At 61.5% G+C, this 265,308-nt stretch overlaps 18 protein-coding genes, 1 long non-coding RNA gene and 1 pseudogene across 30 annotated transcripts in view; 7 read left to right on the top strand and 13 right to left on the bottom strand.

Moving 5' to 3' along the window:
• Mef2b (myocyte enhancer factor 2B) overlaps positions 1 to 2,229 on the bottom strand; it is a 14,402-nt gene extending 12,173 nt beyond the window's left edge. Inside the window, exon 1 of the mRNA XM_070008052.1 lies at positions 2,212 to 2,229. The gene's annotated coding sequence lies outside the window, so the exon portion shown is untranslated. The remainder of the gene's footprint in view (positions 1 to 2,211) is intronic.
• Positions 2,230 to 7,119: 4,890 nt separating this feature from the next.
• Borcs8 (BLOC-1 related complex subunit 8) lies at positions 7,120 to 11,584 on the bottom strand. Of its 4 annotated transcripts, XM_070008356.1 has the most exons (7): positions 11,445 to 11,584; positions 10,703 to 10,801; positions 10,431 to 10,543; positions 10,030 to 10,094; positions 8,403 to 8,513; positions 7,488 to 7,641; positions 7,120 to 7,341 (listed from the first exon to the last, which is right to left on the bottom strand). In XM_070008356.1, the coding sequence occupies exons 4-6, from the start codon at positions 10,086 to 10,088 to the stop codon at positions 7,515 to 7,517; spliced, it is 297 nt and encodes a 98-aa protein (XP_069864457.1). In that variant the 5' UTR covers positions 10,089 to 10,094; positions 10,431 to 10,543; positions 10,703 to 10,801; positions 11,445 to 11,584; the 3' UTR covers positions 7,120 to 7,341; positions 7,488 to 7,514. The 4 variants fall into 4 exon arrangements, with proteins under 4 accessions (XP_069864457.1, XP_069864454.1, XP_069864455.1 ...); XM_070008353.1 differs by lacking the exon at positions 10,703 to 10,801 and having other exon boundaries at positions 10,030 to 10,112; XM_070008354.1 differs by lacking the exon at positions 10,703 to 10,801 and having other exon boundaries at positions 7,124 to 7,341.
• A 159-nt stretch (positions 11,585 to 11,743) lies between these two features.
• Positions 11,744 to 15,637, top strand: Rfxank (regulatory factor X associated ankyrin containing protein). Of its 2 annotated transcripts, none has more exons than XM_070008352.1 (10): positions 11,744 to 11,827; positions 12,748 to 12,865; positions 12,991 to 13,174; positions 13,519 to 13,599; positions 13,708 to 13,773; positions 13,900 to 14,000; positions 14,130 to 14,255; positions 14,897 to 14,963; positions 15,130 to 15,210; positions 15,552 to 15,637. In XM_070008352.1, the coding sequence occupies exons 3-10, from the start codon at positions 12,997 to 12,999 to the stop codon at positions 15,620 to 15,622; spliced, it is 771 nt and encodes a 256-aa protein (XP_069864453.1). In that variant the 5' UTR covers positions 11,744 to 11,827; positions 12,748 to 12,865; positions 12,991 to 12,996; the 3' UTR covers positions 15,623 to 15,637. The 2 variants fall into 2 exon arrangements, with proteins under 2 accessions (XP_069864453.1, XP_069864452.1); XM_070008351.1 differs by lacking the exon at positions 11,744 to 11,827 and adding an exon at positions 12,088 to 12,409.
• A 201-nt stretch (positions 15,638 to 15,838) lies between these two features.
• Nr2c2ap (nuclear receptor 2C2 associated protein) lies at positions 15,839 to 17,474 on the bottom strand. Its single transcript, XM_070008357.1, has 5 exons — positions 17,237 to 17,474; positions 16,622 to 16,712; positions 16,363 to 16,468; positions 16,219 to 16,286; positions 15,839 to 15,971 (listed from the first exon to the last, which is right to left on the bottom strand). Exons 1-5 carry the CDS (start codon positions 17,272 to 17,274, stop codon positions 15,849 to 15,851), a joined length of 426 nt encoding a protein of 141 aa, XP_069864458.1. The 5' UTR covers positions 17,275 to 17,474; the 3' UTR covers positions 15,839 to 15,848.
• A 5,772-nt stretch (positions 17,475 to 23,246) lies between these two features.
• Positions 23,247 to 42,905, top strand: Ncan (neurocan). 2 transcript variants are annotated; one of them, XM_070007935.1, is made up of 15 exons: positions 23,247 to 23,330; positions 27,040 to 27,119; positions 27,740 to 28,147; positions 30,644 to 30,818; positions 30,902 to 31,029; positions 31,351 to 31,644; positions 32,111 to 32,539; positions 33,145 to 34,380; positions 36,089 to 36,205; positions 37,525 to 37,638; positions 37,920 to 38,078; positions 38,210 to 38,292; positions 38,751 to 38,895; positions 39,825 to 40,007; positions 40,626 to 42,905. In XM_070007935.1, exons 2-15 carry the CDS (start codon positions 27,041 to 27,043, stop codon positions 40,769 to 40,771), a joined length of 3,696 nt encoding a protein of 1,231 aa, XP_069864036.1. In that variant the 5' UTR covers positions 23,247 to 23,330; position 27,040; the 3' UTR covers positions 40,772 to 42,905. The 2 variants fall into 2 exon arrangements, with proteins under 2 accessions (XP_069864036.1, XP_069864035.1); XM_070007934.1 differs by having other exon boundaries at positions 40,623 to 42,905.
• A 3,071-nt stretch (positions 42,906 to 45,976) lies between these two features.
• On the bottom strand, positions 45,977 to 51,477 carry Hapln4 (hyaluronan and proteoglycan link protein 4). Its single transcript, XM_070008101.1, has 5 exons — positions 51,406 to 51,477; positions 49,636 to 49,753; positions 49,099 to 49,461; positions 47,760 to 48,089; positions 45,977 to 47,355 (listed from the first exon to the last, which is right to left on the bottom strand). The coding sequence occupies exons 1-5, from the start codon at positions 51,406 to 51,408 to the stop codon at positions 46,964 to 46,966; spliced, it is 1,206 nt and encodes a 401-aa protein (XP_069864202.1). The 5' UTR covers positions 51,409 to 51,477; the 3' UTR covers positions 45,977 to 46,963.
• A 688-nt stretch (positions 51,478 to 52,165) lies between these two features.
• Tm6sf2 (transmembrane 6 superfamily member 2) lies at positions 52,166 to 59,579 on the bottom strand. Its single transcript, XM_070008552.1, has 10 exons — positions 59,394 to 59,579; positions 58,069 to 58,172; positions 57,374 to 57,471; positions 57,201 to 57,304; positions 56,807 to 56,889; positions 56,240 to 56,364; positions 55,194 to 55,295; positions 54,873 to 54,965; positions 54,063 to 54,182; positions 52,166 to 52,430 (listed from the first exon to the last, which is right to left on the bottom strand). The coding sequence occupies exons 1-10, from the start codon at positions 59,489 to 59,491 to the stop codon at positions 52,242 to 52,244; spliced, it is 1,116 nt and encodes a 371-aa protein (XP_069864653.1). The 5' UTR covers positions 59,492 to 59,579; the 3' UTR covers positions 52,166 to 52,241.
• A 1,607-nt stretch (positions 59,580 to 61,186) lies between these two features.
• Sugp1 (SURP and G-patch domain containing 1) lies at positions 61,187 to 75,750 on the bottom strand. Of its 2 annotated transcripts, XM_070008306.1 has the most exons (15): positions 75,622 to 75,750; positions 75,350 to 75,529; positions 72,720 to 72,891; positions 71,106 to 71,209; positions 69,847 to 70,065; positions 68,771 to 68,894; positions 68,360 to 68,460; positions 67,690 to 67,813; positions 65,431 to 65,777; positions 63,389 to 63,495; positions 62,952 to 63,129; positions 62,720 to 62,826; positions 61,781 to 61,926; positions 61,476 to 61,605; positions 61,187 to 61,292 (listed from the first exon to the last, which is right to left on the bottom strand). In XM_070008306.1, the coding sequence occupies exons 2-15, from the start codon at positions 75,381 to 75,383 to the stop codon at positions 61,266 to 61,268; spliced, it is 1,920 nt and encodes a 639-aa protein (XP_069864407.1). In that variant the 5' UTR covers positions 75,384 to 75,529; positions 75,622 to 75,750; the 3' UTR covers positions 61,187 to 61,265. The 2 variants fall into 2 exon arrangements, with proteins under 2 accessions (XP_069864407.1, XP_069864408.1); XM_070008307.1 differs by lacking the exons at positions 75,350 to 75,529; positions 75,622 to 75,750 and adding an exon at positions 71,911 to 72,108 and having other exon boundaries at positions 72,720 to 72,808.
• Mau2 (MAU2 sister chromatid cohesion factor) lies at positions 75,658 to 95,426 on the top strand. Of its 5 annotated transcripts, none has more exons than XM_070008302.1 (20): positions 75,658 to 76,083; positions 85,500 to 85,517; positions 85,952 to 86,017; positions 88,177 to 88,272; positions 88,589 to 88,683; positions 89,243 to 89,270; positions 89,357 to 89,512; positions 89,743 to 89,889; positions 89,960 to 90,050; positions 90,537 to 90,593; positions 90,871 to 90,974; positions 91,217 to 91,294; positions 91,414 to 91,479; positions 92,808 to 92,891; positions 93,195 to 93,244; positions 93,360 to 93,437; positions 93,571 to 93,682; positions 93,855 to 93,945; positions 94,202 to 94,329; positions 94,413 to 95,426. In XM_070008302.1, the coding sequence occupies exons 1-20, from the start codon at positions 75,673 to 75,675 to the stop codon at positions 94,485 to 94,487; spliced, it is 2,031 nt and encodes a 676-aa protein (XP_069864403.1). In that variant the 5' UTR covers positions 75,658 to 75,672; the 3' UTR covers positions 94,488 to 95,426. The 5 variants fall into 5 exon arrangements, with proteins under 5 accessions (XP_069864403.1, XP_069864402.1, XP_069864405.1 ...); XM_070008301.1 differs by having other exon boundaries at positions 92,808 to 92,894; XM_070008304.1 differs by lacking the exon at positions 90,537 to 90,593.
• LOC138817552 (large ribosomal subunit protein eL37 pseudogene) lies at positions 79,295 to 79,638 on the bottom strand (annotated as a pseudogene).
• Positions 95,427 to 103,581: 8,155 nt separating the features above from the next.
• On the top strand, positions 103,582 to 170,130 carry Gatad2a (GATA zinc finger domain containing 2A). The gene is given in 13 exon segments (XM_070008529.1): positions 103,582 to 103,978; positions 143,476 to 143,564; positions 153,746 to 153,991; positions 165,012 to 165,144; positions 165,227 to 165,358; positions 165,451 to 165,540; positions 165,747 to 165,875; positions 166,038 to 166,205; positions 166,963 to 167,315; positions 167,317 to 167,644; positions 167,991 to 168,065; positions 168,241 to 168,424; positions 169,898 to 170,130. Coding segments are annotated over 11 exon segments (1,968 nt in total). The 5' UTR covers positions 103,582 to 103,978; positions 143,476 to 143,564; position 153,746; the 3' UTR covers positions 170,029 to 170,130.
• LOC138817816 (uncharacterized) lies at positions 130,040 to 132,742 on the bottom strand. The gene is made up of 3 exons (XR_011368922.1): positions 132,641 to 132,742; positions 132,245 to 132,516; positions 130,040 to 131,383 (listed from the first exon to the last, which is right to left on the bottom strand). It is a non-coding gene; the product is annotated as an uncharacterized lncRNA (long non-coding RNA).
• A 3,764-nt stretch (positions 170,131 to 173,894) lies between the features above and the next one.
• On the bottom strand, positions 173,895 to 175,809 carry Tssk6 (testis specific serine kinase 6). The gene has a single exon (XM_070007928.1). The coding sequence runs from the start codon at positions 175,193 to 175,195 to the stop codon at positions 174,374 to 174,376; it is 822 nt and encodes a 273-aa protein (XP_069864029.1). The 5' UTR covers positions 175,196 to 175,809; the 3' UTR covers positions 173,895 to 174,373.
• Positions 175,810 to 175,875: 66 nt separating this feature from the next.
• On the top strand, positions 175,876 to 179,766 carry Ndufa13 (NADH:ubiquinone oxidoreductase subunit A13). The gene is made up of 5 exons (XM_070007929.1): positions 175,876 to 176,031; positions 178,773 to 178,851; positions 179,223 to 179,294; positions 179,408 to 179,477; positions 179,555 to 179,766. The coding sequence occupies exons 1-5, from the start codon at positions 175,938 to 175,940 to the stop codon at positions 179,672 to 179,674; spliced, it is 435 nt and encodes a 144-aa protein (XP_069864030.1). The 5' UTR covers positions 175,876 to 175,937; the 3' UTR covers positions 179,675 to 179,766.
• A 199-nt stretch (positions 179,767 to 179,965) lies between these two features.
• On the top strand, positions 179,966 to 183,001 carry Yjefn3 (YjeF N-terminal domain containing 3). The gene is made up of 6 exons (XM_070007958.1): positions 179,966 to 180,021; positions 181,692 to 181,800; positions 181,920 to 182,030; positions 182,244 to 182,357; positions 182,435 to 182,585; positions 182,802 to 183,001. The coding sequence occupies exons 1-6, from the start codon at positions 179,966 to 179,968 to the stop codon at positions 182,999 to 183,001; spliced, it is 741 nt and encodes a 246-aa protein (XP_069864059.1).
• A 312-nt stretch (positions 183,002 to 183,313) lies between these two features.
• On the top strand, positions 183,314 to 188,467 carry Cilp2 (cartilage intermediate layer protein 2). Its single transcript, XM_070008050.1, has 9 exons — positions 183,314 to 183,483; positions 183,547 to 183,785; positions 183,899 to 184,171; positions 184,407 to 184,562; positions 185,022 to 185,300; positions 185,586 to 185,694; positions 185,819 to 185,976; positions 186,063 to 187,015; positions 187,085 to 188,467. The coding sequence occupies exons 1-9, from the start codon at positions 183,314 to 183,316 to the stop codon at positions 188,465 to 188,467; spliced, it is 3,720 nt and encodes a 1,239-aa protein (XP_069864151.1).
• A 10,026-nt stretch (positions 188,468 to 198,493) lies between these two features.
• Lpar2 (lysophosphatidic acid receptor 2) lies at positions 198,494 to 203,233 on the bottom strand. Its single transcript, XM_070008504.1, has 3 exons — positions 203,158 to 203,233; positions 201,743 to 202,484; positions 198,494 to 200,819 (listed from the first exon to the last, which is right to left on the bottom strand). Exons 2-3 carry the CDS (start codon positions 202,482 to 202,484, stop codon positions 200,506 to 200,508), a joined length of 1,056 nt encoding a protein of 351 aa, XP_069864605.1. The 5' UTR covers positions 203,158 to 203,233; the 3' UTR covers positions 198,494 to 200,505.
• Positions 203,234 to 204,773: 1,540 nt separating this feature from the next.
• Gmip (GEM interacting protein) lies at positions 204,774 to 214,394 on the bottom strand. 2 transcript variants are annotated; one of them, XM_070007924.1, is made up of 21 exons: positions 214,261 to 214,394; positions 213,166 to 213,238; positions 212,031 to 212,106; positions 211,884 to 211,941; positions 211,340 to 211,465; positions 211,192 to 211,256; positions 210,990 to 211,097; positions 209,991 to 210,071; positions 209,726 to 209,896; positions 209,496 to 209,633; positions 208,769 to 208,965; positions 208,478 to 208,584; positions 208,316 to 208,405; positions 208,057 to 208,134; positions 207,825 to 207,979; positions 207,475 to 207,663; positions 207,248 to 207,385; positions 206,965 to 207,158; positions 206,400 to 206,757; positions 205,544 to 205,610; positions 204,774 to 205,423 (listed from the first exon to the last, which is right to left on the bottom strand). In XM_070007924.1, exons 1-21 carry the CDS (start codon positions 214,277 to 214,279, stop codon positions 205,065 to 205,067), a joined length of 2,847 nt encoding a protein of 948 aa, XP_069864025.1. In that variant the 5' UTR covers positions 214,280 to 214,394; the 3' UTR covers positions 204,774 to 205,064. The 2 variants fall into 2 exon arrangements, with proteins under 2 accessions (XP_069864025.1, XP_069864024.1); XM_070007923.1 differs by having other exon boundaries at positions 208,316 to 208,584.
• A 985-nt stretch (positions 214,395 to 215,379) lies between these two features.
• Atp13a1 (ATPase 13A1) lies at positions 215,380 to 226,936 on the bottom strand. Its single transcript, XM_070008451.1, has 26 exons — positions 226,453 to 226,936; positions 224,501 to 224,590; positions 224,225 to 224,415; positions 223,213 to 223,285; positions 222,919 to 223,074; positions 222,773 to 222,842; positions 222,450 to 222,556; positions 222,228 to 222,357; positions 222,058 to 222,113; positions 221,671 to 221,797; positions 221,457 to 221,594; positions 221,261 to 221,381; positions 221,005 to 221,162; positions 220,600 to 220,775; positions 220,415 to 220,525; positions 220,122 to 220,247; positions 219,719 to 219,827; positions 219,217 to 219,416; positions 219,040 to 219,136; positions 218,630 to 218,781; positions 216,935 to 217,049; positions 216,662 to 216,858; positions 216,148 to 216,294; positions 215,965 to 216,072; positions 215,741 to 215,884; positions 215,380 to 215,659 (listed from the first exon to the last, which is right to left on the bottom strand). Exons 1-26 carry the CDS (start codon positions 226,837 to 226,839, stop codon positions 215,549 to 215,551), a joined length of 3,597 nt encoding a protein of 1,198 aa, XP_069864552.1. The 5' UTR covers positions 226,840 to 226,936; the 3' UTR covers positions 215,380 to 215,548.
• A 13,352-nt stretch (positions 226,937 to 240,288) lies between these two features.
• On the bottom strand, positions 240,289 to 241,777 carry LOC138817588 (vomeronasal type-2 receptor 116-like). Its single transcript, XM_070008049.1, has 2 exons — positions 241,759 to 241,777; positions 240,289 to 241,505 (listed from the first exon to the last, which is right to left on the bottom strand). Exons 1-2 carry the CDS (start codon positions 241,775 to 241,777, stop codon positions 240,586 to 240,588), a joined length of 939 nt encoding a protein of 312 aa, XP_069864150.1. The 3' UTR covers positions 240,289 to 240,585.
• Positions 241,778 to 265,308: the final 23,531 nt, after the last annotated feature.

The raw sequence follows: 265,308 nt of genomic DNA, 5'->3' as shown, positions 1-265,308 counted from the left end.
GGGCGTGCATCTGGGGTCTTCCCGAAGCACCCCAAACTTACTGCGCTGTCTGCCTGTGAGCTTGAGCTTCTCCAGGCCTGAGGGGCTCATCCCTGAGTCTGGGGTGTCCTGCTTCCCCCACACTCCACTGAGTGCACAGGCTGGGACCCGAGCAAGCTCCCTCAGCCCAAAGACCCGCACCCACAGACATGCACCCTCAGGCGTTCCCCAGCGCGTGTCCACCCACTGCATCGCAGACCGCATTCCCCGCCGGGTTGATGAAGATTTAAGTAAGGGCATAGCAGGTCACCCCTGTAATGCTAGCTATTAAAGAGCGTGGGAGCTGAGGACCACGGATCGAAGCCAGCCTGGGCAGGAAAGTCTGTGAGCCTCTTAGCTCCAACGAACCACCAAAAAGCCAGAAGTGAAGCTGTGGCTTGAGTGGGAGAGTACCAGCCTTGTGTACAAAAGCTCAGGGACAGCGCCTAGGCCATGAGTTCAAACCCCAGGACCAGCTGGGCACCAGTGGCTCATTCCTGTCATCCTAGCTACAGAGGAGGCTGAGATCTGAGGATCACAGTTCAAAGCCAGCCCAGGCAGAAAAGTCCGTGAGACTCTTATATCCAATTAACCACTAAAAAATCCAGAAGGGGCGCTGTGGCTCAAGTGGCAGAGTGCTGGCCTTGAGCTAAAGAGCTAAGGGACAGAGCCAGGCCGAGTTCAAGCCCCACAACCGACGACAAAAAAACAAAAAACAAAAAAACCAGGACCAGCACACAGGCAAATCAAGTAAGAATAAGTTGAATGCTGGGCATGAGCATTCACAGGACACCAGGTTTCATCCTCATTATTCCAAACACACGCGCGTGCACCCATGCACACACACACAACAACGATCATTAGTTGAAATTGCAAAGCCAAGGTCGGCTTCCACTTGCTCTGGACACCAAGGTGTGCACAGCGCTCAGAGACGGCAGAGCCCCGCCACAGGACACACAGGGCAGGGAGGCTCGTATGCGGTTACTTCCCTGGGGAGCCAGGGGCAGGGGGGGGAAAGGGGTCCCTACCAGACCTTTATCTCTCCCCTCTTCAAAACAAAAACAACTGCCACGCAAAAGCCAGCTTCGGAGACTCTCCCTTCTCTCTCTCTGCCTGGGTGTCCCCTCCACCTGTGTGTGTCCTGAAGACTGCGTCCGCTTCTCCCTTCAGAGAGGTGCTGGGTGAAGAAACACAACACTGGCTGGGGAGAAAACGTCCAGCACTGGTCCTTCGAGAGCTAAACACGGTTTCCTGCGACAAGGATGGAACCCAGGGCGGGCGGGGACGTGTTCAGTGTGTGTGTGTGTGGGGGGGGTACTGGAGCAGGAACTTGGTCTGGATGCTGCTGTCTCTGAGCTTTTCCACGCGTGGCTGGTGCTCTACAAGTCGAGCCACAGCTCCACCGCAGCATTCTGCTGGTTCCTTGGAGAGTCTGTCCAGTTTGTCTGTCCAGGCTGGCACTGAACTGCTGCCTTTAGATCTCCAGCCTCTTGCATAGCTGGGATTATGGGCGTCAGCCACCAGTGCCCAGCTCTTAACTACATTCCCCCCATCTTTTTCTTTTCTCTTTGCCAGTCCTGGGGCTTGAACTCGGGGCCTGGGCACTGTCCCTCAGCTCTTCAGCTCAAGGCTAGCGCTCTCCGCTGAGCCACAGCGCCCCTTCCAGCTTTTTCTGTGTATGGGGTGCTGAGGACTCGAACCCAGGGCCTCGACCCAGCCCGTACCTAACCGCTTCTTTGAAGGTAGGTTCGCTGTCTCCAGGCCCTGAGGCGTCCGGGGGGCTTGGGCCAGGCCGGACCGCCCCGCGCCGGCCCGACGGGAGCGCGGCCGGCGGCGTCCCCAGCCTGTCTGCCTGTCCGGCCGTGCTGCCGCCTGTCCGCCCGGCCCCGCGGCCCCAGGGGAACCGAGGCACGGGGAGGACACTGCCCCGCCGCGGGGAGGAGAGGCGGCAGGGGGCTGCGAGACTGGGTGCGCCCCGCACGGCCCCGCCTACCCCGCACCCCGGCCGGAAAGTCCCGCAGCCCAAAGCCCGAGCGGAGCTGCGGCCCCGGCGGTAGCCGGCCCGGAGCGGAAAAGCTGGGGAAAGGCGCCCGGGCCCCGAGTTCGAGTCCCGGGACCGACGCGCGCACGGCCACAGCGACGCACACCCGCCCCGCCCGGCCCGCACACCCGCCCCGCCCGGCCCACACGCACCTGTGGGCGCTGCAGACCTGGAGCCGCACCGCACTCCGCTTCCCGCGCCGCCCGCGCAGGTGCCAGCCCCGCTCAGGCCACGCCCCCGCGGCTGATTGGCCGTCGCCACCCTAATTTGCATGGAGGGCCGACCCGTGGGCGCGGCGGGCGTGGCTCTGGGCGTGGCCTGGCGCGCGGCCCCGCCCCCGGTTCCGGAGCCGCGCAGGGCTCGGCTCGCAGGGCCGCGGGCCGCGGGCCCCCAGGCTTCCCGGCCTCCGCGGGGCCCCGTCCGCGCCGCCGACCCCCGGGAGCCCCCGTGACGCTGTCCCCGACTCGGCTCGGATCTCCGCTCTCCATCCCTGGGCCGGCTGACCCGCGCAGTATGGGCGCGCGGGGGGGGGGGGGGGGTGTCATCCGGGTGACCTGGCTCCCGGGGCTAGCCTGGGCGCCTCGGCCTCCAAGGGCCAGGACGGGTCCAGGGCCTGGTCCCATGGCCCTGCGACCCCTCCTCGGCCCCCAGGGCCCCAGGCTCCTTCCCCGCTCCGTCCCACCCCCACCCTGCCGCGGCCCCTCGTCCCTGCTCCTCTTCAGAGACCAACTGTGGGGAGCCTGGCAGCGCGGGCCCAAGCCCCCCAAACCTTCCCCCACCAGGCCAGAGGAGGCCCAGAGAGGGCCAGGAGACTCTAAACACACACACACACACACACACACGATACACACACACACACAGGATACACACACACACACAGGATACACACACACACAGGATACATACACACACACACAATACACATGCACACACAGGATATATACACACGATACACACATACACACACAACACACACTCTACACACACAGGATATACACACACGATACACATATACACACACAGAATACACATACACAATACACATACACACAGCATACACACAGGATACACACATACACACCCAGGATACACACAGGATACACACACAGGATACACACAATACACACACGCAGGATACACACACACAGGATACACACACAATACACATATGCACACACAGGATATACACACGATATACACATACACACATAACACACAGGATACACACACGATACACACACAGGATAACACACAGGATACACACACACAATACACATATACACACCCAGGATACACATACACAGGATACACACACAATACACATATACACACACACGATACACACACATGATACACATACACACCCAGGATACACACACAGGATACACACACACACACACTACACATGTACACACCCAGGATACACACATACACAGGATACACACATGATACACACACAGGATACACACACAAGATACACACACACACACACACACACACGCAGGCCAGGATTGGGAAGGAAGGCTGGGGAGGGCTTCTTTCCGTAGTTTGGGACATTTGTGCTGGGCTCTTGAGTATGAATAGGAGTTGGTTGGCCACTGAGCTTTCCAGAGGGAGAGGCATGGACTGGGGCCCAGCCCGGCGGGGACAGGGCTGGCCAGGCGGGCTGGCCACAGCCTGGCGTCCACACCTCCAGGGTGCAGGGACTTGCTGGACTCTGGTGAGGAAGCATGTGGCAGATGCCAGGTTATTGGGGACCCCAGGCGGGGACGCCCCCCCACCCCGGAGAAATAGGGGAGTCCACCGCCCCAAACGGCTCGCTGGCACGTCCCCGGATGTCCCAAGGACACCGGCGGGAGGGGGGGGGAGAGGCGGCTGGGGAGCCTGGGCCCCCGGGGCCGCTCTGTTTACCGGCCTGCCCGCCCGCTCTGATGCAACAGTGGGGCTCGGGTTACGTGAGGCCGGGCGGCAGCTGGGGCGGCGGGGCGGCAGCGTGGGCAGGGCCGGGAGGCGCTGGCCGCACCCCTGCCCCACTCCCCCCACCCCCTCCCACCCCCGCTGGTGAGGGCAGAGGGCAGGGCAGGGCACAGGGCCCGGATCTGGGCTGTGAGGGGACGGGGAGAAGCCGACATCCAGGCCCCGACCGCCCAAAACTCAGGATCTTCCTGCCTCCACCTCCCCCCCAGACCCACCCCCCACGACAAGGGCAGAGGCAGTGCACCCGGCTGGGGGGGAGGGGGTGTGAGGGGCTGGGGTGTCACGGTGGGTGCTCTGGGCTGAGGGGCTGGGGTGTCAGGGTGGGTGCTCTGGGCTGAGGGGCTGGGGTGTCAGGGTGGGTGCTCTGGACTGTGGGGCTGGGGTGTCAGGGTGGGTGCTCTGGGCTGGGGTGTCAGGGTGGGTGCTCTGGGCTGGGGTCTGGGGTGTCAGGGTGGGTGCTCTGGGCTGGGGTCTGGGGTGTCAGGGTGGGCGCTCTGGGCTGGGGGGGGCTGGGGGGCTGGGGTGTCAGAGTGGGCGCTCTGGGCTGGGGGGGCTGAGGGGGCTGGGGTGTCAGGGTGGGTGCTCTGGGCTGGGGGGCTGGGGTGTCAGGGTGGGCGCTCTGGGCTGGGGGGGCTGGGGGGCTGGGGTGTCAGGGTGGGTGCTCTGGGCTGAGGGGCTGGGGTGTCAGGGTGGGTGCTCTGGACTGTGGGGCTGGGGTGTCAGGGTGGGTGCTCTGGGCTGGGGTGTCAGGGTGGGTGCTCTGGGCTGGGGTCTGGGGTGTCAGGGTGGGTGCTCTGGGCTGGGGGGCTGGGGTGTCAGGGTGGGCGCTCTGGGCTGGGGGGGCTGGGGGGCTGGGGTGTCAGGGTGGGCGCTCTGGGCTGGGGGGGCTGAGGGGGCTGGGGTATCAGGGTGGGTGCTCTGGGCTGGGGGGGCTGAGGGGGCTGGGGTGTCAGGGTGGGTGCTCTGGGCTGGGGGGGGCTGGGGGGCTGGGGTGTCAGGGTGGGCGCTCCGGGCAGGAGCATCTGGAGTTCCTGCTCCATCTTGGCCTTGCAGCTGCTGTGTGGCTCAGGCGCTCTGAGCCTGTGGCAGGGGTGCGAACTGACCCTCCCTCAACCCGGGCCGCACGCCCCCATCCTCCCTCCCCCATCCTCCCTCCCCCATCCTCCTGCCCCCACCCTCCCTCCTGACCCGAGGGCTGGGGGGCACCCCTGTGCCTGTGGGGGGTCCTCAGGGACAGCCCGGGGCGCGGTGGCCCCGCAGGGCCCTGGTGGCCCCGCAGGGCCCCGGGGGCAGCTAAGCAGGGGCACCCGGAGGCCCGGTATGGGGAGGTGACACAGGGCTGGGGTGTCGCCAGGTGCGGGACAGGCCCTGGCCCCAGCGGCAGGACGGGCAAACCCACCCGAAAACCGGGCCCGAGCAGAGCCCAGCGAGCACCGGCCAAGGCCGAAGTCACAGCGCGCCAAAGAGTGGCGTGAACCCCAGTACCACACACACCCGAGACTGGGGTCACCTGGGGCTGGCCTGGGACGGGGGGGGGGCAGGGGGATGCTCGGTCCATGGATCACGTGGGGCTGGCCCGGGACAGGGGGGGCAGGGGGATGCTCCGTCCCTGCTGAGGATGAGAAGCACAGGGGCGGAGGTCAGGTGTGCCCCCTGGTGGTGGCAGGACATGCAAATTAGATGCAAATGAGCCCCCTGAGCCTTCAGGTGGCAGGGGCTGTGGGCCACAGGGGGGCTGGGGATGTCCGGGACTGTCCCCCAAGTGCACTGCCCACGCTGTGGTCGCTCCAGGTGCAGGCCGGCTGGAGTGGCTCACGGATGGATGGATGGACGGGAGGTGGGGGAGGTGGGGACGGGAGGTGGGAGGGAGGAGGGAGGTGGGGGATGGGAGGTGGGAGGTGGGGGATGGGAGGAGGGAGGTGGGACAGGAGGTGGGAGGTGGGGGGAGGTGGGAGATGGGAGATGGGAGGTGTGAGGGGAGGTGGGAGGTGGGAGGTGAGATGGGAGGTGGGAGGTGAGGTGGGAGATGGGAGGAGGAGAGGTGGGAGGTAAGGTGGGAGGTGGGAGATGGGAGATGGGAGATGGGAGGGGGGGAGGTGGGAGGTGAGGTGGGAGATGGGAGGGGAGGAGGGAGGTGGGAGGTAAGGTGGGAGATGGGAGGGGAGGTGGGAGGTGGGAGGTAAGGTGGGAGATGGGAGGGGAGGAGGGAGGTGGGAGGTGAGGTGGGAGATGGGAGATGGGAGGTGGGAGGGGAGGTGGGAGGGGAGGAGGGGAGATGGGAGGTGGGAGATGGGAGGTGGGAGGGGAGGTGGGAGGTGGGAGATGGGAGGTGGGAGGGGAGGTGGGTGGGGAGGTGGGAGGGGAGGTGGGAGGGGAGGTGGGAGGTGGGAGGGGAGGAGGGGAGATGGGAGGTAGGAGGGGAGGTGGGAGATGGGAGGTGGGAGGGGAGGTGGGAGGTGGGAGGGGAGGAGGGGAGATGGGAGGTGGGAGATGGGAGGTGGGAGGGGAGGAGGGGAGGTGGGAGGTGAGGAGGGGAGGTGGGAGGGGAGGAGGGGAGATGGGAGGTGGGAGATAGGAGGTGGGAGGTGGGAGGGGAGGAGGGGAGGTGGGAGGTGGGAGGTGAGGTGGGAGATGGGAGGGGAGGAGGGAGGTGGGAGGTGAGGTGGGAGATGGGAGGGGAGGAGGGAGGTGGGAGGTGAGGTGGGAGATGGGAGGGGAGGAGGGAGGTGGGAGGGGAGGTGGGAGGAGGGGAGATGGGAGATGGGAGGTGGGAGGTGGGAGATGGGAGGGGAGGTGGGAGGGGAGGAGGGGAGGTGGGAGGGGAGGAGGGGAGGTGGGAGGGGAGGAGGGGAGGTGGGAGGTGGGAGGAGAGGTGGGAGGTGAGGAGGGGAGGTGGGAGGTGGGAGGGGAGGAGGGGAGATGGGAGGTGGGAGATGGGAGGGGAGGAGGTGGGAGGGGAGACGGGTGGGGGACAGTGAGAGGCTCAGGGCCCTTGGTGGAGCTGGCACCTCGCGGCCCGACCCGGGCGGTTCCTCTGCCCGGGCTGCACAGACGGCCATCACACGATAGATTTGAGCCTGGTTTAGTGCTCTCCAGTGTCCAGGGTCTCCCGACCCCCCCCCCCGCCCCTCAGGGTGCCCTGTCCACCTCCCAGGCCAACAGGGGAGAGTCTCTGTCCGGGTCAGTGCTCGGAGAAGCCCTCTGGATGGCTCCCAGGCTCCTGATCTGAAGCCAACCACGGTGGCCGGGGCGGGGCCGGCAGCGGGCCGAGGGAGCTGCGCTGGCCGCCCAGCGAGCAGGGAGGCCTGGACGAGGCAGAGGGAGGCAGGGAGATGGACCGGAGACGCGGAGGCCCAAGCGAGGAGGCCCGGGTTAGCGGCAAGCTCCCTGGCGGTGCTGCGGGGCGGTGCGGGCGGGTTAGTGGGCGCAGGGCGGCCAGGCAGGCACTGACCTGGGCGGAGGCCGAGGGCCCGGTGCTTCAGCCGGAGGGCGTGGCCAGTGACAGGGGCGTGGCCTGCTCTGGGGGCGGGGCTGCCTCCAGGGGCGGGGCCAGGGCCGGCGCTGGGGGCGGGGCCGGCTCCGGGGGCGTGGCCGGCTCCGGGGGGCTGCAATGAAATGTGCGCAGCTGGCCTGAACCTCTGGACCCCGGCTCCTCCGCGCCCCGCCGCACCCCCCCCCCCCCCCCCGCCTCTGCCGGGCCTAGACCGCAGGCCTGGCCCAGCACATTTTGCGGTTTTTGCTCCTTTGTTTTTCGTCAGTTGTGGGGCTTGAACTCTGAGCCTGGGCGCCGTCCCTCAGCCACAGCGCCACTTCCCGTCTTCTGAGTGATTTATTGGAGATCAGAGTCTCCTGGACTTTGCTGCCCGGGCTGGCTTTGAACCGCGATCCTCAGAGCTCAGCCTCCTGGGTGGCTGGGATGACAGGCGTGAGCGCCCTGCGCGAGGCTGCGTTTGGTTTCTAAACGGCTCACGGGGCTGTGGCGCATGCGTGCTTTATTAAATCACAGCGAACACACAATCACAAAGAGCTGCTGCAGAAGAAGAGCGTTCGTTCCCAGGCCGGCCGGCGGGTCTCGGCTTGCCCTCCCGCGGCCCCAGGGGCGGAGAAGACCCGCGCCAGCGCCTCCGCGTCCACCCAGGGCCCATAGCCCCGGGGCCTTTGCCCTGGCCAGTGTGCCCTGCGGTCGTGTTCACCCATTGCCCCGAGAGCAGGCCTGTCCCTATCTTCAGAGCACCCCGCGGATCACCGAGGCAGGAGAGCGCGGAGCACCCGATCCCCACGGACCATCACCCCAGCAGAGTCAGAGCCGTCCAAGGAGGGAAAGGAGCGGGGGAGGCGGCCGCGGGTCGGGCGGCCCCAGAGCTACCTGTGGCCCTGCGAGGAGGCGTTCATGTGGTCCCGGATGCTGATGGCCTGCTTGAGCAGGCCCTCCACGCTGCGGAAGTACACGCTGCTGTCCACCAGGTTCTTCACGGCGCTGAAACAGAAAAGGGCGGCGTGGGCGGGGCCCCAAGGGGCGAGGCTTACCTGTGGGCGTGGCCAGGGAGTGGGCGGACCCTGCGTGCGGGTTGGCGCTTTGTGTAGGGCGGGGCCCACAAGGGGGCAGTGTTTACTTTAGAAGCAATGAAAAAGACAAGATTTATGATATAAATATTTGAGGCTAGTGGTCTCTTGGCCAACTGTTGCCAGTTGGTGTTTCTAAGTCCAGATCACTTTAAACCTCATTTACCAGACCTGGGGATTTTCAGCATGGTCTAATTATTTACTCAAAGCTATAGATGTGAACATTATAGGCAACCTTCTAAACCGTTTCATTGTGGATTCCACTCTGAACTTAAAGAATGATACTTAGAAGGACTAATTGGAATCAGAGTTTGAAATAAAACTTGGACCACGTTGCATACACTTTCCTCACTTGACATTTTTAGCTACATAATCTGTACTTTGAGTATAACATCGAGTTTTAAAAAATAATCTGAAGATAAAAACCACATCAAATACTAAAAAAGGCTCATTTTTTATTTGTTTTAGATGTTTTAAATAGTTGCAATGGCTTAAAAATGACGATTTAAAATGTTGCTTGTAATACAGTTTTGCCTGCTAAATTCTCAAAAAAAAACAAACAGAAAAGGGCGGCATGGGCGGGGCCCCACAGGGGCGAGGCTTGCCTGTGGGCGTGGCCTGGAAGTGGGCGGACCCTGCGTGCGGGTTGGCGCTTTGTGTAGGACGGGGCCCACAAGGGGGCAGTGCGAGGGGCGGGGCCGGCATGACTGCAGTACAGCTTATGTATGGGAGGGGCGTGGCTTGCGAGTGGGTGGTGCCCAAAGGGGAGGAGCTATGAACAGGCACATTACCCGGAAGGGCGTGGCTTGTGTGTGGGCGGCGCCGAGGGCGGAGCCTGTGTATGGCAGTGCCCTAGTGAGGCAGAGCTCGCCTGTGGTTGCGTGCCTGGGCGTGGGGCGTGGGAGGAGCTGGGCGTGGGCTGGAACCCGCACAAGGCAGTGTCTGTGGGATGCAGAGCATGCCTGTGGGAAGGGCCTTGGGGCGGAGCTTGGGGGATGGTCCTGTAGGGCCCAGCACGCATGCCCCTAAGTTCAGGGCTTCTCCCCAAGTCCCACCATGGCTCGGCTCCCCACCTGCAGACTACAGAGGGAGGACCCCAGAAATGTCACGTCCAGGACTCGGGCTGCGGGGCGGGGAAGGGGAAACCTCCAACCCAGCCTTCTTCTTAGATGACAGCTTCCTGCCGGTGACCAGGGCCTGCCACCTCAGCGCGCAGATAGCTCAGACTCCACCAGAAACGTCACCCCAACCAGGGCTGCGTCCACTCGAGCGGCTCTGGCTCCCCCGGAGCTCCCCACACCTGGCTGGGCCTATGTGCCCACAAGCGCAATCGGTTTTATTTGAGGATAGAACCCAGGACCTCCTGCTTGCTCGGCAGGCACCTGAACACCCAGAAGGCCAGACAGGGAGATGTCACCTGGGACCCTTACCTGCAGGCGTACTCCACAGTGTAGATGGCTCCCTGGCTCTGCTCTTCCCAGCGCTGCATGTCGGCCTGTGGGGATGAGGGTGGCTGGAAAGGGGGGTGGTGGAGGGAGAGGAGGGTCCCCCTCATGGCAACCATCCAGGGCCTCCCTTTGTCACACCAGGAGAGCATTTGGCTGCTGAGCCACGCCCCAGCCCCTTCAATGCAGCTCCCAAGTTCTCCCCACATGCCCATAAAGGCTTTAATCCCCACACCTGGGGGCCTTTGTACTGGCTGCTACCTGTCAGTACACCCTACCTGTCAGTACACTCTACACACACACACACACACACACACACACACACACACACACACACACACTCAGCTGTAGGAGTCCTGGGGAGGGGCAGGCCACAGCAGGCTTACCTTGTGCTGGGCCAGCTCCGGCAGCGAGCGGCGCACGTGTTCCTGCAGCCGGTACAGTGCCACGGATGGTTCGTTTGCCAGAACATAGACACTCTCCGTGAACTTGTCCGTGACTGGGTGGGGACAGAGGGACAAGCATTAGACCGCAGCCAACGGCCCACCAGAGCTGACACATACCTGCAGTGTCCCCTGTCACCCACAGTCCCAGGGATGAGATGAGAAGTCTCCAGCAGGGCCTCAATTGAGGACACTAATGTAGAAGGTGAACTCACAGCCTTTCTCTCTCTAACTTCTGCGTGAGATCCTTTGACTTCCTTTTACCCAGTGACCTAGGACTGCTCTTCCTAGCTGGCCTCAGCCATGACTGACCACTGTGGGAGAGAGAAAAGCACGTATCCCTCACCCCAGGGGGACACCTGAGAGACACTGCTCACCCACGGCATGACCCTGGGGGCGGAGGCCTCCCTCACTGGTGGATACAAGCGCCTGATATGTGGCTAGAGAGAGAGTGAGAAACGAGATTTTAAATGTCCTTTAATTTAAACCAACTCAGATTCAAATAGCTACGCGAATGGGTACAGGGCCTTTACACTTGCTGTTCCCGGCTCTGAGACACCTCTTCGTTTTTCCCTTGATGGTACAGGGGATTGAACCAGGACCAAGATGTGCCTGACAGCACGCTGAACTCTTCAGCGACATTGCCAGCCCGACACACGTCGGGGGTGGGTTATAGGCCATGAACTCTGGGCCTGGGCGCGGTCCCGCAGCTCTTCAGCTCACGGCGAGCGCTCTACCACTGAGCCACAGCGCCACTTCCGGTTTTCTGGTGGTTTACGGAGACCAGAGACTCGTGGACGTTCCTGCCCGGGCTGGCTTTGAACCGCGATCCTCAGAGCTCAGCCTCCCGAGTGGCCGGGATGACGCGGGGGCCGGCGGCGCCCGGCTCACGCCCGCGCGGCTGGCGGGTGCAGACCCCAGGCCGGAGCAGGAAGCGGGGGGGGGGGGGGCGCCCACCTTTCTTCCCTTTGAGCTGCATCTCCGGCTCCTCCATGGCGAGCGACCGCGGCTGGCGGAACCGGAAGTCCGGGGGGCGAGCAGCAGCCTAAAGCTTCCCCGCGGAAACCGGACGTCGCTCGCCCCAGTTCCGGAGTCCGCCGGCCGGGCTGCCCGGACAGCGCGGGGCCCGTAAGCCGCGGGGGTGGAGGGGGCGAGCGGGCGGGGCGGGCAGGGACGCCGGAGGCACGGGGGGTGCCTAGGCCGGGGAGGTGCGAGGACTGCCCTCCTGAACCCCTTTCTCCAGGGACAGACCAGCTGAAGGACAGAGCCACGAATTGTCCATTTCGAGTCGGATAAGCGCCCTCCTTTGGTTTCCTGGTGGCCACCAAGTCCTGCGAGCGGTGGGGGAGCCCAGGATCGCAGCCGGGACCTCGTTGGGGGGAAGGGGCGCAAGGCTACCTTATCCCTTTAAATTCCAGATGTCCTGCCCACTTGCTTGTGCGGTCAGCCCGGACCAAGCCCCGCCCGCCCGCGCATAGCTGGAGCTGATTGGTTCCATTGGAAATCCCTGTGGGCGGAGCCATAGTAAGGAAGCTGACTGGTTGCCGTGCAGTCCACAGCACTTCCGGCGGCCCGCCCACTCCCCCGACAGCCAAAGGGGAGGGCACTGCGCAGGCGCAAGCGTGCTGGTTGGGGGACCCAGCGGAAGCCACGCCCCTTCCCCAACTCTTAAAGGGACCGTGGCAGCTCAGGATGTTTGGAGTGGGGCTGCGCAGGCGCAGTGTGGGAGCTTGGGGTGGGAAGTAGTGGCTGGGTATCAAGTTGCTGTCCGTCCCGGCAGGGGAAGCCTCGGCGCGGCGGGTTCCTTCTCCTGCCAGCTCTCTACTCTGTCCATTGCAGAAGAAAAGTCTGTGAATTGGGCGCCCCTAAGTTTTGTGGGAGCCGGGCTGGCGACGTGGGGGGACAGAGGAGGCTCGTGGGCGGTGAGTGCAGCTCTGGAACGACTTGGGGTGTGGGGGTGCAGCGCATCTTTGGTGAGCGCGGCTGACGTGTTCCGGGGGACCCCAGGCACCTCGGGGCGCCTCGGTGCTGGTTTCCTGGCTGGGAAGAGTTCTGGCCTCGCGCGCACGAAGCCCCGGGTTCGAGTCCTCGGCACACCACACACAGAAAAAGTCAGAAGTGGAGCTGTGGCTCGAGTGGTATAGCACCAGCCTTGAGCGGAAGCAGCTCAGCAGCGCCGAGGCCGAGTTCAGGCCCCTGGACTGGGGAAAGAAAAACAGCCACGGAATTGCTTTGGTCTCCTTTTCTTCATTTTACTTAGGTGGAGACTGAGGCACAGCGAGGTTGAGTCCCTGTCCAGGCTGTCACAGGCTGCACGGAGGAGATCTGAACCCAGGCAACAGACACACACCGGGGCTCTGAAGCATTGCGTGTTACAGGTGCCTGGCACCCCAATTTCCACTTCGGACACCCAGACATGGGTTACCCCCTCCAGTGCAAGGCCAGGTGCGCCCGAGTGCCTTCCTAATAAGAGCCATCCCCTGCCTCTCCCTGCTTCCATCAGCGCCCCATGGAGCCCACCACGCCGGCAGACCACCTCCTGACCCAGCAGTCCCAGGAGCAGGGGCACCCCGAGGCCCCGGGCGATGAAGCTGATGATGGCTCTGACACTGTGGTCCTCAGTCTCTTCCCCTGCACCCCAGAGCCTGGAAATCCGGAAGCCGATGCCAGCGCCTGCTCCCTGCAGGGTAGGAAGTCCTGACCTAGGGTCAGCTCTGTCCTTATGGCTCAGGATTCTGGATGGGAGGAAATGAGTGCACTGAAGAAATGAAGGGAGGGGGAAAAAAGCACGCCCATCCCCCCAGCCATGCAGCAGGCTGAGATCTGAGGATCACACTTCAAAGCCAGCCCGGGCAAGAAATTCTGTGAGACTCTTATCTCCAGTGAACCACCAAAAAGCCGGATACAGTAGAGCCGTGGCTCCATGGGTAGAGTGCTAGCCTTGACTGAAAGAGCTCAGGGACGGCATCCAAGCCCCAGTACCGAGTGGACACTGGTCCCCAGGGGAACTGTGGCCTCTCGCTTCCCACAGGCAGCTCCCTGAAGCACTCCACCACCCTCACCAATCGCCAGAGAGGCAACGAGGTCTCAGCCCTGCCCGCCACACTGGACTGTGAGTGCGGCCGGAGCCAGGTGGGAGGGGCTGAGAGGAGCAGTGGGGTAAACTGAGGCGGGAGAGGGGGCGGCGTGGGTGAGGACACTGCCTCTCTCTGGCCTCCAGCGCTGTCCATCCACCAGCTCGCGGCACAGGGGGAGCTGAGCCAGCTGAAGGAACACCTGAGGAAAGGTGTGCGCGCACCCTGGACACACCTGGGGCCCTGGCCCGCCCGCCCTGTCCTGGGGGGGAGGGCCTGGAGGGGGGCGCAGGGAGCAGGCCAGGTGCAGTCCGTCAGAGGTCCCTTCCTCCTGCCAGGGGACAACCTCGTCAACAAGCCGGACGAGCGGGGCTTCACGCCCCTCATCTGGGCCTCCGCCTTCGGGGAGATCGAGACCGTGCGGTTCTTGCTGGAGTGGGTGCGTCACGGCCCCCCCTGGGGATTCTGAGGGGGACAAGGGCTGGCGGGCCGGGGTCTCAGCTCGCTGAGCTGCCTGTGTGGGGCCGGATGCCCCAGGCTTCGCCAACCGCCTGCCATGAACCCCCAGGGTGCCAACCCCCACATCCTTGCCAAGGAACGGGAGAGCGCCCTGTCCCTGGCCAGCATGGGCGGCTACACCGACATCGTGGCATTGCTGCTCGACTGTGACGTGGACATCAACATCTTTGACTGGGTGAGGGGCTAGAGTGCTCCCGGGCCTGTGTGAGGTCCAGTGTTCACACACACACACACACACATACACACACACACACACACAGTGTGAACTCAAGATAGACTTGCCCTCGCACCTGATCCATGGAGCTCCCAGTGTGCTGCAGATAGACCCGCAAACAGGTAACTCAGAGGCAGTGAATGGTGCTGTGATGGTAGGCACGTACGCAGCTGCAGGAGCTCAGAGGTCACCAAGAGAAGTCAGGAGAGAGTTTCCTGGAGGAAAAGGTTTGGAAGCCAAGGCACACATGATAAGTTGGTAAATGAAGTCTCTACTCAGAAGTGTGTGTCTGTGTGAGTCTTGGGGTTTGAACTCTGGGCCTGGGCGCTGTCCCTGAGCTTTTTTTGCTCAAGGCTAGCGCTCTACCCCTTGAGCCACAGCTCACTCCTGGCTGTTTTGGGGGATGGTTCATTGGAGATAAGAGGAAGAGCCCCAGGCCTTTCCTACTGGGTTGGCTTCTTGAACCATGATCCTCAGATCTCAGCCTCCTGAGGTGCTAGGATGGCAGGTGTGAGCCCCCAGCGCCTGGCTGGAGTGTCATTCTGGAGCGTGGGCCGGTGAGGGGAGAGATCGAGCCTGGTCCCTGTGCCCCCCTCCCACAGAACGGAGGGACGCCGCTGCTGTATGCCGTGCGTGGGAATCATGTCAAGTGTGTGGAGGCCTTGCTGGGTGAGCGCGGATGGAGAGGGTGGGCTTGGGGGTGTGGGGGGCCAGGACAGCCACGTGGAGCCCCTCCACCCCGTGCCTGGAGCCGAAGGGTGGGGAAGAGATGGGCTGCGAGAGTCAGGCGGCCCCACCCCAGCGCCCCCACCCCAGCGCCTGCCCTGATTCACAGCCCGCGGTGCAGACCTGACCACCGAGGCTGACTCCGGCTACACCCCCATGGACCTGGCCGTTGCCCTGGGATACCGGAAAGGTGGGCCCCAAAGCCAGGGCCACGATGGGCAGCCACAGAGGGGGGCAGGGGACAGGGGACCCCCAGAGGCCCATGGAGGTCCATGTTAGCAGACTCAGCCCTGTCCTGGGACAGGCAGAAGTCTTCTTTCATAATAACAGCCAGGCTGCATGGTTTAGAGTGAAAAGAGGTTTTATCTTTGGTGATGCAGCCTTGCTTTCAAAACCACCTGCTCGCGCGGTGAGGAGAGGTGGGGACCCGCACAAAGGCTCTGCCGCCCCCCGGCTGAGGTGGAGACCTGGGGTTCCAGCCTCCCCTTGGCCTCACTCTGGTCCCCCCCCCACACCTCGCTCCATGTGCAGTGCAACAGGTGATCGAGAACCATATCCTCAAACTCTTCCAGAGCAGCCTGCGGCCTGACGACGCTGAGTGAAGGCCGCTCCGCTCCCAGGCATCAAGACACTCAGGGAACAGAGGGGTGGCCCAGAGCAGAGGGGTGGGGGCACCTAGCGCTTCCAAGGCAGCTCCTGGACAGGTGGTGGCCCAGGATCCTCTCAGGTGGAACCAATAAATCTTCTGTGCAGAACTGAAGGAGTCCTTTGTGTCCCCCGAGGGCTTCCTGGAGGCCGTGTGGGGCATGGGGGGGGGCGGTGCCCACGTTACAATGCCTTCTTCTCCCCCAGCACCCGCAGGTGATAGATGACCACACGGCCAAAAAGGTCACTGGTGTCCTCAAAAGTCACCTTCAGCTGGTCCACCTCAGCCGTGGGCACGGGGAAGGTGTGAGCACAAGCAGTTAAGGGAGACAGGTGGTTCTCTGAGTGTTGCCCACCAGCCCCTCCCCCCCCCCACAGACAGACAGACAGACCAGGTGATCCTCGCCTCCCTGCACAGGGGGGCGCAGTGGAGCCTGGGTGACCTCTTGTTCCAGGCCCCTCTGCCCTGGGTCCCCACTGAAGTCTGGGCGGACCCAAAGCCTCCCCACAGGGCAGCAATGGCATGACCCATTGGGCAGGCAGGGCTGGATATCTGGAGTGAGTTGTTGTCCTCAGGATAGAAGTTCAGAATCTTGTGGAGGGAGGCACCCTGCTGTGACCCTGCAGCAACAAAGGGTCGGGCCAGTTCAAGTGTGGGGGCCCTGGCGTCCCACCTCCCGGCCGGGCCTTCCAGTACCTTCCAGGAGGCCCCGGCGACAGGAGAAGCCTCCCTGGAACTGGATCTGCAGCTGAGAGACGCGGATGCGCTGCGGAAACTCCAGCCACACCCACTGGGAAGGTCCCTGCAAGGAGAGGGGACCCATCTCCGTCACTCACACACAGCGCTCATCTCCACCACCCCGACAGCGCCCAGCGGGGCTTCCCGAGGCCCTGGAGGGTGGCCTGTCCTCTGGCTGTCATTCACCCCGGGGATTGGGGTCCGGGGGGAACCTCACCTGGTCCGAGTTCCAGCATGTCTCCTCCTCCTGGTCAAAAAGGTGCTTCTTGCCAAACTGCCGCGTGTTGCGATTCAGCACGGAGCTCACCCTAAGGGACCAGGGTCAGGGTCAGGGTCAGGGCCAGTTCTGGGCAAGGAACAGCAGGCTCACGGTGGGTCTGCCCCACCACCCACCGGTTCGAGGCCCCGCCCCTCAGATGGACACGCCCCCCCTCCCCCACCCAGCTAGGGCTCCCACTAACCACACCCCCTTCTCCTTCCACCTATCAGCTAGTAGTCCCGCTGGCCACAACCCCTCCTTCCACCTATCAGCTAAAAGTACCAGTAGCCACCACACAGGCCTATCAGCTCGGAGGGGGCCACGCCCCCTCCGCCTTCCACCTATCCGTTTTAGCGGCCACTTACCACGCCCACTCATCGCTGAGGCTCCACCTCAGCCTATCAGCTAGGACTGGGCTGGCTCTCCCCTTCCGCTAGCCACGCCCCCTCCCCTCCACCAATGAGCTAAAGCTACCCGTGGCCAAACACCTCCCCACGGAGGCAGTGCCTGGGCCTATCAGCGAGGCCTCCCGCTGGCCCCGCCCTCCCGTCGAGGCCCCGCCCCTCCGCCTACCGGCTCACAGTGTGCGGACAAACCAAAGACTGTGTCATCTCGAGAAGCTCAGGGTCGGGTCGGATCAGCGCGGGCTCGGCCGGCTCGCCGCCGCGGTCACGGGCGGCGCGGCCTAGCCTTCCTCTCCGGGAAGGAGGAGGAAAAGTCACGCCCTCGCCCGGCCAGGCCCTCGCTGCAGAGCCGGAGGCACCGCGGAGCGAGCCGAGTGCTCCCGCCGACAGACCGGGACCGCGGGGGCTCGGCCCGGAAGCACGTGGGCGCGGCCGCGCGGCGCGTGCGCACTGTGACCGCACCCTGGGGGCGGTGCTTGACTAGCCTCCCTCCCTTCGTGCCCGCCTCTTAAAGGGCCCGCGCCGGGCGAGTTAGGGAAGGAGGAGGCTAGTTCTGCAGCACCAGGCTCGGTTCCCGGCGCTCCCGATTAAAAACCACGGGGGCGGAGGGGCTGGGAAGGTGGCTCGGTGGTAGAGCGCTTGCCTGGCATGCCTGAGGCCCTGGGTTCGATTCCTCAGCACCACAGACACCGAAAAAGCAGGAAGTGGTGCTGCGGTTCAAGTGGTAGAGCGCCAGCCTTGAGCCTGAGGCCCAGGGACAGCGCCCAGGCCCTGAGATCAGGCCCCAGGATCAAGAGAAAAGAAAAGAAGAGCTGAGGGAGAGGCCAGGATGGGGCAGGTATCAGAAGGCCTGCATACAGCCGGGCTGTGGCGCCTCACACCCGTGATCCCAGCTACTGGGAGCTGAGGACCAGGCCCGAAGCCGGCCGGGCAGGAGAGTCAGACTCCTAAACTGTAACTCACTGCATTGCTGTGATAGAGGGGATGTACTGAGGAATAACGCTTGCACAAGTCAGGTAACGAGTACATTTCCTTTTGTCCAGTGTCTTCTGTTCCCTCGTTCTCTCCCAGTCCCTTCCTCCTGTCTCCACGCGAAAGTGGGGAATGCACCATACATAAGGTAAAGAAGACAGAAGCATTTAAAAAAAAGACTAGAAACTAAAACTGCTCTTTTTTGTTTTTTCCTTGGGTCCAATCATGGGGCCTGAACTCTGGGCCTGGGCGCTGTCCCTCAGCTCTTCAGCTCAAGGCGAGCGCTCTACCACTTGAGCCACAGCGCCACCTCTGGCCTTTTCTTTATGTGGTGCTGAGGAATCAAACCCAGGATCTCATGCATGGGAGGCCAGCACTCTACCACTGAGCCACCTTCCCAGCCCCAAGACTCTTATCTCCAATGAACCACCAAAAACCCAGAAGTGGAGCTGTGGCTCAAGTGCTAGTGCACCAGTCTTGAACAACAAAGTTCAGGGACAGTACCGGGGCCCTGAGTTCAAGCCCCAGAACCTGCAACAAAACCAATTGGGTTTTTTTGTTTTGTTTTGGTCAGTCGTGGGGCTTGAACTCTGGGCCTGGATGCTGTCCCTCAGCTCTTCAGCTCAAGGCTAGCACTCTACCGCTTGAGCCACAGCGCCACTTCTGGTTTTGTAGTGGTTTATTGGAGATAAGAGTCTACGGACTTTCCTGGGCAGACAGGCTTTGACCCGAGATCCTCAGATCTCAGCCTACTGAGTAGATGGGATTACAGGCATCAGCCACCAGCACTTGGCTCCAATTTGTTTTTTAAAAGGCTCAGACACCTCTGTACAGTATCTTCACAATAATAAAAAAAATTCTAATAAAAAAATAAATAAGGGGCTGGGAAGGTGGCTCAGTGGTAGAGCGCTTGCCTTGCATGCATGAGGCCCTGGGTTGATTCCTCAGCACCACATAAGCAAAAAGAAAAAAGCCAGAAGTGGCGCTGTGGCTCAAGTGGTAGAGCGCTAGCCTTGAGCTGAAGAGCTGAGGGACAGCGCCCAGGCCCAGAGTTCAGGCCCCATGACTGGACCCAAAAAAACAAAACTAAATAAATAAATAATAAAATAAAAATAAATAAAAAGGCTCAGAGTAAAGAGATCCATGTAGCACAGAGACAGGGATGTTAACTAATTCCTCCCCACCCCCACCCCCCTCCCCACCTCAGGAAACAGCAAATACAAAGGCCCCGTTGGTGAAAGAACTTGTTTGTTTGTCTGTTTCATTTTGTTTTATTAAGTCAGTCCTGGGGCTTGAACTCAGGGCCTGGGTGCTATCCCTTAGCCTTGGCAGTCAAGGCTGGAGGTCCACCATTTGTACCACAGCTCCACTTTTTTTTTTCCCCTGACTCCTTGGAGACTAGAGTCTCACTGGTTTTCCCACTCAGGCTGGATTTGAACCTTGGTCCTAAGATCTCAGCCTCTGCAGGCGGGAGCCCCTGGCGCCCCACTGAGCCTCTGGAGCCCTGTCCCGTGGGAGAGGGCTGGCTGCCATCTGTCTGTTTGAATAGTGGCCCCGCAGATGGGCCGGCCGTCGGGGGCCGGAGACGTCCTGGCTGGCTCTGAATGGCCGGGTCTGCCCCTTCCTCCCAGGGCTGGGGACGCACCCCTGGCCGCCCATGGGGGTCTGCCCCAGGCCAAACCCCAGCCGCTGGCAGGGAAAGTGGGTCACAGCCACGGCGATTCCCATCAGCCCGTGCCTGCCGGGCCTTCCCGCCTTTGGGGGACTGGCCAGCGCCGGGCAGCCCCAGCTTTGCTAGTCTGGGAGCGGAAGCTGGGTGTCCTCACCCCATCACAAGCTATGGGTTTACACCTGTCATCCAGCTGCTCCGGAGGCTGAGGTCCAGGATCACAGTTCAAAGTCAGCCTGGGCAATAAAGTGGGTGAGACTCTTATCTCCAAGGAACTACCCAAGAGCTAGAAACAGAGTCAAGTGGGAGGGACAGAGAGACAGAGACAGACAGACACAGACAGACACAGACACCGAGAGGGAGAGAGGGGAAGATCATGGCCTCTGGCCTAGGTCGTAAGCTGGGGAATGCTGTGTGCCCTCAGGCTCCCCCTTGACCTCTCTTGGCCTCTGCTCTCACCCCCGGAAGTGGGGGGCCAGGGAGCTCTTAGCGACAGTAGGTGCGCCTTGGTGAGGTTCTGCTGGACGCCGGCCCCTCCGCGCTGGCCACAGCCGGCCAGGCCACTCCCCTCTTTTATTGAGAAGGAAATGGCAACTTGGCCCGGGTCTCCAGGGCCCCTGGTGCAGGCTCCTGGCCGCGGCGGGGGACAGCGGTGCCCACTGGGCGGGCGCCAGCGCCTCACCCGCTTCCCGCCTCCTCACCCTGCTGGCGCCTGGGCATGAAAGAACTTCCTCTTTCTCCAGGGAATTGGCCCCTGAGTTCCCAGACAAAAGTGGTCCATTCATCCCCAGGAGGGAGGCTGGGAGCCTCCCTGCTCCCCCTCCTCCCTTCTCCCCGCCTCCTGGGAGGGAGGGAAGAGGCAGGGAGGGAGGAGAAGCCTCAGAAGCCACCATTCTGATTGCCTAAGGGAAACTGAGTCACGAAGAAGCCAAAGTCACTTAGTGGAGATTGAATCCAACCCTGGAATTCCCCGCACTGCCACCACTGAGCTCCGTCCGAGGCCCAGTTTTCCGGATGAGGAATGGGAAGATCAGAGAGGGTGAGGGATGAGTCCTGCTCGCACAGCACCTGGGGGGGGTGCACCAGTTAGGGGGTCCCACTCCAGCGCCATCGTAGTTGATTGGCGGGGACACCACAGCTGTGACTAATGTGGGGTTCACAGGGTGGGGTGAGTGGGTTCCAGGTGCAGCAGACTCACAGCAGTCTTGTTCTGGGCGCCTGTCCTGGGGTTTGAACTCAGGGCCTGGGCGCCGTCCCTGAGCTTTCTTACTCAAGGCTGGAGCTCTACCATCTGAGCCACAGCGCCACTTCCAGCTTTTTTGGTGGCTCCTTGGAGATGAGGGTGTGATGGACTTTCCAGCCCAGGCTGGCTTTGGACTGTGATGCTCAGATCTCAGCCTCCAGAGTGGCGGGAGCCACCGACAGCCTGGCTTTTCTTTGAATTTTCTGGATTACAAGGTCCTTCCACACAGCCTGGCCTGAGCTGGCCTTGAACTCCTGCTCTTCCTGCCTGAGCCTCCACAGGGCCCCAGGGCCTGACTGGGCTGTGCTGTGTCCGGGTGGTTGGTGGCACCACGTGGCACTTGTCCCTGTGTCTCTGTGGCTGTGTTCTGAGCCCCTCTGGGGGGTCTCTGGACCGCTGAGGCCCGCCCACCCTCCACCCCCTCCCGCCTGCCCTGGCAGCTGCCCGGCCAGGCCCCCATTTGGGAACAGAGACAGAAGAAGGCCTGAGGAGGAGGGGGCGGCCGAGTCCCCGTGTGAACGGCCCTTTGAGCCCCTCTGATTCCCAGGCCTCCCTTAAGCCCCCGGGCAACAGCGCCCCGGGCCCAGGGCCAGGCCTGACTGCAGAGAAGGGGGAGCACAGGCCCACCGGCTCAGCCCTGTGACCGCAGACCTGGGCTCCCACATGGGGTTTGTCTCCCCCCTCCTCCCCGCAACCCTCATCCATGGCAGGCCACCTCAGGCAGGGCCTCCGTCCACCCCAGCCTCAGTTTCCCCAACCACCTCTTCAGGGAGCAGCATGGACGCCGGCGGCTCCTGCTCCCGAGCCTACATTCCATTCCCGCTCCTAGGATCCCGAGAGAGTCAGATGTTCAATTGCCATTCTCTTTTTGTCTGGGGGCAGGGGGCCACTTGTTGGGGGGCCATGCTGGTGCTCGAACTCAAGGCCGAAGCTAGGCTGGTCCTGTCACCATGGAGCCCGGGCCAGGGCCTTCGTGATTCTCAGATGAGGTTCCGCTCCGGCCTCAGTCCCCCTCCCCTCGCATCTTCGTCGCCTGCAGCACTGGAATTGCAGGCCTGAGCCTCCATGCCTGGCTTTCTGTTGGTGGAGGCAGGATTTTGCCCACTGGAGCCATGCCTCTAGTCCAGCAATTCGCTGGTAAATTGGAGATGGAGTCTGTGGCTTTTTTTTTTCTCTAGCTGACTTGAAACAGGATCCTCAGATCTCAGCCTCCCGAGTAGCTGGGATCTCAGGAGTGAGACCCATGCCCGGCCTCCCACCACCCCGTACACACACAGGGTCTGGGCTGGCCTTGAACTTGTGATCCTACGATGCTACTGATGGGATTCTAGCTGTGTCACCTCACCAGCTCAGACTGAGGGCTCAGGAGATGGGGTCTCCAGCGGGGGACGTGCGTCCGCTGCATTTCAAGGCCCCAGGGCAACACCGGGTGGGCAGCTCGCTCCGGGGTGGAATGAATGAGTGTTCCCGCAGGAAGGGAGGCTGGGGTTGACCACGGGGCCCCAGGGCCCTGTGGGCACAGGCCCCATCCCCGCTGGGCCCTGAGTCACCTTGAACTTTGCTTCCCTGGAGCTCAGTCTCTCCACTTGTAAAATGGGGCGGTTTTCTGGAATTGAGGGGGGGTTTCTGGAATAAAGAGAATAACGATGGGGGATCAGGCGCAGTGGGGGCGGTGGGGGCTCCCATGGAGGATTGTAGGTTCAGGGGGGTCTGGGGGGGCTCCCTCCGTAGGGGTCAGGTGCAGGGGGGTGTCTGGGGGGCTCCCTCCGTGAGGGTCAGGTGCAGGGGGGTGTCTGGGGGAACAGTGGGGGGCCAGGCGCAGGGGGGGTTCTAGGGGGCTCCCTCTGTGGGGGTCAGATGCAGAGGTTCTCTGGGGGGGCTCCCTCCGTGAGGGTCAGGTGCAGGGGGGTCTCTGGGGGAACAGTGGGGGGTCAGATGCAGGGGGGTGTCTGGGGGGCTCCCTCTGTGAGGGTCAGGTGCAGGGGGGGTCTCGGGGGAACAGTGGGGGGTCAGGTGCAGGGGGGGTTCTGGGGGGCTCCCTCCGTGAGGGTCAGGTGCAGGGGGGGTCTCTGGGGGAACAGTGGGGGGTCAGGTGCAGCGGGGGTTCTGGGGGGCTCCCTCCGTGGGGGTCAGGTGCAGCGGGGTCCCTGCGCCTCCCCCCGCCGTGGGGGGCGGTAAGGGCCATGGGGGTTTTAGGGGGGCTCCCTCCCCTCCCCCTCGTGGCAGCGAGGCGCATGCGCAGCGTGGCCCGGCCCCTTTATAAGGCGGGCGAGGCGGCGGCGGCCGTGGCGGCGGAGGAGGCAGCGCGGGCCGGGCCGCCGGAGCCCCGCGTCTGTCCTTTGTGCGGCCTGCCCGGGATGTGACCCCGCTAGGAGCCAGGTGCGGGGCGCGGGGGGGCGGGCGCGGCGTGACCCGGCGGGGACGGGGCTGCGCGCCCGGGGGGCTCGGGAGGAGGCGCTGGGAACCGGGGTTCGGGCAGGGGCACCCCGAGTTTGGGAGGACAGGACAGCGGCCGGGCGGGGGACTCCGGAGCGGGGCGCCCCGCGTCCCGGCTGAGACACCCCGGGATTTCCGGTGGGGCCCGGGCCCTGGAGCCGCCCCCCCCAGCGCGGGGACCCCGGGCGCCCGCGGCCCCGCAGGCCGGAGCCGCCGCCGCCGCGTCGGGGGCCGCGGACAGCGGCGGGACCGGCGAGGGCGGCCTCCGGCCCCGCGCACCGCTTTGTTCCCAGGCGCGCGGTGCGGGCCCCGGGCCGGGCCCCGCGTGGACGGCCGCGCGCGGGGGGCAGGGTCCCCGGCTTTGTCACCAAACTTGCGCCCGGGGTCGGCGGGGCCAGCGGCGGGGGTGCGGGGCGGCGGGGTGCGGGGCCGCGGGGCTCGGCGGGGCTCAGCGGGGGTGCGGGGCCGCGGGGCTCGGCGGGGCGGCGGGGCGGCGGGGGAGCGGGCGGCGGGGGAGCGGGGCGGCGGGGCTCGGCGGGGCCGCGGGGTGCGGGGCCGCGGGGCTCGGCGGGGCGGCGGGGGTGCGGACCGCGGGGTGCGGGGCCGCGGGGCTCGGCGGGGCGGCGGGGGTGCGGGGCTCGGCGAGGGTGCGGGGCCGCGGGGCTCGGCGGGGCGGCGGTGGAGCGGGGCGGCGGGGGAGCGGGGCGGCGGGGGAGCGGGGCGGCGGGGGAGCGGGGTGGCGGGGGAGCGGGGCGGCGGGGCTCACGGGGATGCGGGGCAGCGGGGCGGCGGGGCTCACGGGGATGCGGGGCGCGGGTCTTTGTGCGCGGTGCCGGTGCGTCCGCCGCCGCCTCTTTGTTCGCGGGTCTCTCTGGCCCCGCGGGCGCGGGGCGGGGCGGGGCGGGGTCCGCCCCTGCGGGGACGCCGGGACTCGGGGATCCGCCGGACGGAGCCCCTCCCCCAGCCCCCGGGGCCCGCACTCCCGGAGCCCGGGCCGGGACCCCGCAGGGACCGCGCGGGGCTCGACCCCGCACCAGACATCACCCACGGGCCCGGCCGGCCCGGGGCACCGGGCTCTGCGGCTCGCCCTCCCCGCGCCCGCGCACCCCCGCCTGCAGCGAGCACCCCAAGTCACGGGGACGCCCCGGGCACCCCAGTGCCTCCCACGCCGGGAGATGGCGGAGGGGACACCGCGCCGGCCCAGACGCACGGGGAGCCGGGCGCCCCGCCCCCACCAGGCCGCGATTTGCATATGCATAAGCCTCATGCATCATTCATGAGGGGGCGGCCCCAGGCAGCCGAGTCCATGCCACCTCTGGGCGGGGGGGAGGGGTGCCGGGGGCGGGGGGCGCAGAGGCGCGGGGGGGGCCGCACGGGGGGAGGGGGCGCGCGGGGGAGGGGCGCGGGGGGAGGCCCGCACGGGGGAGGCCCGCACGGGGGGAGGGGGCGCGCGGGGGAGGGTCGCGGGGGGGGGGAGGGGCGCGCGGGGGAGGGGGCGGGGAGGCCCGCACGGGGGAGGGGCGCGTGGGGGAGGGGGGCGGGGGAGGGGCGCGTGGGGGAGGGGGGCGGGGGGAGGCCCGCACGGGGGAGGGGCGCGGGGGAGGGGTGCGTGGGGGAGGGGCGCGTGGGGGAGGCCCGCACCGGGGAGGGGCGCGTGGGGGAGGCCCGCACGGGGGAGGGGCGCGTGGGGGAGGGGCGCGTGGGGGAGGGGCGCGTGGGGGAGGGGCGGGGGAGGGGTGGGGGAGGCCCGCACGGGGGAGGGGCGCGTGGGGGAGGCCCGCGCCTGCGGGGGGGGGGACACGAGGCCGAGTGTACAAAGGGCGGGTGTTTGTCTGGCGATGCACCGCGTGGAGGACTCAGGTCCCGCACGCCGCGCCCTCTCCGCAGGCTCCGGGGTAACGACCCGGGTGGTTCTCAGAGGGGAAACTGAGGCAGGGCCAGCGACACAGCTGGCTGGCCCAGGGTCGCAGAGCGAGAGTGGATGGCGTAGGCAGGGCTTAGAGCCAGGCCTGGAGTGTGCGCAAACCGCGCTCTCCCGGGCCGGGCGGGGGGTGTGTCAGCCGGACGGACCGACGGACGGACGGACGGACGGTGCTGTCCGCCTTCGCTCCTCCCAGAGCCCCAGCCACTGGCACAATTCGCAGAAATCCCGAGAGCCGGGGGGCCCGCGGCCCCGCTGGCTGGGGCTCCCGAGTGGGCGGCTGGGGACCCGGCCCGGGGCCCCGACGCGGGGCTCTGCGCTGCGGTGCGCGCGGGGCCAGTGCGGGCCGCTCTGGGCCCTGAGACGCCGAGCGAGTCCGCCCCAGGCTTCAGCACCAGGGACAGCGGCGCGGCCGCCTCGGCCGGGAGCGCGGGCAGGGGGGAGGGCTCGTCCACACCCCGCCGCGGCCCGCCTCGCCCGCCCCGGGAGCGCGGGCAGGGGGGGAGGGCTCGTCCACACCCCGCAGACCACCCGTCTGCGGCCTGGTTCTCCCGCGCTGGCTCCCGTCTGCTCCCCCTCTGAGCCATGGATCTGGGTCGGGGCCGCCCGCCCAGGAGATACGGAGGACAGGAGGTCCCCGCTGTGTCCCCAGACGCGGGTGGACACCGCTCGCAGGGGGCCCTCAATCACTGTCCACTCTAAGCCCGCGGGCCACAGTCTCCGCAGACGGGGCAGCTTGGAGTCGGGGAGGACAGGGCGGGCTGGGCTCAGCCGTCGGTAAAAACCTCAGGAACCAAGAATAGCGGCGAGGCGATGACCAAATGCTGGAGCTGAGCGGGAATGTGTCACTCAAGGAAGAAAAAGCCCAAGACAGCTGTGGGAGGCTGTGTGGAGGCTGGCCTCTGTCTGGAAGGGAGACCCTCCTCCCTCCCTCCCTCCCTCCCTCCCTCCCTCCCTCCCTCCCTCCCTCCCTCCCTCCCTCCCCAGGACAGCCAGTACCAGCCTGCGCCCTCCAGTACCCAGTCTTCCACAGCTGATGGGTTCCAAGCCTCATACACACACGCGCAGGCGTGCACACACAAACACACACACACACACTTCCCACTCTCTGATTTTATCCTTAGCTGACCTACAAAGAGAGCACAGGCACAGGACTTGGGGGCATGGTTCAAATGGAAGCACATTTGTCCCGAGTTCAAACCCCAGTACTGAAAAGAAAAAATTGAGAAACACACAAGCAAATTAAAAGGCACAGAGAGCCGGGCGCCATGGCTCACGCCTGTCATGCTAGCTACTCAGGAAGCTGAGATCTGAGGATCAAGGTTCAAAGCCAGCCCAGGCAGGAAAATCCGTGAGACTCTTATCTCCAATAAACCACCAGGAAATGGGAAGTAGTGCTGTGGCTCAAGTGGTAGAGCACTCGCCTTGAGCTAAAGAGCTCAGGGACAGTGCCCAGGCCCAGAGTTCAAGTCCCATGACTGACCCCCCCCAAAAAAGACACAGAGATATTAAGCTACTCACACAAGATCATACAGCAGGCCATTCCCAGGCCTGACTCCTGGCCCCTGGCCACGTGGTTTCAGTGTTTAGATGGTGGGGTCAGGTGGACATGGGTTTGAATCCTGCTGCAGCCCCCTGGGATGCTCTCTCTGTGGGCCACTGGCTTCTCTGGATTTGGTCCTTCCATGGCTGGACGGTGCTGTGACTCCCCCCCCTCTGGCCACCCTGCAGGATGGGAGCCTCCTCTGTCTGGGCCTCCGGGCTCCTGCTGCCGCCTCTGCTGCTGCTGCTGCTGGTGGCTGGAGACCAGGGTGAGTTGGCAGGCGGGAGAGGCAGGGAGAGCCGGGAGAGCCAGGCACAGTTGGGGTCTGAGGGACGAACAAGTCAGGACTTTTTTTAATCCCCAAGCCTCTTCCTGCTGGTCGTCAGGCTGGCTTGGTGTGTAGAACAGAATAACACAAGAATAGATGAAAAAGGTCTTTGAACAGCCTAAAGAGAACAAGACACCTGAGAGGTTATTTTTAGTCCCGCCTCTCACTGTTGCTGCTGCTGAAATGAACTGAAAAAGAAAAGGGGAAGAGAAGACAGAGAGGAACAACACGCGCGAGCAGGGATGGATTAGTGCTGTCTGCCTGGGAGTAGCAGGGGGAGGAAAGGCATGCAGGCTTCTCCCCAAAGCCCCCCCCCCCGCCCCCCGGGGCTCAGACTTCACAAATCCCTCTTTGGTTTTGCTCTCCCTACTTGCTGGGCCTTAAGCGAGGTCAGCAATCTGTCTGAGCCTCAGTTTCCCCAATGCTCCCGGTAGATGAGACTCAGCCATCCCCATTTTGAACGGGGGGGGGCAGAGCCCAGAAGGGACGGGGCCCCTTGCCTCCCCCACCCCGGCCTGGGCCCCGCCTGAGCCGGGCCCTGTCCCTGTCCTCCCCGCCAGGCACCCCGGGCGCGCCGGCCTCCGCCGGCCCGGAGAAGGGGCTGCGCATGCGCAAGGCCGGGCCCGGGCCGCTGCGGGCCGCGCTGGCCGAGCTGGCCGCCCTGCCCTGCCTCTTCACGCTGCAGCCGCGGCCCGGCGCCGCCCAGGACGCGCCCCGCATCAAGTGGACCAAGGTGCGCACGGCGTCGGGCCAGCGCCAGGACGCGCCCATCCTGGTGGCCAAGGACAACGTGGTGCGCGTGGCCAAGGGCTGGCAGGGCCGCGTGTCGCTGCCCGCCTACCCCGGGCACCGGACCAACGCCACGCTGCTGCTGGGCCCGCTGCGGGCCAGCGACTCCGGGCTCTACCGATGCCAGGTGGTGCGGGGCATCGACGACGAGCAGGACCTGGTGCCGCTGGAGGTGACCGGTCAGTGGGGCGCCGGGAGGCCGCGGCGGAGGGGGAGGTGCGGAGCCCGGAGCCCACGGCTGGGGCGGGGCGGGGCCCATCGGAGCTCCGCCCAACTCGAGGGAGGAGCTGATTGTGGGGCAGCGGGGGGGGGGGGGGGGGGAGATTGGTGCTCCGACCAATGGGGAGCAAGAGCCGGTTATGAGGCAGGGAATCTGTGAATTTCACTCAATGGAGACCAAGAGCTGATTTGGAGGCTGGGCGGGGATATCCTAACTCCATCCAATCGGAGGGAGGAGCTGCTTGTGGGTGGGACATGCCCTGTCCCCACCCACTCGGTGGGAGGAGAGGAGTCAGGAGGGGCGTGGCATAACCGGGACTCCACCCAATCAATGAGAGGCGCTCAGATGGATAGGTGGGGCATGCCCTGAACTCCACCCACTCAGTGGGAGGAGCTGAATCTTGGGCCTACCCACTCAATAGGAGGGCCTGAGGTCAGGAAGCCTTTGGCACAGTCTAGGCTCCACCCACCCGGTGGGAGGAGCTGGAGCCGGCTGAGGAGTGGTTCAACCACAACCCCACCAACTTTGTGGGAGGAGTTAAGGCATGGAGTGAGACTGGGGTCGGGAAGGGTGGGACACAGTCTAAGCTACAGGCAATTCATTTAAATTCTTCTGAGGAGGACTTCTCCTAGGCGCTAGCCTGTGTTTAACACAGTTTTAATTTTATTTTTTTATGTGGTACTAAGGAATCAAACACAGGGCCTCATGCATGCTAGGCACTCTACCACTACGCCACCTTCCCAGCCCCTTAACACTAATTTTTTTTAATTTTAATTTTTTCTGTGAACATACTGTACAGAGGGGTTACAATTACATGGGCAAGATAATGAGTACATGTCTTATCAAGCATTGCAGCCTCCTCCTTTGTTTACCCTTCACATCCCTTCCCAGGCTCCCCCCCGCCCCCCTCCCCAATCCCCCCCAACACTAATTTTTTAACCAAGGTCTGTCTCTAAATCCTGTTTTTGCTTGGGACTTAAAAAACATTATACTAAGATTTGAACTCAGGGCCTTTAAAATATTTTGAAACTAGAAATGGGGGCAACTGAGCCCGGTGGCCCATCCCTGTAGATTGAGGTAGGAGAAATGAGAATCTGAGGCCAGCCTGGGCTACGCATGAATCCCTGTTTCCATAAAAGAAAAACACTGAGGCTATTTCAAAAAAGCCAGTTGATTAAAAATATAGAGCAAATAACAGTTCTAAAATATCTGCTTAACCAATCCTTTTATTAAATTTTTTCTGTTGAAATCTCCAGTGGAGTTTATTTTTCTTCCTGATTAGGGAAGAAAAAAAATAACTACAGCAAAGTCTAGAACAAGGTCTGCTGTAGAGTCAGAGCACAATAATTTCTCATCATGCAATGAATATTCTGTTGTTTTGATTTGCGTTGGAGCGTTGAACTCAGGCCGGCTCGCCATCCCTGAGCTTTCAAGCTCAAGGCTAGAACTCTGCCCTTTGTCTCATAACCCGCTTTTGATTCGTTTGAATTGGAGATAAGAGTCTCCTGGACTGTTCTGCCCAAGCTGGCTTCAAGCTGCGTTCGTTCTCAGATCTCAGCGTCCTGAGTGGCGAGGATTACAGCTGTGAGCCATTGTGGCCCGGCTTGATGGACCGGACTTACTGTGCAGCCCGGAGAGGCCTGGAAATCTCCATCTTCCGGCCTCAGCCTCCTGATAACTGAGCTCACCGGCACAGCCATCATGCCCAACTCGCTCTCAGCCTTTTTTCCCTTCCTTCTTATTTCTAATTTTAATTTAATTTTTTTTAGCAATCCTGTGTTGTCTCACACTTGGAAGGCAGGTGCGGACGGGCGAGCCCGGCCGCCAGCCCATTTTTAGTTCTGAATTTACATAAGACTTGTCCACGAGTCTGGGGTGCACACACCATGTGACGGTTGGACTGGGGTGCCAGGCAGCTGCCTGGCTTGGGCCGCGCGGCGTCCCTTGGGAGGTCGGGCTCCCCCGTGGAACCCGGCCAGCGGACACCCGGCTGTGGCTTTTGTGTTATTGCACGTGTGCGGGGCCTGGGGCTGGAACTCGGGCCCCCGTGCACCATCCTTGGACATTTTTGCTCCAGGCTGGCGCTCTACCACTTGACCCACAGCACCACTTCTGGTTTTCTGGGGGTTCGTGGGTGATCAGGCTCTCAGGGCGGGGTGGGGGTGAGGGTGGAGGATGGGGCTGGGCCTGCCGCATGGCTGGGCGCGGGCGTGGCATCTGGCAGGGACGTGGCCCGGCGGGGCAAGGTATCGGGCTGGGCGGGGCCTCGCGCTGGGCGGGGCAAGGTATCGGGCTGGGCGGGGCCTCGCGCTGGGCGGGGCAAGGTATCGGGCTGGGCGGGGCCTCGCGCTGGGCGGGGCAAGGTATCGGGCTGGGAGGGGCCTCGCGCTGGGCGGGGCCTCGCGGGGGCGTGGTCCGCAGTGGGCCGGGCCTGAGCCCCCGCCCTGCCCCGCAGGTGTGGTGTTCCACTACCGGGCCGCGCGAGGCCGCTACGCGCTGAGCTTCGAGGCGGCGCGCGAGGCCTGCCGCCTGGGCTCGGCCGCCCTGGCCGCCCCGCGGCACCTGCAGGCCGCCTTCGAGGACGGCTTCGACAACTGCGACGCGGGCTGGCTCTCGGACGGCAGCGTGCGGTGAGGGGCGGGCCGGGGCAGGCGGGGGTGGGGGAGAGTGCGCGGGGCGCCCTGTCACCGGACCCCCCCCCCGTGTGCGGCAGGTACCCCATCACCCAGTCGCGCCCCGGATGCTACGGTGACCGCAGCAGCCTTCCCGGGGTCCGCAGCTACGGGAAGCGCGACCCGCAGGAGCTCTACGATGTCTACTGCTTCGCCCGGGAGCTGGGGGGTGAGCGGGGCGCGGGGGCGGGGAACCGGGGGGCGGGAGCGGGATCCCCGAGGCTCTGCCACCGGCCCCGGCCCTCATCTCGCCCCAAATCCCCATGCGGCTCCCCTGAGCTTGCAGCTGAGACGCGGAGCACCGCAGCCCTGAGTGCTCCGCCCTCCCTAGTTGTCTGCCTGTCTGTCTGTCTGCCTGCCTGGCTGACTTCCTGTCTGTCTGTCTGCCTGCCTCTCTGTCTGACCCCCCTTCGCCAGGGCCTGTGGGACGGGACCTCCATCCCGGGCTCTGTGGAGGCCCCTGACCGCTCCCCGGCCCCTCTCCCCGCAGGCGAGGTCTTTTACGTGGGCCCCGCCCGCCGCCTGACCCTGGCAGGCGCCCGGGCCCAGTGCCGCCGCCAGGGCGCCGTGCTGGCCTCGGTGGGACAGCTGCACCTGGCCTGGCACGAGGGCCTGGACCAGTGCGACCCGGGCTGGCTGGCCGACGGCAGCGTGCGCTACCCGATCCAGACGCCGCGCCGGCGCTGCGGGGGCCCCGCCCCGGGCGTGCGCACCGTCTACCGCTTCGCCAACCGCACCGGCTTCCCGGCGCCCTCTGCCCGCTTCGACGCCTACTGCTTCCGAGGTGCGCTCGCGGAGACCACGCCCTCGGGGCGGGCGCCTGGGAGACCACGCCCCCAGAAACGGGCGTCCCCCAAACCACGCCCCCACGTGCGAGGCTTCTTGCAGACCACGCCCAATTCCGGGGGCGGGGGAATCTCGTGGGAACTTCCAGCCCCTCTATGGAAGGCCACGCCCACAGCAGGTCGCTGGCTGGTGGAGGCCACGCCCTGGTCTTAGAGACGCAAAGCCACGCCCCGACGTGAGGCCCGGGGGCGTGGCTCCATGGACGTGACCACGCCCCCGAGCTGCGGGGGGGAAAGGACCGAGGCCCGGGGCTGCGTTTCCCGCGGCCCCGAGGGCCCGGAGCTCCTGCAGCCTCGCCCCGGGGCTGTGGCCCTGAGGGGCGGGGACAGCGCCAAGGCCGCCTGCTGGGGCGCGGGGCGGCCGCGGGCCCGCTTCCCGCCCCAGCGCCTCCGCTTCCTCCGCAGCTCATCACCCCACGCCGGCGCTCGGGGACCCGGACGCCCCGTCCTCTGGAGACGAAGGCGACATCCCGTCGGCCGAGGGGCCCCCGGCCCGCGAGCCGGAGCCCGGCTGGCGCGCGGCGGAGGGGGCGGCCCCCGAGTCCAGCGGGGAGGAGGAGCCCCCGGCCGCGGCCCCCACGCGCGCCCCGCGGCCCGGCGGACGGGGCCCCACGGGGGCTGCGCCCACGGAGAGGCGGCGGGGGCGCTTCCCGGGGCTGAACGGGCGCCACTTCCAGCAGCAGGAGCCTGGCGGGGACCCCCAGGCCGCGGCCCAGCCCCGCGCCCCCGAGGGCGCCGGGAACCGCGTGGAGCCTCCCACGGAGGCCGAGGCTGGAGCCCCGAGCCCGAGGCCCTGGGCCGTTCTGACCAACGAGGTGGAGGTGCCTGCGGCAGGTGCGTGTGCCCCGCGCCCGGGCCCACGGGGGAGGGCGAGGCCCGGAGCGGGGGCCCGGCTGCCACCCTGGCCTCCCCCAGCCCCTCCGAGACACCACTGGGATCCCCTTTCCAAGTAGCTGGGACTACAGGTGCACACCGTCACTGCCCGGCTGGTGGTGGAGATGAGGTCTCACGACTGACCTTAACTTCAGTCCTTCTGACCTGACCTCTGTCTCTTTAGTAGCTGGGATTACACGTGTGTGTAGCCACGCCCGTAATCATTCTTTTTTTCTTGTCAGTCGTGGGTATTGAACTCTGGGTCTGGGCGCTGTCCCTCAGCTCTTCAGCTCAGGGCTGGCGCTCTATCATGTGAGCCACAGCACCACTTCCGGTTTTCTGGTCATTTATTGGAGATGAGAGTCTCAGGGCCTTTCTTGCCCCGGCTGGCTTTGAACTGTGATCCTCAGATCTCAGCCTCCTGAGTAGCTGGGATTACAGGTGTGAGACACCGGAGCCCAGCCAGACTGACCTTAAACTTCGATGCCCCTGACCCTGTGTCTCTAGTAGCCGAGATTACACGCGTGTGTGACCACTCCGGCTGGATAATCATCTTGCTGTTGCAGGTCCCCCTGCTGAGAAGAGGCCTTGGCCCTTGAGCTCCACCCCCTCCAGCATTCCAACCCCCAGCAAGAGCCTGGACCTGAACCTGGATGGAGCTGAGGCCCCCATGGCGGAGCCGGCCACCCCCAACCTGCCCTGGTGGCCCTTGGAGCCCACGACCTGGGTGTCCAGCCCCCCGGAGGACCCCAGCACAGCTCCGGGGGAGGCGTCCGGTGCGGTCAGTCCTCTGGATCTCCCCATGGCAGCCATGCTGCGGGCCCCCCAAGCGTGGCCACAGCCTTCATCTCCAGCCGTCCCCTCCGAGGCCGCCCAAGCCACTGGGGTGGAGGGCCAGGGCCAGGCTGTGAGCGCCGCCCCCACCACCCCGGCCCCGGCCACCCCCCCAGACCCGGCAGGACACGGAGGGGGCACCGCAGCCACAACAGGCAGCCACCACCCAGCAGAAGACCAGAGCGCGGATCCACCCGCGCCGGGCCTGGGCGAAGTTGGGGGACCTGGCTCTACTCAGCCCGGCCAAGCTGAGCACCCCAGCGCCGGCCCGAGGCCCTCCGTGGCGTGGAATGCAGCGGATCTCATCTCCACCCAGGACACCCCAGATGCGGAGGCCGGGGTCCCACCCACAGCAGAGCACCCCACTCCCGGCCTGCAGGGCAGTGAGGAGCTCAAGCTTGGAGCCCAGCTGGACACCAGCACCCTGTCCACACCCTCGGGGGGTACCAGGGTCCCCTCCAGCCCGGACCCTTGGGGGGCTTTGTATGGCCACTCTCCTGGGGGTCCCCTAGATTCTCTGGTGACGCCGAACCCCATTGGACCTGGGGGGATATGGGAGCCTGGATCCCACATGCTGGGGGGGCTGGGGGGCCCCGTGAATACGAGCGCGGAGACACCCCCCACATCGCCGGACCTGGGGGCCGGGGTCAGCGTCCCAGACCCTCCCCCGCCAGCATCCACCGGCGTCCAGCCCCACCCCGGGACAGAGGCCCAGGGGTTGACCCGGGGGGCCCTGGGACCTCCACCGCCTCCCCCCGGGACGGCCACCGTGGACGAGCCTGCCTCCGCGGCCTCCGGGGAGTCTGCAGGCCCTTGGGGCGCGTCCAGCACCCTGCTGCCTGCGTCCCCCGGCGCGGAGGCGGAGGCCGGGCCGGGGCTGGCGGCCGGGGGTCCAGGCCTGGAGGGCTTCTGGGAGGAGGCAGCAAGCGGCGAGGAGCCGGCAGAAGCGTGGTCCCACGCACAGGAAGGTGAGCGCCCCGTCCTGGCCCCATCCGATTCCGCAGGCCCAGTGTGGACGGGGTGGTGGGCAGTGGGGAGCCCAGAGGACAGACAGGGGTCTCTGGGAATCCAGTAGACTGGCGTTCTACTGCCTGAGCCCCAGTTCCACTTCGAGTTTTTTGCTGGTTAATTGGAAATAAGAGTCTCACAGACATTCCCCCCCAGGATGGCTTTGAACCGCAGTCCTCAGAGCTCAGCCTCCCAAACAGGCAGGATTTCACTTGTGAGCCACAGCTGTCTGTCTGGCACAGGTGCTAACTTGCTCCCCTTTTTCTCCCATCCCTGGATGGCCGGGGGGGGCAGCCAGGCCTCACGGGGTACTGGGCACTCACTGCCTGTGCTCAACTTGAAGTACTTAGCCAGCCAGGAACCACGGCTCACGCTTGTCATTCCAGCTACTCAGGAGGCTGAGATCTGAGGATCAAGGTTCAAGTTCATGAGACTCTGATCTCTAATGAACCACTAGTAAACCAGAAGTGGTGCTGTGGCCCAAGTGGTAGAGCGCTCACCTAGAGCTGAAGAGCGCAGGGACAGCGCCCAGCCCGGAGTTCAAGCTCTGTGACTGACAACAATGACAAAAAGTACTCAGCTAGAATCCAGTGCTTAACATGGCTTTATGGGACAGCTTCTAGTGAGAGCCTGGAATTGTAAGACAGGGAAACTGAGGCACGGAGCGCTCCAGGGAGCGAGGGAAGGAGGTTAAAGTGAAGGCTTGAGAACACGGGATGGCTGAAAACAGGGCATCTGCCTCACTGACGGTGTGGGCATGCGGAGGCAGGGAGCAGACAATGTGGAGGGGTCCGTGCTGGGGGAGAGATGGGGTGCGGGGTGTCTGGGGGGAGGAGGTTGGAGCTGACTCTGCTGAGGGGGATGTGTCTGGCCTTGAGCTCGTGGCTGAGTCAGCTGGGGTAGTCCTGGGAGGGAGAGAGGGAGGGAGGGAGGTCGAGGGGCTGGGGGAGGGGAGCAGTGGTTTCCCCCCCTCCTGGCTGGTAACAGATATGCTAATGATGCCAGAAATACACCCGGCTCCGGGAGCGACTGAGTCACTGCCAGTCCGTGGGCAGGTGTTGGCAGCGTGGGCACCTGGCGGGACTCACGCGTTCCCTCCTCGCCCCTCCCCCTTCTCCTCCCTCTCCCCTACCACTGGAGTACACACATGCGTGCCTCTCACCACACAGGCCCCGGTGCCATGCACGGGGCACGCAGCACAGGCTGGGACAGGCTGGCTCGTTGGAGATGAGGATCTCACAGATTTTCTGGCCTGAGCTGGGTTCGAACCGCCATCCTAAGATCAACGCCTCCTGAGTAGCTGGAGGACAGGCGCCAGCCATCAGGGCGCGGTGAAACGCTTGTAGCTCTATTTTATGTATGAAGCAGTTGAAATTCAGAGGAGCTGGGCGTCGGTGGCTCGCGCCTGTCATCTCAGATACTCAAGAGGCCGAGATCTGTGGATGGCGGTTCCAACCCAGCCTGGGTAGGAAAATCTGTGAGACTCTTATCTCCAAGGAGCCCACAGAAAACTGGAAGTAGTGCTGTGGCTCAAGTGGTAGAGCACTCACCTTGAGCTGAAGAGCTGAGGGACAGCGCCCAGGCCCTGAGTTCAAACCCCAGGTCTGACAGCAACAACAACAACAGAACTCATATCCATGAGCTGAGCCCTGCGCTCTTCGCCCCCAGCCCCCACGGACCCCTGTGAGAACAACCCTTGCCTGCACGGAGGAAGCTGCAGCGCCAACAGCTCCACCTACGGCTGCAGCTGCGCGCAGGGCTTCGCGGGGGAGAACTGTGAGATCGGTGAGTGCCCAGCTGCCGCTCCACGCCTGCCACGGGAGCCCCCAAAACCTCTCCTCCTCACCCCTCACCTGCACATTTTGTTGTGGTTGTTTTGTGTTTAAAGACGCTTTCAAAACACCCAGCCTATGTCTCAGTGGGGAAAGGCCGCAGAGAAAGCCTCCATAGGAAAGGGTAGACGTGGTCTTTATAGCTCAGAGCGCAGAGCCAGGCGCTGGTGGCTCCCGCCTGTAATTCCAGCTTCTCAGGAGGTTGAGGTCCCAGGACAGAGGATGGCAGTCCCGAGGCAGGGGAGTCCGAGATTCATCTCTAAGGAGCCGCCACAAAGCCAGAGCGGGGCTGTGGCGCAAGGGGAAGAGCGCTAGCCATGGGCAGAAGGGCCGGGGACAGCGCCCAGGCCCTGAGTTCAAGCCCCAGGACTCAAACAAGGAAAAAAAGAGAGAGAAACTGAGTCTCAAAAGAGGAACCGAGCTCCATCCCGCAGGTCCACGGAGCACTCCAAGGGGGGGGTGTCTCTAAAACGAGCTGTGTGAATGCTAATGCGTGTTCACCGTGCAAGGTGCCACGGCTCCGAGCTGCACTCGCATTGGCTGGGGGGTCCTAACCCTGCCCACGGGAGGTGCACGCTCACTGGCTGGTAGGGCCCTGACTCCGCCCCCTGCCCACGGGTGAGGATGCATGCTTACTGGCTGGTGGGTACGCACGCTTACTGAAGGGTACACTCATTGGCCGGCAGGGCCCTGACTCCGCCCCCAGCTGCTAGGGCTGTACTCTCACTGGCTGGCAGGGTCGTGGCTCCGCCCCCTGCCCACGGGAGGGTGCACACTCAATGGCTGGCCAGGTCCTGACTCCGCCCCCGCCCCCAGGGCTGCACTCTCAATGGCTAGTGAAGTCCTGACTCCGCCCCCCCGCCCCCAGGGCTTGACTCTCACTGGCTAGTGAGGTCCTGACTCTGCCTTCCCGCTCCCAGGGCTGCACTCTCACTGGCTAGTGAGATCCTGACTCCGCCCCCCGCCCCCAAGGCTGTACTCTCACTGGCTGGCAGGGTCGTGGCTCCGCCCCCTGCCCACGGGTGCACACTCAATGGCTGGCCAGGTCCTGACTCTGCCCCCCGCCCCCAGGGCTGCACTCTCACTGGCTAGTGAGATCCTGACTCCGCCCCCACCCCAGGGCTGCACTCTCACTGGCTAGTGAGGTCCTGACTCCGCCCCCGCCCCCAGGGCTGCACTCTCACTGGCTGGCTGCGTCGTGGCTCCGCCTCTGCCCGGGGCGGGGCCGCGCCCGGGCCCTCCGCTGACCTCTGGCTCCCCCTCCCTCCGCAGACATAGACGACTGCGCCTGCAGCCCGTGCCAGAACGGGGGCACCTGCATCGACGAGGTCGCCGGCTTCGTCTGCCTCTGCCTGCCCAGCTACGGGGGCGGCCTGTGCGAGAAGGGTGGGTCCCCCGGCCGCGGCGGCTGAGCCCGTGTGGGTGGCACTGGGATTCGAACTCACAGCCTTGATCTCGGCAGTGGAGCCGCCCCCAAGCCCTGGGCGCGGCCCCTGAGCTGCTCCTGCGCACGGCTGGCCTCCGCCGGGGGACGAGGCTCCCGGTGGGAGCTGCGATCGCAGGCCTGCGCTCCCTGGGGGCGCGTGGCAGGGGCGGACGGCGCGGGGCCGTGCGGGCCATGGCGGCCACCCCAGTCAGGCCCCGTCCCTTCCCCTCCCCATCCCCAGACACCGAGGGCTGCGACCGAGGCTGGCACAAGTTCCAGGGCCACTGCTACCGATACTTTGCGCACCGCCGGGCCTGGGAGGACGCAGAGCGGGACTGCCGCCGCCGCGCCGGACACCTGACCAGCGTGCACTCGGCCGAGGAGCACCGCTTCATTCACAGTAGGGAGGAGCGAGGCCGGGCCGTCCCGGAGCGGCGCGTCCCTGGGTCCTGCTCCCGTCCTGGGGGGGGGTGGCGGCCGTGTGGCCGGCTCCAGCGCTCCCTGACCGTCCCCCCCACCCCGGGCCTGCAGGCTTCGGGCAGGAAAACATGTGGATCGGACTCAATGACAGGATCGTGGAGCGGGACTTCCAGTGGACGGACAACACTGGGCTGGTGAGTGGCGGACTCTGGCCTCAGTTTACCCACGTGTGCAGCCCTGGAGGAGCCCGCCTCCATCCCCAGGGCTTCTCCTGCCCATCTTCTGCATCTGTGCATCCACACCAGCTTGCTCTTCCTTGCCTGGTCGCGCCCGGGCCCTGCCTCTGGGCCTTTGCCATGCCATGCCCGCTGCCGGCACTCTGTTCCCTGTCTGGCTCTCCTTCCCCTCCAGTCCTCCACTCTCCTATGGCGCTTCCCAGAAGCCACCGGGTCTGGAGGCCTGGTTGCCTTTTTTTCTCTCAATGGCCATTCCCGGGGGAGGGTTCCAGGGAGGCAGGAGGCCCCGCGGAGAGGCTGTGAGGGGGCCGGCTTGGGCCTGGGCGCCCCGGCGGCGGGATGGGGAATGTGCGTGGGGGGGAGCCCGGGGCTGGGACCCAGGCCCCCGGAGTGCCGCCCGCTCCCTCCTCCCGCAGCAATACGAGAACTGGCGTGAGAACCAGCCCGACAATTTCTTTGCGGGTGGGGAGGACTGCGTGGTGATGGTGGCCCACGAGAGCGGCCACTGGAGTGACGTGCCCTGCAACTACAACCTGCCCTACGTCTGCAAGAAGGGCACAGGTGCGCCCCCGTCTGTGTCCCTCCCTCCCCAGTCTGTCTCCCCCCCGTCTGTGTCCCTCCCCCATCTGTGTCCCCCCTGTCTGTGTCCCCCCATCTGTGTCCCCTTGTCTGTGTCCCTTACCCCCCAGTCTGTGTCCCTCCCCCCAGTCTGTGTCCCTCCCCCCCCCCCAGAGCTCTTTACATAGAAGGAGGTCACTTGTCTATCTTCTGCCACCCACCACCTGTTTTTTGCTTCTGGCTTCTCTTTGTCTGACGATTTTTATGTCCCCGCGGCCCCCCCCCCCCCCCCCCCGTGACCCCAGCCTGATGGGAGGAGGAGGCCGGGAGGATTGTAATATGAGGACACCTGGGATTAATTGTCACAAGACCCTCAACTCCAATAGTGAGCTGGCTGTGGCGGTGCCCGCCTGCCATCCCAGGCCCTGTAAATAAGAGGACCTGGGCCACTTTGGGCAAAAAGATGCCACCCTGTCTTACTAAGGACGGAAGGGGCGCGGCTCACGCGGTGGAGGGCCTGGCCTGGGGAAAGGCGGCCCTCACCGCAAACCTCACCCAGGCCTGCCGTCCTAGCCGCTCGGGAGGTGGAGTCTGGGGGTCAGAGTTCAAAGCCAGCCCCGGCTGGAAAGTCTGTCTCTTCTTTCCAAAAGGCCAGACAAAGGCCGTGTGCACGGAGTAGACAGCCAGCTTTGAAGGGAAAGGCCCGGTGAGGGAGTGAGGCCCGAGTTCAAGCCCTGGCGTGGGGGGGAGGAGGGAGGAGGGAGGGCGGGAGAGAGGAAAGGAAGCTGAGCTGGGCATGGCGGCCACACCTGTGACCCAGCCCTGGCGAGTTGAGGCGGGAGGGTCCTGAGTTCAAGGCCAGCCGGACGCCCCAGCCTCAGGCATGGGTCCTCGGGCGCCGCCGGCCGCCCCTGACGGTGCTGTGCCCCCAGTGCTGTGCGGTCCCCCTCCGGTCCTGGAGAACGCCTCTGTGGTGGGCGCGCGCAAGGCCAAGTACAGCGTCCACGCCACCGTCCGCTACCAGTGCCACGAGGGCTTCTCCCAGCAGCGCGCAGACGCCATCCGCTGCCGGGCCTCGGGCACCTGGGACCCGCCGCGCGTCCTCTGCGTCAGACGTGAGTCCCCCCACAGCCCCCCAAACCCCGCCACACCACCGGGAGAGCCACGCGGCCGGCAGGGGCAGGGCGGGAGGAACTCTGCTTTTGTTGTTGATTTTTGTCGGTCTTGGGGCTTGAACGCTGGGCCTGGCCGCTGTCCCTCAGCGCTTCAGCTCAAGGCGAGCGCTCTACCGCTGGAGCCACAGCGCCACTGCTGGTTTTCTGAGTGGTTTATTGGAGATCAGAGTCTCACAGACTTTCCTGCCCTGGCTGGCTTTGAACCGCGATCCTCAGATCTCAGCCTCCTGAGTAGCTGGGATGCCAGGCGGGAGCCACCTGCGCCCGGCAGGATCTGTTTTTGCCCTCCACCCCTCTCTCCCTCCCTCCCTTCCTTCTTCCTGTTTGTTGGCGCCAGGCCTGGGGCTGGAACTCAGGGCCTTGCTACTCTGGCTTTTCCACTGGTGCTCCACCACCTGAGCCACCTCCACCTCCAGCTTCTTTCCTGGTTAACTGGAAATGAGAATCCCTTGGATGTGTCTGCTGGGCTGGCTTCCAGCCGCAGTCTCCACATCTCGGCCCTGCCGCCCCCAGCCCGGCTCCTCACCGCCCTGCCTCTGCCCCCTCCCTTCCCAGCAGCCCGAAGGTCACACCGGATTCGCCGGCACCGGCGCCACCACCCGCACCACCACCAGCGCCGCCACCACAGGTCACACAAGGAGCGGAGGAAACACAGGCTCCACCCGGCTGAGGACTGGGACCAGGAGGGAGGGAATTTCTGCTGAGGAGCAGGATGGAAGCAGAACCAGAAGCACAGCCCCAGCCCCCCCCCCCCCCCCCCCCCGCCTGGAGCCCAGGGGGGAGGGGCCCAGCCCCCCAGCCCCCCACCCCCCTCATGATCCTTTGTAAAAAGCTCCTTCCTTCTCCCCCCCCCCCAGGTCTTCTTAGCCTTGTGTCTGCCAAGTCCCCTCCACCAAGGCCCGGACCCCGAGGCCTCTGTTCCTGGAGGAGGCCCAGCTGGGCCGGAGGCCGCCAGCCTCTCCTGGCCCTGCCTCTGATGGCCAGGCCAAAGCCCTGGGGTTGAACTAACACTTTGAGTCTGCATTTGGGTTCATGCGAAGGGATCACTTTGTACTGCAGGGATTCAGGCTCAGTAAACACTATGCTGTCCTCGATCCAGGATGAAGCCTTGCTTCTCCCTGGAGTAGAAGATGGCATCGGAATCCCATGTGTTTGGATTGGGCGGTGGCGATTCCTTGGGCCTGACCGGGAGTCTGGTGCATACGTGTTGTGTGGGGTTGAGATGTACCCAGCCCTGAGATTTGGTGTGCCTCCCACCTCCCCACCTGTGTGGCAGACCTCGTACACACAGGTGGGGCCAGTTTTGGGGTTCCACGAGCCAGACTCCTCCCCCTCCATCTCTCAGGGAAACGGAGAACCTCTTTCCTAAACTTTCAAGGGGGTACCAAGTTTTCTTTTTTTTTTTTTTTGTCGGTCGTGGGGCTTGAACTCTGGGCCTGGGCGCTGTCCCTCAGCTCTTCAGCTCAAGGTGAGCACTCTACCACTTGAGCTACAACGCCACTTCCGGTTTTCTGGTGGTTTATTGGAGATAGGAGTCTCACGGTCTCTCCTGCCTGGGCTGGCTTTGAACCGCGATCCTCAGATCTCAGCCTCCTGAGTAGCTAGGATTACAGGCGTGAGCCACCAGCGCCCGGCTAGGTACCAAGTTTTCTAACCCACTACCCTGTGCCCTGCCCCATTCCCCATCCCCCCCAGCCCAGTCTCCAGCCACCGCCTGGGGGGCCTAGAAACCGCCCAGTATCATGGTGTAGGGAGATGTGAGGTGTTAGAACTAACACACGCGTCACACACACACATGCACAATGTTTTTTTTCTAATAGTTTTACAGTTCTGCTTTTTGTTTTTCAATGGGAAAGAACTTTCCCGTCTCCAAGCCAGACTCTGGCCCGCCTCTGTGATCCCTGGCCGGGACGCCCCGTGTCCCTTCAGGCCTGCTCCCTCTCCTTCCACACTGTGTACCATCTGAGGGTTTGGGCCACACCTCAGAGAAGGGTAGGTTGCCCAGTGGTGGGTGCTGACCCAGAAGCCCACCCAAGGCCCCGCATTCATCTCAGAACCACAAGCAAACAACAAATTTAAACAAAACAGTGATGAAAGGTCCTGTGTAGGAAGGCAACACAAGTCAACGCATGGCTGGATCAGTATGCATAGAAATGTTAACTGAGCCTAGATCCCTGATGAGAAGTCACAGTCATGTGTGACCAAAAAGAAAAAGAAAATCACAGTGAGAACCAAGCTAAGCACTCACCATGCCCAAGTCTTAGCAGCCCTGCGACTCATGACCCATTCCATCCTCCATCGTCTCCCCCAATTATTTCATGGCTAAGAGCAGAGAAAGGATTGAGTCCTCCCCTCCCCCCCCCCATGTCCAGCTCAGTACTTCAGGTAGAGACCAAACATATCACCACACCACCAGCGTCCCTCATGCAGACTTGGCCCTAGCTGACCGGTGCTAACAGCATACTTGGCCCTGGTGCCCAACAAGCCCTTGGCAGCCCGGGCCTCACCTCACCCCGGTGCTCAGGAGGCTCTGGATGTAGGCGCAGCGCTTCTAGGGTGAGACAAACATGGGCCACGACTGCCCGTGGCTGGGACCTGGGGCGCCGCCTGCGGCCTTGCTGGGCGCCCCCCGAGCAAGCGGGCTTGTCTTTTGCTCTTTTCCTCCCGAGGTGTGTGCGTGTGCCTGTGTGGGCCCTCCCTCCTCTGTGTGTCTGTGTGTGTGCGCGCACGTGCGTGTGAGCGGCCCTGGATCCCCGGGCGTGACTGCGGGCCTGCGGACCGGGACACTGTGGCCGGGTTGATGGACTTGGACATTTTAATAAAAATTTTTTTAACTGTTCTGCTTTGCCCGAGCTCTTTCCTCTGGTGGCTTTTATGTCATTCATTCATTCATTCATTCATTCACTCATGCTGCAAAGGAAGGAAGAGCGGGCCAGTGTGAGCAGTGCTTGGCCTGGCAGCTGCGACCCTCAGAGATCACACAAGAGCTGGGAGAGGTGGAGGGGAGAGGTGGGAGGGGGAGAGGGGGAGGGGGGAGAGCTGGGAGAGGTGGGAGGGGGAGAGAGGGAGGGGGAGAGGTGGGAGGGGAGAGGGGGAGGGGGGAGAGCTGGGAGAGAGGGAGAGGGGGGAGGTGGGAGGGGGAGAGGGGGAGGGGGAGAGCAGGAAGGACAAAACAGGCAGAGGAGAGCAAAGGACACATTTCTTTCAATTAGTGGTTTTTGTTTTGGTCGGTTGTGGGGCTTGAACTCTGGGCCTGAGCGCTGTCCCTCAGCTCTTCAGCTCAAGGCTAGTGCTCTACCACTTGAGCCACAAGTGCCATTTCCGGCTTTTTTCTTTTTGCTTATGTGGTGCTGAGGAATAGAACTCAGGGCCTCAGGCATGCAAGGCAAGCGCTCTACCACTGAGCCACCTTCCCAGCCCCCCTGAGCTTTTTGTTGTTCTTGTTCAAGACTAGCATGCTATCCCTTGAGACACAGCTCCAGTTCAGGCTTCTTGGTGGTTCAAAGCCAGCTGGGACAGAAAATGGCTCAAGTGGCAGAGCATCAGCCAGGAGCAGCAAAGAGGCAGGAAAGGGGCCAGGGTCCCTGCTAGGCCCCTCAAGGCCACACCCCAGACACCCCAATTCCTCTCACTAGGCTCTGCCTCTTAAAGGTATCACCACAGCCCTGGGAACATGGGGCCTTGTCCGTGTCTGGGGCAGTCTCACCCGGGGGTATGGAATCCGCTTTTCCTTGGGGGACGGGTGGGAGGGTGATGAAACTATTTTGACTAGAGCTGGTTGAACAGCGCTGTGAGAGAACGACCTCTCAGTTCGGGCTTGGTGTGTGTGTGGGGGGTCGTTCTGGGGTTTGAACTTGGGGCACCAAAATAAATAAAAGGTTGCATGTGTTCGCTGTGGCCCCTGGTGTCTTTCGTGGAGGCTTGTTAACTGTGAACGTCGCTGCCTGTGTTGTGGAGAGTGCTGGGGAAGGCCGGGGAGCAGGCCAGGAGCTTGGCGCCAAGGCCTAGCATTTCCTGGGCTTCAGGGACCTGCACCTAACGCCTGGCCGCCCTGTGGAAGGAAGTTCTCCTTCCCCACCAGCGGCGCAGCCTCATTGGCCGGCGGGAGGCCACACCCTCGCGCATGGACCAATTGCAGTTGCCTAGCGAGATGGAGCCTAGCACTCATTGGCTGAACTCAAAGGGGGTGGAGTCAACCCTTCTGAAATTTACATATGCCAGGTGAACCCGGAAGTGGGGCCCAGGGAGCAGAGCTGGGAGCCTCATTTCCCATTTCCGGTCCCCAGGAAACCTCAGGGGGAGGGGGCTGGGGGCGGGAAGGAGGGAGAGGCCTGCGGGGGTCCCGGCTGCCCAGCCCAAGCAGCCCCCCAGCCCCCAGCCCCGTCCTGCCCGCCAGGGACCCGCAGGTGCCCCCCACGGGCGCCTCGAGTTCTCACTCATGAAAACAAGGTTTATTGAACCCTGGCTGTAGACACTGCGCGGGGCGGGGGGGGGGGGCTCTGGGATCCGCCCTTTACAGGGGAGAAAAAGGGGTGCATCGGGGCTGTGGATGCTTGGTAAACCATGAAGCAGGGCTGGGATTCGAACCCACGTCCACACCGGGTTCCGGAGCTCGGAGCTGGGGAGGTGGCGGGAAGGAGCGCTCCCGGGAGGGTCCGGGCCGGACCTCAGGCCAGACGCGTCCAGGAGCCGGCTCTCCACTCTGGGGGGCTCTCCGGGCCTTGCCCGCGCGGCACAAACGGCCTCTGGACCCCTCGGGGCCTGGGGGGGCGGGCAGCGCGGAGGGGGGGCGGGCAGCGCGGAGGGGGGGCGGGCAGCGGAGGGGGAGCGGGCAGCGCGGGGGGGAGCGGGCAGCGCGGAGGGGGGGCGGGCAGCGCGGAGGGGGGGCGGGCAGCGCGCGGGGCTTGGCGGGAGTGGGGTGCGGGTTTCAGAAGGCAAAGCGGAGCTGAGCGCTTGCAGAAGGGAGGGGGCCCCAGGCGCGCAGGCCTCCGCTTCCTGCGGAGCGGTGCGGAGCTGTGCGGCGGGTGGTGTGGTGCGGTGCGGTGCGGTGCGGTGCGGTGCGGCGGGCCCATCGGATGAAGGGCTGTCGCGGGGCGGCCGCGGCGGGGAGGGGCCCACGCGAGACGTCCCGGAGCGCGCGGAGGTCGGTTGTCATGGGAACCACACCGGTCGTCTCCACGGCGACCCCCGGCGGGGCGGAGGACGCCAGCGTGGTCTCCATGGCGACAGCCTGGGGGGCGGGCCGCCGGCTGACGGGCGCGGCGGCCCAGTTTGCACTCCGAGTTGGGACTTCCGGGGTACAAGTAGGGAGGGCCGTCTGCGGGGGGCGGGGACAGCCCACGGGCAGCGGCGGTCTCTGGGTGAAGGTCCAGAGATGCGGGGAGGAGTGGTCCTGCGGCCCCGGTGGGGGTGAGCGGGGGACCCGGGCGGGGCGGGCGGGCCGGGGTGAGCGGGGGACCCGGGCGGGGCGGCCCCGGTGGGGGTGAGCGGGGGACCCGGGCGGAGCGGGCGGGCCGGGGTGAGCGGGGGACCGGGGCGGGGCGGGCCGGCCGGGGTGAGCGGGGGACCCGGGCGGGGCGGGCGGGCCGGGGTGAGCGGGGGACCCGGGCGGGGCGGCCCCGGTGGGGGTGAGCGGGGGACCGGGGCGGGGCGGGCCGGCCGGGGTGAGCGGGGGACCCGGGCGGGGCGGGCGGGCCGGGGTGAGCGGGGGACCCGGGCGGGGCGGGCCGGCCGGGGTGAGCGGGGGACCCGGGCGGGGCGGGCGGGCCGGGGTGAGCGGGGGACCCGGGCGGGGCGGGCCGGCCGCGGTGAGCGGGGCCGCAGGGCCAGGCCCGGAGCTCTTTGGTGGCGGCCCGTCCGGGAGGGCGCGGGAGGGGCGGGGCGGTCCTCCCCGCCTCGGGGACGCAGCCCGTTACCCTGGAAACCTCGTAGGGGAGGAAGCCCTGAGCCCGGGCTCCACGCGCACGCGGGGCGTGGTCGCTGGGGGACCCTGAGGTTAGTTTTGTCGCCGGGTGATGGGGAGGAGGGTCTGGTGGGCAGGTGACCCAAAGGGACCAGTTCCCATCTCCGGGGAAACCTAAGGGTGCGTGAGTGCGCGTGCACGCGTGGCCAGTCTCCAGATGACGGCCGTGGGTCCAGCCTCCAGGCGACCGAGGGGCGCGGCCGGTGTTTTCGGGAGGCTGAAGTGGGTGGCTAGTCTTGGGGAGAACTTCGGGGTCTCCGGGCTCCCTGCGGGTCGTGGCTCTCCCCAGAAGCTTGGAATTCCAAGACCCAGGGGTGGGCGTGGCCTAGCTCCAGGCAGCTTAGGGGCGGGGTCTTAGGGGCGGTGCGGACTCCCGGGAGATCCACAGGGGGCGTGGCCATCCTCCCGCAGGCTTCAGGAGGCGTGGCCAAGTTTCAAGATACCTCGGGGGGGCGTGGCCAGTCACAGGAGGTCTTGAGGGCGGGATGAACTCCAGGAGACCATAGGGGGCGTGTTCAGTCTCCAGAAGACTTCAGAGGCAGACTGCATGGGCAGTCTTTAGGGTGCGTTAGGACGTGACCACTCTCCAGAAGGCTTCATGGGGCGTGGCCAGGCTCCAGGGGACGCCAGGGGGCGGAGTCAACATCCAGAAGGCTCCAGGAGGTGTGGCCAGACTCCAGGATCCATCAGGGGGCGTGGCCAGGCCTAGGAAGTCTTGGGGCGGGGTGAATCTCCCGGAGACCTCAGGGGGCGTGGTCATCCTCCAGGATAGGACACGGGGCGTGGGCATTCTCTAGGATGCATCAGGGGCGTGGGCAGTCTCCAGGAGAGGAGGGGCGTGAGCCCAGCGACCACTGAGGCTTGGGGCGTGTCCAGTGTCCGACCACCCATGGGGAACGTGGCCCATCTCCCGCGCCGGTCCTGCCGCTGGATCCTAGACGCGCAGCGGGGTCCAGGCCGCGGGGTCGCGCGCGCCGCCGGCCCAGCCGCCGCCGCCGGCCCAGCCCCACCCCCAGCCGCCGGGCGCGGGGTCGGGGGCGCCGGGCGCGCGGTAGCAGTAGATGCCGAAGAGGCGTCGGGAGGCGTCCGGGAAGCCGAGGCTGCGCACGCCGGGCCGGAGGCCCCCGCAGCGCGCGCGCGGGTTCACGATGGGGTAGCGCGCGCTGCCGTCGGCCAGCCAGCCCGCCGTGCAGCGGTCCAGCAGCTGCAGCTTCCACGCGGCGAACAGCTGCCCGACCTTGGCCACCGCCGCGCCCCGCGCCGCGCACGCGCGCGCCGCCCCCGCGAAGGGCACGGGCCGCAGCGGCTTCAGGAAGAACACGCGGCCTGCGGGGTGGCGTCGGGATCGGGGTCAGGACGTGGCCGGGAACACGGCCTCCGGACCCCTCTGCCCCTGCCCCCCCACGGCCCAGGACTCTCGGTGTCAGGGTCCAGGAGCCGGTCGGGAGAGAGCAGAAGCGCTCCATGGCCCTGAGGTCCCGGGCAGCTGAGGGCGGGGAGGGGCGTGGCCTCCTTCCTGTGGGCGGGGGCTGAGTATCGGGGAGGCGGGCTTTCCTCCCATGGGTGGACCTTCCGCCAGGGGGTGGGGTTTGCATTTGGGCATGCGCACTGGGAAGGGTGAGCTACTCTCCCGGAAACGTCCCAATGGGAGGCGGGGTCTGCGCGTTCAGAGGCGGAGCCTCCTTCCCCTGAGGGCGGGACCTACGCAGTTGGGGGCGGGGCCAGCCTACCCGGGAGGTTGGAGGTGAAGCAGAAGGCGTCGTAGCGCTCCTCCGCGTTGTGGCGGTATCCGTAGTTGCGAACGCCTCCGTTAGCGCCGCCTGCGGCTCCGGGGCTGCCCCCGCCCAGGCCTCCGCAGGGCTCTCGCGGCCGGCTCACCGGGTACTGCACCGAGCCGTCACGCAGCCAGCCCGCGTTGCACCAGTCCAGGCCGTCGCGCCAGGCCGCGTGCAGCTGCTCCGCCGACGCCAGGATGCCGTCCTGCTCGGCGCACGCGCGCTGCGCCTCAGCGAAGGTCAGCTTGTAGCGGCCTCCCCGGGGGTGGTAGGGGAAGACCACGCCTGGCGGGGGATGCGCGGCGTCTGACCTCCGTCCAGGCTGGACGTTCGGTCCATCCCTCTCCCCGGCCTCCCCCCCCCCCCGGCCGTGCGTCGCACACCCCGTGAGGCTTCTTTGGCCTTCAGCTCGAGGTCCCCTTTAAACACAATCATGTCTGCCCTTCTCCCGCCGGTGGACACCTCTGCACATGTTCTTTCTGCTCCTTCCTACCTGCCGAACTCCTGTTCGTGCTTCAGAACCCAACTCCTCTGCTCCGCGCAGCCCTGCTTGTCCCTGACAACGCACGTGCAACAGTCCCTCCCGCTGGACTGTCTGTGCCCAGAACAGGACTCCCCCCACACACACCCCGGACGGCCCCGGAACGTTCCGGAAGGTTGGCCGCAGGGCACAGACGCCTTGTTCAAGGCGGTGCCCGCTGGTTTCTCCGTCCACCTTTAGTTCTCAGGGCGGAAGTCGTCCCTCCCTGGACTCGGTCCATCCAGGAGCCGAGGGGTCATTGCGTTTTAAGGAGCAGGGAGGGTTTGGATGTTCTCCGCAGGCCCGGGAAGGAGGCGCGCGGGGCCAGCGAGTCCCTGGCTCTGCCCGAGCCCCTGGGCCATCGGCTGGCCCAGCCGTCCTCCCTGAGGCCGGGGAGAGCTCCTCAACGGGGCGGCTGGCGCAGCGCCTCGTCGAGGAGGGCTGGGGCCGTCCCCAGAGAGGGAAACCTTCGCTGCAAACCCCGCCCCAGCCTCGCGCCCAGCCAATCAGCGAAGCCCATCGCTCAGCCACTGTGATTGGCTCACTCGAGGGCACGTGATTGGAGCTGGCCCAATGATAGACAGCCCTGGGCCTCGATGGTAGACGGGGCGGGCTTCGCCGGTGCCAGGCTAAGCGGGCCGGGGCGAGGTCGGCCGTAGCCCCGCCGGGAAGCGGAGAGGGAGTCCGCCTTCCCGGCACGGTCCACGCGTCGGGACCGCGCCGCCCCTGAATCCCTGCCCTACTCCCTGCCAAGTGAACCCCACGCCTGGTCACCTTCCAGGTCCAGCTTGACCATGCCCGCGTCATCCTCCAGCTCGTTGGTGACCTCGCACTCGTAGCGCCCGTAGTCCTGCAGGGTGACATTGCGCAGGACCAGGGACGCGTCGCCGGGCCCGTCGTTCTGCAGCTCCGCGCGCCCGCGGTAGCTGCCGAATGCCCGGTGCTGCGGGCCCAGCGCCACGAAGACGTCGGCGAAGGCCAGCGGGTCCACCACCTTGGTCCACTTGAGGCGCACGCCGTCCTGGTCGTCCGCGGCGGCCTCGTAGTGGTAGCGACAGGGCAGGACGATGGTGCCACCCCGGTGGCTCACCACCTCTCCGGGCGCTGTCTGCACCACCACGGAGCCGGACTCGCCCTCTGCGGGGCGAACCAAGCCGAGCTCAGAGGAGCCCGGAGGGCGGGCGAGTCCCGGGGAGGGGCGCGGGAAGACTCGGGTCGGGGCAGGGGCAGGGGGACAGGGACTCGGGGAGGCGGCGGCCACCGGAGGGCAGGGCGGTCACTGCGCCGCCTCTCCAGGGCGCGACCACTCACCGAGCACGTGCACCACCTTCTTCCGGCCTCGCTGTGCCCCCGCTGGGGCCGTGAGCAAAAGGAGGCCCCACGCCGCGGTCCAGAGCGCGCCGGGGCCCGGCGCACCGCGAGCGCACACCTGCGGGCACAGGGCACTGCGTGCTCCAGGGGAGTACGACCCATGGCCGGCCCGCCCACCGACCTGCCTCCGCCCCTTCCGAACGGGGTGGGGGGAGGAGATGCTCTGAGCAGGACCGCTAGATGCCGCGCCCTCAGAGCGAAGCCCCGCCCCTGGATGCCGCGCCCTCAGAGCGAAGCCCCGCCCCTGGATGCCGCGCCCTCAGAGCGAAGCCCCGCCCCTGGATGCCGCGCCCTCAGAGCGAAGCCCCGCCCCTGGATGACACGCCCTCAGAGCGAGGCCCCGCCTCCTGGAGATTATGCCCCACTCAGGTGGAAGCCCCGCCCCTGGACGCCACGCCCCCAGAGCGAGGCCCCGCCTCCTGGAGATTATGCCCCACTCAGGTGGAAGCCCCGCCCCTGGACGCCACCCCCTCAGAGCGCGGCCCCGCCTCCTGGAGATTATGCACCACACAGGTGGAAGCTCCTGAAGACCACGCCCCCAGAGAAGCTCCGCCCCAGAGGCCACGCCCCAGCCAAAGATCAAAGCTTCCCCCCAGCTCTGTCCCAGTTTGCACTTTTAAGTCCCACCTGCGGACCAGAGCCCCGTCCCCGTCCGCTCCCCGCCGTCCCCCTTCCCCACGCGGGACTTGGCGTCCCTCCCCGCCTTCCCGCCCCACGCGGGACTCGGCGCCCCCCTCCCCGCCGTCCGCCCCACGCGGGACTCGGCGCCCCCCCGCCGCCGTCCCGGCCCGCGCGGGACTCGGCGCCCCCCCCCGCCGTCCCGCCCCACGCGGGACTCAGCGCCCCCCCCCCGCCGTCCCGGCCCGCGCGGGACTCGGCGCCCCCCCCCGCCGTCCCGGCCCGCGCGGGACTCGGCGCCCCCCCCCCGCCGTCCGCCCCACGCGGGACTCGGCGCCCCCCCCCTGCCGTCCCGGCCCGCGCGGGACTCAGCCCCCCCCCCGCCGTCCCCGGTCCGCGCGGGACTCTGCGGTCCCCCCCGCCGTCCGCCCCACGCGGGACTCGGCGCCCCCCCCCGCCGTCCCGGCCCGCGCGGGACTCAGCCCCCCCCCCCCCCGCCGTCCCGGCCCGCGCGGGACTCGGCGCCCCCCCCCCCCGCCGTCCCGGCCCGCGCGGGACTCGGCGCCCCCCCCCCGCCGTCCCGGCCCGCGCGGGACTCGGCGCCCCCCCCCCGCCGTCCCGGCCCGCGCGGGACTCGGCCGGCCCCCCCCCTGCCGTCCGCCCCACGCGGGACTCGGCGCCCCCCCCTGCCGTCCCGGCCCGCGCGGGACTCGGCCGGCCCCTCCTGGCGGGGGGGGGGGGGGGATGGGAGGCGCTGCGCAAGGTTACCGCGCCAGGAGACTGCAGCAGAGCGCGGCGCGTGGCCCAGGAGGGTGCGGGGAGCAGGAGGGGTGCGGGGGGAGCAAGCGGGGCTGGGGGGACGGGCGGGGGTCAGGGGACGGCGCGAAGGGGGCAGTGCGGGAGCGGCGAGGGGCCGGGGGACAAGTGGGGGGCGTCGGGCAGAGGACGCACGGGCGGGGAGGGGCGGGAGGGACAAACTTGCGGCGGGGTGCGGGCGGCGGTGCCCCCGGGGAGCCCGGGGTGCGGGAGGGGACAGGGGCGTCCGGGCGCCGCCGCGGGAGCGCGGGAGGACCCGGCCGGCGCCGCACTCACCATGCTGCCGCGTCCCGGCCCGCACGCCGGCCCGCACCGCGCCGGCCCGCAGCGGCTCTGGGCAGCGCGGCGGTGGCGCAATCCCGGCGTCTGCCTGCAAGGGGAGGAGCGGCGGGGGCGGGGCCTTAAAGGGGCCGCGGCCCGCGGCCCGCCGGGGCCCGGCCGGGAGGGGAGGGGGAGCGCGCCCCGCGCGCAGGGGTGGCCACGGGTGCGGTGCGCTGCGCGGGGCGGGGGCTGAGGCTGGAGGATGCGGGCACCGGGCGCCCGGGATCACAGGAGACCCGCGCCCCCACTCAGTTCCACCCCATTTCTTTCCCTTGTCAGTCGGCCGTGGGGCCTGAACTCAGTCCGGGCACCGTCCCTCAGCTCTGCAGCTCACGGCCGGCGGCTACCCCTTGGCCACAGCGCCACTTCCGGTTTTCTGGTGGTTCATTGGAGATGAGAGTCTCACGGTCTCCCCTGCCCGGGCTGGCTTTGAACCGCGATCCTCAGGTCTCAGCCTCCCGAGTCGCTGGGGTGACAGCGCAGCAGCAGCGCCCGGCTTTGGCGCTCAGCCCCCACCGGCCCGGTGGACAGCCGCTTGCCAGTGCGCCGGGCTCGGGTCTGAGCTCAGCCTGCCAAGGGAGCTGGGACGGCAGGTGTGCGCCCGGGGCACACTCCGGCTCCCCGGGACTCAGGCAGGGCTGAGGGCCTGAGCCTCAGCTTCTCCCGCCGCGACGGTGGCACTCACGCAGTGACGGCCAAGATACAAAAAGGTGTCTTTTATTGAAAGGCTCGGTGGCACCGCGTCAGCGCAGGCCGGCCCGCAGCTGCGGGGCCGGCGTGCGGGGCTCCGGTCACGGCTGCTTCCTGGGCGGTGCGGGCAGGAAGAAGGAGGGCTGGCGCAGGCAGCGGCAGGCCAGCAGGTGCGGGCCCAGGGCCAGCAGGAGGTTGCAGAGGAGGAAGCAGCCCCACGCGTCCTCGGGCACGCGGTAGGTGAAGGGCGTCCGCGGGTGCAGGGAGGCGCCCACGTGGGAGAACTGTGCCTGGGAGGGAGGGGACGGAGGGGTGGGGGAGGGGATGAGGGGGAGGGGACGGAGGGGTGGGGAGGGGACGGAGGGGTGGGGAGGGGATGAGGGGGAGGGGGAGGGGATGAGGGGGAGGGGACGGAGGGGTGGGGAGGAGATGAGGGGGAGGGGACGGAGGGGTGGGGAGGGGATGAGGGGGAGGGGACGGAGGGGTGGGGAGGGGATGAGGGGGAGGGGATGAGGGGGAGGGGACGGAGGGGTGGGGAGGGGATGAGGGGGAGGGGACGGAGGGGTGGGGAGGGGATGAGGGGGAGGGGACGGAGGGGTGGGGAGGGGATGAGGGGGAGGGGATGAGGGGGAGGGGACGGAGGGGTGGGGAGGGGATGAGGGGGTGGGGAGGGGATGAGGGGGAGGGGATGAGGGGGAGGGGACGGAGGGGTGGGGGAGGGGGTGGAGGGGTGGGGAGGGGATGAGGGGGAGGGGATGAGGGGGAGGGGACGGAGGGGTGGGGAGGGGATGAGGGGGAGGGGGCGGAAGGGTGGGGGAGGGGATGGGGGAGGGGGCGGAGGGGTGGGGGAGGGGGTGGAGGGGTGGGGAGGGGATGAGGGGGAGGGGATGAGGGGGAGGGGACGGAGGGGTGGGGAGGGGATGAGGGGGAGGGGACGCAGGGGTGGGGAGGGGATGAGGGGGAGGGGGCGGAAGGGTGGGGGAGGGGATGAGGGGGAGGGGATGAGGGGGAGGGGACGGAGGGGTGGGGAGGGGATGAGGGGGAGGGGACGGAGGGGGTGGGGAGGGGGAGGGGACGGAGGGAGTGGGGGAGGGATGGCCACCTGAGCCACACACCCAGCCCTTTCTGCTTTAGTTATTAATTATGACTACCACTAATTACTGTGGGGGCGGGGCTGCTCCAGCCTGGACAGCAATCCTCCTACTTATCTATGCCTCCTGCATAGCAGGGATTGCCTGGTGAACCCTCACTGGCTTATTTGGTTGAGATGGGGTCTTAAGGTTTTGTCTGTTTGTTTGGGCTGGCCTTAAATAGTAATCCTCCAAATCCCCACCTCCCCAAGTAGCTGAGGTTGCAGGGGTGTCTGGCTTACCACCCTGGGGCGTTTTTAACAGGCAGGGCCTTAGGACCTCCATCCCCAGTCCTCAGCTGGTCCCTGAATCCTAATATTCTCGTTTCTGACCCTTCTCCTCCTCCCGGCGGTGCTGGCATAAATCTGGCTGTGTTTCCCCACAGACACCTTCCTGGGCCCCCTCTCCCAGCCTGGGCCCAGGCTCGCTCTCCCCATCAGTAACCCACACACAGGCTCCTAGCTCTGCTGGGGTTTGAGTTGCGCACCCCTCAAAAGCCTTTCCTGGCTCTCTAAAGTCCTAAGCGCATCTGCGCCGTTCAAAGTCTCCCGTGTCAGCCGCCAGCTGCTCTCGCCTCTGCCTTTCTGCCACAGCCCCGCTAAACCCCTGACCCCAGGGCCTTTGCTTATGCTGGCCCATTCCAGGAGAGCTCATCCTCACACGTGAAAGCCCCAGTCCTACGCCTGCTTCTAGGAAACCTGTCCCTCCTCCAGACCCGGGCCAGCATTTGGCCCCAGACTCGGGAAGTCTGGGCTTGGACCTCTTGGATGCATGTTTCCCCACCCACCTCACCTGGCCAACGGCTCCAGCAAACACCAAGGCCCAGTCGGGCAGCCAGGCACAGCCCGGGACGACCAGGGCGTAGGCCGCCAGGCCGCAGAAGGGCAGGAAATAGAACAGGTACACCAGCATCTGGGAGGGAGCAGTGACCTCAGCTTGGCCTTGCGCCCTCCTGAGGACCCTGGAAGAGCTGAGGGACCCGGACCTCACCTGGGATGGGGCTCCCTGCACAGCCCAGCCCCGCACAAGGGTCTCTTAGGGACCCCCCCCCTTTGTCCCGGCCTCCCTAACACACACTGAGCCCACCCACCATTCTCCAGGAGTGGCCTGTGACCCTGAGCTGGCCAGTCAGCACACTCCGGTCACAAGACCATAGTGATTGACAAGGGATGGGCCAATCAGAGCCTGCCTGAGACAGGGGCTGGGCTCCTATTTCTCTGAAGAGACTGAGTGGGGGTGGACGAAGCCTGGGGCTGCCTCTGCAGAAGGGAGCCATGCCAGGAAAGTGGAGCCCAAAGACCAGTAGGTTGAGCGCCTCGAGCTGGCCATACCTGAAGCCCAAATCATTTTTTTTTTTTTTTGGTTGGTCGTGGGGCTTGAACTCTGGGCCTGGGCGCTGTCCCTCAGCTCTTCAGCTCAAGGCAAGCGCTCTACCACTTGAGCCACAGCGCCACGTCCAGTTTTCTAGTGGTTTATTGGAGATAAGAGTCTCACAGACTTTCCTGCCCGGGCTGGCTTTGAAACGCGATCCTCAGCTCTCCTGAGTGCTGGGATGCCCGGCGTGAGCCACCAGCGCAAACCTCCCTCCATGGCACGTCTCACCTGCACCTTTGGGTAGACCACCGGGTCCCGCAGGTACGGCTCATACTGGTAGATGTAGACAAAGCAAGCGTCCGTGCTGCAGTCCAGCGCCACCTAGGGCAGACACAACAGCCAATCCCCTACCTCAGGCCTCCCAGACCCCCGAGTAGGGCTTGCCATCTCTGGGCCTCTCCCAGCCTTATTCCCTTGCCTTGGGATCCACACAGCCAGGAACTGAGGAAACAGGACAGGAAATAGGGCCTGGTCATGAAACTCAGGCCAGATTTGATCAAGAACTTCCCCCACGGCCCCGCGTGCCGCTGGCGGGGCTGGCGCACTCACCAGGCCCCGGAAGAGGGTGAAGACTGCAGCCAGGACGAGGTACAGGACGAGAGCCAGGTCTGCGGGGCGCTGCAGCAGGCGCTTGGCCTGCCATTCCTGCACCTGCTCCGGAGAGAGGAGTGGAGCTGCCTGAGGCCCGAAGCCCGCGGGCACTCCACACAGCCCTCCTCCCTTCCTCAGGACACAGAACCTCATTGGGGTGGGGGGGCAGAGGCAATACTGGGGCTTGAACTCAGGGCCAGGGTGCTGTCCCTTAGCGTTTTTCACCATACCATTTAAGCCACAGCACCACATCTGCTTTTTCTGAGTAGCTTATTAGAGATAGGAGTCAGATGGGCCAGGTGCTGGTGGCTCAGGCCTGTCATCCTAGCTACTCAGGAGGCTGAGATCTGAGGATCACGGTTCAAAGCCAGCCTGGCCCAGAAAGTCCATGAGACTCTTACCTCCAGTAAACTCAGAAAACCAGAAGTAGTGCTGTGGCTCTAAGTGGTAGAGCACTTGAGTGAAAAAGCTCAGGGAGAGTCACTAAGCCCTGAGTTTAAGTCCCATGACTGACACAGATAGATAGATAGATAGATAGATAGATAGATAGATAGATAGATAGATAAATGTGATGCTAGGCACCAATGGCTCAGGCCTGTAATCCTAGCTCCTCTGCAGGCTGAGACCTGAGGGCCATAATTAGAAGCCAGCCTGGGCAGGAAAGTCCATCAGATTCTTATTTTTGGTTCATTGTGGGGCTTGAACTCTAGGCCTCAAGGTGAGTGCTCTACCATTTGAGCCACAGGGCCACTTCTGGTTTTCTGGTGGTTCACTGGAGACAAGATACATGAGGTCCTGGGTTCGATTCCTCAGCACCACATAAACAAAGGCTGGAAGTGGCGCTGTAGGTAGGATGACAAGCGTGAGCCACCGGTGTGGGCTCTTTTGTGTTTTGAGTCAGCTATCACCGCAGCCCAAGCTGGCCTGGCACCTGACGCGCTTCTGCCTCAGCCTCCTGAGGGCTGGCATCAGCTGGCATCATGGCACCCAGGACAGGCACTCACCATATTAGGGGTACAGCTGGTTGGTGGCCGGGGCTGGCTGAAGATCCTCATGCCAGCCCAGCACGGGATGAGCATGTAGAGGAAGGCCAGGAGAAAGGCCGGTCTGATCTCCGAGCTGTATTTACCTGGCGAGCACGCACAGAGGGAAGGAGGAGTCACTTGCCTTTAAATAAAGTGACAAGCACAGTCCCGCAGATATCTATCTACGAACCCATGCGGCTCGCCCCGGCCTGCCTCAGTGTACCCCCTGACAGCTGGTCCCTCGTGAAAGCCCTGGGGTGTCTCCCCTGCCGAGCGCTGCCTCCCTGTCTCCACGTGCTGCCTGGATCCCAAGGCTGGACTCCAGTTTATTCTGTCCTCAGCCTCCACCCTTAGACCTCCCTTTCTGTGCAGGAAAGTTCCCCCTCCCAGCCAGGGGTGACACTCATGTGGAGCCTTCCACCTCCAAGAGGACACCAGGCCTTGAAGGAGCAGAGGGAGAAAGGGGGAGGGGATGGGAGTTGCTGGGGGGGAACCTCAGGGCAGGACCCCCAGGGGCACAGTGGGTCCCCAGAGCCCAGGCCTCACCAAGGATGTTGCCCGGGATGAACACCAGAAGGCTCATGGTGAAGGATCCGAGCCAGTACAGTCCCAGGTTCCGGAACTCTTTCCTGGGAGGGGGAGGGAGGGTGACTCCGGGGAGCCTGTGCCCCATCCAGGTCTGCGGGTCCAGCTGGGGCCCCCAGCCCGCCCTGGGCCCTCTGTTTTTGTCATTGAAAACTGTTCCCAGGCCCGGAGCTTGCTCACCCCTGCTTGTCCAGCCGCCACCCCCTCCAGCCCCATTCCCCCAGTCCCCTAGACAGGGACACAGGACGGCCCAGGGACACAAGCCCTGCCTGGTAAGAGCTCCGGGCTCCCCTCTGGCCAGCCCTAGCTGTGGGGCCCCCATGACCCCAGGCCCCCCATGTCCCGGGTGCCGTACCTCCTGCGGATGGCCCCGGCCATAGCAAGGTAGAGCAGGTAGTGGACAGTGCCGTCCCAGTAGCAGATGAAGATCCCGTGGGCCGTGCGCAGGTAGGGTTCGGCCTGGGGGGGCAGGGGTGAGGCTCAGGCCGGGGCCCGGGCAGAGGAGCCCCCGGCTGGCCCTCCACGCACCTCCTTGGTGTAGAACTCCAGGAAGCCCACCACGTAGCCGTCCTCCTGCAGCGCGATGACCAGGTCCACCACCGAGGTGAAGGCCAACAGGGCACACACTGAGGGGAAGTGGGTGGGGCAATGTGGGCGGAGCTATGGGATGGGTGTGGCCAGACAGGTGGGGCGTGGATTGGACTATAGTCTGTGTCTAGGTGGGACTTCTGGAGGGGGTGTGGTCTCGTGGGCGGACCATCTACTGGGCAAGCTGGAGTGGGCGGGGTGTGGAGTGGGGCAGGGCTTTATGTGTGGGCGTGGCCAGACAGGTGGCCCGTGGATTGGGCTATAGTCTGTGTCTAGGTGGGACTTCTGGAGGGGGTGTGGTCTTACTGGGCGGACCACCGTGGGCGGGGCCTTGGGGATGGGCGTGGTCCAAGCTCAGCCAGGTTCTGGGACCCTGGTCTCATCCCGCCTGAGTCCCTGCAGGCCCCATTCTCCTGGAAGAGCCACGATATTGCCCTGTCCTTGGAGGACCTAGCTGATAGAGAGGAGGCCTTCCAGGGGCTCCCGGTCTTAAGAGGAGGCTCTTGGGGGTCCCCCAATCTCATGAGAACCATCCACAAGACCCCAAACTAATGGAGAAGACCTTTCTGGATCCCCAAGTCTGAGGGTGGAGGTTGGCCCCGAGATCAGCCCTCCCCCACCTCCGGGTGACTCACCGGCATAGAGGGGGTCCCGGGCCACCTCCCCACCGGCCAGGTTGTAGATGGCCAGGAAGAGCAGCCCCAGGACCAAGGCGCTCATCAGTGCCACCCATGCGGGGCTGAGGGGAGGGAAACCAAGTCAGGGGGGCCAGTCCCAAGGCTAGGCCCCACTCCCACACAGGGAAAGAGAAGATTCCAGAAAGTGCCAGCTAACTGGGCTGAAGCTCATCATTAACACCGCAAGACTTTTTCCTATCAGTTGGCTCCTACTCAGAGCCCCTTCCGGGAGGGGCTCCTCCCTCCTTCCTCCCTGTCCTCTTTTCTCTCCATGTCCCTCTGTGGCCAGACTCTGCAGAAGTTCTAGTCAACTCTGCACACCTCTGTTGGGGCCTCCCAGCCTTTCCCAGCTAAAGTCCACATGCCTCTCATCCATGCTGCCCTGTCCCTACCCTTCTACCACTACCCGGTAAGACTGGTCAGCCAGAGGCGCAGATAACGAAGCCAGGTCTCTGGGTGACCCCCAACATGGTGTGTAGACCTGGCCCAGAGAGGGTAAGAGACTTGCCCAGGGTCACACAGCAATTCTGTCAATCAACTCCCTACTCTCTAAGCCTGGCTGCTCAGGAACTTGTCTATCTCCTGGGGTTCAGTATGGGCCTTTCTATGCATCAGTATATTCATATGTCAAGATGGCGTGCAAACGACTCAACATAGTAAACTCTCAGAGGCAAGTGGTATGCTGGGGCTGCCTGTGATTCCGGCTGCTCAGGAGGCTGGGAGCTGAGGCTCACAGTTTGAAGCCAGCGCTGGCAGGAGAGTCTGTGAGAGACTCTTATCTCCAAGGGACCACCAAAAAGCTGAAGTGGAGCTGTGGCTTAAAGGGTAGAGCACCAGTCTTAAGCAAAAAAGCTAAGGGACAGCATCCAGGCTCTGAGTATAAAGAAAACAACAAAACCTTTCCAGAAGGGCCTGGTGACCCCAGCATGGGGCACTTCCTGGATTCACCCGGCTGGGACGTGGAGATCGAAGCCAGGGTGTGGAAACGGAGTCTGGGGACAGTGCAGAAAAGAAACCCCAGGCCTGAAGCAGGGCGTGTGGGGAACAGCAGGGCTGGGTCAGCAGGCCTTATCTGGGGTAATACTTTGACCTCCTGGTGACTTTGGAACCCAGGTCGCAGGGTGCATCCCTGATGGTACCCCAACTCCCTGCCTGGTGTGGGGTGTGGACATCCTGTCCTGGACCCCCTCCCCACACCCACTTCTGGTTGGAGGAGATGGGGCTCCCATGGGGCTGGTGCCCGTCCCTGCCCGGCCTCCCCCCTCCCCCCTCCCCACACGCACTGTGAGATTTCAGAGACGCGGCTGAGCACGTAGGCTACCGGGATGGCAGCGAGCGACAGCGCCCCAATCCTGCCGGCCAGCGGGGCGTCCACCTCCATGGCGGGGCCAGGACGGGGCCGGGGAGCAGACAGGGACGGCTCGGCCCGGGCGGGCTGCAGCTGGGGCTCCGGCCCCGTGGCAGACCTGGGCACACGCACTCACGCAAGCAGGGCCGCCGCCCCGCCCCGCACAAAGGTCATCCTCAGGCCCAGGGAGGCCCCGCCTCAGCCACCATTGAACACCTGGCTGCCCGGCCTCGGTTTCCCTTTTTGTCAAAGGCCGGGCATACGAGGACACACAAGGGGGCCTGGAATCTGCACTGCTGCACATGAGACACAAGGCCAGGCTGTGACAGGCAGCTGGTGGGGACACAGCGGGGGCTGGGGCCATAGGGGACGGTGCAGGGCTGGGACCCACAGGGGACGGTGCAGGGCTGGGGCCACAGGGGACGGTGCAGGGCTGGGAGGGGGATGGGGGGGGGACCTGGGACCCACAGGAGACAGTGCAGGGCTGGGAGGGGGGCGGGGGGGCGCTGGGACCCACAGGGGGCGGGGGAGGGGCTGGGACCCACAGGAGACGGTGCAGGGCTGGGAGGGGGACGGGGGGGGGCCTGGGACCCACAGGAGACAGTACAGGGCTGGGAGGGGGCGGGGGGGGGGCTGGGACCCACAGGGGACGGTGCAGGGCTGGGAGGGGGTGGGGGGCCTGGGACCCACAGGAGACAGTGCAGGGCTGGGAGGGGGGCGGGGGGCGCTGGGACCCACAGGGGGCGGGGGAGGGGCTGGGACCCACAGGGGACGGTGCAGGGCTGGGAGGGGGGCGGGGGGCGCTGGGACCCACAGGGGGCGGGGGAGGGGCTGGGACCCACAGGGGACGGTGCAGGGCTGGGAGGGGGGATCCGTGGGGGAGGGGGCACGTCCCGGTCTGCTCCCCGGGCAGCAGGGAGCCAGGTCAGGTAACGCACACATCGCTGGGTGGAAGTCCAGGTGAAGGCTTTGGGGGAGCCCCCGCCCCAGCAGCCCCGGGTGAAGGCTGTGGGGGTCTTGGGTTGAGTGTGGGGGAGCTCCTCCCCCGCTCCAGCAGCCTCGGGGGTGTGCCCTGGTGGGTGGGGGGCTCATGGCTTCCCCAGCTTGGTCCTGTGCGGGCTCGAGGCCCACCCAGGGTGAGCAGCGCGGATTGGGATGCCCTGACTCCTGGGGTGCAGGTGTGGCTGGCCTGGGCTGCAAGGGTCGTAGGGGTCCCCGGGCTCCCTCCGCAGCCCCCTGGGACACTGGTCTCAGGCGCTGGGTTCAGCCCGCGCCCCATGGCGCCCCACTGGCTGCCCGCTGTTTCTGGCGGGGGCTGTGGGCGGGGCGCCGGCCCCGCGCCCCTCCCCCTCCCGGGTCAAGTCCCGCGCGCGTGCGCGGCCTGGCGCGGCTCCAGGGCCTCAGTGGGGAGGACGCCGGGCTGGCGCCAGGCCCCTCCCAGCTTCTGAGCGGCAAACTGCGGTGGGGCCCCGGGCTTCGGGTGAGGGCACCCGGCACGGGTCACCTCATGTGCACCCCACTTGCCGAGGGCCCGGCAGCGGGAGGACATGGCCGCCCCGCCCCGCCCACCAGATGACCACGGCAGAGAAACCCACGCTGGCCCTGCCTGGGGGCCCAGGCCCAGGACCCCGAGGAAAGGCTGTCCACTCCCCAGGCTGAGCCGGGGCCCTCCCCTCCCCAGCCCTCAAGGCGCTGTCCAGCGCAGTGACGACGCGCACGCGGACGCGGGGCGGTGAGCACTGGGACTTTAATGCTTGGAATGACGCGGTGGAGACGCGGGACAGTTCCACGCACAGGGACGCCACGCTCAGTAGTACGGCCGCCGAGGGTTGTTCTGTGGGAGGGAGAGAGTGTCAGTGGGCACGCGGGGGGGCACGCGGGGCGGGCGGGGCACGCGGGGCGGGCGGGGCATGTGGGGCACGCGGGGCGGGGCACGTGGCGCACGCGGGGCACGTGGCGCACGCGGGGCATGTGGGGCACGCGGGGCGGGGCACGCGGCGCACGCGGGCGCACGCACCAGCGGGTTGGGCCGGAAGCGGTAGGCCAGCATCATGCGCTTGCGGAAGGCCTCGTACTCGTCGTCCTCCTTGGACAGCTCGGCCGGCCGGTCGATGCCGAAGCCCGCGCCGTCCACGGCAGTGGTCCCTCTGCGGAGGGAGGGGCGTGAGGGGGGCTGGGTGGGGACAACGCGAGGACAACCACATGGGGAGCCCACGCAGAGGGGGTGCGGGGCTGCTGCGGGGACACCCCGGAGCCGAAGGGCGCGAGTGGAGAACCTGCGAGGCCTCGGTTCAGAGGCCCGGGAGCGGGGCGCGCCCTCACTTGTTGACGGGGTTCTTGATGCCCTGGCCCTCGGAGCCCAGCCCTTCGCCCTCCTTCCAGCCCATCTTCATCAGCATCTGGTAGCCGATGTTCTCCACTGTCAGCTTGAACTCCTTGTACTCTGAGTAGTCCGGCTCTCGGCCCTCCTGCAGGGGACAGATGGATGGATATGGGGGGGGGTCTCAGGGGCTGCCAACCCCAGCCCAGACCTACCCTCCTGCCCCTGGTCACTCCATGAAGCACCAGCGGGGCATGTGCCCCGTTTCCCCGAGGCCAGGGTCCTCGGGTGGACCCAGTTCTTTGTCCTCTGGGGCCCAGGGGCTGAGCGCCCTAGTGGGCAGGATAAGAAAGGAAAGCAGCCACACAGGCCTGTCCTGTGTGATGGTGATTTTTTTGTGTTTTGCTTTCCTTTGTTTGCCCATCCTGGGACTTGAACTCAGGCCTGGGCACTGACCCCGACCTGCTTTTGCTCAAGGCGAGCACTCTACCCCTTGAGCCACAGCACCACTTCTGGCTTTTTCTGTGTGTGTGGTATGGAGGAATGGAACCCACGGCCTCATGCAGGCTAGGCAAGCGCTCTACCACTGAGCCACCTTCCCAGCCCTGGCTTTGTTTTTGAGATGAGATGTGTGTGGCCAAGGCTGGCCTTGTTCAAGTGAGCTCCCAGCCTCAGCCTCCAGAGTAGCTGGGAGACTGGTGAGTGTAAAGCACCAGGCCTGGTCAGGGGCGGCCCTGGGAGGGTGCAGGGGTACTGGGGTGTGACCCCCCCCCACCCCAGAGTCCAGGCAGCGCCTGCCCCGCCCCTCCCTGCCCCGGGGAACTGGCTCCAAACCACAGCAGCTCGCTGCCAGCTGCCGGTTCCTGATACAGACGGCGTCTGCCACCAGCACACTGGCTGGGCGGGCGGCCGAGGCCGAGGGGCGCGGGGCCTCCGCTCACCTTCAGGGCCTTGAAGGTCTCCATGAACTTCTCCAGCTCGTCGGGCGGCAGGAAGTCCCCGATGAAGTGCTTGCCACGGCCCATCTTGGTCAGCTGCTCGGCCCACTCTGCCGGAGGGAGGGTGAGGTGAGCGCCAAGGCCGGGGACAAGGAGCTGGGGCCCCCCCGTCCCCGCCCCCCTCCCTGCCCCCCTCCCCGTCCCTGCCCCCTCTCTCCCCCGCCCCGCCCCGCACCGCGGGTCTTGTCCATCTCCATGCGCCGCAGCTGGTGCTCCCAGGTGCCCAGCTCGCTGTCCACCTCCTCGTCGCTGTCGTAGCCATGCTGGTGCTGCTGCAGCGCGCGCTCCCACAGCAGCTGCATGTCCTGCATGGCGCGCTTGTGCTGCATGATCATGTCGTACATCTGCTGCATCTGGGGGCGTGGGCCGGACACCTGAGCCACTGTGGTGGGGCCTCACCCAACCCCGACCCCCAACCCTCGGAGAAAACCCTCAGGGACTCTGTCTCACGGGGTCCACCCTGCGACCCCCTGCGGGAGCGGGTACCGGGCAGTGACCACCCCAAGGCCCCTGGCCCCAGCCCTGCTGTAGGTTGCGGAGCGGCGTGTGGCTGATGGGGGACCCGGATTAGGGCTGGGGCGGGATGGGGACAGGGACAGCCCGTGGCGGCACCTCCTGCTGCTCCTTCAGCTGCTTCTTCTGGGCGTCTGAGAGCTCGGTGACGCCCACCAGCCCCACCGGCTTCCCCTTCTCGTAGCCAAGCCCCTTGAGGTCCTGCACTGCAGAGTGGAGGAGACGGGGTGAGCGTGACGCCCAACCAGCCCAGCCCGTTCTGGGGGTCTCGGGCTGGGACACGCCCAGGCACCCTGCGCATGCTCCCGTGCTGCAGATGCGACCTGTCTGCCGTGCTCCGCCGCGGGAGTGGCTGGGGGGGGGGCGCACACAGCCCACGGCAGCGGCGGGGTGACCGGCAGGGGGGCGACCATGAGGGGCCTGACGCGTGTCCCAGCACACCACGTCTCAGGAGGAGGCTGTCCCCAACAGATTGCACACTGCACAGAACGCTCGGGGCGGAGCTCGGCGTGGGCTCCCGGCGCGGCAGCCAGACGCACGCAGAGCTGCTGACATTTAATTTGGCATCAGCTCGGGAACTCGTCTGGCGCGAGCCGTGTGAATCCGCGGTAATGCCCCATCTGGGTGTCAGAAGCAAACCAGCACCCCCAGGGGGTGGTCTCCCCACTGGGGGAGCAGCCAGCGGGGAGCAGCGGGCCCTGCGGAGTGGGAAGGAACGGTCCTCCAGCTTACTGCGGGTGGGGCAGCTTCAAAATCAGCGGCAGGGGCGGCGCCCGTGCCTCACGCCTGTCCTCCTAGCTACTCAGGAGGCTGAGATCTGAGGTTTGAGGTTCAAAGCCAGCCCAGGCAGGAAAGTCCATGAGACTCTTATCTCCAATAAACCACCAGAAAATGGGAAGTGGAGTTGTGGTTCAAGTGGGAGGGGGACAGCTTTGGGCAGAAGCGCGCAGAGACGGCGCGAGCCTGAGGGCTGGCAGATAAACATACAAATGAAAGACACACGTCCCTTGCCGGGCGCTGGTGGCTCACGCCTGTAATCCTAGCTACTCAGGAGGCTGAGATCTGAGGATCGCGGTTCAAAGCCAGCCCGGGCAAGAAAGACCGTGAGACTCCTATCTCCAATAAACCACTAGAAAACCGGAAGTGGCGCTGTAGCTCAAGTGGTAGAGCGCTCACCTTGAGCTGAAGAGCTGAGGGACAGCGCCCAGGCCCAGAGTTCAAGCCCCATGACCGACAAAAAAAAAAAAAAAAAAAAAAGAAAGACACACGTCCCATGGTTGTTTCTCGGGGTCCCGGGGAAAAGGCGCAGGGTGTGAGGGAACTGGCGCGGGGCCGGACCCTCCACGGGGAGCCCGTGGGTGGGCGCTGCCTCCACGCAAACCCAGAGGCTCGAGGTTGGTGTGCGGGCAAAGCACCTGCATACATGAGGCCAGAAGTGCACCCCAGGAAGCCGGGGAGAAAAGACAAGAAAGTGGAGACAACCAGTGAAGAGCCAAGCTGGGCTACGGCTGACTTGACCAGCGTGCCAGCTGAGCAGGCATGGGGCCCCGAGTTCAAACCTCGGTACTGCTGAAAAAGCAATAAGGCGCGACATCATTAGCTGTTAGAAATGGTCACCAGCATGGCCGTGTGACACAGGCGCAGGGCCAGCCTGCGGCGCTGCTCACCCTAGCCACAGGGCAGGCCTGAGGAGGAGGCCTCCAAGGGGAGATCTGAGACCCTACCTGAATAGCCAAAGCAAAAAGACTGGGAGGCGTGGCTCAAGCAGTATAGCACCTGCCTACCAAAAGCAAAGCCCAGAGTTCAAACCCCGCTACTTGTAAAACTTAACAAAACCTAGACTAAACAAGCTCCTCCCGGGGCACTTTTCGGAGGGGGGTGAGTCTCCTGTCCTCACTTGGGGCCCAGGACCGAGGGCTGCACTTCAGGGCCTCTCTCGATGGAGACAGGCTCAGAGCTGGTCTGCCTGGACTGGCCTCCAACCTCCCAATCCCAGCCTCCCTGCAGTGAGGACCCCAGGCGGGGCCCGCAGCCCGCTCTGGTCAGGAGCCTGGACCTCAGGGCTGCCCTGCCGAACGCCCTGGAAGGGACAGTCCCGGGGGAGCCGAGGCGGGGAAGGACAGACACACGGGGCGGCCCACCTGACAGGGGTGAGGGGGAGGCGTCCACGTCCCGCTGCACCAGCTCTGCGGGCGGCAGCTCCACCTTGTCCTCCGCGGGCCCCCAGCGGCTCTTCCGCTTCCTCTTCACCGTGGGGATGGGGGCGGGCTTCCCGGGGAGGGCGGCTGTGGGGGTGACGGCGGGCGAGGGGACCGACGAGGTGGGGCAGGTGATGGCCAGCGGCGAAGGCCCCAAGGAGGCCTTGGGGGGGGACTTGCGCTTGAGGCTGGGGTCGGGGGCGCCTGCGGGGCCCGCCTTGGCGTTGCGGAACTCCTCCAGCTTTTGCCGGTAGTATTTGTGCGCCTGGCTGTTGGGTTCATAAAGGAAGCTGTGGAGGAGAGCGGCAGCAGGCGGTCAGTCGGGCACAGGCTGGGCACAGGCCTCGGGCGGCTGGCTCCGCTTTGCTTTTGGTGGGGTAGGGAAGGTGGCTCAGCACGCATGAAGCCCTAGGTTTGATTCCTCAGCACCACATACACAGAAAAAGCCAGAAAGGGTGCTGTGGCTCGAGTGGTAGAGTGCTAGCCTCGAGCGGGAAGCAGCTCAGCGCCAGCGCCGGGCTGCGTTCAAGCCCCAGGACTGGTGAAAAAAGAAAAAAGAAAAATGGTGACAGCTCAGCCGTAACCCCAGCGCCAGCAAAGTGGATGTGTCTGATGATCTTGGTTTGAAGCTAGCTTAGACAGTGAAGTCCATGAGATTCTTGTCTCCCATTAACCATCAAAAGGCTGGGAGTGGAGCTTTGGTCCAGGAGGCAGAGCTCCAACCTTGAGTGAAAAAGCTCAGGGACATTGTCCAGGCCCTGAGTTCAAGCCCTAGTGTATGCACACGCACAGGGCAAAAAAAAAAAAAAAAAAGATCTATAAAAATACCACCAAAGGGAAGCCCGGGCACTGGTGGCTCACGCCTGTAATCCTAGCTACTCAGGAGGCTGAGATCTGAGGATCGCGGTTCAAAGCCAGCCCAGGCAGGAGAGACCGTGAGACTCCTATCTCCAATAAACCACCAGAAAACCGGAAGTGGCGCTGTAGCTCAAGTGGTAAAGCGCTCGCGTTGAGCTGAAGAGCTGAGGGACAGCGCCCAGGCCGAGTTCAGGCCCCACGGCCGACCAAAACAAAAACAAAAACAAAAAAAACTACCAAAGGGAAGTGGCGCCGTGGCTCGAGTGGTAAAGCACTAGCCTTCAGCACAAAGTGGCTCAGGAACAGCATAAGGCCCCGAGTTAAATCCCAGGAATGGAAAAAAGACAACAGCAAAAAAAACAAAACTACCAAGAGCTGGGAACGTGGCTCAGTGGTAGAGTGCTCGCCCACCATGCATGAAAGCCCCGGGTTCGATTCCTCAGCACCACAAACATAGAAAAAGCTGGAAGTGGTGCTGTGGCTCAAATGGTAGAGTGCTAGCCTTGAGCAAAAGAAGGTCAGGGACCATGCCCAGGCCCTGAGTTCAAGCCCCAGGACTGGCAAAACAAAAAACAAAAAAAACCAAAAGGGGCTGGGTGGGGCTGGGAAGGTGGCTCAGTGGTAGAGCACTTGCCTTGCATGCATGAGGCCCTGGGTTCGATTCCTCAGCACTACATGAGCAAAAACAAAAAAGCCAGAAGTGGTGCTGTGGCTCAAGTGGTAGAGCGCTAGCCTTGAGCTGAAGAGCTGAGGGACAGCGCCCAGGCCCAGAGTTCAGGCCCCACGACCGGCCAAAAACAAAAAACAAAAAACTACCAAGTTGTGTTGCGAATCTTGGAAGGTGGCCGCAGAACCCATGTGCTGCTCCAGCTATCGGGAAGACCGAGTCAGGAGGACGGTGTGTGGAGTCGGGAATGGAACCCAGGGGCTGAGTGTCTCCACAGCCCAGCAGCCCCAGCCCTGCTTCCCCCGACGGGGTCTCGGCTAGGCAGCGCCAGCGCGCCGGGATTCCCAATCCTCCCCACGGCTGCCTCACGAGCGCGGGCCTCGCCCCGCTCTGCGCTCCAGGAGCAGCAACCTGCATCTCTCGGGGCCAGGGCCCTGGCACTCCGCCTGGCTGCAGCCCCCACCGGCCTGGGGCAGCACCCACCCCGGCACCCGGGCACTGAGCTGCGCGATGGGGAACACGGCCGCGGTCCTCAAGCTGGCGTCCCTGGCCACCCCCCGCCCTGGTGGGGTTCTTCCTGTGCCGTTTCCACACTCTCTGTCCTCCTAGCGCATGGGGGGACCCCCGGACACACCCGATGGGAGCCCGTCCTCGGGTGGTGGGGTGACCCCGGTCACCTGAAGGCCTGGTTGTCACGGTTGTTCTGGAGGGCGATGGTCTCGACCTCGGGACCCCCATCTGCTATGAACCTGGCCAGCTTTTCTGCAAGGTTCTTGGTCTCTTCGTCCTCTGGGGGTGAAACTTTAAGCAGGCTGTCAGTACTGAGCGCAACTCACCACACCCCACAGCCTAACGCCTGCTAAGAGCCCCACGCACGAGTGAGCGGGCCGATTAGGAGAATACAAAGAGAAACAGGCAAACGGGAATCTGGTTACTGCATGGAACTGCGCGCCACCACGCCGCCACCCCCCCGCCCCCCCCCCGCCCCGCAGGGGCTGGGCCCCCAGCTGGCCGGGGGCAGGGGCTTGGCCTCCTGTGCCGGGGAGGGGGTGGCGGGCCCCAGCTTCAGTCCCCCGCTGCCCACACCACATGGCTGGGGGCTGGCCATCCCTACCAGCCATGGCTTAAAGACTCCCCATGGGGCCCACGGAGACCTGTCACGCCCCCAGGTCCCTGGGCACCAGGCATGGTGCCACCGCCCACCTGCCCGCCTGGATCGCAAGGACCACGCCCATCCCTCCCCACCCAGAGCTGAGATCGGGGCATCCATGTCATGCTTGTGGAGACGCTCCAGGGACCCCGACTCCGCTTTGGAGCTGCCCTCCCAGAACCACCCCTGCCGCTCACCTCTCTGCAAGGCGGCCTGTGGCTTCTGCGCCTCCTTTCTAATCTCGGCCACCTTCTTCCTGTAGTACAGGAATTCCCTGCTGTTCTTATCGTGCAAAAACCTGCGGGGGGGGGGGGGGAGAAGAAACAGGTGCGGAGAGATGAGCTGCGGGACAGCCCGAGGGGCCTCCAGCCACGCACAAGCGCGCGGGCCTCAGGGTGTCCCGGGACCCCTGCTGGGAACACCAATGTGCTAACGGCACCTGCCTGAGGACCTCGAGTTCGAGGCCGGTCTGAGCCCCGGAGCTAAATCTCAGCAAGTGCTGGTGGGGTGGCCAGGGCAGAGGCGGGCCGCACTGGGGCGCGGCGTGGCTGGGGGTACAGCGCCCCAGGCCCAGCCGTGGGACACACGCACGTCCCCCCAGTACTTACGCAAATGCGGGGTTCTCCTTGTAGTCCTCCATAGCTACTTTCTCTAACTCGGGGCCTCCTTCCGCCACAAAGCGGGCCAATTTCTCTATCACTTTCCGAGTCTCGGCTCCCTCTGGGGGTGAAACTTTAAGGAGGCTGTCAGTACTGGGGCTCAACTCACATACCCCACAGATACAGGCACTCTCTCTACGGACCACAACGACAGAGGGGTGGGGAGAAGAGCGTGAGACGTGCCGGCCGCCGCCCCCACGCGCAGGGCGGGGGGGGCAGCGTCTTGAGGAGACACTGCACTGACACACAGGGGCTCCCCAGTACCCCAGTACTACGCGGGGGGCAGAAACCCCTCCTACTTCACAGCTTTCAGTGTGCTGGAGCCTTCAGAGATGGCAAGTTCTCTGAAAACATGGCTCTGAACTGACGTGGGGCTTACTGCAGCAGCGCCCTGGGGGTCGGGGCTCCCCCTCACTAGCTGCCAGGACCAGGCATCTGGGGTCCCCGGCCAGCCCCACCTCCAGGAAGTCCTAGGGTCCACGAGTGACAGCATGTGCTTCTGCCGCCATCTGGTGGTGCCCTTTGGCAGTGGCGCGCAGGGCGCCCCAGGGCCTTTGCATGTGCACAGCCCCTGGGCAGTGTGTTTTCCTGAGTGGTTGGAGCCACACGGAAGCTACTTGGGCACACCTCACTGGCCTGGTTCCAAGGTGGCTCGTGTCAGCTGCCACAGGGACCATGCGCTGGATGAGACTCAAGGGAGAAATTCCTGTCAACTGGTGCCTGGCCTAACGACTGTTATTCTCTTGTCTGGGCTGCCAGGAAGCACAGGGCGGAAGAGGTGTTCTATGCCTTGCTTTCCTCCCCTCCCCGTCCCCCCCACTTCTTCCACATGCTTTGGGAGAACCCCACCCCAGTCACCGGAAGGCCTCGAGCCCCCGTCCCCGCTGTCAGGATGTGCCAGCCAAGGGTCTGACTGCGGACGGGGGGGGGGGGGGGGGGGGGGCTTCCCACCGCTCCAAGCCCGCCCCCGGTGCCCACCCCCTGGCTGGCGGGGCAGGAGGGGGGAGGGCGGCGCTGCCCCTTACCTTTGATCTCCAGCCACTGCTCCTCATCGTCATCGTCGTCGTCATCGTCGGGGGATTGGAAGATGCTCGGGCGCTGGGCCACGGGCAGCTGCTTGGCATGCGAGTAGCTCCTGGTGGGGCCCGGGGTGCCCAGCCCCAGGCTGGGCCGCTTGCTGAGCAGCAGGGGCCGCCGCGCCGTGCTGGGCGGGGGAGCACTGTGGGGCGCGCTGGGGGGTGGTTCTTGGGATGGAATAAAGAGGGATCCCCTTCAGTACGTCTGCTCCCCTGTGCCGTGGGCTCCTGGGGGTGAGGCGGTCCCCAACCACTCCGTTTCCAGCCCATGGGTAAAGGCCACGGTGCCTGCCTTTCCTGGGCAGATTTTACTGTGACTCAGTCTCCACCCCAAGGCCGCCTGCCCACAGCAGCGGGGAGCCCCAAGGATGGTGAGGGTCCCTGTCAGCCGCACCAGCACCGGCAGCCAGAGCACGCAGGGACAGGAGCGGGACAAGCCGTGTGTGAGCCTGTGCTGCCACCTCGTGGCTCTGCCCAGAGCCAGAGCCGCCCTGCAGGGGTGGGTGCGCAGGGCGCGCAGGGCACAAGGGGTGGGGGTAGGGCGTCCCTGGGCCTCAGACACTGTCGTGGGGGCACAGGCTGGCTCCAGGCACTGAACCCCAGGCATGGCACAAAGCAGACAGGAACGGCCAGCGAGGGGGATGGGGGCACTGGGCTGCGGGGGAGGGGGACAGCAGCAAGTCCTGCAGAGGCTGGGCGCCAACTTCCGCCCAGGATTATTATGAGTACATACAAAGGGCAGAAGCTAAGTGCCAGTATCCAACCAACCTATGATTCTGGGCAGGGACCATACCATGTGTTTCTCTCTCTCTCTCTCTCTCTCTCTCTCTCTCTCTCTGTGTGTGTGTGTGTGTGTGCGCGCGCGCGCACGCGCCAGTCCTGGGCTTGAATTCAGGACGTGGGCACTGTCCCTGAGCTTCTTGTGCTCAAGACTAACACTCCACTTTGAGCCACAGCACCACTTTCAGCCTTTTCTACCTAGGTGGTGCTGAGGAATGGAACCCAGGGCTTCGCACATGCTAGGTAAGCGCTCCACCACTGAGCCACCTTCCCAGCCCCTATACCATGTGCTTTGACACGTCTTTCAGAGGGAGACTGAGCAGAGTCCACAGGACCCTCTGCCCCCAGTCCCTGCCCAGATATAACCACAGGCGCCCCAGGACGGTGGCTTGGGCCCAGCGCGGGCGGGGAGGGCGGGGTGCGCTCACCGGGGCTTGTCTGGGCCTTCTGCAGCTTCAGAAACTGCTGCAGGAAGCTGCCGTCGTTGGCAAACTTGTTGGAAATGCAGGAAGAATGGTGTGCATTTGCCATTCTAGAACAAGACGGGAAGAGGGTGAGCCAGCTGCACAGGCTGTCCCCACTTGAGGGGACGTCGGAAACCCAACATCCTGAACATCAGCCCCCAAGATGGCTCCCTTCTCCTCCCGCACATCGGTGCCTGGCCTCCCCCACCACTTCACCAACAGCCCGGCTTCGTCCTGCCTGCATGGTGCCCGATCCTCCGCTCGGGCAGAACCTGAGTGTCTTCCTGGTTTTTGATCCAGAGTCCTGGAGATGCAGTCCAGGCTGGCCTCAAACTCACTGAGGGCTGGGATTACAGGTGTGGCCACCAGGCCTGGCCTGGGAGTATCTTTATCTATGTGTGACTGTAATTCCATCAAATGCTTCCTAAACAATCTCTTGGGGTAACTACAGGAAACTGGGGTGTTTACTACTATTATTATCATTACCTTTATTCTCTCTGCCTTTTTATTTGCAAAGGATGTTTCATTTGGATTTGGGGCCTTGGACTTGTTGAGCAGGTGCTAAACCAAACCACTTGAGCCATATTCCCAGGCCTTTTTTAGTTGTTTTTTGGTTGTTGTTTTTTTTTTAGGTATTTTTTGAATTGAGCCTCCTTTATGCCTGGCCCAGCCTAGACCTCATCCTCTGATTTATGCTTCCCACATACCCATACTACCACTTGACTTTTTTAATGCTTGAGATGGGGTTTCCCAAATGTTTTTCTCCTACCTGGCCTCCAATTACAATCCTCGAGATCAGCTTCCCAAGTAGATGGGATTACAGGCTTGAGTCAATGTGTTTGGTTAAAACAACTTTATGTTTTTTGCAGGTTGTACTTCTGGCTCCTGTATTTACAGCGATGTGGGGACCTGAGGCCAGAGGACTGCTGAGTCCAGAAGTCCCAGCAGACACAGTAAGATTCTACTTCTAAAAAACAAACAAACAAAGCCAAGCGCTGGTGGCTCACGCCTGTAATCCTTGCTACTCAGGAGACTGAAAACTGAGGGTCACAGTTCAAAGCCAGCCCAGGCAGAAAAGTCCTTGTGAGACTCTTATCTCCAATTAACCATTCAAAAACCTGAAGTGGAGCTATGGCTCAAGTGGTAGGGTCCCAGCCTTGAGCACAAAGAGCTCAAGGACAGCACCCAGGCCCTGAGTTCAAGTCCTGGGACCAACACACGCACATACAGAGGTGGAGTCTGTAACTCAGTGGTAAAGCACATGCTTAACACTAGAAAGGTCCTCCGTTCCATCTCCAACACCATAGACAAAAAACAACACAGTGACACTTCAGACTCAGAGGGAGGAGCCTTCCCGAAGCAGATGGTGAGATTACAGCCTTAGGGCACAGGCCTGGGGTGAAGCACTGCTGAAAAGCAGTAAATAATTGAACAAGAGCAGGCAGCCCTACACCTGGGCCTACTTCTCTCCCACCACACAGCCTCAGGCCAGGGCCAGGTGAATGCAGTGGCAGACCCTGGTCACAAGCCCCCCCTTTGCCGGTGCCCAGCTAAGAACCCAGGCCCAGGGGCACTCACTCTCCAGGATGGGGGGGTGGCGGTCTGGCCATCTGATCCTGTTTGGCTTTCTGCTCCATTTTGGCTTCAATTTCTCGCTTCTTCTGAGCGATGAGCTCTTCCTGATAAAGGACGTTCATGCTCATCTTTCCAGACTTTGGGGGCGCAACCCCGAACCACCGGTTGGCCTTTCCTGGGGACAGAAAGAAACAGGTCAGAAACCGCCTCTGCCCCAGCGGCTGGACGCTCCCTTCCAAGTGTCTTCAGGAAGGCTCCTGGGTGGAAGACTGAGTCCACGGCTAGACGGGGAACAATAGAGAGCTGACTGTGTGCAGGAGTGCGCGCGCCAGTCCTGGGCCTGCTGTCAAGACTGAGGCCCTGTGCCTGAGCTTTTTCACACAAGGCTGCAGCTCTAGCACTTGAGCCACAGCACCCCTTCCTGTTTTTGGCTGGTTATTTGGAGATAAGTCTCATGGACTTTCCTGCTCAGCCTGCCTTTGAACCATAACCCTCTCAGATCTCAGCATCCTGAATACCAGGATGCCAGGTGTGAGCCACGGGCTCTCATCCTTGGGTTGACCCAGAATAAGTTCATGGCTGAGTGGATTATGAGGAGGCAGGCCAATGGGAGGCTGGCCCTAGGAAGGGTGAATCCTGTCTCTGACCCCTCTGGGTCTCCCTCTGGTCTCCTCTCCCCTTCCTCTCAGAAGTTCTGCACCACTCCATCCTCCCACCCATGATGTCTCCCACTTGGCCACAGTCCCGCAGCAATGGAGCCCATCCACCAGGGAGAAACTGGATGGCCCAACAACAACAAAAAGGAAGATTGATAAACAAGAGCTTTGCTGGAAATGAGATGGGATCACTGAAACCGTGCTGAACATCATGACCTTTATAATAACAATGAAAAATTAAGATTAAAAAAAGGTGTAAGTGTGATTGAGCTGGGCACTGGTAGCTCAGAAAAATAAATCTAACACACCCTTGCCTCTAATTAACCAACAAAAAGCTGGAAGTGAAGTAGCGGTTCAAGTGACAAAGCACCAGCCTTGAACAGAAACACTACAAGAGAGCACGAGGCTGGGAACACCAGGCCCTAAATCCCGCCCGCCCCCCAAAAAGACAAAAACAAAAACATGGGAGACTTAGACAGCAATACCTATTCCAGGAGAGCAGACAAAGAAAAAGAATTATTAGTGTGCTTGAGGTGTGGCTCAAGGGATAAGACTGTCCACCTAGCAAGCACAGGGCTCTGAGTTTGAACCCAGTACCACCTAAGAGTGTTTGTTTTTTTTAAAGAAACAAAAGAAAACACTAGTAAGGTAGACATTTAAGCTGGAGCTGGAGTACTAGGACAGTCATGACAAGTCAGATGGACAGGGACCTGGACAGGCCAAGAAGGTACAGCGCGTGGGCGTCTGAGGACCACCAAGCACCAGTTCGGATGAAGCAACGAGCCAAGGCAGAGCATGGCAGGAACCTGCATGTTACACGAAAAAGTTTGGGACGCTGACAAGTGACTAGACGCAGTGAGCATTGCAAGTGAAGAGCAAAAAGATGAGGGCAGGCGAGAGAAGACACCCCAAAGGCTCCCAGTGGGACACAGGCTAAATTCCAAATTCTAAAAGCTGATTTTCCAGGCCTTGCTCCCCAGTTCCTCCCAAGACGCCACCCCAGCTCCATTTCACTCAGCGGGTCTGCGTGTTTGCACAAAGCACTCATCCCAGTGCCGGGACCTGGGTGCTGTCCCTCAGGCTGCTTTTGCTCAATACTGGCACTCTATCCCTTGAGCAGCAGCTCTATTTCCAGATTTTTGGTGGTTAATTGGACAAAAGAAATGTCATGGATGTTCCTGCCCAGGGCTGGCTTCGAACCATAAATGCTCAGCCTCCTGAGTAGCCAGGTGAGTAGGGAGTAGTTGGTGAGCCAACACCAGGCACATAGTTCTATTTTCATTTGTGACACGGTTCCAAAGTACAAGCCTGATTCCTGTCTCAGGCCCTTTGGGGGGCGGGGAACACTCTCTGAGCACCCCTAACCACATGACCTGCAGCCTGCAACCCCCCCTCACTTCACAGCTCTGGACGTCCATTTGTTCCCCGCTGACCTGACCCGGAGGGCAGGGCTGCGTGGGGCCGCTCGCCCCGGGTGCCCGGGGAGGCAGGCAGGGTGCATGACCCACCCGCTGAGGGGGGAGGCTGGGAGGAGCAAAACGTCAGGGGAAGTGGGGTGCGCAGAGCTCGGCGGCGTGCACTGGGGGTGAGGCGAGCCGGGGGACAGCGCCGGGCAGCAGCCGGGGCGAGCGCGCCGGGCCCGGCCGCCCGCGGCTGCCTCCGCTTGGCTGGTCTGCTTCCCTGGAGAACCGAGCTCGCCGAGGCCGCGCGAGCTAGTGATTTGAAAACAGGCGCCAGACAATCGCGGGTGAGCGATCTTTCCGGAAAAAAACCCGGGGCGTCCTGAGGTAAACCAGAGCCAGGCGGGGCGGCCAGCGGCCGGGGGGCCGGGGGGGCCAGAGAGGGGCACGAAGCCGCCCGGCGGCGAAGGGCCGGGGTCCCCGGGCTGGCCGGACCCGCCGGGCGGGCGACCCCGCGCCCCGCAGCCCCGCGAAGCCCGGCGGACGCCCCGGGGGGGTGGGAGGCGGGGGCTGTTACCTGCAACATCCCGGTTGTCCATCTTGAGACTCATCCAATCCCACAATGCTCCGGCGCCCGCTGTGTGAGTGGTGGGGGGGGGGTTAGAGGGCTGTTATGGTGCGCGCTGCCTCATGGGAGATGTAGTCTTCGTCGGTCAGCCACGCCCAGCCGCCACTGTGTGCACACCGAGCGTCTCCTCTAGAAGAACACAAGCAAGCATCAGCCCTACGGGGTTGGAGGGGAGGGGCGCGGCAAAGTCTCTCCGTCCCGATGACCCCCGTGTACGTCACCTATTCCTCACGCATTTTCCGGGTGTCGCAGCCATCCCCAGAGCAAACTACATGTCCCAGGATGCCTTGCGCGCGGCGCGCGCGCGGGCGGCCAGATGTCGCGAGATCCGCAGGGAGCCTCTCGCCCCGCCCCGCGCGCCGGCTTCCGTCTCCCTGTGGCGGCGGCTTGTTGTTGTGGAGGCCAAAATGGCGGCGCAGGCGGCGGCCGCGGCCCAGGCAGCGGCGGCCCAGGCAGCGCAGGCCGAGGCGGCCGAGTCGTGGTACCTGGCTCTGCTGGGCTTCGCCGAGCACTTTCGCACTTCCAGTCCGCCCAAGATCCGGCTGTGCGTGCACTGCCTGCAGGCCGTGTTCCCCTTCAAGCCGCCGCAGCGCATCGAGGCCCGCACGCACCTGCAGCTGGGCTCGGTGCTGTACCACCACACCAAGAACAGCGAGCAGGCGCGCAGCCACCTGGAGAAGGCGGTGAGCGGGGCCGGGGGCGGGGGGGGGCCGGGGCCGGGGGCGGGGGGGGCCGGGGCCGGGGCGGGGGGGCCGGGGCCGGGGCGGGGGGGGGCCGGGGCGGGGGGGGGCCGGGGGCGGGGGGGGCCGGGGCCGGGGCGGGGGGGGGCCGGGGCCGGGGCGGGGGGGGGGCCGGGGGCGGGGGCGGGGAGGCCGGGGCCGGGGCGGGGGGGGGGGCCGGGGCCGGGGGGGCGGGGGCGGGGAGGCCGGGGCCGGGGCGGGGGGGGGGCCGGGGGCGGGGGCGGGGAGGCCGGGGCCGGGGCGGGGGGGGGGCCGGGGCCGGGGCCGGGGAGGCCGGGGCGGGGGGGGCCGGGGCCGGGGAGGCCGGGGCGGGGGGGGCCGGGGCCGGGGGGGGGCCGGGGGCGGGGGGGGGCCGGGGCCGGGGGGGGGCCGGGGGCGGGGGGGCGGGGCCTGGGGCGGGGGCCGGGGCCGGGGCCGGGGGGGGACCGGGGCCGGGGGCGGGGGGGGCCGGGGCCGGGGCCGGGGGGGGGACCGGGGCCGGGGGCGGGGGGGGCCGGGGCCGGGGCGGGGGGGGGGCCGGGGCGGGGGGGGGGCCGGGGGCGGGGGGGGGCCGGGGCCGGGGCGGGGGGGGGCCGGGGCCGGGGCGGGGGGGGGGCCGGGGCCGGGGCGGGGGGGGGCCGGGGCCGGGGAGGCCGGGGCGGGGGGGGGGCCGGGGCCGGGGAGGCCGGGGCGGGGGGGGCCGGGGCCGGGGGGGGGCCGGGGCCGGGGGGGGCCGGGGGCGGGGGGGGCGGGGCCTGGGGCGGGGGCCGGGGCCGGGGCCGGGGCCGGGGGGGGGACCGGGGCCGGGGGCGGGGGGGGGCCGGGGCCGGGGCCGGGGGGGGGGACCGGGGCCGGGGGCGGGGGGGGGCCGGGGGCGGGGGGGGGCCGGGGCCGGGGCCGGGGGCGGGGGGGGGGGCCGGAGCCGGGGGGGGCCGGGGCCGGGGCGGGGGGGGGGCCGGGGCCGGGGCCGGGGGCGGGGGGGGGGGCCGGAGCCGGGGGGGGCCGGGGCCGGGGCGGGGGGGGGGCCGGGGCCGGGGGGGGCGGGGCCTGGGGCGGGGGCCGGGGCCGGAGCCCACACGTCCCCTCCTCAGGGAAGCGGGAGGGAAGGCCCTCCGGGACGCGGCCTCTCCGTGAGCGCAGCCAGGCCGCCGAGCGCTGGGCTCCCTGGCAGGACCCCCCGCCCGCCCCAGATCCCTCGCTCTTTCGGACGCCCCGGATCGCGGACTCGCGGACGGGGAGGCGGGGCTGCGGCTGTCCGGAGGGGCCCCACGGCCCGGCCCCCCCATCGGAGCCCGGGGCGGGCGGGGATCATCCGAGGTGCCTCCGGAGGCCGAGTGGGGACTCTATGGCTGAGGGGTCTGGACGGGACGGGCAGGCTCGCGTCTCCCCACACCCTGCTTTCCTCTGCCTGGTCCTCGGCGGCTTCTCTTCCCTCCTCCCGCCTGGGTAGGTCCCCCCCCCCCGCCGGCCCCCCCAGCGTGGGGGCTTGGCGGCGCCGCCCCGCTTCCAAGGACGCCTGCCAGCGCCTGTCATTCTGCCCTGGGGTAAACTCTGCCTGGTGAACCCCGCCCCCTCAGGCTCCCACCTCCCCGTGGTTCTGATGAAAGGATAAACAACTGTTTTTTTTTTTTTTTGGGCGGGGGGGGGGGGGGGGGAGCTCAGCACTTCAGCTGCTGGAGGTAGCCCACCATGATTCTCGTTTAACGAAGCAAGTTTTCAATAAAACCTCATCCAGACCTGGGCGCCCTAGCAGTTCTCCTCTCTCTTGCCTTCTGAGTAGCTGGAATTACAAGCATTACCCACAATGCCTGATTAAGAAGAAACTTCGGGAAAAGACTTAGTCTGGGTCTTTGAGTGTGTTGTCTGAGGTCAGTGTGTGCTGCCTCACAGCAGAGTTGTCAGTAACCAGATGAAGTTTGGGCTGGGTGTGGTGGCTCAGGTGGAATCCCTAGCTACTCCGGAAGCACATTTCTGGAGGGTTGTAGGACCAGGCCAGTCTTGGCAAAAAGTTAGCAAGACCTCATCTCAAGGAGCAGTGCTTGTGTGTGGGGGTGTTGTATTCCATCATCCCAGCCAGGAGGGAGATGTGAATTAAAGGGTCTCAGTCTGAGTCAGCCCAAACAAGGAAAGCAAGGCCCTATCTGGAAAATAAAGCAAAAAGGATCAGAGTCATGGTTCCAAGTGGTAGACCATCTGTCTGCAATAATGAAACCCTGGGTTCCAAAAAACAAACCATTAACCATTATTCCTCCCCCCAAAAAAGAAAGAACAGTTAAAAATCTTTGTCTAAGCACCTATGGCTCATGCTTGTAACTCTAGCTACGCAAGAGGAACATGGTTCCAAGCCAGCCTGGATAGAAAATCTTTGAGTCTTTTTTTTTTTTTTTTTTTTGGCCAGTCCTAAGGCTTGAATTCAGGGCCTGGGCGCTGTCCCTGAGCTTCTTTTGCTCAAGGCTAGCACTTTACCACTTGAGCCACAGTGCCACTTCCGGCTTTTTCTGTGTATATGGTACTGAGGAATCGAACCCAGGGCTTCATGCATGCGAGGCAAGCACTCTACCACAGAACCACCTTCCCAGCCCCCACAGAGTGGATTCTAACAAAACTGGACTAGAGCCTGGTGAGGGGGTGCACTCCTGGGATGCTGGCATTGGGGAGCCTGAGGCATCAGGATTGCCAGTTCAAGGCCAAACCCCTGCTATATACTGAGACCCTGCCACCTGGGCTCAAAGCCACACACACACAACAGTCACCAGGTCCTATGTCAGAACAATGCACCCTTACAATTTCGGGGAAGTTTTCCTTTCATTTGTCCAGCAGGTATTTGTGCTAGGCCTCCTTTGAGCTCTGGGGATTAGTGATGACTAAACACTCCCTGCCCACTGGGTGTTGAGGTTTGGGTGAGAGAGACAGACGGACGATAAATGTGGTGGCCTTGATGTAAGAACTGGAGGGAGACCTGAGAGCAGGGCTGGCGTTGGTACATAGCCCCTTCGGCAGCAGCTGCAAGGGGGGCTCTGTTTGTAGGACTGACGTTTGAGCAGGCCTGAATGGGTGGGGTGGTGAGACTCATCCAGGGCACGGGGTCAGCGGCAGAGAAAGCCCTAGCTGCGGGACCAGCAGTTTTTTTGTTGTTGTTGTTTTTTAAACCAGAACATTTATTGTATGGCTAGTCTTTTAAATTCTCAAGATGAACTGGATGCTGCAACAGCTGCTCTCTTAGGTTTAGGTGTTGTTCCTTCATGGAATCCATGCCTGAATCTGCGATAGACAATTTTTAGGTGCCTCATCCGACCTGTCCCGGTAGTATTTCGTCTCTTAGCCTTGGCACTCCAGTTATACTTTCTCTTGCGTTTTGCAGGGTAGCCACATTTGCCACACGTCGACTTCTGAAGGTGGTAGGCCTTAGAACCGCAGCGGCGGCACAACGTGTGCGTCTTATTGCGACGCTTTCCAAAGGATGACGTTCCCTTCGTCATCTTGCCTCTGCCGCTGAGACCAAAGAGCGACCAGCAGTTTTTGCAGTCTCTCCAAAGTGTAGTTGAGGCTGGGATGCAGGGCAGTGCCCGGCTGCCCCTTGATGCCCAGCTCCTCCCTCTCTTAGGTCATAATGGATCCCTCCTCCTCTCCTTCCTCCTTGGCATTCTTTTTAAAAACCAACTAAGCTGGGCGCTGGTGGCTCACACCTGTAATCCTAGCTACTCAGGAGGCTGAGATCTGAGGATCGCGGTTCAAAGCCAGCCCGGGCAGGAGAGACCGTGAGACTCCTATCTCCAATAAACCACCAGAAAACCGGAAGTGGCGCTGTAGCTCAAGTGGTAGAGCGCTCTCCTTGAGCTGAAGAGCTGAGGGACAGCGCCCAGGCCCAGAGTTCAAGCCCCACGACCGACAAAAAAAAAAAAAACCAACTAACCAACCAACCCGGGCTGGGAAGGTGGCTCAGCGGTAGAGTGCTTGCCTTACATGCATGAGGCCCTGGGTTTGATTCCTTAGCACCACTTAAGCAGAAAAACCCGGAAGTGGCACTGTGGCTCACATGGTAGGGCCCTAGCCTTAAGCTGAAGAGCTGAGGGAGAGCACCCAGGTTGTTCAGCCCCACGACCAAAAAACAAAAACAAAACCTATCCTGGGGGCCTGGTAGGGTGGCTCAGTGGTAGAGTGCTAGCTTTGAGCTGAAGAGCTAAGGGACAGCGCCCAGGACCAGAGTTCAAACTCCACGACTGACAAAAAAACCATGGGGCATGAGCTTCTTTTGCTCAAGGCTAGCTCTTTACTGGAGCCACAGCACCACTTCTGGCTTTTTCTGTGTACGTGGTACTGAGGAATCGAACCCAGGGCCTCATGCATGCAAGGGAAGCGCTCTACCACGGAGCCACCTTCCCAGCCCCCTCCTTGGCATTCTAACAGTGCTTCTAGTCATTGTGTCCAGTTTTGTTGTCTTTCCTCTTCTCGGCCCGTCAAGGGATCAGTGTACCTGAAATTGCTCTGGGAGCCTTTGTACCTGTAATCTCGGCCCTTATGATGAAGCGCCTTGAAAAGTGCCTTTGTAGGCTGGGGTCCGGTGGCTCACGCCTGTAATACTAGCTACTCAGGAGGCTGAGATTTGAGGATTGATCTGAGGATTGCCCAGGCAGCAAAATCCATAAGATTCTTACCTCCTGTTAAATACCAAAAGAAAAAAAAGCTAGAAATGGAACTGTGGCTCGCGTGGTAGAGCACCAGCCTTTGTAGGATTGTAACTCAGAGCCTGTGAACAGGAAAAAGCATGATCTGTGGGGTTCAGGGCTGGCAAGGAGAACCCCTGGATCAGGCCAACGGTTTGATTCTTCTATCTAATCTGAACCCAGCAGTTTGTCCTGCCTAGCTTCTCTTGGAAGCTGTTTAGAAGGGATGAATATGCTGCTGCTTCGAGTCGGCCCGCTCTCACCCACCCAGGAAGAGGTCCTGTCAGAGTCCTCCAGGGTGTTTGCTATCCCAGGCACTGGCCTCGCGTGTCCCATCTCTGCAGATCCTGAGCCGCCCTGCACAGTGTACCAAAGCCTTTGGGTTGGGTTGGGTTGGGTTGGGTTGGGTTGGGTTGGTGGAGTGATTTTGGTTTTCCCCTCACACAGGAATCCTATGGCTAGAGGATGTGTAGGCCCATTTCTGCTGCCTGTCAGCCAGTTTTCCTTAACTACCCCATTTCTTCTGGCACCTCACTTTCTGTGCACACTTGCAGTCATCTCTTGTCTTTCAGGCCCCCTGGCTTAGGCTCTCCTTTCCCACATCAGTCACTGAGTATGGGTGTGTCGAGTATGTGTGTGCACACCTCCCACTTCACCTTCTCAAGCATACTTCCTTGTGTGAACCTCAGGCCTTATGCATGCTAAGCACACACCTTGTTCCCAACCCCAACTTGGTTGGTTGTTTGTCGCAGTACTAGGGCGTAAACTCAAGAATTTACTCAACTTTTCTGGTTTCATAGCTGGTGCTCTATCATTTTACCCATACCTTTAAATTTTTGTTGTTTAATTAGCTCTGAGTCTCTTAGGCCAGGTGCTGATGGCCCACGCCTGTCATCCTAACTACGAAGGTTGAGATCTAGGATCACAGTTCAAAACCAGCCCAGGCAGGAAAGCCCCTGAGACTCTTATTTCCAACTAGCCACCAGAAAACTGGAAGTGGCGCTGTGGTTCAAGTGGTAGAGCACTAGCCTTGAATGAAAAAGCTCAAGGACAGTGCTCAGGCCCAGAGTTTGAACACCAGGATCACAAAAAAAAAAAAAAAAGCCACAGAAGAGTAAATGCTTTTTCTACGGAAGGAAATGTACTTCAGTAATTCAGGTAGACATCTGTATTAGCAACCGGTGTTCTATTCTCCCTGTCTCTGTCTGTCTCTGTCTCTCTCTCTCTTCCAGGTTCTAGGGCTTGAAGTCAGGGCCTGGACGCTGTCCCTCCTGCTTTTTGCTCAAGGTTAGCTCTACCACTTGAGCCACAGCACCACTTCCAGCTTTTTCTGTTTCTATGGTGCTGAGGAATTGAACCCCGGGCTTCGTGCATGCTAGGCAAGCCCTACGGCTAAGCCACATTCCCAGCTAGTGTCCTGACCTTACAGTGCATAGTGCTTGCTTCTCCATGGCTTCAAGGGTCAGCTGTTTGATCGAGACGGTTTAGAAAGCACCGCCACACCCTGCCCGTCAGATGCTTAACATCTCAGTGTATCTCAGGCTATTCCTTGAACTTGCTGTGCAGCCCAGGCTGGCCTGGAACTTGAGCTCCTCCTGCCTCAGCCTCCAGCACCAGGATTACACACAGCCACTGCACCCCGCTTGGATGCTTGTTCATTCTTCACTGAGGGGCGGCAGCCTGAGAGTCTCCGCTTTCATTTCCTGAAAGCTGGACAGCTGTCTGCTTTGTGGCCCGATAGGGCTCCGTGAGCCAGGCTTCTGAGCGTGGCCCTGTGGGGGGCGCTGGATCCCTGCCCGCTGGCAGGGATTGAACCCATCTCTGGCGTACCTGCCTTCCCTTCGGCTTGCGCACGGCTGTGCTGACCTGAGTCTCGGGAGCACTAGGCTTTTCCTGCCCCTCTCTCTCCCTTAGACTTTGCAAGGCCACGGAGTAAAGCACGTCATAGGTGAGGCGGCGGTCTCCACCAGGACCTCCTGCAGACCTGACATGGTGGGCACTGCGTGTCAGTTAGCTTTGCATCACACCTGAGATGGTCACTTACTCGGAAGGAAAGTGTATTGGGCTCGGGGCTGTAGAGATTTCTGGCCAAGATCACAGTTCCTCTCAAGGCCGCTCTCGCCTCAGCTGTGGCCAGGAAGAGGCCTGGGTCCCAGGACCTCTTCAGAGGCCGTGACCACTTCCTTTCCGCGAGGCCTCACCTCCCACAGGCCCCGCACCTCCCTCTAGCGGTGTGGGTCTTTGTGGGACACTGCAGATCCAAATTTGCGTTAAAATCTTAGCTAGGCAGCTATTCAGGAGTCTGAGAGCAGAGAATTGTGGTTCAAAGCCAGCCCAGGTAGGAAAGTCCATGAGACTACCTCCAGTGAGCCACCAGAAAACCAGAAGCGGCGCTGTGGCCCAAGTGGCAGAGCACCAGCCTTGAGCACAAAAGCCATGCCCAGGCCCCTGGAGGGCAGTGCCCAGGCACTGAGTTCCAGCCCTAGGACTGGCTCACTTCCAAATCTTACAAAGATGCAACTCAAGGGCTACGATGGTGCAGGGCACCGCCGGTGCTACTGGGCAGATGTGTCCTCCAGGAGGTGGATGCCGCCAGGAGACCAGAGCCTTGTGTGTGACGGGCAGGGGTCATTTGCGTGAAAGGCACTTGGGCTGGAATCGGCACCACTCCCGATCTTGTGACAGGGCGCATGTGTCAGCCACGGCAGTGACAGCAGTGAGGAGCATCACAGGACGTCAGCTAACTCCCTCCATCCGCGTGGGCACTGAGTCACACGCCTCAGCCCTGGGTGGGCCCCACTTGGCACCAGCTGCTTTTTAACCCTGTCTTTTCCCTCCCGTGTGCCCTTTCCCCTGTGACTGGCCAGCTCCCAATTGGTGCCATCTTTAGCTTTTCTGCCTGGCCTACTGTTAGACTGGGGTGGCTTCTGTGTAGTCGTCCCCGTCCCCCCGACACGCCTCAGCCCCTTCTGCCACGAGCAGGCCACTGTCCCTGCCTCCAAGCCCTGAGCAGTGCACCAGGAAGGCACACACCAGCCCGCTGCCTTTCACCGTTCCCCCCTTTCCCCTGCACTCAGCTTCAGCTTGCTGCCCTACAGCGCCCCCTCCTGGCATGCTTGCATCTTTCAGATACTGGTCTCAGGAAGCTTCCCTTCTGCCTGCTTTATTTTGGTTAGGTTTATTTGGTTTGTTGTTTTGTGCTATTATTGGGACTTGAACTCCGAACCTTGTCCTCTCAATTGGGTTTCTTGCTCATGGCTAGTACTTCACCCCTGGAGCCATGCATATCTCCGGTGCTAGCTGTGTGTGTGTGTGTGTGTGTGTGTGTGTACGCGCCGTGCACGCGCGTGTGTGCGCTTGGGGCTTGAACTCAGGGTCTGGGCACTGTCGCTGAGCCTCTTTGTGCTCAAAGCTTGTGCTCTACCATTTGAGCCACAGCACAACATCTTGCTTTTTCTGAGTTAGTTTATTGGAGGTAAAAGCCTTATGGACTTTTCTGTCTTAGCTGGCTTTAACTGTGACCCTCAGATCTCAGCCTCCTGAGTAGCTAGGATTACAGGCATGAGCATCGGTGCCTGGCCCAGTTTTGGCTTTTTGAGAGTTAGTTGGAGATCAGAGTCTCACTCCTTTCAGGCTGTGGCCCTCGGATCCCAGGCTGCTGCGTACGTAGCATTTAGGTGTAAGTGATGTAAGTCTGAGCCACCAGTGCCAGGCTGGTTTGGAGTTTTTGAGATGGGTCTCTCCAGGTTGGCCTGGAACTTGGGTTGTCCTGCGTCTGAGCGGCCCAGTCCCTCTGTGATATCCCCAGCCATTCCTCACTGTTAACCCTCGGTCCAGAGTTATTCCTAGCACCAGGGGACACTCACTGTCTCCTCCCTCTGCAACTTGGTTTGTGGTATTTTTGATCATTTGAACTTGAGCTTGCGTGCTAGGTACTCTGCCCCGTTCCGGTCGGGTCTACTGTGTGTCTGGGGACGGCCTCAGCTATGACCTTCTCCTAGCTGGGCCCTGGACACACCATGGGGCCTGACTGGTTCATTGAAAAGGAGGTCTCTATCTTTGTCTTGGCCTCAAATCTCCATCCTCCTGATCTCCACGTTGCTGGGATTACAAGTCTGAGTGTGCCTCTGGTGGACATAGCCCGTAGGACCCCACTCCTGTGGTGTCATGCTTGCCAGCTTTCTCCACCGTGGGCACCTCCTGCTTGGCCTGACCGCCCCCCCCAGCAGTGGGGCCTGTGGCATGCGGCCTGCAGGGGGCTTGAGTACAGAACTGCAGCCTGGGGAGGCGGGCTGCAGCGGGGGCGTGGCTGGGGAGCAGAGGGGTGGAAAGGAGCCCCAAAGGACACGCCCCTCGCTCCATGCTCTCCTCGTTTCCAGAACCTCCCAGACAGTGCCACCAGCTGCAGGCCAGGTGTGCACACAGGAGCCTTTGAGGGACACTGGATCGGCTTCTGGGGGCCTTCTGCAGGGGGGTGTGGCGGGCTGGGCTTGCTGTCCTGGCCAGCCTCCCTCCTTCCCTCCCTCCCTCCCACCGGGATGCAGCCGCCCTCCAGCTGGAAGTGTGGGCCTCTGAGCTCCCCGTGGCCTCTGGGTGCCTTTCCTGGTCCTCCCCTCTTGTCAGCCCTTCACTTACCTGTGGAGCCACCTGGGCAGGATGCGCGTGTGCCACTGGGCCCGCAGCCGGCATTAACCCCTTCCTTTCCTTCTCTTGCAGTGGCTGATATCCCAGCAGGTATCCTTTCCAAGTCCCAGGTGCTGGGGCCCTCACTCTTTATTTATTTGTTTGTCGGTCGTGGGGCTGAACTCAGGGCCTGGGCGCTGTCCCTCAGCTCTTCAGCTCAAGGCGAGCACTCTACCCCTTGAGCCACAGCGCCACTTCCAGCTCTATCTGCTTATGTGGTGCTGAGGAATCAAACCCAGGCTCAAGCATACGAGGAGAGCACTCTACTGCTGAACCACCTTCCCAATGCCCCCCCCTTCCCAAGCGCACCCCAGTCCTGTTCTGTTGTTTCCTTTTTGACTACAAAGGATGTGTTAGGAACTTGCTGCTTCCCACCGTCTGCCGCCTGCCCCTCCAGGCCAGCCCTCCTGCCCTCCCCTGGGCCTGTCCTGCCCCATCCCCCGGCTCCGAGGGTCACAGCTCCGTCTCCTTAACCACTGCCCCAGATCCCACAGTTCGAAGACGTCAAGTTCGAGGCAGCGAGTCTGCTGTCGGAGCTGTACTGTCAGGAGGTAAGCGCAGCCAGCCCCTGGCAGCTGGCCAGGCACACCGGAGCGGCTGGAGCTGGGAGGGGCCTGGAGGCTCTGGACCCCACAGCCAGGCTTGCCGGTGCCCAAGGCCTGCTGGGAAATGCGCGGTCTGGGCATGGCAGCGGGGGCCCTGGGCGTGGTTTACTTATGTAGGGGGCGGGGCAGGGTGCACCCAGCACAGATGCGGTTTTCCTTTCAGCACTTTTGAGGTGCCCAGGGTGGAGCCTAGGGCCTCTGCACTGCGCCCCCATCCCAGCCCCAGGGTTTGCCTGGGAGGTGACTGCCTCCCACCCATGGCTTTCGAGAATAATCTCATCCCAGGGTAGAGCCAGCCTGAGAGCCCAGGGCTGGCAGCAGGAGCGGGAGGAGGCAGTTGCAGGCCAGCCTGGGGTGGCCCAGTAAGAACCTGTCCCCCCCCCCCCAAAAAAAAAAAAAGGGAACAAGACAGGTGAAGGCACCCCAGACTCTGCACCCCTGCCCCCCCCCCCCAGCGCTGCCGTCTTGCTTAACACCTTGGGGAGCGTGAAGCTGCTTTGGGTCGCTTGAGTGAGGAGTTGGTTTCGTGTTGCGGAGCGGGGCTCGCGTCAGCCCGGGGCCCCCGGCGCTCGGCTGGCTTGCCTGCCTGGCGCCCTAGCAGCCGAGCCTGGGAGAGTTGTGCCTGAGCTGGCTTTAAACCTCGGTTCTCTAGATGGCAGCCTTGTAGGTGCTGGGATACAGGTATGAGCCACGGGTGCCTGGCTATGGAAATTATTCTAAATGATTCAAAAGTTTCCCAGCCGAGTGCTAGTGGCTCAAGCCTGTCATTCTAGCTACTCAGGAGGCTGAGATCTGAGGATTGCCATTCAAAGCCAGGCCAGGCCGGAAAGTCTGTGAGACTCTTTGTCTCCAATGAACCAGAAGTGGCGCTGTGGCTCAAGTGGTAGAGCGTGAGCCTTGAGCTGAAGAGCTCAGGAACAGCACCCAGGCCCAGAGTTCAAGCCCCACGATCGACAACAAAATAATAAGAAATCGTTTTCCGGCAGTGAGCCCAATAAATCACTTAGTTCTTTCTCTCCCCCTCTCTCTTTTTTCTCTCTTTTGGCTCATACTGGAGTTTGAACTCGGGGTCGTGTGTTTGCTGTGCAGGTGCTTTACTGCTTGAGATGTATCCTCAGCTTTTGTTTTTTGCTTTTTTTTTTTGTGTGTGAGTCCTGGGGCTTGAACTCTGGGCCTGGGCGCTGTCCCTCAGCTCTTCAGCACAAGGCAAGCACTCTACCACTTGAGCAACATCGCCACTTCCAGCTTTTTCTGGTGGTTCATTGGAGATAAGAATCTCGTGGAGGGGCTGGGAAAGTGGCTCAGTGATAGAGTGCTTGCTTTGTATGCACAAAAGTCCTGGGTTTGATTCCTCAGCACCACATAAGCAGAAAAAGCTGGAAGTGGTGCTGTGGCTCAAGTAGTAGAGCGCTCACCTTGAGCTGAAGAGCTGAGGGACAGCGCCCAGGCCCAGAGTTCAGGCCCCACAAACAGCAAAAAAAAAAAAAAGAATCTCATGGGGACTTTGCTGCCCAGGCTGGCTTTGAACTGTGATCCTCAGAAGTTCAGTCTTCTGAGTAGCTATTGGTGAGGCATTGGTGCCCGGCTGGGACTCAACGTTTTGTTTTGTTGGTCGTGGGGCTTGAACTCTGGGCCTGGGCGCTGTCCCTGTGCTCTTCAGCTCAAGGCGAGTGCTCTACCGCTTGAGCCACTACACCACTTCTGATTTTCTGGTGGGTTATTGGAGATAAGAGTCTCACGGATCTTCCTGCCCAGGCTGGCTTTGAACTGTGATCCTCAGATCTCAGCCTCCCGAGTAGCTAGGTTTATAGGCGTGAGCCACCAGCGCCTGGCTAGGAGTCAGCTTTTTGTTGGGCTGCCTGCCCTCTACCCTCCCATCCACGCTTCCCACCACGCTGCCATGGGAGGCACGTGCCGACATGCTCTAGGTGGTCTTCTAGGTGATCTGGCTGGGGCATGGCTATCCTTTGGATCTCAGCCGCCTTTATTTTCCTTTCTAAATAAGTGGCATGTGACAAACCACCTGTGGTGGCAGGGGCGGTGTTCAGGCAGGGAACTTGATGGCTGGCTGCTTGTTCCTCCTTGAATGTGATGGTTCCTTCCAGAATTCCGTGGATGCGGCGAAACCACTGCTGAGGAAAGCAATCCAGATCTCGCAGCAGACTCCCTACTGGCATTGCCGCCTGCTCTTCCAGCTTGCTGTGAGTACTGGGGGCCCCCGGGGCCCCTCAGGCCGCCACAGGCAGTGGGCAGTGGGCCTGCAGCCCCTGCCCCAGCAGCAGCCCTAGCTGGAGCTTTCTCTGGGGAGCGGGTGGGAGAGTGTTCCACGGCCCTCGAGGGCTGGCTGCTCCCCTAAAGCCACCACTTGGGAGTCTAGGAAGCCTTCAGAATCGTCTGCGGGCGCTGCTGGGCGTGCCTGCCCCCCAGACAGCACAGAGGCGGCAGTGTGGCCGTGGGGCAAGGAGGGCGGGCTCTGGGGTGCGTGGGTTTGGGGCCACTTCATTGCTTCCTTTTCAGCAACTGCACACGCTTGAGAAGGACCTGGTGTCGGCCTGCGACCTCCTGGGTGTGGGGGCTGAGTATGCCCGCGTGGTGGGATCCGAGTATACACGGTGTGTACCTGTGCCCGCGTGCGTGTGCGCGTGCACCTTGACAGCGATGGTAGTTTAGCACAGGGCGCAGATCCGGGCCTCCTCGAGGGGCTGCGTGTGCTTCCTGACGCCATGGCTGAGCTGGGGTCCTGGCAGGAATGTGGGCCGCGGGAGGCCAAAACCAGACTTGCCCAAATAGTGTGGGACAGAGGGGCACAGCTATCTGTCCCTCCGCGGATCCTGGGGGACGGGGCCCAGCTCACAGACAGGGCGGTGAGGCATTTGGCGCCCACACCTGCCCCCTGCCACGTCCCCTGACCCCAGGCCCTCTGCCGAGGGCGCCAAGATGGTGACGGGGTGTTCAAACAGTGACGTGTGCTGGGACCCAGTGCTCAGAAGAGCCCTGTGAGTTCTAGGCTAGCCTGACTTGCACAGCAAGGCCTGGTCTCAAAACAACAGAACGACAGGACAGGATGCCGCAGCACCGGAAGTCAGACAGGGACTGGCATGTCACCTGCCCGCCTGTGCTCGGGCCGCCTGCGGGCCCCGCAGGCCTGACTCCCTTCTCTCTCTCTTGCAGGGCTCTGTTCCTGCTCAGCAAGGGGATGGTAAGTGAAACTGGGCTGGGGGTGCTGGGGTGTGGGGTCGGGAGTAGAGTCTCAAGTCTGTCTGCCCCCTCCTCTCCCCTCCCCAGCTGCTGCTGATGGAGCGCAAGCTGCAGGAGGTGCACCCGCTGCTGACGCTGTGCGGGCAGATCGTGGAGACCTGGCAGGGAAACCCCATCCAGAAGGAGTCACTGCGTGTCTTCTTCCTGGTGCTGCAGGTCACCCACTACCTGGACGCTGGGCAGGTGCGTGGCCGTGCCTTCCCCGTGTCCTGCCCACCCTGCCCTCAGGACAGCTGCCCGCTCAGACTTGGGGGGAGGCCAAGTAGTTCTCAGCCAGTGTCCGCTGGCCTTTCCCAGGTGCCAGCAGGAGGGGCGTGGAGATGGGCGGGCCTAATGAGATGGGCGTGGTCTGTGTGAGGGGTGGGGCCAGGCGCCCTGGTCTCTTGCTCAGGCACCTCTTCCCCCTCCGGCAGGTGAAGAGTGTGAAGCCATGCCTGAAGCAGCTGCAGCAGTGCATCCAGACCATCTCCACGCTGCATGACGATGAGATCTTGCCCAGCAACCCCGCCGACCTCTTCCACTGGCTGCCCAAGGAGCACATGTGTGTGCTGGTCTACCTGGTGAGTCCCGTGAGGCAGCCGGGGCCCGGCCTGAGGGAGCGGCCCGCTGACCTTGCCTGTCTCCCGCCAGGTGACAGTGATGCACTCCATGCAGGCCGGCTACCTGGAGAAGGCACAGAAGTACACAGACAAGGCGCTCATGCAGCTGGAGAAGCTCAAGAGTGAGTGTGGCCGCGCCTCCACCACCCTGTAGCCGCAGGGCTGTGCACGGGCCCTGCTCCTGCGACCACGTGTGCGTGTGTGTGTGTGCGTGTGCGTGCGTGCGTGTGCGTGCGTGTGCACGCGGGGAAGTGCTGGCTGCCCGCAGCGGGTCCTTCTTTTTTTTCTTCTTTTGGTGCCAGTCCTGAGACTGGAACTCATAGCCTGGACCCTGTCCTTGACCATTTTTTCTCAAGGCTACTGCTCTATGCTTTGAGCGACGGCTTAATTTTCAGCTTTTTAGTGCTTAAGTGGAGGTAAGAGTCTCCCTGGGACTTTTTGCCTCAGCTGGCTTCCAACTGCCATCCTCAGATTTCAGCCTCCTGAGTGGCCAGGATTCCAGGTGTGAGCCACTGGTGCCCAGCTTTTTCCAGCTTTTTGTTGGTTAACTGGGTTTGAGAGTCTCAGGGATTTTTCTGCCCAGGCTGACTCCCAGCCTCCTTCCTCAGATTTCAGTCTCCTGAGTGTCTGGGAGATTACAGGGGTGAGCCACTGGTGCCCAGCAGGTAACGGTTCCCCCTCCTCCCACCCCCACCTCCTGTGCAGCCGGGACTATAAGCAGGTGGAAAGGAGGCGCAGCTCAAAGTTGCCGCTTTGTCTTTCTCTTCTGTTACTGGAGCTCCAGCCCAGTGTCTGTCTGTGTGTGCCAAGTGCGTGTTCCTCCCCTGAGCACCCCACCAAGAGGCTCCCCTTAACCACCCATGCTTGAGCTCCGTCCTCCCCGGCAGGAGGGGCCCCAGGGCCTCGGGCCTGCCCTCTGCTCACTCCTGACTCGCCCCCCAGTGCTGGACTGCAGCCCCATCCTGTCCTCGTTCCAAGTGATCCTGCTGGAGCACATCATCATGTGCCGGCTCGTCACAGGTCACAAGGCCACGGCGCTGCAGGAGGTGAGCCCGGCTGGGGTGGGGGCTCTCGTCCCTCCCCAAGTCCCCAGCTGGCCAGGCCCTGTTCTCTGGTGTCCCGCCCCCGTCCCCCTTCCTTGGAGGGGCCAAGTAGGGCGGGCGGAGGGGAGGAGACACGTCGGGCCTGGGCGAGGGTCGCCGTCCACAGGGAGGTCTTGGCCGCACGAGGCTTCTGCCGTGGGGTGGGGCTCCCAGCCAGGGCCCTGACTGCCTGCCCCTCCCCCCAGATCTCCCAGGTCTGCCAGCTGTGCCAGCAGTCACCCCGGCTCTTCTCCAACCACGCGGCACAGCTGCACACGCTGCTGGTGAGCGCCGGGGTGGGGAGGGGTCTGCAGTGGGCCTTGTGCGGGGGGGGGGGGGGGGCTCTCGGAGCCGGCCCCCGCGTCCCTGAGCTCGGGCCCCTTACCGTGCCCTGTCTTCGCAGGGCCTGTACTGCGTCTCTGTGAACTGCATGGACAATGCGGAGGCCCAGTTCACCACGGCGCTGCGGGTGAGGCCGCCGGGCCAGGCTGGGGCAGTGGCGGGACTCAGCCCGCGGTGCCATTGATAGCATGAGGACAGACCTTGGCCAAGGCCTTCCAGCCCCCATGTGCAGGGCGAGGGTGGGAGGGAGCTCAGGGAGGAGGGGCCTGGGCGTCTCAGCACCCTGTGTCCCCCTCAGGACAGGAGGCTATGGACACCTTGCTCCTGAGAGATTGGCATTTGCGTGAAGGCCTGGGCTCCTTTCCAGATACACTTCCAGCCCCTGGCATTGCCCCAACCCCTGCCCCTTGCTTCCTGCCCACTACACCCTTCCCTTTCACTGTACTTCCCAAATTTGGCCGCTGTAGGAGCAGGTGGTCCATCATCAGAGCCCAAAGCCAGTGCCCTGAGCGCCGACCGGGACAGGTGGCCCCTGTGCCCCAGGACAGGTCTCTGGTGTTGAGCGTCTCCGGTCCTGAGGACACGCGGGCTCCCCACGCACAGGGCCCTGCAGGGAGTGCTTGCTCGCTTAGATCTGCCCCTCTGTCTTTTTTTTTTTTTTTTGGTCGGTCGTGGGGCCTGAGCTCTGGGCCTGGGCCTGGGTGCTGTCCCTCAGCTCTTCAGCTCAAGGCGAGCGCTCTACCACTTGAGTCACAGCACCACCACTTCCGGTTTTCTGGTAGTTTGTTGGAGATGAGTCTCATGGACTTTCCTGCCCAGGCTGGCTTTGAACTATGATCCTCAGATCTCAGCCTTCTGAGTAGCTAGGATGACAAGTGTGAGCCACTGGCACTGGCTCCTCCGTCTATCTTGTTCCTCAAGAAGGACTGGGGGGGCTGGGAAGGTGGCTCTGTGGTAGAGCACTTGTCTTGCATGCATGAGGCCCTGGGTTCAACTCCTCAGGACCACATAAGCAGGAAAAAAGCTGGAAGTGGCGCCATGGCTCAAGTGGTAGAGCGCTAGCCTTGAGCTGAAGAGCTGAGGGACAGCGCCCAGGCCGAGTTCAGGCCCCAGGCCTGACAAAAACAAAAATAAAAAAGAAGAGTGGCTGGGGTGCAGCCAGGCATGCAGGTGGCCCTGAGTTCCATTCCTGCCACTGCAGAGGAGGAAGAGAAACCCCAGAGGCCACTGGCAGGGCCTCGTGTCTGCCGCCCGTTGGGTGACACCTGTGGCTTTTGGCCCTTTTAGGCTGACAGCGCCCCCAGACCCGGGGGGCGGGCGCTGCACCTCGGCTTCCCCTAGGTGTCCAGCCCTGCACCAGGTGCTGGGTGGGGGTGTTTGGAAAGAGCATCTGGAGGGACTGGGCTACTGCCCTCCCCCTGGATCCCCCACATCCATCCCCTTTTTGCGTTCCAGCTCACCAACCACCAGGAGCTGTGGGCCTTCATCGTGACCAACCTGGCCAGCGTGTACATCCGGGAAGGAAACAGACACCAAGAGGTAGTAGGTGCCACGCTTCGTGTCTGCCTTCTTCCCTTGGCCCGGCTGCCCTCGTCCAGCCCCGAGGCGGCCAGCTCGTGCGCCCCGCGCCCTCGCGTTCTCTGGCCCATAGAAATGGCAACTCCCCAGATGCAAGGACTTGGGCCGGCCAGTAGGGCATCGGGGCAGTGCGCCTGTTCTCTGCCACCCGGACCTGAGGGCCGCACACATCCGGCCAGGGGCCCTGCACCCGGGGCAGCCCGCGCTGGGCACACTCGCCTCCCGCGGAAGGCGGCTGCTCTGACTCGCGCTTTCCACCCTTAGCTGTACAGCCTGCTGGAGAGGATAAACCCTGACCACAGCTTTCCTGTGAGGTGAGCAGCCCCGGGCCCCCACTTCTGCGGAGGGGACCCCGCGGCTCTGTGCCAGCCGCCGCCTGGACCCCGCGGCTCTGTGGGACACTGTCCCACATCGCTCTTCTGTCCCCAGCTCGCACTGCTTGCGCGCGGCTGCCTTCTACGTGCGTGGCCTCTTCTCCTTCTTCCAGGGCCGCTACAACGAGGCCAAGTGAGTGCGGGCGCTCGCGGGCGGGGGGGGGGAGGGCTGGGGGGGTGCCTGGCCCAGGGCTGCGACTCGGTGCTCACGCCCCCGCCACCCTGCCACCCCTTCCCTGAGTGTGGCCGCGTCCCCTCCCCACCAGGCGCTTTCTGCGGGAGACTCTGAAGATGTCCAACGCGGAGGACCTGAACCGCCTCACGGCCTGCTCGCTCGTGCTCCTGGGCCACATCTTCTATGTGCTGGGCAACCACAGGGTGAGTGCCCGCCGGGCGGGCCGGGCGCGGGGCACCCTCAGCCTCCCACACACCCTGCTCGTGTGGGAGACCATTCTACCTTAGAGTCGCGGCTCCTCGGTGGGCAGCCTGTCCCCGGTGGGCGCGGAGCCCCTGCCCCAGCCCCTCAGCCTCAGCCACTGTTGGTTGACAGGAGAGTAACAACATGGTGGTGCCCGCCATGCAGCTGGCCAGCAAGATCCCGGACATGTCGGTGCAGTTGTGGTCGTCCGCCCTGCTCAGAGGTCAGTGCACAGGCCGCGGGGTGCTCAGCGCCACAGGGCCTGCAGGGTCCCCTGGGCAGGGCCCACATGCCTGGGGCTCCGGGTGCCCAGTGGGGAGGCTGGCGGGGAGACATTCCTGGGCTTGACCCGCCAAAAGCTGGCTGTGGAGGCGCGGCTGAGCTGGTAGAGAGCTAGCCTTAAGCGAAGAAGCAAAGCAAGAGCACGAGGCCCCGAGCTGCAGCCCAGAACCAACCCGGGGGCCACGGTGTCCCCCCAGACCTGAACAAGGCGTGCGGGAACGCCATGGACGCCCACGAGGCGGCGCAGATGCACCAGAACTTCTCGCAGCAGCTGCTCCAGGACCACATCGAGGCCTGCAGCCTCCCCGAGCACAACCTCATCACGGTGCGCCCCTCCGCCCCGCGCCCTGCCCTGCCCGAGGGGGCTGGGGGGCCGGGGACCCCGCCTCACCTGCTGTTCCCCCACAGTGGACAGACGGCCCGCCCCCGGTGCAGTTCCAGGCCCAGAACGGCCCCAACACCAGCCTGGCCAGCCTCCTGTGAGCCTCCAGCGCCCCGCGCCCCCCAACACCCTCTGTGCTCCTGAGGGCCGCCGCAGGCGTGTGCACTGACTTTCTGGCACCCTCCACGTGGGGCCGGGAGCCCAGCTGCTGGCTCCAGCGACCCCCAGACCACCTGCCCCGCGGCGCTCCCGCCACACGCCAGCTTCCGAACCCCGTCAAGAGGAAGAAGCCACGGCTGCCCAAGCCACCGAGGCCCCTTCCTCCCCGCCCCGGAGCTGGAGCCGGAACGGAAGCCAGGCAGTATCAGTGTCGCCGATCTGCAGTCTTGCCATGGTGTGGACTTTACCCAGCTCAAGGTGTGCAGTGACACCCCGAGATCTGAACCCCGGACCTCTCCCCAGCAGCCCCCGCTGCAGAGGACGCTGGAGGACCAGGAAGAGGTGGCTCTGACTGCAGGGCTCCGAGCAGAGGGGGGCCAGGTCCCCGATGGTGCTGCCCTTCTGTGGGTCTCCCGAGAGGCGGCCCGTGGTGACTCCCCTGCAGAGCAGGGCTGAGGCAGCGGACGCCCAGCAGGGCGGGGCCTGGGGCCGAGCCCAGGTCTTGATAGCTTTGCACAGTGAGCGACGTGGGGTCTCCCCAGGGGACACTGGCGGCACAGACCAGCTGCCACCACTGGGCCTCGGTGTGCCTCCTGGGCGGGCCACTGCCCGCAGCCAGCACCACGGGCTGGGACAGCGGTGCGGGCAGCAGGGCTGGGGCTCCTCTCCCAACCCCAGAAGAGCCTGGCGCTGCCCATGGGGAGGAGGTCGGGCGGCGCTGGCCCCAGAGCCAGGCAGAGACCCCGGCCTGCCCCATCCGCCCCACCGCTGCATCTGCCCCAATCATGTCATCCATCATGTCTCGCTCCGCCTATTTATTGAAGACTTGGCTTAGAGGGCATTGCATTTGTAGAGCAGTTGAACAAGAGCCTCAACTCTAACATCTGTCCTGATGTGTACCTGCTGGTGGTGACCTCTGCCGCGCACGTGTGTGAACGCGCCCTCTCCACAATGATGCGTTCACTGCTCGGTGTCCCCTTTCCTCTCGAGGGTTGTGGGAGTCACGTGGGGGCCACGGCACACATCTGGGCACTCGGGAGCCCGCGTTGGCCCAAGCCGGCCTGTGTGGCAGTGGTTGGTTTCCCCCTGTGTTGGCTGAATCCCAGGCCCACAGGGTGGCCAGGGCCCTGTCACCTCCAGCAGGACACTGTCACACACCCTGCTGGTGAAGGACAGGCAGTGGGCACACCCTGTCCCGGGCTCACAGGGCTACCCATCACTTGGGGTCCAGGCAGTGTGGTCCAGAAGATTCTGGGTGCCCTCCTGCTGCTCCTAGGGAGTCCGGGTACAAACACTGTCCTCAAGGGTTAAATTCCTGCCATAGTGACCTGGAAGTGTATCACTACTCTTCATCCCTCTGTGCAGCCAGGCCCCTGGCCTGTCCTCTCCCACCGTGGCCAGCAGGGGGCAGGGTGGACTGTCCACCCGGGAGAGCTGCTCGGAAAGCTGGGCCTGGCATGGCCGATCACAGGACGGGGTTCCCTGGGTGCCCAGCTACTCCACAGACCTCTGCAAAGGGACACATCCACGGCCTATGGTGTTTGTAAGGGAAGAGCACACACAGTCCCTTTGTGGGAGGGTCCAGGCTGGGAACCAGGTCCCCACCCCTGATGCCCAGGCCACGCCCCTCATACCAGATACAGTCCATAGCTGCTGTTCCTGCTAACCTGGGTATGCAGCCGCTAGGACCACAGCGTGGCCTCCTGGGCTGTCCCAGGATGAGGGAGTGCAGACAGTTTAACTCAGGAGAGGAGGGTCATGTCCCCAGGTGGCACTCCAGGGCCTCACGCCCTAGCCTGCCACATGGTGGCTCACGCCTGTCATCCCATCTGCTCAGGAGACAGATCTGAGAGTCAAGGTTCAAAGCCAGCCTAGACAGTAAAGTCTGAGACTGATATCCAATGAACCACTGGGAAACCGGGAGTGGCGCTGTGGCCCAGGTGGTAGAGTGCTTGCCTTGAGCTGAAGAGCTGAGAAACAGCGGCCAGGCCCAGAGTTCCAGGCCCACAACTGGTGTGTGTGTGTGTGTGTGTGTGTGTGTGTGTGTGTGTGTGTGTGTGTGTGTGTGTGTGTGTGTGTGTGTGTGTGTGTGTGTGTGTGTGTGTACAGTCATTCCTGGGGCCACAACTGATGTGTGTGTGTGTGTGTGTGTGTGTACAGTCATTCCTGGGGCTTGAACTCAGTGTGGGTGCTACCCCCATCTTTTGTGCTCAAGGTTAGCATTCTGCCACTTGAGCCACCCACCACTTCTAGCTTTGGGGGCTGATTGGAGATAGTCAAACCTTTTCTACCTTGTTTGACACTGAACTAGAGTTCTCAGATCTCATCTGAGTAGCTGGGATTACAGCTGTTAGCCACCAGTGTCCTGAGAAAGTAGCACTTTATTCGCCAGGTTCCACAGCTTTTTTATGATGGCCAATTCCTGGAAGTGGCGCTGTAGCTTAAGTGGTAGAGCGCTCACCTTGAGCTGAAGAGCTGAGGGACCCAGATCAAGGCCCATGACTTACAAAAAAGATTGTCCATTCCTGATGGGGTCCCTTCCAGCAGCCTCACCCCTTCCTGGGAAGGTGAAAGAAGCAGGAGTCAGGGAAGGGCAGAGGGGAGATGACGGGAACAATGTTTCTTTTGCATCTGGTTTGATTTGCTAGGCCAGGACCCTGTCCAGGGGGGCGGACAAAATAGCTCATGAATATTGGGGGGATGGGCCTGTGGGCGGGAGTTCCAGGCTAGCCATGATTGAGGAGTGAGACCCTGAATCAAAAAACAAGAAGCCAGTGCTGGCCGCTCATGCTGTCATCCTAGCTACTCAGGAGGCTGAGATCGGAGGATCGGCGGTTGAGAGCCAGCCCAGGCAGGAAAGTCTGTGAGACTTCTCGAGTTAACCACCAGAAAACCGGAAGTGGTGTGGCTCAAGTGGTAGAGTGCTTGCCTTGAGCTGGAGAACTCAGGGACCGTGCCCAGGCCCAGAGTTCAAGCCCCATGACCAACACCAACAAATAGTCCATGGAACTGTGATCTCCAGTTAACTACCAAAAAGCCAGAAGTGGAGATAGGGCTCAAGTGGTAGAGCACTAACTGAGCAAAAAAAGCACAGTGATGTGCTCAGACCCTAAGTTAAAGCCCCAACACTGGACTGGCATCAACAAGAGAGAAAGCTGGACACTGGTGGCTCACACCTATAATCCTACCTACTCAGGATGCTGAGACCTGAGGATCGTGGTACAAAGCCAGCCAGGGGAAGAAAATATACGAAACCCGTATCTCCAATTAACTACCAGAAAATCAGAAGTGGCACTATGTCTCAAAGTGGTAGAGCATTAGCCGTGAACAGAAGAGCCCGGGCCTGTAATCCTAGCTACTCAGGAGGCTGAGATCTGAGGATCACTGATCAAAGCCAACCCAGGCAAGAACTGTGAGATTCATCTCCAATAAACCACCAGAAAACTGGTAGTGCTGTGGTTCATGTGGTAGAGCACACACCTTGAGCTGAAGAGCTGAGGGACAGCGCCCAGGCCCAGAGTTTAAGCCCCCACAACTGACAAAGCCACCAGTGTTCAGTCATGGGGTTTCTATATGGATCATCTATTAACTCTCAGAGCCCCCCTGTAAGCACCATAGTCTAATTACCTTCCCCCACTCTTGCAGTGGGGAATAGATTTCCACACCGGGGGCCCTGGGAGGCACCCTGCCTGGCCCCACCCAATTCAGAGCCCAAACTTGAGAGTCACACGGTGCTAGTCCTGGCAGGGCACAGTCCCCCTGTCACAGTCTTCTCTGTGGAGCGGGCTGCTTCACCTCCCCATGCCTTGTCACCCAAGCATACCCCCGCTGTGGGCCGGACTCCGTCCACACGGCCCATACCCTGAGGACTGTTTCAACCCTCAGCCCACAAGTCCTGCCTAAGTTACCCAGAGGGGGAGCAGAAGTTATGGTGGCTCTAAGCCAGGCACTGGTGGCTTCTGCCTGTAATCCCAGCTGCTCACCAGCTCAGATCTGAGGATCACCAGTTCATACAAAAACAACCAAAGGTGAGCCAGCCTATGGTTGGTTCTAGGCAAAAATGATGGTCGTCTTTTTTTTTTTTTCTTTTTTTTTCTTGTCAGTCATGAGGCTTGAACCCTGGGCCTGGGCGCTGTCCTTCAGCTCTTCAGCTCCAGGCGAATGCTCTACCACTTGAGCCACAGCACCACATCCGGTTTTCTGGTGGTTTATTGGAGATAAGAGTTTCACAGACTTTTCTGCCTGGGCTGGCTTTGAACCGTAAGCCTCTGATCTCAGCCTTCTGAGTACCTAGGATGACAGGTGAGCCACCATCGCCTGGCTAGGTCTAGTCTTTTCTGATTTGCACTTGGCCCTGTAGGAATACACAGGTCTTTAATGATGATTCAAATTTACCATGGTACAAAAGTGTACTCACACAAAACCATTCCGTTTTTCACTTTTTGTATAATAGACACTAAATTCTGGGATGTGGGCATGGTTTTACCTGCCTGTAATCTCAAGTTTGGAGGCAGGATCCCTCATAATTGGATGCCAGGCTGGGCTACTTTGTAAGACCGTGTTTGAAAAATAAAGTGAGGGCTGGGAAGGTGGCTCAGTGGTAGAGCGCTTGCCTCGCATGCATGCGGCCCTGGATCCGATTCCTCAGCACCACATACACAAAAAAAGCTGCAAGTGGCGCTGTGGCTCAAGTGGTAGAGCACTTGCCTTGAGCTGAAGAGCTGAGGGACAGCGCCCAGGCCCAGAGTTCAAGCCCCATGACCAGCAAAATAAACCCATGAGATGATCAGCCCTTTATCATTACTTACTGATTAACTGATTTTTCTCACTTGGCCTTTTCTGCTTAAAGCTGGCCCTCTGCCACTGGAGCCACTGCTCCACTTATGGATTTTACTGGTTCATTGGAGGTAAGAGTCTCATTGTGGACTTTCCCATCCCAGGCTGGCTTCACACCTCCTCCTCAGATCTCAGCCTCTGGAGTAGCTGGGATTACAGTCGTGAGACCCCAGCGCCTAGCTTTGTCAGTTGTTTGAAAGATGTTCAGGTTGCTCAAACAAATCTACAGTTACCTGCTGGACTCTGGAGAAGGAGGCCGGAATGAGGCTGGATGGACACGGTGAGTTTGGACTCAGGCATGAAAGAGAGGTGGCTTAGAGGAAGTTAACCAAAGCGGCTTCGGCTTCAAGCCCAGATCTCAATCTCCTGAGTAGCTGGGATTATAGGCTGGGATTATAGGCGTGAGCCACTGGTGCCCTGGGTAGACGCTTTTCGTGTAGCACCTTTTTCTTTTGCTATTATTAACCAGCCGTCCGTCCGTCCTCACTTCCAGAGGCCACCGCTTCCTGAATCCACGGAGAACTCCCGACTGTCCATCAGGAGGGCTCCCCCGGCCACTCGCTGTCCTGGCTGCCTCCTTCAGGCCTGGCTCTCTTCCCGTTTCCCTATTTGGTTGTGAATGTTACTCAGCCAGTTTGCCCACATGACTTCCCAGACCCCGGAAGGGCCACGCCTTGGTGAAAGGAAAGGCATCGGAGTGAGATGCAGTCTCCAGCCCCACATGGTCCCTGGCGCCCTAATTTACTTACCTGTTTGCTTGTTTGTGCCAGTTCTGAGGTTTGAGCTCAGAGCCGGGGCGGGGTGGGGGGTGAGGGGGTGCGGCGCGGGGAAGCGTCTATTGCTTGTTTTACTGTGTCAGTTGTGGAGCTTGAACTCAGGGCCTGGGCACTGTCCTTAAACTTTTGCAGTCAAGGCTAGAACTCTACCACTTTGAGCCACAGCTTCATTTCTGGTTTTCTGGTGGTTAAGAGATAAAAGATTAGAATCTCTGGAACTTTCTTGCCCAAGCTGGCTTTAAACCTCCCTCCTCAGATCTCGACCTCCTGAGGAGCTAGGATTACAAGCCCGTGGCCAGGGCTTTGGGTATTTATTTTGTCAGAAGCAGTGGCTTTGCCGTCCATTTCGGAAGCATATTTTGCTCCTGACAAATGTCCATTTGCTTTGGGTTCTTTGAAGATTTAGCCAAATGGCAGTTTTACATTTTTGGTGCTGAGGATTTTATCCAGAGCCTGAAACGCGCTGTGGGTGACCTCAGGTGCGCTCCCAGCCTGGAGTCTTGCTGGATGCTGTCTAACAGACCTCTCCAGAACCCCATGCCATCTTCCAGAAAAATCAAAAGATGTGTTTACTCCTAAAACAAAAAGGTTGAGGCGATTATCTGACCTGACCTTTTCAGGGGTCGGGCTGGGAATGACACGGGGTAGACCTGGACTGGGATAACCTCTGAATCTCCACGTTCCTTCCCCTCACATCCTTTTTGTTTTCTTTTTTTCTTCTTCACTACTGGGGTTTGAACTCAGGGCCTCACAATTGCTAGGTGGGTGCTCTACCATGTAAGCCACAGATCCAGCTTATCCCAGTACCAGAACTTAAGCTCTAGGCCTCTAGGTATTTCTCCAGTGGTGCTCTACTATTTGAAACATGCTTCCAGTCCAGCTTTTCACTGGTTAATTGGGGAATGGAATGTCACAGACTTTTCTGTCTTGGCTGTCTTCAAACCTTGACCCTCCAAACTTCAGCTTCTTGCGTAGCTAGGGTTACAGGCGTGAGTCACCAGCATTTAGCTCTGTTTTCCTTTCAGACAGGATCTGGCTGTTTTTAGGCTGGTCTGGTGTTTAGCATTCTCCTATATGCTGGGATTACAGATACCCACTAGAATGTCTGATTTTCTTTGTTGGTCATGGGGCTTGAACTTGGGGCCCGGAGCTATCCTTGAGCCTCTCTGTGCTCAAGGTGAGTGCTCTACCACTTGGAGCCACAGTGCCCCTTCCTGTTTTCTGGTGGTTGATGGGACACAAGAGTCTTTGAACCACAATCCTCAGGCCTTGGTCTCCTGAGTAGCTAGGAAGGAACAGGTGTGAGCCACCACCAGTGCCCAGCTTGGTCTAATTTTCTAGTCACACCCCTGCTATGCCAACCAGCACTGTCCATCTACCAACCAGCCTCAAACACTTGTGTGCTAGCAGAGATGCCGGCGGGCACTCCTGGAACATGCTGTCTTTATGGTAACAGCGGATCCCTTCCTTAGCCAGGGGTCAGTCTTGTCTCTTGGGGTCATGTCCCCACACAACTCCCTGCCAACCTCCCCCCCCCCGCATTGTTCTTATCCCCAGAACTTAGTACTCTTCTCCCAGGAATGCCAGGCTACTTGTTACAATATCAGCGTCCCTTGCCACATGGGCAACCCACTTCAGGGTTTACGAAGTTCTTTCCCAGGCACCATCTCACTCCATCCCTCCCCCTCCTCCACATTGTCACAGCATTTTTGTTGTTGTTGGTGGCCATGGGACTTGAACTCAGGGCCTGGGCACTGTCCCTCAGTTCTTCAGCTCAAGGCGAGTACTCTACCCCTTGAGCCACAGCACCACTTCCGGTTTCTTGGTGGTTCATTGGAGATAACAATCTCACGGACTTTCCTGCCTGAGCTGGCTTTGAACCGCGATCCTCAGACCTCAGCCTCCTGAGTAGCTGGGATGACAGGCGGGAGCCACTGGCACCCGGTTTGCCACAGCATTTTCTTTGTAACAGGCCCCTTATACTTGGGCGCTGGTGGCTGACATCTGTCATCCCAGCTACTCAGGAGGCTGAGATCTAGGGTTCTAAGTTCTATGCCAGCCCAGGCAGGCAAGTCCTTGAGATTCTCATCTCCAATGAACCACCAAAAAACCAGAAGTGGAGCTATGGCTCAAGTGGTAAAGTGCCAGACCTGAGTGAAAAGCTCAGGGGGCAGAGTCCAGGAACTGAGTTCAAGCCCCAGGACCAGCACACGGGTATACGTATACACACACACACACACACACACACACAGATGCACATACACACACACACACACACACACACAAATCTAGAGATGGGTTGGGTCACCCAGGTGATCTCAGAGGTAGGGCAAGGAAGAGAATTCCAAAGATTCTCCTCAGAACTGGGTGAAAGACGATTCTCCTCAGAACAGAGGCCAGAGCACCCCAAAGATTCCCCACAGAATGAGGGGTGTCGGGGAAGAGAACCCCGAGGCTGTCAAAATGAGGAGAGAACCCCAAATAATCTCAGAATGGGGGGTTCAGAGAAGAAAACCTCCAAGATCCTCAGAAAGGGGGGGTGGAGTTAGGGGGGAAAATCCCCCCAAAGACCCTCCTCAGAATGGAGGGGGTGTCAAGAGAACCCCGAAGTTTAGTCAATATGTGAAGCAAGAAAGAGAATCTGGAAGATTTTCAGAATGGGGGGGCGGAGTCACGGAGAACCCTAAAGATCGCATAAGCAGGGGGGTCAGGGAGGAGAACCCCAAGGATCGCAGAAAGGGGGGTCTGGAAGGAGAGCCCTAATCCCATCACAGGGGGTCAGGGAGGGGACCCCCGAGTCTCAGACCAGAACCAGGCCGAGGGCCAGGCTTCCCCCAGGCTCCCCCGCCTCCAGCCCCCCAGAGCGCGCACCCGGGCGGCCAAACCCCCGCGAGCAGGGCCAGGCCCGGACCGGCCCGCGTCCCCGGCCCAGGCGCCTCCCGCGGCCCCGCCCGCCGCCCTGGGCCGCCGCCCCACGCCCGCCGGGCCGCGGCCGGCTCCGGTGCATTGTGGGTGGGGCGCCCCTGCTGAGCACTGCGGGGAACCCCCTGCCCAGCCAGTTGCCGGCCACAGGGCGGCCCAGTCGAACCGCCCTCGCGGGTCCGAGCGAGCCGGCCACGCTGAGAGGTGATCCGCAGGCTCCACCCCTCGTGGCATTCCCGCCCTCGAAGCTTCTGTCCCGCCCCCGTACAGCTGTGATTGGCGCCGACACCAGCTGCGGTCTCCCGTTGGTGGAGAAGCTATCATTCATTATGTCCCGCCCCCGAAGGCCCGTCCCAGCTGGCGGCGCGTTCCCGACGGCCAGCCGGCTCGCGCGCTCATTGGCCGTGTCGAACTGTCTGTCGTAAGACTGGTCACACCCTCCGCGGGGTGCGGGTTCTGGCAGCCCCAGCCGGATCTCATTGGCCTGCGGCGCCGCCACTCGTCGAGACGCGCCTCAACCCGGAAGTGTGCGAGGCGAAATCTGCCTAGCAACCGGGGAAGCCGGGCTGCGAAGCGGGCAATTTCAGTGTGAGACGGAGCGGCGAGACCGAGCGGCGGCTCGGGGAGCGCGGCGCGGCAGCTCCTTCCGCCTGGGGTCAGCGCCCCGGCGCGCGCACGCGCACCTCGCCGCTCCAGCGCGCCCCGCGTCGCCCGCCCGCCCGCCCGCGCAGTCGGTCGGTCTGCCGTCCGTCGTCCCGTCGCCGTCCCCGCCGCCGCCGCCGCCGCCGCCGCAGGCGCCACCTGAGGGAACCTCCGCGGCGGGGCGCGACCGCTCCGGACCCGGCCTCGCGGCCCCAGGCCGGCCCGGGGCCCCGCCGCCCGGCCGCCGAGCAACTTCGGTGAGTGAGGGACGGACGGACGGACGGACGGGCCGAGGGAGGAGTGCGGCCGCGCCGCGGGCGGGGGTCCCGGCTTCCGGTGGCCGGGGCTCCCGCGGGCTTCCGCCCTCCCGCGGTGGGGGCTCGGCGGTGGGCTCGGGCCGGACCCCGTCCGCGGGACGCCGCCCCCGGCCCGCCGCGCCCCCGGGCCCCGGGCCCCCCGGCCCGCCGCGCCCCCGGGCCCCCCGGCCCGCCGCGCCCCCCGGCTCCGCCACCCCACTTTCTGGGAGCGACTTCCTCCTCCGCGTGCCCCACAACGCCCCGCGGCGCCTCACGGACCCCCACACCCCCATTATCCCGGGCCCTCCCCCAGCCCAGGGCACCCCTTCTATTTTTCTTGAAGTGAGCGGCCTCGGGTTCCCGGGAGGCCGCCCGAGCCCCCCCGTTCCCGGGCCCCCCGGAACCCCGGGCCCCCCGGAACCCCGGGCCCCCCGGATCCGGCCCCCCGGACCCGGGCCCCCCGCCCCCCGGGCCCCCCGGAACCCCGGGCCCCCCGACACCCGGGCCCCCCGACACCCGGGCCCCCCGGAACCCCGGGCCCCCCGGACCCGGCCCCCCGGCCCCCCGGACCCGGGCCCCCCGCCCCCCGGGCCCCCCGGAACCCCGGGCCCCCCGACACCCGGGCCCCCCGACACCTGGGCCCCCCGACACCCGGGCCCCCCGGAACCCTGGGCCCCCCGGACCCGGCCCCCCGGCCCCCCGGACCCGGCCCCCCGGCCCCGGCCCCCCGGCCCCAGGCACCCCGGACCCGGGCCCCCCGTCCCCGGGCCCCCCCCCGGCCCCGGCCGACCCCGTCCCCGGGCCCCCCCTGTCCCCGGCCCCCCCTGTCCCCGGCCCCCCCCGTCCCCGGGCCCCCCCGTCCCCGGACCCCCCCTTCCCCCCCCGCCCCCGGGCCCCCCCGCCCCCGGACCCCCGCCGCCCTCCGTGAAGAAGTGTTACTGTTCCTTCCGAGTCCCGCCGGTCCCGGCGGAGACCGTTTTCGGGAGGGGGAGGGGTGTCACGGGATTGCCTCTCCCCGGGGTTTCGCCCTCTCCAAAGCGCCCCCCCCCCCCCGCGCCTGATGGGAGATAATGGATCCCCTCCCTCCCTCCCTCCTCCTCGGAGGGGGGTCCCTCTGTGCCTTCCGGGGTGTGGGGGGTGGTCCCCCCCGTCTGCTCGGCCTTGAGGGTGTTTTTCTGTGTTGAGAGATTTCTGTCCTGAGGCTCCCAGGTTAGAAACGCCTTCATTTATCCAGGAGGTCTCTCCTCCCCCTCCCCTCCCCTCCCCTCCCCCTCCTCTCCCCCCTCCCCCTCTCTCCTCTCCTCTTGCTCTCCCTCCCTCCCTCCTTTCCCCCTCCCCCCTTCCCACTCCCCCATTCCTTTTCGCCACACTAGGGGATCTGGGGGTGTTCTCAGGACTTTTAGCTTAGTTTTCATTTGGGGTTTATGGAGTGTGTTGGTAGACCTAGAGGCAAAAGGCTCACTCTTGTATTCAAAAAACAAGACAAAAAACAAGACGCTTAAAAGTTTGGGCTTGAAGTCTTTCTGTGAACCCTGAGGTTGTGGTGCAGGTGGGGTGCGGAGGGCTTTGAGTTCAGACGCAGCTAGTGCCCACCTTCCTTTCTTTCTGACATATTCATGAAGTGGACTTTTCTGAAATAGGGTTTCATACCCTTCCCAGCATACCTGGCCTCAGGGTGCTGTTTTCTCATCCTTCTAAAACCTGTTCAATCTGGGGACCTTTGGGGAGGGGCTGCTTCCCAATGACCCCCTTGGTCATTTTCCAGCCACGTGGCCACCCTAGGCCAGTGTGGAGGTCAGGACCAGGCAGAAACATTGTCTCCCCATTATCACACTGCCAGGCTGTGGGAGGAACCCACTTCCTGTCCCCTGTGCCTCAGCCCTCCTGGTGTCGTGTAACTGACCTCCCCTTCCCCCCAAAATAAGAGAAGGGTTCTTTGGGTCTTCCTGCTGTATTTCTCCTCCTGAGCCCTCTGGTCATCTCTTGACCAATAGGGGAGCCCTGGGTTGTGGCCACCGTGAGAGGCAGGAGGGGAAGCAGGAAATGGGTCACCTTAGATGCCGGGCCTGCAGGGAGGCCGCCCCTGGGAAAGGGTCTTGTCAGTGAGTGAATCGGCCCGCTCCAGTTGTTTCCTTGTTGTTTGCACATCTGTGGACTTTCATAAAGGCCCACCCTGGATTCCAAGTTCACTCCAGTAGCTAATTTTATCTGCTTTGCCAAAGGCAGAGCTCTCAGGAGCCCAAGTCGATGAATGCTGGCATTGAGAGATGGTCTAAAGGACAGGAATGAACTGTTTGAAACCTGAGTAACTCCGTAACCACTTCGTGTCCGCACACAAGTCCCAGGCTGAAAAGCTGGGGAGAGCCTGCCCCGGAGTGAGCGCGGTCCCCAGACCCAGGCAGGTCCTGTGTGCAACAGGTCTGCCCCTGCACTGGCCTGGACGCTGCTCACTTGACGGGGCGCCGTGAGGCTGTCTTGCTCCTGTTGGCTCCCCATCTGGGGCTTGCTTAATTTGAGTCCTTTGTGAAGACTCCTGCCGAGGCTATAATTTGAGTTCTAAATCTGTCGGTGGACCGTGTGGACACAAGTTTCAACTGGAGCTGTTTTCCTCTGTGAAGAAGGGCTTGGAGAGGTTCCTGGGTCTAGGCAGGAGCTGCTGCTGCTGACCTGTGACTCTTCTACCCTGAGTGTTGGGGTGCCTGGGGCTCAAGGTGTCCTGGGATGAGGGCAGAGGTGTGCCTGCGTGTGTTTTGGGGGATTGGTCCTGGGGCTTGAACTCAGGGCTTCGGTGCTGTCCCTGGGCTCTTCTGTTCAAGGCTGACACTCTGAGCCACAGCTCTACTTTCAGTTTTCTGGTGGTTCATTGGAGATAAGAGTCTTACAGATGTTCCTTCCCTGGGATGGCTTTGAACTGTGATCCTCAGATCTCAGTCTCCTGAATAGGTAGGATTACAGGCGTGAGCCACCAGTACTTGGTGTGTGTGTGTATTTATTACTTGAAATGAAGCCCATAGGATCAGTGGGGTGGAGTGCTATTAAAAAGGAACCTGTGACTTTGAAGTCAGAAAGATATGTTTGTCTTTTTTGGTTATTGTGATAACTACCTGAGGTATGTATAAAGAAAAAGAGGTTTTTGGAGCTGGGAAGATGGCTCAGTGGTAGAGCGCTTGCCTTGCATGCCTGAGGCCCTGGGTTCGATTCCTCAGCACCACATAAACAAAAAGAAAAAAGCCGGAAGTGGCGCTGTGGCTCAAGTGGTAGAGCGCTAGCCTTGAGCTGAAGAGCTGAGGGACAGAGCCCAGGCCCAGAGTTCAGGCCCCACGACCAGACCCCCCCAAAAAAAAAAAAAAGAAAAAGAGTTTTATTTGGCTCATGTTGGAGGTGTGAGGACTGACATCTCATAGCTTTCTGGCTGGCCCAATCCTTGTGTATGTGTGTGTGTGTCTGTTTTTTCTCTTCCTTTTTTTTTTTTTGCCAATCCTGGGGCTTAAACTCAAGGCCTGGGCGCTGTCCCTGAGCTTCTTTTTGCTCAAGGCTAGCACTCTACCACTTGAGCCACAGCCTTTTGGCCTTTTCTGTGTATGTGCAACTGAGGAATCGAACCCAGGGCTTCAGGTGTGCTAGGCAAGCCCCCTACCACTGAGCCCTGTCCCCAGCCTTGCTTGCTCTTTATATAAATTGACCAGGATTGAGTCACAGGGTATTCCCCTCTAAAGTCTCTGAAGGTCAGTTGGATTAGATTCCTACCCTCTTTATCCATCACAATGGGGAGTAAAGTTCAAACTCTGGACTCCTTGGGACCCTCAACTCACATCCACCCACAGCAAGGGTACACCCCCATTTCTAGGGACATCTTGCCTGGTTCTGTAAAGGAGAAATTTTTCCTTCCTTTGGCCTCCTTGGAATCCCCAACTTCATGGCTCCCCTTTTTCTATTCATGCTATCCATTTTTTTCCATTGAGAGCCACTCCAGATTCCGGTTTTGCTCTTCCTAGTTGTACAGATGATGGCACAGAACAACCGGCACAGTACTAGGTATTTGAGGGGATGTGTGGACATGTAACAGAGCATCTTGCTGGGAGGTGAAGGAATGAATGAATGAATGAATGAATGGGTGGGTGGAGAAAAAGAGCTGGAGGTGGTCAGCTTCCCCCTCCTGGTGCCTGGTTGGTTGGTGTGCTATAAAGATTGATTCTTGGTATGTTTGGGAGTGATCAGGAAATGCTTGACTTTCTGCCAGGGCTAAATCTCAAAGAGAAAGCAACTTAGTATACATCACTAAGAAACCACAGCTCCTGAGTCCGCTAGCTGGAGCCACTCTGTTCTGATACAGATGGGAGGTAGATTAGCCATGTCTGCCCTGGCCTCAGAGCTCTCCCTCTGTCAAATGGGGTAATTGGTGAGTTAAGGGCAAGTAGGGAGCTGTATTAATCTAATTAGACCTGAGGCAAAATAGAAGAGTCTAATGGACTTGAAGAATTGTGGGAAGAAGGAGAACCAGAATTTAAAGGACCCTGTCCGTATTTTGAGGCTGCCTTAGTGTGAGGGCTCTGTGGTCATTACCTGGAGAGCAATCTGTCCTTACACTTTAGAACTTTGAAAGCTGAACTGTTTTCTTTCATGGAAATGGATCAGGTTTGGGGACAAAAGACTGGGAAAGTGGTATAGGAGGGCATTTGACACCAGCCACACAATAATAGTACTCTGAGAGGGCCAGTGTGTGGCTCAGTGGGAGAGATCAGGATTTCCACTTGAGTTCTCAGGAAGGAGTTGTGCAGATGCTAAATCAACTGGAGGAGTTTGTTTTATTTATTTTTTATTTTTTGAATGATTTTTGTGTGTTTGTGGGAGCCTGGGGGCTTAACTCAGGGCCTGAGCACTATCCCTGAACTTGCTTTGCTCAAGGCTGATGCTCTACCACTTGAGCCATAGCTCCACATCTGGCTTGTTGGGTGCTTAATTGGAGATTAGAGTCTCATGGCTTTTCCTGTCCTGGCTGGCTTTGAACTGATCCTCAGATCTCTGCCTCCTAAATAGGGTTACAGGTGTGAACCATTGGCACCCAGCTAGTGATCCTTCTTAGCAGTTAGTGAAAACTCTGGAATTGTGACAGGTGAGTCAAGCCTAGCCTTCTTTGTTTACTGATGTAGACTTGGATGACACTGTGCCCTGATGGATATAATTCAGGAGAAATAAGAGGATTAAATTAGGGGGAAAGTGGGAGAAAATGAGGGAGAGGGCTAGCACTGTTAAAAGGGAACTGTAACCCCTCTGTATATCACCTTTGCAATAAACTTAAAAAACATGAGAGAGGTGAAAATCTGAAGTAGGCCCCTAGGGAGCTGCTCCCAAGTTTTGTTTTTTTTTTTTAAAGTTTTTTTTTGTTTTTCCTGGAGATATTACTTTCTTCCCTCCTTCCCCCTTCTCTTCTGATCTTCTCCCTCCCTCATTTTTCTTCTCTCTCACAAAGGCAATGTAGCTTTTTTTTTTTTTTTGGTCATTGTGGGGCTTGAACTCTGGTCCTGGGCGCTGTCTCTCAGCTCCTCAGCTCTTCAGCTCAAGGCTAGTGCTCTACCACTTGAGCAACAGTGTCACTTCTGGGTTTCTGGTGGTTTATTAGAGATGAGAGTTTCACAGACTTTCCTGCCCGTGATCCTCAGATCTCAGCCTCCTGCATAGGCTGGCTTCTCAGTTCTTTTAAGAACTGTTGTTCCATTGTAAGAGAAAGGAGGAAAGTTTATTGTTCTTTGAAATACGAAAAATTAGGTAAGCAGCTTTATTTTATTTATTTTTTTTTTTGTCTTTTCTTTTTTGGTACTGGGGATCGAACCCAGGACGTTGCACTTGCTAGGCAAGCGCTTTGCCACTGAGCTACATCCCAGCCCAGGTAAGCAGCTTTAAAAGGCTCTCTCTGCTGACTGAAATCCTGCTGCTCTCTTGTGTGTGGCAGACTTTGCTTTGAGGATAGTGGCGCCACCATCAATGTCTCTTAACTAACGGGACATTTTTTTTTTTTTAATTGAAGGATTCTTACAGCAATAAGAAACCTTGGATAGTTAGAAACAATATTGATCTAGGCACATTTATCTGATGTAATGTAACGTGGTTATTCATTGGCGGGCAGCTCTAAAAGGCAAATGTGGGTCCAAACGCCAGGCAGGGACCAACACAGGATGATCAGCTGTTGATTTATGTAACTGGAATAGCTGGGGAAGTCAGGGCTTCCTTCCTGTGGGGCCGGCATGTGTGTGCGTGGGGCGGGGGGTGCTTCAATCCCTGTGGATCCTTGAGGAGAAGTAAGCTGACCTTGTTGGGAACGTGGAAGTAGCTTCTGGATGGAGTGGTGCTATACAAATGAATGTCTGGCGCTATTTTTAATTTCCAGTATCAAGTTTGGCTGTCTCTTCTCAGTCACCTGACCACCACCTCTGTTTATACTGGTGCTTCGTTTGAATACGGGTTTATTTTCTTTTTCAACTAGCCTATGAGGGGTGTGTGAGCACTCAGATGAGTGCCAGCCGTGCATGATGGTCCCAGTACTTGGGAGACTTCAGACAGGAGGATCGTGAGTTTGAGGCCAGCCTAGGCTATATGGGAAGACTGATTTTATGTATGTATGTATGTATGTATGTATGTATGTATGTATGTATGTATGTATGTATGTATGTATGTTGTGGGCCCTGAACTCTGGTCCTGGGCGCTGTCCCTTAGCTCTTCAGCTCGAGGCAAGCGCTCTACCACTTGACCCACAGCACCACTTCCAGCTTTTTCTGCTTATGTGTTTCTGAGGAATTGAACCCAGGGCCTCATGCGAGAGCTGGGAGAGCTGGGAAAGAGGGAGAGAAGAGCTAGAAAAGAACAGAGAGAGGAGAGAGGAGAGCTAGAAAAGAGCAGAGAGAGGGCTTGTGGGCCTTCCCTGAACTTCTTTAGCTCGAGGTTAGCCCTGAACCACTGGAGCCACTGCGCCACTTCGGCTCTTGTGGTGGTCAATGGATATAAGAGTCTCATAGATTTTCCTGCCCAGGCTGGTTTTGAACTTTGATCCTCAAATTTCAGTCTCCAGAGTAGCTAGGATTATAAACTTGAGCCACCAGCACAAGGCCTCAGTCAGTGGGGGAGGCCGGGAGGGGTGGAGCCGGAGGGCAGGCCTGCGCACTCCCGAGGCCCGCGGCGCTCCCAGGGAGGTGTCTGCGGGAGAGTTTCTGGTAGTCTTTTTCCTCCACCCTGGCTCTGACTGGAGTGGAGGGGCCGGCCAGGCCGGAAGTGGGTGTGGGCCGGGACGCCAGCAGGCACGTGATCAGCTCCCACCTCTGGCTCCTGCTGCTCGTGGGAAGTGCTCCTCAGCTCTCTCTTGGCTCCCGCTACCCCGGGGGAGCCATCTCCAGGCTGGGCCCTTGGGCCTCAGTTTGCCCATAGGAAACACGGTCAAGTTCCCTTTTTTCCTTGGTATGCTATTTTGTCAGAGCCGGGAGGCACTTGGTGGTTCTGGGGGCTCAGCTGATGCACCCACAAATTCTGAGGCCTTTATGGCAGGATGGCCCACAGACAGCACTTCCTGCTGCTCTGTCAGTGTTGGCTGCAGGAGCCGCTTGTCCCTGGGGCTGCCCTGGAGCTTCAAGCTGGCCTCCGGGGACGGGGCCCCGCCAGGCTGTTCTCCAGCCTGGCTGGCGCTCCCTCGTGTCCACCTGCCCCACAAGAGTATTGTGGGAGGCCCCCGTGCGACAGGAGGCCCTTGAGAGCCCGGACACCCTGGGTTCCAGCCTGGGTTCCCTCTGCTGGCCTTTGACCTCAGGAAAAGGGGCTCCCCACCTGTGAGTGGCCCAGGCGTTTTGGTCCAGTTTCCTCACTTGTGCTGTGGCCTGGCGAGCGCAGCGGGCACCCAGACTGTGGTAGCAGCCGCTGTTACAATGTTCCAGCATGGTGCTGAGGACCCCTGCCCCTGTGGAGACTGGCCTTCCGGCTGGCACAGCTGGAGGCTGGAGTTAATACTGCCCAAGAGCAAGCTGTTGGCCCTGCCGGGCCGCCGGCTGAGCACTTGGGAGCTGTGGAGTAGAGGTTCCCGGACTGGCTGATTTCTCCCACGAGGCCCCTCAGCTCCTCGGGCAGCCGCCCCTTCACGTGCACCCTGTGGGCCTGTCCCCCGCCAGTGCGCTGGGCTGGTGGGGGAGAAGGCACACCCTGGCTTGCTGCGTGTGTCCTGGGAGAGCCTCCCCTTCACACCGGGACCCGTCAGGTGACATGCAAGGGATCAGCCACCAAGAAAAGACAGGTGCAGGCCAGTCCCCAGTGTGGCTCAGGCCTGCTACCCTAGCTGCTCAGGAGTTTGAGATCCGAGGATCACGGTTCAAAGCCAGCCTGAGACTCTTCAGTTAACCATCCAAAACCTGGAAGTGGAGCTGTGGCTCATGTGGTAGAGCACCACCCTAGAGCTAAAAAGGCAAATTAGACCCAGAGGTTCTGGGTTCAAGCTCCATTACCTGCACAAAAAAACAAAATCAAAGGTAGAAAGTGTTACAAATGTGAAGTGCTATTAAATTGGAGTTTTCTTTTTGGAGCTGGTGGTGCCGGGGCTTGCACTTAGGGCCTGTGCATGGTGTGGCGCCTGAGCTTTTGTGCTCAAGGCAAATGCTCTACCACTTTGAGCCACAGTTCTACTTCCATCTTTTTCTGGTTAGTTGCTGCTAAGAGTCTTACTAACTTTTCTGTCTAGGGTTGGTGTCGAACCAAGATCCTCAGATCTCTCAGATCCTCCTGAGTAGCTAGGATCATAGGCTTGAGCCATTTATATCCAGCTAAACTGGACTTTCACAACCTTGTGTGTGTGTGGGGGCCCATCCTAAGACTTAAACTCAGGGCCTAGGTACTGTTTCCGAGCTTTTTTGCACAAGGTTTGAGTCACAGGGCTACTTCTAGCTTTTTGGTGGTTAATTGGAGATCAGAGTCTCACAGTCTTTCCTACTCAGGCTGGCTTCCAACTTCCATCCTCAGATCTCAGCCTCCTGAGTAGCTAGGAAGCATGAGCCTATGGTGTTCAGCTTTAGTGAGCATCTTCAAGCAGAACAATGAAATCCAGTTCCTGACGCTGGCTGTGTTAATGGTGTGTAGCCTGTGGCATTTCCAGAGATGGGATTTGGGGGCTTTTTCTGAAAATATTTTCCTTTGAGAATTGTCATCCTCTGAGCTGGTCTAAAAGTTTTTTTTTTTTTTTTTTTTGGGTCTGGTCATGGGCCTGAACTCTGGGCCTGGGCGCTGTTCCTCAGCTCTTCAGCTCAAGGCTAGCACTCTACCACTTGAGCCACAGTGCCACTTCTGGTGTGTGTGTGTGTGTGTGTGTGTGTGTGTGTGTGTGTGTGTGTGTGTGTGTGTGTGTGTGTGTGTGTGTGTGTGTGTGTGTGTGTGTGTGTGTGTGTGTGTGTGTGTGTGTGTGGTTTATTGGAGATAAGAGGCCCGCGGCCTTTCTTGCCTGGGCTGGCCTTGAACCGTGATCCTCAGATCTCAGCCTCCTGAGTAGCTAGGATGACACTAGGGTGATAGGCGTGAGCCACCGGCTGTCCCTGAACTTCTTTGCTCCAGTCTAGCGCTCTACCATGTTGAGCCACAGCTCCACTTCCTGTTTTCTGGTGGTTAATTAGAGATGAGTTTCATGGACTTTTTCTGCATTGGCTGGCTTTGAAATGCAGTCCTTAGACTTCAGTCTCCAGAGCAGTTAGGATTACAGGCTTGAGCCACCAGCATAAGGTTTCCTCCACCCCTCCCCTCCCCGCCCCTCTCCTCCCCTCCCCCTTTCTGGTCAAGGTTGGTGCGCTATCTTTTGAGTTACATCATCACTTTCCATTTTTTGTTGCTTAGTTGGAGAAGAGAGTCTCTAGGATTGATCTGCCCAGACTGACTTTGAACCTGTATCCTCAGCTTTCAACTTCCTGACTAGATAGGATTATAGGGGTGAGCCATTGGCTTCTGGCTTTTCTTTTCACTTTTTTTAATTCATAGAAAACGTAATTCACTTACCAGTCTGAAGACTTAACTCTGATCTAAATTAGGATAGGAACTTTTGTAACTCACCTTGTAGACACAAAAGGGACATTCCTTGCCAATTAGTGACAAAGTCAGATGAAGGGTGAAGACTGTGGGAATGGACTTCTGGGTCACGCCACAGGTGCTTAACCCTTCAGCGTAATTTTTGTGCTCTGAGTCCCTCTTAAGAGCTGAAGCTGTGGCTCAGAGGTGGCGTGCTGGCTCTGCTGGAGTTCGAACTCCAGGGGCTGGGAAGGTGGCTCAGGGGTAGAGCGCTTGCCTACCATGCAGGAAGCATGCAGGAAGTTTGAGTCCTCAGCACCACATAAGCAGAAAAAGCCAGAAGTGTGCTGTGGCTCAAGTGGTAGAGTGCTGCCTCTGGAGCAAAAGAAGCTCAGGGACAGAGCCCAGGCCTTAGTTCAAGCGCCAGGGTTGGCAGAATAATACAACAAACCAGAAAAAAGAAACAGATTAAAACTACTCCCCTGCGTCAGAAGCGCCACCAGGGCAGGGAGCCTCTGCTGGCAGGCGCGTCCCCAGCTGCTCAGGTCTGCCTGGACCTGGAGAGCTGAGCCTTAGAGGCAGAGTGTCCCCTGCCCCCCGCCCCCCGCCAGGGCAGGGGTGCGGCTGACCTGCCTGTTTTCCACTACTCTCATTTAGTGTGAGAATGTCCTCATGAAAAGTGACACTGGTACAGTGGTCACCCATTGGGAGTGTTGTACTTCTAAAGCAATTGCTGTGGCTATTTTCTGGTCCTTGGGGGGAAAAATTCCAGAACTGTCAAAGTACTAAGGAAATGACGCTCACGTAGAAATTAATTTTTCTTTCCTTTTTTTTTTTTTTTTTTTTTTGGCCGGTCGTGGGCCTGAACTCTGGGCCTGGGCGCTGTCCCTCAGCCTTTCAGCTCAAGGCTAGTGTTGTACCACTTGAGCCACAGTGCTATTCCCGGCCTTTTCTGCTTACGTGGTGCTGAGAAATTGAACCCAGAGGCTCATGCATGCAAGGCAAGCACTCTACCACTGAGCCACCTTCCCAGTCCCATCTCTTTCCTTTTCTAATAGGTCGCCAAGTACTCTCAGTGGATGACAGTTATTTTGGGTTGAAATAAATAACCTTTTTATGAATTCAGGGCCTTTTAACTGTTGTTCAGCTTTCTTGCTCATGGCTGGTGCTCTACCACTTAACCACAGCTCCACTTTAGCTTTTTGCTTGTTTGGAGATAAAAATCTCCTATTTGTTTTCCAGAGCTGGCTTCCAATCATGATCCTTAGATCTCAGCCTCCTGAGTAGCTTGGATTACAAGAGTGAGTCAGAAAGGCCCAGTTAAAGAAATTTTCTTGCTAGGCGCCGGTGGCTCACACCTGTATTCCTAGCCACTCAGGAGGCTGAGATCTGAGGATATCGGTTCAAAGCCATCCCCGGCAGGAAAGTCTGTGAGACTCTTCTCTCCAATAAACCATTAGAAAACCGGAAGTGGCACTGTGGCTCAAGCGGTAGAGCACTCACCTTGAGCTGAAGAGCTGAGGGACAGAGCCCAGGCCCAGGGTTCAAGCCCCACGAACAACAACAACAACAACAAAATTTCTTGCTGGGTGCCACTGGTGACTCACACCTATAATCCTACCTAGTAAGAAGGCTGAGATCTGAGGATCACAGTTCAAAGGCAGCTGGGGCAGGAAAGTCCACGAGACTCTTATCTCCAATAAACCACCAGAAAACCGGAAGTGGTGATGTAGCTCAAGTGGTAGAGTGCTTGCTTTGAGCTGAAGAGCTGAGGGACAGCGCCCAGGCCCAGAGTTCAGGCCCCATGACAAAAAAGAAAAGAAAAGAAAAGAAATTTTCTCATCAAAACGACAATGCCTTAAACCAGGTGATGGCGCTTCTTCCTGGTCACCTGGGACCACCTTGGAGCCTTTGGCCCGTTTCTGCTATAGAGAAAGATGTGATCGTGGCATTTGCCCCAGTTTTTCCTTTTTCAGTGCCTTGGTTGTACAGGAACAGACTCTCTCAGACCGTGTTTAAAGAAATTTATTGTATATTTAAGGGTGTGGTGGTGAAAATCCTGCAATCCCAATATGATGGTAGAGGAAGGATGGAAAGTTAAAGACCAGACTGAGCCACGATAGTAAGACCTTCAAAACCAGCAGACAAAAATAATAGTGCATTTGGAAGATGGAGGTGTTTTGTGTTTTGGTCAGTTGTGGGCTGGGCGCTGTCCCTGAGCTCATTTGCTCAAGGCTAGTGTTCTGCCACAACGTCACTTCCGGTTTTCTGATGGTGAATCTGGAGATAAGAGTTTCACAGCTTTTCCTGCCCAGGCTGGCTTCAGTCCTGGATCCTCAGCTCTCAGCCTCCTGAGTAGCTACAATTACAGGTGTGAGCCACCAGCACCTGGCTTAAGATAAAGTATTTTTATAATTGTCAGGATGGAGGAAGTCTGGTTGTTTAGTTATTAGCAGGGGTCTGGTCTTTGGAAGATATGAAACATAAAATGCATTTGGATGAAATTTTATTTCAATAAGAGAAGTCCTTCTGTGTGTGTGTGTTGGTACTGGGGTTTGAACCCAGGGCCTGGGCATTGCCCCTTAGTGTTTTTTTGTGGGGGGGGCGGTTGGTCGTAGGGCCTAGGCACTGTCCCTCAGCTTTTCATTCAGCTCAAGGCGAGCGCTCTACCGCTTGAGCCACAGCGCCACTTCCGGTTTTCAAGTGGTTTATTGGAGATGAGAGTCTCAGACTTACTTGCTTTGAATCTCGATCCTCAGATCTCAGCCTCTTCAGTAGCTAGGATTATAGGTGTGAGCCACCGGCGCCCGTCTGCCCCTTAGTATTTTTGCTCAAGTCTGGCACTCTATCACTTGAGCAACAGTTCCACTTCCGCAGGCTCACAGACTGTCTGTCATGCCTGGGCTGGCTCCGGACCATGGTCCTGAGATCTGGGTTTCCTAAGTAGCTGGGACTACAGGGGGAGCCACTGTTGCTCAGCTCTTCCTCCTTCCCACCCAGGGCCTCGTGTATGCCAGGCAAGCACTCCACAATGAGCTCCAGCCCCAGCCCCAGAAGTGTCCGTAAAGTACTGTATTAACATTAGTTGTTCTTAGGATAAAGGCAGAGCCAAGAAAAACATGGTTCTGGGCCTAGCCATGTCTTGGAGTTTCTTCAGCTTTCAAATGGCATCTGCAGGTGATTGCATCATATTTCATAATCACCAGCCGACTGATTTGTTGTTTGTCCAGCTCTAAGCAGTGCAGCAAAGGCCTCCAGCCCAAGCTGACTGGGGATCCCAGGGAGGCCTGGATTCACCGTCCCACACCTGCGGCATAGAAAGCACCCGTGGGACGGTACAGTTCACCTTGGGGACCCTCTCCCCGCTGGAGCTGCTGTACTGCCCTCAGAAGCAGCCCCCATTGCCAGTGTGTGCCTCCATCCACAGGGTGTGTCATTAATATGTCACAGCTGATGCTTCCGTCGTTTAAAACAGGCTGATTTGTCACCTGGGTGACTCATCCCAGGCTTGCTGGCTCAGCCTCTAGAATCCCCATTTACCTCAATTTCAGGTCTCCCACCTGACCGCACTTTGCTCTGTTTGTGGTTAATTAAGTTGGTATTAATCAAGACCCAGGTGAGGAGCTGTGAGGTAATATTTTGCTTGTATTGCTTTAATATACATCATCTGATTAATCACCGAGGCAAAAAGCCACTTCTTAAAATTTACCCCCGCTGTATTTGAGGGAGTGTTCTAGAAGTCTGCTCTAAGCCCTCCTTGCTCCTGGGATCAGGGGGAATTGAATTCCTATTGCACTTCTGGCTTCTGAGAATAAGAATGCTTTTGTGTTGTGTTTGAACATTTCAGTTTCTATGTAGCAAAGCAAACCAAAAGTTGCTACCAGAATGGAGTTAAGAGAAGGTTGTTCAGTGTCTCTCCCTATGAGAGCACCCAGCAGTTTGAGTGTGTCCCTGCTCTTCTGTGCCTGCCTGTTTGTTTACTTAATAAAGTTCTGCTAAGTTTTTCTTTTGTTGTTGTTGTTTTTTGGTTGGTCGTGGGTCTTGAACTCTGGGTCTGGGCGCTGTCCCTCAGCTCTTCAGCTCAAGGCTAGCGCTCTACCACTTGAGCCACAGCGCCACTTCCGGCTTCTTTTCTTTTTCCTTATGTGGTGCTGAGGAATCAAACCCAGGGCCTCAGGCATGCGAGGCATGCGAGGTAAGCGCTCTACCAATGAGCCACCTTCCCAGCCCCATTTTCTGGTGATTTATTGGAGATAAGAGTTTCATGAACTTTCCTGCCTCGGCTGGCGTTGAACCGCGATCCTTAGATCTCAGCCTCCTGAGTAGCTAGGACGACAAGCCTGAGCCGCCGGTGCCTGGCTTCTAAGTTTTCTTACAAATAAGGGGGTGGGGGCTGGGAAGGTGGCTCAATGGTGGAGCGCTTGCCTCCCATGCATGAGGCCCTGGGTTCAAGTCCTCAGCACCACATAAGCAGAAAAAGCCAGAAGTGTTGCTGTGGCTCAAGTGGTAGAGCGCTAGCCTTGAGCTGAAGAGCTGAGGGACAGCACCCAGCCCAGAGTTCAGCCCCACAACTGACCACAAAAATAAAGTAAAAAGGTGTTCAGGAGTCTCCGTTGGGTATTTTGTGTCCTTAGCTTTTGGTGCAGGGTGTGCCAGACGTTGCCTGGAAGCAGTAGGAAACTTTCTGGGTGTCTGGTGGGGGTGTGGAGTCTAAGGCAGAAAGTTGTCAGCCCAGTGGAACGACGAGGAATGGAGGGGTCTGGGGAGCTTCCTGTTGTTAGGGTTACACAGCGGAGAATGATCGCCAAAACCTCCTCACGAACTGCTTTCCGGCTTGGGGTGGCGATCTAGCCATGGAGGAGTCGCGTTGTTATTGGGGTGCCGTGTAGGGCGGCACGTGACACTTGTTCTGTATCGTAGGGTGTGGTGTGGAAGCGGGCGCGGGGGGGGGGGGCGTGGGCCGACGCCGGCCCGAGTTCAAGCCCCACGACTGGCAGAGCCTAAGTGCAAAGCGTCCCGAGGCCCGGTGCCGCCGCGCAGCTGCTTGTTTTCAGGCTGGAGAGTGGGTCTTCCGTGAGCTTTGTTTTCCTGGGTGGGTTGTGGTCGTGCTTCCTGTGATGCCCGCCCCGGCCCCGGCCCCGGCCCCGGCCCGGCCCACCCCGCGCGTCTTCCCCGCTCCCCGCCGAGGCCTCGGCGCCAGCGCAGACCAGGCAGGTGTCGGACGTCCTCCCAACTCCATCGGCTGCGCGAGGGAACCGAAGGCTCCCGGATCCCCTCCGACCTCCGCGGCCCGCGGGCCGCCCCGAGCCCCGGGGAGCCCCGCGCTCCCGCCCCGCCCCGCCCCGCGCCGCGCCGCGGCGGCCGCCTGGCTTCCCAGAGCACGGTCGCTTAGAGGCTGCCGGGCCCCGCAGGAGCGAGGTCTGCAGCGGGCGTGTGGAGGTGGCCGTGGCCCTGTTCGGTCGCGGGTGGGTGGGTGTGGACGACCCTCGGCCCGCCGGGACGGGGCCTGCGGGGACGGCGCCCGCGGGGAGACCCGGAGCGCAGACCGAGGTGTCGCGAGGGACTCGGCTGGAGGGGCGGCGCTTCCGGGGCGGGGCCGCGCCAGGCCCCGCCCCTCCGCCGGCCCCGCCCCGCGCGCCAGGGCCCCTCCCGCGGCCCCGCCCCGCCGCCGGCCCCGCCCCCGCCGGCCCCGCCCAGCCGGGCGCGGGCGCGCGGCGTCGCCTTTAAGAGCTCCCCGGTGTTTTGGGGGCCGCGGGCCGGGCGCGCTGACCTGGTGCGCATGTCCCGGGCGGTGACGCCGGCGCCGGGCTCCATGTGTGCGGCCGAGGGGCGCATTATCCGGCCGGCGGCGCGAGCGGGTAGGCGGACCGGCGGAGCGAGCGCCACGGGCCCGGGCGGCCCCGCAGGCGGAGCGAGCACGCGCGGGCGGGCGTCCCGGGTCCCCCCGCCGCCCGGCCCCGCAGCCCGCGGCCCCCGCGCGCTGCCCTAGGGCCCGGCCGGCCCGCGAGCGGCCCGGTAAGTTCCGGACCAAACTTGGCCGGGGGCGCGGGGCGCGGGGCGGGGGCCGGGCGGCGGCGGGCGGGGCCGGGAGCGTGGAAAAGTGAGCGCCGGCGAGCTCCGCGCCCCGCGCCCGGGAGCGCCCGTCGTGCGCTGCCCCGCAAAGTTCCCCGCGTGGACGGCGCCCGGCACGTGGGCCCGGCGGGCGGGGGCTCGAGCGGCGCCGCGCCGCCCGGCTTCGCCCCGCGCCTCCCCCGGGCCCGAGAGGGGCCGCGCCGCCCGGGACGCCCGCGGGCCCCCGGGGCGGGGGCCGGGGCCGGGGCGGGGCGGGGGCTCCGCGCGGGGGGCGGGGGTCCCGGGCGGGCCGGGCGGCGGAGCCCCGCGGCGGTGGCGGTGGCGGCGGATCCCGTGTCAGAATAAGAGTCCCTGCGCGCCCACGCCGGCAGGCCGGCCCTCCCGCCCGCGCCCTCCCCGCCCGCGCCCTCCCCGCCTGACCCCCGGGGCCGCCGGCCCGGCCCCCGCTCTGCGTTCCGCGGCCCCGCCGGACTTTAAATTTGCCTCCCCATCTGGGAGGTGGCTCTATTGATCCCCTCCCCCCCAACCTGGAACGGGTTGGCATCAGTGACTAGACAGCAGCTGCTGGCCTTTTAAAGGGATTAATGCCAAGAATCGGAATTGATCACTTTCACAACGACAGGCTTGTGGGCCAGGCCCGGGCCGGGCAGGACCTTGGCCGAGTGGGCTGCGGGGGACCAGAAATGAATGGGGATCCCTCCCTGAGGACCCAGCACCACCCTCGGGGCGGTGTTAGTGCCTGGCTGGCAGTTGTGCAGGGGTAGTTTCGTCCTTCCTTGTGGAGTTCTCTTCTTATCTTAGGGGTTGTCGATTCTTCGGAACAGAGTCCGGGTGAGTCACCTGAGTCTTGAATTTTCTCTTCCTTACCGTTTACTTCTGGGTTCTTGGAGTACACAGCGCTCCTCACATCCCTGGGCCTGTGTGTCCATTCACACAGTGACACCTCCTGGCTGTGTCCGCCCAGAGAAATGGAGGGACAGACAGTCCTCTGTGTGGTTGCCTGGGTCTTGGACGGAGCCCCTCCTGTGGATGTACTTGGTCTGTGAGGGTGCTACACGTTTTCTTCCTGGCTATGTTACATACAATACCATTTGCTGGCGGCAGTGTGTTCAGACGCGCCGAGGTCAGCAGCTTGCTCCACTGCCCAACAAGCTGTCAGGACGCCGCGTCGAGGGCCCACCTGCTCTCTTCTAAGTCCCACAGGAGAGACTGCTCCCAGGGTTGAGCCCCCCTACTGTGTACCCAGTCCCGGGCACAGATGTATTGGGTGTACATGGTGACCCCTGGGACTGGGGAAGCCGGGCTTCTAGAGGTCAGGCCGCTTGTGGAGGGTCAGAGCCAGTCTTAGGCCTTCAAGGGGCAGAACTCCAGTGCTGTCCTTTGCAAGCCCAGCGAGAGCATTTCCGGAGAGCTAGCAGGGACAGGGGGCGGGTTTTCTTCTCCAGGTTCCTCTACAGCTCTGGCTGGGAGGTGGGGGGTGGTCTGGTGGCGGGGGTGGGGGGGAGGGGGGGTGGGGAGTGGGAGGGAGGGGGGTGGGGGGCGGGGGTGTGTGCAGATGGGCCCTGTTCCTGGAGAGCCGAATGACCATCCCCAGCTGGCCTTTAATGAACAGCATTTTGCTTCCTCAGACTTGGACTTTAGAAGAGCTGACTTTTCTAGAGGAGGCCACTGAGTTGAGTGTGGAAAGTTTGCAGCACTTTCTAGACTAGTGCACCTTTCTCCTTTCACTCCTCGGTGGCGCTGTGTGTGCGTGTGTGTGTGTGTGTGTGTGTGTGTAAACAAGGCTGGCTTTTCCTTCTGGAAGTGGCGCAGAGACTGGAGGATTTGCATGTCACCCATTCCTTGTGTTCCTTGTGTAGCTGTTTCCCCTTTGATGACTTCACTTTCTGATGTCACCGTGTGTATTAAAGCAGTATCACTTGGCAGATCCTGCAAATTGTATTTTGATAGTAAGGAAAAAAAGTGCTGCTCTTGAAAGGAAAATAAAAAATCCTGGAAGGATATGTTCCAGAATGGCAGTGAAGTTTCTGGATTAGGGGCTCCCCGTTTAAAAACTTTCTCCTATGTCTTGTTTTGTGATTTTTTTTTTTTGAGGATCATTTTAAATTTGAGTAATGAAACATTTTAAATTCTCCAACTCTCAACTCTGCATTAGCTCCTCTGGCTTGCTTTGCATCATTTATTTTGTGAATTTCTGGCATTGCAAGTAGTGATTTGTGGATTGATTTATTCAATGCCTATCGGCATGCACTCCGCGCCTCCGGCACTGTGCTAGGAATCCCTGCTCAGTGGAGTTTACAGTGAGATTAGTGGGCAAAGAATAGTAATTAATCTCATAACCATGGGGAAACTTGGAGGGGCCAAGGAGAGAAGGACACCTTGACCTCGTGAGCCCAGAGGGGCCATCCTCCTACTGGGCTCAGAGGAGGAGTGGGGCTTAAGTAGGTAAAGAAAAAAAAAAAGAGGGAGGGTTTCTGGCAGGAGAGCGCTTGAACTTCTGGGGAGGAGGCTTGTGGAGGTGGGGCAGGTCCTTCCCCTCCCCCAGTGGGTTGGCAGGCTGGAGACTAGACAGACCAGGGCTGTGCTCTCTCTCTGCTCAGCTCTGCTCTGGGCGGGCGCAGGGGTGTTCAGTTCAGGACCTTCCCAAGAGCATTCTGTGGCAAGGGGCAGGGCAGGGCAGGTTTGGGCTGGGCTGGGCAGGGCGCAGCTGGGTGGGGCTGGGGCCAGGACCTCCCCTGTCTTGGTTGGAAGGCTGAAGGATGCTCCTGAGGGATGTGATGTGGGGAGGGCAGCAAAGCCATTCAGAGTGTTGGCATTTCCTGGTTTTGTTCTCTTGGGAGAAAATTAACAATGGCCAGTGAGGCTAGGAGATGGAAGGGTCCGTTCCCAACAGACGCACTCCGAGCTGGGCCTCCACCTGTGATTCTGTTTGGGATCTGGGTGCACACCGACTGGGGAAAGCCTGGGCATCTGGTGCGGGGCTGGATAGATCCCACCTGGATTTCCAGTGTTGCTTGCCCTTGTGCGGAACTAGACCTTTATCCTTATAGGAAAGCGGGAAGATTGTGAAACAGGTGAGCAGTAAACTCTTCGGGAGCTTCTGCTGGAGGGTGACTGAGTGTGCAGAGAACCAGAAGAACGAGTTGTCCCGACCGTGGAGCCTGCCGCCTGCTCTCCTGCGAGGCTGGCCTGGGGCTGCTCTTCTTCCAGGGAGCGAAGCCGACTTTGACTTTGCGCAGGAAGTGTGCGTGGATTAGGACGCTGCTCGCATGGGGAAGGTTGAGATGGGAGGGAGGGATGGTTCTGAGTGTGGTCACGGCGACGTGGAAGTGGGGAGACTGGCCCGTTTGGAATCAAAAGTAGGGGTCAGTTCCTGCCTGCCCCACAGACTGGAGCTCCACAAACCCCGGCTCTTCAGCAGGGAGAGTGGCAGACCCGGGGCTTCCGCCCCTCCCCCGCCAGCGCTTTCCAGGCTGTATTTGTGACCTCTTTTTGTCTGATGAAAATGTAGGTTAGTCTTTTAGAAGACAAAGGAACTTACTCTGCTAGAAAATCTGCAGGTAGCCTCCCAAAGTGACAGGGACCCCCCACAGCCCTCCGGGGTGCTGGAGAGGGTCCAGGGCCCTCCTCTGCTCTCTGATCCCACAGCAGCTCCTGGTGCTGCACAGGTGAGTTGGCCAAGGGTTGCCTCCTGTGTGGATCTCCGGCTCCTTGTGTGGAAGGATCGCAGACTCCAGGTCTGTTCCCACAGGAGGGGCACCGAGGCCTCTGCTGAGGTCGGGCGGGGGGCGTGGCAGAGGCTCAGCAGCCTGAGGTGGGAGGTGGGTGAGGTTTGAGGCTCTGGGACTGGAGCCCGAGCTGTCCCCTCCGTTGGCCAGGTGGGGCTGTGCGTGGGGCAGGGCTAGGGAGGCCCCTGCAGGGCTTGTGTGCACGCGTGGCACTGGAGAAAAAGGCGGCTTGTGTGAAGGGGCCGTGTTTCCTGCCATTTTAGTGGGAGGGAGCCCACCTGGCACGCCTCTCTGGTCAGGCCTTTTGACCCCGGAAACTTCACAAAGCCTACTGGCGGCAGGGCCCCGCACACAGCGGCGGACCTGCGCCCTCTGCTGTGGGTCCCTACTGCTGGCTGGCACCTGTTCTGTGCGCCAGGTTTCTGCAGCGGCGTGGAGTTCGGGTGGCCCTGGCGTGGCTGCGGACCGCCTGGTGACCCGGCCGGTTGAAACTGGCCCTTCGCCTTCCATTTCTTTTTTCTCTTTTTTGTCGGTCGTGGGGCTTGAGCTCTGGGCCTGAGCCCTGTCCCTCAGCTCTTCATCTCAAGGCGAGTGCTCTGCCACTTGAGCCACAGCGCCACTTCTGGTTTTCTGGTGGTTTATTGGAGATCAGAGTCTCACGGCCTTTCCTGCCCTGGCTGGCTTTGAACCGCGATCCTCAGATCTCAACCTCCTGAGTAGCGAGGATGACAAGTGTGAGCCAGCAGCGCGGGTTCCATTTTTGTGAAGGGGGCTGGTGCTTGCTGCCCACTGCCCGCCTGGGGACGCTGTGTTAGGAGTGAACGAAGACCGCAGCGGTCTTCCCAGCGCCTGTCTATGTGGTGCGGTGGGGGTGGCAGAGCCATAACATACAAGTGTGAGTGAGGACTGTGCCCTGTGTGTGTGAGTGCACACAGGACTGGCTGCCACTGTGCTGCGCTTTGTGTCAGGTGGAGGGAGGCAGAGCTCCCAATGGCAGCTACTCTTTCTGGTCTGGTCTGGCCTCAGGTGGGATTTGGTCCTAGTCTTTTGGATTTCAGACTTCGCATGTGTGTTGCCCTGGTGTCAGGCCTGCTTGGCCATTCCCAGTGCTGTGTGGGTGTGCCCTACCATGGAAAGGAGGCTGCTTCTTGCCTGGCCGAATCCCACATCCTGACTTTCAAGGACAGGCCCCCCCCCCCCCCCCGTTGTCCGGAAGCTGCATCCCGGCGGGTCTGGCATGGCACTCCGCCTTTGGGAGCTGAGCCTTTGGGAGCTGAGCCGGGCTCCCATGCCTCTGGCTTGGTCATCTTAAGGATTGGCCAACATGGAAATAAGTAGCGAGGTGATCCAGCCGCACTCCCCGAGAGCCAGGGCCCCCTCGGCCTTGTTCCGGCCTCCCTTCTGGAATGGCTGCTTCCGCTGCCCTCGAGCCCCTGCTTACACCTGACCTCCCCTCCTCCCGCCCACCTGGCCTCTTGGCTTCAAGTTTCTCATCTGCGGAGCCCAAGGTGTGAGTCCCGCCCCGCGAGCCTCCCGCGCCCCGCGAGCCTCCCGCGGCGGGGCGTCCGGTGTCCTGAGCTGGACTTCTCCCACCTCCAGGCCGTGCAGTGCGACGTGCGGTGCGGCCCGGGCGCGCGCGTCTCCGGAGCGGAGCTGTCACCTGAAGAGCGGCCAGGACGAGCGGAGGAAGCCGCGCCGGTCCCCCCTCCATTTCCTCCCGTGAGCGAGGCGAGAGAGCTTCGGCCGGTGTGCTTGTCACTTATCTTCAGGTGTGGGTTTTTGCGGCAGTGTCCACAGTTTTGGTTGTCTTGTGTTTGGGCCCCGTGCCAGCCATCGTGGGAACTTGGTTGCCGCCACCGCCATTCACGTTGAGAGGAAACGTTTTGCAGCAGCCGGTGGGGGAAGCCGGAGGGTTTGACGGGGGCCGCGGGGCTTGCGGAGCTGAGCCAAACCTTTGCCGGGGCTGAGGATTGAGTGGCAGGGGTCTGAGGTTCTCGGGCTTGGGATCCTTGAGGGCCCCGCACTGTCTTCTTCAGAGGAGGGGCCGTGGGCGCCCTCCTTCCCGGACTGTCTCCCGTCCATCTCACCCCGGACAGTGCGCGGGTAGGAACTCCCTCGGTGACCCGGAACCCGCGTGGCCGTGTTCGGTCAGAGACGTTTCCTTGAGGCTGAAGTGTGTGTGGGGAGGAGCTGGCGGAGGTAGGAACGAGCTGCCTGTTTTGCTTCTGACTTTTCTTGCTTTTAATGCCCTGAGTGTGGATTTCAGTGCGTAGAATACAAGGCCTCACGTCAGCTTGTATTTGTCAGGCTGTTGGCTTAGAAGTGTAACTGTTGTTGGAAGTTGGGCAGCTGACAGATATAGGGCTCACCTGGGACTTGCTTTCTTCCCTGGGCTTCCCTGTTAACCTCACCATGCTGTGGTGGAGTTCCGTGTGAGCCAGGCCACCCTGTGCTACTGGCTGGAAACGGAGGCCCCAGTGCAGGGTGGCTTGCCCAGATTTTTGTTGTTGTTGTTTGCCAGTCTTGGAGCTTGAACTCATGGCCTGGGCACTGTCCCTGAACTGCTTTTGCTCAAGGCTAGCGCTCTAGAACTTGAGCCACAACTTGAGCTACTTCCAGTGTTTTTTGTGTACGTGGGACTGAGGAATCAAACCCAGGGTGAGCTTCGTGCATGCTAGACCAGCATGCTACCACCGAGCCGCCTTCCCAGCCCTGGTTGGTTTTTAAAAGGACCAAGAAGGCAGCGCTCTGCCCCTTCTGGAGCTTCCCTGCTCTTCCGTCCGCTGCTCTCACTGGTTTCATTCATTTTGTCCTGTTTTCTTTTGCTCACTTTGTTTATGTAGGCCCACTAGCGGCTTCCTTCCTCGTGTCCTGGCCTGGCGTACGTTGAGCCCCGAGGTCATTGTGGGTGTCTAGTGGATGCTTCTGGATGGGCGAAGGGACAGCTGACTCCAGGTTGCTTCTGCATCTTCAGGAGTTGCTTTAAAAAACAAAGCAAAACAAAAAAACGGTAGCAGCGCCTTCTTTCTTTCAGCCCAGCGAGTGACAGCTTTACATTTAAGTGCATAAAACTGCTTCTCATTACAGACGTAATTGCACTCACTTGTAGATAGTAGATAACCCTCAGGTGACACATGGGTGGCCATTTTGAGCTCTGTAAGAGGAGCCCCGGAACTGGGAGGAGGGCGGAGCATGGATCGCCCCACCCTGGGCTCTGAGCTGCATCTTCACACCCTAAGGAACTGGCCGCCAAACAAGGGGGGGTGGGTTGGTGGTTGGTTTGGTTTTTTTCCCCCCTTGTTTTTCCTCAGTGCTAGAGTTGGAACTGAGGGTCCTGCTCAGCACAGCCTCTTCCATCAGGCTGCTTCCCAGCCCTCGTGTGTGTGTGTGTGTGTGTGTGTGTGTGTGTGCGCGTGTGTGTGCATCAGGCTGCTCTCCAGCCCTCACATGTGTGTGTGTGTGTGTGCGTGCGCACACATGCATCAGGCCGCCCTCCAGCCCTCGTGTGTGTGTGTGTGTGAGTGAGCGTGCATCAGGCCGCCCTCCAGCCCTCGTGTGTGTGTGTGTGTGTGTGTGCGCGTGTGTGTGAGAGTGAGTGTGCATCAGGCCACCCTCTAGCCCTCGTGTGTGTGTGTGTGTGTGTGTGTGTATGTATGTATGTGTATGTGTGTGTGAGAGTGAGTGTGCATCAGGCCACCCTCTAGCCCTCGTGTGTGTGTGTGTGTGTGTGTGAGAGTGAGTGAGCGTGCATCAGGCCACCCTCTAGCCCTCGTGTGTGTGTGTGTGTGTGTGTGTGTGTGAGTGAGTGAGCGTGCATCAGGCCACCCTCTAGCCCTCGTGTGTGTGTGAGAGTGAGCGTGCATCAGGCCACCCTCCAGCCCTTTTCTGTGTGTGTGTGTGCGCGCGCGAGAGAGAGAGTGTATCAGGCCGCCCTCTTCTGTGTGTGTGTGTGTGTGTGTGCGCGCGCGCGCGCGCGCGCGCGCGCGTGTATCAGGCTGGCCCTCTACCGCTTGAGCCATTTTGCTCGCATCTCTCTGCCCAGGTTGGCATTGAACCATGATCCTCAGAGCTCAGCCTCTTGAGTAGCCAGGATTACAGGTGGGAGCCTCTAGCTCCTGGCTTGCATATCCTTTCCCTCTAGAAAAGTAGGGTGGTGCGCACACAGGGAGTGTCCGGGAGAACCTGTGGAGGGGGTGGAGGTGGGTTCTGGGAAGCCAGGCCTGGCCCAGGACCCAGCCAGCCGTGGCTTTCCTCTGACACCGTCATTTGACAGAGGTGTGCTCAGGCACTTGGGGGCTGAGGAGGGGGTTCCTCCTTCCATAGAAAGATTGGGTGACCTCCACAAAAGGCAGCAGAGCTGGACAGGTGCCCACTCGGTGAAGGAGCTCACAGATGGGATGGGGAGCGGAGACTTGCTCTGCCACTTGGTGTGAGCTTCATCCCCTCTGGTGTCTCGCAGAAGTGAAAGGAAGCTTACATTGCTTAGAAAGGGTGTGTGGCCTCCCTCGCTCGAGCCCATCTCCTGAGATTGAGAGCCACGATTACCTTTTTAAAAAGTTAATTTAGGCGGACACCAGTGGCTCACACTTATATAATCCTAGTTACACAGGAGGCTGAGATCTGAGGATTCCAGTTCAGAGCCAGTCCAGGCACTGTAAACACCGTGAGACTCTTATTAGCCAGCAAAAAGCTGGAAGTGAAGGTGTGGCTAAAGTGGTAGGGCTCCAGCCTTGAGTGAAAAAGCTAACCAAGAGCATGAAGCCTTGAGTTCACGCCCTGCCATCAGCACATACAAAAAACCCAAACGAAGCAGCAAAAGCAAAACTCTTACTTTGCAGTGCTGGGGATAGATTCAGGGCCTCCAGGGAACCTCCGCTGGCCCATACCCTTAACTTTTTCCAGTGTAAAAATGGTTCATCAAGCCGGGCGCCAGTGCTCACGCCTGTAATCCTAGCTACTCAGGAGGCTGAGATCTGAGGATCGAGGTTCAAAGCCAGCCCGGGCAGGAAAGTCTCTGAGACTCTTTTTTTCTTCTTTTCTAAATTTATTTTTTAAGTAAGTTTTTCTATTGTGAAAATACTGTACAGAGGGGTTACAATCGCATGAGCAAGGTAATGAATTCATTTCCTTTTTTTTTTTTTTTTTGGGTCGGGTCGTGGGGCCTGAACTCTGGGCCTGGGCGCTGTCCCTCAGCTTTTCAGCTCAAGGCTAGCGCTCTACCATTAGAGCCACAGCGCCACTTCCGGCTTTTTTCTTTTTGCTTATGTGGTGCTGAGGAATCGAACCCAGGGCCTCATGCATGCAAGGCAAGCGCTATACCACTGAGCCATCTTCCCAGCCCATGAATTCATTTCTTATCCAGCATTGTTGCCGCCTCCCTTGTTTTGTCCCTACCATCCCTTCCCTCCCATCTCCACAAGTACACTCTCCCCTCCCCACAAATTGTAAAGTTCGTTTTTCGACACAGCGTCTTGGTTTTTTTTTTGGGGGTCCAGTGGTGGGACCTGAACTCTGGGCCTGGGCACTGTCCCTCAGCTCTTCAGCTCAAGGCTAGCGCTCTACCACTTGAGCCTCAGGGCCACTTCCAGCTTTTTTCTTTTCTCTTATGTGGTGCTGAGGAATCGAACCCAGGGCCTCATGCATGCAAGGCAAGTGCTCTACCACTGAGCCACCTTCCCAGCCCCTGACACAGCGTCTTATACATCTCATTGTTGCACTGGGTCCACCTGTATCCCTATTTAAACAATTTGTTTTTTCCCTTCCATTCCCCAAATTATACCAACCTCAAATACAGTGAAAACAGGGGTTATACCGTGGGGGAGGGACATACAAAGCAACAACAACAAAAAATCACATCCGTGAGACTTTTTTTTTGGGGGGGGGGGTTCAGTCATGGGGCTTGAACTCTGGGCCTGGGCGCTGTCCCTCAGCTCTTCAGCTCAAGGCAAGCGCTCTACCACTTGAGCCACAGCGCCACTTCTGGCTTTTTCTCCCTATGTGGTGCTGAGGAATTGAACCCAGGGCCTCATGCATGAAGGGAAGCGCTCTACCACTGAGCCACCTTCCCAGCCCTCTGTGAGACTCTTATAGCCAATAAATCACTAGAAAACCAGAAGTGGCGCTGTGGCTCAAGTGGTAGAGCGCTCGCCTTGAGCTGAAGAGCTGAGGGACAGCGCCCAGGCCCAGAGTTCAAGACCCACGACTGACACACATACACACAAAAAGGTTAGTCAGGGACTGAGGATAGAGGCCCTTGCCTAACAAAAGGCCCTGGGTTTGATCCCTAGTACTCTGCAAAGGTGGGGTTAACCCTTCAACACAGAGGAGTGTGAGCCGTTGCACGGCTGCTCCATGCCATGAAGTCCGTGCTGTCCCATGGCAGTGGCCGGAAAAGAGTGACCGGAGTGTCACTCCTGTGGGCTCCTCTGCAGAGTTTCGCTGGTGGGCTGGGCGGTGTGACAAGGACACAGACAAGTTCCTGCAGCCAGCCCTCGGGCTGTGAGTGGCCTCATTTTACTCCAGGGTGCCATACAAAAAGGAGCGCGCCATGACAGGAAAGACAGGACATCTGAGGTCTGGGGCGTCTAGCTCCAGGAGAGAGGTTCAGGAGGGGCTGCTTTCCCTCCTGGGCCTTGGGAGTTTGCGGAGTGGTGGTGGGATGGAGCCAGGGAACACAGGCCCGGCTGCTCAGTCACGCCGGGGACTTTCCACGTCACCCCAAAGCCCGGAGCACGCAGAGGTTTCTGAGCAGGGAAGCCGTGGGGAGGAGAACGCCATTGACAAAAGGCAGGCATGAGCTAATGTGGCCTTGGGTTTGTCTGACGGGATAAAAAGCAGGGACAGGTGCCAGGGGCTGCAGGAGCACAGGCAGGGACTGGCTGGCCACCAGGGCAGCTCTTCTAACAACTGCCGGCCTCCCTTCCCGCTCAGCCTCTGCCCAGCCCGCTCCCCCTCCCCGGCGGGGAGGTGGCTGGTGGCTGCTCAGAGGTCCTGCACCCCCTGGGGTGGGGTGTGGGGGGGAGGGTAGGGGGTCTGGGGGAGGGCGGGGCCCTGGCGAAAGGAAGTGTGTTCAAAAGACATAGCTTGAGGGGGGGCTGGAAGGTGCCAGACCCCAGGTGATGGTTCTGGCCCTTTAGCTTTGGGGTCCTGATGGGAGTGGGGGCGTGGGCTTGTGCTGACAGGCTGGGCTAGGATGTAGAGATCCCACACGAGCATCACGACCGGAGGGCCTGTCTGTGACTCCTTGCGAGATGGAACCAGGAGGCATGCCAGAGTTTAGTCCTCCGTGTCCCCTTGCCAGTCTGTATTTGTGAGGTAAGTGCTAGTTAAGAATAAACCATGGGCCGGGCGCCGGTGGCTCACGCCTGTTATCTTCAGGAGGCTGAGATCTGAGGAGCCATGGTTCAAAGCCAGCCCAGGCAAAAAAGTCTGTGAGATTTCTTCAATGAACCACCAGAAAACCAGAAATGGCGCTGTGGCTCAGGAGGTAGAGCGCTTGCCTTGAGATGAAGAGCTGAGGGACAGCGGTCAGGCATAGAGTTCAAGCCCCCTGAGCAACAAAAACAAAAAACCATGGAGCCAGGCATCAGTGGCTCACGCCTGTCATCCTAGCTACTCAGGAGGCTGAGATCTGAGGGTCACCGTTCAAAGCCAGCCTGGGCAGGAAAGTCTACATGAGACTCCAATCTCCAATAAACCATCAGAAAACTGGAAGTGGTGCTGTGGCTCAAGTAGTAGAGCACCCGCCTTGAGCTGAAGAGCTGAGGTACAGCGCCCAGGCCCAGAGTTCAAGCCCTATGACTGCCAAAAAAACAGCAACAACGTCCTAAAAACCATGTGCTGGAGGAAGGTTCTCTGTGACCTCCAGGCACTCAGACCCCGCCTGAGGAAGGCACTGAAGTCCAGGGCCAGGAGGGGCAGGCTCCCCGTGAGCCCTGAGCCCCTGTGTGGACCCTGCATTTCTGGAGCCAAGAATTTGCGTCCCGGGGTGAAAAGGATGCGCCCTGCTGCGTGCAGGAGTCACTGCCGCAGCTGCTGCTGGCTGGTTTCAGCGGGTCCCCTGGTTTCATGCATTGCTCGGATGCTCTCAAGCCCTGGCAGGGTTTGGGGGAAGGACAGGTGGGGCTGGCTGGGGCAGCCGGGTGGGGGAGGGGGACAGGGGAAGGGCCTGTGGCTGGTGGCCGGGGCCAGGTGACTTGGGGTGCTCCCAGGGGTGCTGTGGTCCCCGCCCAACCAGAGAAGCCCTCCTCACCAGACTTGCCCCGAGCCTGCCCGGGTCCTCTGATCTCCTGGGATGCCCCTGGCGGGTGGGGGGGGCATGGCGGGGCCCTGCCTGTGGGTTCGCTGCCTCCACCAAGGGTGCCCTGCGCCCTCCAGGAGCGGGCGGGAAGGCTGAGCGCCAGAGGCTGACCTGGCACCGGCTCTCGGGCCGCCAGAGCACACGCTTCGCTGCTCTGGGTTGCTCCGCCGTGCCCCGCGTTGGTGGCAAGTCTGGTCCTGGCGTAGGCCCCGGCGGGGCATTCGGCAAGGCTGCTCAGTGCTTCCGGAATGAGTGTTCAGTCAGTGGGTCTGGTCAGGTGGTTTTAGTGCCTTTTACAAGCAGCGTGGACAAGCACCAGCCACAGGCTGCTGCATGCTGTCCACGGGACTCGCGCGCGCACAGCAGGGTGGTGGGGTCCAAGCCTAGGGCGATTGGGAGGCTTGGCCCTGTGCTGCTCTCTGGCCCCGTCCCCGTCCCCGTCCCCGTCCCCGTCCCCGTCCCCGTCCCCGTCCCCGTCCCCGTCCCCGTCCCCGTCCGTCACGTTACCCACGGTGCCGAGTCTGGACCTGAGGGAGAAGCGCTCTGGGGGTGGAAGCCAGGGCTGTGCCTGCGCCCTGCCACCGGCCGGCTTCCTGATCATGTGACCCTGGCCTCAACCTCTTCCGTGTCAGCCGCCAGGCGGGGTGTCGCGGGTGGTTTATGGGAATTGGGTGAGTGGGTGGGGCTGGAGGCAACTGAAGTGCGGGTGACGTTGTGCCTGGTTCTGTGGTTAGGAGGATTAAGGAAGTCAGGCATGCAAAGCACTGGCACCGTGCCTGGCACCAGATACCGGTGTTTAGCGATTGTTGGCCACTGTTGGCTTTGTGTTTCTCCTTTAGTAAGGCGATCTCGTCAGCATTAGGGATGATTTCTCGTGCCCGGGGGTTTTGAAGGTGGACTTTGCTGTGAATCTGGGGCTCTGTGGTGTCAGACCTCCTCCCCTGCCCACCCCGGCAAGCTTGGTGCCATGCAGTGTGTCTGCCCTCCTCGGAGGCAGCCAGGCGGGGCTGGGCTGGGTGCCGGAGCGGTGGTGACAGGTCAGGGCTGAGTCCATGAGGCCACCCCAGAGAGGGGGTGGAGGCTGGTGGCAGGTGACAGGGACACTCCTCTCCCACCCCCCCTTCCCATAGCCTCGCAGCCCCTGCCCGGCCAGGCTGGGAATGGCCGTGCCCCTGGTGAGACAGGCTTTGTGGGCCGCTCTGGCAGTGATGTGCCGTCTGTGTGCTCAGAGACCTGCCAGAGGCAAAGTGTGTGTGTGCGCGTGCGTGCGCACATGCATGTGTGCACACATGCGTGTATAGGTGATTGTATTGGCTCTATGGTTGTGTATGCATGAATATGCGTGTCTTTGCGCCCCAAACAGGAGTCTATGTTTGCCTGTACATGCATGTAGGGGCCTGTGTGTGTGTGTGTGTGTGTGTGTGTGTGTGTGTGTGTGTGTCTATCTCCCTCCCTCCCTCCTTCCCTTTCTCTCTCCCTTTCTCGCTCTCTCTTCCCCCCTCCTCACTACCCCCCTCCTCTTTCCCCCCCTCTGGCCTCCAGCCTGTCCTGTGGATCCGCTCAGTGTGTGCAGGAGGGAAGGAGGGAAGGAGGGCGCTCTGCTCCTCATCGCACGTGGGTTTGTGTGGCAGTTGTCCTGCCCTTTGTGAGGCCTGGCTTTCTGTCTCTGAAGTATTCCCGGGGCGCTGCCTGGGGCCGCCAGGCCTCCGGGTTTCGAGGCTTGCCTGGCACCCTGTGACGGTGGGTCTTCACACTGGAGCGGGAGCTTTCCCACTGGAGGCAGAAGCCCTTGTGTATTTTGCGGCTCTCGGGGTTCTCACCAGCCCCTGGGAGCCGGGTTTCCAGGCCTTGCATGCCAGTGGTGGGTGCAAGGTCGACTGGGCACTCATGCCCCTTGGTGAAGCTCGTACCTCTGCAGAGACCGACTGCTTCGTATGAGAAGTGCCCAGGAAGACCAGTCCTGACGGAATAGCCGGGCACAGGGTGCGGGCCTGTGTCCAGCATGGAAAGGCCTGAGCTGGCTCCCTGCAGCAGGACCCCATCTCAAAAACGCTGAATTTGTTTATGGCTGCGAGGATACTGGGACTTGAACTCAGGGCTTGGGCTTTGTCCCTTAGCTGTTTTGCTCAAGGCTAGGTACTCTACCACTTGAGCAATACTTCCGCTTCCAGCTTTTTAGGTGGTTAATTGGAGACAGTGTCACAGACTCCCTGCCTGGGCTGGCTTTGAACCGTGACCCTCACATCACAGTCTCTGAATAGCTGGGGTAACAGCTGAGAGCCATCGGTGCCTGGTCAGTTGTTTGTTGTTGTTTTTGTGTCAGTTGTGGGGCTTGAACTCTGGGCCTGGGCGCTGTCCCTCAGCTCTTCAGCTCCAGGCGAGCGCTCTACCACTTGAGCCACAGCGTCACTTCCGGCTTTTTCTGCTTATGTGGTGCTGAGGAAACAGACCCAGGGCCTCATGCGTGCGAGGCAAGCGCTCTACCACTGAGCCACCTTCCCAGCCCCCACTTTTTTTAAACCTTTGGTCTCACCTGTGGGAGCTTCCTCGGAGGTAGAGCTCAGTGCCCACTCTGCAGAGGGAGCCAGCCACCTGTGAGCTGACCTCTGTGTGTCTGGACAGACCTGTCACACACACACACACACACACACACACACACACACACACACACGACAGACCTGTCACACACACACTGGACAGACCTGTCACACACACACACACACACACACACACACACCCTGTGCCCTGCAGACACACACAGACACAGACACACACACAGACACACAGACACACACACACACACACACACACACACACACTGGACAGACCTGTCACACACACACACACACAGACACACACACACAGACACACACACACACACACACACACTGGACAGACCTGTCACACACACACACATACACAGAGGACAGACCTGTCACACACACACACTGGACAGACCTGTCACACACACACACTGGACAGACCTGTCACACACACACAGAGGACAGACCTGTCACACACACACACACAGAGGACAGACCTGTCACACACACACACACACAGAGGACAGACCTGTCACACACACACACACACACACACACACTGGACAGACCTGTCACACACACACACAGGACAGACCTGTCACACACTGGACAGACCTGTCACACACACACACACACACACACACACACACACACACACACACACACACACACACACACACACACACACACACACACAGGGCAGACCTGTCACCTGCACACACCCTGGCCCTCCAGGCTGGCAGTGGAGGGCAGGAGCTGCTGGCTTGGGGAGCCCTTGTCGCTGGTGATGGCTGACTGCTGGCCTGGGCGGGGCCGCCCCGGGCCCTGCCGTTCCGCCCGCAGCTCGTCTGAGGTTGGCAAGGGAAGGAGATGCCGGCTCTCCCCTCCAAGTTGACCCTTGGCCACATGCTGGCCTGGTGCCCGTGGGTCAGTGAGTGGGGGGAGTGTGGCCCTTTGTGGCCTCTGTGGTGGGTCCCGTTTGTCTAGAGCTTTCCTTGTGTGCTCACAGAGAGATCCCTCAGGGCTTCGCGCGGTGGCCCAGCATTCCGGCCCTGAGTTGATGGTGTGTGCTGAAGGGAAGGATCTGGGAGCTGGGCCTGGGAGCGGTGGTCCTCTCCCATGTGCCTGGCCTTCTGGGCTGGGAGCTGGGCAGGGGCAGCTGGGCCCGGGGTATGGAGTGAGAGCCAGCCTTGGGATGCCACAGCCTCAGCGTCAGGGTTTCCAGGACTTCTTCTGGGAAGTGACTGGGTGGGGGTGGGGAGAGGGGACGGGACAGGACGGGGACGGGACAGGATGGGCCTGCAGGTCCTGGAGCAGGTGAGGGGCGTGGCCTGGCGGCCGGGGCGTCGGTTCTGGTCCTGTGGACTTCGTTCTGGGCACACTTTGGCCTTGGAGCTCCCGCAGCGCTGTGGCACTTTGGCCTTGGAGCTCCCGCAGCGCTGTGGCTCCGGAACTGCTCTAGGCTGTGAGGGGTGCTGTCTCACATATGGAGGTCCTTAGGGGGCCACAGCCATGGAGAATAAATAGAAGAGTGGGGTGGGAGGCGGGCGCCTGTCATCCCAGCTACTCAGGAGGCTGAGCTCTGAGGATCGCGGTTCAAAGCCAGCCCGGGCAGGAAAGTCCAAGAGACTCTTATCTCCAAGGAACCACCAGAAACCCTGAAGTGGCGCTGTGGCTCAAGGGGTAGAGCGCTGGCCTTGAGCTGAAGAGCTGAGGGACGGCGCCCAGACCCAGAGTTCAGGCCCACGACCAACCGAAAAAAAAAAAAAAAGTGGAGTGGTGGGTAGAGGGTGTGCGGTGGATGTGGGGTTCCGGTGGATGTGGGGTTTTGATTTTATGAGAACGTTCTGGAGGTGGACGGTGGTGACGTTGTACCACACTGGTCAGTGCCCAGCATCTCTGAGCTGCGTGTTCCAGGCTTGCACTCTACCACTGGAGCCACAGCTCCATTTCTGGCTTTGGGTGATTCGTTGCAGATCACCTAAAGGACTTGCTGGCCTCGAGCCATGATCCTCAGATCTCAGTCTCCTGAGTAGCTGGGGTGACGGGGGAAGCGCCTGCCTGAGGTCCCACAGTAAAAAGCGGAACTTGTCTGAGTTAGAAGGAAGCTTCAGCCTTAGGAAAGTGTGCGCTCCGGCATGGGCGTGCTGGCGGGGGGGGGGGGGGGGCAAAGGCAGCACCGTGGCGGTCCATCTCTAAAACAGGCAAGGCCCCTGACGGACCTTTAACTCCTGGTACCCAGGAGGCTGTAGTGGTGAGGATTGTTTTGGGTTCAGTATGGGCAAAAAAGTTTCAGGACCCTTGTGTACCTTTCACCCCTTCTCTCCAGGAAGCGTACGTGGGTTGTGGGCTGCCATCCAGGCTGACGGGGACCTTCTTTTTTTCTTTTCTTTTTTTTTTTTTTTTTGCTGGTCCTGGGGCTTGAACTCGCCCTGGGCACCGTCCCTGAGCCTCTCTGTGCTCAAGACTAGCATTCTGCCACTGGAGCCACAGCGCCACTTCCAGCCTCTTCTCAGTAGTTTATTGATAGAGATAAGAGATTCAAGCCAGGCGCTGGTGGCTATACCTGGACTCCTAAGCTACTCAGGAGGCTAAGATCTGAGGATCACAGTTCAAAGCCAGCCCAGACAGGAAAGTCCGTGAAACTCTTATTTCCAATAAATCACCAGAAAACCATAAGTGGCACTGTAGCTCAAGTAGTAGAGTGCAAGCCTTGAGCTGAAGAGCTGAGGGACAACGCTCAGGCCCAGAGTTCAAGGCCCACGACTGACAAAAAAGATTCATTGACTTTCTTGCCATGGCTGACTTTGAAACTTGATCCTCAGATCTCATCCTCCTGAGTAGCTAGGATTACAGGCATGAGCTACTGGTACCCATTAGAGGTGACCTTTTAGAAAATGAAGCAATGGGTTGGGAAGGAGGCTGGGTGGTAGAGTGCTTGCCTGGCATGCATGAGGCCCTGGGTTCAATTCCTCAGCACCCCATGAGCAGAAAAAGCTAGAAGTGGCGCTTGTGGCCCAAGTGATAGAGCTCAGCCTTTAGCTGAAGAGCTGAGGGACAGCGCCCAGGCCCAGAATTCAAGACCCATGACTGACCGAAAGAAAATAAAGGATTTGGGCCAAGTGGTAGATGATTTCTTTAGCTAACACAGGCTGAGTTCATGCCCAGTATTATACACGCCAAACAAAAGTGGGGGGAGGGGAGCAGCACATGGTTCTAGAAGGTTTGTTCATTGTCACGTGGTCTTAGGAGAGTAGAGTGTTGGAGTGCGGAGGTTCCGTGGGGTTTCTTCAGTTCCCCCAGGGGCAGGTCTGGACATAGGTCCCAGCCTGGGGGTGACCCTGGGACAGCTAGAGTCTGCCCTGGCTTTGTGCCCACCTGAGGTACGCGGGCCGGCTCTCTGTGGGGTTGTCTGCCGGGGCGGGCGCGGTGTTGGTGTGGGGGGGGGTTCTCCACGAGCCTGCTCGGGTTCTGCTCTCCAGAACCCCATCTTTTGTGGTTTGCCGTGTCATGATAAAGGCGGAGCAGAGGTGTTGTCCGCGGGAGGAGGCCTGGAGCTGGGGTATAATGAACCCCACAGTAAGAAAGGAGGGGGCCGGGAAGGTGGCTCAAGTGGTAGAGCTCTTACCTTGAGCTGAAGAGCTGAGCGACAGCGCCCAGGCCCAGAGTTCAGGCACCACGACCAACAAAAAAAGGGGGGTTGGTGTGACCTGGCGGCTGGCTCTGGCGGAGCGTGTGGGAGGCCCTGGGTGCCACCTCGGCACGGGCCTCCCCGCTCCAGCTCACAGAAGGGGGCGCGGGGGTGGACGGGCAGCTCCCAGTGGTTCCTGGTAACCAGAGGTCGAGGCCTTCCCCACCCAGGCCGCGGGGCCTCAGGGCCTTCGCAGAGCTGCAGCTGGGAGGGCTGCGGAGCTGGCTGGGCCGCAGGCGGCGGGTGCGCAGCGGTGCCCCGGGAGGCCTGAGCTCACCCCCCCCCCCCCCCCCCCGCAGGCAGCTTCCTGGTGTTGACTTGCTCTCTAATTAAGGATGGCGTTTGTATTTATATCCTTAGGTTTGTTTTTTTTTTGTCGATCATGGGGCTTGAACTCTGGGCCTGGGCGCTGTCCCTCAGCTCTTCAGCTCAAGGCGAGCACTCTACCACTTGACCTACAGCGCCATTTCTGGTTTTCTGGTGGTTTATTGGAGATAGGAGTCTGACGGTCTCTCCTGCCGGGGCTGGCTTTGAACCTCGATCCTCAGATCTCAGCCTCCTAGGTAGCTAGGATTACAGGCGTGAGCCACCAGCGCCCGGCACTATACCCTTAGGTTTTTACCCAGGTCCGAGGTGGCAGCGGGTTGGATGTTGGGAGCGGGAGAAAGCCGTGCGGTGCCCTCCTTGCCTCCGAGCGGCAGGTGCTGGGCAGGGGGGCCAGGAGCCCCGGCTCCAAGGAAGAGAGCCTGATGGGAAGGTGAGGCCCAGGTTTCGGGGTGGCTGGGGGGGCGGGAGCCTGAGAACCTGGTCTTGGAGGGCGGGGAGCGTTGGGAACAGTAGTGCGCGGGCCGCGGAGGGTCTGCAGGACCCGAGGACAGGCCCACGCGTGCGTGTCCCTGCGACTTCGGGGGTGTGAGGAGCGGGTGGGGCGTCCTTCACCCCGCCTGTGGTCAGCATGGCCACGGCATGCGGGGGCAGAGCTCTGGTTGTCAGGGCGGGCTGGCTCTCCTGCCGCGTCTAGTCGCCTCCCTGGGGACCCAGGGTTAACGAGGCTCTGCACCTTGGGGAGAGTGGGACCTGCTTCTGTCCCCTGGGGTCCTCCGTGGAGCCCCCCCAGCCGGGCCGCCTGGCTTCGTCTGAGCCTTTAAGCAGATGGTGTATTTGGCTTGCAGTCCTTCCTGTCCCTGTCACCTCTGTCGTCAGTGCTACTTGGCTCTGCCTGGTGGCCATCCAGCCACGCAGTCTGCATGAGACCTGGCAGCACCCCGCGAAGTGGCGGGGCAGGTGCTACCTACCCCAGCCCTCGCCCTGGCTTCCCCAGATGCTCCTCTGGTGCTCTGCCTCAGTGTCCCCCGTCTAACCTTGCTGAGTGGGGGCTTCTTGACAGTTGGGTGGAGTGGTTGCTGGACCTCGCCAGGCCCCACGGCCCGTTGGTGGGTGAGTGGTGGACATGGGGGGGGGGTAGGGGGGAAGGGGCAGGGGTGCCTGGAGTGACACCGTTCGGAACTGGCCAGCCCTGGCCTGCCCAGCCACCGAGGTCAGAGCGCAGTGACTTGGTCCTATGGGAGCCACGTGGCCCTTCTTGCCAGGCGTGGTGGGCCCCGGGCCCGGTCTGGACGCCAGGATGATGCCAGGGTGTGCGCGGTCCCGTGGCTCGCGGAGCCCCCAGGCACAGGGGCCCAGCGGCTGGAAGGGCCTAGAAGGGCTTAGCGGAGCCCCCAGGCACAGGGGCCCAGCAGCTGGAAGGGCCGATCAAGGGAGCGGACGCCTCCCTCGGGCCATTGTGTACTTAAGGGTTACCTGATCCTGTTTTAACGGGAGGCTGGAAATGAAGCCGGGAAAGCTCTCGGAGCTGCGTGAGGGGTGTGAGGGGCAGGGCGGCAAGCGGGTCACGGAAAGGCAGTTAGTTTGTTTTCAAGAACTGCCGGGTTCTAGGCTGCCGCCGCCGCTGGCCCACGCTGTGCACTAACCACGTGGGGCGGCTGCCCCCGCTCCCCGCAGATCTGGTCCCTCTCGAGGCTCACGGCGCCCCGCACGCTTGCTCTGGAGCACCCGGAGCTGTGAGGCCGAGGCCGGCGGCGGGCCCCCGGCGAGCAGGCCCTGCTGCGAGCGTCTTCAGTGCAGCTGGGAAGGCCGTGGCTGGTGGGGCAGGAGCAGGGCGAATCCGGATGGGCACTCGCGTCCGCCTGAGGCAGAGCCAGGGGTGGGCACGGGCGCTCAGCCTCCAGGGCAGAAGCGTGTACGTTTCTGAGAACGGGAGGGGCGGATGGCTGTGTGTGTGCTGTGTGCCCGTGGGTGCAGGCGCACAGGGAACAGTGGATTTTAGGTGCAACAGTGACCTGGTGAGTTTTAAATTTTTTGGTCACTTGTGGGGCTTGAACTCTGGGCCTGGGCGCTGTCCCTCAGCTCTTCAGCTCAAGGGTGAGCGCTCTACCACTTGGCCACAGCGCCACTTTCAGTTTTCTAGTGGTTTATTGGAGATGAGAGTCTCACGGACTTTCCTTGCCCGGGCTGGCTTTGAGCCGCGATCCTCAGATCTCAGCCTCCTGAGTAGCTAGGATGACAGGCGGGAGCCACCGGCGCCCGGCTCTTCTGGCTCTTTCTGCTTCTGAGGTGCTGAGGAATGGAACTCAGGCATGCGAGGCAAGCACTGGACCACTGAGCCACCTTCCCAGCCCACATCTTTAAATTATTGGTACACTGGTTTGAACCCAGAGCTGCCATTCAATGGTGCTCTGCCACTTGACTCACACCTCTACCTCCTAATACTTTTTTTTTTTTTGCCTTTCCTGGGCTTGAACTCAGGGCCTAGACTCTGTCCCAGAGCTTCTTTCAAAGCTCAAGGCGAGCACTCTACCACTTGAGCCACAGTACTACTGGCTTTTTCTAAGTAGTTCATTGGAGCTAAGAGTCTCATAGACTTCTTGCTCAGGTTGGCTTTGAACCGTGATCCTCAGATTTCAGCCTCTGTAGAGTAGCTTGGATTACAGGCATGAGCCACCGGCATCTGGCTTAATTTGTAGTTTTTAAAAATGGTAACGGGGGGGCTGGGAAGGTGGCTCAGTGGTAGAGTGCTTGCCTTGCATGCATGAGGCCCTGGGTTCGATTCCTCAGCACCACATAAGCAGAAAAAGCCGGAAGTGGCGCTGTGGCTCAAGTGGTAGGGTGTTGGCCTTGAGGTGAAGAGCTGAGGGACAGCACCCAGGCCCAGAGTTCAGGCCCCATGACCAGCAAAATAAATAAATAAAAATGGTAACAGAGATTTGTCTTTGTTGTACTGGGATTACTAGGCAGGTGCTCTACCATTTGAGCCATGATGGGCATGTGGCGCCATGCCTGGAAGGCCCTGAGTGCCCTCCCCGCCCCCGCCTGCGTCTGAGCTCAGGGCCCTGTGGTTGGTAAGCTGGCACCTACCATTTGAAGCCTGCCTTCAGCCCTGCTTCTTTTCTTCTTGTTGATCACTGTGGAGATGAGTCTAGTGGACTTTCTACCTAGGCTGTCTTCAGACTGTGGTCCGCCAGACCAAGAATTGCAGAAGGAGCCTGGCACCTGGCTCAACCAGCTTTTTTATTGACTGAGATGGGGCCCGGTGAACTTGTTATTTGGGCTGTCTCCAATCCTCTTACTCATAGCTTGGATTACAGGTGTGTGCTACTGTGCTTTGGCCCTAAGGGATTTTCTTTTTCCTTAAGACTGAGTTCTGGTTACTGGTTGGAGAGTGTGAATGAGAGACATCTGGCTTTGCTCTGCATCCAATGGTCATCGACTTAGAGTGGAGCTGTAGTTCCCTGAGTCCATACACTGCAAATGTTGGCAGCTGAGCGTGCTTTGGACCATGGACGCTGCCCACGCCCGGTGCACTGGGCAGCCCTGAGCTGCACGTGGGAGGCTGCCACGCGCCCCCCATTACCCCCATGCCTTGCCACACGCTCGTGGACATTACTTCCCGCCCTTGTTTTGCATGTCTTCCCTGCGCTGCGAATCGCTGTCAGCCCAGTGTAAAAATAAAGGTCTCAAGCCGGGCACCGGTGGCTCCCACCTGTCATCCTAGCTACTCAAGAGGCTGAGATCTTAGGATCGGGGTTCAAAGCCAGCCTGGGCAGGAAAGTCTGTGAGACTCTTATTTCCAATAAACCACTAGAAAACCGGAAGTGGCGCTGTGGCTCAAATGGTAGAGCGCTCACCGTGAGCTGAAGAGCTGAGGGACAGCACCCAGGCCCAGAGTTCAAGCCCCACGACCACCCAAAAAATAAAATCAAACAAAGGTCTCACCCTGCAAGCCGTTGGCCGTCCTGTGGGCACAGGCTGGGAGGCAGAGGTGATGCCAGTGCCCCTGCGAGGCAGCCCAGGCCGGCAGGGCTGTTGGGCTGGGCGGCGCCAGACCCTGCCAGCTCTCCAGGCTCCGCCTCCGGCCCCGCCCGGCTCCCGCCGCTCGTCATCTTGAGGGGACCCCTGAGCATTCTGGAGGCCTCAGGGCTCTGTCTGGCAGCAGACAGCCCCTTGTTCCTGGGGACTCCTCTCCTGTGGAGATGTCTCCAGGGTGGGTCCGTGCTGGAGACCATGGAGGTGGAGAGGCCGCTGGCAGAGTGGAAGCACTCCCGGGGCCACCTGGTGCGGGTTCCTGCCGTCAGACACGGCATCTCCCCGTGGTCTTGTCACCACCACGAAGCTTGTCACGGGCATTCAGAGACTCATAAGTGTGTCATTGCTGCGTGTCCCGCGTGCGGGGTGGGGTCGGCTTCACATGGGCCTGCTCCTCCGACGGTGGCGTGGGCCCCGCTGTGACAGTGGCGGAGCCGAACCCCTTGGAAAAGCGGTGGGCTTTGCTTCCTTTTCTGTGGCTATGGGTGGAGGCCCCGCCCGCGTCCTGCTGCTCAGGGTGCTCAGGATGCTGTCGTCTGGAGGAGTCCTGCAGGAAGGAGCCTCTAGACTCCAAAATAAACAGCGAAAACGCTGGGCTTGGAGGCATGGTTCAAGTGGTAGAGCACTAGCCTAGCAAACACATTAAGCTTCGCTATCAAACCCTGAGTTTGGCCCCCAGTCTTGGTGCCCCCCCCCCAAAAAAAAGTCAGGAAACTCAGGGATTGCTTCTCTGTCGTTTGGTTTAGGTTGCTCAGCACGCTCGCGCAAGTTGCGTTTTTGCAAGTAGCTGTGGCCATGGCCGCCTGTTAGGACCAGCGTCCTCCCCCAAGGCCAGGTGAGTGCCGGGAGGGCGGGGCCTGCGGGAGGGTGGGCCGGCCCTCCGTGGGCCTTCCTGAGCCCAGTTCCTGGTGTCTTTCCTCGTCCGTGCTGGCCCCGGGCCTTGCCCTGCTCTGCGCTGGCCGCCCTTGGCCCTGGGCGGTGGGGAGCGGGGAGCTGCCGCCCGGGCGCTACCCTTGGAGGGGGCCGGTGGTCCTGTCAGGGCCTAGCACACACCCTGTGGCTCCCGGGCACTCCAAGGCGGCCGGGCCCCTGCCTGCAGTCCCCCATGGCCTCGCGTGTTCCACACAGTGTGGCTTCTGGGGTACCCCGTGGACAGCGGGGTGGCCTTCCCCCAGCCCCTGCCTGCTGAGGTGGTGGATGTGAGCCTCGCGGGCAGAGTCGCCTGGTGGGCCCGTGCGTGTGTGCAGAGAGAGACCAGGGCCAGTGCTGAGGGAAAGAAAGTACTGAGCCCCCTTCAGTCTGGGGGTAGGGGTGGGGTTCCCAAAGATCTGGGGACGTGAGGAAGGACTGAGTCAGGGCCTTCGCATGCACAGAAACTGCAGTGCCCGGTGCTGTGAGGCGGGTTCCTGGGGGTGGGTCTCTGTGTGTGGCAGGACTTGGAGGTGAAGGGAGGGAGGGAGGGAGGGAGGGAGAGGAGGGCAGTGGCTGCCACGGCCCAGGGAAGGCCTGGCGGCTCCGGGCACACTGTGTGTGTGGGCCTTGCACACACAGATGCGTGCTCTCCCTGAGCCGTGCCCACCTGCCCAACAAAATGTTGCAGAACTGCTGTGTGTGTCTGCGTGCCTGTCACACGGGGGCTTGAAATCAGCGATGCTGTCTCTGAGCCTGTCACAAGGGTGTCACGCTACCACTTGAACCATAGCTCCACTTCCAGCTTTTTGCTGGTTCATTGGGGAAAGTCTGCTCTGGCTGGCTACTATGCAAAAATGTACAGTTCACTGGCATTGAATACACACATGAATAATATGCAACGATCGCCTCTTTATTATAGAACATTTCTGTCATCCACAGAAAGACACCCCACGGGTCAGCAGTCTCTCCCTCTCTCCCTTCCTCCCCCTCTCTCTCCCTCTCCCTCTCTCCCTTCCTCCCCCTCTGTCCCCCTCCCCTCCCCTCTCTCTCTCTCTCTCTCTCTCTCTTTCTCTCTGAGCCCTGCCTCTCCTCAGCTGCTTTCTGACTGTGGTGTGGCCTCTGTGGGCCATTTCATATAAATGACCCCATTTACGTGAAGTGACTTCTTTCACTTAACCGTGGGTGAGGATTTTGTTCCTTTTTTAAATTTTATTTTTGGTGCCACTTCTGGGGCTTGAACCTCAGGGCTAAATGCTGTCCCTGAGCATTTGTGCTTGTGGCTGGAGCTCTACCACTTGAGCCACAGCTCCATTTCTAGCTTTTTTTTTGCTGATAAATTATTTCCTGAGCTTTCTGTCTAGACTGGCTTTAAACTACATTATCAGCCTCCTGAGTAGCTAGGGTTACAGGCATGAGCCACAGGTGCCTGGCTCTCGTTCCTTTTCCTGGCTGTGTCATATTCCACGGATCAGTCATACCATGTTTCCACGGATAGACGTTAGGGTTTGTTTTTGGCTTTTGTAGATATTGCTTTTTTTTTTTTTTTTTTTTTTTTTGGTCGGTCGTGGGGCTTGAACTCTGGGCCTGGGCGCTGTCCCTCAGCTCTTCAGCTCAAGGAGAGCGCTCTACCACTTGAGCTACAGCGTCACTTCCGGTTTTCTGGTGTTTTATTGGAGATAGGAGTCTCACGGTCTCTCCTGCCCGGGCTGGCTTTGAACCGCGATCCTCAGATCTCAGCCTCCTGAGTAGCTAGGATTACAGGCGTGAGCCACCAGCGCCCGGCGATATTGCTATTTTTTAGTGTTCACGCAGGTGGCTCTGTGTATGCTCAGTCTTTGAGGTACATGTCTGGGCCTGAACCACTGGCTCAGAGGATCATTTGCTTGGAAGCTTTTGAGGAGCTGCTTTTGTCCTTCTTTGTGCATCCCCCAGTGGGGGGCAGAGGCCTGATTCCCACCATGCACAGCACCCTGCTTGGTACAGCTTTGAATCGCACATCTTAGGAAGGTGTGAAGCGGCGTCTTGTGGTTTTGGTTTGGGTCTCCCCAATGACTTACTGGTGGTAAGCATCTCCTCGTATATGTATCGTCTTTGCCCATTTCTGAGTCAGATGGTTTATCTTTTTGTTGCTGAGTTGTAAGAATTCTGGGGCTGGAACCTAGGTGCTTCTGTGAGACTAGCACTGCCCGGGCGTCAGGCCCTCAGCCTGGTCCTGTTCCCCCGCCTCAGCCTGGCCTCTTCTCTTGTGTTCAAGGTTTTGTTCATTGTGTGTGCCAGCCCTGGGGCTTGAACTCAGGGCCTGGGTGCTGTCCCTGAGCTTTTTCACTCAAGGCTAGAGCTCTGCCCGTAGCTTTTTGCTGGTTAATTGGAGATGCGTCTCATGGAGTTTCCTGCCCTGGCTTGGCTTCCAGCTGTCGCCCTCAGACCACAGTCTCCTAAGTAGCTAGGGTTGCAGGGTGTGAGCCCCCAGGACCTGGCTAAAGATTTTACTTCAGTGCAGTCTAGTTATCATTATTTTTGGAGGTTTTACGCTTACATCTAGGGACCTTTTTTTCTCCCCTGGATTAGGGTCTGTCTTTCCCTTTTGATTTGGTTTTTATATCTGGCATGTGGCAGGGTTTGCTTTGGTTTGGGTTTGTTTCTTCATGGTGAGATCTAACCTTGCAGGGCTGGGGCTTACTCAGTTTTGGTTTATCTTGGCATGAAGACAATCCCGAGTTCTCTCCAAGGAGGACAGTGGGGGACAGCTGTGCATACTGGGGTACAAACACGTGTGTCCTCCCCTCTGGGCCAGGCGTGGGGCCTGCTGGGTCCCTGGTGACAATCAACAAGAGAGGTGTCCCGTGTCCTCCTAGGGGAAGGGGCACGTTATTAGGGATTAGACGGAGCCAATATGGGGGGGGTGTCAGGTGTAAAGGCCCCGAGGTTGGAGGAAGCTTTTTATGCTGAAGTGCAGTGGCTGGGACCGGCTGAGAGAAAGGCTCTGCGCTCTGTGGCCAGGGCAGGATGACAGTTCTGTTTTATTCATAAGCAGTGTGTTTTTACCAAAGGAATTCAGTCCACCTTCCCTGTGTAGACACCTCCTCTGTGACTGCTCAGCTCAGCTGCTTCCCGGAGGTGGCTGCCACCCAGGTGCCCACAGAGCCCCACCCCACAGGAAGGCTGGCCTTGCTGGCAGGAGCTTGGGCCCGAGGGGAAGCCCTGGTCAGTTCCCTGGATGGCGCAGGTGCCTGCGGGGAGGGGCTGACCCAGCGCCTGTGCCCCTGCATTGTCCTCGCTTTTCTCTCCAGGAACAGGACGGGTTTCTGGCCCTTTGGGGATGTGGTGGCCTTGGAGGAGGGGCAGTGGGGCGTCAGGGATCCTGGGCCTGCAGGGGTTGAGGCTCCCCTTCCCTGCTGTGAGGCTTGCAGATGGCATGGAAATGGCAGGCCTAAGAGCCAGTCATGGGGAGCAGAGCCCCTCCTCCGGGCTGGGAGCTCAGCTAGCCCGCCCTGACTGGGATGCCCCAGATCCAGGTCTCCCGTCTCTGGAGCCCTGCAACCTGGCAGGGTTAGCGTGCAGTGATCCCGGGCTGGGCAGGGCAGGGGCACCGGGCCTGGCAGCCTGTTTGCCCACGCAGGGCTGCTTTGAGTGCAGCCGCCAGTGGATGGAGCTGGGCTGGAGCACCGAGTGCCTCTCGGAACCAGGCTTGGGCCTCCAGATGCCGTCCCCGGGGAGGGTCCGGGTGGGGCCTGGCAGACTGGGGCTGCATCGACCAAGCAGGGAGCTGGGAGTCCCGGGGGTCACTCTGCTCTTTGTGGCCCGGTTTTGGGGGTGGGGTGGGGGGCAGTGAGGTCTTCCCAGGCCTGGTCCTACGCATCTCTGCAGCTGTGTGCACAGGACACGGGTTGCCTCCTTGGGGATGGTGACCCCGCTGTCCCCAGAGGTGATCCGTGCTGAGCACTGCTGTGTCCACACACACACCGTCTGCTCACGCTGCTGGGCGGGGCCACGCAGCCTGCCCTCCACTGCACATACCTCCACGCGTGACGTGTGATTTTTTTTTTTAATCTTTTAGGTAAGAGTCTCACTCAGGGACTCAGGCTGGCTGTGGCCTCCTGACCAGCCTTCCTGCTGGGATTGCAGGCGTGCCCGCCACACCAGGCTCCAGGGTCTCCTGCCTGCCCTGTCCTTCAGCTGAGACTGCACGCACGTGCCACCCACCTCCTTTCTTTCTTTCTTTCTTTCTTTTTTTTTTTTTGGTCAGCTGTGGGGCTTGAACTCACAGCCTGGGTGCTGTCCCCGAGCCTCTTTGTGCTCAAGGCCAGTGCTGTACCACTTGAGCAATGGCACCACTTCTGGTTATTTTTTTGGAGTGGTTCATTGGAGATAAGAGTCTCACAGGGACTTTCCTGCCTGGGCTGGCTTTGAACTGTGATCCTCAGATCTCAGCCTCCTGAATGCCTAGGATTCCAGGCATGAGCCACCGGCGACCGGCTGCTTCGTTCTTAGGCTGCCTCTGGTAGTTCCTGAAGCTCATGGCAGCACACCCCCGGGCTTTGCCGGGCTCCCCGTCGGTGGAGGCATGCCAGCCAGGCGTGCCTGTCGCTCAGCCGCCAGCACAGGGACGTCCTGGCTTGTCACTGGACGCCATGACGCTCTGGGCGTGAGAGCCGAGCCTGCCTCCCATGCACCATGCTGGGGGGGGTGTCTCCTGACAGCCTTCCCCTGTCCCCTCCCCTCCCCTCCTCTCCCGTCCCCCTCCCGTGCCCGGCCAGTTTCTGAGCTTGCATGGCTGTGTCACTGGGGGAACCTGGCACATCTCACATCTTTTTTCCCCCAATCTGTCCCGGGGCTTGAGCTTGGGGCCTGGGCGCTGTCCCGAGCTCTTTTGCTGAGGCCAGTGCTCTACCACTTTGAGCCACAGCACCACATCCAGTTTTCTTTCTGGTGATTAATTGAAGAGTCTCACAGACTTTCCTGTCCAGACTGGCTTTGTTTTTTGGTCATTCATGGGTCTTGAACTCTGGGCCTGGGCGCTGTCCCTCAGCTCTTCAGCTCAAGGCGAGCGCTCTATCACTTGAGCCACAGCGCCACTTCCAGTTTTCTGGTGGTTTACTGGAGATGAGTCTCATGGCCTTTCCTGCCCAGGCTGGCTTTGAACCATGATCCTCAGATCTCAGCCTCATGAGTAGCTGGGGTGACAGGCGTGAGCCACCAGCGCCCGGCTATGTCTGCATCTTTTTGGACTGTGAGCTTTTGCAGCTTCGGATGGGGCTGGTCGGCTGTCTCCACCCTGTTTCCCTGACTCAGGCTGGCACTGGTGCTTCTAGTGAGCCCGGCCTCACGGGGGCTCCCCGGGGGCCCCGCAGTTGCCCGGCCCTGCCGCTCCCTGGGGTGCTGCCTTCCAGGCAGTCGCGCGGCACTGGGATGGCTCGGGTTGGGGTCTCCTGTATTTCACCTCATCAGCCTCTCTGGCTGTGGAGCTCCCTCCGTCTTCCTCGCTGGCCTGTGGAAGCAGCTTTCCAGGCTCCTTGATGTGTCCCTTGGGGTCTTTCCCTCTCGAAGTCCTCCCCTCATCTGTGTACTTGAGCATCTGCCCCGGGCCCAGCTCCAGTGCAGCTTTTCCAGAGCCTTCTTCCTCTGGGCTAGCTCACCAGCCCTGGCGCTGGCGGGCTGTGCTGGTTCCCGGGCCGGGCCCTGAGCACCTCCCCACGATGGCGGCCCTGGAGAGGCGCGTGTGCAGGGCCAGGGCCAGGCTGGTGGGGCTGGGTGTGCCGGAGCTGGCTGCGGGCTGTCTCTGGGCAGCGGGAAGCAGGGCTGGGGGCCACAGGGCCTGGCTCCCGCTGCGAGTGCAGTCGGGATAAGGAGGCTGGGGCAGGTGGTGCCTGGTCTTTTCCGTCCTATCCCACCCATCCCATCCCATCCTGCCCCGCCCCGCCCCGCCCCGCCCCGCCTATCCCATTCCATCCCACCCCATCCTGTCCCTTCCCTTCTCGCCCTGCCACTTCTGTGCACCTTGTTTTGGTGCTCCTGCAGTTTGAACTGGGCCTCGCTCTGGCCAGGCAGGTGGGCACTCTACTCCTGCGCCCCACTCAGCCCAAACTGCCTCACTGAACCATGCCCAGGGAGGACCTCGGGCTGGGGCTCGCTCAGTGGTGCGCATGCACAAGACCCACCTTTCCTGATCCTTGTGCCAGACTCCAGCGGGAGGAGGGCGTGTGAGTGGACATGCGTGCGCATGTGTGTACTTGGAGCCGTGGAGGCTTGCGGAAGCTGTCTGATCCCACCGATTGTCCACCCATTGTTCGTGGACAGGTGTCTGTCCTGACCGTCGGGACTCCCGGCTGCCTGCCGTGGGTGTTCGGGCTCCTTTCCGTCTCGGCCCAGGGCTTGTTGCTACCTGGGGTGGCTTCCACATGGAAGTCGCCACGCTGCTGGCTGCGACGGCCTTGGGGTCAGGCAGGAGGTTCAGACATTGGTGTCTGTCCCCCGGTGTGGGCCAAGCCGTGCCGGATGCTGCTGGAGTCGAGGCCCGGGGCCGGCAGGATGGAAGGCCGAGGGTGCCGACGACGCGCAGCCTTCTTGGGGCTGAGCTGGCGTGCCCCGGCCTGTCCCCTCAGCGTGTCCCCGGGGGCGTCAGGCTGCCTTCCCCACTGGGCATTGAGGCCCAGGGGCAGATTGAGTTGGCCTGCTCTGGCCCTCCTTTGAGACCCAGTTGCCTGCGGTCGGTCTGCGCCGCCCCTCCTGTGAGGCCGTGGGGGGGTCGGCGCGGATCGGGTGGGCCCGCTCAGCCCCCTCCTGTGAGGCCGCGGGGGTCGGTCCTGCCTGCTGCGTGGTTTGGTAGAGCCTGGGCTGGGGGCCAGAGCTCGGGCGGGGCCTGGCTGCCCTGCGCTCCGAGTGCTTCTGGGGTGGAGCATGGGGCTGGGGTCAAGGTGGTTTTGAGTGGGGGGAGGGTGTGGAGCCTGGTGGGTCTGCTTGGTTCTCCTTTGTCCCTGTGGAGGTGAAGCAAGTTACCGGGGTCGGGCACTATGGACCGTTCTTTTTGAACCACGTCTCTCTTCCTCCTCTCTTCCAATTCTCCCCTCCCACCCCACCTGCCAGGTGACAAGGTGTGTGGTCGTCTTCTGTGGCATCTAGTGAGTTCCAGGGTGTATTTGTGTGCCGTGTCCCCCACCCCCTGGGCCCTCAAGTCGTTGCCAGCATTGCTCCGTGTCTCGAGTGGCGTGTGGGTGAGGCGGGGATGGGAAGGTGGCTGTGGAGGTCAGCTTCCTGCCTGCCAAGTGAACGGCCGTAATGGAGTGGATACTGTTCACAAAGTTGAGCGCCGGGCATTTTGGGGTGTGAGGTCTTTCTAGAAGGAGTCCCAGCTACCCTGTCGTCCGTGCTGTGGGCGCTCCAGGTGCAGGCTGATGGCGCCATCCGCCCGGCCTCCATTGGCTCCTGTGTGTGGAGGTTGAGCTCAGTCACCTAACAGGAAGAGGCCAGCCAGGCTTTATGCTCCTGTGCAGCTGTCCTGGGGGCCGGCCTCCCTGAAGCTGCTCCCCCCTCCCCTTGCTCGCCCCGGCTCTGGCGCTCTGCCTCTTGCCCTCAGCCCCTTTTTTCTTTCTGTGTTTGGTTGAGTCGTAGCCCCTTCGCCCTGGTCTGGACTCAGTCTGAGCTGTGTGTGTGACGGCCAGCAGCTCCTCAGCGGGTTCAGTGGCCGAGGGGGGGGGGGTCCTGCGGTTGGCTTCAAACTCCAGTTCTCCTGATCTCTGTGGGTGTGGGCCCCCGTGCCTGGTCCTGAGCCCACGCCCTGCCTGGGTTCTTGGACCAGCTGTTGGAGTTGAAGCTAGGGTGCTTTGCACCTGCCCCAAATCCCCCGTGAGTCTGCACGGTGGGGTGCTGGACCTGCCCGGCCTGTCCGCCGATACCTGCTAGGGGCACCCTGTACCCCCGGCCTGCCCAGGCGGTCCCAGGTGCCTGGACCTCTGCCCCTGTAAAGTGGGCTCCCTGCAGCCCTGCCCTGCCCCTGGGGGGCCCTTCACTGGCAGCCTTTCCTCGCCTCTCCATGGAAGCCACAGGTTACATTCCCTTCCGCCCGCCGGGGGCGGGGCTGCCCTGAGCAGCATTCACCCCTCCCCCCCAGGAGTCCCAGCATCCTGATTGGCGGGCGGCAGCCGCGTCACGGCCAGGGTGGGGCTGTGGAGCTGGAGGCAGCAGCCAGCTGGGACCTCTGCGCACCGCGCGCCCTCTCCAGCTGTGCTTGTCCTTCCCGGGTGGGGGAGGGTGCTGCCTCCACGCCGCAGGCTCCCGGCTGGAGGCTGGCAGCACTCCAGGCCGGTCCAGCACCGCACGGGAGGAGCAGCGGGCGGCGGCCGCGGGGACCCGGACAGGATGGGGGCCCCGTGCTTCCTGTAGCCCAAGGTGCTGGGTTCAGGTTCCGATCTGTGGCGCAGAGCCAGCACTTGCCAGGCCGAAAGCCACACTGGCAGGATCCCCTCCTGGTTGGGGCTGGCCGAGGCAGAGAAAAGAAGCTGGGGGCTTCTGTGAGTCACAGACGGCCGGCGTCACAGTGGGTGGCTGTGTCCACCATGGCCATCGCTGCCCTGCCTGCCCACAGGCACTGGGCCGGCCCTGGAGTGCCGCCCAGCAGGGTTTCTTCTTGTCCTGGCTCCCTGTGGTCTCCTTATGCGTGCTCTGCCCAGCCCGGGCCCGCGTGCCTGCCCCTGCTGCCCGGGTGCTGCTGGACCTGCCTGCCCCCACCTGAATGCCCCGGAGTGCTCTCCCCGGGGCGGGGCTCGTCCCCTTCTCCCAGGCCCGACTGATGCTGGCCGACTGATGCCAGTCTCACAGCACTATGGTCTGGGCGTGTTGGGGGAGGATGGGAGGTGGAGCTCCAGCGGGAGTGGGAGGCCAGGGGGTACCTCTGGAGGGGAATACATGGACCCCAGGAGGTGTCAGAGACCCTGGAAGCTTGGGGGGCCCCCCTTTCCCCCTGTCTTTCACCTGCGGGTCAGACCAGTCACTAGGTGGTGCTGAGGGAGCGGCCCGGCGGCCTGCTCGGCACCTCCTGGGTGCCGGCTGCGGTCGCCGTGGGGGTGTCGGGTGTGCACGCAGCACCCCCCCCAGTTGGTGCGACTCTCACCCCTTAAGTCCACAAAGGCCCTGCGGGTAGGTCCCCCGCAGCGGCTCCCACAGCTAGAGTGGGCCATTGGCCCCTTGCCGCCCAGCCCCCAGCCCAGGGGTGGCCTCGGGCGGACTTCCGCAGGGACGGGCTTTTGCCAGGGTGCTTGCCACTGAGGGACCGAGGCACCGGGACGGTGGGTGCATGGACATGTGACATGGGCGCCCAGGGTCCCGCCGCGTGGCACTGACTTGGTGGTGGGAAGTGTGTGGAGCTTTGGGGAGTCCGCAGCGTCAGGCGGCCCGCATCTTCCTGGCGAAGTCCCCGGCTTTTCAAGGCCTTGACTTCCCCAAGTCCAGTCTCCCCCGCTCAGTGGGGCCCTCGCGGCCTGGGCTCCTTTAAGAGCCGGTGTCCTGAGCCCCACTGTGGGATGCCCTGCGCTCCGCAGACAGACACGGACGTGGCTGTCCTCCCGTCTCCGTGAGGGTTAACAACACTTCAGCTTGTTGTCTGGAACCGGTTCAGACTGGTTTTCTGGAAAGTGCTTTGTCTCTCCGACTGAATCCTGGGAAGGGTCATGTGGAGCCTAGTGATGTCATGGGATCAAAAACTGACTCAGCTGTTTTTCTTCCTTCTTTTTCTCTCTTCCTTAAATCAAGACGTGTGTGCCGCAGGTAGAGGGCGGCGGCTCCCGGCGCCCTGCCGCCCTCCAGGTGCCCATGGGGCCCTCCCTCCCTGCCCACGCAGGGCGACACGCAGGGCCCACCACGTCACCGCACGGCCCGCGGCACGGCCCCCGCCCTCCCCGCACTTTCCCACATTCGCTCGCAGTCTGGAAAGCACAGAATCCCCTCCAGTGTTCTTGCCCTGCGCCCAAGGGGCTGAACTCCCCGCGGCCCTGGACACCCCTCGGGGGCCGCCTCCCTCCCGGCCCTGCCCCTGCGCGTCCCGTAAAGCGGGCGCATCGCCCCCTCCCCCGTGCCCGTTCCAATGTGTGCCCGCCCGCCCGCACAGCGCAGGATGACGGAGGAGGTGTGCCGGACCCGCAGCCAGAAGCGAGCCCTTGACCCCGACCCGGAGGGCGCTGATGTGGAGAGCAAGAAAATAAAGATGGAGAGGGGACCGTCGGCCTCCGCGCTGACCACGGACGGAGACACCAGCGCCCCGCCGGAGCCGGGCCCTGGGCGGGCAGCCGAGGACACCGCCGCGGGCAGAGGCGAAGGGCTGGCCGGGGACGGGCCCGTGGACATGCGCACCTCGCACAGGTGAGTGGACGTCGTCACGCGCCTGTCCCGAACACCACCCCCTCCACGGCCCGGGTCCCGGCCCAGGTTCTGCGGGTGCCCTGAGGGTGCCCTCTTCCTCCGGCCCCCGCCCCTGGTGGTCAGTGTCCACCGCCTCGGAGCTGTGCCTGGCCAGCGTGGGGCTTTGGGGTTACTGGGTACCTCGAGGGTCGGGGCAAGGGGCCTGCCCTCCCCTGTGTGCCTGGCAGAGGTGGGGTGCGGGTGCTGCTCCCGCAGGACGCCCCGCTCTGATCCCAGTCCAGGCTGCGGAGCTCAGGATGGCGTGGTGTGTGCCTGCCTGGCGGGCACGTCTGTGTGGGGAGAGGGGGGCACGCATTGTGTTTCTAACACCCTCAGGAGGCCCTCTTCCTTCCAGCCCACGGCTGCCTTCCACGCTGGCGGCCTGGGGCTCCGCTCCTCCGTTGAATGTCGGGAACAGTGTCTGTGCACCTCAGGTGGGGCCCAGGCCTGGGACCCGTTGTGCCGTTGGGCCGCCCTGGCCTGCATCTCTGGTGCCCGCGCTCCGTAGCGCGGTCCATGCAGAGGACCTCGGAATTGGGCTGCACCTGGGTCTGGGTCTGTGTTGCCGGGCACAAGGCTTGCGACCCGGGACTGTGGCGCTGCTCACTGAGCGTGTCCACAGGAGCTGTGGAGGACACAGGAAGCCCGCACTGCTGGTCCCCGGCCCCACAGGCCAGCGGGGCTTTGCCAACTGTCTCTGTCCCCTGCTAGGACCAGGTTGTTATGGGCCTTGGGTTGATGGGCAGCTGTGAGCGTGTGCCCAGTGTCAGCCTGGGCACAGTGTATGTCATGGGGGGTGCTGACAGTGTCGGTGGCGTGCCCCCTCAGTGCGGAGATGGAATGGAACGGGACGGCTCAGGAGTCGGTGTGGCCCCCCGACCCCGGGGTCCCACACTGCGTTCTCTGTTTCCTGGGGAGGCGTCGGGGCGAGTAGTGGCCGGTCGCTGTCGGCACCAGGTGTCGTGTGTCACGGCCGCATGGGAGGCTGTGTACCCGGGCAGCCTCTGAAGCCCCCCCCCCCCCCAGCGGCTTCCCGGGAGGGAGTTGGATGCCCACTTATTACACAGTGATGCCCAGCTGCAGATTTAAGTCGGCCGAAGCACTACTTTAATTGATTAAATTCGGCGCTGGCACTGGAGCTTGAACTCAGGGCCTTACACTCCTGCTTGGCATTTTTGCTCAAGGCACTATAGTGAGCACTTGAACTGCAGCTCCCCTTTTAGGCACACTTCTTTTTTTTTTTTTGGCGGTCATGGGGCTTGAACTCTGGGCCTGGGCACTGTCCCTGAGCTCTTCAGCTCAAGGAGGAGCACTCTACCTCTTGAGCCACAGTGCCACTTATGGCTTTCTAGTGGTTTATTGGAAGTCAGAGTCTCATGGACTTTCCTGCCCGGGCTGGCTTTGAACCGCGATCCTCAGATCTCAGCCTCCTGAGTAGCGGGGATGACAGGCGGGAGCCACTGACACCCGGCTTCCAGGCACACTTTTAAATTTTCATGAAGATAACTTCATCCTTGCACTTGAGCTTTTTTTCTTCCTCCTCATTACTGGGGTTTGAGCTCAGGACCATGTGCTTATTGCTTGGCCGCCTCTCTTGGCTGGTACTCTGCATTTGAGCTATGCCTCTATCCCAGCTTTTTGCTGGTTCCTTGGAGATGGTCTCATGGTCTTAGCTGCTTCAGCTGGCCTCAAGCTGTGATCCTCAGGTCGCAGCCTCCTGAGCAGCTGGGATCTCGGATCACAGTGTGAGCCACTGGCGGCATTTTTCTGTTGGGGTATTCTGAGACATTCGGCAGTGGGGGCGCTGCGGACATGTGGGGAGTTCCCTGCCAGCGGCGTCTGCGTGAGACCCGCCCTGGGTTTGCTTCTCGCAGGGGCTGGGGACACAGTCCCCCAAACGCAAGCGCAATGGTACTCGGTAGTTTCTGTTTGGCTCTTTTTCAAAACTACTTTTTCTTTGATGTTTCTTATTCCTGTCTATGACCCAGTTGGGGCATTTTGAAGGCCACAGTGATTCTGTGAAGAGAATTTCCTTTAAGATAGTAGTGAATTGAAATCCCCAAGAGATGTAGGTGTATGGGTGTTGGGGGGGGGGGACGCACGGAGAGGTAGAGGGTGTGTGTGCGCGCGCGTGTGCGTGCGTGCATGTGTGTGCGTGTGTGTATGTGAGTGTGTGTGTTACGGAGAGGCAGAGAAGGTAAGGTTCTTGACCCTTTCTCTGATGCCTCTTCCCTCAGTATTCTTCCGCTTGTTTTTTTTCTTCTAACCTGTGTTTTATTTGAAATTAATTAGAATTGGCGGTTTTAATTGTGGTTAATAAGCGAGGAGATTGTCGTGTTTACTTCCCAGACTGCAGAGGCAGAGCGAGGCAGGGGTGATAGAACGGCTTGTGCGCCTGCAGCGCGCCAGGGCCAGGCAGCCCTGAGACGCGCGGGCACTGCAAAGCCTGCTGCTCTGCGTGAAGGGGCTCCTCCCAGCCCCCCGGAGGCCACGGCCACTCGCTTTTAGGGGGGTGCCCAGGGGGTGCTCATTACAGTGCGGCAACACCCTGAACGTGGCCTTGTTGGTCAGCAGTGGTCTTGAGGTGGGCGGGGTAGAAGACAGCAGGTGCTGCCCAAGGCTCCGGTTCTGGTTGGGCCAACACAGATGTTCATTTAAAAAATAGTGGATGGTGGGAGGGAGGGGGGAGGCCGGGAAGGGATGTGAAGGGTAAACAAAGGAGGAGGCTGCAATGCTTGGTAAGAAATGTACGCATTATCCTGCCTATGTAATTGTAACTCCTCTGTACAGTATGTTCACAAATAAAATTAAAAAAAAATAGTGGATGGGGCTGGGAAGGTGGCTCAGTGGTTGAGCGCTTGCCTTGCATGCAGGTGGCCCTGGGTTCCATTCCTCAGCACCACATAAGCAAAAAGAAAAAAGCCGGAAGTGGCGCTGTGGCTCAAGTGGTAGAGCGCTAGCCTTGAGCTGAAGAGCTGAGGGACAGCGCCCAGGCCCAGAGTTCAGGCCCCACAACCGGACCCAATAAATAAATAAATAATAGTGGATGAGGCTGGGCACAGGTGCTCTTGCCTGTATTCCTTGCTGCCCAGAAGGCTGAGATTTGGAAGATACAGGTTCAAAGCCAGCCTGGGCAGAAAGCAAAGCCCAAGAGAGTCCACCTCCAATTGATCCACAAAGCGTCAGGCTAGAGATGTGGCCAAAGGGCAGAACTTTCCAGCCTGGAGTGGGAAAAAAAAAACGCAAAAGCCCCAGCACCGGAGCTACAGCTCACAACAAGGACATGTGGGATTCACAAGGGAAAAGTCGTGTCCAGGGTGTGCGTGTGGTGAGTCGGTGGCTTTCCGCTGACCACCAGGAAGACTAGAAGGAGCTGGGTGACAGTTCAAGCACCAGAAAGAAACTGTCAGCCCCAAGCCCGGCCCGGGGTCCGTTCTCGGGCGGCACGGAGCAGGTGCCGTCTGCTTCAGTGCTGGGGACGGCCGTGTTTGTGAGACAGGTGGCGGTGGGCGTTGTGTCCGGAAGGCCGCAGGCCTCTGCGCTGTCCCGTTGAGATGTTGTGATGAGTTGAGACGCTGTTTGTCATCCCAGGGCAGGGCAGCCTAAGAAGTAGAGGGCTGAGGATATGGCTTCTGGAGGGTCCGGGAGAGTTGTACGGGTGAGGTCGCTCTGCACCATGTAGCTGAGACCCTGTCTCCAAAACGGAACAGAAGCCAGGCGCGGGTGGCTCACGCCTGTCATCCTAGCTACCGGGTAGGAGGCTGATATCTGAGGATCGCAGTTCAAGGCCAGCCTAGGCAGAAAAGCCTGTGAGACCCTTACCTCTAGTAAGCCACCAGAAAACCAGAAGTGGCGCTGTGGCTCGAGCGGTAGAACACTCGCCTTGAGCTGAGGAGCTGAGGGACAGCGCCCAGGCCCAGAGTTCAAGACCCACGACTGACAAAAAATAAAAAACAACAGAATAGAACGTGGCATGGTGGCGCACGTCCTTCCCAGATGACTGCAGGCCCAGGCACACGTAGCTGTCTTCCCTGTGCAGTTGGGAAGGGCGGGTAGAGTCCACGTGAGCAGTGGGCCGGAGCGGCTGCCCCCGCGCCATGTTTGAGGTGCTCTGGCTTCAGCAGCGAGGGCTCCCGGCTCCAGCCTGACCTAGCTGGTGTGCAGGGCTTGCGGCATCACGATCACGCGGCCCAGGCCAGAGGAGACCCGGCTCCCACACGCCCCTTCCCCTTGAGGGCGCCCGCCGCGCCACGGTGCCACCGGCTTCCGCACCCCACAGGCCCCTGGGGCGCCGCGAGCGGGCAGTGTGGCCTTCGCCGCTTTGCTCCTCCCCGCGAGTGCTGGGTGGAGCTGGACTGTCGGTCCTCTCTGGGAGCGTGTGGGGCGGGCGCAGGCAGCCACTTCCACGGTGCTCCCCTCGCCCGCTCTGCCCTCCGGCGCCACACCGGCAGCCACCCTGGTGCTCTTGCTCCTCAGGGTCCACCCACTACGTCCCTGCCCCGAACCCGGGGTGCAGCCATCCAGGGCCCTCTCTGCTCTGCCCAGTCCCGATTGCACCCTGTTGTGCAGGCCGCTCGCCGCCCACTGCACCAACACACCTCAGCTGTTGGGGGACCAGGCTGGACAGGACGGGGGGCACGCAGGGAGGCCCTGCGCGGCTCCCCGCAGTCCTCTGAGGCCAGGCTGCAGGAACGGTCTCCACACGCCACGCACAGCGCACCATCAGCTGCGGCAGGTTCCGCGGGGGGAGCTGGGGCTCAGGGCTGGGCCGTCCCGCCCTGGCCCTCGGCGGGGCTCCTCCCCCGTGGCCGTCCCTCCCTCTTTGTGCTGGGCTTTGATCTGGTGGAGAGTTGGGGTCACCAGTGCTCAAGGGACCGCCTGTCCTTCAGTCAGGACCTCAGTGTGTGGGGCAGACGGGAGTGGGGATCGGGCACCAAGGGCTCTGCAGAGGTAATGCTGGCTTGGCTCTCAGATTCTGGGTTTTTCTCAATAAGTGCAGTCCTGTGGGAGGTGAGTGTGGGAGGTGAGTGGGGGGGGCAGGGTCCTGTGGGAAGTGAGTGGGGGGGGGGCAGGGTCCTGTGGGAGGTGAGTGGGGGGGGCAGGGTCCTGTGGGAGGTGAGTGGGGGGGCAGGGTCCTGTGGGAGGTGAGTGGAGGGGGACAGGTCCTGTGGGGGGGGACAGGTCCTGTGGGAGGTGAGTGGGGGGGGACAGGTCCTGTGGGGGGGGACAGGTCCTGTGGGAGGTGAGTGGGGGGGGCAGGGTCCTGTGGGAGGTGAGTGGGGGGGGCAGGGTCCTGTGGGAGGTGAGTGGGGGGGGCAGGGTCCTGTGGGAGGTGAGTGGGGGGGCAGGGTCCTGTGGGAGGTGAGTGGGGGGGGACAGGTCCTGTGGGGGGGGACAGGTCCTGTGGGAGGTGAGTGGGGGGGGCAGGGTCCTGTGGGAGGTGAGTGGGGGGGGCAGGGTCCTGTGGGAGGTGAGTGGGGGGGGCAGGGTCCTGTGGGAGGTGAGTGGGGGGGGCAGGGTCCTGTGGGAGGTGAGTGGGGGGGGCAGGGTCCTGTGGGAGGCGTGGGGGGGCAGGGTCCTGTGGGAGGTGAGTGGGGGGGGCAGGGTCCTGTGGGAGGCGAGGGGGGGCAGGGTCCTGTGGGAGGTGAGTGGGGGGGGCAGGGTCCTGTGGGAGGTGAGTGGGGGGGGCAGGGTCCTGTGGGAGGCGAGGGGGGGCAGGGTCCTGTGGGAGGCGTGGGGGGGCAGGGTCCTGTGGGAGGTGAGTGGGGGGGCAGGGTCCTGTGGGAGGTGAGTGGGGGGGGCAGGGTCCTGTGGGAGGTGAGTGGGGGGGCAGGGTCCTGTGGGAGGTGAGTGGGGGGGCAGGGTCCTGTGGGAGGTGAGTGGGGGGGGCAGGGTCCTGTGGGAGGTGAGTGGGGGGGGCAGGGTCCTGTGGGAGGTGAGTGGGGGGTCAGGGTCCTGTGGGAGGTGAGTGGGGGGGGCAGGGTCCTGTGGGAGGTGAGTGGGGGGGCAGGGTCCTGTGGGAGGTGAGTGGGGGGGGCAGGGTCCTGTGGGAGGTGAGTGGGGGGGGCAGGGTCCTGTGGGCCGGAGTTGAGGTGTACCCATCCGCCCAGGGGAGATGCGGGGTGATAGGCCTGGCGTCGGTCTCTGGAGGCGCCAGCCGCCATGGCAGGTGACGTGGTGGCGGGATGGCCCAGGGGAGGCGCCCGTCCGCAGGCTTCGGCCCCTCGTTCTATGGCTTGAGTCGTGACGGCCCCGTTGAAGCGGGTGGGGGTCCGGGGGAGCTCGCCGACTTCCACCAGTGGCCTGCTGTGCTGCGCCCTGGGCACCTGCCCCTGGGCCCTGTGGCCGTGTGGAGAGGGGGCCTGGGGCGCCCCGGGTCGGGGTGTCGGGTCAAGTGTGAGCGTGGAGGATGGCGCGGGCACGAGTGTGCGCTGCTCCTGTGGAGTGTGTCCGCTCTGTGGGCCGGTCCCTGGTCCCCTTGGGGGTCAGCGTGTTGATCTGCCGTCAACTCGTTCTGGAAATGGTTCTCAGCAGCCCTGCTAGCTGGCAACCCTGCGGGACCCCGGCCAGGGCCTGCGTGTCCACAGCCCTGCTGCGTGCGTGGCCGTGCTCCGGGAGGGGCACGGGGCTGCGTGGAGGGTCGGCAGGTGTATTAGGTCACCCTTCCTGTGTGTGGGTGATGCTTCCCAGGCTGGTGTGGCCGCGCGTGGGCTTCTGCAGGTTGTGCCCCGCGGCCCGGGTCTGCAGCGTGGCCCGGCCGGGCAGTGCAGGCTGAGGGGTGCGGGCGTGGGCGCAGGCCTGTGGCATCAGCTGGGGGGTGAGACCACTGCTGCGGGCTGGAGTGAGGGGGTGGCCTCCCGCGCCCCCCCCCCGTGCTCCCCAAAGCCCGCAGGACTTGCCTTCATGAAGTCCCACAGGGCGGTCACACTGCGCATCTCCAGGACATCGGGTGGCTGAGTTTCAGAAGTCCCCAGCTGCCCAGGCCTGGGGCCTCTGGGGCCCAGAAGCAGAATGTGCTGGGCCTTCGGGGGGAGGGGGGAGAGCCAGGGCTGGTGAGGAGCAGGTGAGCCCCGGGACAGGCCGCCTGTGGCTTGGGGTACAGCCTGTGTCTGTAGGAGGCTCCCCCTCCCGTCTTTGGGGGGAGGAGTTGGCTCTTGTGGGTTTCCACACACGGTGCCCCAGCCTTCACCGTGTCCTGAGTGGGGGGCCGTGGCGTTGGACACGCTGCCCCTCGGTTGCTCCACAGGTCAGCTGTGGGCCTGGACGGCCACCCTGGCCCCTTTGTATAGGCAGGCTCCGCAGGACTGCCACGTCTCTCCCCTGCCTTCCTGTCCTGTGGAATATTGGGGGTACCATGCAGAGTAGGGGGCCTCCGGGAGGTGGGGTGCTGGGTGTGGGTGCTCTCCCCGGCTGGAGTGGCGTGCTGTGTGGTTCTGCGCATGCGCACCCATGCCCAGCCGCACGCCCGGCCCGGCTGCTTCCCGGGCTCTGAGGCTGGGACGGCCTGGGCTGTCTCGGCTCTCCTCGTCTTTCCCTCCGCCCCAGCTCCCGTGTTGGAGCCAGCCAGGTCTGGGGGCCGCAGCGCTCCCAGGGCACGTGTGCTCTGCAGGTGGATTCGCATCTGGTGAGGGGGTTCACCCCGTACCCTGCCGCGCGTCTTCCCCAGCCCTGCCTGCCCCTCAGGGAGGGGCTATGCAGCGGGCCAGGCCCAGCACCCGGGGCTCCCGCCCCCAACCCATGTTCTGCCCGCCTCTGCCCGCGCCTTGCCGGTGGGAGGGTGTCGAGTCCTCAGGGCCGGCTGGAGCCACGCACATGCTGCCCGCCTCGGAGGGGAGCCATCTGCTGCCTGCTGCGAGCCGGGGGGGGGGGTCAGGTGGGGTTGTGGGCCGTGTGACCTGGCAGGGGTGGAGCCCAGCCGCCAGGGCTGTGCCACAGGCCGGAGCCCCCCTACCCAGGCGGCTGGGGAGGGAGCGAAGGCGGGTCCTGCAGGGGGGTGCCTGGCGCTGGTCAGGCTGCTGTGAGGGGAGTCTGTCCCCAGCTGGAAGTCGCGGCCTAGCCACTGCCTCTGAGCCTTTTCACTCAAGGCTGGTGCTCTAGTCCTTGAGCCACAGCTCCATGTCCAACTTGTTGCTTGTTGATTGGAGATGTGACCAAAGCCTGGGTTGGCTTTGGATCCGGATCCTCAGATCTCAGCCTCCTGAGGGTCGAGGCGTGTCTTGAAGGGTGGACTGGGGCTCGCGTGGAGCTCAGGCAGGGTGCCCCTGGCAGGCCTGTCTGTGCCAGGGAGTTGGATAGGCAGCGGGGGGGGGGGTTCTGGGGTCTAAGGTGAGCGTTTGCTGCAGAGCAGACAGGACTGGTACAAAGCTACCCCCACCCGCCCCCAAGCACTGGGGGGGCATCCTTGCGGAGGCGTCCCCCGAGCGTGTGCCAGGCAGGCTGCCGGCCGCTGTGCATGGAGCTCTGCGCCTGTGCTTCCTGGGTGACGGGCAGCCGCTGCTGCCGCTGAGCCCGCCCCCTGGGCGCTTCACCTTGCTGGGTTCTCAGCCAATAGCGAGGGGACAGTGATGGGGAGAGGGGACATGTCCGGCCACCCAGAGAGCCACAGAGCTCATGGACCCCAAGGACGGCCCTTTGTCCCCTGGAGGACCCCCGCTGCCCTGGCCTCAGCCCTGGAGCAGGTGGATCTGGCAATTACCGGTGGCACATAAAACTGTGACCTCCCCTCAAAAACCACGGGTGTTTCTGTCAGGTAGCAGGGTTTGTCCCGTGGGGTGGCAGCTCTGCGGGCCCCTCGGGCGCGGTGGTCGCTCTCGGATGTAATGGTTGGGCTGCTTGCTTAGACCGGCAGTGTGGTGGGAAGGTCGCGCTGCGCTTTCCGTCCACCCGGCTCTGCTGCTCCTCTCCATAATTACAAACTTCCCCTGAACAAAGCGGGAGCTCATTCCAGCCACATGTTCTTTTTCTTGAATTCTCTGTCCTGGGAAGTCCTGAGACCCTTGAAGTTCTTCTTTCCTTCAGGAACTAAGCTGAAGAAAGTTTTTTCAGTTTGGAAACTAGGGAGCTGGTGTGTGTGTGTGTGTGTGTGTGTGTGTGTGTGTGTGTGTGTGTGTGTGTGTGTGTGTGTGTGTGTGTGTGTGTGTGTGTGTGTGTGTGTGTGTGTGTGTGTGTGTGTGTGTGTGTAAAGGTGGACCAGTGCCAGGAGCCACGCAATTCCCTAAGGGCTGGTGCCACATCGGAAGTGCTTGTGCCCCCGAGGAGTCTGGCGCCTCCATTTTCTGAAGCACCTGAACCCTTACCTCCCTTCTCAAAATGAAGGCGGCGTGTCACAGACCGGCTCAAACTGCCCGTTGCCATGGTTTTCACGTTGGAAGGCACAGTTAAAGGGTCACATGACCAGGGAGGGAAATGCCTTTGTCACATGACTTTTGGGTGGCCTGATTAGCATACAGGAAGTTCACTCCCTGCTGTCGGCTGAGATGCTGAGTGATCCTTGATGGCGGGTGACGTCATCTCTGGGATGAGTTATTGATTAGTCTGGCTGAGACGGGGCTGGGACCTGGAGGTCAGGGCTCGCGCGAGGCCATGTCTGCCCGCCGTGGCCCCGGCCTCGGCATGGGTTCAGGTTTGGTTAGACCCTCCTGGAGGCCCCTACATCCCTGTAAGTCAGGCAAAGCCACCCTGGGTGGCGGGCACTTGGCTTCCGCAGGGAGTGCGGTCATCGCAGCTCTGAGGCCCCACCCGGGTCCTCTTGGGTCCCCTGAACTCATCTGCCTGGGGAGCAGGGGCGCTGCGGTGCTGTGCGGGGTCTGGCCTGGACACCACAGGTGCTGTGCAGACCCACGGGACTGGAAATGGCCCTGAAAGACCATCGTGGGGCACTTGGAGCCATCGGTAGCGTGTTGGAGAGACCCACACGAGATGCCCCGCCCCTCGAGAGGTGTTGATAAACCTGCGTGTGGGTCTAGCTGTGCCTGGGCGGCCCCGCCTGTCCTCCCAGGTCGGGCCGCGCTGGTGCCTTCATTGAGCCTTGTGAGTGAGGCTCTGGGACGAAGAGGACCGTGGCTCCAGAGTGGCCTTGTCCCCTGCCCACTCTCCTGAGGACACAGCCCCTGGGCACGCGCAGTGGGGTCTGGCTGCTGTGCGGTGGAGCGGTGTGGTGTGGGTCACTGTCCTCTCCACTGGGGTCCGCTGCAGAATGCGGGCACAACTTTGAGCTGCGACTTCAGCCAACTTCATCCCGTTAACTTTGTCAAACCCCGGGCCGCAGCGCCACCTCGTGGGCGCCCGGCGTCTTCAGCCGCACACTGCGCTCCGCCCGGAGCACCTCCCCCTGCAAACGGCTGCTGGAGTGGGTGGGCAAGGGTTGCCCCCCCGCCCCCCCGCAAGTCCCACCTCCCCACGTCTCCTCGGCAACACCACAGCACACAGCTGGTCATGAGGTCTCGGACACATCAGGCGCTGGCGTGTCCAGCCTGGCTTGCGTGTGTGGGAGTGGAAGCTCCCGCCAGGGCGTGCAAAGGGCTGAGGCCTGAGGGTGTCTGGCTTTGTCCGGACCCTTGGTGAGCCGCAGGGCTGGGCCCTCCGGGGGCGAGGAGGCCCCAAGGGTGCTTCCAGGAGACCGCAGGGCTGGAGCTGGAATGCCTGGAAGTCAGAGCACGCAGGTCTTGGGGGAACGTGGTGTTTTGGGGCTCAAAGCTTGTAGCCTGGGCTACAGTTGTGGAAACACGCCCAACAGGCGACTCAGACTCATGAAGCCATACCGGCACGTGTCCCGTGCGTGCCGGACCGAGGACACGGGGCGAGGACCTGGCTGTGGGGGTGCCGTGACATGTTCTGGAGGCCCAGGGGAAAGCTGGCCACGCGGGACCAGCTGGGGGCAACCTGCCCTCTGCCCTTGGCTGGCCATGCACCCTCCAGCCCTCACGCCACACCACGTCTGCAGCCCACCACCCCGTGCTAACCATCCGCCGTCTGCCTGCAGCAACATGAAGCCCGAGAAGAGACCCCCCTCGCCTGACGTGATCGTGCTGTCGGACAACGAGCAGCCGTGCAGTCCGCGGGTGAACGGGCTGGCCAAGCTGGCCTTGAAGGAGACAGGCACCGAGGCCCTCCTGGTAAGCCCAGCCGTGTGAGGGCCGCACCGCACGCGGGGGCCGCACCGCACGCGGGGGCGCTCACACCGCCCCATCCCTGCAGAAAAGCAGCCCGGAGGGCCGGGAGCAGATGATCAAGCAGCTGAAGGAAGAGCTGAGGCTGGAGGAGGCCAAGCTGGTCCTGCTGAAGAAGCTCAGGCAGAGTCAGATCCAGAAGGAGGCCGCCACGCAGAAGGTGCGGGCTGCTCCCCGCGGGGTTATGGGGGGCTGGGGGTGGAGGGTCCGCGGGTAGGGGCTCAGGTCCCCTCCATGTCCGCCATCTTGCAGCCTGCAGGCTCTGCCGGGAGCGCGGTCACCACCCCTCCTCCGCTCGTGCGGGGCACCCAGAACATTCCTGCTGGCAAGACGTCCCTGCAGGTGAGTATTCCTGCCCACGGGCAGGCGGGAGGCCAGTGGCACTTGGGCTGCGCGTGGAGCCATGCCGGGCGCTGCGCTGAGAGACCACGGCTGCCCCACGTGGGGTCGGGCAGGCCCCCGGACCTGGCCTGGCCGCTGTCCCCTCTCAGCGCCGTGCCCGGGCAGCCGCATGAACAGAAGGGGCTGACGGTCCGTGTCGTTGGCAGACCTCTGCGCGCGTGCCGGGCAGCGTCATCCCGCCGCCCCTGGTGCGGGGTGGGCAGCAGGTGTCCTCCAAGCTGGGGCCGCAGGCCAGCCCGCAGGTTGTCATGCCCCCACTCGTCAGGGGCGCCCAGGTGAGCGGGGCCGCGCGCGCGTGCGCACGCGCATGGGCATGCGTGGGCAGGGTGCGTGTGGGGGGCAGGCACGCGTGGGGGGCAGGCACGCACGGGGGTGGGGCGGCGGCAGCGGGTGGTCTCAGTAGGTTTCTTGTGTCCCCCCCCCCCCCCCCCCCGCAGCAAATCCACAACATCAGACAGCATTCCGCCACCGGCCCGCCGCCCCTCCTCCTGGCGCCCCGGGCCTCCGTGCCCAGCGTTCAGATTCAGGGTCAGAGGATCATCCAGCAGGGGCTCATCCGCGTGGCCAACGTCCCCAACACCAGCCTGCTCGTCAACATCCCGCAGGTGAGGGGCCCTGGGCACGACTAGCTGAGCCCTGGGGGCCCGGGGGTCCCCGTGCCTGCGAATGGAGGTTCTTGGCAGCTGCTGGGGGAGGGCGGATGGGGGTGGGGTCTGCTTGTGGCCACAGGGCTGTGGGCAGGGAGTGGGGTGACGAGGCGCCCTGCGGGCCTCGCCCCTCCCCGGTGGGGCGGCACGCACAGCAGATGTTCCCGCACGCTCGCTATTCTTGGCCACTTGTCCCTTCACCTTTGCACAGAGCCCGGGCGGGGAGGGTCTGCCCACCCCTGGCCGTGGGTGGCTGGAAGCCACAGCTTGCGTGGCAGAGGAAATGGCTGGGTGTCGGGCCCTGTGCTGACGCGCGTGCTCGCCGAGGCTGCCCGCTCAGCTCAGTGCAGAGGGGCTCGTCCCGCATGCCACCCCGTGGCCCTGCACGCTCAGGCCCCTGCCCGCGGTGGGGGGGGCCGGGGGCACAGGTGCGGCCGGCCGCGCTGTCCTGGGTGGGCCTGACCCCTCTGAGCCCCGGGGGATGTGCTGGAGTTCCCAGAAAGGGAGACTTCCGTGCGCGCGCGCGCGTGGGGTGAGAGGGTGGGACGGCTACCGGAGCCTCTCCCTGCAGCCAGGGCGCCACCAACACCGGGGCGTCCACGCCCCAGTACGGCGGGTGCCCGCGGGTGCCACCACCACCTCAGCACCGGCCCTGGGTCTGGTGGGCGTGCATGCGACACCCCAGGGAGCCTGACCAGCCGTTGTCTCCCCAAAGCCCACCGCAGCGTCGCTGAAGGGAGCGTCGGGCGCGGCGGCTCAGGCCAGCTCCACGCCCAGCAGCGTGGCCTCTGTGGTCGCCTCCGCTGAGTCTCCGGCCAGCCGCCAGGCGGCGGCCAAGCTTGCTCTGCGCAAACAGCTGGAGAAGACGCTGCTGGAGATCCCCCCGCCCAAGCCCCCAGCCCCCGAGATGACCTTCCTGCCCAGTGCTGCCAACAACGAGTTCATCTACCTGGTGGGCCTGGAGGAGGTGGTGCACAACCTGCTGGAGACCCAAGGTAGGGGGGCGGGCGGAGTTCCTGCACCGCCCCGACAGGTGGGGACAGTGCCCTGGGTCCCGCCCGAGTCCCCGCTCATGGCCATGTCCCTCCCCAGCAGGCCGGCTGCCAGTGGCCACGCCCGCGCTGTCCCGAGAGCCATACACCTGCGCACAGTGCAAGACAGACTTCACCTGCCGCTGGCGTGAGGAAAAGGGCGGGGCAGTCATGTGCGAGACGTGTATGACGTCCAATCAGAAGAAGGCTCTCAAGGTGGAGCACACCAGCCGCCTGAAGGCCGCCTTCGTCAAGGCCCTGCAGCAGGAGCAGGAGATCGAGCAGCGCCTGCTGCAGCAGGGGCCCGGCACAGGGCCCCCCAGCGCCAAGGCCGAGCCCGCTGCCCCGCACCCCGTGCTGAAGCAGGTAAGAGGCCCCGCGCCCGCCTCCCGCTCCCGGCCTCTGCTGTGCACCGGACAGTGGCGCCCTGGCAGCTGCGACCCTAACCTGTGCTTTCTCTAGGTCCTGTGCTTTCTCCGTGGGGCGGCGCTCATGGGCCGCGTGTGCATGGCAGGCACCAGCCACGCTCTTGTTTTAAGGTTGTCTTCCTCGCCCGCTGACCCGAAGCTGCAGTGTGCAGTTTTTCTTGGCTCAGGTGTTGGGAAACCACTAAACCTGTTTCCTCGAGGTCCCGAGCGTCTGAGGCAGCAGGTGGCGTGGATGGCCGGTCCCAGCGGCCCGTCCTCCCTGACCCATTTCCACCCGTCTGTAGGTCACAAAGCCCCGGCGGAAGCTGGCGTTCCGCTCAGGAGAGGCCCGCGGCTGGAGTAATGGGGCGGCGCTACAGGTCAGCACCCGCCGGCGCCCGGCCACCCGCGATCGCCAGTCACCGACTGCCCGACACTGCCCGCTGCCGCTCTCCCCCGCTGTAACCGCCCTGCTCTCAGGACCCCGTGTGGGTGGGCGCCTCGCACGGCCACCCCCGCGCCCTCTGACCCACCGCTCTCTCTCTCACCCTGCAGGCCTCCAGCCAGCTGGCCCGGGGCTCGGCTGCACCCCGGGGCGTGCTCCACACGTTCAGCCAGTCGCCCAAGCTACAGAACACCGCCTCGCCCACCGCCCTGGTGAGCAGGACCGGCAGACATTCCGAGAGGGGCTCGGGCCGGGGCGCGGCCTCCAGCTGGAAGAAGACTCCGCTGAGCACAGGTGCGTCCCTCTGCGCCTCGCCCCACGGGCAGATGGGAGCTGGGGGGCGGGGGGGGGGGGTCTGGCTGCACCAAGGGCCTTACGTTGCCCAGATGGCCTCCCAAGCTGCTGCGGCGATTTCCAGGTTTAAGCACAGCCTGGGGGGTGTGGGCCACAGCTGGAGGCTGTCAGCCCCAGCCGGCGTCCTGCCGCGGAGGCTGGGCAGGCGGTGGGGCTGGGCAGGCGGTGGGGCTGGGCGGGTGGGCAGGCGGTGGGGCTGGGCGGGTGGGCAGGCGGTGGGGCTGGGCGGGTGGGCAGGCGGTGGGGCTGGGCAGGCGGGCAGGCGGTGGGGCTGGGCAGGCGGTGGGGCTGGGCGGGTGGGCAGGCGGTGGGGCTGGGCAGGCGGGCAGGCGGTGGGGCTGGGCAGGCGGGCAGGCGGTGGGGCTGGGCAGGCGGTGGGGCTGGGCAGGCGGTGGGGCTGGGCGGGTGGGCAGGCGGTGGGGCTGGGCAGGCGGGCAGGCGGTGGGGCTGGGCAGGCGGGGGAGCTGGGCAGGCGGTGGAGCTGGGCGGGTGGGCAGGCGGTGGGGCTGGGCAGGCGGTGGAGCTGGGCGGGTGGGCAGGCGGTGGAGCTGGGCGGGTGGGCAGGCGGTGGGGCTGGGCAGGCGGTGGGGCCAGGCAGGCAGTGGGGTCGGACGTGTGTTCCGGCAGCAGGAGGCACACACGAAGCAGCTGGCTTGGGAATGTTGCAGAGAATGGAGTGGGTGGCCCTGGCCAGCATCCAAGCCCAAGTCACCCTAAGCTGGGCTGGGAGGTTTTGGAGTCTGCTCAGCTGCAGACTCTACTTGTGGGCTGGGCGCTGGTGGCTCACACCGGTCACCCCAGCTATTCAGGAGGCTGAAATCTGAGGATCCTGGTTCAAAGCCAGCCTGGGCAGGAAAGGCCATGAGACTTTTATCTCCAGTGAACCACCAAAAAGCTGGAAGTGGCGCTGTGGCTCAAATGGTAGAGCACCCGTCTTGAGCACAAAGAGCTCAGGGGACAGCATCCAGGCCATGACTTCAAGCCCCACGACCACCAGAACGCCCTGTGGGGGATTGGCGTGTGGGTCCCGTGGCACTTGGGCCTGGCCTCCAGGCCCACACCAAGCTAGCTTTCTGCACATGGGCTGTGGCTGGCCACGGGGGCTGGGGGTAGGGGGGCGAGTCTGGGATTTCCGGCCCAGGCTTGCTTCGAGCCCCAAAGTCCTGTGGTTGGGATGACGGTGTAGATTGCGGACTTCAGTAGCGTAGTGGTGATGTCGGGGGGCCCATGAGCAGGGTGCCCCTCTGGTCAAGTCCCTGGTCCCCTGCCCAGTGTCCCCCTCGGGCTTGTCCAGAGCCAGGAGGCCTGAGCTCTGGCCTCAAAGGAGCGGGGTCGGCGCTGTGGCCGCAGGGCCCGCGTGGGCCAGGTGCTCGGCACGTTCTCAACAGCCTCGCGTCCGCGGCTCCTTTGCAGGGGGGACCCTGGCCTTCGTCAGCCCGAGCCTGGCTGTGCACAAGACCTCGTCCGCCGTGGACCGCCAGCGAGAATACCTCCTCGACATGATCCCCCCGCGCTCCATCCCCCAGTCGGCCACGTGGAAATAGTGGGAGCCAGGCCCCGCGGGGGCCACCCGCCCCGCCCCGCCGCCCTGGCGCGGCGTCGGACAGGACCAGAACTGACGGCCTTCCCGCGGGTCCCCTCCTTCCTCTTTGCCTTTAGTTCGCCCGACACCAGCAGCAGCGCGGCCTCCCCGGCCCGGTCGCCTGCCCGCGCCGCGCCCACGGGGACCAGGTCGGCGCCCGCGCCCACGGGGGGAGGGGGGACGCCGAGCGGCAGCTCCCGGCTGCGCCCGGGTCGGTGCGGGGTTGGACGGCCGCCGCCTCCGCGATCTCCGCTGAGTTCTCATGTGAATCACACAATGACGGATGGAATTAAACGTGAACCGCAGAGCCGGCCACTGGCGTGCACTGGGAGGGCTGCCAGGGGCGCCGGGCGCCCGCGGGCACCACCGCCGCAGCCTGGCGGGACGGGCACCAACGCCGTGCGTGGGGGTTATTTTATTCATTCTTACTTATTTCCACGGACACTGCAGCCTGCCCGCCCGCCCGCCGGGCTGCCGCAGGCCTAGCTTCTGACCCGGTCCCCTCCCTCCTCCGGCCCAGCCGGGCCTGCGGCAGGCTTCTTTCCCAGTTTTGTTTTTAAGGATCAGGTCTGCTCTAGTTTGGTTTCATGTTCACTTCCTGCGCCATCTCTACGACTCCGCCGTCAGCAGGAGGCAGGAGCTGCCCCCCCCACCCCCCGCCCGGCGAGGATGGGGATCTAATTTAAAGCCTCCCCGTGGCCTCTCAGCGCTGGCCACTGTGCCACGCCCGTCCACTCCGAGCTTGACTTCCAATGTGCCGCGGGGGCCGTGCGGGCGGGGCCTCCATTCCAGAAGGGACTTGGGGGACCCAGGAAAGTACTTTTTTTGGGGTGGGGGAAGGGAGTTAACACCAAAAAACCATGAAGAATATGCAAGCGTTTCTACTCCTCGCGTTTTCTGTGCCTGGCAAATAAATTCCTGTCTTTTCCTACCGAGCGGTTGCCTCTCTGATCCCTGCCGTCCGCGCGCGCGGCCTGGCCTCTGCCTCTGCCCGCCCCGCGAGGAAGGCTCTGGCAAGCTGCATGACGTAACCACGCCTTTCTCTTTTTTAAAGGGTCAAGACTGTGAGCTGCCTTAACCTGCCATTTGTGCTGCGGTGGGCGCCGGCCTCCAGCGCCTCTCACGGTGACGGCCTGGTGCACATCTGCCCTTCCCGACTCCCCTCTGGGCCTGGAGTTTGGGTGGAGGGAGAAGGGGCACCCAGCGGCGGGGCACACCCCTCCCTCCTAAGTGTTGGGTCCTGCTGTCCCCTGGGAATCCTGTCGGGACTCCCACAGGCTTTGAGAATCACGTCCAGGCTGCAGGCAGCCGCTGCCGCCATGACCTGCGACAAGACAGACATCCAGGGACACGCTTGCACACACCGCCATCCCGGCCTCCCCCGCCCACCCGGAGCCCCCGCCAAGCGAGGTTCCCGGGTTCTCATGGGACCCAGCAGCCCAGATTCCGTCTGGTGGGCAGACCGGGGTGCACACGGTGTGCAGCGCAGCTTTGGCTTGGGGCCGCCCGTCCCCTCGGCCTGGCTCTGCCGTGCAGCGCGCTATCGCAGGGCCCTGCGCCTGGCGGAGGCCTCACTGGCCTTTCCTGACAGCTGTGGGTGGGAGGTGATGGGGCAGGGGTCCGGGACCTTCTTCCTCCCGCCTCCACCTCCAGCAGGCCACTCGGGAGGCACCGTGCCCAGCTCCTAACACGCAAAGGAGAAAGCCGCCACTGCACTGGAAAGGCGGCCAGGATTGGGGGCCACGGACTGTATTCCGGGAGGTTTAGATTGTGGGTAATAAAGAAATGGACGGTATGTTGACAGCTTTGTCCCCTGCGCCCTGGTTTCCTGGGGGGTTGCTCATGCGGAAAAAAGGTGGGAAGGAGGAAAGTGGGTGCATCGCTGGGGGGGGGACCGAGCCTGGGGCCTTGTGGCTAGTTTACCCCATGGATCTGGAGACTTGGGCTGTGCTATAGGGTTTGCTCATCTGAGGACCAAGGTTCTCAAAGCCAGCCTGAGCAGAAAAGTCCATGAAACTCATCACCAAGTAACTACCAAAAGATGGAAGTGGAAGTGTGGCTCAAGTGAATGAGCAGTAACTTTGGGCAAAAAAGCTTAGGGCTTAGCACCCAGGCCCTGAGTTCAAGCCCCAGGGATCAGCACACCCCTGCACATGTACGTGTGCACACGCACACGCACGCACGCACAAACACACGATAACAAGCTTAGAGCCCCACACTGGCTCCACAGTGAGCCGATTCTGGTGAGCATTGTTCTGATGCTCCCAAGCTGAATTTACTTTGTGCTAGGGGTGAAACCTAGGCTTCGGTGCTTGCAAAGCTGGCGTCGCCACCAAGCCCCAGACGCGTGTCTTCATCTGAGGTGACGCTTTGGTTTTGAACTAGAAAGGGTCTCAGCTGTGTGCCAGTGGCCCCCACCTGTCATCCTAGCTACTTGGGAGGCTGAGATCTGAGGATCAGGGTTCAAAGCCAGCCTGGACAGAAAAGTCAGAGATGAGACTCATCCCTGATAAATTACTCAGAAAAAGCTCCAGTTAACCAGCAGAAAGCCAGAAGTGACACTGTAGCTAAAGTGGTAGAGAGCTTGGGGACAGTGCCCAGACCCAGAGTTCAAGCCTCAAGACGGTCCAAAAAAAAAAGTCTCACTAGCAGGGCTGGGAAGGTGGCTCCGTGGTAGAGCGCTTGCCTGGCATGCTCGAGGCCCTGGGTTCGAATCCTCAGCACCACATAAGCAAAAAAGCCGGAAGTGGCGCTGTGGCTCAAGTGGTAGAGCGCTAGCCTTGAGCTGAAGAGCTGAGGGACAGCGCCCAGGCCCAGAGTTCAGGCCCCACGACCGGACCCAAAAAAAAACAAAAAAAAAAAAGTCTCCCTAGCCCCAGCTGACTTCAAACTCCTTCCCAAGTGAGCGCCGGGATTACAGGGTAGCGCGCCACGGCCTGCCTCAGGTCTCTGTGTGCGCTGTGGCTTCAAGCTTACATTTACCTTTCTCGCTCAAGGCTGGTGCTCTGCCACTTGAACCACGGCTCCACTTTCTGCTGGTTACCTGGATCTAGTCCCATGGATTTATCTGCCTGGATTGGCTTCAAATGGAGGATTACGAGTCCGTCAACAGCACGCACTCACCTCGGAGGGCTCAATTTAGGAACAAGATTGTCACTGGGGCCTGTGCTCACACCTGTGGCCCTGGCTGCAAAACAGGAGGATCAGGTCATCAGCCCAGGCTGACTCCCGTGAATACGGGCATGTGGGGCACAGGTGTCATCCTGCCAGGACAGGGACCCTAGAATTGGGGGGGGGTGCAGTCAGGTGTCCATCCCTCTCAAAGACCAGTGAGGTGAACATGTGGGTGGGCACACGGGGAGGCCGAGGCAGGGTGAGATGGAAGGGGGGGTGCAGGGGGGCCCGGGAGCACGAGGGCAGGGCCGGGGGCGGCGGCCGCCGGGGTCCCCATCCCCGCCGGGCACCAGCACAACTCACACGCGCGTCCACGCCACGCCTTGCCTTTATTCTCCGTGGGTTCGCGGCGGGTGGGTCCGGGGCGCTGCGGGCGCTGGAGGCCGGGGGAAGGGATCCGGCCGCCCAAGGACACGGGTCCCGGGGGCCTCCGTTTCCCCAAGTGCCCCGGGCTCGGCTCAGGCAGCAGGGGACGGGAGGGGCTGCGGCCCAGACCCCACCGGCCTCCCCGCCACGGCCCCCCGCCCGCACCCGCCTCCTGCGGCCCCGGGTTCGGGTCCGCCCGCAGCCCGGCCGCCCGCGTGCCTCGTCCTCCCCCGGGGCGAGCCCCGGCCCCACCCCGGCTCCGTGAAAGCGGCCACCGCTGCAGCCAGGTGCGAGGAAGAGCGAGTTTATTGCAGGTTCCTGCGGGGAACCTGGCGCCCGCGGCTGGCCGGGGAGCGACGCCCTCCGCGCGCGCCCGCTGGCGGGCGGCCGATCCGCCCCGGCTCCCGCGCGGCCGGCGGCGGCGCTCGTTCCGCGCAGGCGCAATGCGTCCGTGTCCTCTCCTCCCGCCCCTCCCGGGGCCTTCCCGCGGGGATTCGAGGATGCGCATGCGCCCTCCGGCTCTCGGGCTCTGGGAGAACACGCTTGGTCGCTTGCACCCGGGGACCACGCGGGCCCCCGCTGGGGGGTGGGGTGGGGAGGGGGAAGGGGCGCGCGTGCGCAGTGGCGCGCGGCGGCGGCGGCGGCGGCGGCGGCGAGGGCGGCTCGGCGGGCCCCGGGGGAAGCGCGCCTGCCTCTCGCGCGTGCGCCGCGCTGGCTCAGCGCCCGGCGCGGGGCGGGAACCGCGGCAGCCGCGGGAGCCCCGGCCCTTAGCCGGAGTCCCCCGCGCGCAGCCAGCCGTTGCGCGCGACCTGGCCGGCCGAGGGCCGGGCCGACGGGCTGAACTGCAGCAGCTCGGCGATCAGGGACTTGCAGCGCTCCGACAGCTCGAGGCCCTCGGGGTACAGCACGCCGCGCTTCTGGCGCCGGGGCAGCCCGGCGATGTCCGAGTCGTCGAAGGGCATGCACCCGGTGACCATGACGTAGAGCACCACGCCCAGGCTCCACACGTCGTACTTCTTGGGGTCGTAGGGGATGCCGAGCAGCACCTCGGGGGACGCGTAGGCCGCCGAGCCGCAGTAGGTGGTGCTCAGGTCCGGGTAGCCGTGCGCCTGCCGCCCGAAGCCGAAGTCGGTGAGCTTGACGCGGCGCTCGTCGGGGCTCAGCAGCACGTTCTCGCACTTGAGGTCGCGGTGCACCAGGTGGTGGTCGTGCAGGTACCGCACGGCGCCCGCGATCTGCGCGAACAGGTCGCGCGCCTGCGAGCCGGGGATGCGGCCGTTGCGCTGCACGGCCTGCAGCAGGTCGGTGGCGGCCGCCTCCATCACGATGTACAGCTTGCCGTTGCACACCTCGATGAACTCGAAGACGTGCACGATGTGCGGGTGCCGCACGCCCCGCAGGATGGACAGCTCTCGTGGCAGGAACTTGTTGACGAAGTCCGGGGGCGCTCGCCGCCGGTCCACCACCTTGATGGCCACCGTGCCCTTGTACTTCTTGGACGTGGCCACCTTGACCTTGGAGTAGCTGCCCTCGCCTATCGTGCGACCCAGCTTATAGCCGAGTTCGCTCAGGAGTTTGTCGCCCGACATGGTGGCGCCCAGGGCGCACGGAGAGTAGGAGGCGGCTGCTGTCGGGGGGGCGGCCGGACTCCGATCTCGGGCCTAACCCATGGCGGTTGGCACCCGCGCCCCCGCACCCCCATGTGCCCACTCCCGAGCGCCCCCCGCCGCGGTGCCTTTTATCGCCCGGGTAACAATTTCTGCCTTGTGAAGTGACCGCGGGCGTCACTCGCGCGGCCCCGGGCTGGGGGCCCCGGGACCCCGCCCCGCGCGGCCCCCCAAGCCTCGCGCGCTTTGTGACCCAAGCGCTGCGCACGGGCCAGGGCGGGGCGCAGAACCGGGGCGCGTCCTCGGGCGAGCGCCTCGGCTCCGGGACCGCGGGGCCGCCCGGGGCTGCCGCAGACCCCCGCCGCCGCCGCCGCCGCCGCCGCGCGCGCACACGGGGGCGGGAGAGGGGGCGACACCCGGGGACGCGCCGCCCCCGCCCGTACTCCCCCCGTCCCCCCCCGTCCGCACCCCCCCCCGGGCCCGGGGCGTCGCCGAGGGGAAGCGGACCGCCAGGGCCCGGACCGCAGGGCCCGCGGCGCCCCGGCCGGGGCCCGCCCCGTCGGGGGGGGACGAGCCCCGGGCCCCGCCCCGTCGAGCGCTCACCCCGACGCCGCCCGGCCGCGGCTCGGCCGGAGACCTTCCGGTGGACTTCCGCCACACTCGTCATGGCGGCGATCCCTGACGTCACTTCCGCCCGGGGCCGGAAGCGCGGCACCCGTCAAAGATGGCGGCGTCGAAGGTGAAGCAGGACATGCCCCCGCGAGGGGGCTACGGCCCCATCGACTACAAGCGCAACCTCCCGCAACGGGGACTGTCCGGTCAGTGTCTCCCGCGCCGCGGCGCCGGGGCCGGGCCCTGCGGGCGGGGGCGGGGGCGCGCCACCCGGGGTCCCGCGGCGGCGGATGACGACAGGCGACGTGCGGGACCCGCGCGCCCGGCCGCCCCCCGCGTCCCGCCGTCCCCCACGCCCGCCCGGCCGCGCCCGCACCCCGCACCCCGCACCCGCACCCGCCCGGCCGCGCCCGTCCCCCGCACCTGACCCCCGCGCCCGCACCCCGCACCCGCACCCGCCCGGCCGCGCCCGGCGGTCCGCACCTGACTCCCGCACCCGCCCCCCGCGCCCGGCCGCCCGCACCGGACCCCCGCACCCGCTTCCCGCGCCCGGCCGTCAGCACCCGCCCCCCAAGCCCGCCCGCACCTACCCCCCGCACCCGCCCGCCCGCCCGGGCTCTGCGCGGCTTGAGCTCAGGGCTCGGCTGTCCTCCCCGGCCCCGTTCACGCTGCCCCAGCTCCGCTCCCAGCTTTCTGCGGGTGAATTGGGAACGAGTGTCGAGGCCGCCCTGGCCGGGCTGGCTTCGAGCCGCCGCCGCCCGGCCCTCCTCGGCCCCGCGCCCGGCCCTCCTCGGCCCCGCGGTCCCTCCCCCCCCCACGGCGCGCGTGGCCCCGCAGCCCGGCCCTCCTCGGCCCCGCGGTCCCTCCCCCCCCACGGCGCGCGTGGCCCCGCAGCCCCGTGGCCGCCCCGGGCTTGAGCACGCCCCCTGCTCCCGCCGGCCCTTCCGGCAGGTTCTCTCGCGTTTATTGGCCCGTGCCCCAGTACCGAGGAAGAAAACCAGCAATGGATTCTTTTTTCTTTTTTGTCGGTCGTGGGGCTTGAACTCGGGGCCTGGGCGCTGTCCCTCAGCTCCAGGATGGCGCTCGCTGAGGATTCGAACCCGGGGCCTCGCGCTTGCCGGGCCGCGCTCCCAGCTACCAGCAGTGGCTTCCGGCGTGGGATTGCCAGCAGAACCGCGTCCCGAGCAGTGCCACAGCCCTTTTTTGCCTTAGCATTCTTTTTCTTTTGTCCGTTGTAGGGCTTGAACTCAAGGCCGACAGCGCCACTTGTGGTTTTTCTGGTGGTTGATTGGGGATGAGAGTCTCACGGCCTTTCCTGCGCCAGCTGCCTTTGAGCAGCCAGGACGGCGGGACTGAGCCCCCAGTGCGCGTGCGTTTGTTTTCAAGAGGCTCTCCAACATGACCAGGTTGCCTGGAGCTCCCTGTCCTTCCTGAGTAGCTGGGAGGACAGGTGCGAGTCATCATACCCAGCTTTTTATTGGCTGAGATGAGGTCTCAGGAGCTTTTTGCCTGGATTGGCCTCCAACTACAATTCCTCCGATCTCAGCCCTGGCGTGGCTGGGATTACAGGCATGCACCACCATGCCTGGCTTATAAGTTTTTTAATTTTTTTTTTTTTTTTGGTCGGTCGTGGGGCCTGAACTCTGGGCCTGGGCGCTGTCCCTCAGCTCTTCAGCTCAAGGCGAGCGCTCTACCACTTGAGTCACAGCTCCACTTCCGGCTTTTTTCATTTTGCTTATGTGGTGCTGAGGAATCGAACCCAGGGCCTCAGGCATGCAAGGCAAGCGCTCTACCACTGCTCCATCTTCCCAGCCCAAAAGGGCTTGTTGTTTTGTTTTTTTTTTTGTCGGTTGTGGGGCTTGAACTCTGGGCCTGGGCGCTGTCCCTCAGCTCTTCAGCTCAAGGCGAGCGCTCTACCACTTGAGCTACAGCGCCACTTCTGGTTTTCTGGTGGTTTATTGGAGATAGGAGTCTCACGGTCTCTCCTGCCCGGGCTGGCTTTGAACCGCGATCCTCAGATCTCAGCCTCCTGAGTAGCTAGGATTACAGGCGTGAGCCACCAGCGCCCGGCTTTTAATTACTTTTTTATGTTTTTGGGTCCAGTCATGGGGCCTGAACTCTGGGCCTGGGCGCTGTCCCTCAGCTCTTCAGCTCAAGGCTAGAGCTCTACCACTTGAGCCACAGCGCCACTTCCGGCTTTTTTCTTTTTGCTTATGTGGTGCTGAGGAATCGAAACCAGGGCCTCAGGCATGCAAGGCAAGCGCTCTACCACTGAGCTACCTCTCAGCCCCTTTAAATTACTTTTTTTATGTTTTTGAATTGCTAGAAATGGGACCTGGGAGGGTTTTGTGTGTGTTAGGCATCTGCGTTACCACTGAGCTGCACCCTAAGCTCATGGTTTTGCCAGTCTTGGGGCTTGAACTCAGGGCCTGGGCACTGTCCCTTTGCTCAAGACTATTACTACTGCTCTGCCACTTGAGCCACAGCGCCACTTCAGCCTTTTCTGTGTATGTGGTACTGAGGAATCGAATCCAGGGCCTCGAGCCACCTTCCCAGCCCAAGACTTGGTTTATGGAGACAGGTCTCCCTGTGTAGCCCAGGCGTCTCCTGCGCCTCCCGCGTGCCGGGCTTACAGCCCGCGCTGTCCGGCGGAAGCTGCCCGAGCTTCCTTCCTCCTCGCTGCTCCTCACTGGCGGGTCCCTCCGCGACGGCAGCTCGGGGACCGGTGCCGGCCGCTCGGCACGTGGCCAGCCGTTGCGCCGCCCGGAGGCCTCGAACCCAGCGTGGGCCGCAGTGAGCGGCGGTCTCGGGCGTGAGGACCCGGGGTCCCCGCGCGTGGAGAGGGCGCGCACCGGGTCTGCCCTCGCGCCGGCCCCGGGAGGGGGGCGGCGGGGGCCCCGCGCTCCGCCTGGAGTATTCGCGGCGCTGACCGGCCGCCTCCCCGCAGGCTACAGCATGCTGGCCCTGGGCGTGGGCGCCCTGCTGGTGGGCTACTGGGGCATCACCCGGTGGAACCGCGAGCGCAGGTAGGGCGCGGGCTGGGGGGGACCCGCCCCGGCTGCCGGCGCGGCCTTGTCGGCCCCCTGGCTCAGAATAACCTAGAATAACCATTGCACACGCGGCCGCGCCGGGCGCTGCCTCCTCCCCCTCCCCCTCCGCGCGGAACCTTCGGGAAGGGGGGCAGCGGCCCTCCCGCCCCACGCCCCGGCTATTTCGGGACAAAGGGACCGGCCGCGTGAGCCGGGAACCCGCGATCCGCCCTCCGCCCCCCGCCCCCCCCCGGCTATTTTTAGGACAATAGAAGTTTTTAATTGGGAAGAAAGTGTGCAGCCAGCCGTCCTGGGGACGGAGCCCGCGCGGCCCTCCCCGCCGGCCTGACCCGCGCCCTGCCTCGCAGGCGTCTGTACATCGAGGAGCTGGAGGCGCGCCTGGCGCTGCTGCCCCTGTTCCAGGCTGAGCAGGACCGCAGGTACGGGGGCGGGGGCGGGGCCGAGGCGAGGGGCGGGGCCGAGGCGAGGGGCGGGGCCGAGGGTGGGGCGGGGCCGAGGGTGGGGCGCCCTGACCCTGCCGGCCCCGCACCAGGGTCCTGCGGATGCTCCGGGAGAACCTGGAGGAGGAGGCCATCATCATGAAGGACGTGCCTGGCTGGAAGGTGGGTCCTGGAGGGGCGCGGGAGGGCGGGCGGGGCGGGGGCGCGAGGGCGGGCTGGCTGACCGCCCCGTCCCGCAGGTGGGCGAGTCCGTGTTCAGCACCACGCGCTGGGTGCGGCCCCAGATCGCCGAGCTGTACCACCTGCGTCCCAACAGCGAGCGCTCTGCGGCGGCCTTCGGCTTCGTGACCCACACGTAGACGGACCGCGGCCGCCCGGCCCCCTCCGCCCGCCCTCCCCTCCCCTCCCCTCCCCTCCCCGCGCCCGCGCACAATAAATGCTGGAGACCTGGGCTGCTGTGTCGGGCTGGGGAGGGGGAGCTCTCGCCGCGACCAGTGGCCGTGCGCTGCGCCTTCGCGACGCCTCCTGATTGGCGGGCAGGAGGGGCAGTGCGCTCTGGTTGGTGGGCGGGAGGGGAGTCCCCGCCCACCAAGGCTGTGCTTGGTTTAAAAGGCGGCGGGCGGCCGCGCACTTGGCTCAGCTCCGCAGACATGAGCGGCTCTGCCAGGCCGGACCCCGAGACGCCCGAGGAGCCGCGCTTCCTCAGGTCAGCCCGGGGGCCGGGCCGCGGCCAGCGGGAGGGCGGGAGAGGGGAGAGGCAGTGGGTCCCGCGGGGCGAGTCCTAGGCCGGGGTGGGTGGCGGTGCGGTGCTGGGAGACAGGCACAAGGGCATGAGTGGTGCATCCGAGCGAGGCGTTGAGATGGAGCAACGCAGGAAGGGGTGCAGGCCCTCTTGGGGGCCCTGGGGCTAAGGCGGAGGGGCAGCAGAGCCCCGCAGATGCCCTGCCCCCCCAGCGGCTGGTGCCCCCCCCCAGGCCCACAGGCGCCGCGTGAGAGGCGTGCGCCCATGGTCCCAGCCCCCGCCTGCCTCATTCGGGGGCTGAGGACCCCAACTCCTACCCCTTGGAGACAAGGGTTCACAACGTGGCCGGGCTGCCCTCCAAAGGCTCCGCTTCCTGCTGCACCTGCACGGGCCGGCGGCCCGTGCGCATCCTCCACCGCCCCGCCGGGCTCTGCAGCTCCCTCCCCCTGCTGCGCCCAGCCTGCCCCCCCGCCCCGCGTTCCCGGCTCCTCTCAGACTGGCACCAGAGGCTCCTGGGTGCCCCCAGCCCGATCTGCAGTGAAGACCACCCGGTCCCATCTTTGAGATCCCAGCGCCGCTCCTCACTGCTGGGGTGGAGCCCAGGGCTGTGGCAGTAACGGCCCTGCGCGCGCCCTTCCCACCAGCCTCAGCCCTTCACACTCGGATTTCTCAATAGGAGGTTGCTTTTAGCCTAACCTGACCTGGCTTGAGCAGAAGCCAGCTGAAATGAGGGCTGGCGCTCCTGTGCGAGCTCCTGTGGCTGGGGAGGGAAGGGGGGGTCTCAGCACAGGCAGCTGGCCTGAACCCCCATTCCCAGCCGGCCGGCACAAAATGTTAGTGACTTGTGAACAAGTCACTGGACCTCACAGATCGTACACCACCTACCACCTTCACATTTACCCAGAGAAGCGTGCGGAAGACCAGGGGCCACTCGCCCCTCCGAGTGAGCCACCCCCTCCCCCCACCTGCCAGCCCAGTCTGTGTCCAGGAGCTGGGGACATGGCTTCCCCGGCCAAGTGCTTGCGGGGCTGGAGGCATGGCCCGGGTCTGTAGCTAGCCAATGAGCAAAAGCAGCCACAGCATGGGCACCCAGTTCAAGTCCCGGTTACAGACCTAGAGTATACAGAAGTCCTGTTAGGCCAGGCATGGTGGCCACACCTGTAACGCTAGCACTCAGGGAGGGAGAGGCAGAGGACTGCAAGGCTCTCCTCTCCACCCCTCTGGACATCATGGCCTTTCTGTCTCCTTCTTTGGAGCAGCCACGTCCTGGCCAGCGCCACCAGAGGGCGCACGCCCCCAAGCACTGCCATTCCACTGGTGCTGGTCACTTAGGGAAACTGATCAAGAAAGGCCCCGGCAGGGTGCTGTGGCTCCTGCCTGTCATCCCAGCTGCTCAGGAGGCTGAGGTGCAGGGCTTGCAGTCCAAAGCCTGGGCAGTAAAGTTGGCGAGTCTTCAATTAACCACCAGAAGGCCAGGAGTGGAGAGGTCGCTCAAGAACACCAGCCTTGAGCACTAGCGCTCAGGGACAACGCCCAGGTCTTGAGTTCAAGTCTAGGACCACACCGATGGGATGGTCCAGCTGTGCCTGAATGGCATCTGCATGTCTGTCTGTCGTCGCCCTCCCCCTCCCCAGCGCGGCGGAGGTGGCCACCCTGGAGCGGGAGCTGCTGGAAGAGTACCATTTCGGGCGACAGCAGCTGGCAGAGCTGTGCGGGCAGGCCAGCGCGGTGGCCGTGACCAAGGTACCGCCCTGTCCAGGGTGGCCCAGTGCTGGGCCCAGGCCCCAGCCCTCCCCCAGCGCGCCCCCTGGCCTGCTGCTGCCCTGCCCCCCCTCCGATCCCTGCCCCGCGCTGTCCCGCAGGCCTTCCCGCTGCCGTCCCTGCCCCGGAAGCAGAGGACGGTGCTGGTCGTGTGCGGCCCCGGGCAGAACGGGGCGGTGGGGCTGGTGTGCGCCCGGCACCTGCGCATCTTCGTGAGTGGCGGGCACCGTTCTTGGGGCCTGAAAGGGGAGGGGTTGGGCGTGGCTCCCCGTGCCGGCGCCCCCTCCCCTCCCTCCCCCCGTGCCGGCGCCCCCGCCCCTCCCTCCCTCCCCCCGTGCCGGCGCCCCCTCCCCTCCCTCCCTCCCTCCCCCCGTGCCGGCGCCCCCTCCCCTGACCCCCCACGCACCGCGCCCCGGCCGCCGCAGGACTACGAGCCCACCATCTTCTACCCCACGCGTGCGTGCGCGCCCCTGCACCGGGACCTGACTACGCAGTGCGAGAAGATGGACATCCCCTTCCTGTCCTACCTGCCCGCGGAGGTCAGCGGGGCTGCCGCGGGGAGGGGGGAGGGCAGGGCCGCGCCCGCCCCTGACGCCCCGCGCCCGCCCCGCGCCAGGTGCAGCTCATCAACGACGCGTACGCGCTGGTGGTGGACGCCGTGCTGGGCCCCGGCGAGGGCCCGGCCGAGGCCGGAGGCGCCTGCGCCCGCGCGCTGGCCGTGCTGAAGCTGCTGTCCATCCCGCTCGTGAGCCTGGACGTCCCCTCAGGCACGAGCCGGGCCGCGGGAGCCACCAGAGGGACAGCGGCCGCGCCCGCTGCACACGCACGCGTGGGGCCGTGGGGCGGAGGGCCGGGGCCTGGGCCGAGCGCCCCGGGTGGAGAGGGCGGGGGTGCGGGGCAGGTCCGACGGGGCGGGCGGGCGCGGGGCAGGCCGGTGTGGCCGAGGCGCCCTGGCCGACCCTCCGCCCCGCTCGGCCCCGCAGGCTGGGACGCGGAGGCCGGCGGCGGGGAGGACGGGCTGCGGCCCGCCGTGCTGGTGTCGCTGGCGGCGCCCAAGCGCTGCGCCGCGCGCTTCTCCGGGCCGCACTTCGTGGCCGGCCGGTTCCTGCCCGATGACCTGCGCCGCAGGTTCGCGCCGCGCCTGCCGGACTTCGCGGGCACCGACTGCGTGGCGGCCCTGTGAGGCCACCGCACGCCAATAAACTCCGCGCCTTCGAACTCGCCTCTGCCTCCTCCTTCTCGGCGGGTCGCGGCGGGGTGGGCGACGCGGGGATCCCGCATCCCGCACCGCACCGCGCGGCGGGGCTTCGCGCCCGGCTGCGGGTTCAGTGCCGAGGGCCGGGCCGGAGAGGGGGCGACGCCCCCAGCGGCTCCAGTGCGGGACGCCCGGGGCGGGGCCTGGCCGCGCCCCGCCCCGCTCCATCCCGGGGCCGCGGGACCCGCCCGACGGGGCCAGAGCGCTCGGAGCCGCTCACAGCTCGGACCGGCGGCGGCGATGGCGTCCGCGGGGCCGCTGCTCTGTCTGCTCGCGGTCGCGCTCCTGGCGGGAGCCCGAGGTGAGGCGCCGGCCCCTGGCGCGGACCATAAGGGCCCCTCGCTCGCCTCGGGGTGCGGGTCGCCGCGGTCCCCGAGCCCCGGGACCGCCGGCGGCGGCGAGAAGGAACCGTCGGGGCGCCATGGCGCCGACCCCGTCTGACGCGGGGCGCTGAGCCACGGGCCGCACCGCAGAGCGGCGGCGCTGGCGATGGGCGCGCCGCTGGGGAAACTGAGGCTGTCCTCCGGCCCCAACCTCCGACGCCGGGCGAGGGGCCGAGGGCTGTCAGCCACAGCTCGGGCGCGGGTGGACGGGGAGCCCGGAGCCCCGGTGACCGTGCGCTCCCCTCCCGCAGGCGCCGCGCCCACCGAGGGGCCCGCGGCAGCGGCGCGGGTGGCGGCCCAGCCCTCGCCCACCCCGGAGGGCTGGGAAGGTGAGCGGGGGGGGGGGGGGGCAGAGACGGGGCGGGGCGGGAGGCCTCCCGCAGCGCTCTGCCGCGCCCGGGGCTCCAAGCTCGGCCCCGGCTCAGGCGCGCGCCGCCCGCAGACGCCAGCGAGTGGACATCCTGGTTCAACGTGGACCACCCGGGGGGGGACGGCGACTTCGAGAGCCTGGCCGCCATCCGCTTCTACTACGGGCCGGCGCGCGTGTGCCCGCGGCCGCTGGCGCTGGAGGCGCGCACCACCGACTGGGCGCTGCCGGCCGCCGTCGGCGAGCGCGTGCACGCGAGCCCCGCGCGCGGCTTCTGGTGCCTCAACCGCGAGCAGCCGCGCGGCCGCCGCTGCTCCAACTACCACGTGCGCTTCCGCTGCCCGCTCGGTGAGGCCGGGGCGGGCGGGCCGAGGGCGACGGCGGGCGCGCGGGGACCCCGGAGCGGGGCCTGCCAGGGGCGCCGGGGTCTCCGCGCGCTGGAGGGAGCGGGGCGGGGCGCGACACCAACTCCGCCGGGAGCCCGTGCGCCGGGCGGGGCCAGCCCCGGGGTCCTGCAGTCCGGAGCGGCTGCCGGGCGTCCCCGAGGCGCGGGGGGCACTGACCTCCCGCCGTCCGTCCGCAGAGCCTGAGTGGGGAGCGTGGGGCCCCTGGGGCCCCTGCTCCGGGAGCTGCGGGCTGGGCCGCCGCCTGCGCAGCCGCAGCTGCCCGGCCCCGGCCGGGGAAGCCTGCCCCGGGCCAGCCCAGGAGGCGCACCCGTGCGCGCTGCCGCCGTGCCCAGGTAGGCCGGGCCGGGCCGGGCGAGGCGGGGCTGGCGGGGGAGGTGGGGTCCGGGGCGGGACTCCGGGTCCCCGGCCGGCCTGTGCGCGCCGGCGGGGATCCCTGGCTCTCGCCCGGCGGGGCCCACGAGGCCGCCCCCCCCCCCCGGGCCAGACACCACGCCGGCCAGGAGCCGATGGAAATTCCACTCGGGCCTGAGCGCCACAAACACGGCTCCTCGGAGCCCGCCGGGGCCTCTGCCCGGCTCTGCCCTGGTTTCCGCTGGAATTTTCCGCTGTGTGTGCAGCGGTGCGCGGGGCGGGAGGAGGAGGTGCGGCCCCGACGGCCCCTCCCTGGGCTCCGCGCCCGCGGCTCGGCCCGCGCGCCCGCCCGCCCCTCCCTCCCGCGAGGGCGGAGGGCGGCGGAGGGGTCCTCGCGGGAGGGGCCGGGCCTGTCCCCCGCAGCCGCGCTCTGTCCCTAGGCTGCAGCCCCGACGCCTGCGGGTGCCCCGACCACGTCCTCCTCGGCTCTGTGCTCTCCGCCGCCGGGCGACCCCTGCCCGGAGCCAGGGTCTCCCTGGGAGCCCGGCCGGGCGCCGTGGCCACCAGCGACGCGCGGGGGACCTTCCGGGTGCCTGGCGTCTGCGCGGGCGGCCGGGCCAACGTCAGTGCCCAGCTGGACGGCTTCTCCGCCGGTCGGGCCCGGGCCGCGGCCAACGGCTCCGCCTCGGCCGTGGTCACCATCGTCCTCGAGAAGCTGGGTGAGCGCGCGCCGGGCCCGCCCCGCCCCGCCCCGGGCGCCGGGCCGCGGGTGGAGGGCAGCGGGGCAGGAACGGCCCCAGGCTTTCCGACTAACCAGAACAAAGCCCGGAGTAGAGCCGTGACTAGGGCGGTAGAGCGCCTGAGAGAGAAGCCCGGGCCGGAAGGCCGCTGGGGGTGCGGGGTGACACGAGGTTCCTGGGGTCGAGGGGAGGGCAGAGGAGCTGTAGCGGCTCGCGGGGTCGGGAGGGGGTCAGGGTCGTGACCTTGGAGGTCGTCTGCCCCAGGGAAGCCCTACCTGGTGAAGCACCCCGAGTCCCAGGTCCGCGAGGCCGGACAGAACGTCACCTTCTGCTGCAAAGCCTCGGGGTCCCCGACGCCCAGCAAATACTGGTGGTGAGCGAGCGGGCCCGGCCCCCTGGGCTCGCGGTGTCCGCGGTATAAAGTGGGGGGCTTCCCCCGGCACGGCGGGGGGACAGCGGGGCGGCGACCCTACCCGGCCGGCCCCCCTCCCCGCCAGGTTCCACAACGGGACGCTGCTGGACCGGCGCCAGCTCGGGTACGGGGCGCGTCTGGAGCTGCGCGGGCTGCGCGCGGACCAGGCCGGCGGCTACCACTGCAAGGCGTGGAGCGAGGCGGGCGCCGTGCGCTCCCGCAGCGCCCAGCTCACCGTGCTGGGTGAGCCCCCGGCCCCGCCTCCCCGCGGGCACCCCCTCCCGCCCCCCCCCCGCCGCCCGTGACCCGGCCGCCCCCTGCCTCCCCAGCTCCCGGCCAGCCGGCCTGCGACCCCCAGCCCCGCGAGCACCTGATCCGGCTCCCCGACGGCTGCGGCGAGCCCGGCGGCGACGGCGGCCCCGCGCACCTGGACGTGGGTCGGTGTGCGGACAGCCCGTGCCCCGGGCCTGCGGGCGCGGGGTGCGGGGCTGCGAGCTCCCGCTGCTGCTCCGTGAGCCGCCTGGAGGCCCGGCGGGTGAGGTGCGCGGGCTTCGAGCTGCCGGTGCAGGTGGTGGCGCGGTGCGGGTGCCGCGCGTGCCCGGCGCCGCGCGGCCTGGTGCGCGGCCGCGTGCTGGCGGCGGACTCGGGGGAGCCGCTGCGCTTCGCCCGCATCCTGGTGGGCCGCGAACCCGCGGGCTTCACCTCGGCCCACGGCGCCTTCACGCTGGAGGCGCCGGCCTCCACCGAGCGGCTGGTCGTGACCTTCGTGGACGCGGGCGGCGAGTTCGTGGACGCGGTGCGCGTGCTGCCGTTCGACGCGCGCGGCGCGGGCGTGTACCATGAGGTGCAGGCGCTGCGCCGGGCGCCCGCGGTGCTGCTGGACGCGCGCCGGGGCCACCGCCTGGCGCTGGGCGGGCAGCAGGGTCGCGCGCCGCTCGGGGAGCTGGTGCTGCCGCCCGGCGCCTTCCGCCGCGCCGACGGCCGGCCGTACGCGGGGCCCGTGGAGGCCCGCGTCACGTTCGTGGACCCGCGCGACCTGGCGTCGGCGGCCGCGGCGCCCAGCGACCTGCGCTTCGTGGACGCCGACGGCGAGCTGGCGCCGCTGCGCACCTACGGCATGTTCGCCGTGGACCTGCGCGCGCCCGGCGCGGCCGAGCAGCTGCACGCGGGGCCGGCGGCCGTGCGGCTGGCGGCGGAGCACGTGCGCATGGCGGGGCACGCGGAGGCGCTGCGGCTGTGGTCGCTGGAGCCCGCGACGGGGCTGTGGGAGGAGGAGGCGGCGGTGGGGCCCGGGGCCGAGGGGCCGGGGCGGGAGCGGGAGGCGGACGCTGAGCCGGCCGAGCCCGAGGAGGGGCGGGGCGGCGGCGCGGGCGCGCGGCGGCGCAGGCGCGAGGAGCGCGCCTTCCTGGTGGGCCACGTGCAGCTGCGCGAGCGGCGCCTCTTCAACCTGGACGTGCCCGAGCGCCGCCGCTGCTTCGTCAAGGTGCGCGCCTACGCCACCGACAAGTTCGCGCCGGGCGAGCAGGTGCGGGGCGTGGTGGTCACGCTGGTCAACCTGGAGCCCGCGCCGGGCTTTTCCGCCAACCCGCGCGCCTGGGGCCGCTTCGACAGCGCCGTCACCGGGCCCGACGGCGCCTGCCTGCCCGCCTTCTGCGACGCCGAGCGGCCCGACGCCTACACGGCGCTGGTCACCGCCTCGCTGGGCGGCGAGGAGCTGGAGCCCGCGCCCTCGCGCCCGGGCCCGCGGCCCGACGTGGTGGGCGTCCCCGAGCCCTACCTGGGCCGCCTGGGCTACCGCCGCACCGACCACGACGACCCCGCCGCCAAGCGCAACGGTTTCCGCGTGAACCTGGCGCGGCCGCGGCCCGGGGAGCCCGGCGAGGCGCGCGGCCCGCTGTACCCGTGGCGCGCGCTGCGCCAGTGCCAGGAGGCGCCGGTCACGGACGCGCACTTCCGCTTCGCGCGCGTGGAGGCCGACCGCTTCGAGTTCGACGTGGTGCCGTTCCGTGAGGACGCGCCCGCCTCCTGGACGCGCCACCGCCTGGCCTGGTGGCCCAACCCGCAGGAGTTCCGCGCCTGCTTCCTCAAGGTGCGCCTGCGCGGCCCGCAGGAGTACGTGGTGCGCGCGCACAGCGCGGGCGGCACGCACCCGGACACGCGCGGCCGCCTCTACGGCCTGCGCGACGCCCGCAGCGTGCGCGACCCCGGCCGGCCCGGCGTGTCGGCCGCCTGCCTGGAGTTCAAGTGCGGCGGCATGCTGGTGGACCGGCGGCGGCCCGACCGCACGCGCGTCACCGTCACGCCGCAGGGCAGCTGCCGCCGCGTGGCCGTCAACGCGCTCCTGCGCGACTACCTGGGCCGCCACGCGCCGCCCGCCGCCGCCGCGGAGCCCGACGACGACCCCGCCGCCTTCGCCATGCTGGCGCCGCTCGACCCGCTCGGCCACAACTACGGCGTCTACACCGTCACCGACCAGAGCCCGCGGCTCGCCAAGGAGATCGCCATCGGCCGCTGCTTCGACGGCTCCTCCGACGGCTTCTCCCGCGAGATGCGGGCCGACGCGGGCGTCGCCGTCACCTTCCAGTGTCTGGAGCCGCCCGCCAGGCCCAGCCTCTTCCAGCGGCTGCTCGAGGCCCCGGCCTCGGCGCTCGCCGACATCCGCCGTGACGTGGGGGCGGCGGCCCGGGCGCCTCCGCTGCCCGCGGGGTCCCCCCCGAGCCGCGGGGACCAGTGACCCCCGCCGGGTCCCCGCGCTCAGCTCGCGGCGGGCGCCGGCGCCCCGCCTGGAGCTCCGCCCCGCGGTTATTTATTGGGTCCGGCCCCGGGGTGTCCGGGGCGGCGTTTGGTGCCGAGAGCCCCCCGGGGCGGGGCCGGGGCTCCATTAAAAACGCTTCCACTCACCGCGTGCAGCTCTGATTCGGGCCGGGGCGCGGGGTGCGCTCGGGAGGCTGAGGTCGGAGGATCCCAGTTCAAAGCCCGCCCGGGAGGCTCCGACGGACCCGAAAACCAGGGCGGTGCCGCGGGAAGTGCGCGCGGCCGAGGAGCAGGCGCGAGCCCGGGGCCGGGGGCGCAGTGCGCGTGCGCGCACCCGGCGGGTTTCCCCTGACCGGTTCAGGGGCGCGGCTCGCAGCGGGGGGGGGGGGGGGGCCGGGCCGGGCGCCGCCGCGGCCGTGATGAGGTGTCCGGCCCCGGGGCCAAATACCTTTCGCCGGCCGGCGGCGCCAGCGCGGGAGCGGAGCCGCCCTGCTCCCCCCGCGCCCGCCCTCGCCGGCGCCGCCGCGGGGACCCCCCCCCCCCCGCAGCCCGGAGTCCCCCTCCTTCCCCTTGGAACCCGGCCGTACCTTCTGGAAAATCCATCCACCACCAGCCCCCGCCCCCCGCCCTCCTGGACCCGCCTGCCTGGCCCGGCCCGGCGGGGAGGTGGGGGACCCCCGACCCCGGCGAGGCGGCGGGGTCAGCCGCAGCTCGGGGACCTGGGTCCTCCTAGAACCGGAGCCGCGGGCGCATGCGCGGGGCGCCCCCCCACGGCGGCTTCCTGCCTTGCTCTGGTTTCGGTGTCGGGGCTCGAACTCGGGGCCTGGGCGCTCCGCCGCCTGAGCCACGGCGCCACCCCCGGGCTTCCGGCCTGGCACGGGCCGCGCCTCTCGTCTGCGTCTCTCATCAGCCCGGCGGGGAGGCGGCCGCGGGGGACGGGCCGGTGCGGGGGCCTGCGGGGGGGGGGCGGCCGCTCCCACCGGGCCGAATGTGTCATGCTGTCCTCGCCCGGGGTCACGCTGTCCCCGCGCCGCCCTCGGCCTGCCACCTCCGGGCCACCGGCGGGCGCGGGGCAGGGATCCCCGCCCGGGCCCCGCCAGGGTGCACGCGCGTGTGCACACACGCACACTGCCACGCGGGCCTGTGTCTGGGTCCGCTCCGCGCCCGCACGGAGCCCCGTCCGAGATGAGAAAACCGGGCGCAGACCCCCGAGGAGTCCCGGCCGGTCAGCGGAGGGCCAGCGGCCGGGGCCAGCCAGAAGGGGACGTTGGTTTCTTTGGCCGGGCCTGGGCGCTGACCGTCAGCTCTTCAGTGCCAGGCCTGCGCGCTGCCACAGGGCCACCTTCCTTGAAGAGGGCATTTTCATAGGGGCTCTTAAGGGTAAATAGAAGCTTGCCAAACCAGGCTTAGAGACCCACAAGGAAGCCAGAGTTTTCACTTCAGCGCACACCTGTCATCCCAGCCCTCAGGAGGCTGAGATGTGGGGCTCCAGGTTTGAAAGCAGCCCAGGCTGCTTACCTCCAGTGGGCCACCAAAAAGCTGTATGGGAGCTGTGGTTCAGGCAGTAGAACCTTGAGTGGAAAAGCCCAGGGGCAGCGCCCAGGTCCCGAGTTCAAGTCTCAGTACTGCTTCCCCTGCAAAACAGGCTCTCCTGAGGCCTGTGGGGGTCTCAGGCGGAGGAGGGAGGGAGCGAGCACTGCGGCGGGCTGGGCGCAGGTCAGGTCCATTTCTTTCCTCGTTTTGGTTTGGTTTCGGGGGCAGGGTCTCCCCCCGTAGCCCAGGAGCCTTGAACTCACGACCCTGCTGCCTCTGAGCCCAGTCACAGGTGTGGCCACCGCACCCAGCCGAGGACGCCCGAGCCCCACGCCGCCCGGGTGGGCCAGGCAGGCGCAGACCGCCGCGCTAGAAACTTCCAGCGAGCTGGCTGCGGCCAGGGACACACGAGGCCCCGGCCCTGCCAGGCCCAGGGAGGCCAGCCAGGCCCTGCCGCCGCCTGGCCCGGATGAACGCAAACTCGGCCACGTCTGGCCAGCAGAATCTAGGTTGTGGTCAGGCCATGGCGGAAGAAGCCACTGGAAAAACAGACCCGCGGGGCCAGGCGGGGGGGGGGGGGGGGGGTGGGCATGTCCGCCCTGGCCGCTGGGCCGGCCGCGTGACCGGGCACAGGCGCGCGGGGCCGAGTGGCCCCCTTGGCTCCAGACCCCCGTAACCCCCGCACTGGACACTGACACCCCCTGGTGAGCCGGGTCTGCTGCTGCTTCACCTGGAAGAAGGGGAGACTGAGGTAGCCTGGTCCTTCCAGGCTGCGCGCGCCCCCTGGTGGCCCGAGGCGGGGCCGCAGTGCGGGCTTCGTTGCGCGGGGCGGAGCAGGGGCTGGGCGAGGCCCCAGAGGCCTCCTGGAGTGGGCACCGGTGCTGTCGTCCCCGGGTTGCCCCGAGGACCGGTCCCCCGGGCCGGGCCGCCTCCGTCCCGCAGCCCCTCCCGCAGCGGTGAGCAGGGCCCGAGACCCAGTGACTGGAGGAGGCAAGAGCTTGTGTTGAGGCCAACCTCAGCAGTTAGCCAGACCCTGTCTCAGCAACAAAGTATACAACTAGAGGCGTGGTTCAAGGAGTAGAGCACCCACGCTTGAAGCCTGAAGCCCTGAGTTCAAGCCTAAAAGAAGAAAAACTAAAAGAGGGTGCTTGGCCAGGCACCAGTGACCCAGGCCTGTCACCCTAGCTACTCAGGAGGCTGAGATCTGAGGACCATGGTTCAAAGCCAGCCCGGGCAGGAAAGTCCATGGGATTCTTATGTCCGATGACACCAGAAAACTGGGAGTGGCGCTGTGGCTCAAGTGGAAGAGCGCTCGCCTTGAGCTGAAGAGCTGAGGGACAGCGCCCAGGCCCAGGTTCAAGCCCCAGGACTGGCAAAATAAATACCTACATAAATAACGACTCCCATACACACAGACGGCTGGGGCGCCTGGCGTGCCCACCCGCGGAGCGGGAGGCTGGCAGGGCCTTCTTTAGTGAGACCCTGGCTTCCGGAACTGAGGTCCCCCAGGGAGAAACCTTGGAGGCCTGAAGCACTAAGGAGACGTCCCAGGCTGACAGCCTGCGAAGGGGCCGTGCAGTCGACCCCGACTGCGGACCCGCCAGAGGGGAGGGGAGGCGGCAGACAGCAGGCAGACTTAATGTGTGCCAAGGAGCCATTTATGCAGACACAGCAGGAGGGGCCTGGGAGCAGCAGGGACTCGGGGATGGGACGCCGGCCTGGCGACGGCCTCCGCCTGGCGGCCGCACCCCCAGCCGGCTCCAGCACGCCCCCTGGCGGCCAGCGGCGGCCAGCGCAAGCCCCTCAGGCAAAGGCCGGCATCACCCACCGCCAAGCCGGGCCACGGCGCGACGCCTCAGGAGCTGAGGCCTGAGGGTCCCCGCTCAGAGCCAGCCGGGGCAGGAGAGTCCATCAGACGCCAATCCATCAGCCGAACTGGGAGTGGAGTTGTGGCTCAAGTGGTAGAGCACAGAAGCTGAGGGACGGCGCCCAGGCCGCGGACCTCGCCGCTCACCCCGCATCCTTCCCACCTGCCCCCCAAGCCAGAGAGGGGCGCCGGGCTGCCGCTGCCTGGCAGCGGGGGGCTGCCGTCTGCCCCGCGCCCCTCCAGAGTGTGTCACGCGTGCCCCGGGCCACGCACGGCAGGGGCGCCCGGTCCCCTGGGATATGCTGGCTATGACTCATGCCTGTCCCCAGGGACGGTGACAAGGGACCGTGCAGACAGGGCAGGCGTGGCTCCCCGAAGGACAGGGCTGACCGCCACCCCAGAAACGCCATGGTGGGGTGCAGACACTGGCTGAGGAGCCCAAGGGAGGCCCAGGGTGAGGGGCAGTGCGCTGGGAGGGCAGGCTCTTGGGTGGACACGGGATGACCCTCGCTCTGCCATGGCTCTTGGGCTCAGGGAGAGGCCAGCGCCCTCAGACCGTGGAGCTGGGGTGCCCGGGGATCCCCCCACCCCTGCGGGCCCCCACTCCCCCCAGGGCACCCGCAGGCGGTGCCCCGCTCCCCATGGCCGCCTGCGTCTCCCGGGGAGACCTCCCCGCACCTGACAGAGCCCGGCAGACACGGGCACAGGGCCAGGCCTGCGCGGGGGAGGCCGGCCACGGTGCCCACCGCGCCCCATGGCGGGAGGTGGGGGGCTGCGGGGAGCCATGCCCGGGCGTGCCGCTGTGGACCACCCCCTCCCGGCCCCACGCTCACTGCCAGCCTGGGCCCCCGCGGCCGGCCTGCACCGGGGGGCCACGCGCCAGAGCCCCCAGCCCCAAACTATCGCCAGAAGGGGGCCGGTGCCCCGGCGCCACGGCTCATGCCGCTCATTCTCACCACTGTGGAGACAGACCTGAGGATCACGGTTCTAAGCCAGCCCGGGCAAGAAGTCTGGGGGTCTCGACCTCCAAAGTAACCAGCAAAATGCCAGGCTAGAGGCGTGGCCCAGACCCTTCCTCCCAGGCCTCGCCTGCCAGGTGGTGCTGGTTCTCACCCCAGGAGCCCGGGCCTCAGCTGTGAGGCTTCTAACCTAGTGGGGCTCCTCCTCTTCCTGACCTCTTTGGGGAAGATCCCCACCACCTGCTCAACTGTGCCCCAAGTTAAAATCTTGCCAGAGCACCAGTGGCTCACGCCTGTCATCCCAGCTACTCAGGAGGCTGAGATCTGAGGATCATGGTTCAAAGCCAGCCTGGGCAGGAAAGTCTGTGAGACTCTTATCTCCATGGAACCAAGCAAAAAGCCAGAAGTGGTGCTGTGGCTCAAGTGGAGGAGCCCCAGCTTTAAGTAAAGCTCAGGGTCAGTGCCCAGGCCCAGCACACACACACACACACACACACACGTACCGGCAGTCTGTGGTGTGCTGTGGGGGGGGCTCACAGACACGGCTGGGTGGGCACCTCCCACACCTGCAGCCCCCCCCAGCACAGGAGGAAAAACAAAAGCAGAGTGGATGGTGCGGGTGACCCCAGGACCCACGCTGAGTGGGGTCGGCGTGGCCCGGTGCGGGTGACCCCAGGACCCGCGCTGAGTGGGGTCGGCGTGGCCCGGTGCGGGTGACCCCAGGACCTGCGCTGACCCAGAGCGTGGGCTCTGCTTCCCGGATGGCCCCGAGCTGGCGGCGGGACGCCGGCCGTGTCCTGCGGTGCCCCTGGGTACCTGACACGTGTGGCCGGGCGCAGGGCCCCGCCGGGCCAGCTGAGCGGGCACAGGAAGCGCGGCGTCCAGCCTGTGTGGGTGCAGGGATCAGGGGCTGCGCGCCGTGGACGCCGTGGACGCTGTGGCCGTGACTGGGAGAGGCGGCGACCCTCGTGTCCCCGCCGGATCCTGTCCCAGACACCACTCAGCCTCGGGCGCGGTGCTGCGCAGAGCCGGCCGTGCGGGGGGCACACACAGGCAGGGCAGGTGGACGTGCCTGGGGTTGGGGACTTCTGAGAAGTTTCCAGAAGTGCTGGGAGCAGGACGCAGTCCACGCTGGCATGGGTGGAAGCTCTAGGCCCAGGCAGGCCCAGGACCAGGCTGCCGTGTCTACTCCTGTGTGTGTATCGGGGTGTGGGGCGTGGAGCTGGACTGGCAAAGCCAATGAAGAAGGCTCCAGAAGCGTCAGAGGCTCACCCTGTCATCCCAGCTACTCAGGCAACAAACTGTTCAAAGCCAGCCCAGGCCGGCTGTTCCACCTAACCCGTGGCGCTGTGGCTCTAGGGGCAGAGCCCCAGCCCCGCCTGTGATGGGGGTTCCGGTCCCCCACACAGCCTACAGCTCCAGGAAATGAAAAGGTGTGTTCTTACTGTTGTTGTTTGCCGGTTTTGTTTTCCTTTTGTCGTTTGCCTGTCGTAGGGGGAAGGGTTACCAATGCCTACTATTTCCCCCAGCCACAGCTGTGCCCCGCAGGGGAGGGGTGGGGGGGCGCGTGTGGAGGGGAGGCTCGGCAGGCCACGGGACGTGCGTGCACGCGCAGACTGCGTCCCCGGAGCGCCTGCGGAGGACAGCGGCCGCCGCAGCCCCGCCGCCAACACGGGCCCAGAGTTCAAGACCCACGCACGACAAAAAAAAGGAAAAAATAAAAAAGAAGAGCCCATAAGCAGGGTGGGGGGAGGAGGGGCGGCTCTGCGGGGAGGCCCCGCCCCACACCAGGGCAGCGGCCACACGCAGGGCCTGGCGCTGTCCCTCGGCTTTTTTGCTCCAGGCTGGCGTTCCGCTGCATGAGCCACAGCTTTTTGGTGGTGAACTGGAGATCAAACTCTCACGGACTTGTTTTTGCCCTGGGCTGGTTTTGAACTGAGATCTTTAGATCTCAGCTTCCTGAGTAGCTGGGGTTACAGGAAGGAACCACCGACCGTGGGCCTCTTTGTGTGGCTTAGAACACTTGTCTAGGGCATCCTGGCGGCTGTGGGGAGAAAGACAGATGGACACAGAGACAAAGATCCTCTACCCCAGAGCCCAGGGCTATCTGAGACGCTGCCACGCCGGGCCAGTGGGACTCAGCAGCGGGAGAGCTGAAGCCCACAGGCCCTGCCAGGGACACGGGCCGCGGCCGGCCACCATCGCTGACACCCTGATGAATTCAAACACAGGTTTGGTAGCTGTTGCTAGGGTGAAGGGAGGGTGTGGGAGGGAGAGGGCAGGAGGGGGGGAGGGGCCCATGACACACCTACCTCCCGAGGAGCAGGAATGTCACCCAGCAGCCTACGTACTGAACATGGCGACGGAGGCTCAGTACCAGGCACAGAGTCGTACTCTGTGAAATAGAGAGTCCTCTCCAGAACCTTCCAGATTCCCCATGCTGAAAAGGGGAAGCCCTCTCTCAGCTGTAGCTTCATTCCCCTCCTTGCGTTGGTATTCTGGGGTGGACGACGAGGACACTGTTCAGGAATGGTGTTGGAACTTGGTGTGTGGTTGTGCTGGGATTTGAACTCAGGGCCTCACACTCGGTGAAGAGTCTCACGGGCTTTCCTGCCTGGGCTGGGTTTGAAGGGAGATCCTCGGATCTCGGCCAGGCGTGACAGGTGTGACCCTGCTGTGGTGCCCGGCTGACTCCACAGGCTCTGAGGAAGGAGGAAGGCTTGGGCCTCTGAGTCACGGTGAGGCAGGCCGCTCTTTCCCCGACTTGGGGCGCAGTCTGAGTGTGCTGGGGCAGAGGTGAGGCACAGGGCCTCCCTTGGCTCTGGGCGCTAGCCACCACTCCTTATCATGGCTGACGGGAGTCGCCAGGGGCCGTGCGGAGCCGGCGCTGGCAGCTGGGGCCTCTGGGCGCCACAGCCCTGACTGACCGGGGAGCTGGGCAGAGGCCCCAGGCCCACAATCACAAGGACCTGCCCCGCAGACTGGAAGCGGCTCTGCCTCCATCCGACCCTGCACGGCCGTGCCAACCCCACCCCAGCTGCGCCCTCCCGAGGACCCACCGCGGCTACATCCTGTGTCCGTCCCTCTCCCCACCTGTCACTCATGGGGATGAACTCAGGGCCTGGGTGCTGGGGGGTTCAAGGCAAGCACTCTACCACTTTGAGCCACTGCACCACTTCCGGTTTTCTCCTGGTTCATTGGAGATAAATCTCATGGACTTCCCACTGGGGCTGGCTTTGAACCCCAATCCTCAGATCTCAGCCTCCGGAGCAGCTGGGCTGACAGGTGTGTGTGACCCGCACCGGCTCCAGTGTCATCTTAAGCCACTGGTCATTTGTCCCACGGAAGCCGACACACGAAATGCTGCTGAACCGAACAGGAACGAGGACCGAACACGGTTGGGGAGAAAAGCCGTCCCCGCGGGCACTCCTGCCGACCCGGGCTGCCTCAGGGCCGCACCACGAGCCTGGGGGCGCTGGGCGCCAGCGCGAAGCCAGACACGCCGCCATGGCCCAAGTGGTGGAGCGCCAGTCTCGAGTGAAAGAGCCCAGGACCGGCGCCAGGCCCTGCGGGCAAGGCCCGGGGCTGGCGCATGCGCACACGCACCCGCAGGCCCCGCGGGCAAGGCCCAGGGCTGGCGCATGCGCACACGCACCCGCAGGCCTCGCGGGCAAGGCCCAGGGCTGGCGCATGCGCACATGCACACGCGCACACGCAGGCCCCGCGGGCAAGGCCCAGGGCTGGCGCACGCGCACATGCACACGCGCACACGCAGGCCCCGCGGGAAAAGCCCAGGGCTGGCACATGCGCACATGCACACGCGCGCACGCAGGCCCCGCTGGCAAGGCCCAGGGCTGGCGCATGCGCATACGCACGCGCAGGCCCCGCGGGCAAGGCCCAGGGCTGGCGCACGCGCACATGCACACGCGCACACGCAGGCCCCGCTGGCAAGGCCCAGGGCTGGCGCATGCGCATACGCACGCGCAGGCCCCGCGGGCAAGGCCCAGGGCTGGCGCATGCGCCCGCGCAGGCCCACGCAGCTTCTCTCCACGCCCCGCTCCTCCTCCTCACCTGGGAACCTCCCGGCCACGGCTCCCAGCGCCTCAGAAGCTTCTGGGCCTTCTGCTCCCGCGGGCCTTTCCAGTCCCCACACAAGTCACCGCTAGTGTTACTTTGTGTCGGCTTGGGGGCTTGAACTCGGGGCCTGCGTGCGCCCCTTCCCGCCTGGGCCCTCGAGACCCTCTTGTGCCCCAAGTCCCCCGTCAGGGCCCCCGGCGCCCCCTCGCGGCTCCTGCCGGTAGCGCCCCAGCCGCCGCCGCCGCCGCCGCCGCAAGTTTGGGAGTGGCGCGTGCACAGGCCTGCCAGGTCCGCCCCCCTCGCGGCAGCCAGCCAACCGGCGCTGGGTACCGCCCACACGCCCGCCCCCAACGCCTCCCTCAGCCAACCGCAGCGGCTCTGGGCAGCTCAAGTGTACGCCCGGTAAGAGCTGACCAATAGGCGTTGGTCACCGCCCACAGACATGCTTCCCTCCCCCCCGCCAATCGGAGCTGCGCACCACCTGCCTTGCGGCTCCTGACTGGCTAGACAGTTGTCAAGGCAACGGCGATCCGCCTCCCCCCACTTTCTCCCGCGCCTTTCCTACCTGGAGCCCGGGGGCTGCTCTCCGACAGGTCCGCGCTCGGGATGCCCTTCCTCTCCACAGCCCCGCACCCTTTGCCCTCCCCCGGACCCCACGTCCTTCTTAACCCCCACTCCTTGAGGCCCCCAGAATCTCAGCGTTGTCCTCACAGCCGGACGACCCTCTTTCTTTTTCCCTACCAGCCCCCCCCCCGACAGCGTCCCCCATTCATTCCCAGAAGCCCCTGAGCATCGCAGGCCCCTGCGGCGCGGCCCGGGCGCGGCCCGCCTGCCAGCCCCGGCTGCCCTTATCTTTCTAGGCCCAGTACAGAGGCACCTGAGCCGCCAGAACACGGCATTCCAGGCCTAGAAAATGCTAGAACGTGCCCACAGCATGAAGGAAGACCTTCGCTAAGTGCACCCCAGGTCAGGAAATCCTCGCGGGAAAAGAGAAAGGGACCAGGCTTGCAGAATGCCTTCCTCAAGGTCATGGAACCTTCTAGAAGCTGTTTGTGCTGGGACACACTTGAAGCCCCATCATGACCGGGCAGCCTCAGGACACGGTTTATCTTCTCGCTGTTGCTGGAAACTACAACGCCACCAGGCACGGCCTGAGTGTGGGGCACAGGGGACGCCGCGGGGGACAGCAAGGAACGGAAATGAGTTACACCGAGAGGGCTGGTGGGGAAACCCCAGGCTCCCCTCAGTAACAGGAAGTAATTGAGCACGCAGAGGCCAGGAAGAGGGTGGCCTGTGTGAAAGGTCAGCCACACGCTGAGGAAACCTGACTGGTGGCCTTCAGAGAGCCAAGTGGAGGGGTGGAGGGGTGGCATTCAGTACTATAGGGGAGCCGGGCCTGGTGGCACATGCCTATAATCCCAGCACTCAGAAGGCCGAGGGAAGACTGCACGTTCAAGAGCAGCTGGGGCTACCTAGGAAGAAGCGTCCCAAGGGGAAACCTCGGTCCATAGAATGTGAAAGGACCCAGATGTTTTTGATTCTGCAGAAACAGATGTTTTATTGACGTTGATTAAAAAAGGGGGGGGGCTCAGAGGAGACCTGGATGTTCAGATTGCTGCTGTTAACCCTGTGTGGGATCTGCACTGGTGGAGGAGAGCGAAGAACACATAGCGGCTGGCCGCGCTGCCCAGGATGTCCCCCCGGGGGGTGCTGAGGGGGACACGGGGCCCCCGGGGCACAGGGCTTGCGCCTCCACACATCAGAGGTGGGGCCGGCCCGCGTCAGACCCCAGCCACAGGGGACCTGGAAGAACGCCAGCTCTCAAATTCTCCATCCCGATTCCCATCTGCTGCGCCTGGGACTCCAAGGGGTAGAGGGAATAGATCATGAGATGGAGACAGCTGGTCACGTGACCAGAGGGCAGGTGAGAGGGTCACCGACAGGCAGACAGAGGCCATGGCAGAGACAGAAGGAAGCCAAAGCTGGCTGGAAGGTGGCTCCGTGGTAGAGTGCTTGCTTTGCATTGCATGCATGAGGCTCTGGGTTCGATTCCTCAGCACCATATACACAGAAAAAGTTGGAAGTGGCGCTATGGCTCAAGTGGTAGAGTGCTCATCTTGAGCTGAAGAGCTGAGGGACAGCGCCCAGGTCTAGAGTTCAAGCCCTGCGACTGACATAAAAGAAAAGAAAAGGGGCTGGGAAGGTGGCTCAGTGGTAGAGCGCTTGCCTTGCATGCCTGAGGCCCTGGGTTCGAATCCTCAGCACCACATAAGCAAAAAAGCCGGAAGTGGCGCTGTGGCTCAAGTGGTAGAGCGCTAGCCTTGAGCTGAAGAGCTGAGGGACAGTGCCCAGGCCCAGAGTTCAAGGCCCCACAACTGGACCCAAAAAAAAAAAAAAGAAAAAGAAAAAAAGGAAGCTGAAGTGACCGAGATTGGGAGAGACAGGGCCAGGAAAGCACCTCTCACTGTCACCCCCAGCTACTCAGGAGGCTGAAATCTAAGGATCAAGGTTCAAGGCCATCCCAGACAGAAAAGTCCATAAGAGTCTCATCTCCAATGAACCAGCAGAAAGCTGGGCGTAGAGCTGTGGCTCAAGTGATGGAGCGCCACCTTTGAGTGGAAAAAGAGTGCAGGGTTCTGAGTTCAAGCCTCAGTACTGGTATGTGAGCGTGTACACACACACACACACACACACACACACACAAGTGAGAATCTGGAGATGCCATATCAAGATTCCTCCAGAAGCTGTGCACTGGTGGCTCACACCTGTCATCCTAGATACTTGGGAGGCTGAGATCTGAGGATTGAGGTTCAAAGCCAACCTGGGCAGGAGAGTCTGTGGAATTCTTATCTCCAATGAACCACCAGAAAACTGGAAGTGGCGCTGTGGCTTAAGTGGTAGAGTGCTAGCCTGGAGCTGAAGAGCTGAGGGGCAGCGCCCAGGCTCAGAGTTCAAGACCCACCACCACCAACAAAAAAAGAAAGACTCCTCCAGAGCCCAAGCCCCAGGAGATTGATCCAGGACAGCAGGACGGATGGAGACAGCACAGTGAGCCTTACTACCACATGGGTCTCCCTGTGAGCCCCTCAGTGCTAATGAAGGCCTCCCCAGCACCCCTCGCTCTGCTGTTAGATGGAGCCGGCGGCCCAGCAGAGCCCACTGCACCCTGCCGGAAGCTGGACATGGGAAGGTCACTCAACACGGTACAAAACTGTCTACCATCACCACAGCCGCTGGCGCTGCTGGGTGCCTCTGGCTCACGCCTGTCATCCCAGCTCCTCAGGAGGCTGAGATCTGAGGATCGCGGTTCAAAGCCAGCCTGGGCAGGAAAGTCCATGAAACTCTGATCTCCAGTGAACCACCAGAAAATCCGAAGTGGTGCTGTGGCTCAGGTGGTAGAGCGCTGGCCTGGAGCTGAAGAGCTGAGGGACAGCGCCCAGGCCTAGAGTTCCAGCCCCACGACCCACAAAATAAAAACAAAATCATCCATTACAAACCCCTAACACCTGAGCTGAGGGAAGGACAGAGGCCGGAGCCGGTGGGCCTCTCCTCCAGGCCCAGGCCCCGCACCAGGCCCCGGGGCTACAGGGTGGAGTCTATCAGCGGGTGGCCGTTCTCCCGCAGCGCGATGCGCGCGCCCGCGCCCGGCCCGGCGGAGGGCGACGCGCGCGCGGCCCCGGGGTCGGCCCGGCGCCCGCACGCCCAGCAGAGGAGGCGGCGGAAGGTGCGGCGCATCTCGGCATCGCGGCAGGAGTACACGGCGGCGTTCACCAGCGAGTTGGCCTCGGCCAGGAGGAGGACATACTTCTCCAGGGCCAGGACGTTGCAGGACTTGCAGTCCAGCCCGTCTAGGAGCAGCAGCACCTGGCCCGGCGTCCAGCAGACCACGAACGCCCCTGCGGGACGGAGGCGGGGCTGAGCCGAGCCGGGCCCCGCGTGGGGCGTGGGCCTAGCTGGCTTGGCAGGGATTAAGACAGGACTCCACACAGCTGCTCTGCTCAGGGTGGTCAGGGCCCTGGAAGCTTCGGTGTGGAAATCTCATTGAGGACAATTGAGCCAATCCTTAGCTCACACCTCCTATCCCAGCTGCTCAGGAGGCTGAGATCGGAGGATCTCGGTTCAAAGCCAGCCCAGGCAGGAGAGTCCGTGAGCCTTTTTCTTTTGTCAGTTGTGAGGCCTGAACTCTGGGCTTGGGCGCTGTCCCTCAGCTCTTCAGTTCAAGGCTAGTGCTCTACCACTGGAGCCACAGCACCACTTCCAGCCTTTTCTGCTTATGGGGTGCTAAGGAATCGAACCCAGGGCCTCATGCATGCAAGGCGAGTGCTCTACCGCTGAACCACTTTCCCAGTCCTCCATGAGACTTTTGATACCAATGAACCACCAAAAATGCGGGAGGCAGAGCTGTGGCTCAAAGTGGCGGTGTGCTGGCCTTGCGTGAAAAAACTCAGGGACAGCGCCCAGGTCCAGAGTTCAAGCCCCATGACCGACAAAAAAGAAAAAAGACCTGGGACCGGCACAAAATGTCAGCCCTGTTTTGGGACGGCAGGCGGGATGTGTGTCCACCCAAGTCCTTTTAGCACCAGTCCAGCAGGGGCGGGAAAGCCTTCCTATGAAGCACAGGAGACGGCGGGGCCTGCACCTGACTTTCAAGGCCTTGCGGGCTGGCCATGCGGGCTTGGCCTCGGAGTTTCTCCTTCCCTGGCAGCTCCTCAGAGAACCCCTCTCCTCGGATCACCCCACCCTTCCAGCCTGCTCTCCCAGATAAAGTGTCCATGGGGGAAGGGGAGGGGGGAAATGGGGGAAGGGCAGGGGCACTCACCCAGGATGATGACCACCGTCTTGACCAGGCTGAGCGTGGTCTCTCGGTAGCGGGGGTGGCAGCTCACGTGCTCGGCCATGCGCTGCACCCGCCTCCTGACGTAGAAGAAGATGCGCGCGTAGACGGCCACCATGAGCAGGAAGACCAGCAGGCTGGACAGTGCCCACACAGACAGATAGGAGCGGCTGAGCAGGGGCGCCATGCGGGAGCAGCGGTCCAGGGCGCAGAGGCAGTGCCAGAAGTGGGCGGGCAGCAGGCCGAGGCCCAGGGCGGCCCCCCACACCCCCGCGATGAGCGCCAGCACGCGGCCGCGGGGCAGCTGGCCGTGCAGCTGCACGGCCATCACGCTGCGGTGCCGCTCCACGGCGATGGCCAGCAGCGTGGCCACCGACGCCGTCAGGCTGGTGTCCAGCAGGCCCTGCCTGAGGAACCAGGCGCTGAGGGACAGGCGGGCGGTGCGCGGGCCCGTGTGGAACATGAGGAAGAGGTAGGCCACCCCCGCGAAGAGGTCGGCGGCCGCCAGGTTGCCCAGCAGGTAGTAGATGGGCTGGTGGAAGCGGCGGTTGGAGGCGATGGCGGCGATGACCAGCAGGTTGGTCAGCAGCACCAGCGCGCTCACCGTCAGCCCCAGCGCCACCACCACCGCGTCCTTGGGCCGCCAGTGCGCGCTGAGCTCCTTGCCGCTGTTGTTGTAGAAGAAGCCGATGGTCTCGTTGTAGTAGCAGTGGCCCATAGTGGCCATCTGAGGGGAGACAGACGGACAGAGGGACGGACGGACACAGCGAGGTGAGGGGGGCGGCACCCCGCCGGGGACCTGGGCGGGAGGGGCCCGCGCTTTTCGGTAATGAACCCTTTGATGAGCGATCCCGATCCGGGGTGCTTTGTGTTGGCTCCTCGACGGCCCAGTCCGACCCGCGGGCCTCGCGCGGGGTCCGGGGCCGGGTTGGCGGGGGAACGGGGAGCGGGGCCGGACAAAGGGGCCAGAGCGGCGGGGCGGCTGGCGGCCCGGGGGCCCCGAGGAGCCGGGGCGCCGGAGGACCGGAGGATAGAGGGACCAGGGACCCGGGAGATGGGGCCGGGGAACCCGAGGGGCCGGGAGATCGGGGACCCGGGGAGCCCGGGGGCCGGGCACAGCGAGCCGCCCAGGCCGGGGCGGGCCCGGGCTGAGCCCCGCGCGCACCCGGCGCCGGGGTGACTCAGAGCGGGCAGGGGCCGCCCCGAAAGCCGGCGGCAGGGTTTGGGCGCGAGCTCCCGGCGCAGGCGGGGCGCGGGGCGGCTGTGCGCGGGACCCGGCGGTCTCCGGGACAAAGCCGGTGCGGGTCCGGAGGCGGCGGGGCCTCCGCGCGCCCCGGCTGGGGGAGGGGCTCGCGCGCCCCGGCACCCGCACCCGCCCTCCGTGCCCGGGCAGGCCTTACCTGGTCAGGCCGCACTCGGGCCGGGCTCTCGATGCTTCGCGGCAGGCCGGCGACCCATGGCCCTGTGCGGCCGAGCCCGGCGGGAACCCAGCGGCGTCCGGGAGTCGAGAGCCCGCCGCCCGGGAAGCGGGAGAGGCGGGATCCGGAGCCACGCCCCCACCAACCATGCCCACAGACTGGCCACGCCCACACCACCGGCACGACCCCGCCCGCTGGGATAACCCACCCTGGCCACGCCCACCGCGACAGGGGAGCCCCGCCCCCGACACCTGGGGAAGCCCCGCCCCAGGCTGGCCTTCGGAAGTGGGGTCTCCCGGAACCACAGCTCCCCACGTTTCCCATTTCCTCCGTCCCCCCCATCACCCTCTTCACTTCCGGCGCAGAAGCCCCTACCCCAATCTCTGCGCGCCTCCCGTGCCCGCAATTTCCAAACTTGGGGAGACTGAGTGCCCGCGGTCTCCCTCCCACCCGCCACATGGCCAAAGCGCACGCGCGGGGCGGGGCGAGCTTGGTGTCCCGCCCCCTCCGCTCTGGCCCCGCCCTACTCTCGGGTCCAATCCGCCGCCGAGCCAGGAGCAGCGCCCCCGCGGCCCCGTCTCCGCGCTCCCCTCCGGCCCCGCCCTGCCTCCGGGTCCCTGGCATGCTGGGCCCCGCCTCCCGCCTCCGTGGCCCCGTCCCACCTCCGCCCCCTCCGCGGCCCCGCCCCGCCCCCGCGGCCCCGCCCCCGCGGCTCCTGGCCCCGCGCCCCTGGCGTGCTGGGCCCCGCCCCGCCCCCCGGATGCTGGGCCCCGCCCCCGCGGCTCCTGGCCCCGCCCGCACGGCTCCTGCCCCCGCGCCCCTGGCGTGCTGGGCCCCGCCCCGCCCCCCGGCATGCTGGGCCCCGCCCCGCGGCTCCTGGCCCCGCCCCGCCTCCTGCCCCCGCTCCCTGGCGTGTTGGGCCCCGCCCCGCCCCCGCGGCCCCGCCCCGCCCCCGCGGCCCCGCCCCCGCGGCTCCTGGCCCCGCCCCGCCTCCTGCCCCCCGCGCCCCTGGCGTGCTGGGCCCCGCCTCCTGCCCCCGCGCCCCTGGCGTGCTGGGCCCCGCCCCGACGGCTCCTGGCCCCGCCCCGCCTCCTGCCCCCGCGCCCCTGGCGTGCTGGGCCCCGCCCCGCCCCCGCGGCTCCTGGCCCCGCCCCGCCTCCTGCCCCCGCGCCCCTGGCGTGCTGGGCCCCGCCCCGCGGCTCCTGGCCCCGCCCCTGCCCCAGGTGGGGCTGCGTGACCCTCGGCCTAGGCCGGCCTTCCGCTCCTCCGAGTCTGCACGGTGGGCCTCGAACCCGGTTCACCACCCCGGGCCTTTTCCTGAGATAGTATCTAGGTTTTCGTCAGCGCCGCGGGGCTCCCGGGCCAGGCCGCCTCCGGTGGACTGTGAGTCACCGGCCGCCCGTGGTGGAGCTGGGGTCCTGAACTTTTGGCCTGGGTCGGCCGGCGGGCCTCTGGTGTCCCGGAGGGGACCGATCACAGGTCCGCGCCATGGGACCCCGGGCCTCGGCCTCTCCTAGTTGGTCAAGTGGGGCGACGGGTCAGGTCCTGGGGGCGGCCTCCTTCGGGGCCCTCTCGGTAGAAACAGATGGGCAAGAAGATACTAGAAAACGTTTATTCAGAGGTCACAGGACCCCAGGCACCGCCAGGGTGTGGAGTCGGGGGTGGGGGTGGGGGTCGGAGTCAAAGCAGCACTAAAGTTCCAGAGGTCAGAGTCCGGGGTGGACCCCTGCGCCTCGTGACCTGTATTGACCCTGAGTGACCTCTGACCCGAGTGGTCCAGACACTTGAGACCACAGTGTCCGGTAGGGGAGATCCTGGGACATCTCCCCTGAGTGTCTGGGGCCTTGGGCCCTTTGGACGTCGGGTGGAGCCAGGCGCTGGGGGTGGGGTCAGAAGTGGTCCTCCTCCTCCAGAGCTGGGGCGTTGGGGCCGCCAGGGGCCAGGGACACAGCCTCGCTGTCCAGCTTGGAGAGGAGCCGGGCCGTCTCCTGCGTGATCTCGAAGTGCTTGGGCAGTGGGGTGCGGCGCAGGGGGGTCCCCTCGGGGGCAGCTGCAGCAGGGCCAGGCCCCCCTCCCTTCGAGCTCCCTGGGGGGCTGTCCTCAGGCAGCATGGAGGCCACCAGGGCCAAACTGGACAGCTGCTGAGTGACGGGGTGCATGGCCCCCCGCGGGTACTTCACCGGCTGCCGGCTGAAATGGCCACGGGGCTGCGTCCCCAGGACAGGGTCCTCAGAGCCTGGGCTGGACACTGTGTGTGGGGAGGGGTCAGTGCTGGGCAGAACTGGGCATCCCAAGTTCTCCACATACCACCCTCCCCCGGGCAGGGGACCCCCCCCCCAATGCCCGAGTTAGTCCCCAACATGCGCACCTTCTCCTCCTCCATCTTGGGTGTCTTCACCTTCTTCCTCTCTTAGGTCATTCTGCGGAGTTGGGTTCTGCAGGGAGAACCCCAAAAATGTGACCCCAGATTCCTTGGGACTCTTGGGAAAGCTACAGGAAGTCCTTTGAGCTGGGTGCTGGTGGCTCACACCTGTCATCCAAGCTACTCAGGAGGCTGAGATCTGAGGATTGCTGTTCAAAACCAGCCCAGGCAGGAAAGTCCGTGAGACTCTTATTTCCGATAAATCACTAGAAAACCAGAAGTGGCGCTGTGGCTCAAGTGGAAGAGCGCCAGCTGTGAGCAAGAAAGCTCAGGGTCGGGGCTCAGGCTGAGACACAGTCCATCTTCTTGGTTCACGCGTGGGTTCCGGCTGTTGAGCAGTGAGTTCCTTTGGACTGTGAGTGCCACTTCACCACTCCACGCTTTGTTTTTTTAGTCAGTCATGGAGTTTGAACTCTGGGCCTGGGCGCTGTCTCTCAGTTCTCCAGCTCAAGGCAAGCGCTCTACCACTTGAGCCACTTCTGGTTTTCTGGTGCTTCATTGGAGATAAGAATCTCACGGACTTTCCTGCCCAGGCTGGCTTTGAACTGCGATCCTCGGATCTCAGCCTCCTGAGTGGTTAGGATGACAGGTGGGGGCCACGGGTGCCAGGCTTCTATGAGATGCTTATTCCCAACAAACCACCAAAAACTGGAAGTGAAGCTGTGGCTTGAGTGGTACAGCGCTAGCCTCGAGCTAAAAAGTGTACCAGCAATCACACACACACAGGAGAGAGAGACAGAGACAGCCGAGCACTGAACTAGTTAAGGCACTATCCACACCCGTGGGTCCAGCAGGCTCCTACCTGGGGGTGTATGGCCGCCTCCAGGGCACCGTGCGGCGTGGGGTCTGGGCTGGCTTCGGAGGCTGTGGCTGGAGGCCGAGGCTGGGGGGTGGTCGTGGGGGGTTCCAGGGTGGGGCTGGGGTCCTGGGGCAGTGGCTCGGTGATCAGGGGCAGCTCGTCCATCCCGAAGATTTGCTCATAGTTGGCGATGAGGAACTCCACCAGCTGGGCCTGGTGTGTGGAGTCCAGCAGGCAGGCGGCGGGGCTGGAGCTGGCGCCCGGGGCTCTCGGGGCATCTGGTGGCCGCAGCAGCGTTGGCCCAAACACAATGCCCAGGTTGTTGGCAGACATCTTGTTTTCTTCAAACTGTGTGGCCACTCTGAGGACAGGTGGACAAGGGTCAGCAGAGGGCGGAGGCCGCTGGACAAGGGAAGGGCAGAGCCTGCAGGGCTGCCAGGCCCAACCAGGTCACCTGTCACCACTGGAGACTCCCATCCAGAGCCTGAGATCAGGTGTCAGAACCCAGGGAACAGGTCAAAGGTGGGAGAGTGCATGGTCACGTGACCAGGGAAGGGTCAGCCCACACCTGAACAGGTGCGCCACCAGGTGGCGTAGGGTGTTGTAGTTGGAGTTGGGCAGCTGCACCAGGAGGCTCTTGAGCTCGTGGATCAGCTCGGGGCTGGGGCTGGGGCTGGGGGCGCCCCCGGGGTCCGTGCGCAGGGTCTTAGCCACGGAGATGAAGGAGTTGTACAAGTGGAAGGGGACCACGGGGTCGGTGAGCTGGGACGAGGGGGCACAGTGTGAGAGCAAGGCCGGGGGGGGGGTCCCCAGCCCGAGTCCACCCGCTACTATCTCCCCTAAGCACTCACCTCCTGGAGGAACCTCTTGAGGACGCTTGTGATGTCATGAGGCGAGTTTCCAGAAAGTTCTACCAGGGCTCGGCCATTCTCAAAGGCCTGACACAGCCGCTCCACACGGACCCGGGATCCGCTGACCCGGTAGATGCCCTGGGGGACAGGTGGAGAGGGGGGACCCCCGGGTGGTGACATGGGCGGGGACGGGGCGGGGACAGGGCGGGCCACGGCAGAGGCGCTACCTGCACACTCAGGGCGCGGTGCTCGATCTCCGCCGTGCACTTGGAGATCACAAAGGGCACCTCCTCGGGGAAGTCCCGGGGGAGCTGCACGAAGTCCACCCCAAACAGGGCCGTCCGCCCCGGGAGCCGCCGGTGCCCGCACAGGATCAGCAGAGTCTCCAGACAGCGCTTGTGGCAGGTCAGGAAGCACTGGAGGTCAAGGGCACAGGGTCAAGAGGTCACTGGGGTCAGAAAGGGTGTTGGAAGCCTCAAGACCGGGGTGGCCTCAGAGAGAGGATGCTGGGGGGGGTCCTGGGGGGGAGGGGAGGTCTCAGGCTGGGGGGTCCTGGGCGGGGTCGGCGGGGCCGCACCTCCTCGCACTCGGCCCCGCTGACCATGAAGGCGTCGCACTCTCGGCACTTGGCAGGGCCCCGCAGCCGGCGGAGCCGGTGGGTCTGCGCCGCGGGGGACAGCGACCCCTTCCTGAAGGGGCTGCTCAGCCCGTTCTCCGGCCCATCTCCTAGATCTGAAGGGAAACCGAGTCAGGAGCTTGGTCTCTCCCGCCCCCCCGCCCCCCCCAGGCCCGCACCCCTCCCGTCTCACCGGGATCACGCTCCTCAAAGTCATCCGAGGACTCGGTGCCCGTGGACGCGGCCTTCATCAGCCGCCGTGCGCCAGAGCCTGGGGTCACAGGGTCACGAGGGATTGTAGGATCACCGTGGGGACCCCCCCCGCCCCCTTAGGGGGAGATCAGAAATCCCATTCAAGGGTCAGAGGTAGAGGGAATAGGTGGATAGGCAGAGGCAAGGTCAGAGGTCAGAGGGCACGTTCGACGGAAGGCCAGTGCGTGGCCTCTCCTCACCCGGACTGGACGTGGGAGAGTCCAGGGATCGAGACTCGCTGCTGCCCCCGAGGCTGTCCGCATCCCCGCCGGGCGCGGGGCCGGGCGTCCCTGGGTGGGGACAGGCCGGTGAGGACCGTCCGCAGCCCGCGCCAGCCGCTCCCGGGGCCGGGCCGCGCTTACCCCGGCAGCCCGCGCCTGCGTCCTCCCACGGGCCTGGCTCCCCACACCACTCGTCCAGCCTCGGAGGTGGGGGCCCGGAGGGCTTCTTCCTCACGTCCGCAGGGGCGCTGGCAGGAGAGCGGAGAGGGCTGCATCCCGGGAAACGGGACTCTGCGGCCCGTGGTGTCCAGGCTCTGGGGCTGGAGAGGCCCTGACCCTCCCAGGACCCGGGACTGGCCTCCCCGCAGGGTGAGTGCGCGGCCTGGAGCCCAGCCCGGCGCCCCGACCCCAGCGTGCAGAGGGAGGCCCCACCTGGACACGGGCGGCGAGAACTCCTCGAAGGAGAAGGGCGGCGGCGGGGGCGCGGGGGTCTCCGGCCGCAGCGCCTGCACGAACTCCTGGTAGCGCTGGCCGGGCTGGAAGGGCGCGCAGCACTCGGCCAGGGCGGAGAAGGCGCGGGGCCCGTGCTCTGCCTGCGCCCCGCGCAGCGCGAACAGGCCCAGCGTCACCTGGCCCCAGAGACGGGCGTCAAGGAGGGGGCCGGGCCTGGCGCTCCGGGGGCGGAGCCAGAGCGGGAGGGGGGGGACCCAGGCTCTTATTGGTCACCTTAAGATATGGGGCGGGGCCCAGTCTTGTGGGGAGGAGCCAGGCCCAGGTCAGTGTGTGGAGGCGTGACCTGGTATCCACAGCCAGGGTGGAGCTTTGCCTCTATTGGTCAATGATAGGGGGCGGAGCTCAGCGTCCTGGGAGTGGAGCTTGTCCTTATTGGTCAGTGACTGGGGGTGTGTGGCCCAGTGCTCTGGGGGCGGAGCCACGTGCCATGGGGGAGGGGTGCCAGGGGTAGAGCTTAACCCTATTGGTCAGCGCGTGGAGGCGTGGCCTTCCACATGTGCGGCCCGGGTAGTGAGTGGCGGAGGGCGCCCGGCTGCCTTCAGACTGGAGGAGCCCGGACCGGCAGACCGTGCCGAGTTCCCGCGACCCAGGGGCGGCCGGGGAGCAGGGGCACCCCGCGGGGGCGCCGTGAAGGAGGACGACTCACCCGCCTCAGCACTTCGTCCCCCTGCAGCACCAGCTTGCGCACGTGCGACACGATCCGCTGCTTGGCGGTCTCCAGGTCCTGCTGCCGGGCGTTGGCCGCGCGGACGCAGGCCTGGTACAGCGCCTCGGCCTCCTGCGCCTGGGGAAACCGAGGCGGCGGGGCGCGTGTGGAGGGCGGCGGAGGGAGGGGGCGCCCCACGCCCGGGGGGGGGAGGGCGGCCGGGTCCCCACCTTGGCCTGGGCCTCCTCTCGGGAGCGCCGCCGCCGCTCCTGCTGCTTGCTGGGCGCGGGCGAGGCCTGGGGCCCCGGGTCCTCCTGGGAGCCCAGCGAGCGCGCCCACAGCTCCTCACTGCGCTGCAGGTACTGGAGCTGGGCCCGGCGCAGCGCCTGCACAGCCTCGTTCTGCGGGGAGGGCGGGTGGAGGTCAGCGGCCCCCCGCAGACACCCCGCGGCGCAGGCTTCAGCCCCCCGGCCCCACCCCCGCCCTGGGCCTCACCATCCGCTTCTGCTCCCTCATCCACTGCTCCTTGAACTCCTTCCGCCATTTCTCAATCTCTGTGCGTTTGGCGGCCAGGGGCTGGGAGGGAGGGAGGGAGGGAGGGAGGGGACGAGGTGGTCAGGACACCTCAGGTCCACTCCATCCGTCTGATCCACTCCTGGTGCCCATGTGCCTTTCCCCTGCTAGACCCTGTTCTCTTTTTTCAGTGCCGGGAATTGAATCCCGGGCCTTGGTATATGCGTGCATGGGGTTTGAACTCAGGGCCTGAGCTTTTCCACTTAAGGCTGGTGCTCTGCTTTTTGAGCCAGCACTCCACTTCTGGCTTTTCTGGGGCTTCATTGGAAATAAGTCTCATGGAGCCAGGTGCGGGTGTCTCACGTCTGTCATCCTAGCTACTCAGGAGGCTGAGATCTGAGGATCGAGGTTCAAAGCCAGCCCAGGCAGAAAAGGCCACGGACACTCATCTCCAATTAACCACCAGAAAACAGAAGTGGTGCTGTGGCTCAAATGGTAGAGAACTAGACTTCAGCTGAAGAGCTGAGGGACAGCACCCAGGCCCACAGTTCAAGTCCCACAACCAAAAAACAAACAAAGAAAAGTCTCATGAACATTCCCATCCAGGCTGGCTTTGAACCTCAATTCTCAGACCTCAGCCTCCTGAGTAGCTAGTATGACAGGCGCGACCCACTGGTGCCTGTCTCCCCCCACACCAATATCCAGGCGCAGAACTGAGCCTGTGATCACACAGATGCCCCATGGTTTTCTTCCTGAGGACACTGCAATCTCACCGCTCCTCACACACAAATTGCACTGTTTTGCAATTGCACAGGAAGCCCGGGTTGAATCTCAGCCTGGTAACCTTGGGCAAGTTCCCAAGCATCTCGGCTTCAGCTTCCGCATCAGAGAAAGGTAGATGGCGGAAGCAGTGACTTACGGCTCCGTTATAAGGAGCAAAGGGATTGGTCCTCTAGTGACCCTCGTGCCCTGCCCCCTCACCTGGTAGTAATCTCTTTTCTGCTGGGCCAGGGTCTCCAGGGCCAGGGCTCCCAGGTTGAGGTCATGTTCCAGAAACAGGGTGTAGATGTACTGCAGCGGCATGTGGCTCTGGCAGATGGATAATGAGATACTCTGAAGATGGGGAGGGGGGCGGGGCTGGGGACTGGGGGACTGAGGCCTGGGGAGGTCTGGTTACTGCTACCTGCTGGCGGATGGATACTTTGCCAGCTTCCCCGATCTTCATGATGCTTTTGGCAAACTCCAGTTCTGGAGAAGGAGACAATGGGAGTCTGGGCCCAGTGGGGTTTGGGTGAGTGTGGTGCGGGGGGCGGAGCGGGAGGAGCCCTCACCGTAGCTGGCTCTCTTCTCCGTCCAGGCCAGCAGCTCCTTGGCGTAGCGGCTCCAGGTCTTGGCATAGTCCAGGGCGGCATCAACACCCCCCTTGGTCCGGATGAGTCTCAGGTCCAGTTCCTCTCCTGGGAGGATCAGGGGCACCTCTGAACTCTGAGCTCTAGACCTGTCCAGGAGCCCCTGCTGTGACCCCCATGGCTCCAGGAAGCACCCGTCAGTAACGCGCTCCAGGGCTGTGCTACACAGCCTACCCGCTGCGCCCTGTCATGTTCCCTGGATCTGTACAGTGCCTGGCACAGTAACCCCCCCATACTCCCCTCAAAACCCCCCTACCAGCTGGGCATCCTAGCTACTCAGGAGGCTGAGATCTGAGGATCACGGTTCAAAGCTGGCCCATGAGATTTACCTCCAGTGAACCACCAGAAGACAGGAAGTGGCGCTGTGGCTCCAGTGGCGCTGAAGAGCTGAGAGGCAGCGCCCAGGCCCAGAGTTCAAGACACACAACGGACCAAAAAACAAAACAAAACAAAACAAAAACCCTACCTGTGAGGGGTACAGGACTGTCCCAGGAGGAGCCGCTCTTACAGCTGGATTCACTGGTCTGGGGGCAGGGGAGAAACCACATTCAGGAGGGGCCAGGGCTCCCCTTCCCCGGGGGTCCCTCCTCCCTATCCCCCCCACCCTACCCACCTCAGCGGCTGTGGCAATCTTGGCAGGCTCCACGTTTTCCGGGAGGACAGCATCTCCACCCAGCATCTCAAAGGTTCTGGGGACAAAGGTGTCAGACTGGTCACCTCTGACCAATGGGCCCTATGGGAGAGAGGCTCTGGGGACCCAGCATAGTTCAGGGGACAGTGTTGGATGTCACCTCTGGGCATCTCTTGTATGTGGAACTTCTGAGGATTCGGTGCACGGGACAGTGGGAGGTGGATTTTGAAGGGAGGGACAGGAGGAGTGAATACAGAGCCCTAAACGAGTGAGGCAAATGCTCTACCGCTCAGCTACACTTCCACACAGGGGAGCGTGCTTTGTGTGTGTGTGCACCTGCATGTGCAGGTCCTACGGCTTGAATTCAAGGCCTGGGTGCTGTCCTTGAGCTTTTCCCTCAAAGCTGACACTCTACCAGTTGAGCCATGGCTGTACAGCTGGTTTTTTTTTTTTTTTTTTTTGGTGGTTTACTGGAGATAAGAGTCTCAGGGACAGCTGGGCACCAGTGGCCCACGCCTGTCATTCAAGCTACTCAGGAGGCTGAGATCTGAAGATCATGGTTCAAAGCCAACCTGGGCAGGAAAAGTCTGTGAGACTCTTATCTCCAATAAACCACCAGAAAACTGGAAGTGGTGCTGTGGCTCAAGTGGTAGAGCGCTTGCCTCATTGAGTTGAAGAGCTGAGGGACAGCGCCCAGGCCCAGAGTTCAAGACTCATGACAGACCAAAAAAAAAAAAAAAAAAGAATCTCAGGGCCTTTCCTGCCGGGCTGGCTTCGACCCTCGACCCTCTGGTCTCAGCCTCCTGAGCAGCTGGGAGGACGGCGTGAGCCTTGAGCAACCTTCCAGGTGAGGTTTCCTAATAGAACCTGGTAAAAAGGTTTGAGGGGCACTAAATAACTGGCGTTCGTGGAGTAAGGACGGCAGCCATTTAAAGGGTCACAAGCAGGGTTGGTGGGGTCTTCTCCCTGTACACCCAAGCACCTGGCAGCCCCAGCCCTCGCGCAGTCCCAGCTCAGACTGCTCAGGGTGTCAGGGAAGGTGCCGGGGCGTTGCAGGGGCTTCAGGGCACCCACACGGCTTGGGATTTAGGTCTGCTGGACCCCAGCTCAGACTCACACGTTCCCCAGGGAGATCTCGAGATTGTCCAGGCTCCGGAAGATGTCACTGTACCTCTTTCTGCTCTCGGGAGCTGGTGGGGAGGGGGAGTGTAACACAAGGCCAACCCCCGCCTCCGCGCCGCCTGCGCAGTGGGCGCCCCATCAGTCTGGGGGGGGGTGCCCGCCCGCGCAGTGGGCGCCCCATCAGTCTGGGGGGGTGCCCGCCCGCGCAGTGGGCGCCCCATCAGGCTGGGGGGGGTGACCGCCCGCGCAGTGGGCGCCCCATCAGGCTGGGGGGGGTGCCCGCCCGCGCAGTGGGCGCCCCATCAGGCTGGGGGGGGTGCCCGCCCGCGCAGTGGGCGCCCCATCAGGCTGGGGGGGGTGACCGCCCGCGCAGTGGGCGCCCCATCAGGCTGGGGGGGGGGGTGCCCGGTGTGGGGAGGGAGGAATGGAGGACGATGCAGATGGACCGGGCAGATGGACCAGACGCAGCCAGGCGGGGCAGCTGGGCAGAGCGCGGCCGGCCCCCGACAGACGCCGGGACAGACGCCCTGGATCCGGCCCCGGGCCGTCCAGGAGGCGGGGAGGGGGGCTGGACAATGGAGCTCCACAGCTCCCCGGGGCCAGGCAGATGGGAGCACACGTGGCACACGCGGGCCGGAGCCGCGGGCCTCCACACGCGCACACGCACACGCCCGCGACCGCGACCGCCGGGGACCCGCGGGCGGCGGGGCGCGCAGGCCCCGGACACAGGACCCGCACTGCGGCCGGGGACCCGGATGGGAGGTGGCCCCCCCCCGCGGGCGGCGGGAGGCCCTGCGGGGACCCGCCCCCGGCTCCCCCGCGGCACCCTCCCCCATCCCGTCAGAAGCAGAAGCAGCCACTTCCCCTTCCTGGGCCCGGGCCGGCGTCCGGGGCGCGGGCTCGCCGGCGCCCGGGGAGGGCGGGGTGTCGGCGCGGCCCCGGCTGGGGGGCCCCACGCCGATGGAGGCCCGCGTCCTTCCCATCGAGGCGCCGAGTCCCCTCCGGCTCTCCGGGGAGTGACAGGCGGGGCTTCCCGGGCTAGGAAGTGAGGGGCAGCCGCCGCGGGCCATCCGGCTCCCCGGCCTCCTACCTGGCTCGGCCGCGTCCATGGCTGCGTTCGGGGGTCTCTGGGCGGACGGCTCGCGGGAGAGGCCGCACGCCCACGGGGACCAGCCCCGGCTTCCTGCCGCCTCCGCCGCCGCCGCTGCCGCCGTCCCCGCCCGGTCCCAGGCCGCCCCGCCCCGCCCAGGCCACGCCCACGAGATGCCACGCCCACCAGGCCAGGAAGCGCGAGTGCCTGAGGAGGCCACGCCCCACCACGCCCCAGCCCAGAAAGCTGAGTGCCTGCCGGAGGCCACGCCCCACCACGCCCCCAGATGAGAAGCGCGTGGGCCGGGGAGGCCACGCCCCCAGCAGGAAGAGAGCGTGCCGCGGGCGCAGCCTGGGGCTGGGGAGGCCCAGCGCCGGGGCCGGCCCCGCAGGCAGCCCGCAGGTCCTGAACAGCCACCCGACCTCGGCTGCCTGACCTGGCCTGTTGCCCCCTCACAGCCCCAGTGGCTGGGGCCTGTCCCGACCCGCGGTCGCCCGCAATGACCATCAGAGCTGCTCCGGACCCCGGATGGAGGCTGCTTCAGACCTGGACCACAGGCCCGAGCGCTTCCAGGACTCATCTCGGCCCCAGGGCCCTGCGGCCCAGAGCCCAGCGGGTGGCTCAGGTCACTGCTGGCCCCAGACCCTTGGGGCCCCACCTCCCTCCTGGTGCCCTGGTCCTCGTGCTGCTGGCTGCCCGGCTGGTGGCGGGCTGTGCCCGGGGCAGGTGTGAACTGGACCTGACCAATGTCCCCACCGCCCATTGCAATTCCGTCCTGTCCTCCTAAGGGTTGACCGCCATCACTCGCGCGGCACCAGGACCACGGGCCAGCAGAGGCCTTGGCAGGGCCATCCCCGCCCCGAGGCTGGCACTGAGCCCTGGGAGCCAGTGGGGAAGGTGTGCTGGCAGCACCCACACCACAGGAAGGGACAGCACCCATGCCGAACCTCCCGGGCCCAGGTCCTCACCTTGGGAAACAGAAAGTGGGGAAATGCGGGGTGCAAGCTACATAGAGAACCGACTGGAAGCTCCAGGGGTCCGGGCCGCTGCAGGGGAACCTGCTGTGTGTCCTCTTCCCTGGCGTGGGGACCCCGAGAAACAAACAAGACAGAGGCAGGGTGCCTTAAAATCTCCGATACTGCTTTATTCACCACAGGTGCCGGCTGGGGCTGCAGGCCCGCGGTGCCAGCTCCGTCTTCCGAGGAGGAGGCCGGGCAGCCCCCCTGTGGGGAGTGGGGTGAGTGCTCCCTCCGGGGCAGCCGCAGGCAGCGGCAGCGGCAGCGCTGTCTTAGGAAGGCACTTTCAGCTTCGGGGCTCCCAGGAAGAACTGCAGCACGCGGTCGGCCAGCAGCGCCAGGCAGAAGTCCAGGACCAGGACCTGCGCGATGACCAGCTTGAACTGCAGCGGAAGGGAAGGGCACCCGAGTGAGCGGCGAGAGGCAGGTCGCGGGGCGCGGGCTGCCCGCCACCCGGCCCTCACCTCCACGGGGATGTCCACAAGGCCGAACTGGCTGTTGAAGTCCGGTGAGGAGCCGAGCAGCAGCCCCACGATGGCCACGAGCGACACGGCAAGGCTCCACGCCAGGGGCTTGTTCTCCGGCAGGCTCTCCATGAAGGGCGGGCCCTGTGACCCAAGGGGTGCACGGCTGCCCGAGGGGGACCAAGCGGGCGGGCTGGGGGGCAGGGACAGGGGTGGGCCCTCACCTTGTAGTTGATGGCAAACGTGGCCATTTGCATGGCCATGGCCATGATGTACACGGTGCTGTTGACCAGGCTTGGCTCGAACTCCTTGTACAGGTCTACGAACCTCTCCTGTCTGTGGGGACACGTGCGGTGGGTGGGGCTGTCGGGGGGGGGGGGCTGTCTAGACGGGACAGGAGAAGGCACTTGCCTGTCGGGGCTGCGCGCCTGGGCCTCGCGGTACAGGTAGACCAGGCTGAGGAAGTGCACGAGGAACTGCAGCAGCACCGTGAGCACGGTGTACAGGTTGAAGATGTTGGGCAGGGGCCGCTCCCGGGACAGGGTTTTCAGGGGCTGCAGGCACAGGTGGAGGTCAGGGCAAGGTGGCCCTGGGGCTCCCCATCCACTGCAGATCATAACCCGCAGGTGGTGGGGCAGACGTGGGGCCCGCACCCACCCCCGGCGCGCAGGACTGGGAGGGGTGTCTGCCCTCCGCGCCGTCCCTGGAGGGGCTGCAGCGGGGAGCCCCTTGGGCTCAATGGCACAATGTGTGCCCGGATGAAAGCAGCAGCGGCAGGGCAGCCCCCGGGGACCGCGCCACAGGCACGCTGCTGATTCTGTATCACCACAGCCCACAAGTGTGGAGCCTGGCTGGCCCCCGCTCCCCAACACAGCCCGGGCCCCGGGGTCCCCACGGTGACCCCAGGTTGCCAGCTCAGACCTTGGAGCGGGAGATGAAGAGGAAGCAGCCGGCCAGCAGCAGCCCCTGCAGGGTGGCCTGGAAGTCGCTGAACTTGACGCCCTCCAGGTACAGCACGCTCTGGCTGTAGGCCAGGATCAGAGCGTTGAGCGCCAGGATCTTGAACATCTGCAGCGTGGTCACCAGCGTGCAGCGGCCCTGCTTGATCACGTGGCAGACTGTGGGGGAGGGGGCAGAGGTGGGCATGGGTGCGTGCGGGGGCAGGGAGCGGGGCGGGGGCGGGGCAGCACTCACTGCACTGGATGGAGGAAAGTTTGGAGGTGAAGGGGGCGGCGATGCTGGCGTCTCCCAGCTTCACGATGGGCGTGCTCTCCTCCTCCAGGTCCCGCAGCACCTGGCTCAGGCGGTCCTGCGGGGACAGCAGGGTCAGCCCACGCCCATGCTCCCGACCCCCCCCCAGGACTCACCCCCACGAGCACTCCCCCCACGAGCACTCCCCCCCTGTGAGCACTCACCCGTGAGCACTCCCCCGTGAGCACTCACCCCCCTGTGAGCACTCACCCCCTGTGAGCACTCACCCTGTGAGCACTCACCCCCCTGCGAGCACTCACCCCCTGTGAGCACTCGCCCTGTGAGCACTCACCCCCCCGTGAGCACTCACCCCCCTGTGAGCACTCACCCCCCCGTGAGCACTCACCCCCCTGTGAGCACTCACCCCCTGTGAGCACTCACCCTGTGAGCACTCACCCCCTGTGAGCACTCACCCCGTGAGCACTCACCCCCCTGTGAGCACTCACCCCCTGTGAGCACTCACCCCCTGTGAGCACTCACCCCCTGTGAGCACTCACCCCGTGAGCACTCACCCCCCTGTGAGCACTCACCCCCCCGTGAGCACTCACCCCGTGAGCACTCACCCCCCTGTGAGCACTCACCCCCTGCGAGCACTCACCCCCCTGTGAGCACTCACCCCCTGCGAGCACTCACCCCCCTGCGAGCACTCACCCCCTGCGAGCACTCACCCCCCCGTGAGCACTCACCCCCCTGTGAGCACTCACCCCCTGTGAGCACTCACCCTGTGAGCACTCACCCCCCTGCGAGCACTCACCCCCCTGTGAGCACTCACCCCCTGCGAGCACTCACCCCCCTGCGAGCACTCACCCCCCCGTGAGCACTCACCCCCCTGTGAGCACTCACCCCCTGTGAGCACTCACCCTGTGAGCACTCACCCTGTGAGCACTCACCCTGTGAGCACTCACCCCCCCACGAGCACTCACCCCCCTGTGAGCACTCACCCCCTGCGAGCACTCACCCCCCTGTGAGCACTCACCCCCTGCGAGCACTCACCCCCTGCGAGCACTCACCCCCCTGTGAGCACTCACCCCCTGCGAGCACTCACCCCCCTGCGAGCACTCACCCCCCTGTGAGCACTCACCCCCTGCGAGCACTCACCCCCCTGCGAGTACTCACCCCCCTGCGAGCACTCACCCCCCTGCGAGCACTCACCCCCTGTGAGCACTCACCCTGTGAGCACTCACCCTGTGAGCACTCACCCCCTGCGAGCACTCACCCCCCTGCGAGCACTCACCCCCCTGCGAGCACTCACCCCCTGTGAGCACTCACCCCCTGTGAGCACTCACCCCCCTGCGAGTACTCACCCCCTGTGAGCAGTCACCCCCCTGTGAGCAGTCACCCCCCTGTGAGCACTCACCCCCCCGCGAGCACTCACCCCCCTGTGAGCACTCACCCCCTGTGAGCACTCACCCCCCTGCGAGTACTCACCCCCTGCGAGCACTCACCCCCCTGCGAGCACTCACCCCCCTGCGAGCACTCACCCCCCTGCGAGCACTCACCCCCTGTGAGCACTCACCCCCTGTGAGCACTCACCCCCCCGTGAGCACTCACCCCCCCGTGAGCACTCACCCCCCCCATGAGCACTCACCCCCCCCCCCCCGTGAGCACTCACCCCCCCGCCCCCCTGTGAGCACTCACCCTCTGCGAGGCGGGCGCGGGCTCCTCTGCGGGTGCAGGCCGCGTCTTTGCGCTCCTGGAGCCGGCCCTGCCGCCGCCCAGGCCGGGGCTCTCGCGGGGCCGCCGCCGCCGCTCTACGACCCGCTCCGGGGCGTTGGCCAGGAGTGCCACACCTGGGGTGCGGGGTGCGGGTTGAGGGGGGCTGCCCACCCACCCCCAGCTCCCCCTCTCTGCTACCAACTCCTGAAGAACAAACCCCGCAAACGAGTCAGCGGCGGATGCCGTGGCCGTGCGGCTGCGGCCCTGGTGGCCGGCATGGCCCCGCCCCCGCCCCCGCCCCGGGGGCGGCCAGAGGCCCAGGAGAGCGGGTCCTGGCGGGAGGTGTGGACCAGCCCGCGCTGCCGGCCCTCAGCGGCCCCCACGGGGCTCACCCACGTCGGCGTGCTTGAGGGCGCCCACGTCGTTGGTGCCGTCCCCGCACATGAGCGTCACGAAGCCCAGCTCCTTCAGGCTGGTGATGACGAACTCCTGGGTGGCGGAGGGCGAGGGGCCGCGTGAGGGCCATGCGCGTGTCGCCCCGGGAGCCCCGGCCCCGGGCCCGCACGCACCTTCTGCTTGGGCGCCACGCGCGCGAACACCTGCACGTGGGGGATGAGGCGCAGCAGCTGCTGCGGGTCTGCGGCCTGCAGGTGCGCCAGGCCGTCGCCCGTGAGGCACAGCGCATGGTCCGCGGCCAGCGCCCGCGGGGAGCCGGGCAGCAGGGGCCGCACGATGCTGCCGTCAATGGAGCGCCACTCGCACGCTCGGCCTGCGGGGGGGGCACACCGGGGTGAGGGGCGCCCCTGCACCCACACCAGCCTGACCCCGAGCCCCGGCAGCCTCGCGTCTGTGTGTCCGTCCCACTCCGCCCGAAGCGAGGCGCCGCCCCCCACGGCCTGCTCCGGTGCTGGGTAGGGAGCACAGCATCGGCCAGGTGGGGGCTCCGCCCAGCGGGAGCCACAGCGGCCCCCTCCGAGCACCAGGCCTCGGGTTCCTGGGCCTGGGGGGCGGGTGCTGGGGAGGGGGACCCGGCCCTCAGAGCCGCCACAGTACAGGCCGGCCGGGCCTCACCCTTGTCGGCGGGCGGCTGCAGGATGAGCGTGTGAGCCTTGTCGATGAAGTGCAGCTCCTGCGCCACGTGGCAGGCGGTGAGGGGATTGTCACCCGTGATCATGACCACCTGTGGGGCAGAGGCACGGCTGGGCAGGGTGGGGGACGTGCACGGGGGGAGCCGCCGGCTGATGCGTAAACCAGGGTCCTTCCCACAAGCCCCCTGGACCGCGTAGATGCTAAGCGTGCTTGGCTGTGCCCAGAACATTCTGGAGACAAGGAGACTGTGCTGTGCCGTCGATTCTGGTAAGAGCCAGTCATTTCCCCCATGTCCTAAATGCCCCCTGCACCTGATTGACTAGAACACTGGGCCGCCAGGCAGACAGACAGGCTCAGCTCTGGGCCTGGCCAGCCCGGGCCGTACCCGGTGGGACGCGTTCTGGATCTCTCGGATCACTGCCCTGGAGTCGGCCTTGAGCGGGCAGGAGACCACGATGAAGCCCACGAACTTGAGGTTGCACTCCAGCGCCTCCCGCTTCACCTCGCGGGCCTGTGGACACACTGGGGCTCACCATCCCTTCTGCGCCCCTGCGTGCGTGCGTGCGTGTGTATGTGTGCGTGTGCGGGGATCCCGCTGTCTCGTGTGTGAGGTGCACGGCCCTGTGGCTCCACGTCGGGGTCCGGAGGCCTGGGCCAGGGGTGCCCGGCAGGCCTTACCTGTTGGTGGGTGAGGTGCCCCAGCTCTTTGTAGCCCAGTGCCAGGACGCGGGCTCCTTCCCGTGAGATCTCGGTGTGTATGCCGTGGTAGTCGGGTGGGCACTGGGAGAACTGCAGGGGAGGGGGGACGTCAGCCGCGGCCCCACCCCACCCCCCCACGCCTGGGGCCGGCAGGGTGGGCTCACCATGGGGTGCAGGGTTTCGGGGGCCCCCTTCACGGCTGCAATGTAGCAGAGGTCGGTGGAGCCCAGCTTCTCATACGAGGCGAGCACGGACATTCGCTTTAGGGCACTGGCAAAATGAAAGCGCTGGTGAATTTTCAGCCCCTGAGTTTTAATACTTCGGGGGAATACTTTCTCATCTGGAAACAGACAAGTGCGACAACTGAGGGGCTTCGCTCTGCAGGCAGCCGCCCCTCCCCCGCGCCGCCCCTCTCCCCACAGGCCCCCCTCCCCCGCACCGTCCCCTCCCCCCCACAGGCCCCCCTCTCCTCCTCCCCCCCGCACAGGCCCCCCTCCCCCGCGCCGTCCCCACCCAGAGCGCCGACACCCCGGCATTGGCGGGGCATGTGCACGGCGCCCCCTGCTCACCTTTGGTCAGCGTCCAGTCCACAGCGGTCAGCATGGCCTTCTCCAGGGGGTCGCCCACCAGGGTGCCGTCGTCCAGCTGCATGAGCGAGTGGCAGGAGGCCAGAGCCCGGTGTGTCTCCACGGGGATGCTGGACACGGGGGTCACCTCCTTCCCATCTCTGCCGGGGGGGGGGGCAGTTACGGGCGGCTCGTGTGGGGTGCCCACTGGCCGGGCCGCCTGCCCCCCGAGCGCCCTGCGCCCGACCCGGGCACTCGCCTGAGCCCGGCCACGCCGCGCACCACCAGGCTGTCGCTCGTGAGCGTCCCCGTCTTGTCGAAGCAGCACACCTCCACCTTGCCCGCGAACGGGATCCGGAAGGGCTCCGTGCAGTACATGTCTGTGGGGGGGAGAGAGGGTCAGGGCCGGTCGGGGGCTCTGAGCGAGGCCCCCCGCCCCCCGCCCAAGCGCGCACAGAGCTTGGCCAGGGCGATGAGCGAGGTGTTGACGGCCAGCGAGAGCTCGATGGGCAGCTCGGGGGGCACCACGGAGGTGAGGATCAGCGTGCACTCCAGGAAGAGCTTGTAGCGGTTTCGGCTCGGGTCCTTGGTGCCTGTGGAGAGGCGGCTCAGCCTGGGGCGGGGGGTGTGGGCGGGGGGCGGGGGCCAGGCCGCGGACAGGCTGCTTGCCTTCAATCCACACGTAGGCCGCGGCGGCGATGGCGAAGACCAGGAGGAAGAGGATGAAGATGAAGGTCTCCAGGTTGTTGGCGGTCACCCTCTTGACCCCGAAGAGGATGGTGCGCAGCAGCTTGCCCTGCGGGACGGAGCCTTGCTGGGGGGCGCCACGGGACCCCGTCTCCCGCCCCAGCACCGCCTGCACCCCGGCGGGACCCGCGGTGACAGGCTCGGGCGGCGCCGGGCAGCACATCCACCCCCGCCCCCAGGGCAGCGCGGCCCAGGAGCCCCAGCACCTCGGCCGGGAGAGGCTGGTCCGGGGCCTCTGCGGCCACCGTTCACAGGGACGGCCTGGGCTCTGAGACCAGTGTCCCCCCAGCCCTGCCCCACACCCCGCACCTGGGAAGTGTTGAATCCGGTCCGCAGGACGTAGGCCACGCACCCACTGTCCACGGCTGGGGAGACAAATGGCAAACAGTGGTCACTGGGAGCTCGGCCCAATGTTTCCTGCTCACACCCGGGGTGGGGAAGAGCCCCCGGGGGGGGGGGCAGTCCCCAGAGGCACCTACGCTTCAGGCCCGTGGTGGCCCTCTGCGGCGGTATGTGCTGTACCACCTTGGTGCCCCCGAAGATCACGTGGAGCCGCGCGTCGGCCTGCAGGTCCAGCACGCGGGCGGGGCTCAGGTCTTCGATGGGCTCCTGGGTGGGAGACGCCAGTGAGGCTCACCCGGCCCTTCCTCCCCTGGGGCGTGCGCGCAGCCTGGGCCCGCCCCACGGCCTCTCGGCCTCACCTTCATCTGCGGCACGGACTCCCCGGTGAGCATGGCCTCATCCACCACGCAGCGGCCCCGCAGCAGGAGCACGTCGCAGGGCACCAGGTTCTCCTGCGGAGAGCGGCCTGCGGAGGGCGGGGGGTTGGCATAGGCCGGGCCGGGCGCCACGCGGGGGATGGGGGCCAGCGGGAGGGGGGGGTTTGGAACGGGCCGGGCACCACGTGAGGGATGGGGCCAATGGGGGGGAGGGGGGCAATGCAGAGCAAGGGAGCGGCCTGCGGAGGGCGGGGGGTTGGCACAGGCCGGGACGGGCGCCATGCGGGGGGAAGGGTGCGGCCCACCGATGGAGACGATGTCCCCGGGCACGATCTCGTCACTGGCGATGGGCCTCCACTTGCGGCTGCGGTAGACCTGGCGTGGGGCAGGCGGGGGTCAGCAGGGGCGGGGGCTGCGCCCAGGCACACGGCCAGCAGTGCCCCGCACGCACCTGGATCATGTGCGGCTTGTTGCCCATCTTGCGGATCTCCGACATGTTGCGCATCTGCTGCTGCACCAGCGACGCCTCGAAGGCCACCAGCATGGACAGCGTGAAGACGCTGTAGTACCAGTACTCGTCCAGACACCAGAGGCCCACGCAGAACACCTGCGGATGCCCGGAGCGTGTGCCCGCCGCGCGCGGCCCCCCCCAGCGCCCGCCCCCGGGGACGCCAGCGCCACGCAGGCTCACCTCACGGGGATGGGCGAGGCAGGGTCAGGGGATCGGCCCGCGCCGCGGCCTTACCTGAAACACGAAGAAGGGGGCCGTGGCTCTCTCCTTGAAGAGCTCTGAGAAGTCCGGCACCACCATCTCCGCCCTGCAACACAGCGTGTGCTGTCCCGGGCCGGCCGGGTGCGGCCCCCGGGCGGCCCCCACGCCGGCCCTGCGGGCCTTGGCTTCTCACAGTCCAGTCCCCCAGCAAGTCCAGCTGCCCAGCAGGGAGGAACGGAGCGAGGGGGCCTGAGCTGCACCCCAGAGCCCCGCCCTCACCACAGCCAGGCTTTCCTGCACGCGTGGCCGCAGGGCTCCTCTGCGGCACATGGGGTACAGTCTAAAGGAACCGCCAGCCAGGACCAACCGGGCCCCCTCGCCCTGCCTGGCCACCAAGGGTCCCCACCATGGGGTGGCCGTGGCGGAGGGTGCCTGGGAGCACCAGGAGAAAGCTCACGTCTCCCGGCCCTCGACACCGCCTGCCCGGGGTGGCGTGGCCCGCCACGCACTCCCGCGTGAGGACAGCTGCGGTCAGCAGGTCCCTCACTTCCCGAGAGGCCACTGAGTCAGGAAGGAGGCCGAAGCCTGTTCTGTCCCGGGGCCAGGCCGCGGGGCCGGCTCCCATGCAAAGCCACGCGCAGAGCGCCACCTTGTGGCGACTCCTGCTAGGAGGCACGCAGAGCAGAGGCAGAGCCTCACGCAGGGCCGCGCGTGTGCGCGCACGCTGAGCGGAAGGCAGAGCCTCACGCAGGGCCGCGCGTGTGCGCGCACGCTGAGCGGAAGGCAGAGCCTCACGCAGGGCCGCGCGTGTGCGCGCACGCTGAGCGGAAGGCAGAGCCTCACGCAGGGCCGCGCGTGTGCGCGCACGCTGAGCGGAAGGCAGAGCCTCACGCAGGGCCGCGCGTGTGCGCGCACGCTGAGCGGAAGGCAGAGCCTCACGCAGGGCCGCGCGTGTGCGCGCACGCTGAGCGGAAGGCAGAGCCTCACGCAGGGCCGCGCGTGTGCGCGCACGCTGAGCGGGGCACCTCCCGGGGCCGGGGCTCACTTGTTGCCCCCAAATTTCTTCTCGGCCGCTCGGATCTCGGCTTCTTCCTGGAAGCCGCGGTTGTTCTGATAGTAGGAGAAGGCGTTGCCCACGGGGAAGGCCACCGGGAGGAACTGCTTCCTCTCCAGAGCGTCGTAGGAATACTTGATCTTCTGGAACTCGAAGGACAGCACCTCCAGCCCGTCTTCTCCCTGTGGCAGAGGCGTCTGGGTGGCAGCGGCCTGCGCCCGGGCGCCGGGGCCTGGGAATCGGGCGAGCCCGGCAGGCCGTCCTTACCTGGTCCCTGTGCAGGGCCACCAGCTCCGTGGAGCCGTTGTTGGGGGTGGGGACGACCTTCACGAAGGTCGCTTTGCTGGGGTCGTACTCCTGCCAGAGGCAACACACAGCCACTGAGCCCCTCTCGGCCCACAGGGGAGGGCGGCTGGGTGTGGGGGCTCCATGGCGCCTTCCAGAGAGGCTGCCGGGCCGCGGGGCGCGCCTGGCCTTCCCCAGCTGCCACTGCGACAAAGGAGCCCGGGCTGCTGAGCCTCTGCTGCCCTGTCACGAAGCCGATGGGCCGAAGGCACACCGTGGCCAGGGCTCTGCGCATGCGCTCAAAGGGAAAGAAACACGCCAGACTCCTCACCCATCCTCGGGGCCCACCGGCCAGGCCCGTCGAGCCCACGGGCAAAGCTCGCCTCCTCCCCGCGTCTCCGGCCCCTCGCTCTGCCTCGAAGACACTCACCAGCCCGATGCCCTTAGGCCTTTGCTGACATGTCACCTTCCCGGGACCCCTTCCCGGCTGCCCCCTGTACAGTCCCTGGATGACAGTGTCTGCGGTGTCCACATCCTCCCTCTCCGGCCTCAGCGGCTGGGCTCGACAGCCTTCTCCCACAAATGCCAGCGAGCGGGACGCGGCCCCAGCGCCGTTCCGCTGACCCTCGACTGGGAGCCCCTGGGCGCCCCGACAAAGCGCCACTCCGAGGGGTGTCCCATGCCACTGAGGCACAGGAAGCCACAGCAAACAAGCACACAGCCTCAGTTCTCGTGAAGCCAGAGAGCACAAAGGTGTGACACAGGGGCAGGCGCGGGCAGCGGCCGTCCGCCTCCCACCCTGGCGCCTGGGATCGGGTGTTACGGTTTCGCTTTACACCAGGGGAAAACGAAACCCAGGGAAGAGAAAGAAAAACACGGCCAGGGCCGGATGGAAGGCAAACCTAGATGGGGCTCTGCGACGCGCTGGGGCGCAAGGGAAGTCCGCAGGTGCCTCCCTCTCCCAACAACCCTTCCTGCACCCGTCCCTTGTGGAGGTCTTCCACTGTACCAAGAAAGCCACCAAGCCCACACACCTGGGCCCTTCTCCTGGGCCCAGTCGTACTGGGGAAGTCGGGGTCCACACACACATCGAACCAGGACTTGATGCAGAACTGGGGGAGGGGGGTAAATCAACTTCCCGCTGCCCTCCCTCATGTGTGTGTATGTGTGCGTGTGTGCGTGTGCATGTGAGCCAGTATTGAGGCTTGCACTCAAGAGCCTGGACACTTCCATTGGCTTTGTGCTCAAGGCCAGCACTCAACCACTTGAGCCACAGCTCCATTTCCTCCTTTTTGCTGGTAAGTTAGAAATAACATCAATCTTCCTTCCCGGGCTGACCGGACCTCACGTCTCAGATCTCAGCCTCCTGAGAAGCTCGGTTACAGGCGTGAGCCACCGGCCCTGGGCCTCTGTTGCTCACTTTGGGGCCCCGGGGGGGTGGGGGGGGAGGATGGGGTACGTGTCAGTGTACAGAGCTCCAAACTTGGGTGTCTTTGGACGCCAAGCCCAGAGCCGGTGCGGCTCTGGCCCAGGGGTCACTCCCACACCCCGGGTGCCCTCTGCACCACACGGTGACAAGCCATGACAGTCACTTACAAACACCTCCCGCTCAAGGTAAGCACTAGGGAGAACTACACTTCCCGCTCGCGGGGTCTGGCGGGGGAGGAGGGAGGGTGGGGTGTGTGTGTGAGGACCCAGCCCCCCCTGTCCCCCTACACACCCCACCCCCGGTCTGGCCTCTTTGAACACGGACGGAGCCACCCGAGGCTCAGCCTCGGAGCCGGGCATTCATTCGATCACGTGTCGCACCGAGCAGCGAGGGTCGCCCGGGCCCCGGGCTGGGGCGACGGCCAGGGCGGCGCGGGCGCCCCCGGAGGCCAGGCCCCGCCCGGCCGGGGCGGGGAGGCGGCGCCCGCGCGCGCGCGCGCACTTACCGGGGTGCAGGTGAGCGCGCAGTGCGCGTGCACGGACCAATGCCCCGAGAGGACGGTGAGCGCGTGGGCCAGGCAGACCGTGGCGAGCACCAGCAGCGCGGCCTCGGGGACCTGCGTCCAGCTGCTGCCCCAGCCCCAGCAGCCGGCGGCCGCGGCGCCCAGCCAGGCCGGGTACAGCAGCCCCGCGAACGGCAGCACCGTGAGGCGCCGCGGCAGCGCCAGCCGCCGGTACGGCCACACGGCGGCCACCAGCTCGTCGCCGCTCGCTACGAGCGCCGGCCCGGCGGCGAGGGGCGCGCGCGGCTGCGGCCCGGGCTTGGGCTGCCCGCCGGGCGGGCTCCCGTGAGGCCGGGCCCCGGCAGGCACCGCGTTGCCCACAGCCGCCATCTTCCCCCAGCGCCGCGCTTGCTTCCGGGCAAAGGCACCGCCCACTTCCGCCGGGCTACTTCCGGTGAGTCGGGAGCGCCGCCATGCAAGGGCCGGAAACGGGGAGGCGCTTCTGCGACGGAGCCCGGCCCGGAAGTGCTTATTCAGGGCACCTCCACGACGGGCTGTGCCGGAAGAAGGGACAGGAAGCAGCCGTGAACCGAGCGAGTCTGAAAAGCTCAGGTGGGCTTGTCCGCAGAGCCACGCCAGCCTAGGACCGAAAAAGGCTATCAAGGCCGACCGAACATGCTGGGCGCCGCCATGACATCCCGAACCGGAAGAGGTGAGCAATGCCTCCCGGAAGACGCGGCGCTTGATTGACGTGGGGGCGGGACTCGTGCGGCCCGCTAGGCCTCCGCGGGGCGGGGCCTCCGCGGGGCGGGGCCTCCGCGGGGCGGGGCCTCCGCGGGGCGGGGCCTCCGCGGGGCGGGCCTGGCCTCGGGCCCTCCTGGGGTTGCCAGGGCAAATACTATTTTATGAGGCATTTATCTCCGTGCCGGTCTTCCTGGGGCTTGAACCCCGCCTGGGAGCTGCCCTGAGCTTCTGGGCTCAAAGCTAACGCTCTACCACTAGAGCCACAGTTCCCATGCCAGCTGTTTGGCGTTTCTTTTGGTAGTTTTTGGAGAATAGAGTGACCTGTCTGGGCTGGCTTCGAACCGTGGTTCTCAGATATAACCTCCTGAGTATCTAAGATTTCAGGCACCCTGAAAACCAGGCGTTATTGTTGTGTTATTATTATTAGTTGTGCCAAAGGGCGGCTACTGTCAGGTTATGGGTACCGTGGTTCTTGGGCAATACCACCACATCCTCATTTTCCCCTTCTGGGCCCAACCTCCAGTTAAGAGCTCATTTTCTTTTTTTGGGGGGGGGGTCCCGTCGTGGGGCCTGAACTCTGGGCCTGGGCGCTGTCCCTCAGCTCTTCAGCTCAAGGCTAGCGCTCTACCACTTGAACCACAGCACCACTTCTGGCTTTTTTTCTTTTTGCTTATGTGGTGCTGAGGAATTGAACCCAGGGCCTCAGGCATGCAAGGCAAGCGCTCTACCACTGAGCCACCTTCCCAGCCCCAAGAGCTCATTTTTTTAATGTCATGTCCATTTGCTCACCCGCACTCGTTTCCTGGGCCACAAAAACAAGTTTCCACTTCCCAGTGTTCATGTGGATGCATGGAAGTGCAGCTGACAGTCACACTAGAAAGCGTGCCAGGCCGGCAGGCCCTGCCCGATCCCATGGGGGAAGCAGGCCCACAGCCCTACGTGACTAGCTAGTTCGGAATGGGGTCAGGCGCTTTCCCCAACACCAGGACCAAAGCAGAAACTAGTTGGAAAAATAACCCGTCGTTCATAAGGGCTGGGGTTGAACTGAAGTAATTTGGCTTCCGCAGGATTTCATGAGGCTGATGAAAGAACAGGCCTGTCGAGCAACCATCTGACAGAAAAGCTCTGAGTTCTTGCATTTTTTCCTTTCTATGGATCTTTTGTTGTTGTTCAAATCTGGTCACAGTCAGCTGACACGTCTGTTCAGCCATTGTTTTGGTGAGGACGGTTATGACTAGTCTCTGAATCAGGCCTTGTGGGCCAGGGCTAACCCAGCAGCTCTGGCCATCACCCCACCGAACCTCTGCTCTTTAGCCGAGGTGTCATTCATTTAAGCTACACTTTGATTTACAGTGGACCACCAGACTGGAACTGATTCAAGACCTGCCACTACCTGTGTCAGCCCAATGAGCTCCCTTCCCATAGTGTAGCACGCTCCCTTCCTAGGCAGCACGAGGCCCGTGTAGCAAAGGCCGTGAAGAATCGGCCTCCAGCCCCCTCTGCCTTGGGAGGGCACTGCTCTGGGGCAACTGCACCATCGAAGGCAGCCAGAGCCCCTTAGAGTGAGCTTCAGGTCTGGGCAGCTGCAGGACCCTTATCTACTATTTGGGCAGCAGCCATTATATCCTAGTCCACCATGAAGCAGCCTCTGGTCCTCACATCCACACCGGGGTCCCCCCCTCAGCCCCTTCTAAACCTCCTAGGGCATATAGGTCACCTCAGACAATGGCCGGCATTACTTATCACTTCTCCCTTGTGGGAAGGACTTGGCAGCCCCTCTCCTGGCAATCAGCCTTTTCTTTGTTCTCTGTACCTGGATGTCTGCGTGGTTTTCTGGCAAAGTCTAACATACTCTGAGAGTCTGGTTTCTGGCTTAAACGTAGCTAGGAACTCCATGCCTAGCTCTGAGCGCATCCATGTCCCTGTGGGGGCCCAGCGACCCTCCAGGGGCTCAGTGTCTCTTCTGGAAATGCTGGCTCGAAGGGGACAGCCAGCTGAACCCCAGGACAAGCTCCACCCCAGCGTTCCGGCAGTGTCTCAAGAAAGGTCCCCTGAAGCCCGGTGCCGGTGGCTCACACCTGTCATCCTAACTACTCAGGAGGCTGAGATCCGAGGATTGAGGCTCAACCAGCCTGGGCAGCGAAGTCCGTGAGACTCTTATCTCCAGTAAACCACCAGAAAACCAGAAGTGGCGCTGTGGCTCAAGCAGTAGAGCGCTCACCTTGAGCTGAAGAGCGCAGGGACAGTGCCCAGGCCCAGAGTTCAGGCCCCACGACCGACCAAAAAAAAAAGGAAATGTCCCCTGAGTACCCAGCCACCAGCTCAGGGTTCTGGTAGCATACGCTAGTGCTCAGGCCCTCCAACACGCAGAATTCACTGTAGACCAATTCCCCCCAGACACAAGTCTCTCCACCTCTCCCTCCCCCATCCTCTAGACATAGGGAGGCAGGAGACTTGGTGCCTCACAGGAGGTCGGGAGGGGAGGCCTTAGATCAGAACAGCTGGAAGAAGCTTTTGCAAGACTGGTTTCCACAAGCCCCACTCCTCCTGAAACCCAGACCATGCCCCATGCCACTGGGGCTGACGGCCACGTGGATGGGCACCCTGCCACGGGGGGGGGGGGGGGGGCGGGCCTGCTGGGCAAAAAGAAAGAAAAAGCAAAAGCTCTCACATCTCGGGAGGAACACAGAGGCACAACGCCTGAGCTCTTTCATAGACGAGAGTATTTCGCAAAACGAACTCCAGGAAATACAAACAGGCTTCTTCTTCCATGTTGTTGTTGTTGTTTGGTATTGATTCTTCGTTCCTCTGGCTTTGGGAGGGGAGGGACAAAGGGTGAGCTCACGACGCAGAGGTCCTCACTGGGCACTACGTTGAAAATGAACTATACACCTTGTGGGTGGGGATGGGTGGAAAAACTCGGAGAGACTGAAGCAGTGACACTGTCCAAAAAGAAATGTCCTCTCTACTTGATTTATGTAACTGGAACCCTTCTGAATCCCACCTTTATAGTAACAATAAAAAGTTGGTATAAAAGCTTTTACAATGTGAAACCAATATAAATATTGAAGTGTACCATATTGTTTATTCATATACCTTATTTATACTCATAGCATTTCAGACTAGAATTTGGTTTTTTTTTTGATCCTGTGCTTGAAGAACTCGGTCTGGGCTCTGTCCCTGAATCTCTCTGTGCTTAAGGCTAGTGCTCTACCACTTGAGCCACTTCTGACTTTGAGTAATTTATTGGAATGAGAGTCTCACAGACTCTCCTGCCCAGCTGGCTTTGAACCATGATCCTCACATCTCAGCCTCCTGAGTAACTAGGATTACAGGTGTGAGCCACTAGCTCCCCAGCTTAGAATCAATCAATCTATCAATCGATCGATTGATTAATCTGTGTATCTGTGGGCACACACCTGTGCTCATGTGCATGCATGTACACACACACACACACACACACGCGCGCGCCAGTCCTGGGGCTTGAACCTATTAATCTTATGGAGAAATAAGCATTCAGTCCACTGCCCCTGAATTCACTGTACTAGGTTTGAATATAATCATGTCTGCATTCTAACCTGTAAAACTCCCAATGTCTTCTGTGCAGGCTCAGCTTCGAGAATGATGGGTCTGTTCTGGCCTTGGATTTTGCTGTCAAGATCAAGAACCTCAAGAACCCCCATTGATTACCCAACATGACTCTGGGATTTGAGGTCTATAATGTCAGTGCAAAGTTGGTTTTTGAGAATCTCTTCTTTTGGTTCTCTGGGCAGGAAAAGATCCCTAATTCTGGGAGGGAGGGAGAGAGTGGAGAAAGAAGGGGGGAGAGAAAGGAGGAAGAGGAGGGGGGAGGGGAGACAGACTGAGAGAATGAGTATCTGTAGGATCCCAACAGGAACAATAGCAACACCCTCCCAAACTGGACCAGTACTGAGCTCTGAGATGTCACAGGGAAGGGACGGCAGGGTGGAGAGACAGTGGGATGGCACGCCATGTTCTTTGGTGTGGTTTTCAGGTGCCTTAAGAGGGTAAAATAGACTGAATTTATGAGCCTTTCAAGCTGTGTGATCTCAAAGAGGCACAAACTGAGGGTGTCCTGTCCTTTGGGTTATAGAAGAGAGGGTAGAGCAGCTTAAGCTTCAGAAACAATCAAGAAATTCTGGCTGGGTGCCAGTGGCTCACACCTGTAATCCTAGCTACTCAGGAGGCTGAGATCTGAGGATCAAGATTCAAAGCCAGCCCAGGTAGGAAAGTTTGTGAGACTCTTATCTCCAATAAACCACCAGAAAACCAGAAGTGGTGCTGTGGCTCAAGTGGTAGAGCACTCACCTTGAGCTGAAGAGCTGAGGGACAGTGCCCAGGCCCAGAGTTCAAGCCCCATAAACGATCCAAAAAAATTTCTGAGAAAGCCCTCAGGAGGTTGGAGATGATTTTGAAAATGTAGCGGGAGAGGCCTTCCTACTACAGCTTAACAGCCGTGTGTGTGTGAAGGTCCTGGGGCTACTCAGGGCCTGGGCACCTTCCCTGAGCCTTTATGCTCAAGATTAGCACAATATTACTAGAGCCATAAGCTCCACTTCTGGTTTTTCAGTGGCTAATTGGAGGTCAGAGTCTCATGGACTTTCTTGTCCTGGCTGGCTTTGAACTGTGATCCTCAGATCTCAGCCTCCTGAGTAGCTAGGATTATAGGCACAAGAAGTGGTCACCTGGCTTAATCCTTCCTATTTTTTGTTCCTCCTGTTCAATCCGTACCAATTCTGACAGTTTTACTTGAGTCCATTTCCCCCTGCTCTCCTCTTTGGCTTTCCTTCCATTCCTTCCATTCAGCTGCCCCTCTTCATGGCTGAAAGCTCTTCATTCCACCATCAGTTTACCTCCTCTAGGCTGAGCTGTAGATTGGATTACAGGCATGAGCCACTGGCATCTGGCCTGCTAACAGGAAAGGGACTAAAAGGACTGTCCTCCGGTGGAGCATTTCAGGTGGAGCATTGTAGAAAATGCAGTGCATGAAGAACAACCTATCTCTGTGTCAAAACTCCAATGACATACTCTTTAGTAATGGATGATTAACATGGTGCCCATGTCATTAGATATATAGCTCATTTGCTTCCTTATGTAGGTTCTTTTACTGGTAGATTAAGATTTCTTTTTTGCCAGTTCTGGGGCTTGAACTCAGAGCCTGGGCTCTCTGTGCTCAAGGCTAGCACTCTACCACTTGAGCCACAGTGCCACTTCCAGCATTTTCTGTGTATGTAGTGCTGAAGAATCAAACCCATGGCTTCATGAATGCTAGGCAAACACTCTACCATTAAGTCATTCCCAGCCCTGGATTAAGATTTGTGTATCATTTTTTTGGGTGGTGGTGGTGGTGGTAATGCTTTGCTCAATTTACCTGCGAAGAGAGACCTCAGGAAATGAGGAAAATGGTTAACGCCACTGAAGTGAGTAATTTTAAACTTAGGTTTGCGCTGTGTTCATTTGGGAATACTTCCTGGAGAAATCTTACTTTCAACCTACAGTGTTTTACCCAAATCTGTCTCATCTTTTCTGAGGTTTTTTTTTTTTTTTTTTTTTTGGTTGGTCATGAGGCTTAAACTCTGGGCCTGGGCGCTGTCCCTCAGCTCTTCAGCTCAGGGGTAGTGCTCTACCACTTGAGCCACAGCGCCACTTCCGGCTTTTTTTTCATTTTGCTTATATGGTGCTAAGGAATCGAACCCAGGGCCTCAGGCTTGCAAGGCAAGCGCTCTACCACTGAGCAACCTTCCCAGCCCTCTTTTCTGAGTTTACAAATGATCAACACACACAGGTCAGTGTGAAGTAGCTGTATTATCTCCACTATTGACCAACTCATAAGACCAAGTGTGTATTTGTAACATCACACAGTACTGGAATAAGAGTGAAAGGTCATTAACTAATACTCTGTTTGAAAACCCTCATGAGAAGAGAAAATCTGTAAGTAATTTGTGCAGTGGCCAGGGCCTGGGCTGACAGGGTTAGGACATCGCAAAATGACACCCATCACTGTGGGTGGAGGATTCTTTGTAAGCCATGCTTCTCCTGTGCCTCACTTTGTAACATGGAAGGAAAAAACTGGGAGGAGACAACGGATCACATGTAAGACAAGAAACCACAGAGTGATGTACCATTCATAGTGTGAAGTAATCCTAGCTTGTAAATGAAGAATTGGACAAAGCACAGGTCTTCCAAAACATATGAAGTCTGACCACTGAAAAACTATTTCTGGACAGCAAAATGTTATCAGGGCTGTATTGCTGAAACACAATGATTCCAATTATCTTTATGGGATGTAATCTATATAGCAATATACTTTTTTTTTTTTTTTTTTTTGGTCCGGTCGTGAGGCCTGAACTCGGGGCCTGGGCGCTGTCCCTCAGCTCTTCAGCTCAAGGCTAGCGCTCTACCACTTGAGCCACAGCGCCACTTCCGGCTTTTTTCTTTTTTGCTTATGTGGTGCTGAGGAATTGAACCTAGGGCCTCAGGCATGCAAGGCAACTGCTCTACCACTGAGCCACCTTCCCAGCCCATATATAGCAATATACTTAATATACAGAAAGTATCGTAAATGACGCAGCTGATATATCTGGGATTCAAGAGAGTCTCAGGCTCCAAACTGCATGATTTTCAGAGATCACATTTTTTTTTTTTTTTTTTTGGGGTCCGGTCGTGGGGCCTGAACTCTGGGCCTGGGCGCTGTCCCTCAGCTCTTCAGTTCAAGGCGAGCACTCTACCACTTGAGCCACAGCACCACTTCTGGTTTTCTGGTGGTTTATTGGAGATAAGAGTCTCACAGCCTTTCCTGCCCGGGCTGGCTTTGAGCCGCGATCCTCAGATCTCAGCCTCCTGAGTAGCTAGGATGACAGGCGTGAGCCACCGGCGCCTGGCTCCCAGTGTGCATTCCTGCATGAGACTTAAAGTATTGAGAAAAAGGCTTTCCCACACTGCTCACACACGTAGGGTTCCATGCCCGTGAGTTCTTTCATGGTTTTTTTTAGGAGATCAAAAGAAAGGCTTTCCCACACTGCTGACACCCACAGGGTCTTTTGCCAGTGTGAATTCTTCAATGTGTGTGAGGGTAGAACAAATGCAGGCTTTCCCACACTCTTCATACTCAAAGGGCTTCTCTCCAGTGTGAGTTCTCTTGTGTTTTTGAAGGCCACTTCGGTAAGCGAATACTCTGCCACACGGCTCACATGCATAGGGTTTCTTTCCCATGTGAGTTCTTACGTGGGTTTGAAGTTGATTGGAAGGAGTGAAGGCCTCCCTGCACTCCTTGCACTGGTAGGTTTTTCTCCAGTGTGAACCCTCTCATGTTGAGAGAACTGGGACAGGTCAAGGCTTCCCACACTGGGCACCGCGTAGGGATTTCCTCCCGAGTGCATCTTCTCAGGCACCGGAGGTAACTTAAGGAGCTGAAGCAGTTCCCACAGTGCTTACACATGAAGGGTGCCTCCCTGCGTGAGCTCCTCTGTGTGCTTTCAGGCCTTCCCACATTGCCTATATGCATAGGGCTTCTCTCCTGTGTGAAACCTTTCATGCAATCTAAGGTAACAGGAAAAAGTGAAGGCTTTCCCACACTGCACATCCACAGGGCTTAACTCCAGTGTGAATCTGTGGGTGTGTGTTCAGGGCACCTACACAATAGAAGGCTCTGCCACACTGCACACATCCGTAGGGCTTCAGGCCTCGGTGAGTTCTGTTGTGGATTTGTGGATTTTGAGCGAGGAGGAGGAAGTGAAGGTTTTCCCGCGTTGCTTACATTCATAGGGCGGCGCTGCCCAGTGTGACACACATGCCTTTGCAGGTCACTGGGACGAATGAAGGCTGTCGCACACAGCTTACATCCACAGGGTTTCTCTACACTGTGAGTTATTGTGTGTGCGTTTAGGGCACTTACACAATAGAAGGCTTTTCCATATTGTGCACATCCAGAGGGCTTCTCTCCAGTGTGAAGCCTTCCGTGTTTTTTGAGAGAACTCAAGTAAGCCTCTCTCCATTGTGAGAACTTACATGCCTTTTACGGTTACTGAGATAAATTAATGGTCTTGCACACTGCTTACAACGTAGGGTTTTTCTGCACTGTGAGTTCTTTCACGTCTTTTAAGACTGCTAAGAAATATGAAGGGTTTCTCACACTGCCTGCATTCATAGTTACTCCAGTGTCATCATTTCCACATGTCTGAACAGAAGGAAAACACGTGCAGGCTTTCCTACCACAGCCACACTCGCAGAGCGAGTACATTTCTGATGTTTGCTGGTGGGTCTCCATGCACTTTTAAATCAGCAAAAAGTGAAAAGAGCATTACTATAGTTTCATCTGTTATGCTGCTTAAGAACATAGGAGCCAGGCACTGGTGGCTTACACCTGTAATCCTTGCTACTCAGGAGGCTGAGATCTAAGGATCACGTTTCAAAGCCAGCCTGGCAGGAAAGCCTATGAGGCTCTTCCCTCCAATCAACCACCAGAAAACCAGAAGTGGTACTGTGGCTCAAAGTAGTAGTACACTTGCCTTGAGCATAAAAGCTCAGGGACAGCACCCAGCCTGAGATCAAGCCCCATGACCGACAAAAACAAAACAAAACAAAACAAAAAAACACTAAAAACAAAACCCAAAAGAACATATGAACAAGAACAGACTAAAGTTTCTAGAGCAAGGCTTGAAAACAGCTATCATCAAACATCTCAAAGGCTCAAGAACAAGACTTCCAGGTAAGCATGTGATCATCGCTGCCAGTTATGGCATTGGGAGCATTCTCGGGAGAAGCGGGACCACAGGCAGGATGGACAATGTGATATCTGACACCACAGAAAGAGATACGGTGTAATGGTCCTAGTCCATACTCATTTTTCTTTTCTACTTCACATACAATTTATACCAGAAGCTGTCTGAAGTATGAGTGTGGAGCACATTGTGGGCACAGTGAGCCACGGTTGTGCCTTCAGGGCTCCACCTATTCCCAGTATTGGTACATTTCAGAGTTGAAATTTTCTAAATCTAGAAGTTTGGCCTTTCTACAGATTTACAGAAGATTTTTGTAGATGAAAATCAATCTGGAGCAGAATGTGTTTTGCCATTTAATGTAGGAGGTATCCTGGTTTATCTTGTTAGTGCAAATTACCTTGATATTTCTGATATTCTCCCCTTCCTGCTTTCCTCCTAAAATAGAGACAGAGACAAATCATTGATTTATTCAACATCATGCTCATGACTGGCATTTTCTTTTTTCTTTTTTTGTCGGTTGTGGGGCTTGAACTCTGGGCCTGGGTGCTGTCCCTCAGCTCAAGGTGAGCGCTCTGCCACTTGAGCCACAGTGCCACTTCCGGTTTTCTGGTGGTTTATTGGAGATAGGAGTCTCATGGTCTCTCCTGCCCGGGCTGGCTTTGAACCACAATCCTCAGATCTCAGCCTCCTGAGTAGCTAGGATTACAGGCGTGAGCCACCAGTGCCCCGCTTGACTGGCATTTTCTACCAACAACTTATTTGCTGTACGAATGATGCAGAAGTACCGACAATTAGGAAACAGGAGTTCACGGAGTAAGGGAATAACACCTTGTTACCTAGAGAGGCTGGGCTCTCCACCCCCTACCCACCATCATCCCCACGGGAGGTTTCCTGCCTTTTCCCAGAGGACAGACCAAATGAGCACGCTGTCCTCCACAGCACACTTTCCCTGCAGCCCAACTCACTGCATTACGTGGGCCTCCACTCCACCTCCATGGAAATCTGACTTGGAACTATTCTCTTTCCAGATCCCACAGGAGTCTCTCAATATGGCTCCTCTTGGGTACACACCAAGATAGAGGGACTCAACAGACATCCTCTCTATACCAGTCTGCCACACTGCCCCTGTCATCAGAAAATGGAGTCAAGCTGGGTACCAGTGGTTCACACCTATGATCCTAGCTACTCAAGTAGCTGAGATCTGAGGAATGTGTTTCCAAGTCACCCGGGGAAGGAAAGTCTGTGAGACTCTGATCTCCAGTTCACCACCAGAAAACTGAAAGTGGGGCAGTGGTTCAAAGTGGTAGACCATGAGCCTTGAGCAAAAAGTGCTGAGGGCCTAGGTACTCTCCTGGAACTTTCCTTGCTCAAGGCTAGCCTTCTACCACTTGAGGCACAGCTCCATTTCTGGGGTTTTTTGGTACTTTAGTGGAGTTGAGGAGTATTACAGACTCTCACACCTGGGCTGGCTTCAAACTGTGACTCTCACATCACAGCCTCCTGAGCAACTGGGATTCCAGGCCTGAGTGCCAGAGCCTGGCTCCCTTCTTAGCTTTATGGGGTTTCATATCAAAAGGTTCCATAGGAACCTGAGATCTCAGGAGATCATAGCGACTTGATGAGGTCACTCATCTAGGGGACTTCTCTGGGAGGACCCATGAGGCTGTGCGCCCGTTCAGGGTGGCACGTAGGACACTGGCGTGGGTGGGACAGGGGCTCCTCCTGCCGGGGCATGCGCGGTGCCCCCTCCCCATCCTGCGGGCTCCCTTGGTTTGCTTGGCAGCTCCCACTCCGCTCCCGTCCCCGGCCTGGCCCGTGTTTCATAGCCCACCGGCACTTTCCATCCGTCCCGACGGACTCCTCGTGCGCGGTCTCCGGCACTGGAAGCAGCCACTGGGTTTCTCTCACGGAAGACCCTTATCCGTCGGGGCCGGGCGCTGCGCTCAGCTCCTCAGCTCAGGGCGGGCGCTCTCCCACGGAGCCACCTTCCCAGCCCCCCGCCCCACCCGGGAGTCCCGCCGCGGTACCTGCACGGGGCTGAGGCCGGCCCGCGGAAGGCGAACCCGCTCCCGGCGCTCCGGCCGAGCACGGACAGACGGACGGCACCCGGGCCCGAGCGCCCTGGACTCCAGAGCCGACAGCGCCGCTCCCCCGCCCGGCCGGGGCCGCCCCGTCCCGCGGCCGCGCTCCTCACAGCACCGCGCGCTTCCAACACGCTCGCGGCCCTGGCGGAGAGCCGCCGGCCACTGCCCGCCTCTGATTGGGCCGTTTGCACAGGTCCCGCCCCCTCGCCTGATTGGATGAGAATCCCCTGATGGGTGAGTGACAGGCGCGCGCCCCTACCAGGACGACTGCAGGGACCAGGTTCCCGCTGCGGCCGCGGGGACCGCCGCGGGCACAGCCGCCTCCCGGCCTCCACGCGGGGCCGGCGCTCCCGGCCTCCCCGGGCCGGTTTCAGTCCTAGGGTCGGGAGTCTCTCCAGGGGGACTGAAGTGCCCAGATAGGGACCCCCAAACACCACCGGAGACGTAATGGATGCAAAAGCAAGTGAGGCCGGCCCGCGCAGCCGCAGCGACCTGTTCGGTCAGCGCTTCTGTGACTCGCCGAGCGCAAGCGTGGAAGCTTCCTTGGCCTACGCGTGGCTGGCGGGCGCTGGCCTGTAGACAGCTGTTTGTTGGTGCAATCTGGCTGGCCTTGCTTTGCGTGTGAAGTGCAAGGGGTCCTCCTTCTACTTGTTTTAGGTTCTTCCCAGCGATCCCCGTTTCTGACTCGTCCTGCGGGGGTCAGGGAGCTCCAGGCTGTCCTGAGACTCAAGATGAGAGTCACTGGGTCCGGCTCCTCAGAATCCGCTCCCTGCCCCGTGGCGGTGACCCCCGACCTCAGGGCCAGAGGTCTGCCCGGGAGAGAAGGCTTCCCGCCCGCGCGGCCCGGGGTGTCATCCTGCGGCCCAGGGAGAGGCGTGGCGGCCCGGGGTGTCATCCTGCAGCCCAGGAAGAGGCGTGGCGGCCCGGGGTGTCATCCTGCAGCCCAGGAAGAGGCGTGGCGGCCCGGGGTGTCATCCTGCAGCCCAGGAAGAGGCGTGGCGGCCCTGCCCGGGGTGTCATCCTGCGGCCCAGGGAGAGGCGTGGCGGCCCGGGGTGTCATCCTGCGGCCCAGGAAGAGGCGTGGCGGCCCTGCCCGGGGTGTCATCCTGCAGCCCAGGGAGAGGCGTGGCGGCCCTGCCCGGGGTGTCATCCTGCAGCCCAGGGAGAGGCGTGGCGGCCCGGCCCGGGGTGTCATCCTGCAGCCTAGGGAGAGGCGTGGCGGCCCGGGGCCGGGGTGTCATCCTGCGGCCCGGGGAGAGGCGTGGCGGCCCGGGGTGTCATCCTGCAGCCCAGGGAGAGGCGTGGCGGCCCGGCCTGGGGTGTCATCCTGCGGCCCAGGGAGAGGCGTGGCGGCCCGGGGTGTCATCCTGCGGCCCGGGGTGTCATCCTGCAGCCCAGGGAGAGGCGTGGCGGCCCTGCCTGGGGTGTCATCCTGCGGCCCGGGGTGTCATCCTGCAGCCCAGGGAGAGGCGTGGCGGCCCGGCCCGGGGTGTCATCCTGCAGCCCAGGGAGAGGCGTGGCGGCCCGGCCCGGGGTGTCATCCTGCGGCTGGGGTGCATCCCGCTGCCGCGTCTGCTCTGTGCGCCCTAGGGGGCACCTATCGCATTGCGAGGGTGAACTCAAAAGGGTAAACGCAGACACATCCCACCGCTGAGGAGGGAGACATGGACACGTTGCCAGGCTAGGTTGAGCGTGCGCGTGGGCGCGGGTGCGTGCGCGTGGGCGCGTGCGTGCGCGCGGGCGCGTGCTTGGACTCAGGGCCCAGGCACTGTCCCTGAGGTTTTGGCTCAGCACTGGTGCTCTAACACTGGAGCCACAGCTCTTGTTTATGTCTTTAATTTGGTGGTTCAGTGGAGATGAGTCTCCCTGACTTACTGCTGCGTGGCCTGACATCAAACCCAGATCCTCAGGTCTCAGCAGGAAGGATTAGAGCTGGCGGTGCAGGCACCCCGCTGACAGCTGTGTGTGTTGCAGGTCACCAGCCAATTCTACAATTCTGAAAGCCTATTATAAAGAGATGAGGCGAGGAGGTGGCGCTGTGGCTCAAGTGGTAGAGCGCTGGCCTTGAAGAGCTGAGGGGCTGCCTGGGCCCAGAGTTCAAGCCCAGGACCGACCAAAAAAAAAAAAAAAAGATTTGGTGAAAAAATATTTCAAAATGCAAACAGGTAAGTAGGAATACACCGGTACCTACAAACATACTACAATCAGCACATTTATTCAAAAGACAGAACTTTTTAAGAGAAACATGTTAATGAGATAAGTTAGGGAACTCAGCACTACAGAGGCTCAGACAGGAATCTGGTAGGTTTAAGGTTCCATTGAAAGTTCAGAAAAAGTAACTTGAGGAAGACAGAAAAAAATGGGACAGGTGCATTGAAGGGGGAATTAGTCACAACTTAAATGAGAGGCACAGCTATCTAGAATACAATGCAAATTTACAGGAACTTGGCTTACAAACTAGAGAAAAGAAGTTCAAGCATATCTGCATGTATAAACATGCGTCTGGAAAAACAGAACACATTTGTCTTAGACCTTTCATAAATTTTAGGAAGCCTGTGTTTTCAACCTTACGAAGGTTTATTTCTCCCAGAGTGGGATCTGTCCCTGAGTCCTTGCAGAGAATTTCTGTGTGGCCTCAACAAGATGATGTAGCACTTAGGGGCAAAGATGCAGCCCAGGAGGCCCACCCTGGAGGCCAGGATGGGGGAGAACTCCAGGGCCACCACGGCCTTCCCCTTGGCACTGTGGTGGACAGGCAGGAAGCTGAGCCACACGCTGCAGAACAGCAGCATGCTGAAGCTGAGGAACTTGGCCTCGTTGAAGGTGTCAGGCAAGTTCCGGGCCAGGAAAGCCACGGTGAAGCTGGCCAGGGCCAGGCCGCCCAGGTATCCCAGTATGAAGTAGAAGGCGGGGAGGGAGCCCTTGTTGCACAGGATGATGACGTGGCCGTGTTCAGAGTGTGCGTCTGTGTCCACGAAGGGAGGAGACGTCCCCAGCCAGAGGCCACACAGGGTCACCTGGACCAGGGTGCAGATGGGGATGAGGAGGTTGGGAGCCCGGGACACCAGCCACTGCCGGGAGCTTCTGCCCGGAGCCGTGAGCGCGAAGGCCAGAACCACAGTGAGGGTCTTGGCCAGGACCGTGGACACAGCCACGGTGAAGACCACTGCGAATGTGCTGTGCTGCAGGAGGCAGGAGGCTGTGTGGGGACGGCCCAGGAAGAGCAAGGAGCAGAGGAAGCAGCAGGTGAGGGAGACGAGCAGGAGGTAGCTGAGGGCCCGGTTATTGGCCCTGACAATGGGGGTGTCTTGGTGCTTGACAAACACCCCCAGCACAGCAGCTGTGAGTGCAGAGCCGCAGAGAGCGCTGCAGGCCAGAGCCGCGCCCAAGGGCTCTTCATAAGCCAGGAAGCTCTCAGCTTTGAGCAGGCAGCGGATGTTGGGGTTGGCGTACTGATGCTCTGCACACCTCACACACTGCGCCAGGTCTGGTAAGAATAAGGTACTATGAGTCCTTATTCAATACTTCCTTTTTTGTTGTTGTTCATGGGGTTTGAACTTGGGACCTGAGCACTGTAGAAAAGCTCAGAGACAGTGCTCAAGGCTAACTATCACTTTGAACCACAGCACCACTTCGTGTTCTGGTGGTTCATTAGCGAGAAGAGTCTCATGGCCTTTCTTGCCTGGGTTAGCATTGAACCGCAATCTTCAGAACTCTGCCTCCTGAGTAACTAGGATGACAGGGAAGAGCCTCCAGCATCACGGCAGTTACTGCCCTTTTTTTTTTTTTTTTTTTTTTTTTTGTCAGTTGTGGGCCTGAACTCTGGGCCTGGGCGCTGTTCCTCAGCTCTTCAGCTCAAGGCGAGCGCTCCACCACTTGAGCCACAGCACCACTCCCAGCTTTTTCTGCTTATGTGGTGCTGAGGAATTGAACCTCATGCATGTAAGGCAAGCGCTCTACCACTGAGCCACTAGAAGCAAACCTATCGTGCTGCTTTTTGTTGTCATTAAATAGTGTCTGTCCTCCTCCCCCTAAATATACAAGGCAAGGACATGGGTGATGGATGGAAGGATGCACGCATGTATCTATTGATCTGGTGTTACTGGAGCTTGGACTCAGGGCGTCAAGCTTGCTCTATGTTCTTGCTCATGGGTGGCCTTTACCGCTAGAGCCACAACAAGATGGAGTCCCAGATTTTTCTGTTTGGTCTGGCTTTGACCCATAACCCCTCCCATCCTTCCACTTCCTGAGAGGATCCAGCAAATGGCCCCTAGCTCCCTGGACATTTAAAAGCACACTCCGAGGCACCAATGTCCTCTTTTAGCAGATATCGATACCACAGGCCAAGGCTGTCTTTTCCTTCCTGGAAATGAGGTCTTCCTCTGACGCACACCCTTCCACAGTGTTCGCTCACCACAGACACATGGAAGCAACAGACCAGACAACCGTGACTGAAGCACCCACACCTGTGAGCAAATAAACCTTCAGACTTCCTAAATTCACTCTTTCCTCTCGGTAAATTGATTTGCCTTCGGGAGTGATAGCTAAGGAACTCAGGTGTCAATTATATGGTACAATACGCCACCTGTACAGATGTAGAAACACATCCTGTGACTTTAAGTATCACTATTCCACAACGCTGAAATATCTGAGATTCATGTAATCAACAATTCTGCCCCCCAAAAAAACAGATGTGGAAACATTCATAAATAAACATCCAGCCATGAATCAACTAATGGCAAAATTCTTTCGCTTGGATATTGTTACCTGTACACTGCTGAACAATGAGCAAAACAGCGTCAAATCCAGGAGAAGCTGGCTGAGTGCCAGCGCCATGACAGAGCAGCCACCTGTGCAAATGCCGGGGGCCGCTCCAGCACATCACACACGGACAGCGGAGACCGCGCGCGCCATACGGAGGAAACCTTCCCACTTTCACCTTTACTTCAAGACCTTCTGGAAAATCCTGAACATTCACAATGTCATACTCGGCCTCGAGCTTCCTTTCGTCATCCATAATGACATGGTCTCCAGCGGGAGTCTCAAAGTGGAGGTTCTTCAGAAAGGGCTGCAGCGGAAAGAGACGCAGCTGGCGGTGAAGGCTGACCTAGAACGAATCAGATGACCCGGGGAGGGGCCTTGTCCAAGTGCAACACAAGCAGCCAGGGCAACGGAATGAATGAAAACCTCAACAGAAACAGCGTGTCCTCCTGTTTCTAAGTCTTGGTGACTCAGGAGAGGATTGAAGACCTACATTCGGGAGGAAGCACACCCCCTAACTATTCAGAAAGACCACAGGTGTCAGGCCGGCCTAGCTAAAGCTAGCTGTCACCATTAATTTTGGGAATGTTCCCTGAGTTTTAAATGAAGTTGGAAATGTGTGCTCCAGGGACACTGGATATTACAAAGTTACTTATCACTTGGTGCTGGTGGCTTGTGCCTATAATCCTAGCTGACATCTGAAGATCATGGTTCAAGGCCAGCCAGGCCAGGAAAGTCTATGAGCCTCTATGTCCAGTGAACTACCAGAAAACTGGAAGTAGAGCCGTGGCTCAAGTGATAGAGCCCTAGCCTTGAGTAAAGGAGCTCAGAGACAGCACCTGTGAGTTGCAGCCCCACAACCAACCAACCTTCTGCCTCTCCCTGCCCCCCCAAAAAAAGAGAAGCTAGTTATCCTGTGTTCTTAGTTACTAAATTCATGGGAAAATATGAACTGACAACTGTGGAATAATGAGGAATAGTGAGGAATAATGGGGGTGATTTGTAACAGAAAACACCAATGGGGATGTGAAACAGGTTTCCTCTAGGAAAGCGACCCCCTTAGAAAGTTACCTGAGAAGGGGAGAACACCATTCTTTTCCCATTTCCCACCGGTGGCAGGACTGTTTGGCGAAGGAGCATGTGTGGAGGGCCTGGCTCACAGCGCACACGGTGTGGTAGACATTGAACCTCTCTTCAGACATGGCCATGCAAAAAAGGTGCGCGGGCCAGCAGGCCAGGGAGGCCTGGCGAGGACAGCTCTCCCCGCCACACCGGCAGACTCAGACGGGAGCAGCTGAAATTCAGAAGCCACAACTGAGCAAGGGAAACGTCCTCTGGATATTTGGAAGGAGTGACTGACTGCATAAAACCAGAGATTTCTTCATGGTGGTGTAAAAAAGTCAGAAGGGCATGGAATGTGTCAAACAGGAAATACCTCCTCTTCATGGCTACACTGCACTGCGAGTTTGTGACTAAGACTTTCATAAAAAAGTCCATCAAATACTTCATGAAGTCAGCTAGGAATTCAGTGTCACCATAAATGACAATCACGTTTGTGGATGATTTCATAATCTCTGCTCGTGTTACCCAGACTTTTGTTATATTTGACAGAAATTTCACCGGGATCAAAGCCTCAAAGGCCACACAGATTCCATGTCTGCCCATCTCTTCTCTCAGTTTTGGAAGAATCAAAAACCCATTCTCCTCTTGTGAGACCAACAGCCCTACCCAGGCCCAGCCAAAGTGGAGCATCAGGGAGACCATGCCCAGAATGAGAGAGGAATCCTTCGGGGCCACTTGGTAGAGAGAAGGAAACTGGCCACGGACATTCAGGACAGGGTCAAAGGGCCCAAAGGTGAGCTAAAAGGACAGGGAACGTGCGAGGAGGAGGGTCAGCCTGGACCACGATCACATCTGGGAGGGGTAGGAAGGGGGGTCAGCCTGGACCACGATCACATCTGGGAGGGGTAGGAAGGAAGGTTTGTGCATCCCGTTTTAGATCACCTCTTAATTCCTGACAGGTTTCTGGGAAATTATTCATCAGGCTAAGAACCTGTGCCGCATCCTCTTCCTCTCCTCTTTTCAAACCCAGGGACTGTGGACGCCCCACTGGTCTGGAGTGCAACCCTGATGCAGCATCTAAATGCAGTATCTTCACTTCACGCTCTTCCCACCCCTGCACACCAGCGAGTTCACGTCTCTCCCTCCCGGAGCCCTCACCTGTGGAAATCTGTAGGGTGCCAGCAGAGTGCCTATCTTGGCAGAGGTGAGGGCTGATGGCCCCATCAGCACAGCTGCCAACTTGCTCGCTCCCCTACAGGTGTAACTGGGGAGCCCGTGCTTCCCCGAGAACCAGAGGAAGGGACTTTCCAATATCAACAATGCAGTGTGATCCATCTGGTAGATCTCAAATCCCAGAGTTGATCTCCTCAACAGCAAAAGCCAAGGCCACCACATACTAGTAGTTCTTGAAATTAAAACTGGTAGAGGACGTGGGAATAGAGAAGAGAAGGAATTACAGACGACTCCCTGCAGATCCCGTGACAGGACTGTGATGGAGCTACTCCACACAGTCACTGATGCTGAAACATTAACCACTCTGCACACCGTGATCCCATTTTAAATGTCAGTCCCTACGATAATGGGAGGTCATGGGAAGGATTTCCCTGCATGAGACTCCTCTCCTCATGACAGCCCAGAGAGACAGCGTGCTGCTTCTCTTCTCCGCCTTATGTGGACACACAAGAATGACAGCCGACCATGAAGCTGAGAGGCCGAGCTTCAGGTGCTTGGACCTGGGTTCTGGTCCCACATGTGTGAAATGCAAATCTTTGTTTCTTTTATCTACTTTCCAGGATAGATCATGTAACAGAACACAAGAGAATATTTAAAATATGTTTGGGGCTGGGAAGGTGGCTCCGTGGTAGAGCGCTTGCCTACCTTGCATGAGGCCCTGGCTTCGATTCCTCAGCACCACATAAGCAAAAAGAAAAAAGCTGGAAGTGGTGCAGTGGCTCAAGTGGTAGAGCGCTAGCCTTGAGCTGAAGACTGAGGGAAGCGCCCAGGCCCAGAGTTCAGGCCCCACGACCGGACCCCCGCCGAAAAATTAATAAAATATTTTTTAAAAAATTGAAATCTTGGAAGTGGCGCTGTAGCTCAAGTGGTAGAGTGCTTGCCTTGAGCTGAAGAGCTGAGGGGCAGCGCCCAGGCCCAGAGTTCAAGCCTCACGACCGACAAAAAAAAAAAAAAAAAAAAAAAAAAAAATTGAAATCTTATTAGCTATATCTTCAGACTACACTGTAAAAAAGCTCAAATCACTAAATATGAAAAGCTTTAAAGTCTGGGAATGTGGCTCCGTGGTAGATTGCTTGTATGAAGCCCTGGGTTTGATTTCTCAGCAGCACATAAATAGCAAAAGCCGGAAGTAGCGCTCTGGCTCAAGTGGTAGAGTGAAAGTAGCTCTGGGACAGCGCCCAGGCCCTGAGTTAAAGCCCCAGGACACACAAAAAAATTTTTGAAAGCAACAGAAATGTATGAAACTTAAATACATTAGTTTTGTACAACCAACAGAGCAAAGCAAAAATTGAGAAGAACAATTATTTTGAGACAAAAATGGAGTCAACCAATAGTGAAAGACCTGGGATACACAAAAGGAAAACCAAGAAGATTTAGAATGGTCAATGCTGAAATGAAAGGAGTAGAAAGATGTCCAAATAACCTTTTGCAGCAGCTCAAGAAACTAGAAAAGCAAAAGCAAACTATGCCCAAAATAGAAATAAGACATAAATGTTGGGGGTGTAATAAAAACAGAACAAAAACTGGGAAGAGGGAGGAGAAGATGAGCATTATGAGAGGGTGGGGCAAATTGATTAGGATACATTGTACACATGCCCGCAAACATCGCAATTACATATTTCTAAAATAGGCTAATGATAAAATAACGAGTCAGATACCAGTGGCTCACATCTGTAATCCTAGCTACTCAGAAGGGTGGGATCTGAGGATCAGAGTTCAAAGCCAGCCTAGGCAGGAAAGCCCATGACACTCTTATGTCCAACTAACCACCAAAAAGATGGAAATGGAGCTGTGACTCAAGTAGTAATAGAATGCTAGTTGTGAGCAAATGCTCAAGGACAGTGCCCAGGCCCCAAGTTCAAATTCTAATACAAGCAGCACACATACACACACTACCAAAGGCAAACAAAACAAAGAAGTGATTCTTCAGAAGCTACACAAAAGAACCCATGGATAGTCTAAGACAAGGGGGGAATTCTTCAGGAAAAATAACTGAATGTCTAATAAATTTGATAACAGAAGAAACAGACAAACTTCTAGGGTTTTACAGCTTACCCAAACTCGATCGGAGAGAACAGAATAGCAGTAAGTCTCCCATCCAAAGCCCCAAACAAGGAGCTTCACTGCTGGATTCCAGAAAATGATTTCAAAATCAATGAAGATCACTTCTCCTTCAGTTACTCCAACACACACACACACAGCAGTGGAAAGAATTCTTCAGAGGCCGGGAGCTGGTGGCTCATGCCTGTAATCCTAGCTACTCAGGAGTCTGAGATCTGAGGATCACAGTTCAAAGCCAGCCTGGGCAGGAAAGACTGTGAGACTCCTATCTCCAATAACCACCAGAAAACCGGAAGTGGCGCCGCGGCTCAAGCTTTAGAGCGCTAGCCTTGAGCTGAAGAGCTGAGGGACAGCGCCCAGGCCCAGAGTTCAAGCCCCACGACTGACCAAAAAAAAAAAAAAGAAAGAATTCTTGAGAGTATCGTATGAAGCCAGAATGACTCTGATATCAAAACCAGATAGGGACACAAAAACAGAGAAAACCACATCCAATATCTACGATCAAGATACTTGCAAATACCCTCAACAAAGCACACGCGATCACTGCGGCGCTCCAAGGACAGGGTGCAGGTGGCAGCTACTCCACAAGTGCAAACCAGAAGATGCGACACACTGTGTCAGAAGAAGGGACAGCACGCGCACGCGCACGCGCACACACACAGAGGGAGACAGAATATAATGTGTGTATTCATACAGACATGGATGTACAGCTGTGCCAATCCATAACATACCCTTTGTGGCCCTGGCCACTAGTGTGAGCAGTGTATTTTGACAATATAGAACAAGAACTGTGTGAATTTTCTATAGCAACATATTGTCTGTCCTGTATGTTTATGTGTTTGCTTCTGACTTTCTAGGGAATTGAAACATTCTGATGTTGGAATCTAGTGTCATTTGTGTATCAGTCAGCGTGGCTGTGACAAGTGTTTTCCTGTCAGGCACAGACAGTGTTTGCTGTCCCTCGGCCTGCAGAGCCTGTTACCTGTTACCTCATCTTTCATCTAAGAAGGGAAAAGGCTCTCCCTCCAGAACCCAGGGTGTCTGAGGCTGGACACACTCAGCCATCTTTGGCTCTGTCTCTGATAAAGCCTGCTAGGTAAACTAACTTCACTCTCCACACAACCACTGAGGCTATTTAATTACCACGCTGAACCAAATCTGCTGTGATACCTTCATTACTTCTGCCATCTTTCTGTGTCCACAGCTGTTCGGCTTCACCTCTGAGGAGCTGTGTGATCACTCTGCCCTGCCTTGAACAAGAGCACTGTTAGGTCAGATTACACACAACTAACTTCCCACCTCCTGGCCTGTCCCCAGATCCTTGTATAGATTCAGGTTTCCGAACTGTCTTTGCATTTCACCCCACTCTCTCTCTTATTTCAGTTGTCCATTTTTGGTGACAATGCCGTTATGGAATCACATTTTTTTGGTGGGGAGCCCTCGGTCATGGGGCTTGAACTCTGGGCCTGGGCACTGTCCCTGAGCTCTTCAGCTCTTCAGCTCTGCCACAGCACCACTTCTGGTTTTCTGGTGATAAGAGTCTCACAGCCGGGCGCTGGTGGCTCACGCCTGTAATCCTAGCTACTCAGGAGGCTGAGATCTGAGGATCGCGGTTCAAAGCCAGCCAGGGCAGGAGAGACCGTGAGACTCCTATCTCCAATAAACCACCAGAAAACTGGAAGTGGCGCTGTAGCTCAAGTGGTAGAGCGCTCGCCTTGAACTGAAGAGCTGAGGGACAGCGCCCAGGCCCAGAGTTCAAGCCCCACGACCGACAAAAAAAAAAAAAAAAAAAAGAGTCTCACAGACTTTCCTGCTTGGGCTGGCTTTGAACTGCGGTCCTCAGATCTCAGTCTCCTGAGTGGCTAGGATGACAGGTGCGAGCCACCGGTGCCCAGCAACACTGCCTATTTTATCAAATAAGATAAACAGATATTTACTCTAGTATATAAAACAGAATTCACCCTGGGTGCAGGTGGCTCACAACTATAATCCTAGTAACTCAGAAGCTGAGCCCTGAGGACTGTGCCTCTAAGCCGGCTTGGGCAGGAAAGTCCAGGAGACTCTTATCTCTAATAAACTACTCAGAAAAAGCCTGAAGAGGCGTTGTGGCTCAAGCGGTAGAGCATTAGCCTAGAGTCTGAGAAGCTCGGGGACAGCTCCTAGGTCAAGCCCAGGACCAGCAAAGAAAAAAGAAAAACCCAACATGGTAACATGGTATTCAGAGCAGACGTTCCTCACAATCACCCTAAAACATTATCGATCAGAATGCTGTGAACAAATAAATGGATGCAATCAGCAAGCACAAGAATAATTGTGTCTACAGAAACACATTCACAAACAACATTCAGGTTCAGTTTGGAAACTTAAAGAAAAACAAGGCAACATGAGAAGATGGAAGAAGTCAATAAGCAAACAATGATGTAGGAGGAAGGCGTCTTGGAAACCAGGGAAGACGCGAATTCCTGCCACGCCAGTGCTTGAAAAGCTGAAAGAAACGGGTGCTTCAGTGAGCTTTCTTCTTCTTCGAGAAACAAAAATGAACTGCTCCCGTGTCTGAGCTTCCGCCTCATCCAGCTAATGAATGCCCTGCTGCAGGGCTCACGACCATCGGTGTGTCCACACTCGAAGTGGAAGTCCACGGAGGTGAAGGATAATGTTCTCACGGGATAGGTACCTAATTCCTGGCCTGTTTGGCAATTTCAGGATTTGTGGAACATTTCACACATGAACTGGTCAGAGGTTCATCTGAAACCACGGCTCAGTGCTAAAAATAATCCTCTGCAGGTGAGGCCAGCAACGCCGGTAGGGTTAGGAATTATATGTGTGAAAGGAAAACTGCCAGACACTTGGCCTGTGGAGAAGGAAAGTTTGCTAACGGTGCCATCTCTGAACTAGACCAACGGCTCGGGTTCTGCTTCTAAAGAACATCACTAGATCTTCTACCATCAGAATCCAGGCAGGGAGTGGCAGAATGGGTGAGTTAAATGAGAGCTTTCAGCGCTGAAAACCTGAAGCTAAACAGAAGTAAAAGAGAACTGTCTCTTCGCCTTTGAAGGGGCAATGAATCTGCAGCTGGGAAACACACGGTGCATCAAGGCTGTTTCTGGTGAGGCCGCGGGGGTCTGGAGCAGCAGGGGGAGCTGAGTACAGAGGCTTCCCCGCAATCCCCACTCCCACCAGCGGGCTTTGGGATTCACCCCAAACCAGGGAGCTTGGAGCTCAGAGGTCATTCAGGGCTTAGGGATTTCTGGGTTGTGCAGCCAGAGTAAGTGGTTTACGTAAAGACTGCCACAGCAAGCTCACACAGAGAGGGAGAGGCCGTGATCCCAGCAAGCTGAGGACAACGCCACCTTAGCAAGACCACAGGGCGGAACACTTCCAGCCAGTGGACTTACGTCAGATACTAAACCTCAATACAAACAGGCAAGATCAAACAAACAAATGAACCAAGGCCTGAAAAGGTAACAAATGTACAGTAACAGATACCTTCTGAACACCAAAGCAGAAAGACAAAATAAAGAACCAGAGAACATGATTATAAGGATGTCAATGAACTGTGAGAACCCACGTATAAAAATAAGCTTAGGGCTGGGAAGGTGGCTCAGTAGTAGAATGCTTGCCTTACATGCATGAAGCCCTGGGTTCTATTCCTCAGCACCACATAAGCAGAAAAAGCCGGAAGTGGTGCTGTGACTCAAGACTAGAATGCTAGTCTTGAGCTGAAGAGCTGAGGGACAGCACCCAGGCCCAGAGTTCAGACCCCACAACCAGCAAAAAAAAAAAAAAAAAAAAAAAAAAAGCCCAAACAGCTGAATGATTTAAGGAAAAATACAGAAGACAATAGAAGCCAGAGCCTGTCATCCTAGCTACTCAGGAGGCTAAGATCTAAGGACTGAGGCTCAAAGCCAGCCTATACAGGAAAGTATGTAAGACTCATCTCCAACCACCAGAAAACCAGAAGCGGCGCTGTGGCTCAAGTGGTAGAGTGCTAGCTCGGGCTGAAGAGCTATGGGACAGCGCCCAGGCCCAGAGTTCAAGCCCCTGACCAACAAAAAAAAAAAGAGACAGAGAAAGAAATTCAATGACAATCCAGAAGCTTGAAAAAGAATGAAACCAAAAATCTGCAAGTGTAGAACTCAGTAAGTAAACCAAAATCAAAATCAATCCCAAACAACACAACAACCAAATACACGCTATACTCCAGAAGAGTGGACCAAATGGAAGACAGAGCATCAGGGATCAGGGACAATATGGATAGATTTCAAGAGTCAAGTAAGAGTCAAATGAGGAAAAAAGAAAAACTCTGGAACACAATAAAGAGGCCAAACCTGAGAGTTGTGTGCATTGAGGAAGGGAAAGCTCAATACACAGAATGCTAGCCTTGAGCCAAAGACGCTGAGTACAGCATCCGGCGCTGAGGTCATGCCCTGGGACTGGCACACAGACACACACAAAGAACAGATGGGTGAACATGAGTTAACCCTTGGTGGTTTCAGGGATCCAACACTTTCTGGGAAAAATAAGTCTCCTTCATATTAAATACATGTGTTGGGGATGGGAAGGTGGCTCAGTGGTAGAGTGCTGGCCTTGCATGCATGAGGCCCTGGGTTCAAGTCCTCGGCAGCACATAAGCAGAAAAAGCTGGAAGTGGTGCTGTGGCTCAAGAGGTAGAGCACTGGCCTTGAGCTGAAGAGCTGAGGTACAGCGCCCAGGCCCAGAGTTCAGGCCCCAAGACTGGACTCAAAAAATAAATAAATAAATAAGTAGATAGATAGATAGATAGATAAATAAATACATGTGTTTGCTGGGAGAAATAGAGAGTCTAATGCAGATCTATAGTATTCTTTTTTTTTTTTTTTTAATTGGTCATGGGGCCTGAACTCTGGGCCTGGGCGCTGTCCCTCAGCATTTCAGCTCAAGGCTAGTGCTCTACCACTTGAGCCACAGCACCACTTCCGGTTTTTTTCTTTTTGCTTATGTAGTGCTGAGGAATCGAACCCAGGGCCTCAGGCATGCAAGGCAAGCGCTCTACCACTGAGCCACCTTCCCAGCCCCTATAGTATTCTTTTTCAACCATGGGTTCATTTATTTCTGGCAAATGGTGCAATGCATAAGGGATTTATGGTTTCCTCTCGTGTCAGTCACCACAACTCAGAGCCATCATTTTCTTTGAATTGAATTCTGAATGTTTTTTGTTCCATAAATTCAATCTGCACCTATTATTTTTTGTTTCCCCTTTGATTTCTCATTTACTTTCTCTTTTTTTATATGGATACTAACTCCTTTCTGTGCATCACTATGTACCATGCCCTCTAAATTCAATATAAATTGCGTGTCAGACTAAAGGAAAGAGGTTCAGGTAGGAAGGAGAAAGCCAACTCACCCTCACTTGTACATGAAAGGCTCTCACACCTCAGATGCTGCAGACATAACTTTTGGAAATTCTGCAGGACATAAAAGCAATACTAAAAAACCAATAGCTGATTATTATTATTAATATTTTGTTTTAATTAGCATTTACTATTAATAATCTTATTATTTATTAATAACTGTATATAGTAGTTAAACACATAAAACCTTAATAAGTAATCCCAAGAGTAAAACCAACAGCATTTCTGCATGAACAAAAAACAGACTGAAGCCGGGCACCGGTGGCTCATGCCTGTCGTCCTAACTACTCAGGAGGCTGAGATCTGAGGATCACGGTTCAAAGCCAGCCCAGGCAGGAAAGTCTGTGACACTCCTATTTCCAATAAACCACTAGAAAACCGGAAGTGCCGCAGTGGCTCAAGTGGTAGAGCGCTCGCCTTGAGCTAAAGAACTGAGGGACAGCGCCCAGGCCCAGAGTTCAGGCCCCATGACCAACCAAAAAAAAAAAAAAAAAAAGACTGAGAAAGTAATTAGGAAAATGACTCCAATTCACAAGGGCACTGATGGCTTATGCCTATAACCCCAGCTACTCAGGAGGCTGAGTTCTGAGTCCCTGTGAGATTCTTTTCTCCAATTAACCACCTACAAACCAGAGATGAGGAGGAGGGGGGACAAAGATGGCGACGGGGCAGTAGGGAATTGCCACAGCTTTCCTCAACCAAAAAGAGAGTTCGAGTTCCAACGCTTAATCTCCCCAAGAGACCGACAACCACAAAAAGACCAACACCCAGAGAAAAACAGGAGGTGGAAAATAACAAAAAAGAAAGACAGAAAAAGAATTTCAGAACAGAGAAGCGTGAAGACCCCTCCCCCAACTTTTACTGGCCTCGTGGCATCAGCGCGCCAAGCCGCAGAAAGGGCCAGAAGTGGTGCTGTGGCTCAAATGGTAGGGTGCCAGCCTTGAGCTGAAGAGCTGAGGGACAGCACCCAAGCCCAGAGTTCAAGCCTACAAACGACCAAAAAAAACAAAAAACAAAAAACCCAAAAAACCCATCAGGAGCCCATAGCAGACTCCAGCATCTGGGAGAGTGCATTCAGCACATCTGATCTCACCAAGAGCACCTGTAGGAGCAAACAGGAGCAGTCTAGGCTGCTCAACCCTTCTAAAGGCAGGAACTGCCAATGATCTACAGCAGAAAGCCAAGAACCCTATGTGGGTCAGACCAGCAGCTCGAGGTCAGCCCCCAACAGAACCGAGATCATGTACAGACTCTCTCTACCAGCACAGAAACAGCAACCAAGCAAAGACAGACACCTATTGACCAAAACAAAATTTCAGATTAGTCTCCAATACAATAATCCCTGAATCCCCATGCAAAAATCACAGAGAAAAATTACAAGGTTTATCAACACTCAGGATAGTAAGCTATCCCAAAAGCCAGCAGCCACCTAGGGGAGAGCCCCAGTGGGAGCAAAGCAGGAATGGAAGACAAAAGCTATATCCAAGAGATGCTGGAGGCAATGACTCAAGAAATAAAGCGAGAAATAGACCAGAAATGGAAAGAACACAGGGTCAAAATATCGAAAGAGATGCAGGATATCAAACAGGAGATACATGCAAAAATAGATGCAGCACACACCTCACTAAGAGGTGAGATTAGTGCCAAAATAGAGGCAGTACACACCTCATTAAGAGGTGAGATTAGTACTTTGAGAACCAATATCGAATCCATAAATGAGTCCATTTCCTCCATGCAAACCACAATGGAAGCCACAGTTAACAGAGTGAATGAAATGGAATGTACATTGTCAGATACAGAAGACAGAATACACCAACTGGACCAAAAAATAACAAATATGGAAAAATCACTCAACTTATGCCAAAGGGAAATTCAAGAGCAAGCAGATACTGCCAAGAAATTTAACCTTCGTATAATTGGAGTGAACGAAGGTGAGGAATATCAAAGCAAGGGAATGCAACAACTATTCAAAAAGATAATCGGTGAAAATTTTCCCCATCTCAAAAAAAAGAACATCTTACCTACATAACAGAAGCATATAGAACACTTAATAAGCAAGATCCCAGGAGAAACACTTCTAGACATATGATAGTAAAAATGATAGATCTGAATAATAAGGAAACAATGGTGCATGCAGCAAAAATGAAGGAGTTATACTACAACGGGAAAAAAATTAGAATCACTGCAGATATCTCCACACAAACACTGAATGCAAGAAAGGCTTGGGAAACCACCATACGAGCCCTGAAAGCCATAACGGTCAACCCAGACTGATATACCCAGCAAAGCTAGCATTCACATTCGATGGAGAACTGAAAATTTTTAATAGCAAAGAAAAACCAAATGAATACATAAACATTAAGCCAGCATTACAAAGAATACTAAGAGGGGGAACACAACCTGAAGAAAGCAACCAGGAACTGGGACCTGCACCCAGACAAGCATTCATCAAAGCCTAACTGAGCAAGCACAGGAGGAAAGGAAAGAAGAAAATCTTAGGAAAACAGGGAATGACAGGGACCATAATGCATCTCTCTATACTATCTCTTAATATTAATGGGCTTAATTTGCCAATCCAAAGAAAAAGAACTGAAGATTGGATGAGAAAACATGACCCATCCATCTGTTGCCTTCAGGAGACCACCTCTCAGCCAAACATACAAACAAACTCAGAGTGAATGGTTGGAAAAGGATCTACCAATCAAATGCCCCCAGTAAGAAAGCAGGTGTAGCTATCCTGATATCTGACAAAATAAACTTTTCATTAAAATCAATACAAAAAGACAAGGACGGACACTGCATATTAATACAGGGAACAATCAAAGAGGAAGATTTTACCATCATCAACTTATATTCCCCAAACATTGGTGCACCCAAATATGTTAAGCAAATACTCTTAAACTTACAGAATAAAATAGATCCCAATACGATAATACTAGGAGACTTTAACACACCACTCTCACCAAAGGACAGGTCTACCAACCAGAGGATTGGCAAAGAAGCTACTGAATTAAGTGAGGCTATCCTTCAAGCGGAATTAACTGACATCTACTGAGTATTTCACCCTAAAACAACACAGTACATATTCTTTTCAGCAGCTCATGGAACTTTCTCCAAAATAGACCATATCATAGTTCATGAAAGGAACTTAAGCAAATACAAAGGGATTGACATAATCCCCTGTATCCTATCTGACCACAGTGGAATCAAGCTAGTTCTCAATAACAAAGCATACCACAGAAATTACTCAAATACATGGAAATTGAACAGCACACTTCTAAGCAATGCCTGGGTAATGGAAGAGATCAAAGAAGAAATTAAAAAGTTCCTACAACTCAATGATAATGAAAACACATCACAAAGAAACTTGTGGGACACAGCAAAAGCAGTCCTGAGGAGCGAATTTATTGCCCTAATTGCCCACATCAAGAAAATAGAGACAGACCAAGTAAATAATCTCATGTTGCAATTACATCATCTAGAAAAACATGAAAAAATGGAACCTAAAGTTACTAGATGGAGCCAGATAACCAAACAAAGAATAGAGATGAATGAAATAGAGAATTGGAGGGGGCTGGGATGGTGACTCAGTGGTAGAGCACTTGCCCTGCATGCATGAAGCCCTGGGATCGATTCCTCAGCACCACATAAGCAAAAAAAAAAAAAAAAAAAAAAGGAAAAAAAAGAAAAAAGACAGAAGTGGTGCTGTGGCTCAAGTGGTAGAGTGCTAGCCTTGAGCTGAAGAGCTGAGGGACAGCGTCCAGGCCCAGAGTTCAGGCCCCATGACCGGAACCCCCCCCCAAAAAAAAAAGAGAATTGGAAAATCATAGCCAAAATTAACCAAACAAAACGCTGGTTCTTTGAAAAAATAAACAAAATTGATGGACCACTGGCAAGATCAATTAAGAAAAGAAGAGAGGAAACCGATATTAACAGGATTAGGGATGCCATGGGAAAAATCACAACACGTACACAAGATATCCAAACAGCTGGGCACTGGTGGCTCACACCTGTAATCCTAGCTACTCAGGAGGCTGAGATCTGAGGATCGCGGTTCAAAGCCAGTCCATGAGACTCTTATCTCCAATAAACCACTAGTAAAACCAGAAGTGGCGCTGTGGCTCAGGCAGTAGAGCATTTGCCTTGAGCTGAAGAGCGCAGTGACAGCCCCCAAACCCAGAGTTCAAAACCCACGAACGACAAAAAAAAAAAAAAAAAAAAAAAAAAAAGATATCCAAACAATTTTAACGGACTGCTTTCAAAAGTTATACTCTCTAAAGAAAGAAAGCCTGGCAGAAATGGATGCATTTTTAGAGAAATACAAGTTGCCCAAAGAAAAAGGAAATCATTTAAATAAGCCAATATCCTACAACAAGATACAGGAAGCAATCAGAACTCTTCCAACAAAAAACCCAGGACCAGATGGATTCACAAGAGAATTCTGTAAGACCTTTAAAGAAGAACTAATACCCATACTCCTCAAGCTCTTCAGAGAAACAGAGAAGGAGGGAGCTATCACAAACTCATTCTACGAAGCCAATATCACACTCATCCCCAAACCAGGCAAAGACCCAACCAAAAAAAGAGAACTACAGGCCAATTTCCTTGATGAACACAGATGCAAAGATCCTTAACATGATTCTAGCTAACAGAATCAGAAACACATAAAAAAAATAATATACTACGACCAGGTAGGCTTCATCCCAGAGATGCAGGGATGGTTTAACATACGTAAGTCAATAAATGTAATCCAACACATCAACAGAGCCAAGGTCAAGAATCACATGATTACTGCCACAGATGCAGAAAAGGCCTTTGATAAAATTCAACATTCATTCATGCTAAAAGCTCTGTAGAAAGTAGGAATAGAAGGAACATTTCTTAAAACAATAAAAGCCATTTACAACAGACTAATAGCCAATATTATACTTAATATTCCCCTAAAATCAGGAACAAGGCAAGGATGCCCACTGTCTCTACTCCTCTTCAATATAGTCCTGGAACACTTAGCCAGGGCAATAAGGCAAGAAAAAGACATTAAAGGGATCCACATAGGGAAAGAAGAAGTTAAACTATCCCTTTTTGCAGATGACTTGATACTATACCTTCATGATCCCAAAAACTCCATCCCCAAACTCTTAGAAATCATAAATCACTTAGGCAAAGTAGCAGGATACAAAATAAACCCACAAAAATCAGTTGCCTTCCTGTACACTGACAATGTACAAGAAGAGAGGGAAATAAAGGGAGCAACCCCATTCACAATAACCTCCCCAAAAATAAAATATTTAGGAATTAACCTAACCAAAGATGTAAAAAGAACTATTTAATGAAAACTATAAAAAGTTAAAGAAAGAAATTACAGAAGAAGGGCTGGGAAGGTGGCTCAGTGGTAGAGCGCTTGCCTTGCATGCCTGAGGCCCTGGGTTCGATTCCTCAGCACCACATAAGCAAAAAGAAAAAAGGCCGGAAGTGGCGCTGTGGCTCAAGTGGTAGAGCGCTTGCCTTGAGCTGAAGAGCTGAGGGACAGTGCCCAGTCCCAGAGTTCAGGCCCCACGACCGGACCCCCGCCCCCGCAAAAAAAAAGAAATTAGAGAAGACACTAGGAAATGGAAAGACCTCCCATGCTCTTGGATAGGCAGCCTTAATATAGTGAAAATGGCAATACTGCCAAAATTAATATACAAATTCAATGCAATTCCTATTAAAATCCCAATGACGTACATCTCTGAAATACAGAAAACAGTCCAAAAATTCATATGGAACAACAAATGACCTAGAATAGCCAAAACAATTCTAGGGAATAAAGGCAACATGGGAGGGGTATCCATGCTGAACTTCAAACTCTAGTATAGAGCCAAAATAACAAAGACAGCATGGTACTGGCACAAAATCAGACCCTAAGACCAATGGAATAGAACAGAAGATCCAGAAATAAATCCACAGGCCTACAGCCAGCTGTTAAATTTGACAAAGGAGCCAAAGACATACAATGGAAGAAACACAGCCTCTTCAAGCATTGGTGCTGGGAAAAGTGGGCAGCCACATGCAGAAAACTAAAAGTGGACCCCAGTCTATCACCGTGCACCAACATCAACTCAAAATGGATTGAAGACCTTAACATTAAACCAGAATCTCTGAAACTACTGCAGGACAGAGTAGGAGAGACACTTGAACTTATAGGCACAGGAACGAACTTCCTGAACAGAGTTCCAGGGTCACAACAAATTGGAGAGAGACTCGACAAATGGGACTACCTTAAAATAAAAAGCTTCTGCATGGCTAAAGCTATCGTAACCAAGCTTGAAAGACAACCAACGAATTGGGAAAAAAAAATTACCAGCAATGTATCAGACAAGGGGTTAATATGCAATATATACAGGGAGCTCAAGAAACTAATCCCTCCCAAACCTAACAAACCAATTACTAAATGGGCAAGGGAACTAAAGAGAAACGTCTCAGATGAAGAGATAAAAATGGCAAAGAAACACATAAGGAAATGTTCACCATCCCTGGTGGTGAAGGAAATGCAAATGAAGACAACCCTGAGAAACCACCCTACCCCAGTCAGAATGTCCCACATCCACAAATCAGCCAACGACAAATGTTGGAGGGGATGTGGAGAAAGAGGAACCATATTACACTGCTAGTGGAGGTAACTGCAACAAGAGATGGCTTTACCACACTGCGCGCATCCATTGGGCTTCTCCCCAGTGTGAGTTCTCTGGTGTTTCTGAAGGTCAATAGGACAAGTAAAGCTCTCCAACACTGCTCACATCTAAAAGGTTTCTCTCCAGTGTGAATTCTTTAGTGTCTCTGAAGTCCACTGGAAAAAGTGAAGCCTTTTCCACATTGGTTACACCCATAGGGTCTCTCGCCACCGTGGCTTCTTCGTGGCCACTGGAACAAGGCTTTCTCACATTGCTTACATCGATGCGGTTTCTCTTCGGTCTGAATACTTTCATGCTTGTGAAGGTTACCGAAACACATGAATGCTTTCCAGCACTGTTCGCATTGGAAGGGTTTCTCGGCAGTGTGAGTTCTCTCGTGCTTTCCAAGGACTCTGAAATTAGTCAATGTTTCCTGCACGGCTTCCATCTAGAGGGTCTCTCACCGGTGTGAGTTCTCACATGTGTGTGAAGGACACTGGGGAAACTGTATGCTTTCCCACACTGCTGCATGGATAGGTTTCTCTCTGCTGAGTGATTTTGTCACTGGAGCAAGTGAAGGCTTCCTCACGCTGCTTACATTCCTAGGGTTTCTCTCCCGTTTGAGTTCTTTCATGTCTTCAAAGAGCACTGGAAGTAATGAAGGCTTTTCCACACTGCTGACACTCATAGGGCTTCTCCCCAGTATGAGTTCTTTCATGGCTTCTGAGGCTACTGAAATAGATGAAGGCTTTCCCAAACTGCTGACACCAGCAGGGCTTCTCCCCACTGTGAGTTTTTCATGCTCTTGAAGGTGACCAAAAGTAATGAAGGCTTTCCCACACTCGGGGTGTGTCTCTGACGTGAATTCTTTCATGGACTTGAATGTCACTCAACCTCCTCACGACTTTTCTGCCCTCATTAACATTATAATGCCTTGCTAACTATTCCTGATGTTCAAAAGTTTGAGGTCTAGTGTGATCTTTGAAGGGAACAGTGATGGGCCTATGATAGTTACGACTTTTTTCTGGTGGTTTATTGGAGACAAGATTCTCAAAGACTTTCCTGCCCAGGATGACTTCAAACTGTGATTCTCAGATCTCAGTCCTGAGTAGCTAAGCATGACCCATCAGCTCCCAGACCTGTAAAAATCTTGGGGATCAATGGCATGTGGAATTTGAATATACAGAATAAGATATACTGCAATCTGGTATATATGTAACTTAACCTCAAGAGCTGAAGAAATCTGATATAAAACTTTTGCATAGTGCCATTTTTTGTACAATGACCCATAGAAAATGGTATATTGTACATAAACAGTGCTGTATAAGCTAAGAAAATAGCTTTGTTTTATAGTTTGAATTTCCTAAAGAAGGATGCTAAACTTCATGCTTTTTTTGGGGGGGGGAGGAAGGGTGCTAGTCCTGAAGCTTGAACTCAGGCTATGGATGCTGCCCCTGAGCTATGTAGCTCAACACAATGCTTTGGCACTTGAGCCACAGCTGCATGGACGAATATTTGGTGGTTAATTGAAGATAGAGAGTCCATGGACTTTCCTGGTGTGACTAGGTTTGGACTGTGATCTCAGTAATCAGCCTCCTGCGTAGCTAGGACGACAGGTGCAAGCCACCAATATTGGGCTTTTATATACATTTTAGAAAAAAAAATCCAATACTAATGCAACTTGAGGCAAGACTGTAGTTCATCTGCTTAATTTAAAAATTTCCTGTAACTCCACAATTTCTGATGTGTACTGCTTTTTGTTGGTGGCATAAATTACTTCAGATTTCTTTGGGGATTTTTGTAATCATCTTTAATATTTTCACCTTCCTTTTTTATTCCTAAAACAGATATAGGGAAATCATTATTTCAGAAATGTTTCAGAAAACCCTAGGAAAACTCAGCTACATGTACGGTGCAATGTGATCATGCCTCATATTTTCAACCTAACTTTCCTTTGCCAAAGTACAACCATGCAAAAGCACAGGTGAACAAGAAAACAGTTGTTCTCAGAACAGGTGAACAAGAAAACAGTTGTTCTCAGAACAAGGAAGGGAATAACGCCTTTTTTACCTAGGAAGGCCAAGTTCCTGTAGATTTCCAAAATCACATCTCCTTAGAGTTTCCTTTGGGAAGATTGCAACAGAGCCCACTCTTCCATGGTGAAGATTATGGCAACATAGTCAAAGATCTCTGGATCCTAAAACATCCCATATGTACTAAGAGGATATGTTTTAGCAATAGAGATAGAAACTCACTTCTTGAGAAATTTACCTGATGATGAACTCAACAAATATGACCTACTGTATATCCACAGTCTCCAGTTCCAACCTAATATTCTGAAACTTTTGGGGGGGGTCCGGTCGTGAGGCCTGAATTCTGGGCCTGGGCACTGTCCCTCAGCTCTTCAGCTCAAGGCTACCACTCTACCACTTGAGCCACAGCACCACTTCTGGCTTTTTTCTTTTTGCTTAGGTGGTGCTGAGGAATCAAACCCAGGGCCTCAGACATGCAAGGCAAGCGCTCTACCACTGAGCTACCTTCCCAGCCCCCTGAAACTCCCTTTTAAATGTGGAGTAGAACACAAACATTTGTTGTACAGCTGTTCTCAACTCTTTTTTTGCCAGTCTGAGAGCTTGAACTCAGGGACAGGGCGCTGTCCCTGAGCTCCTCAAAGTTAGCACTCTACCATGAGCCACAGTGCCACTTCCAGCTTTTTCTGTTTATGTGGTACTGAGGAATCACACCCAGGTCTTCATGCTTGCTAGGCCAGTACTCTACCACTGAGCCACCTTCCCAGCCCTAGCTGTTTTCAACTATTAAAGTTTATATTCAGTCACTCAAATTCCATAACAAATGTGTATGACTTAATAGTCACAATGGTACCAGCTGCTATCCTAGTATTGTAGAAATGCAGGAGGACAAATTTCCTTGTCTACTCATACCTCAAAGTGCTGCTGGTATGGACCACCAACTTAACTATATGAAGAGGACAGTGTACTCATACAGTTTATGTCAACAGTATACTACACAAATGTGATTTCCTCTGGTTGTGGCTACATTTACATGTTTCCACATAGCTCTTCCAGAGGATCTGATATCATCTAAATCCAAAATACACACTTGTGACTATGGTGTAATGGATGACTCTACTGACCCCATCTAGCAGATATTTCCAACTTCTTTCCGAAATTCATGTCCTGGGGGAATGTGCACACTGCACTGTAACTGCACCAAAAGAAAGCATTTGGGAACTTTACCTGGTTTTGTGAAATGACTTTGAAATTATACTATTCAGAATACTATTTGAAATTATACTATTCAGAATACTATTCAGTATTCTGAAATAAAGAGATTAACAGTTCTGATGAAGGCACCATTGAACAGATACCATATACTGGACACAATACCTATAAGCTTTTTTTCCCCTTCGGTCAGGTCTTGAACTCTGGGCCTGGGGGCTGTCCCTCAGCTCTTCAGCTCAAGTTTAGCAATCTACCACTTGAGCCACAGAACCACTTCCTGTATTCTGGTTGTTAATTAGAGATTAAGAGTCTCACAGACTTTCCTGCAGTTTAGACAAGATAGGCAGTCACAGAACTTATGTCCCAAGACTTTGTCTCAAAATCATCACAAAAAGCCAGGTGCTGGTGGCCCACGCCTATAATCCTAGCTACTTAGGAAACGGAGATATGAGGATTGCAACTGGAAGCCAGCCTGGGCAGAAAAGTCCCTGCAACTCTTATCTCCAATAAAAGGAGTTGGAAGTGGTGCTGTGGCTCAAGTGGTAGAGCACTAACCTTGAACACAAAGAGGCTCAGGAACAGCACTCAGGCCCTTAGTTCAAACCCCACAATTTACTAAAACTAAAAAAAAACCAAAAACCCCACAAAAGCCTGGTGCCAGTGGCTCACACCTGTAATCCTAACTACTCAGGAGTCTGATATCTGAGAATTGTGGTTCAAAGCCATCCCAGGCAGGGAAGCCCATGAGAAATTTATCTCCTAATTAACCACTAAAAAACTGGAAGTGGTGCTATAGCTCAAAGAGTCAAAGAGCTCTGAGCCAAAGAGCTCAGGGACAGCAACCAGGCCCTCAGTTCAAGCCAAAAACATCAGAATAAAAAGAAGAAAACAAACAAGTAACATTTACTTGTAAGAAGTTTCTTCTTAAGAGAGAGAAACACAAATGAAGAAAAACATCTGAACTAGATGTAATACAACATTATAATTGAGGGAGCACATGATTGAAAAAAAACCAAACCCAAACCTATTGATCAAAGTAAAACACTATATGTAAAACAGGATCTCAGACACTGATTATCATTCCAAGCAAGTAAAACAGGTGCTCCAAACTGCATAGCAGAATTACACACTGGTACAGGATCAACAGATGCACTCCACTGACTTTTCTGGTCATCTGAACTATAAAGCAATCTGTAGGCATTTTTTCTATCATGTAGAAAAAGTATTCCACATTTGTCCCTGCGGTAAAAAGGCACGGTGAAAAGGCACCATCATCAAGACTGTGGAAGCCAATGAAAAAGTAGGTTGATGCCGAACTCGTAGGCATCTGTAAAATCTACTGCGGCAATGAACACACTCACGCAATATTTCTTTAAAACCGAATCCATACTCACTGTTTAAAGTTTAACAGGAACATTGTACAGGGAAAAATTAACCATGGACAAGATAGAATACAGGTTGCTGGTGGTTCATGCCTATCAGCATACCTACTCCAAAGACAGAGATCAGAGAAACACATTTGGCCTGGGGCCAACAAATTCAAGAGTATCTTGTCTTTAATGAGCGAAAGATGAAGTGGAGGCACAGCTCAAGTTCTATAGATGTAGCCATAAGCAAAACACTCCAGGGAAAGTACAAGGTCCTGAGTTCAAACCCCAATGCCACCAAAAAAATTCTTTTTTTAAAGTAGAGAAAGTATTAGTACAGTGTGAATCAAGCATGAAGTATACCTAGGATCGTTGAGGATTTTCTAGTAAATGATATGTTATAATGCTTAATCTTTTCTAAGAAGCAACTCTTTCACTGAGGCCCAGTATTTCTCTTTAGCCTCCATTTCATTAATTTTAGCTCATGTCTTTAGTGTGCCTTTCCTTCTACTAATTCTGGGTTCATGAAATTCCTCTTTAAACATATTGCATTGTTATTTGAGATACTTCACATTGGTTAAAGTAGGAGCTCATACCTATAAACTGATTTCTACAATGAATGATTGTCAAACCTGTATCAATCAAACTCCATGCTTTTCTACACTGCCTGTTATTTCTTTGGCTATGCATTTCTAGGATTGCTCTACTATGATCTAATAATATATCCACTGTGACATCTCTTGACTAACTGAAAAATTATGAATTTTAAGAAAAATCATGTTGCTGCCGGGCGCTGGCGGCTCACACCTGTAATCCTAGCTACTCAGGAGGCTGAAATCTGAGGATCATGATTCAAAGCCAGCCCAGGCAGGAAAGTCCCTGAGACTCTTATATCCAATAAACCACTAGAACACAAGAAGTGGCGCTGTGGCTCAAGCTGTGAGCACTCGCCTTGAGCTGAAGAGTGCAGGGACAGCACCCAAGCCCAGAGTTCAAGCCCCACGACTGACCAAAAAAAAAAAAAAAAAAAGACAAAGCAGAAAGGAACAGTATGTGAGCAAGAGAAAAGAAATTTTAAAAAGTAAATTTAGCAGAATAAACTAAAATATTATATTAAAAACCAAAAATATTTTAAAATTACAAAAATTACAAGTAGAAATGAGTGGAGAGAAGGCACTAGAAATACTTTGAGGCTCTAACAGCAACTTTGAGGTCTGAGGGTTTATAGAATTTTGCTTCTGAGCTATACTTAAATTCTTCTCTTACAAAAATTTTGTGCCTGCCGGGCGCTGGTGGCTCACGCCTGTAATCCTAGCTACTCAGGAGGCTGAGATCTGAGGATCGCGGTTCAAAGCCAGCCCGGGCAGGAAAGACCGTGAGACTCCTATCTCCAATAAACCACCAGAAAACCGGAAGTGGCACTGTAGCTCAAGTGGCAGAGCGCTCGCCTTGAGCTGAAGAGCTCAGGGACAGCGCCCAGGCCCAGAGTTCAAGCCCCACGACAGACAAAAAAAAAAAAAAAAA

The sequence above is a fragment of the Dipodomys merriami genome, unplaced genomic scaffold (genome assembly GCF_024711535.1).
Source record: "Dipodomys merriami isolate MVZ:Mamm:240054 unplaced genomic scaffold, mDipMer1.0.p SCAF_70, whole genome shotgun sequence".
Classification (NCBI taxonomy): domain Eukaryota; kingdom Metazoa; phylum Chordata; class Mammalia; order Rodentia; family Heteromyidae; genus Dipodomys; species Dipodomys merriami.
This window is presented reverse-complemented; position numbering and strand designations above follow the sequence as displayed.

What these genes read in the sequence shown, in the direction of transcription:
- Nr2c2ap (XM_070008357.1), bottom strand. Translation starts at nt 17,274, where the DNA reads ATGACACAGTCTTTGGTTTGTCCGCACACTGTGAGCCG. An exon ending in CATGCTGGAACTCGGACCAG is followed by an intron (nt 16,469 to 16,621) that starts GTGAGGTTCCCC and finishes CTCTCCTTGCAG; the next exon opens with GGACCTTCCCAGTGGGTGTG. An exon ending in TCGCCGGGGCCTCCTGGAAG is followed by an intron (nt 16,287 to 16,362) that starts GTACTGGAAGGC and finishes TTGTTGCTGCAG; the next exon opens with GGTCACAGCAGGGTGCCTCC.
- Borcs8 (XM_070008353.1), bottom strand. Translation starts at nt 11,481, where the DNA reads ATGGAGGAGCCGGAGATGCAGCTCAAAGGGAAGAAAG. An exon ending in ACTGTGGAGTACGCCTGCAG is followed by an intron (nt 8,514 to 10,029) that starts GTAAGGGTCCCA and finishes TTTCTGTTTCAG; the next exon opens with CGCCGTGAAGAACCTGGTGG. An exon ending in GCCTCCTCGCAGGGCCACAG is followed by an intron (nt 7,642 to 8,402) that starts GTAGCTCTGGGG and finishes ATTTCATTGCAG; the next exon opens with CCCCCCGGAGCCGGCCACGC.
- Rfxank (XM_070008352.1), top strand. Translation starts at nt 12,997, where the DNA reads ATGGAGCCCACCACGCCGGCAGACCACCTCCTGACCCAGCAGTCCCAG. An exon ending in GAAGGAACACCTGAGGAAAG is followed by an intron (nt 13,774 to 13,899) that starts GTGTGCGCGCAC and finishes TCCTCCTGCCAG; the next exon opens with GGGACAACCTCGTCAACAAG. An exon ending in GTGTGTGGAGGCCTTGCTGG is followed by an intron (nt 14,964 to 15,129) that starts GTGAGCGCGGAT and finishes CCTGATTCACAG; the next exon opens with CCCGCGGTGCAGACCTGACC.
- Ndufa13 (XM_070007929.1), top strand. Translation starts at nt 175,938, where the DNA reads ATGGCGGCGTCGAAGGTGAAGCAGGACATGCCCCCGCGAGGGGGCTAC. An exon ending in CGGTGGAACCGCGAGCGCAG is followed by an intron (nt 178,852 to 179,222) that starts GTAGGGCGCGGG and finishes CCTGCCTCGCAG; the next exon opens with GCGTCTGTACATCGAGGAGC. An exon ending in AGGACGTGCCTGGCTGGAAG is followed by an intron (nt 179,478 to 179,554) that starts GTGGGTCCTGGA and finishes CCCGTCCCGCAG; the next exon opens with GTGGGCGAGTCCGTGTTCAG.
- Sugp1 (XM_070008306.1), bottom strand. Translation starts at nt 75,383, where the DNA reads ATGAGTCTCAAGATGGACAACCGGGATGTTGCAG. An exon ending in GAAGGCCCAGACAAGCCCCG is followed by an intron (nt 70,066 to 71,105) that starts GTGAGCGCACCC and finishes TTCCATCCCAAG; the next exon opens with AACCACCCCCCAGCGCGCCC. An exon ending in AGACCTTCAAGGCCCTGAAG is followed by an intron (nt 61,927 to 62,719) that starts GTGAGCGGAGGC and finishes TGTCCCCTGCAG; the next exon opens with GAGGGCCGAGAGCCGGACTA.
- Cilp2 (XM_070008050.1), top strand. Translation starts at nt 183,314, where the DNA reads ATGGCGTCCGCGGGGCCGCTGCTCTGTCTGCTCGCGGTCGCGCTCCTG. An exon ending in GCGCTTCCGCTGCCCGCTCG is followed by an intron (nt 184,172 to 184,406) that starts GTGAGGCCGGGG and finishes GTCCGTCCGCAG; the next exon opens with AGCCTGAGTGGGGAGCGTGG. An exon ending in TGTGGGAGGAGGAGGCGGCG is followed by an intron (nt 187,016 to 187,084) that starts GTGGGGCCCGGG and finishes GAGCCCGAGGAG; the next exon opens with GGGCGGGGCGGCGGCGCGGG.
- Yjefn3 (XM_070007958.1), top strand. Translation starts at nt 179,966, where the DNA reads ATGAGCGGCTCTGCCAGGCCGGACCCCGAGACGCCCGAGGAGCCGCGC. An exon ending in CCCGGCACCTGCGCATCTTC is followed by an intron (nt 182,031 to 182,243) that starts GTGAGTGGCGGG and finishes CGGCCGCCGCAG; the next exon opens with GACTACGAGCCCACCATCTT. An exon ending in GAGCCTGGACGTCCCCTCAG is followed by an intron (nt 182,586 to 182,801) that starts GCACGAGCCGGG and finishes TCGGCCCCGCAG; the next exon opens with GCTGGGACGCGGAGGCCGGC.
- Hapln4 (XM_070008101.1), bottom strand. An exon ending in GAAGGTGGTGCACGTGCTCG is followed by an intron (nt 49,462 to 49,635) that starts GTGAGTGGTCGC and finishes TTCGCCCCGCAG; the next exon opens with AGGGCGAGTCCGGCTCCGTG. An exon ending in CTTCACCTCCAACCTCCCGG is followed by an intron (nt 47,356 to 47,759) that starts GTAGGCTGGCCC and finishes GCCACCCCGCAG; the next exon opens with GCCGCGTGTTCTTCCTGAAG.
- Atp13a1 (XM_070008451.1), bottom strand. Translation starts at nt 226,839, where the DNA reads ATGGCGGCTGTGGGCAACGCGGTGCCTGCCGGGGCCCGGCCTCACGGG. An exon ending in GGCCACCACGGGCCTGAAGC is followed by an intron (nt 222,114 to 222,227) that starts GTAGGTGCCTCT and finishes TTGTCTCCCCAG; the next exon opens with CCGTGGACAGTGGGTGCGTG. An exon ending in TCTTCATCTCCCGCTCCAAG is followed by an intron (nt 216,295 to 216,661) that starts GTCTGAGCTGGC and finishes CTGTGCCTGCAG; the next exon opens with CCCCTGAAAACCCTGTCCCG.
- Ncan (XM_070007934.1), top strand. Translation starts at nt 27,041, where the DNA reads ATGGGAGCCTCCTCTGTCTGGGCCTCCGGGCTCCTGCTGCCGCCTCTG. An exon ending in CTTCGCCCGGGAGCTGGGGG is followed by an intron (nt 31,030 to 31,350) that starts GTGAGCGGGGCG and finishes CTCTCCCCGCAG; the next exon opens with GCGAGGTCTTTTACGTGGGC. An exon ending in GCGCGTCCTCTGCGTCAGAC is followed by an intron (nt 40,008 to 40,622) that starts GTGAGTCCCCCC and finishes CTCCCTTCCCAG; the next exon opens with CAGCCCGAAGGTCACACCGG.
- Tm6sf2 (XM_070008552.1), bottom strand. Translation starts at nt 59,491, where the DNA reads ATGGAGGTGGACGCCCCGCTGGCCGGCAGGATTGGGGCGCTGTCGCTC. An exon ending in CCAGCTGTACCCCTAATATG is followed by an intron (nt 55,296 to 56,239) that starts GTGAGTGCCTGT and finishes TCTCCGGAGCAG; the next exon opens with GTGCAGGAATGGCAGGCCAA. An exon ending in TCACCCTCTTCCGGGGCCTG is followed by an intron (nt 54,966 to 55,193) that starts GTGAGTGCGCCA and finishes TGTCTGCCCTAG; the next exon opens with GTGGCGCTGGACTGCAGCAC.
- Lpar2 (XM_070008504.1), bottom strand. Translation starts at nt 202,484, where the DNA reads ATGGCCACTATGGGCCACTGCTACTACAACGAGACCATCGGCTTCTTC. An exon ending in GACGGTGGTCATCATCCTGG is followed by an intron (nt 200,820 to 201,742) that starts GTGAGTGCCCCT and finishes TCCGTCCCGCAG; the next exon opens with GGGCGTTCGTGGTCTGCTGG.
- Gmip (XM_070007923.1), bottom strand. An exon ending in GAGAGGAGGCCCAGGCCAAG is followed by an intron (nt 209,634 to 209,725) that starts GTGGGGACCCGG and finishes CGGTTTCCCCAG; the next exon opens with GCGCAGGAGGCCGAGGCGCT. An exon ending in TCAAGAGGTTCCTCCAGGAG is followed by an intron (nt 207,159 to 207,247) that starts GTGAGTGCTTAG and finishes CCCTCGTCCCAG; the next exon opens with CTCACCGACCCCGTGGTCCC.
- Tssk6 (XM_070007928.1), bottom strand. Translation starts at nt 175,195, where the DNA reads ATGTCGGGCGACAAACTCCTGAGCGAACTCGGCTATAAGCTGGGTCGC.
- Mau2 (XM_070008301.1), top strand. Translation starts at nt 75,673, where the DNA reads ATGTCCCAGGATGCCTTGCGCGCGGCGCGCGCGCGGGCGGCCAGATGT. An exon ending in AGTTCACCACGGCGCTGCGG is followed by an intron (nt 91,480 to 92,807) that starts GTGAGGCCGCCG and finishes TTTGCGTTCCAG; the next exon opens with CTCACCAACCACCAGGAGCT. An exon ending in GAAACAGACACCAAGAGGTA is followed by an intron (nt 92,895 to 93,194) that starts GTAGGTGCCACG and finishes TTCCACCCTTAG; the next exon opens with CTGTACAGCCTGCTGGAGAG.